The 243,793-nt window shown below is 41.7% G+C and overlaps 2 protein-coding genes across 7 annotated transcripts in view; both read right to left on the bottom strand.

The window, feature by feature from the left end:
* Positions 1-261: 261 nt before the first annotated feature.
* actn1 (actinin, alpha 1) lies at positions 262-210,176 on the bottom strand. 6 transcript variants are annotated; one of them, XM_072569172.1, is made up of 22 exons: positions 209,958-210,176; positions 121,254-121,368; positions 119,783-119,902; positions 89,367-89,453; positions 84,372-84,459; positions 80,374-80,452; positions 71,412-71,493; positions 65,714-65,799; positions 51,930-52,022; positions 46,580-46,810; positions 39,064-39,211; positions 34,720-34,870; positions 33,534-33,642; positions 29,129-29,269; positions 18,308-18,490; positions 15,319-15,453; positions 14,093-14,272; positions 12,496-12,642; positions 7,266-7,346; positions 6,836-6,901; positions 1,874-2,032; positions 262-794 (listed from the first exon to the last, which is right to left on the bottom strand). In XM_072569172.1, exons 1-22 carry the CDS (start codon positions 210,066-210,068, stop codon positions 636-638), a joined length of 2,751 nt encoding a protein of 916 aa, XP_072425273.1. In that variant the 5' UTR covers positions 210,069-210,176; the 3' UTR covers positions 262-635. The 6 variants fall into 6 exon arrangements, with proteins under 6 accessions (XP_072425273.1, XP_072425274.1, XP_072425275.1 ...); XM_072569173.1 differs by lacking the exon at positions 65,714-65,799 and adding an exon at positions 65,410-65,495; XM_072569174.1 differs by lacking the exon at positions 6,836-6,901.
* A 33,293-nt stretch (positions 210,177-243,469) lies between these two features.
* dcaf5 (ddb1 and cul4 associated factor 5) overlaps positions 243,470-243,793 on the bottom strand; it is a gene marked incomplete at its 5' end in the record, with an annotated part of 79,394 nt that continues 79,070 nt past the window's right edge. The window contains one exon of the mRNA XM_072567888.1: positions 243,470-243,793. This exon is cut by the window's right edge and continues 2,177 nt beyond it.

Here is a 243,793-nt window from a genome sequence, read left to right as displayed (position 1 = left end):
ACGGTTCTTTCACTTTTCATTAAAGAACAAGGGCAAGAAACTCCTCAAACCACAACTAAAGAAAGAATGAAAGTGGGCAATGTAGGTTTGTTGCTGCTTTCTCTTGTGCGAATGTTTGAACCGTTACAGTTGAAAGAGCACATTGGTTTCACTTAATGAGATTGTGATTGTCTTCTTTTCAAAAAGAAACTCATATCAGAACAAGGTCACCATCACACACAAAGAAATGTGATTTTTAAAAAAAGTCTGAAAATACTTAACTTATTTATAAAATAAATCCTTTATTATGCAGTGTAATGAGTGAACTTGCGTAATTTTGTGCAACAGTGAGTTACAATGTGGTCTTATTTCATATACATAAAATGTGTACATTAGTAGAAAATCATGGAATGCAACATTGTGCTTAACTACGGATATCACAACAAAAGTAAATGGTGCATTTCGATTCTTTCTTTTTGGAACATTTTGAGAAAAATACCTATTTCTATAATAAAATATGTTTTGAAGTTGCCCGAAGAAAAAAATATTTCTTCTGTAAACTGCAATTGCCAGCTCAAGCAGACATTCCGCAATTTCTTTAGTTTAAAGCCAAATAGAATTGAGCAGACACTGGTTTGCATACAAAAGATGCAGAGTTAGAGGTCACTTTCGCCATAGAGTGCTGTGGAGAAGGACATGTAGTCCAGGGAGCCTGGAACTGCATCCGGCCCAGTGTAGGGTGCCATTCTAGCAATGCAGTATTCCGCCTGGTCTGGAGGTAATTCACGACGCAGCTCCTCAGCTGTGATGTAGTTCTGCAAGGTGGAAGAATATAAGTGCCATTAAAGAATGCAGTTGCTTCCAATCAAAATGTAAGCTGGAGTTTCCACCTTCTCAGATGATACTGTTTCAACATTGTCGCACTTGGAAATTTAGTACGAATTCTCATTCACTTTGTAGTTCACAGCAGGATTCACTATTAATTACAGTTCTCAGCTTTTTTTAAAAACTGAAATCAAGAGTAAATATTTTAGGTTGGTGAAAATGATACAAACAGAACAGAAGGGCGAAAATATTCATCTGAACCAAAGTGAAACCTTTATTTTAAAGGAAGTATAAAATTAAAGAGCGTACAGACAGTTCTGCTATAATGTGTCTTTCATTAATGCAAATTGGCTGTTACATAAATGGGTGAATAGGGATCGCTTTTTCTAAAACGTGACTTTTTAAAGTGCGTGTTGGCTATAATGCGATTATATTGCCAACACTAAGTGTATTTGTATTATGCAGGGTTTCACTAGAATGCATCTACTGAGTAAATAGCAGAATACCGATATGGATGTTAAATTGCACATTATGGAAAACTATATTCAATGTTTGTACAAACTGACACATGTGCTGTTATATTCTATTTACTATACAGCTACATTGAGGTGAATGGAGCTGTATAGTAAATAGAATATAACAATCTTGATACAAAATTATTTGTTTTGTATTCCTGCCCTAAATATTTGTGTGTGTTGGAATGGTATAAACAGACAACAAGACCACAAGAACTACAAGTAAGGGAAGGCTATTCAGCTTCTCGAGATTTCTCTGACTTTCACGAAGAGTGTGGCTGATCTGCTTGTGGCTTCAACTCCAATCCAGTCTGTTCCCCCAGTGACCTTGATTCTGTTGATCAACAAAATCCAACTAGGTACAAAATTCTAACCTCAGTGCAAACCTTTGTAATTCCCTGCCCCCACACCGATAAAACTGATAAACTCCGTCTCAAACAGGTGACAAGCTAATGATGCAAAAATGTGTTGCAGCCCATGGTGAAAAGGTGAACTGTATCAAATGAAGTGAATAGAAGTCTAATTCTTTACCATGTTTGTATTCAAGAACTCACCTTGTCACCAGCTAGAACTTTAAATGAGGCCATGACTTGGTCAGCAGTGTCTGTGTCTGTGGTTTCTCGAGACATGAAGTCCAGGAAGGCCTGGAACGTTATGACACCCATGTTGTTGGGGTCAACGATGTTCATGATGCGTCCAAACTCTGTTTCACTCTGAAATCATCAACCACAGTAATTATACCAATGTCTCATCAGAGTCAAAAAGAGGACCATTATCTTTCCCACACTACTGTCCATTGTTTGGTCTAAATGAAGCTCACTTCCACATTTATCATTTTACAGCAACGAAACTTTGTCCTCAATCAGGAATTAATGACTTGACAGATTCATGACTGGGTACAGTCAAGGTTAAACAAACAAATCAGAATTCAAATGTACCAAATCTCCTGATGAAAGTGTTAACTCACCTCTCATTCAGAGGTGTGGTTCAAGTCTATTCAAGGACCTGAGTGGATCACATAGATTGACATTTTGGTATAGGAATGAGGGACTGCTATATTCTTGCAACCTTTAGCTATGGTAGGTGCAAAAACCAAGGACATGTCTGATGTGTAGATGGTCATAAAAAGACCCAATGCCATTTATTTCGCTCCCTCCTAAAATTAGTTGGGGAACTTTCCTGGTTTCTTCAGTCTCAAGTAAAAAAGCAGAATAGGTTAAAGTGGCCATTTAAACTTGGTACTGCTGTCTCCCAATTTCACCTACTTTTCACAAATAGGGAATTAATTGCCAGCAATTTTCTTTCTGGAATACATTGGGGATATAAAGCATACTAACAGGATTCAAGCTTAAATCTCTCTACCCAATCATGCCATGGTGCACAACACTTCCAAGGAGAATTAGATCCTCATTTGTACAAAAAACATTCCCTGTTTACTTCTCAAAGTTGGGACTTTTAAGGGAAACCTTACAGTGAGAGAAGCCAGGTGGAGATGATGAGAATCTTGGGAAAGCAATCCCGAGCACAGGGCTGAGAATACAACTGGCGTAGGTCTCTCAAAGGGAAGCACTTATAAGAGGCTGAAGGAAAGATTATAGAATAGAACCCCTACAGTGCTGAGGGGGGCGTTTGGCCCATCGAGTACACACTGGCCCTCTGAAGAGCATCCCAGCCAGACCCATCCCTTACCCAATCCCTGTAAACCTGCATATTCCATGGCTAATTCACCTTGCATCCCTGGACACTATGGGCAGTTTAGCATGGCCAATCAACCTAACCTGCACATCTTTGTACTATGGGATGAAACCCACACAGACATGGGGAGAATGTGCAAACTCCACACAGATAGTTGCCCGAGGGTGAAATCAAACCCAGGTCCCTGGCACTGGGAGGCAGCAGTGCTAACCACTGTGCTGTCCAATCTATAAGAGGCTGAAGGTCTGGGACAAAGTATTCAGTGAGGAGAGAGCAGTAGATGAGTGGAAGGTCATCAAATTTAAGTACAATGTCACCAATAGGCCACTTTCAGGAAGAGAACAGAGGAAATTCCAATAATTTCCTCTTTAATTTCACATTCCTGGCCCCCTCCGGTACACAGGCAATTACTCTGATATAGGCCGCAGCATCACATGTCAGCAGGGTATGCCACCTCAGGGGAGCGGTAACTATGGCCGTGTCAGACTGTATGCTGACCTGAACAGGGGTCTAAATGGATTCGCTTCCTGAATCCAGAGGATGGCATGTATAGCCCCAGTGGTCATTCGGCTGCAATCAGCAGAGGAAGGCGATCAAAGCACAATCTGCACTAGATTAACCCTGAGCAACCTCAATATTTATGCAAGTCCTGATCGGGGGGGCTCACGTAGAAACCAGGGCAGCTGTAGAAAGTTGGTTGTCTGCATTACTAGCATTATTAGTGGCTCAAAGGTACCCATTTGCTTAACTTTGGCTCGTTACATCTCAGCATGATATTGGAAGGAAGTAAGACATTTATATGGCAAAGCATTAACATTCCTTACCTGTTGGGTGAAAGCACAAGGTTATTAACTAAAAGGCCTTCTTCGGGTGGTTCTGTGAGATCTCCTGACATAATTTATTCATTATCATTGTGTGGGGACTGAAAATGTCATCTCCAAAACGTGTGAGAAATAAAATAAAAGGGAGGGGAAACTTTGGGCAGATCCTTTCAAAATAATTATATTTTTTTAAAAAAACAGCAAATCTGTGAGGTAAAGGCCAATTCGTCATTGAGCTACACCATATCCCTTTCTGTTAAAATAACATGGATGTAATCAACTTATTCAATAAGCCCATGTTATATACAGTCATGAATTGCACCCCCCCCCCCAATTAATCTATGTCCTACATCCCAAATTTTGGCAACCGATGTCCACTCCCATTTCCCCAAATTCTCTCTCCCAGCTTACAAGAAAAGTGTTGAGCTCCAGAGCGTTTGCTATCGGCCCAGGTATTGTCTACTGCTCACCATCAATAAGTTTCACCGTAACAGGATACTCTTTATTATCATTGGAATATTGTGAAAGCATTCCTGTCAGCACAAATATGGTGATGAGTAGTCTGGTTCCCTTATTCTGCTCTTCCCTACATCATCCACAAACATTGCCAGCTGCAATATTACAAGTATGTTGTTGGAGGATCATAAATGCTGAATGGGAATTCGGCTTCAATCATCAAATTTCCCTATTATTTAAAGAGCGTAGCATTCTGTTTGACAGCTCATCATAAGCATTATGAGAATTTGATGTGCAAGATTCTTGGGAATATCAAGAGTACAGCAAATCATGGGAACAGAACTTTACACCCATTCTGCGTGCCTATCGAACAAGGTATTGTGACAGGAGTCTCCATCGCAAAACTATCTGCAATTCACATAAAAATTGAATGATTTCAAAATGATTTAAGACAGAAATCCATTAGTGAGAATTCATGGCTGTCTGTTTACTAAAACCACTGCGAAAGAGAATCCCATCTGTGGGGCACTCAATTGATACATTGCTCTTTCATCTCTGGAGTCAAACTTTAAAATCCAATCCAGCCCCAAAAGTCAATAAAGCAGCAAATTTCTGATGTAAACTCTAGTTTTACATATGTTCCCAGTTCAACATACTTTATAGCATAATATAGCATAGTAAACAGTACCTCAGCCCTCTGTACCTGTACTGGTTATTTGACATACCAATCCATTTAGTCTCAACTCCCTTGGTCTGTCCTTAGTTTTTGTTATTTCTCACTTCCAAATGTTTATCTAATTCCCTATTGAAAGATACAATTAACTCTGCTCCCAGGACCCTTCAGGCAGTACAGATCACAAAAACTCCAATAATTTATTTAAATGCAAACTTCCTGCCAATCATCTTAAATTGTGGGACAATTAGGTCACCACCTCTTTAAAACTTAATAGGAATCATGTCAATATGTACTCATTATCCTCTATTTGAAATTCTGATGGTCTTTTTACCATTTATTCCACCTTATTTTTTCAAATCTCCAGTTAGTGAGGTGTTGAACATTTTTTTCCAAACTTAAAAACATACAAACTGTAGTGAACATTTAAACTTGACTGACTGTATAATCTTGTGCCCTTTGCTTCATCCAAAAACTGCAGTGCCCCCCCTCCCCAAGTTGCTCTATATTTACACAATGCAGAAGGAACACAATGGGTCATTCAACCTTACAGGCCCACTCCAACTTTCATTTAGGTAATGACTGGTCCTCCTGAATTCCACTTTTGTGCTTTTGGTCCATTTTCCTTAATAGTCTTACATGATTCTGTCATAATCTTGACAGTTCCCATTGTCTAAGAATCCACAATTCTTTGAGTGAAGAGAGTTCTAAATGTGCATTATTGGGGCTTGTGTCATGTTATGGAACAAAGAGACCGAGTGGGTCAGGTACATAATTTTTTGATGTTTGCATTACATATAGATAGAATGGTCAAGAAAGCATTTAGCATACTTGCCTTCATTGCTCAGACTCAATTATAGGAGTTGGGACATTTTCTTGAGGTTGTTCAGAAAGTTGGTGAAGCATTTTCTGAAGTACGTGGGCAACTCTGTTTTTCCTGTCATAAGAAGGATTCTAAGCTAGAGAAGGTTCGGAAGGGAGTTATCAGGATGTTGGCGGGAATGGAAGGTTTGAATTATAGGGAGAGGCTGGATAGGCTGGGACTTTTTCACTGGAGTGTAGGAGGTTGAGGGATGACCTTATAGGAGATTTATAAAATCATGAGGGGTATAGATAAGGTAAATGGCAGGTATCTTTTCCCTAGGGTGGGGGATTTCAACACTAGGGGGCATATTTTTAAAATGAGAGGAGAAAGACTAAATAAAGACATGAGAGGCAATTTATTTTGTTTAAAAACTGGGTGGCTCATGTGCAGAATGAACTTCCAGAGGAAGTGATAGATGTGGGTACGATTACAATGTTTCAAAGACATTTGAATAAGAACTGTTTGGAGAGATATGGGCCAAGCGCAGGGAGGTGGGACTAATTTAGATTGGGATTATAATTTAATGAGACAGAAAGATCTGTTTCCATGCTGTATGACTGTATTACTTTAACTTTATATTTTTGCAAATTACATGGAGCAAGCCAAAAGAAAATTGCCATCTTTCAGCTTGTATGTGTAATCTTTAATAATTTCAGAGTGGTGTATCCCATCATATCGTAGACTTCCATTCTGCTATGACTTTAACGATTGCAGAAATTCATAAGCAGTGGTTCCGAACTGGCAAGTCCAAAGACGGAGATGTTTGTCTACACAGTGGTTCAGCAAAACTTCTGAGGAGCACTGCAGCTTTAGTTCAACATGTCAATAGTCTTAAAGGTGACCGAAATAAAAGAACTCAGTATCTGGATGAAGCAAGTCACTAAACCGTACATGTGTTGTTCTGCAACAAAGACCACTTAACATGGATCTCTTACATTCATCGCCCTGCTTCAGAACCAGGCTTTAATACATTGAAAATAGTAGAAGGAATGGGAAGTCACCATACCAGATTGTAACCCATGGAGATAAGGCAAGCTTTGAAATCATCACTGTCCATCATTCCAGTCCTCTTCTACAGAGAGAGGAGGAAGGAGACACCAACAGGACAAAAATAAAAGCAGAGCGGAAGATAATCATGACAAAAAAAGGAGAATGAGACAGCAAAGTGCAAGACAAGCAAATGAAAGAAACGTTTCAACAATGTATCAAGGTGGAAGAATAAACACAGGAGAGATTAAAAACAGGTGAATAGCAGATAGTGCAGTTCAAACATCATAAGCAGGAAAACATTAGTTGAAGAGGAAGATGAATTACAAGAGAACCACCACAAACAGAGACATTAGGTCAAGACATAAAGACAAAGAGAAAAAAAAAACATTTAGTTAATTCAATGTACCAGTTTGGAGTACTTCACATTATACACTAGCAGTTAATACCTGTGCGTCATTTCCAATATCGTACCCCAAGCTGATGAGGCAGGCTTTGAACTCCTCTGCTCCAAGGGTGCCAGAATGGTCCTGGGTTAGGCAATGCCACGAGGTACGCCATGCATGGTGATGGAGACAGCAGTTGTCGGGTGAGGGAAAGGATGGAGGGAGAAAAAGTGAATAGGTGGAAGGCATACATGCAAAGGGAAAAATGGGGGTCAAGGAAGGAGATCATGCAAGTGGAAAGAGGAAAACAAAGTGCACAAAATTAGATATCACAACGGTTCAAACTTCACGGTCCCAAACGATCAGGCTTCTTTCCCAGATTACTAGAAAGCTCATCTCTGCTGTCTTGACAGGGATCAAAACTAACGATTCATCCCCGGCTACTCACAAGAGGTCAAATGGTGATGAACTCGCCAAGAGGTTAATGCTTTCCAGTTAACAGTTAGAAAGGAACCAACATATGCCAATAACTAACTGTTGATTTCCCGAGAAAATTCAAAGGCAAGATTTTCACTGTGTTTTCTCCAGAATTTGCCATTCTATGTCCTACATTGAATGAGCCAATGGCGAGGGAGCAGGTTTAAGAGTTACTCTGGTCATTGCGCTTGCTTCCTGCAGAGACCACAGAAGCTGCTGCTCGGGCTGAGGGGTGGTGCTGGTGAGGAAAGGGCAGAAGGCAGCAGTTGGGGGGGGGGGGGGGGGGGGGGGGGGGGGAGGTGGGGGCGGGATGGAGAAGGTGACACACTTAACCAACCAGGTCTATCCTTTCTTCCCTCCTGGCTCGTTAACTGCTGCTGAAGGTAAGGTCCATTATCCCATTTACTTATTGGTATTTGGGAAGATTAAGGCATTAATTTTCTTTTGAAAGAAAAGGCAGAGAAATAAAACTGAAAACCTCAAAGAGCTGTAAAGACATCTTGGATACCCCCACACTACACAACATCTTGTTTCTGCATGCCAGCAGCCTGATACAGAAAACTAGCATTCTCTGGACATTACATCAAAAACTGAACTCAAAGCTGTAATTTGATTGTTACCCCATTTCCCTCTTGGAAGTATTTGTTAAAATTTATCCCTGTCAAAATTTATCCTGCCAAATCCGTGACATGAGATAGAAAGTTTGCTCTAGTATTCATAGGTATCATAAAACAAACAAGGTATCAATACAATTTTACAACAGAATTTAACAAAGCTGCACATCAGAGAGTGGATGCATCCTTTAATGCAGTGACAGTGCTCAGGGGTAAGGATATGCAGTGACAGCAGTGCAGTGACAGAGAGGCAAGTGCAGTCAGAGTTACAAAGTATACCATAATTAACTTCTCAAAACCCAATGTACAATCAACATCAAAAATACATTATTATTTACTCTGTTGTCTAACAGCCATTCTACTTTCCCTCATAATTTGCAGTATTTAAACAGGCCTTACTGGCACTGTGACAATTGCACCACAATATTCAAGAAATCAAACATACCACATAGATACCAAATCATACTATTCCCAGTAATACATGAAGCAAATGCAAATATCTCTCACAGGTTAAGCAGTTGTTATGTAATATCAGAGTTAAGAGCACTCCTAAGAAACAACCGTGCAGTGTAAAATGTATTATCCAAGTTTGACAAGGAGAAGAATTACATAACTGTTGTGGAATTGATTTTTTTTTAGAAAATAATATACATTTCCTTATTTACGCTTCAGTCCATACCAGCACAGATTCTCCCCGATATCTGGTCAGGAGTTACATTAATCAATAATCCTAACCTGCAATTCCCCAGAGCACCAAATTAAGACGAGGGGACTCTGTGAATGCAGCGCACTGCCGAACTGTACAATGAGGGTTTTAGCTTATGATCCATGATGCAGCAAGTGTTCAGACACCATTGGGACACTGGACAAGTTGAAAATCAAATAGGAACTTAATACTGACTGTGCAAAGGGTCTGATGCTGAGGGATCAATGCAGCAAAGGTATAACCACAAAAAATAGTATTGAACTACATTCAACTTTTGTTCTTCATCTAACCAGAAGAGAAATTCAATTCTTTGAGGTTGAACTTTCCTGCCCACTTCTCCTATCTCTCCATTCCTTGAGACGTCAAAACTCTCTGCCTACCTCAGCCTTAGACGTGCTCATCATTGGGACAGAGGATTCCTAAATGCAGTACACTGTGATTGAAGTAATTTCTCCTCATTACAGTTCATAATGATCAGCCCCTTCTCCTGAGACTGCGCCTCCACGTTTTAAAGTCTCTGGGCAGTTGAAGACAGTTTTGCTTCTTCACAAAATGCATACGTTGGGACTTGCAAGCTTTGTTATCTTCACCCCAGACACTATCAGTTATTAATTCACACATTTCTAATGGACAAGACGGCACTCTGCAACAGTTCAGAATCTGATAAAGTCCAATCAATCAGCCCCTTCCAACTCCATTTTGAGTTAGCCCCTAGCTCTTTACCTACCTCCCCTAAACCTTTGGTTTCCTTCTTTGTTCATTAGTGGAGTCTGTCTCCAGCAAGGCCAGCATTTATTGCCAATCCCTAATTGCCCAGAGAGCAGTTAAGAGTCAACCACATTGCTGTGGATCTGGAGTCGCATGTAGGCCAGACCCAGGTAAGGATGGCAGTTTCCTTCCCTAAAGAGCATTAGTGAACCAGATGGGCTTTTCTCAATTGACAACAGATTCATGGTCACCATTAGAAATTTAACTCCAGATTGTTTTTAACTGAATTCAAATTTCACCATCTACCATGGTGGGATTCAAACCCGGCTCTTCAGAACATTATCTGGGTTCTGGGTTAACACTCTAGCGGTAATACCACTAGGACATCACCTCCCCCAAAAATACTGCATTGTCCTTAATAGGCTTTGTATGGAAAGTAATCAATTGGAAAATATGGATGATTTGTTGAGGTGGTTAATGGATGAAAAGATACCATGGGTGATGGGGGAAAAAATTACTTCAATTGTGTGTAAGAGCATTTTTGGACATTAAAAACAAGTCTAACCATCAGGGTTCAAGTCCCATTTGCCACAGACTCTGAGACGTTGGTTAAAAAGAATTTTCAAAATTGGAAGTATGAAAGTCAAATACTGAGCATGAGTCATAGATATTTGACTGATGTGTCTGCACAACAGGATGAAGCAGAGTTTGAAAAAGTAACTTATTACCAATCCACTCATATATACCCCCCTCCCCCACATTGTTTACTTTCTTTGTCCCATCTTCCTGATGCCATGGATGCCACCAATCTGCTTGTATCCCACTGGAATTGTCATTCTTCATTTATGTGCGAGCTTGAACAGTGTTGACAGGCCGTTCAATGGAGGAATATGAGGCAGGAGGTATGGGGGAGGAGAAGAAAACTGGGGTGGGGGGGGGGGGGAGAGAAGAGGGAAAGTAGGTAAGAGGAAGGAGTCTGGAGCGGTGCACGGTCCTGACTCCATGAAGAGTCAACGTGCAGTTTTCCACCAACTCAACAATAATTAGGGACCACGCTTTGGCCAATGCTTCTCTCTTCTTCAGCTGGCAACTGTTGAAAATTTCTCCGCTGTTGATGTCCTTTAATGCCATGACAACAAGGAGTCAAGTCACTGACCTGCCTGGTTCATGGGGCCTGTTATTTACTCACTGAGTCAACACGGAATAGCAAGTAATAGAAGCAAAATATTGCAGATGGCGGAATTCTGAAACAAAGACAAAGTGCTGGAGAAACTTGGCAGGTCTGTCAGCAGCCGTGGTGAGAGAAACAGAGTTAATGTTTCAAATCAAGTGAGACTTTTCTCCACAACTGAGAGAGATTGGAAAGTAGTGTTTTTCACACTTTTGACAGAGGTGGAGGGCAACAGATGGTGTGGAGGCCTAGTGTGAAAGACAAAGGGGTTAGTAGTTGAGGATAAAAAGAGAAATAAAAATGTGAAACAAGTATAAATTTAAAGTTGTGAAAGAAGCAAATGGGTTCTCTGAGAGCAAACTAAATGAGACACAAAGGACAAAAACAATACAAGGTCGTGCGGTGGAGTGGAGAATTTAAGAAAAATGGAGAACAGACATCATGAAGTCAGGTTCTGAAGTTGTAGAATACAATATTGAGTCCTAGAGGCTGTCAAATGTCTAAGCAGAAAATGAGGTGTTGCTCTTGGATCATGATTTAATGCCTCATTGAAAAATCTCAGCAGGCCCAGGTCAGAAATGTAGCATGAGAACAAGAGGGTGTGTTGAAATGGAAAATAACATTCTATTAAGATCGATGAGAAGGGACAAGCGAAGGAACGAACAAACAGTTGGACAGCTGACGATTATGGCATTCATCTGCGACTATTACCTTAGATTTCTGTATGAAAATAAGCAGAACAAGGTTGAAAACTGATGTTTGCAATACTTGTAGGCAAATGGTTACTTTTCTAGAATGGGAACCTGCAGGAATGGGGGAGTCCCTACTGAACATTCCTAGACATACTCCATCAGATGTCATAGTTTCTTATCTCACCATCTAAAATGTTGGGGAGGAATGGCTCAGCAGTCATGGCAGCCACATAGACAGTTCAACAGTTGGCCGTGCGTTATTTGGTTAGAAGTAGAGCATCCACAACAATGAGGGCAGGGAAAGCCTGGGGACTATGGGGGGGGGGGGGGGGGGGGGGGGGAAGAGAGGGGATTGAAGTCATGGTGATAAGATTGAGTGGCACAGGTCAGGGGCATACAGGGGAGCTACCTGGGTTACTTTACAGCTCTCTGCCTCCCCAGCTCAGGGAAAATTTGTTGGCGGCCATCTGTAAAATTATACATCACATTCATGGTAAGGGATGATCCACATTCCATTGTCAAATAATTTGCCAATACTGCTGTCCAGACTCTCACATGGAAAATGATCATTGGAGGTGCAACAATTGGTGCATACAGAAGTAGGCTAGAAGGGAGGATGGGAAAATACATCTCAGGCCTCAGCACACTAAAGAAGCGTGCTTTAGTTTTAAACTTTTACTAGTTACTTTATCTATTATTAAACTTGAGCACTGCACAGTTTCCTTTGTTTCGGAGTTTGACATCTTGAAGTTCAGGTGCAGTTGGTGGCTTCATTGTGGATATGGTTAACATTTTGTGGCAAACATTCTATTTTGAGTCGCATCCCCCATTTCCTGAAAGAAAATACTTCAACACAGCCAAGAAAACTGAATAAATCTCACTGCAAAACTCACATATCACCGGCAAGTCAAACCTGTCAGCTTACCCTGTCGAAGTGGTTAAAGGAGGCCCTGAACTCATTCATCTGCTCCTGACTGATGCCCTTTGCATCTCTGGTGAGGACTTGGTTCTCAATTTCATTGATTGTCCTGGCAATGGTGGTGAGCAGCTGTTCCCAGCCCACTCTGATATGCTGCAACAAAGGGAAGGAAGTCAATGAATTAAGCGCACTTGTCTAATGCATTCTCCTTGGCTTCACAGGCACTTCAATTTGTTCTTTCTAAAGGCTATTCTCATAGTGACCCTGAGCAGGTCTGTACCTGACAAGATTAAAAATAAGCTTGAGAAAGGAACAAGCTTGAGAAAGCAGTCTGGTTCAGGTGCCACTAATGCTCGATCATCAGCTTTCCCACATGCTAACACAGTGACAAAGAGAGCAAGGAAGTTCCTCACGCCTGGAGATGAACTGAAAGCTAAAAAAAAAAATGGATTTTTAACAGCTGCAAGACCAACTTTGCTTGTTTTGGAAATCAGATGACAAAATCTGTTAGAAAGTAAACAGTTCAATGATTATATTGACATGATTGCAAATTTCATTTCAAGAGTTAATAACACTTCAAAAGTTGGCACAGCTTCCCTTAACAGTGGAGCAAACAATATTGCAGTAATCAAAGCAGATGAAAGGAAATTTATTACTCCTAAACCTGCAAAAATGGTCATAATTAGACCGTCACTGTTGTACAAAACTTAGGTAGGGTGAGGAAGACTAGGATGAGAAAATGACCACAGTTCATTTTCCAAACTCACCACTGGTCATGCATTTAAAATACACTAGTGAAAATATTATAGTGATTTCTCAGGAAAATACCTATTAATATTCAAGCTTTGTTTAAAGAAAAACACAATTTACCCATGGTTTTCAAGACTGTGTGGGGTGCCCAAAATCAAAGTTATGCTGCTCATCTCAAAGAAATATTGGTGAATCATTTTAAAAATATGCCTGACAATTTTTACTGAAAAAAGGCTGTTTGAAGGAGAAAGGACAAAAAATTATTAAATAAAGACCCATTGAAAAAGACACAGGACACCAAAACAAATATGGTATCGTCAGATTAATCACAAGTCTCTGTGCTGTGAAGGTGCTGCATTATGAATGGTTACAGTTCCATAAATTCTACAGTTGTTAGGCACTTTACTTACACTAAAAATGCTGTAATTAAATGATTACTGGTCCTCATGTGTTGGCGTTTACAAAATGCTGTATTTTGAGAGTGAGGAATAGCTCACTGTATATAAGTTCCAGTCTGGAAGCCATCCTCATTTGGAGATTGACGGGTTTCAGGTTGTGATTCTAAGACACACAATTCATATCTATGAACTGAATCAAGGTAAAGGCATACAGGAATGAGAAAGAAAGGGCAAGAATGAAAACAAGATCACGGAGACAGCAGACCAGTTGAGACACAGTAATGTTAAACAGCTTTAAACAATGCCATCATCAAAGCAGCAGGAGCAGCTGCAGCAACACCGCAGGATGACTTCGGCAATTGACCTTTTAAGGGCAAACTACATGTGTCCGCATTAAACAGGATGTACAGACAAGTGCAAACCAGAAAAGCACTGGAAGGAGAAGAGCTGCTTACCTCCATTGTGTAGTTGGTGTGCTTGTTGTCAAAGATTAGTGCCTCTTGGATGAGCTGATGGTCTCCTTCAAGCTGATCGATCTTTGGTTTGTAGTTGACAATGCTTTTCTCATACTGTCGGAGGTGGTTCAGCTGATCCTCCAATGTGCCATGCATCTCAATGGAGATGCGACCAATCTCCTAGAAAAGTGAATGGACAGAGGCGATGGGGTGAATATCTCTGCTGCCTTTTGTGGATACCAGCTGTACAACAGGTAGAACCACACCAAACTTGAAAATGCTTGAATAGTAAGAATACTTTTCTCAATCATACAATGTCTTCAATCAATGTAGGTGCATTTGTTACATAACCTGATCAATTGAACAGCCAAGTTTTAGGAGAATGTAAAACTCCATGATAGAGAAAGCAACATTTAGCTCTGATCAAAACCACACCACGGACTTTTGAGTCTGCCAAATAATAAATAATCTAAACTGACACTTCACTGCAGTAATGAGGGATTCCTGCATTGTAGGAATGAGCATCTTTCATATGCGATGTCAAACCAAGAGCCAATCTCCCCCTGTTGGTGCATGTAAAACATTGAACTGCTCTATTGACTAAGAGCAGTGATGTTTTGTTCAGTATCCAGGTCAATGCTACTCTCTAAAACCCACACCACAAAAACAGACCATCTAGACATTAACTCATTACTTTTTCTGGAACCTCACAGTGTGGGTGCTTGCTGCTGCTTTCCCTACATTACACCAGTGGCTAGATTTCAAAGTGAGAAAATACAATACTGGCAGTCAAACACTTTGCCAAGTTCTGAAAGATTTCATATAAATTCAATTCCCTTGCTTTCTTTCAAATTGCTGTCACAGTGCCTAACGCTGTGTCTGTAACAGCACTATCACCGATAATACAGCTAAGTCAATGCCTGTAACAGCACAGTCACCAATAATATAGCTAACGCAGTGCCTGTAACAGCACCAACACCAAGAATACAGCTAACAGTGCCTGTAACAGCGCCCTCACCAAGAATACAGCTAACCGTGCTTGTAACAGCACCCTCACCAAGAATACAGCTAACAGTGCCTTTAACAGCACCATCACTGATAATATAGCTAACACAGAGCCTGTAACAGCACCACCACCGATAAAACAGCTAACTCAGTGCCTGTAACAGCACCCTCACCAATTATGCAGTCTTGCAACCAGCTTCGTAATGTCTTTGAGATATTACCTCCATCTTAGTCTGAATCCAAGGACCAATAACATTGGCTTGTGTTGCAAATTGTTTCCGCAGTCTCTCATTGGATTGCTGACGAGCATTTTCCTCCATCAGAGCATGGTCCCTCTGAGGCACCAAGTGTCGAACCTGAAAACAAGGTATTATCATATAAATCACTCAACACTGCATCTATTCCTTTAAAAGGGACAAAAGCCCAAACAGGAGTAACTTTCTCCCTTTATATCTACAGGTATTTTACACTGGCTGGGATACCTGGTGGTACAACACTATTCCTTCACCTTGAATCCAGCTCAGAATAATTTTTAAAAATTATTATTCATTGAGGGAGGTGGGTGTTACTGGCTTGGCGAACATTTTTATTGTCCTTCCCAAATTGCCCTGGAGAAGGGAGTTAGTGAGCTGCCTTCTTGAACCACTGATGGATTGGTAAACCCCACAGTGATATTCAGAAGAATTTGGCTCAGTGACTTGGAGGGGACCTTGAAGGTGCTGGTGTTTGCTTGCATCTGCTGTCCTTGTCCTTCTGGCAATAGAGGCTGCAAGTTTGAAAGGTGCCTTGAGGAGTTGTTACAGAGCACCTTGTAGATGGTGCACACTGCTACCACTATGTATGTGTGAAGAAGAGACTTGATGTTGAAAATAGTGCATATGCTGCTAATGAAGTGGGCTGCACTGTCCATGATGATATCAGGTGTTGTTGGGACTGCAGTGACTCAGGTAAGTGGGCCGTATTCAATCACACACCTGACTTGTAACTTGAAATTGGTGGACAGACACTGGGGAGACAGGAAGCAAGTTCCTTACCACAGAATTCCTAACTTCCCCCAAAGCTAGTATTTTCATGGCTAGCCCAGTTCATTTTTGGTCAACAGTAACTCTCAGGATGTTAATAATGGGGGGAATTTCAATGATGGGAAAGCCACTGAACATGTATCTGCTGTTCATCCCATCTAGAGGTTGTGGATTTGAAAAGTATTGTCGAAGAAGGAGCCTTGGTGAGTTCATAGAATCCATTTGGCCCAACATGCTCACACTGACCCTCTGAAGAGTATCTCACCCAGAACCATTCCCCTACTCTATTAGTCTAAATTTCCCCTGATTAATGCCTCTAGTCTGTACAACCCTGAACACATATGGGCAGCTTAGCATGGCCAATTCACCTAACCTGCACATCTTTGGACTGTGGGAGGAAACCAGAGCACCTGGAAGCTAGTCAGACACACAGTCAGTCCCCCAAGGCTGGAAAGGAACCCAGTTTCCCTGGCACTGTGAGGCAGCATTCTCGCAGTGTTTCCTGTGGATCATTTATGGAGGGAGCGGATGTTGAAGATATTGGACTGGGGTAGGTGGGGGACGGGTAAGATGATGGTGGTGGTGTGGGCGGCAATCAAGCGATCTGTTTTGTCCGAGATGATGTCCTTACCAGCAACTTAAATCCCATTCAAATAAATAGTGACAAGTTAATCGGAGGTGGAATACAGACTGGAAACTTTAGTACAGCGTGTTAGGGTCTTGGCTACTGGCTGTTTCATTTGGAGACATGCAATGCAGCAATCAGCTCCTTTTAGAAGATTACAAAAGAACAAAGGAATGCACACTCAGCTGGAAACAATCTCACCAACATTTTGTTTCCTCAGAGATTAAATTCCAAAAAGAAAAGTTTGACATAGAGCCAAAATTCAAATGAAAACCACACTGGGATACACACAGTGTCTTTTATTCCATATATGATGTATTATAGCCATTTTCTGTTAAGAATGATTTCACCCACAGGTAGGAGAGACGGAAAGCCAAGATGTCTTGAATGACGATTTTGGGTTTGTATCAAAGCATATTTTGGAAGAAAGCTGGACACACATGGCGACAAATCAAATTATGCAACAGGATCAACAGTTAAGGCCAACAAAAGCAGCTCCATTATGTGCTCAAATTATGATTGGGTGAGACATTGGATACTAACATACTCAAATGTGGCTGTGATAACTAGTCAGTTATTCAAGTACATGTTTGATTGTTCGAACTTGGTTATCGCTGAATGAAGAGAGATTGTTGAAGCTTTTCATCTTGCAATCTTCAGGGCAATTTACGGCATTCTCATTTTAAGGGGAAAAGATTGATGCTCTATGACAGAAGAATGCTCATTGTTCTTTGGCACATGGACTCTGAGTGGTAGAGGCTTTGCCATGGAGAATGCTCCAGTTAGTGATGATTAACAGTTAACTGCCAGGCTTTGTTTAAATTCTAAACCAGGCAGGTTGGCTGACAGGCAAAGGCACTGCCTTGAGAAATGAGCCAGTAAATGGCTGCCACTTATTTTGTTGAGTTAACGGGTGCAGGGTGTGTGCATGTTCTTGGTCTGCAAAGAACAGGGTCCAGTGTGTGTAAGCTTCCAGTACACACAAATGTGTCACACTGTAAGCCTGCATTGGTTGTCAGAGTAATTTTTTCGCACACTCAGTTTTATCTTTAAATATTGTACAGTTGCAGAATCTCAAATAATGTTTGACACTGTGTTGTGAGTTTACAAGTATAGTTGGGCCAGTACTTTGTCTGTTATTGACAGCCACAAAATATTGTCAACTCAACAATTTAAGTGACAGTCACTCACTGGCTCATTTTACAGGGCAATTTCTTAACCTATTAGGGCCAACATACTCGGTTTAAGTTTAAACAAAGCCTAGAACTTAACTGTTAATTCATAATCACTGGTGTATTTTCCATGGTTACAGCTAAACTAGAAACCACTTGGCAATTAATATGCATTCTCTTCTCAGTATCAATATTGATTTTCCCTTCAATTTGTATTCTTATGAACTGTCTTGATGAGTACAAGACAGCAACACTTAAGTCACGTATTGGTGCAAAATGAACTTAGATAGTGAGTGACATCTCACTGATGGTGTTTTAAAACAAAACGCAGCTGCCCTTTTTGTTCCCCCCCCCCCCAAGTACAACCAAAACATTTAGGAATTGTCCTCACCTTTTCCCATTTGTTGTTAATGTCTTGTGGGGCGATTGTTGTGTAAGGATTGGTACCGGCCATGTTGACGTGGTAGGTTTGGACTATCTTGGATACCTCATTGTGAATGCCCAGGATAGCCTGGCGCTCGCGGTCTGCCTCGGGCAGGGTGGCTTTAAATTGCTCGTGAGCAGTTATCAATCCCTATAGATCAGAGTACAGATGAGGAACAAAACATTAGTCACAGAGAGTCCGGAGTATCATGAAAATGCGCTATGTGGAATTCATTTGGATCTCAGTGTGACATACTAATCTTCTAAAAAGGACATTGCACTGAAACAAAGACACTGACTCAAAACAAGTACTCAAATGCATTTGTGTAACCACATTCCAGAGACCCCAAAGACAATGGCACACCTGGGGGTGAGAACAGCTCCTGACTGTCTCATCAGGGTAGAGGATGGATCATTTAGGGGTTAATTTGTTGAACATTAAATATTAACCACCTCAGCTTTCACGAGTGAGAGAACGTTGGGCCAGACATGAGCTTTTGGAGTACACAACCAACTCAGAGTTGTGATGTAATCTTTTGGTGGACGTTTTAATTTGGATTTTGACAGAAACTACAAAGTAATACCATTTATAATCTCTAAACCCGGTCTTCGAGACAGAAAAGCATATCTATCACTCTACAGCAGACAAAGCTCGGAGGGAAAGCCATTGGAGTTTGACAACAATAAGTGGGATAACCAGTACAGAACCAGTGGGTTTAACGTGAACTGGAGTTCTATTTTCAGATATGCGAGATCAATTTGGACCAGTTCTGACACTTCCAAGTTTTACTCTCAGGCACAACTTCAAACCAACTACTTCAGCTGGTGAAACAGTGACTGTGGATATAATCCATAAATTTTCCTTTCTCTTTGTAAGTGTGCATTCTTAACTTGCTGAGTTTAACCTTATATATTCTTAAGGTTATATGAATATTCTATAAGGCTGTACTTTTCCTCATGCATTAATATTTACTTATCCACGCTACTTAACTCTGTGATCTGCCTGTATTGCTCGCAAGACAGAGCTTTTCACTGTGCCTCAGTACATGAGACAATAAATTAAATTCAATTCAATTCAATTTGGGATTTGAGTATGTGCTTGCTAGTGAGAAGACAGACATACTTGTAAATCCTTAACTTTTTAAATGTTTTACTGTGGGGTTTGGCACAACTAACCGTCATGTTGCTCAAGTCAAAATTACCTATCTGGCTTAGTTCTTCACTGAAGACAGACAAAGTACAAACTGAATTGGCAATATCCCTGTTCATTTGGTCATAACAATAGATTAATTATCATAAAATGGCTTTAGGAAAGGAATCACCTGTTTTCCCAGGAACATTATCTGAACAGGAATCAATGGAAACTTATCACTTCGCCACCTCTGACATTATATTTGCTTACATATTTTGGACTCCATAGAGTCACGCAGCATGGAAACAAACCCTTTGGTTCAATTCGTCAATGCTGACCAAGTTTCCCAAACTAAAATAGTCCCATTTGCCTGCATTTGGCCCATTTCTATCTCAACCTTTCCTATTCATGTCCTTGTCTAAATGCCCTTTAAATGTTGTAACTGTACCAGCATCCACTACTTCCTCTGGCAGTTCATTCCACATAGGAACCACCCTGTGTGCAAAAAAACTTGCCCCTCAGGTCCCTTTTAAATCTTTTCCCTCTCGCTTTAAAATTACGTTCTCTAGTTTTGAACTCTCCAGCCCTAGTGAAAAGACCTTTGCTATTCACTTATCAATACTCTTTATGATTTTATAAACTTAGACATGGTCATCCGTCAACCTCCTATGCTGCAGTGAAAAGATCTTTTCCAGTCTCTCCTTAAAATTCAAATCCTCCAGCCCTTGCAACATCTTGGTAAATCTTTTCTGCACCCTCTTCAATTTAATAATATCCCTCCTTTAGCAGGGCAAGCAGAGCTGTACACAGTACTCCAAAAGTGGTCTCACCAATTGCAGCATGATGTCCCAATTCCTGAACACATTGGTCTGAGCAATGAAGGCAAACGTGCTAAACACCTTCTTTATTCCCCTGTCTATCTGTGATGCAACTTTCAGTGAACTACGTGCCTGAACCCCTAGGTCTCTCTTTTCTACAACACTCCCCAGGGCCCTACCAGAAACTGTGCAAGTCCTACTCTTGCTGTTCTTCCCAAGATGCAACACACCACATTTACTAAATTGAATTCCACCTGCCAATCCTTGGTCCAGTTGATCAAGAACCCTTTCTAATTTTTGGTAACCTTCATCACTGTCCATACAGATGTCAATATCAGACAGGAACCTCAAACCAAGCAGCACATTTGGTAGCCCTCAGTAAACCCACATTTATTTGGAGTATTCAGGGACCAGAACTTGGCAAATTCTTGCCTTCAGCTAGTAACAAAATTAAAACCTTCTACATCATCCATCAAATTTGAAACAATGTAAAATGTCATCTTACCCAGATTGGATACTTGAACTGACTATGCTACCTCGGCACCTCTCCAAGGCTAACTCAACACAGACATGAAAATATTAAAGAGTACAGTAAAGAGGGCAACTGAATAAACCAATGCAGTTATGATAAACTCATCACTGGCTCATTACAGTTGAATACCTAGCGACTCTAGTTATAAAAGTTTAAAAATAATAAATTATAATTAAAGAAGATGAGCCATGGTAACTACAAAAGCATCAATTTATATCTGTATCATGGGCCAGAATGCTGATGAATAAACTAGCAGGACTCCTACTCCTCATCACTATGAAGTGATGCTTGGTGAAACATGTCTATGTTAGATTGCCAGGTGAACACAATAGAATCTTACCTTCCTATACAGCCTAGCTCCATCATGTCTAATGAGCCTGTATGCTCTCATTACTTATGTGTAACCTAAGCAACAGTGTAGCAATGGTACCAGAGAACTACTGAAGACTGTGTAACAATACCCAGTAAGAATAGATTGTTGCAGCATGGGAGATAATAACAGATATTAGTCAATAAGACATTATTTGAAATCGGAATTCACCAGTAGGGTAGTTAATATTTTAAATAAAGGCACTAATTACAGATTTTATTCAATTTTAAATTGTCCATCTCAAACTGACATTAAATTCTGAATGGGGAATTAAAATCAATCCTGCCAATAAAGATAGAGAGAACACTAGAGCTTTAGCCAAAGCTTTTAAATAGAAATCAACAGGGCATCTTACTGACTGCATTCCAAATGGGTAAACAATAAGGGAGAGGGGGGAAAGAGAGAGAGCTCAGATCCAGGTATAGGAGATACTTCTGGCTTTCTACCAATGAAATTAGATCATATTATATAATGTCATTGAGGTCAGGGTGAATATCTGAAGTTTTAAAGATATACAGCCTGGAGATGTAAATGTTGGACAGCATGGTGATGCTATGGCTTAAGAAGTAATTTTGTTCTTTTCTAAAATAAATAGAGGTTTTAAGACAGATGTGCCAGTAAACAGCTTGAGAGGCCTTGGGCTTTTTTTTAATTTAAAAAAAAAACTTGGAACAATAGAAGCAGCCTGAATGAGTGTGGCCAGCTCTCTCAGACCAGGATTTCGAGGTTTTTTTTTAATTTTTAGATTCAGCGGAAGCTGGAGTTTTGAAGAAGTGGAAGCTATCTTTTCCCTCTATCAGTTACAACTAGAAGCTGAGACTTCTCTTCCTATTGTGGACCTTGCAGGTAAGAAAATCGGATTTCTGAATTTGTCTTCTTTCCCCAAGGGGTGTGTTTATGGGATGCTACTATATTAGGATGGTTATTTACCAATTGTTACTGCATCTATTATTCTGTTAAGCTTTCCAACAGAGTTGTTATTTTAAGTTCTTGTTTTGTTTTGTTGCATTTTAACTAGAGCGTTGAATAAATGGGGTTTTGCTTATGTCTGGTAGTTTGACCCGTCAAATTGCATCTCAAACACAGCATATTACATTTGCCTTTAAAAGAAGAAAATGTTAGGGTCATGACTACCTTCTTAAAACACATTGAGGGAGTCTGGTCTGGTCCATAACACAGAAAATCTAATGAAATTAGATAATTTCCTACATTCCCTGTAATTGTTTTCTGCTTCTGTGCAGATTACATGTGACATTGGCTCCCAGAACTGGAAGTGAACACACCAGCCAATCAGTGTCTGTGTGCGTGCATGTTGAGAGGCTGCGCAGCATAGAGGGAATGTTGATCACATCGGAGTTTATTTAAAATCAACAATGGAGAAATTAACTGATGAGTCAAGACGCAAAGGTCAGGTAACAACCCACAATGGAAGGGAAGGGAATGGGAGACAAATCAGGAGATGGTGATTGTTTTATACCCAACTTGAGTTATAAAAACATGGAGATTGGAAGCTAGAGACTGGAGAGAAATCAGGATTTCCTGATGTTGTGAGCTCCTGGCAATACAATGACAGCTCGAACAACGTTGGTAGTGAAAAAACAGAGAAGGGAAAGCAAAAAAGCAGGACTTTTGAGCACGCAGTTGGATGTATAGGAACAGTCGAAGAGGTGGGGGAAAGGGGTGTGGGGATGACAAAAGAGAGAGAGGGGGAGAGAAAACAAACAAATTGTTCTACCATGAGTTGACACTTAAAATTGCTACAATATAACTGCCAAAAAACACTCTCCAGTGCATCCACAGTGCTCACAGCACTTTCTCCAAACATTTACCCATTTGTTTATATTTCAACTGACTTGAGAAATTTTGGGGTAATAGATTAGATTAGATTAGATTAGATTAGATTACTTACAGTGTGGAAACAGGCCCTTCGGCCCAACAAGTCCACACTGACCCGCCGAAGCGCAACCCACCCATACCCCTTACCTAACACTACGGGCAATTTAGCATGGCCAATTCACCTGACCTGCACATCTTTGGACTGTGGGAGGAAACCGGAGCACCCGGAGGAAACCCACGCAGACACGGGGAGAACGTGCAAACTCCACACAGAGAGTCGCCTAAGGCGGGAATTGAACCCGGGTCTCTGGCGCTGTGAGGCAGCAGTGCTAACCACTGTGCCACCGTGCCGCCCCTGGGTGTGCTCACAGCAGAGTTAGTGTCAGCACATCAGACTGCTAATCCTTTTCAGGAATGCGAGAAAATACCTCAATGCTAAATGTGTGCACCCCTCTTCACACAAGAACATACAAACATATGACGCAACATGCTTTCATGAAAGAAATTACAACTACTTTTTGGAGCAAAAGCTGGCTTTGAAGTAATAGGGATAGAATGCAATTTAACACTTTGTTGAAACAGAGCAGAAAGACAAGGTCATGGTTAGTATGTCTTAACTGGAAGACTCTTTCTCTAGCAATGCAGCACCCCATTACCACTGCAGTTGAGAGTCAACCTAAAGTATATGCTCAAATTCTCAACTAATACTGAATCTCAGCCTTTACTTCAAAAGGGGATGCATTACCAACAGCCCAGCGGGATAATAAACACTCAAAAGTATTGAAATAAAATGCAAACTGTTTCCTTAACATGTATGAATTTGTGGGGATTGGAATGCAAATATGTGAAATGTTGTCAGACATTCAAGAGATATTCTGAACACTAGGTTGAAGAGCTAAAATTGGATATGCTGCTCTCAAAAATAAATGAATTGGGGACAGTAGGTTTATAAAATTCTTAAATATTAAAATAAAACATTTTCTGGACATTCAAAGAAAAGTCCACAGCTACTAATCTCTCCAAAAACTCCCATATCATTCAGGATACCATGGTGTAGTCACCAGACTCTGTCCTGGTGAGCAGATGGATAGTTTCCAGGCAAGCGCAATGGTTCACCAACACTTTGAGGATAGCCAACACTATGACTTCACAGAAACTGCAGAATTCCCTGAAAATACTCATTATCTGATTCTCTGTCTGGCTGCATTCCTTGTGAATGGTCTCTGCCAGTCCCACACATACCCTGATGATCCTTTCCTTCAGTGCAGAGTAATTGATTACGTATATAAAAAGGGTACCTGTTTTCTTAGACTAATCAAATGGCCATTCTTCAACTGACAGTCTGGGCAATGAGGTGACAGGGACTGGATGCAGTCCTCACTCAGTACCTATTCACTGGAATGTGGTTCAGATCAGAAACTCTCGCTAATTTTTCCATTCCCAGGCCCAGTTAGTCTGGCTGAGGTCTACTTGCTTAGGAATTGAACCTGGGACTTTGTGGATCTCAGTGGTCATGGTCCACGGTGAACAATACCATTCCTGGCTGAGAATTTGCGGGAGTCTGGCAATTACAAAATCTGTAACTAGACTAATTGAACTAAGCTGGTATTTTACTCGTAAAATAAGAAACTCATCCATCATAAGCTTTCGGTGTGACATAAATATGCAGTACAGTTCTCAGCAACATTTTTTCCCCAGACTTGGCAGGTTAAAAAGGTCGAAGCTTGCTAATTGGAGAGAACAATTCCACAGACGTGTCCAAATATAGTAACTTTTTTTTAAACCAACTGTTATCATTCATATTCTTTCCCTTGAGAAGTACTTAAGGTTATAACACCAACTGCGTTTTCATACAAATTTCATTCCTCCTCTTCAATAGGGAAAACCTATTGTTAGCTATGTTGCCACTGTACTTCATGTGGCAATGATGTTGGACTAATTATCCAGAGTCCTGGACAAACTATTGACAGGCTTTCAAATCCTGCCACTGCAGGTTGCAAATTTGAGATCAGTTAATAAATAAAAAAAAAAATCTGGAAATAAAAAGATGGCAACGGTAAAAGTGAACATGGTTGAAACCCAGTTGGTTTATCAATGCTCTTGAATGATTAGATTAGATTCCCTACAGTATGGAAACATGCCCTTCGGCCCAACAAGTCCACATTGACCCTCCAAAGAATAACCCATCCAGACTGATTCCCCTACATTTACCCTGACTAATGTATTTAAGACTATAGACAATTTAGCACAGCCAATTCACCTGACATGCACATTGTTGGATTGGGAGGAAACCAGAACACACACACACACACACACACACACGGAGAATGTGCAAACTCCATACAGACAGTTGACTGAGGCTGGAATCGAACTCAGGTCCCTGGCACTGTGAGGCAGCAGTGCTAGCCACTGAGCCACCGTACCGCCCCAAATAAAAGGCAGCAAGCCCTCACCCAGTTTGGCCTATATATGACTCCAGTCCCTCACCAACTCTGAACTGCCCTGCAAAGTGGTTTCAGACTTCCAACAATTGGATCAAACCGCTCTGGAAAATGAGGGATCTGCAACACCGATGTGGCACAAATGAATTACACATGCGTCTTTAAAAAAAGTTTAATCTTGAGGATGTGGGTGTCAGTGGAAAGGGCAGCATTTACTATCCACCCTTTGTTGTTCTCAAGTCAATGGTGGAGAGCTGTTGCATTCCATGAGGCAATTGTTCTCCCACTGCACAGAGAGGGAATTCCAGGATTCTGATCCAGTCAGGATGAACAAGCTGTGAAACATGTCCAAGTCAGCATGGTATGGACCTTGAAGGGGAACTTCAAGGTGATGGTGCTCCCTTGTGCATCTTGGTGGTAGAGGTCACAGGTTTGTAACATAGCCAAACAAACTCTACCCACATGCTTACTCTACAACAACAAAGACAGATGGTTTTTGGCTGAGACTTTCCAAATCATTTCACAAAATTATGGGCAATGAACATAAAGGTAAAAGGTAAAAACACACACTAGAACAGCTGTGTTAACTGTACACATCACTACTGTACAGACATTGTCATGCTCAACACAGCATTCAACAAAACGTTAGACACTCCAAAAGCCAAACTGATAAACTGGATTAATTCACATGAAATTCTATTTCAACAAAGGTATTAAATTATTTAACTAGATTAAAAAACACAGAATAAATAGTGTAATTTAGCTCAGTTGACAACATTCTTGTTCATTACCAGAGAGTCCTGTCCTGGAATATATAACCTTGATCGAAGGAATGCTATAAAGTGGAAGATTGCACCTTTCTGATTGGTGCTCTGTTTGGGTGCACAGAAGATTCAAGAACAGTCTCTAATGGGAAGTATTGGCCTAGTGTCCTGGACAATATTCCTCTCTCTGGCGACACCAGTGTAACAGATTAACTGGTTATTTATCTATGTTATCTCTTGTGGGATCATGCTTTGCATAGATCAGCTGCCTACGACATAATAGTGATGCCCTGGGAGATGCAAAATGTACTGTATAAACTCAAGGTGTGCCAGTCATTTCTTAAGAAGATAGTGGCTAGAGGGATTTCAGGCAAAAATGTGCATGTTCTACACATAACTTGTTGATATTTTAAAATCGAGCTATTGAGACACATTAGAGCATACCTCTGGCACAGAAAATTCTTCCTATTGAAGAGGAATATAGTTGCATTGAAGATAGTTCAGAAGAGGTTCATGAGATTGATAGATGAGGAGTTGTTTTATGCAGGAGAGATTGAACAGTTTAGGACTGTACTCTCCAGAGTTTACAAGAATGAGAGGCGATCTAATTGACAAAAGACGCCAAAGGGAACTGACAAAGTAGATGTCAAGTGGATGTTTCCTCCTGTGGGGCCATCTACAATGGCAGGCTAAGGGTGACAAATTTGATTTCAAGATTAGGAGGAATCACTTCTCTCAAAGGGTTGAGAATCTGTGGAACTCACTACCATGGTGTGCATGGATGTCAGGGTATTCAGTAAGTTTAAAGGAGGAAATATATCTTCAATTAGTAAGGGGAAGGAGGGTTATGGAACACAGGCAGGAAATTGGAGTTGAGGGGCTGAGATGAGGTCAACCATAATTACACTGAATGGAGGAGCAGGTTGGTGGGCCTTCTCTGCTCTTAGTTTTAATGTTCTATAGAATCTTCAAGGCTGAGATAGACAGATTTTTGATCAGTCAGAGATTCAAGGATTATTGGGAAAAGGCACGAAAAGTGGAGATGAGGTTTTTCAGATCAGCCATGATCTCACTCAACGTCTGAGCAGTTCAATGGTCTACTTCTGCTCCCATGTTTTATGATCCTCGTGACAATAAAACTGTCATTTTGCCAGCACGTGAATTACTCGGTCACTGGTCAGAGGGTCCTTTGTCAGTTCAATGTGGAATGCAGTGCCTTCCAGCACTGAAGTGATTTGACCGAATTGCATTTCAGTTCCGACAGAATTTGGTTTGTTGCCCTACTGTACCCATTACCTAAAGGAATACCTACTGTGTCAAAGCTCATCATGAAAATGTCAAGGCTGGACTGCATAGGACAGATAAATTTAACAAAATAAATCAGGTGGTGATGAAAGTGATTGACAGACTGATGGGAGAGTGAAAATTGTGACTTGTACTTTATAGCACTGCTTTTGATTGGTCAAATATAACAGTTAAAATCAGCACAGCCGAAGAGGAGATAGACATGGGGACAGTATGATGTATAATAATACAGATTCAGTTGAATAATATGAGAAAATGAGATGTCAGTCATAATGATATGCAGTGGATACAGGTCTCACCCAAGAGAACCGTCAAGCAGGCTTAATGTTTTAGTTTATAAAAATGTTAAGTTTAAATAAACTGAAGGGGGTGGTAGTAAACAAAGCTCTTCAATATTTAAGTGACGCAGATTCCCATTGTCCTGTGCATGTGGGAGTGCCACTTATCATGATTCTCCCTGACGCACAATGTCAGGATGACTCACAGATAGCAACTTGCAAGTCTGTTTTTATTAGTGTTGCATCTGTGCGGCCAAATACAAACTTAAATGTACCACAGTGGATAGTGTCCTGTGTCAGGTGACCTGACAAGCAATGGTTTGTTCCAAAGAGCGAGTCAGTGATATCTTTTGTTGCTTTTTCTGAAACGGAGTGTCTGAAATGGGCGACGATAGCACTGCAAATGGAATGTTGTCATATATTGCAAGAGCATGTAAAATTTGGGATGTTTTTCCATAGTTGTTCAAGACATTGGTGCGACCATATGTCAAGTACTGTTTATAGTTTGATTTCCTTATATAAGAAAAGGACATAATTGCATTAACAGCAAATCAGAGGAGATTCACTCGACTGATACGTGGAATGAAGTGGTTATCTTAGGAGATAAAACTACAAAAATGTTGGAGAACCCCAGCAGGTCTGGTAGCTTCTGTTGAAAGAGAAAAGCAAAGCTAACATTTCGCGGTCTGATGTGACTTCTTCAGCAGTCAGAATTGGGTTCTGAGGAACAGTCTTGTGGACTTAAAATGTCAACACTGTTTCTCTCTCCACAGTTGCTACCATGAGTTTCTCCAGCACTTTGTTTCATTTCAGACTTCCAGCAGCTGCAATATTTTGCTTTTATTTTATTGCTTGTGAGGACAGATTGAATCTGTACTCATTTGAACTTAGAAGAATGAGAGATGAGCTGATCATGCCACATAATATTGAGGGGACTGGACAGGATTGCTGATGAAAGAATGCTTCCCTTTGTAGAAGGGATTAGCAATGAAGGATACAGTTTAAACATGAGAATCTCCTGTGTCAGACTAGTGGAGGGTAGAAAGTTTTGCTTCCCACAGAAGATAGTGCCTCTGTGGAACTTTCTTTCCCAGAGAACAGTGGAAGTAGTCATTTAACTGAGAAGTAGATAGATTCTAGATTAGCAAGGGAGTCAACGGGGGAAATGGGTAACCAGGAAAATGGAGTTGGGGGCACAATCAAATTCAGTTATGATGTTGTTCAATGGCAGAGCCAGCTTGAGGGGCCAAATGGTCTATTCTTGCTCCGAATTTGCGTATTCACATATGTGTTCTTGAATGTTTCATACATACCTGGATTTCCTCAATAGTGTGAACAATAAACGTGTCCTGCAGGTCCTCCATGGCACCTTCCATCCAATTGTTAAAGGGAGCAGCCCTCTTTGCATATTCTAGATACAACTGGTCAATTGTCTCGAGGAGTTTCTCTGTCCTCTGAAAAGGAATGTAAATACATTCATTAAAGTCAAAGGAGGATATTGAGTCCCTTAAGGCAGCTCACTGATATTAAACGGAAGCTTGTTTGATCATTCACCCCTATGGCAATGCTAAATGAGGATTACATGCAGACGTTTTGGCTTTAATACTCAGTATTTGTTAATATTCAAATTATCCATCACCTACAGCTCTGGTCCAATACATCATCTTCTGTCTGGTTTTCAGCGCAGATTTACTGCCAACATTGCATTCTCTGGAACTCTGCACTTGAACACTCTGGTGATTAACTAATCTTGGACATGTTCAAAATCTTTGGCAGCATTTTATATTGTTCATTTCTGTGCAATTTTCAAACTCCCACTTAAATTCTGTTCATGAATACTGAATTCCTCAAAAATGTTGGAGTTAACATCCTCTGACTTACTTATCATTCAACCAATGTTCCCTAATATATTTTCTCTTTTCACCATTTACATCTTTTCAAGTCATAATCCAACTAATTCACTCCCTACAGTAATGTGAGATTATCCAAGGTCCTTCAGCTGACATCCAAATAGATACTCTCAAACACCTTTCCATTCTCAATACCGCTGCCTTGCAAAAGCACGAGCTCTAGATATAGAGCAAAGAAAATGAGGTGCTTCCCATTCTTTAGAAACACATCATCTTCTTATTTGTCTCTTTCTCCAACCTTCAGCAGTTCTGCATTTATTCCTTTTTCATCTATGGAAATTCTTGGTCTTAGTTACTCTTGAGTTCTGAAATGGAATGTTTGAATCCTTCTTGCAGCTGAAGTTGTTCCCCCAATAAGTTATCCAAACAACTGTTTTGCCGCCAATAGTTGTAACTGGAGACAAAGCTTAAGCCAATCCCAAGCTATGAATACTTCCAAATCTATGGACAGTGTCTTTTGATGCTGTTCTTGGATTGATTCAAGAAAAGGAAAGCTCTTTTGCGCAGTCCATTTCTTTGCAATCCTTAGAGTCATCCAGTCATCCAGAAGGAAACACACCCTTTGGTCCAACTTGCCTATGCTGACCAGGCAACTCAATCTAACAGAGTCCCATTTGCCAGCATTTGGCCATATCCCTCTCAACCCTTCCTAATCATACCTCCACCACTTCCTCTGGCAGCTCATTCCATACGCGCACCAACCTCTGTGTGAACAAATTGCCTCTTAGATCCCTTTAAATCTTTCCCCACTCACCTTAAACCTATGCCCTCTAGTTTTGGACTCCTCCCATCTCAGGGAAAAGACCTTGTCTCTTCACCCTATCCATGCCCCTCATGATTTTATAAACCTCTATAAGCTCATCCCTCAGCCTCCAATGTTCAAAGAAACAAAGCCCCAGCCAATTCAGCCTCTCCTTATAGCTCAAACCCTCCAGTCCCAGCAACATTCTTGTGAATGTTTTCTGAACTCACGCAAGTTTAACAAAATCTTTCCTATAGCAGGAGACCAGAGCTGAATGTAGTATTCCACAAGTGGCCTACCAACTTTTTTTTTTTTTTTACAGCCACAACATGGCACCCCAATTCCTGTAATCAATGCACTGACCAATAAAGGCAAGTGTATCAAACACTTTCTTCACTACCCTATTTGCAACTCCACTTTCAATGAACGAGGAACCTGTACCTCTTTGTTCAATAACACTCACCTGGACCTTACCATTAAGTATACAATTACTGCCCTGATTTGCCTTACTAAAGTGCAATACTTCACACTTAACTAAATTAAACTCCGTTTGCCACTCCTCAGCCCATTGATCAAGGTCCTGTTGTACTCAGAGTTAATCATCTTCACTGTCCAACTTTGGTGGCATTCCCTTTCTGAAAGCTTCTTTTTCTTAAGAAACAGTTTTTCTTGTTCTGATCTTGCTCTTTATATTCTCAAAATGCTACATCCCATGTATCGTTCATCCTTCAACAGTTTTATGGTTTCCACAAACAAAATTCCCTTGACAGCAAAAATATCCAGACACAGGCCAGAGCTACTAGGAGATGTCAGCTTGCATGATATGGATGGTTTAATCAACTTCCCTGCAGTTTTCCCAAGACAAAAATGACAAGTTAGAAATGGATGCAACAGGTTAGGAAAAGACAACAGTGCCTTCACCAAAGTCACCATGCAGAGGAACAGATGTGGAGTGTATAGTGATTGCCATGAGGTCAGCCAGGAGGACCTCATACAATAGGAGTTCCCTGATTGCTCCAGGTTAGCAGTCCCAATCAAGGAGCTCTGGCTGACAGATATAAACAGGAGTGTCAGAGATTCTGTTCGCTCAGAGCCAGCTCTGAGGGAGCTGGATCAGTGTCACATACTGTGCATGTGTAAATAAAGGGTGACTTGGTGACGGGATATTGGCCTCTGGGGAGTTATTTCAGAGAGGGCAACCCGCTACTCATACAGATTGGTCAACAGTTCAATCGACATCATTTGATAAAATATCTGAATACTGCATGAATATATAACCTAGCCAGCAATTTAAAATCAATTCTTCCTTCACCTTCACAATTAGGCTTCGTTTCACCACTGTTTGCTTTCATCATGCAGTCTTGCACATATTAACACTCTGTAGCTGAAAACAATCTTGATATCTACCCTAGGTGTCTAAATATAGAGGGCTGTTGTGGTAGTGCCCATATGTTTGGGCCAGGAGGCCCAAGTTCAAGTCCCACCTGCTCCAGAGATGTAATAACATCTTTGAATGTTGATTGAAATCTATCTAGATGTTGAAATAGCATTTAACTGATGTACATGAGCAAAAGTGAGTCTCAGTCACTAAATTTATGCTCCATCCATTTGAGAATTATAGACTAAACCATGAGACAAACACTCAACGTTTTAGTAACTGAGATGTATAAACATGACTAGGTTTACTGGAGCTCTCTAACATATGAGATAGGTAAGTTATGAAGACAAAGCAGATTTCTAAGGAATTTAATAAACACTGCAATTAGCTTTGGAGTCTGGCCAAGTGCAATCACAAGATCCACCACTAATGGGCCGGATTAGAGACTGTCAGCACTGGTCACTACTTAGGTTCCTCCCATGATTAACTCAGCTAAATCCCTCTCAGCTCCAGCATCTTCTGGTTTACTACCACCAGCGTCAACAATGTAAAGAACCCACAGAGCATAATACAAGTGAGCTCTTACCTCCAACCCCAACAATACAGGCTTAGCATTGAAAACATTAAATCATTCCTGTTATGCTAACTTTTGAAAAGTGACTGATTCTTTACAAGTATGGTATGCAGAATAACAGTCCAGGGATGGTTCTAACTGATCAGATTAATAAGCCTTTCCACCATTTCCAAAACCAAAATAGATTTAAGTGCTTGATCGCCGAGTGAATTGATTGTACTCATTTTCACCCTCTGGTGAAATGTTACAGGTGTCGATGGCCATGGTAGTCTGAAAATGCCTGCTCTCAGAAACTAAGGGCAGTGGTGGTATCCCTATCTCTGAGCCAGGAGGCTTGGATTCAAGTCTCATCTGCTCCAGAGGTGAGCCAGGAACAGGTCGATTAGAAAATATTGATAATGTTCCAGGTTACTGCAGGAAAAGCTGGCTGTTGAGCCAAACTTTCATGGTAAATTAATTTGACTCACTGAACTTGAAGCAGTGGTTCCAGACTATGAACAAGGCTTGACTAAAACCAATCACTCCCTTTTTCAGAACTGGAGTAGGCCCTTGAGCCTGTTCTGCCACTGCATCAGATCATGGCCGATTTGGCAACTTAACTCCATCAACCTGCCTCAATTCCTTAAGCCTCAATTACTGCACTAATCTCAGTTTGGAATTTATTTTTTCCAGTTGCTCCTCAACCTCAACAGGTTCTTCTTTTGAGGGGAGGGGTGGGGATTGGGCGCTGGTGGGGGACATGGATTCAGGTTTCCACCACACACTGCGTGGCGACTTCCTGGCACTAATATGAAACCCCCTAATGTGAAGACTTTCTGACAGGAAGACATTGTTTGTCTTTATTTACCCTAAGTTTCTAAAGATTTTTAACAAAATCCCCACCAAACCAGAACACCCTCAAACGCAGTGCCCGAAATGATAAGGAGCACTCCACTTGGATCTGACCGAAGTTTTGTAAGGTTGAATGTCGTCTCTATCGTTTTGTTCATCCATTTAAAAAATAAAATTTGGCCTGTGGGCTCTCTGCACAATCTGTGTTGCAGCTACCACACATACAAACATTGAAGTAAAATAGAAACTATGTTCACAAGACACTGGTTGAAGTCGAAAATACCTCCAAGGCATCTCTCCTCTTCTGGGTCAGGGCTCCTAGATTGTCCCATTGGTCACAGATCTTCTGGCATCTTTCATTCACACTTGGGGAATCCCAGTAGTCCAGCTCACTGTAAAAGTCAGAAATTACTCATCTTATCTCACGGCTACGTACCAACAACAAAGGTTCATCAGTACCCCATCCCCTACAAAATGTCACTTCATATTTGAGTGCTGAAAATGAACACGTTACTGTTTGTCTAGAAACGGCCCTGCGACTAACTTTTTGTATGGGGATTTTAGTGCAGAAACATCAAAGCAGAAAGAAGAACAAACTTGTGCTAATGTAGTGCCTTTCATATCCTGGAATCTCCTAAAGTACATCACAATACTTCTCAGTTATCATTGGTCAGATATAAAGCAAATAAAACAGCCAATTTCTTCACAGCAAGGTCCAACAAGATCATAAGATGAATGAGTGGATAATAATATTGGCCAAAGTATCAATGATGGCCAGTATGTTAGAAGAATTCTCCCACTCTTCCTCAAACAGTGGGACCTTTTACTTATACCCAAGGCAGAAGCAGCCTTGGTCTATAATCTCATTCAAAAGACAGCACCTCTCATTGCAGCACTCCCTCACTACCGCACTGATGTGGTAGCTAGATCATGGACTCAAGTCTCTGGAATGGGATTTGAAGTTATGACTCCATCATGAAGGGGATTGTGAAACTGCTGACCCAGGAGGTTACCGGGCATATATCTACAAAACAAACTATTTCTACAGTTTTACTTCTTCACAGGTAGACGCATAATCACATTTGACATAGTACAGCAAAATGCTGAGCTGGTTAAGTCAAAGGCCTGAGCTCTCGGGGGAGGAAGGGTCATCTGACACAGTGGCAGGATGGTTCTTCTGCCCAATGTTTCACTCCTACACAGGCAGAGGACTGGGCATGATGGGTAGCAGTGAAGTATCAATGGGCATTTGCCTTTCTAGGCTGTTGCCATCAATTAAGTGACAGGCAGTTTCTCGATGGGAGGAAACACAACCAGAGCTGGCAGGTACAGCACCCATACAACCCAACTTCAAACCAATTCATTTAGTTTTAAATGTCCCTGGAGGATATCTCTTCATGGAGCATTCACTCAGGGCAGTTTCCAATCTTTTGCCTTCTTTAAAAGCAAAGCTTCACTGAAAGACATACTTGAGCTCCTGGGCGATTGCAGCGATCTGTTCAACACGGTCCTGGTGAGCTGCCAGGTCACTCTCAAAGGCCTCGTGCTTTTTCAATATAGCCTTCACTTCAGACAGGGTCGCTGTCTCAAAATCCTTTGCCATCAGCATTTCCTCCTTACCTAAAATAGGAAGGTAAGTACAAATCACAGTTAAATGTACAGGTCCATTAACCAACTGTCTCATTAAGTTATTTTAATGAAACAGGCATTATATTTCAGGAAGTTAGGGGAAGGAATGGATGATAGCAACACCGACAACTCTGTTACAAAACAGCTATAAGCAACTCTCTCTCTTCATCTCCTCCACTAAACTTCACAGCATTCCCACTCGTTACAATCATCCCTCTGTTATCACAATTTGAATGAACCCAGCCATACTGATCCTTGGCCATACAGTTGAGGCTGCTGCTCCCTACAAACATTACCAGGGCCCTCTTTCTTCCAGCTCACAAATATCCCTTTTCCTCAGACGCTGAAGATCTAATGTATGCCTTGGGCACCTCAGAAGTCGATGAAGGGCGATTTTGCTGGGTCTGTCCAGATGCAGTGCGGAAAAGTCAGCTATGTGTCCTTACAGCACTGTGCACCAACCTTCACAATTTCCCATTATCCACTGTGTCCAAGCCATTGAGTGGTCTGCTGCAGACTCAGATAAAGCTACTACTTGCTCCCCAGCCTCTCTCGTCTACATCTCAACTTAAGAACTAGTAGCTCACATCCCTTATCTGTACCCTATCCTTGCCAAGATGCACTAACTCCGTGCTCCTGCCAATTCACTTTTAAAGATTATTCAAGATTTCAAATACTTCCATAATTTCTCTCAACCTATCCAAGCAGGGCCATGCTGTTCCTCAACCAGTGACTCTTCATTCTTGCAGTGTGGGTGACCAGTTCTTCAAATAATCAGCAGCTCATTCTCCACCATTTCTTTTTCTAACCTCTCAGTCTGATGTAAAAAGCCTCCTTCAAATTCTTCTCCTCTGTTGTGCTTTTAATACCTCCAAACCCTTCTTCAAAAATCAGGAGCGATTTTGATGATGCAAATAGGGCAAAACTATTCCCTTGGGGAAGTCACAGACTTAAAAGTAATTTTGCAAATGAACCAGAGGGGAAATACTTTTCAGACAGGAGACTATTATGACTCGCACACACTCATTCAAAACTAATGCCAAAGGAGCTTTCAAAAAGAAATTAATTGGATATGCATTTCAAATTTATAATCAAACTTTGATAGATATTTGAAGAGAAGCAAATTCAAGGCTACAGAAAAAGCTGGGGCACATGGGATTAAATGGGACAGCTCTCTCAAAGTGTCAACTCAGATCCGAAAGGCCAAATGGCTCAGTTGAAGATACAGGCCTTTCTCTTTCCCCCTTTCTCCTTATCTTCAACATCTACTTATTTTTTCTCCAACATTTATTAAAATGCATGGACATCCTTTTCTGTGTGGAGAGCATTATGGAAATCTAAGTTCTTGCTTTGGGTGGCAGATGTAGCTCAGTCGGTAGCACTCACACTTTGAATCACTAGCTTCCAGGTTCAAGTCCCATTCCAGCACTTTGGCACAAAAATCGCTCTAGTTACAATACTGAAGGGGCGTTGCACTGTCAGAGGTACTGACTTTGAGATGGTTCATTAAACTGATGGCCCCATCTACCTTCTCAGGTGTGCTATTTCAAAGAATTGGTTTCCTTGCTAACGTTTATTCCTCAACCCAACATCACAAAAATAAGTCAGAGTGCAAATTGTCTGCTGCACTTTCTACATTGCAAGGCTGACTACCTTTCCAAATGTTCATCACTGGTTGCAAAACACTTGGAGATGTGAAGTGATCATGAAAAGCTCGACATAGTTTTAAGCTCTTTTTACTGTCTGTTGAGTAAATCAGATAATTTATAGAGTCATACAGAACAGAAACAGACTGTTTGGCTCAACTCATCCATTCTGACCAAGTTTCCTAAACTGAACTACTCCCATTTGCCTACATTCAGCCCATATCCCTCTAAATCTGTCTAATCCATGTACCTGCCCCAATGTCTTCTAAGTGTTGTAACTGTAACCTGCATTCACTAATTCATCTGGCAGCTTGTTCCGTGTACACACAACCCTACGTAAACTAGAATAATAGAGTTGCCCTCTATAATTATCATAGTTTCTCATTGCTGGATCTTATTCCCCTTTCAAGTTATCAATAAGTTACTAAAGTAACAAGTGGATCATTAACCAAGTTTACTAATCCCAAACTGACAAGTAACTAGCTCTAAAATGATTGATAAAAAGACAAGGCAGGTTAATCTCTAAATTTAACTTCCTTTCTACACCCTTTTGGAAAATACCTTCACTGTTTGGTAAGACACACACACCCTTGCATCCTCCTTATAAATGGGTTAACCAAGTATGTACAAGCTGAAAAGTACTTCCTGCTCAACACTGGCTCTTAAAAAGGAAGAATGACAGTGTAGCATAATGGTGGACCAAAACATTATAAAGGAACAACAGGCTGCACAGTTGTGCCATAATTCCTCAAAGTAGTCAGGACATAGTCAGTGTCTCGGATCTAAATTTTAACCAGAAGCCAAGCACAACCTACTAACCAGGCAAACAGAACAATATACAGGTCACTTAAGGCAATCCTTGCAGATCTTTCAATGGACAAAACAACAGAGAGAGAGAGAGAGAGAGAGAGAGAGAGAGAGAGAGAGAGAGAGAGGGAGAGAGAGAGAGATAGATAGAGAGAGAAAGACAAACATGTGGGGAAGTCTGGGCCAACCCAACTGCCCAGAGTTAGCTAATTGAACACAAATGACTCCTGACGCATTACAAAGTGAATACAACTGTATCCATTAATGCGGCGGAGAATAGATGGGTGGATTGTAATCACCTTGGAATTTTTTCAAGTTGATTGATTCAATCTGTAAAAACCACAAGGCACCACTGCGTTGGGCTATAAAACTGCACCAAAATTGGCTGGGTTGGAGCCCTGTTTAACGCAGATCTGCAAATCAATATTGAAGTGATTTCTAAACAAGCACATTATGTAAGACTTCAGCAGCATAACAGGTTTATTTTTGCTATGAGCTTGATATGTTTGTAACTGTGCCGCAAACACGTCTGGTAGCACAGACTAAATGTGGGTGGGGGAGGGAAGTGATGCATTGCTCCAGAATAGCTTCATTTCCGAATACTTATTTCTGCAAGGCTTTAGGCTACGCAGTGTGGGAGTGAACTATCTTATTACTTCAGAGAGGTGTCAGCCTGAAATGTAGATTATGAGGGATGAGGACCTCTTTCTCCCTCTGTCAGATGAAAGGGCCCTAAATGAAATAAAGCTTGTGCTGCCTTCAAACGTCCAGAGCACACAATTTACACACAGGCTGAAGGGAAGTCATTCAATCCCTTTGCCTGTTCTTTCATTCAATTGGATCAAGGCTGACCCACCCCTGGTTTGATCTTTCTCTCCTTGAATTACCCAACACCCTCAGCCTCTCTCAGGGAGGGAAGTTAACTTTCCTACTATCCCTTGCGTGAAGGATTGCTTCTTGATTTCACCCATGAATAGTCAAGCTCTAAGCTAAAGATTGTACCCCTTTATTCTGATTTCCTCTAGAGAAAGTGAGTCCCTTGCTTTCAAATCCTTTCACACCTGATTTAGACCCTTGCAAACTTTCTAAACATAGCTTCTGTACAATGCCAATGCTGAAAGCATTAATTTACCTTCACAGATCAACACTGCAGTTCTTTCAAGGCCAGTTTATCCTTCAGGAGTTGCAGTGCCTAATATAGAATGTAGACTCGATGGACCAAAGGGCCATTTGTGCTGTAAACCCCTGTGACTCTATGACAATACTCAGGAGGGCACCACAAATAATTGCCAGGACAAACTGACAGCCTCCCACAGACCACAAGGAGAAGGAGATAGAATCACAGAATCTGTACGAATGCCTATGTGGGAAATTTCACAAACTCTTCCTAAGTAGGGACTCTGAGTTTACTGAAGCAGTTTATTGAAGAAACATTGACTGCTCCAATGGCATGTTATGACAAAGGATTAATGGGAGCCATTATTTAGCAAGATAACCATGAGCGGCCACTGCAAATCAAATGAAGCCAAACACCTTGTCATTTGTTGGATGGATGTTGGGCCAAGGGATGTGAAGAACAAAAATGACTAATATAAAACCACCTTCCACTCTGAGCTGCTATGGATTGAGAGAGTCCACCATTCAGCACCATGCAGACTAAGGGATGCAAAATGATCCAGACACTGTCTTGTCCTGTGAATCTCTTGTGCCTGCAGGCGGTAAAATATTTACCAGTGCTCCAAGCCTCATGGATTGCTGCTTTCTGTCTGAATTTTTCAGCCAGATGGTCCAGTCTCTCCAACCTCCTGATTTCATTGAGCAGCCATTCTTCATAACCCTTCTCGGCCTGCTCCAGCGAGCCCCAGGCGTTGTTTATATCCTGCAATCAGCATGAAGTACAGTTATAGATACAGAACAAGGTTAGTGCCTTGTTCATCAACCTAGCAGCGCTACCCTGCACCACCTCTTGTTTAATCCAATCAATTTCCAAACTGAATGGACCCCAACACCAGGAAATTGAATTCAGTGTCGATGTAAGACTAGTCAAGCAGATCTCCTGGACCTTCACTCTAAAATTTCTGAATTGAAAATATAACTGCTAAGTGGCAAGTTTCACAAGTACCCAGACCACCACCCCCACAAACAGCAACTTGAAACACCTTTTCTTGACATTCAACACCATTACCATTCTGAATTTCTCACCATCACCAATACCCTGGGGATTACCATTGGCCAGAAATTGAGCCAGATCAGCCATATATAATTTTGTACATGAAAGCAGGTCAGAATTGTTTTCTGCAATGAGTAACTCACCTCCTGACTCCCCACAGTTTGTCCAACATCTGCAAGTTGGAGTGTGATGGAATATTTCTCTCCCCCCCCCCCCCCCCCCTCCAACAACACTTGTGAAGCTTGATATCATCCAGGTCTAAGTAGCTTGCTTGGCTATCACACCAACTTAAGTGATCATTCCCTCCACCACTGACAGTGGCAGCAGTGTGTATCATCAAGAAGATGCACTGCAACAAAGGTTCCTTTGATGGCACCTTTCAAATCTACAACTTCTATCACTCAGCAGACAAAGGCAGCAGAGGCACCGCCGTCAGTAATTTCCTCTTCACATCACAGTGTTCTGACTTGGAACTAAATCCCCATTCTTTCATCATCACTAGGTTGGTTCAAGGCAGCAGCTCATTGCCACTACCTTTTGAAAGCCAGTTATGGCTAAGCAACAAATGATGGCCTTGCCAGAGACCTTAGCCTCTCACAAGTGAGTTGTTGAAAAAAAAACTGGTATTTGCATATTAAAAAAAAAACAAGTCATGGGTACATAGTTTCAGAATCTGGCACAGTCTGCACGACAGAGGCGATCTGAATAAGGTGCATCTCTCAGGATAATCCAGAATTGTCTCATCAGCAACTGCAAAGGTACCATTAAAGCCACACAGTCACAATGTGGGAATTTACATAACGGTAAGTGCATTGTTTGAACCATGTTTTTAGTGTTCTAAAGGCAAAAACAGATTGTCTTCCAACATCGATGTACTTAGTAAGGAGAGAACATTATGATTCAGCATTGAAGCAGTCCACACCTTCACTGTCCTGATTATGCACTACATTCATTAATTAGCTTGTTGCTTTAATGCTAAATTAAGACTTTGATAACATGTGACTACCACTTATAGGGAAAGCTGTGTAGAATAATTTCTGAATGCTTCTTTTTTCAAAGGGGAATCCTATAAAACGAAGGTTGCATTGTTCACTAATCCTGGAGGATTTTTAGATTAATTAATTTAAATTAATCCGCAGTAATAAACTCATCGAGTCTTGTGCATATACAGAGGTCTGAAGATAAAATATGGTCATCAATGGTCACTAAGGATTAGCTCTGACTGTTAAAAAAAATTGCAGCCTAAATACGTTAACTGCTATTCTACTTAAAATAAGCACCAAAACCAGACTTGTGGTTGTGCCTTCCTTTCAATAGATTTTATTTTCTAAACAATTCATGGGCTAATGTGTTTATTTTGTTCATTTTTTCCCTTTGTCCCAACACTCTTAGCCCTTCCTACAAGTTAATCTGTTTGGTGTTGGTGTCAGTATCTGGCTGAAACAGATCACAAGAGACCATGAGGAGAGCAAGGAGAAGGAAGACTGAGAAAGAGCACTGAGATTAAATGTCCCATGCCACTTTTTCCTTTCTCATGCATTTGGATTCTCCTTCCACATTCCGGTTTCTGTATGGAGTGAGGGATTGTGAGGAACTCCAGTAGGTTTTTCCTGTAGTCTTGCATTGGCAGCGGCTGGGCCAGCATTTATTGCCACTGAGAAAGTGATAGTGAACTGTCCTCGAACTGTCGCAGCCTGTGTCTTGTAGGTACTTTCATAATGCTATGACAAAGGGTGTTCTAGGATTTTGACCCAGTGACAGTGAAAAAGCTGTGATTTTGTTCCAAATCAGGATGGTATGTAGCTTGGAGAGGAACTTGGAGAGATGCTCCCATGCATCTGCTAGCCTTGTCCTTATAGTGGTAGAGGTTGTGGGGTTTGGAAGGTGCTGTCAACAGAGCTCTGGTGAGTTACTAAGTTTATCTTGTAGATGGTACAGAGTGCTACCATTGGGCACTAATCATGGAGGGAGTTAATGTTGAAGAGGTGCCAATCATACAGGCCATTTTGTCCTGAATGGAGTCAAGTTTCTTGAGTGTATAACTCATCCAGTGATTTATTTTCTTGTTGTGGGGATCGAAAATGCCATGTCCTGGGGACTGGGGGATAGGAGTATATATCCCATTTGAACATACTTCACATTTCACAGGGACGTGAGTCTAAGACAGTTAACAGTTTCTAAGCTTGGCGACCTTCCATGTTTGTTGCCCAAATGCCAGACATACTGAGAATAAGTCTTTAGTAAGGTTTAATGAGATGGGCATGATCAATCTGAAATATAACACTGCCAAATCAGTGTTGCTCAATGCTCTGTTCAGGGTCTAATATCTTTCTTATATCCACAGTTCGACATGTTCATGTTCCTCCTGAGATCCCGACCTCTTCCTGTAGTAAGCTTCCACCCCAGAAGAGTGACTAAGTGATGATTACTAACCTATGACCTATCACTCTGTCCTTGCCCAACATTTATACTGACTTGGATTTCAGTGGTTATTGTTTTTTAATTAATTCACAGGATATGGGTGTCACTGGCTAGGCCAGCATTTATTGCCCATCCCTAATTGCTAAGAAGGCAGTTAAACTGTGGGCCTGCAGTCACATTTGGACTATATCAGATAAGGACAGCAGTTTCTTTCCCTAAGGTTTTTCCAATAATCGATAATGGTCATCATTAGACTCTTCATTGAATTAAAGTTCCACTATCTGCCGTGGTGGGATTTGAGCTTGGGTATCCAGAATATTATCAGGGTGTCTGCATTAACAGAATAGCAATAATACCACTAGGCCATCGCCTCCCTGAGTAAGAGAGGTCAAGAGCAGGAACCCTGGCTCACTTGCCACTCCAAATCAAAACCATGGAACCAGAATGTAAATAAGCTGCTGCTTTCCATGGTGACATCCACTACGTTTGAATCTGGGTTTTCTCTGCCTGAAAAGCTCAGCTACTCACTGGGTGAGGTCTAGGTAAAAATAATCTTCACTCAATATTAAAATGGACTTGTTATTAATTACTGATCTGACACCTTTCAACATTATTGTACAAAAATCAGGTTTACCACAAGTTAAAAACTAATGATGATTTAACAATTCTCTTTTGCATTTAGGTTTGATAAACAGAAGCTTAGTCATGTTTCACATGTCTGTGAACAACTACCCTATTCTCCCCTAGTTTTCAATCTTAAAATTTGTGACTCGCTATGGTTGATTCCAACGAGGAAGTCAAAGAAATGACCTGCAAGGTTCACTGTTCCATCTCAAAAAAGTAGACAGAAGCCCCCTTTTTCCAAAAGGAATGAAACCCATAAATGGATCCAAGACCAACACCAAAGTGCAACATGGCCGACTTCAGGGACACTCGTACATGTCTAGGAGGGTCCTATCAATCCTGGCATGAACAGAAATGGTTGACGTTGGGGCTGCAATTCAACCTGCAAGCATTTACATTTTAACTCCAGAAATTTGCCATCTAATGAAAGTGTGAGGGCATCTTCACTACATGGACTGCTCATTTTCAAGAGGAGCAGCCAGCCCCTTTTTCTGAAGAGTAACTAGAACTCCAGATGAATCTGGGGAAGTGCCTGATGGAGGGAAAAAAAAAGGAGACTGAGGTGGAGAGGAAAGACAATTCATCTACAAAGGCTGGAAAGCCAGGAAGGCTGCAAGGTTTGCTGGGGGAGAAAGAGTACAGAAGAGGAGAGTTTCAAACTTGCCCAAAAAAGGGCATACACAGCCATTGCGAAGCTTGGAAGATTTTAAAGCACTAAGGTGACGAATTACTTGCAAATAAATGTGGAATCTCTAGGATAAGGCTACGCATGATCAGAAGCTTTAAACACAGAAAAAAAGATACAGTGGATGCTATTGTAAAGAACACTATCAACTATTAAATTTAAATGTGCGATCACAGACTGAAATCTAGTGAAAACGGTCATAACTGCCTATCTAAAATTAATTTAGAAGGCGTGTTGAGGGCAATGGCTTTGCGTGTGTAGAAGTAACGTGCATCAATTTTTCTGTGACAACCAGAATGCAGTGTTACTTTGTGGCTGCATCAGCTAATAATTGAGACAATGAAACTGATAAAGTTGCCCTGATAACCAAAAGACAACATCTAGAGGAGCCTTTGTGGGGGGAAAAAAAAAGAGCCTCACCCACCATTCATTGGGATAGTGGCTGGTCTGTGACCTAACTTCATCAAATTCCTCTTCCCAGCCTGATTTAAAATGAGCAATTTTACTTGAAATAGAGTTTCAAATGTAAGTTTGTTTACTGAGCTGGAAAGTTGGTTTTCAGATGTTTTGGCACCATACTAGGTAACATCAGTGAGTCTTCGATGAAGCGCTGGCATTATGTCCTGCTTTCTCTTTATGTGTTTAGGTTTCCTTGGGGTGGTGATGTCATTTCCTGTCCCCCCCACTCCAGAGTGTGGTAGATAGGTTCCAAGTCAATGGGTTTGTTGATAGAGTTCCAGTTGGAATGCTATACTTCTAGAAATCCTTGTGTGTTGCTGTTTGGCTTGTCAGAGGATGGAGGTGTTGTCCCAGTCAAAATGGTATCCTTCCTCATCCATATGCAAGGACACTAGTGAGAGTGGGTCAAATCTTTTTGTGGCTAGTTGATGTCATGTATCCTGGTGACTAGTTTTCTGCCTGTTTGTCCAATGTAGTGTTTGTTACAGTCCTTGCAATGTATTTTGTAAATGACATTAGTTTTGCTTGTTGTCTGTAAAGGGTCTTTTAAATTCATCCCAACATCCGTAAATGAAACTGCATTAGAACATTATTTCCATGAGCCACCACACACTGTAGCACACAGGAACTACGAAGAGCAGAGGAAAATCACCTATATAGCATATTCAAAAAGAATGGGTACCCAATGAACACAATCCACTGATTTCTCAGCAACAAACCCAAACAAGCAGACACAACATGTCTAGAAACCCTAGCCACTCACCTCTGAGGTGACACAGTGGCTCAGTGGTTAGCACTGCTGCCTCACAACACCAGGGTCCCAGGTTCAATTCCAGCCTCAGGCGACTGACTGTCTGTGTGAAGTTTGCACATTCTCCCAATGTCTGTGTGGGTTTCCTCCAGGTGCTCTGGTTTCCTCCCACAGTCCAAAGTTGTGAAATGGCTATACTAAATTGCCCATAGTGTTAGGTGCATTAGTCACAGGGGAAATAGGTCTGGGTGGGTTACTCTTCGGAGGGTTGGTGTGGACTGGTTGGGCCGAAGGGCCTGTTTCCACACTGTAGGGAATCTAATCTAATCTAAAATCAAGGACATCTCGGAAGTGATTGCCAGGCTACTCAGACAACTTGGCATCATGATAGCCCACAAACCCGCCAACATAGTAAAACAGCAGCTAATGAACTTAAAAGACCATATATAGACAACAAAAAGATATGATCCACTATCACTAGTATCCTCACATACAGATGAGGAAGGACACCACTTTGATTGTGACAACACATCCATCCTAGGACAAACCAAACAGACACACACGAGAATTCTTAAAAGCATGGCATTCCAACTGAAACTCTATCAACAAACAGATCGACTTGGATCCCATCTACCACCCTCTTTTAAAAAAATAAGGAAATGACATCACCAACACAAGGAAACCTAAAAAAACAAATAGAAAGCAGGACATAACACCAGCACTTCACCGGAGGCTCACTGATGTTATGAAAGAGGTTATGGTGGTGAAACGTCTGAAAATGAACCTTCCAGCTCAGTCAGCAAACTTACAAACAGAACCTCAACCTGAGCTACAAATCTTCTCAAAACTCCTTTTCAAATCTGTATCATTATTCGCTTGTAGATGTGTTTCTTAGCGAAACTCCTTGAAGGCTTTAGTGTGTGTCACCTAATCCTAGATTTTTTAATCAATGGAAATAGTTTCTGTCTAATGAACCAACTCAACCAGGGATGGGCAATATATCCCACCCTTGTTGGTGATGGTATGTCCCGGAGAGAGTGAAGAAAAATCTTAAATCAATTCCAAGCACTCCCAATGAGTGAATCTCATTTGGATGCAATTTGCTATGAGAAAGATCAGAATTCGATGAGTACCCATGATCCAAAATAGGAGGAGCATAAGGAACAGGGGGATCAAAATCATAAAATAATCTGGATATTGTGGTGTACAGCAAAATATAAACATTAATTTGGGCAGTGCAGTACTGCTGAAAAGCAAGCCATGCCATTGAAGCGGTTTGTCTCATACACATCAGGATAGATGCTAAATTTCCAAGGGAACACCAATTTTTACCGCATGTGAAAATGGTGGCAAGTCATACAGACAACAACTTGTCGATAAGTCCACATCCTTTTCACATGCCAATTCAGATTGGTCAAGGGATTGTAATGGAGAATGCACCAGGGAACCAGTCTCCCACTCTTGTTTCACTATAATCATACACAGGATCTGTCTTAGGTAGGGACAAAAAAAAACAAACATATTCAGGAATTGCACTTTTTAAAAAATTAAAAGAAGTGACATGACCTGGTGAGAAATGGGATTGGAAGTGAAGCTCTCTCACTGGGGTTATTTATCAACTCTTCTACACAAGATGATAGCCAGAGGTCAAGCTTTACACCCTGCAGTCTTAGAATTATTACAATAAAATTAACAAAAGGTATTTTATTCAAGAAATGTATTCATGGCCCAAAGACTGGATTGCATGTATGATCATCAAAACATTCATACATAGGCTAATCATTCAGGGTAAAAACCATGCAAATATTTAACAATCATGTACTATCAAAACAAGGCAAAAAATTAGCAGGTACCAGGGAAGTAGAAGGTGGGATATTAAAATGGATAAACTTGTATAAATACCCATTAAAATTACAATACTGCATTACAGGCTCCTCAGTGCATATCAATTCACCATGCAGTAACTGAGGACCTGAATCATCGAAATAATAGGGCAGCTTGATAAAATGGTTAACCACTGCACAACTGAATCACACACATAAACCAGGAGTCAACTGGCAACCTCATCCTTGAACATTTATAATAGAAATGCTTCTCCAGCCCAGATTCAGTAAGGAGATATTGTATTTATACATACCGACACCATCTTGCCTTCGGATGGCATGAAGGCTGGTCTGTTGCTGAGTCGCAGTTTGGTCTGCAGAGTGTTGAAGTTGATTTCCAGCTGGCACTTCTCCTGCACTTTGGGTGGTTTGTGGAGGCGGCGATAGTCTCGGAAATCCTCCAGTTTTTGCTGCATGGCCTGCATGGTGTTCTCCGGGGCACGGTTTTCCAACCAGGGAATGGTGCGTCGGATCCACTCCAGAAGCTAAACAGAACAAGAGCACTGAATGGCCCAGAAAGCTCACAAAACATTCTGAGCTAGGTAGCAGCTGTACCAACCCTCTTTGCTTATAAAGAATGAATTCCGATAAACACAAATGAAACAGTGTAGCGATGAGAGTGTATTTTATATAAACAATTTGCTATTTCATTAACTGAGGACGTTATAATAAGATTGGTGATGCTGAATACGCATAATGGCTCAAATTGGAAATGTTGAAAGTAATTGAGGTAAAGTAATTCTGGGCTCATTTTTTGAATGGAAGACTTTTAATGGTTGCCATTTCACCTTGTACCCAACTCTACTCATTTGGCTACCAGCCATCTACTAGATTTGGTTAGCCATGGATAGCCATCTGCATTTTTGCATATGACGTGTAATTACAGACTCGTTTCATTACCAATATCTTCCATTATAGGCTGAGGAAATCCCAGTGTTCAGTGAGCACCAAGTTTGGAAGGTGCAAGAACGAGGGGGACTGGTTGGCTGAAGATTGGGTATTACAATTTCTCCAAGCCTTGGGTTTACTTACGGGGATAAGAGAGGTATTTAATGGAGATTTGCTCGACTAATCCTAGGGAGTTGTCTGTTCCAGGACGTTGGATGCTAAAGATATAAATGGTGTATGTGGTGATGCTGTATTGATAATAAGCTGGTCTTTTCTTCAGTAGTATTGTAAATGATTCAAGAGACAGTTCTAACCAGAGTGTGGATGCTTCCTCACTGATGATGATTTAAGGCTAGTCAGTGCTATATGCAATACTTCTTGTTCTTTTGTGTAACATCACAGTAATACACTAGAGCTCAGCAATGCAGCATCAAAGCACAAAGACACACAGTCTATTTGCTCCTCTTAATGCCACCAGAGCTCAGTTATTCAGTCTCCTTTGGTAAGTGGAGCCCCACAGTGCACCAAGTGCTCCTGCAGTGTGACATGCTCCCTCTCGCTGCAAGGGCACAGATTGCTGAGGAGAGGGCATACAGCAAGTCATTGGCAACTGGACCTGCTCAGCATCCCAGCCAGCTATATGCAATGCTTGTCCTCATCTGAAGAAAACATGAAATGACTCCTAACAATAAGATATTTTATAGTAACTGGTGCAGAAGTTCACAAAAGCAGAAAGAGGAATTGGAAATTTTAAAAAAAGTCTGTTCAAATCTGTGGGCTGTTTAAAGGGTCCTCTGTTTGTAGATTTAACCTGTATGAAACATTTTCCCCATTGCCGGAAGCTGCACAAGACTGATAAAAGAATGCCAAATTAAAGAGGGAGAATTGATTTATTCTGTATAATATAAGGGTGTGATCGGTCAGCACTAGCAATCAGGTCTTAAAACACTTTAATTCAGAACATTGTAAAATGGGTGACCTGCAAATTAAGAATTATTTTATATACTGAAGTGATGAAATTAATTGCACAATTCTATATTTTAGTACTGTTAATGTACAGCTCGGTTACATTGCCTCTTTGGAGTTTTATGATTTGAATAAAGACCGATGTCAGGACAAAGCAGAGAGCTGATGGAGGCCCTTTGTCTCCACTTTTAAAGCTTTATTAAATAATGGTAAAAATCCTAACTTCTTTTTAGAAAAAAAACAAACCAAATTAATTTTCTACTTGTCTTAAACTTAGGCAAAGACTTTATAATTGGGAGATACAGCAGGGCAGCTCAGTCCCGTGTGTGTTGCAATGGCTTACAGCATGTGGAAAGTCTCAGGGACACTCCAGGCAGAATGGATGACCACATCTGCAGGAAGTGCCAATGGTTTAACCAGCTTGAGCAGGTTTGAGCAAGGCTGGAGGCACAGCAGTGTATCCATGTGTCTGACAGCCAAGTGGACAGCATGTTTTATTAGACGTGGTCACCCCATAGCGTAAGCAAGTGCAGTCAGAGAAGAAATAGGTAGCTATCATTCAGAAGAAGGGAGATCGACAGGTAGTCAGGAAAGGCCAGAGTGCACTTCACTCAAGATCGGTTTTGAAGTGTTGGAAAATGGCAACAGTTCCCCGGGGAGCAAGGAGGAGAGAGAAAGAGAGCAATAGCAATAGTGGTAAGAGACTCAATAGTGAACTGTACACACAGGCGTTTCTGCAGCCTCAGATATAACTCCAGGATGGTGTATTGCCTTCCTTGGAGCAAGGGTCAAGGAATTTTCCCAATGGATGCAGGGCTTTCTAAAGTGGGAGGGTAGGATAATCAAAAGTTCACATTGGTACTAACAACTGTGAGAAGGGGAGACATTGTGCAACCAGAATTTAAGGAGCTAGGTAGATCCAAAAAAAAAAACCTCAAACATCGTAATCTCTGGATTACTGCCAGTGTCATGTGTTAGTGAGTACAGGAATAGATGGATGGAGCAGTAGAATGTATGCCTGAAGAGTTAGTGCAAGAGGGAGGGCCTTAGACTCCTGGATCACTGGGTATGTTCCTGGGGAAGTGGGACCTGTACAAGTCTGCCAGGTTGGATCAGAACTGGAATGAGACCGTGTGCGTGTGTGTGTGTGTGTGTGTGTGTGTGTGTGGAGAGGGCCAGGGTTTGATAAAGCTTTATTACTAGATCGTTGCTATGATGGAGACATGACTGAGAGGGGGGGCAGGACTGACAGCTCAATATTCTAGTGTGTATAGTCTTCAGACAAGCCAAGGGTGCGACATTGTAAAAGGTGACAATCAGTTTGTGTGAAGCTAGAAAAAATAGGTGTGGTTCTAAATGTATTCAGTACAGAGAAGGACAATGTAGGTTTAGGAATCAGGGAGTTGCACTGTGATATACTTGAGCAAATTAGTATTGATTATCAACAGTTTTACGAGGCTTAACAGTGAATAAATGCTAAGATTTATTATAAATAAATCATCAGGCCTAGGTGAGATGCATTTCAAGTTACTGTGGGAGGCAAGGGGGAGATTGAGGGGCCCTAATGCATCAATGGCTGCAGGAGAGGTACCAAATGACTGAAGAACAACTAATTTGGTAGCACTTAAGAAGGCTGAAGGGATAAACCAGGAAAATACACATCAGTAAGTCTAATATCAGTGGTAGGGAATCGATTGTTAAAAAAAAATTCGGAGGGATAGAATTAATCGCCACTTGAGGAGGAAAGTCATAGCTTTGTCAAGGATGATCACGTTTAACAGATTTTACCGAATTTTTTTTTGAGGAGATGACTTGGTGTGTAGATAAGGTTCCTGTAGTTGATGTGGTCAACATGAACTTCAGCATAGCTTAGGACAGGGTCACACACAGGAGACTGGTCAAAAAAATAAAAGCTCAAAGCAATTTGGCAATCAGGATCCAAAACTGGCTTAGAGACAGGGGGTAGAGACAGGAAATCGGGGAGTGGAGAGACAGGAGGTCGGGGGGGGTGGGGAGTGGAGAGACAGGAAGTCGATGGGGGAAGTGGAGAGACAGGAGGTCGGGGGAGGGGGGGGGGGGGGGAGTGGAGAGACAGGAGGTCGGGGGGAGGTAAGCGTGGAGACAGGAGGTCGGGGGGAGGTAAGCGTGGAGACAGGAGGTCGGGGGGAGGTAAGCGTGGAGACAGGAGGTCGGGGGGAGGTAGGGACAGGAGGTCGGGGGGAGGTAGGGACAGGAGGTCGGGGGGTGAGGTGAACAGACAGGAGGTCGGGGGGTGAGGTGAACAGACAGGAGGTCGGGGGGTGAGGTGAACAGACAGGAGATCGGGGGGTGAGGTGAAGAGACAGGAGGTCAGAGGGGAGGTGAAGAGACAGGAGGTCAGAGGGGAGGTGAAGAGACAGGAGGTCAGAGGGGAGGTGAAGAGACAGGAGGTCAGAGGGGAGGTGAAGAGACAGGAGGTCAGAGGGGAGGTGAAGAGACAGGAGGTCGGGAGGGTGGCGGTGAAGAGACAGGAGGTCTGTGGTGGGGGTGTTGGGGGGTGGAGGGGTGAGGTGTAGAGACAGGATAATTGAAGGCTGTTTTTGTAACTGGAAGCCTGTATCCACTGGCATGCAATAGGGCTCAGTGTTGGGTCTGTTTGCTGTGTACATTAATTTTCTCAACATGACTGTAGGAGGTATAATCAGTAAGTTTGCGGATAACACAAAAATTGATTGTGTTGTAAAGAGGGAGGAGAAAATCTTAACCTACAGGGCGTTGAGATGGACTGGCTCAAAAGGGTAGAAAAGTTGCAAATGGAATTTATGTCTGACAAGTATGAAGTGATACATTTTGGGAGAACTAATGAGGTAGAAGCAATACATGTTGAATGGAGGGAACCAAGGAAGTACAGAAGATCAGAGGGACCTTGGCATACATGTCCATAAATCTTTGAAGGCACAGGACAGATAGATAAAGTAGTTAAGGCAGCAGATGGGATAATTTTATTTATTAGTTGAGGCAGGGAGGTTGTGATGGAGGTGTACATGATGTTAGTTTGGCCACAATAGGACTGCTGCATGCAGTCTGGTCACCCCACAACAAGTACAATTTGATGGTACTAGAGCAGGTGTGGAGGAGATTCACCAGGATGCTGCCTAGTCTGCTGTGATTCAACTAAGAGGAAAGACTAGTCAAGGTTGGGGTTGTTTTTCTCACAGCAGAGAAGGCAACTGAAGTGTACAACATTGACGGTCACAGATCGAGTAGATAGGGAGAAAACCTTTCCACCAAGTGGAGGGGTCAATAACCAGGGGGCACAGGTTGAAGATAAGGGATGGGTGGTTCAGAGGAGATTTGAGGAAAATGATTTTCATCCACAAGGTGAGGGAATTCACTTCACTGAAGTGTGCAGGAACCAACAGAGCTTTTCAGAAGTATTTAGATGCCATAGCATACAAGTCTACAGGTCAGTATTGCAAGATTGGTGCTTGATGGCTAGCATTGATTAAATGGGCCGAATGGCCTCCTTCTGTGCTGTAAAATCTAAATATTTACAAAGGATGATCCCTATGGGTGCACACTTATGTGAAAGGAATGGAAGGAGGAAATAGAGGGGGATTGCCGATAAGAAGCTGATGAAGCTTATTTGTGAAATCGTACTCCATTGCTTTTCATCTTGAAAGTGAAATGGGTTGTTCATTTTAAGGAGAGACACATCTCCATGATTCTCAAGTTCCGGTCATGTAACTGGAGAGAGATATTTGCACATACGTCAGTGGCCAGCTTCTCGTAATCCTCCATTAGCTGCTCATTCTCCTGGTTAACGGCGAGAACTTTACAGATTCGATTGGCTGCTGTTTCCGCCTGTGTAGAGAAGGTGACAAAAAAAAAGAGATTTTGGTTCATCGTGAATAGAGTCATAGAGATATACAGCATGGAAACAGACCATTCGGTCTAACCCGTCCATGCCGACCAGATATCCCAACCCAATCTAATCCCACCTGCCAACACCCGGCCCATATCCCTCCAAACCCTTCCTATTCCAATACCCATCCAAATGCCTCTTAAATGTTGCAATTGTACCAGCCTCCACCACATCCTCTGGCAGCTCATTCCCTACACGTACCATCCTCTGCGTGAAAACGTTGCCCCTTAGGTCTCATTTAAATCTTTCCCCTGTCACCCTAAACCTATGCCCTCTAGTTCTGGACTCCTCAACCCCAGGGAAAAGACTTTGTCTATTTATCCTATCCATGCCCCTCATAATTTTGTAAACCTCTATAAGGTCACCCTTCAGCCTCCGATGCTCCAGGGAAAGCAGCCCCAGCCTGTTCAGTCTTTTCCTGTAGCTCTTTCAAATTTCACAACATCTTTCCGATAGGGAGGAGACCAGAATTGCACGCAATATTCCAACAGTGGCCTAACCAATGTCCTGTACAGCCGCAACATGACCTCCCAACTCCTGTACTCAATACTCTGATCAATAAAGGAAAGCATACCAAACACCTATCTATCTGCGACTCCACTCTGAAGGAGCTATGAACTTGCACTCCAAGGTCTCTTTGTTCAGCAACACTCCCTAGGACCTTTCCATTAAGTGTATAAAGTCCTGCTAAGATTTGCTTTCCCAAAATGTAGCACCTCGCATTTATCTGAATTAAACTCCATCTGCCACTTCTCAGCCCATTGGCCTATCTGTTAAAACAATATGTTTCCCCCCCGTAAATGAACTTTCCAACACTGCTTGCTGAACACTCAGCGATAGAAAGGAAACTTAGAACTCACCTGGCTATTATGTATTATGACTATCACAAGAAAAGCATTTCCAGTTCAACTAATTGTGGCCTATATAACAACAGAACTCTATTGATCTATGCATGGGAAGAATGCTGAGTGAAGCTTGCTAATACCCTTCCTGATATCATCTGTAGTATTCCCAATTATACATTCTCCTTCAGTCACAGCACCAATTTAGACTTCAAATGTCTCCACTGCCATGCTTCTTATAAAAATATAAATATCCCATCAATGGTTAGTCAGTTTGCTGTTAACGTAACCATACAGATCCTGAGTATGTTTTCCATTCCATTCATTAAAAAGCCTGGTTGCAAACTAGCAAATAGAATGGTCAATTAAAGTAATGAATGAATGATTCAAAGTGAGGACCTAATGATCGTCTAGTTAATGGCGCTTGGCTTCACAACGTCAGATGTTCAGACTGTGCTGAACAAATGTGCTGAAAAGGGCAGAACAGGAGGTTTCCTGCTTCTTGCCTTGAACATTATCCAATCCTGTCAAAGCAGGCCAACTCTTTTTGTTGCCGTATTTGCACTTCATCAGGCGTAGCCCTGCAAAGGCCTATATGGTGGTAAATTCTGGTGCCCTTACTTAAGGAAGGAAGTATTGGCATTGGAAGTAGGCCAGAGAATGGTCACTCCATTGATTCCAGGTTTGGAGGGAATGTCTCACAAGGAGAGGTTGAGTAGGCTGGGCCTGTGCACATTACAGTTTAAAAGAATGAGAGGTGACCTTATAGAAACAGACAAGGAACTTTGGAGACGCAGAAAGGTTGGTTTCCCCTTGTGGGAGAATTGAGAGGGCATAATCCTTCTCAGATTATTAGGGATCACCTGTTTATGACAGAGATGAGGAGAAGTTTCTTCTGAGGGTAGTGAATCTGTGGAATTATTTACAGCAAATGGCTGCAGAGTTTGGGACACTAAGTATATTCAAAGCTACAATAAACAGATTTTTAATCAGTACGGCAATGAAGGATTATGGGAAGGATTATGGCAGGAAAGTGGAGTTGAGAACAATCTCATTGAACAGTAGAGCAGACATGATTGGCCGAATGGTCTTTTTCTGCTCCAAAGACTGTCGTCGTGAATTTAGTGTCAAATTAAAAGCAGAATTTTGCCATGAGTTTGTGACATTATCAATAATCAAGGGATCAGAAATGAGATAACAAGAATCCAGAGAAAGTATATTCCTGTTAGGGTGAAAGGGAAGGCTGGTAGGTATAGGGAATGCTGGATGACTAAAGAAATTGAGGGTTTGGTTAAGAAAAAGAAGGAAGCATATGTCAGGTACAGACAGGATAGATCGAGTGAATCCTAAGAAGAGTATAAAGAAAGTAGGAGTATACTTAAGAGGGAAATCAGGAGGGCAAAGCGGGGACATGAGATAGCTTTGGCAAATAGAATTAAGGAGAATCCAAAGGGGTTTTACAAATTTATTAAGGACAAAAGGGTAACTAAGGAGAGAATAGGGCCCCTCAAAGATCAGCAAGGTGGCCTTTGTGTGGAGCCACAGAAAATGGGGGAGATACTAAATGAATACTTTGCATCAGTATTTACTGTGGAAAAGGATATGGAAGATATAGACTGTAGGGAAATAGATGGTGACATCTTGCAAAATGTCCAGATTACAGAGGAGGAAGTGCTGGATGTCTTGAAACGATTAAAGGTGGATAAATCCCCAGGACCTGATCAGGTGTATCCTAGAACTATGTGGGAAGCTAGAGAAGTGATTGCTGGGCCTCTTGCTGGGCTCTGTATCATCGATAGTCACAGGTGAGGTGCCAGAAGACTGGAGGTTGGCAAACGTGGTGCCACTGTTTAAGAAGGGTGGTAAAGACAAGACAGGGAACTATAGACCAGTGAGCCTGACCTCAGTGGTGGGCAAGTTGTTGGAGGGAATCCTGAGGGACAGGATGTACATGTATTTGGAAAGGCAAGGACTGATTCGGGATAGTCAACATGGCTTTGTGCGTGGGAAATCATGTCTCACAAACTTGATGGAGTTTTTTGAAGAAGTAACAAAGAAGATTGATGAGGGCAGAACAGTAGATGGGATCTATATGGACTTCAGTAAGGTGTTCGATAAGGTTCCCCATGGGAGACTGATTAGCAAGGTTAGATCTCATGGAATACAGGGAGAACTAGCCATTTGGATACAGAACTGGCTCAAAGGTTGAAGACAGGGGGTGGTGGTGGAGGGTTGTTTTTCAGACTGGAGGCCTGTGACCAGTGGAGTGCCACAAGGATTGGTGCTGGGCCCTCTACTTTTTGTCATTTACATAAATGATTTGGATGTGAGCATAAGAGGTACAGTTAGTAAGTTTGCAGATGACACCAAAATTGGAGGTGCAGTGGACAGCGAAGAGGGTTACCTCATATTACAACAGGATCTTGACCAGATGGGCCACTGGGCTGAGAAGTGGCAGATGGAGTTTAATTCAGATAAATGCGAGGCGCTGCATTTTGGGAACGCAAATCTTAGCAGGACTTATACACTTAATGGTAAGGTCCTAGGGAGTGTTGCTGAACAAAGAGACCATGGAGTGCAGGTTCATAGCTCCTTGAAAGTGAAGTCACAGGTAGATAGAATAGTGAAGAAGGCGTTTGGTATGCTTTCCTTTAGTGGTCAGAGTATTGAGTACAGGAGTTGGGATGTCATGTTGTGGCTGTACAGGACATTGGTTAGGCCACTGTTGGAATATCGCGTGCAATTCTGGTCTCCTTCCTCTTGGAAAGATGTTGTGAAACTTGAAAGGGTCAGAAAAGATTTACAAGGATGTTGCCAGGATTGGAGGATCTGAGCTACAGGGAGAGACTGAACAGGCTGGGGCTGTTTGCCCTGGAGCATTGGAGGCTGAGGAGTGACCTTATAGAGGTTTACAAAATAGGTTTAGAGTGAGAGGGGAAAGATTTAAAAGAGACCTAAGGGGCAATGTTTTCACGCAGAGGGTGGTACGTGTGTGGAATGAGATGCCAGAGATTGTGGTGGAGGCTGGTACAATTGCAACATTTAAGAGGCATTTGGATGGGTATATGAATAGGAAGGGTTTGGAGGATATGGGCCAGGTGCTGGCAGGTGGGATTAGATTGGGTTGGGATATCTGGTCGGCATGGACGGGTTGGACCAAATAGTCTGTTTCCATGCTGTACATCTCTATGACTCTAACTCTGCTTCAAAATAGATCTCATTTCCACTTTCTGGTTTCCATTTAGAGCTCATTTGATTGAGACTCCTGTTGGCCACCATCAGCAACTTCCCAGAAATTTCATATTTATGATTCCATTAGAGACCTAATTTTGTGTTCAGCTGCAAGAGAATAGTGAACTCTAGTTGTGTTTTCGTTATGAGCCATGCATGAACTTGACTTGCAGCAACACATCTAGAGGGGGTTTACTGGTCTTCAGATCAGCTTTTTTTCTACCTGATAATAACTATTCCATTCACCATTTAAAAACAAACTCTGATAAAAATCAACTTTGCTTATCAACTATAAAACTCTCCACATGGTTAAACATTTTGAAAAAGGAGAATTTTGGCTAATGCAATAACATGGATAAATGAGGAGAGGTTAACGACAGTGAACCTGTGGAATTCTCTCCCACAGGAAGCTGTTGGAACCAGTTTGTTAGATATATTCAAGAGGGAGCTGGGCGTGATCCTTGCGGCTAAAGAGATCAAGGGCTATGGAGAGAAGTGGGAATGGGATACTGAGAACAGCTATGATCATATTGAATGGTGGGGCAGGCTCAAAGGATTGAATGACCTACTCCTGCACCTTTTTTCTCTCTTCTATAAGAAAACTAAGATAATATCAGTAAAAACAGAAGCAGGAGCAGGCCATTAGGCCCCTCAAGCTTGTTACATCATTCAATAAAATTCTGCCGTATCCAATTGTGACCTTACATTCACTTTGCTGCCTGTACCCCACAACTCTCAATCTCCTGGTCAATCAACATTCTGTTTAATTCAGCCAGAATATACACAGTGACTTTGTGCTCTTCAGAGTAGAGAATTCCAAAGATGTACAACACCCAGAAGAACTTGCTCCTCAATCCAGTCTCAAATGAGAGAACACATTTTTTTTTTAAAAAACTGTGCTGGCTCACTCAAGATTCCCTCACAAATGGAAATATCCTCTCAGCATTAGCCCATTGCTTCCCAAACCGTTTCCTACAGTGACCCCATTTCAAGGTTTATAAGATGTCGTGAGTCCTGGGAGAGTGGGAGTACAGCTGTTATATAACTTGATCAGTGTTCCACGGTCACTGTTGTCATGATGTACATCATGGAAACAGACAGTCCAACCCATCCATGTTGATCAGATATCCTAACCCAATCTAGTCCCACCTGCCAGCACCCAGCCCATATCCCTCTAAACCCTTCCTATTCATATACCCACCCAGATGCCTTTTAAATGTTGCAATTGTACCAACCTCCACCACTTCTGCTGGCAGCTCATTCATTCCACGCACCACCTTCTGCATGAAAACGTTGCCCCTTAGGTTTCCTTTACATTACCTCCCAATTTGGGAAGCCCTGATCTACACCGTCAAGTCCCCACTGAGTTTTGTGATGTTTGTTAAGATCCCCTCTCAAGCTTCTGAATTCCAGTGCAAGTCCAACATTCGAGATTTCCTTCTAAGGTAACCCCCGAATCCCAGGGAACAGCCTACTGAACCTTCCTAGAACTGCTTTCAATGCAAGAATGCCTCTGGTTCAGATAGGGTCTTGTGGTGCCTTGGTAGTTTCGCTCCGTAGTGACTGGATTTAAGACCTATCTACTCTGGAGAATACATCATAATATTTCTGAACAGGTTGATTAACATAACTTCCCCTCATTTATTAAGGCAACCAAACTGAACTTAAAATATTCGAGATATGGTCTTACTAATGTCCTGTACAATTGTCACAAAATCTATTTTTATAACCCATCCACTTTGCAATAATCAATTTGTCTCTCTAATTTCTTGCTGTACCTGCATGCTAACATTTTGAGATTCATGTACAAGGACCCCAGATCCCTCTGTATGCAGCATTGTGCAGTCTTTCTCCATTTGAATAATATTCTGCAAATGAAACTGTGAAGTCAGTTCTGATCATGGGGAGTAGAAGCCAGCAGGACTTGGAGATGGCCTTATGATGGACAACATACCTTTCTTCCCTTGTCATTCACCTTCCCTATACTCCTGATGATTTTATAAACCTCTACAAAGGTCACCCCATAACATCCTACTCTCTAGTGAAAATAGTCCCAGCCTACTTTTATATTTCAGACCCTTCATTCCCAACAACATCCTGGTAAATCTTTTATGAACCCTTTCCAATTTAATAATATCCTTCTTGCAGCATGACAACCAGAACGAGAAACAGTCCTCTAGAGAGGCCGAACCAACGTCCTGTACAATCTCAACATGATGACCCAACTCCTATATTCAAACAATGAAGGCAAGTATGCTAAAAACATTTTTTACCCTCCTGTCAACATGTGATGCAAATTTCAAAGAATTATAATACATGAACCCCTAGGTCTCTGTGTTCTATAACACTATCCAGGGCCCCTACATTTTGTATGAGTCCTGTCCTTGTTTGTTTTACCAAAATGTAATAGTTCACATTTATCGAAATTAAACTCCTTCTGCCACTCCTTACCCCTTTGACCCTATTGATCACAGTCTCTCTGTCATCTTAGATAACCTTCTCTACAATCCACTATACCACCAATTTTGGTGTCATCTGCAAACTTACTTACCACACCTCCTATGTTCTCATCCAAATCACTTCTATAAATGATAAACAAAGGAGGACCCAGTACTGATCCCTGTGGAATACCACTGGTCACAGGCCTCCAGTCTGTAAACACAACAGGCCAGGCAGCATCCAAGGAGCAGGAGAATCAACGTTTCGGGCATAAGCCCTTCTTCAGGAATTTCCTGAAGAAGGGCTTATGCCCGAAACATCGATTCTCCTGCTCCTCGGATGCGGCCTGGCCTGCTGTGTTTTTCCAGCACCACATTTTTCAACTCTGGTACTCCAACATCTGTAGTCTTCACTTTCTTCCACTCTGTAAACAACTGTCTCCCACCATAAAGCCAATTTTGCAACCAGGTGGCAAGCTCACCCTGAATCGCATGTGATCTAACTTTACTAATTCGTCTACCATGCGGAACTTTGTCAAAGACTTTAGTAAAGTCCAAATAAACAACAACTACCACTCTACCCACAATCTTTTTGGTTACTTCCTCAAAAAAAAACTCAATCAAGTTTGAGACATGATTTCCCTTACGTAAAACCATACTGGCTATCCCTAATCAGTTCTTGCCTCTCCAAATGCATGCAAATCCTGTCCCTCAGAATCACCTCTGACAACTTACCGACCACCAATGTCAGGCAAACAGGTCTATAGTTCCCAGGCTTCTCCATACAGCCTGTCTTAAATAAAGACAGAACATTTGCCTACAGTCCCTGGCACCTCACCCACAATGATAGATGATTAAAAGATTTCTGCTATGGGCCCTGCATGTCTTTCCTAACTTCACACAAAGTTGTCCATCTCTATGACCCTTCAGGTCCTAGATCAGGTCCTAGAGATTTATCCAGTTTTATGTTTTGTAAGACCTCCAGCATTTCCTCTTCTCTAATGTGAACGGTTTTCAAAATATCAATATTTATTTCCCAGAGTTCCCTAGCCTCCATTTCAATCTCAACAGGAAAAACTTATGCTAAATATTCATTTAGTATCTCTCCCATCCCCTGAGGTTCAACACACAAGTCGACCTCGTTGATCTTTAAGGGACCCTAACTTCTCTCTCGTTGCTCTTAATGTTCTTGTAGAATCTCCTTGGATTATCTGCCAACCTTCACTTTTGGTTTGGTTGCTCAGCAACCAAATAGCAATCTGCCACAGAGTCTGGGAAATGCTAATATTAGCTGCACAGTGTAATGAAGCAGCATTTCCAGCTGTATTAGCCCACTCGTGAGCTGATTGTTGTATGTAATCAATATTCTGCCCCTGTAGAGCACCACCTCCAAATATGAAAATGGGAATGAAGCAGCAATGGTTCTTTGCTCAGACTCTCCAGATAGCTCAGTACTTGAATTAACCCTGATCCAGATTTCTCCATTTCAGTCTCCAAGTGAGGCAACCACAAAGATCAAACTGGTGATCTTTCCATCTCCTTGCAGCCTTTTATAATGCATTAACCTAATGGTAATGGTGGCCATTCGTGGGCAGTGGGATTGTCTAAGTCAGCCGGGTTCGCAAAATAAATCTGGCTTCACTCTCCCCTAAAGTCTCAATAACCACTCCTCTAAACTCAGGAGATATTTTCTGTGAGATGTTTTGAACTCCTGAGCCAGTTATCTTGTGACTGTCAAGTGAGGTCAAGCCAGCTTTGGACTTTTTTGAACTATGCCCCCATCTGCAGTGAGAGGGCCTGAACTTCCATGCGCTCAAACCCATTCCATATCCTGCAAATTGGAAGCTGTCATCTCATTAGGGAGGACTCAAACTGAATCCCTCCTCCCAGGGTACTTGATCACAGTGTCAGAAACGTTCCCTGCAAAGTCACATTCTATTCCACCAGCTTGGAAAAGAGCAGCATTATCCAGTTTCTTCCCCTCACCAGTTCAACTCCCATTGGCTTTTTTGTAATTGAGATCATTGCCAGTAAATTGTGAAGCCAAGTTGACAACGTAAAATAAGTTATCTGAATTGTAGAGGGGTTGGGCAGGTACAGCTTTAACATCAAAACAAAAATGGCTGGAGAAACTCAGCAGGTCTGGCAGCATCTATGCGGGGAAGAGAAACAGGATCAGCGTTTCAAGTCCAGTGACCCTTCTTCAGAATGGAATCACAATGGACGCAAATTGTTAACCGCCTTTCTCTCTCCACAGCTGCTACCAGACCGGAGTACGTTCCGTTTTCATTTCAGACTTACAGCATCCGCAGTATAATGCTGTTAATTTCAGGTTCAGCTCTTGCTCTGCAGACAAACATAGAAGTTTGGATGATGAGGCCCAATGTGAAAGAGTAAAGCATTATGGCAGTGAGACTGGAACCTGAAACACAATGGGCTCAAACAGTTGCATGGGAATTTGCAACAGGAACTGGAACAGACATTCCAACAGACACAGCAGTTCAGAGTGCCATTGCAATCTCTACTGAGACAAAGAAATGTAGACAATGGAAACATGGGCATAGAAACAAACAGAAGCCAACAAAAGGCTCACTGAAGGGAACAAAGGGTTCTATATCTGGAGGTAGGCAAGTGGTGCCACGGTGCTTCAGAGGGTACTGCACACTTAAGCGGAGTTCTCAATCTCTACTGTTGCAGCTGTGCCCAGTGCAAACCAAGCACTTTCCTGCAGGAAGGAAAGACCTTCTTTTAGTGAGGCAATGATCCTTTCTCACATGTACGTGAACCTGCTGAGGCAAGTGTAGCAGAGTTGTGTGACACAAGAGACGCAAAGAAGGGAAATCCATTTCAATAAAAACACGAATGGGTTAAATGCAAGAAAATGAATAAGCGTTAAAAAGAAATTGAGAGAGATACACAGGAAATAAAAGTGAAGATTTACATAGTCTAATAAGAAACATTTATCTTAATTAACCACATCTATTCTGAACTGATCAGAAGGATACAAAAAAAAACTGAATGAAATTCCTGTACTTGTTTCAAAGTTCGACTAGATGGCACCAGCATATAATAGTGAACCTGGTATCATTAATTAAACCAGGCGCATAATCTGCTCCCAATCTTGAAAATGATGAGTCTACAGGCTTTTATTTGAAGGAAGCAAAAGCTTTTGGAAGCGGTGGTGCTAAATTATTTTATTCAAAGTGGAAGTGACATTAGATTTCCAGGTCCATCTATAGTTCGAGAGTAATAATTGTTATAATTAACATAAATGCCATTCTCTACAATATCTAACAAGTTTGGAAAAATAATTGAAATAGTAGGCTTTTGAATCTGGGGTTTTGAATTGAAACAAGTGTCCTAAACAGCCAAGGAATTGGGTCTTAATGACTCATTAATTTCTACATGGCCCCATATTCAGTTAACACTCAACTGCCAACACTGATGTTCCTGGTCTACGTACTTCAACAAAAATATTTGAAGGCCAGCTGCAAAGTTGTTGAACTCCCATAAACCAGTTCAACCCAGAGAAAAAAAAAAATAAAATGGGGAGATGCTGTGGATTGAGTGACTCATTGTGTATACTGAGCATGGGCTGTTCCTGCCACTGTGTTTACCAACTGAGTTTCAAACCAAATCAGAAAAGCTCAAAATGACAACACGTCAACAAAAATTACACATTGCATAGAAACATTTACGCAGAAAGTCACCCAGCAAACATTGCCAGTTTAGATGGCATTTATAGTAGGAGGGCAAATGAAAAGTAGTTTGCTGTTTGCTCAAGGCAATTTAAAACCAATATTTACTTCCCAAGTAATTTTTTCTCAAAAGGTGAACAAATAAACTTGATGGTTATCCTAGGCTACCGTGTCTGTCTGTGCATGGTGCAAAATCTAATTTGGATGAATCAACGTTCTCAGTTTTTGTTGGGAGGCAACATCCTCAAATTGTCTGCAGCATTTTCCTTTCATACTCTGTACTGCATCCTCAGCCACTTAGCTCAAGAATTGGGGGAATGGTTAAATGCATTTGGGAAATGCTGCAAATAGGACTGAGGTAGGCACTCACCTTCAGAAGACTGGAAACCTCTCAATGTACATCGTGGACAGAGAAATACTTGGCAGTACAAAAGATTTTGTATAACAATGAGGATGCACAAGCTGTTAGTCCAGTTTGGCTGAGGCAGGGTCTGTTTGAGAATCCATTTCCAATATTAAATAACATTATTTGGCATGCCTGTGGATCTGAAGAAAAACCATTGCCACTGTCTCACTTTGGACAAACTGCTGTATTAGTTAGCACACGGGGGCACTTTCAGACATGTACAAAACAGTGGTAGATTTGTAGGATACCAAAAGGAGAAAAGATGCAAGACCAGTAGAAAACTTCATGCAATATCTAAAAGGGTGAATTTCTATGAGCATACAGACACACACAGCAGAACCAATTCAGTATTAGAGGCAAGTGCAAAAGGAAAGCCTCTGGCCAAGACCAGGGCCTATACCTGCACGGTATTAAGGACAGGATGACAGAAGAAGGAAGCAGTTCATGAGACATTTTCCTCAGGCTCGTAACACTAATATCAAAATGGAAAATAAGCAATGAGAAGAGCATTCAGAGAGAGAAGTAGAACATCCATATTTACATTTTCACAAACTCAGCAAACTGCAGGAAATCCTTCACATACAGGCAGTGCTTAGTTTCTACAGTACAGACAGAGATGACATGGCATTTATGGACAAATATCTGATCAACTGACCTTGGGAACATCATGTTCAATAAGTAAACCACAGGAGAATAAAATTTCATAAATGACCTGGCACTTGGAACACACACACACACACACTCCCTCTCTCTCTAGACATATATTTATAAATTAGAATAAACCTTCCTCCATCAAAAGCCAACAGATGGGTCACATACTTACATTATTTCCTAAATGAATGAGCACCCAATCTCCGCTAAGCAATAATACACATTTAGGACTGTCCAATCCAACCAGGTGGGAGAAAAATATAAAAATAAAAGGCAGAATTGGCTTTGTTACAGCCTCCTGCTGGATTGATTATAAACTGGGTCAACTTTCCATGCTCCCGCGCTAGGGAAGCAATAAAAACATGGAACAGAATTAATTCCAAAGACTAGCAAAGAGCTAAATGATAACCTTTTTGTGGTATATTCATTAAACCAAAGTAGTCACATAAGGTTTTAATATGACTTTTCCATTGTATTCCCACTTTATAGCCGAAAGAATCCATAGTAAAAGCTTCATAAAAATGGTTCCATGCATCAGTTTTAATAAGTATACACAATGTCATGAATTGGGCACCACTTGCAGGAATTGTTTTCCATTCACAGTTCAAGTATCTGATGTTGAACCATAATTACAATGCTCTGCATGGCCTTGTGACCCAGACCCCCATATAGACTATTAAATTTAAAATCTGCTTCTGCCCTAGAAAACAAATAAATTACAAAAGCTACAATCATACAGGACATTTATCACAAATCAGCAGTACCAAAAAAAAATTGCATTAAGCATTAACATAATGGAGGAATTAATTATGCATTCAATGCATAACAATTAGCTGAACAAGAGATTGAGGACCAGCCAAGCCAAAGAGTGAAGCAAAAGATATAACAAAGGGAAGTGGATATAGTCTATGAAAGAGAAGGACACCAGTCTCAAGAGTGAAGCCAAGAAATTGGAAGTAGAAATTTCTAGTTTAACAAAGACATTATTGGGTTGGAAACTAATCTGTGGCTGGCTTACTGTGGACCCTCCAATATTAAGTTCTGGGTTGATGTACTGTATATAACTGGATCAAAGGAAATTGTTATGATTAGAACTATGAGAAATTAGGAGAAAAATAGTTTTGGGCCAGGAATGGACAATAGTCACTGATGAACATCAAACTTTGGAATTAGTTTTTCTCCCATTTGAAGCAGGAGCCTTAAACAAGCCAACTATGACAGTTTCGTGTCAGACAATCAAACTTTGATATGCGTTTGCTTGGCTTTAGATGGAGTCCTCCATGATGAACAATGCAAAAGAGCAGGAACTGGGAGAGAAACAGGGAGGAAAGAGGTTACCTCACAAAATGAAACCATTCATGTTGAGGTGGGGGTTAGGGGATGAGAATGCAGGTGGGAGGGAAGCCAGCAGCTAACTATAACCATTTAGACTGACAGTAGCCTGGACCAGAACAATGAAAGAGGGACTGAAAACTGAAAAGAATATGGGTGGTTAATGCAGATACGGTCTAAATTTGGGGTTGTGTTTTGAAAAATACTAGTTCAGTACCAATTTATTGCTCTCCAAAAAGTCACCATTCTGAAAATAAGATAAAGAATGCAGACTAGTGACAGCCCAGCACTCTACTTTGTTAGAAGAGGAACATAAATGATTGAGAAATTTAATAAACACCACGTCAATCACATGTACCAGAGTCCAATCTTAAAAGTAATCCTGAGCAAAGATCGAGGAAGTCATCACCAGACAAGGATGTAATCCCCCTTTCATTCTTCAATTTGTGGGAAAGCCACATGGAGAATTTAACTGGCTAACTGATGAGATTTACTTGTATTTCTGTGATGAGAACAAAGTTCCAGGGTGACTGTGGAAGAACTTTTGGAACGAATGAATGGGCATGCTCAAAACCTAATCTAGCTCTTCTTTAGATTAAAAAAAAAGTTTAGCTGGACCACTGTAAGCCAGACTGAAAACAAAAGGATGATGTTAAATCTATCAAAACCAGAGTTAGAAAATCTAAATCAAAGGGGAATTCTACAGAGGGGTGAGGTAGGTTTCTCACCTTCTGTGCACCTGAGAACGCATGGTAGTAACATGAAACATAGGTCATTACAGCCTTTTCATCCGGCCTAAGCGTGCTTATAAGATCTGTGCAAGGAAGACAAGAAAAGATTAGGAAAGAGAAAGGTGAGCCAAGGTACAAATCAGTGAAGAACCATACTGTTCCAATCATGCAACACAGGAGATCATATCAAGAGTGGAAAGTTCAGCACGGGGAAAAACACATACCAGCTGCAGAACAGAAAAAAAAATGTATAGTTAGCCAGAGAAGCAATTGTTGCTGGAAATATGGATTCCTGGGATACCTTTTGGGCTCCTGAAAAGGCATGGTAGAAGCTAGAGACATAAGTCATGATTGCCTTCTCGTCTGGACGTGCTGTACCAACAATGTCTGTCAGGAAACACAGGAAAGGATTTATTTTTGCAAAAGTAAATTAACACAACATATTCATCTACTGAGAATCTTGAGGGAAAACATTTAGAAACAGTTCTATTGCACAAGAGAGATGAGAATTAGTAGTACCCATGAGGACCTGGGGCAAGGGACTCGTAGTGACTTTTGCATCAAAAAGCTGGAGGCAATCCATGCAGAGTGGAATCCAGGTCTTATAATCCAGAGAATTTTAATTCATCCAATAATGATAAGGCAGATTCAACTAAGGCCTGTCACTGTTCTTAACAATTGGCTTTTATTTCAAACAGGTTAGCAATATAAAATAGTACTGTCAACGAATCCAGTGAATAGAAACAGAAGGCACATTAAAAACTGTTATCAAAAGACAGCAATATAACATGACCAATGAATGTCAATCATTTCAACAACTTGTGAATTAGCCAGGACAGTGACAGATTGAAGTGTCTTTTTTTTAAACAAATGCTCTCGTTTCATTTGCTGAACTACAGTTATTATGCATCACGATAATGAAGAAAAGAAAGCAGAAGGTAATACATTCACATTTAGCTGTAGGATGTGCAGTGTAACACAACAAAACACGAAAGATATATTCCCTCTGCGATTTGAGTTTTGCACATGAAGGATATGGCAGGATGCTGCTGGGTCCCACCCAAAGTAACATGATCAGGTTTCTCTGCACTAACAGTAAAGTTAGCATTCCTTTCTCTCAATGGTGCACCAGATCATTGTGGTCAAAAATTGGAAAGCTGTTTTCCCCCTTCCAATTACTGTACCAAGAATGCCTGCCAATGATTTGTGCTGAGAAAGAGGCACTGAACAATCCAAGGCATTAATCATATCAGTCAACAAAATAAACAGCTCCACAAATGCTGGAGGCATTTGAGGCCCTTATCAAAAGGAAGCTCTGCCCCAGGGGGAAAAAAATGCCTTTTCACTAATTAGTGTTAACAGCGAGAAAACACAATTTCACACACCAGGTAGGTTAACAGGCATCATCCATAACAAAACAAGTAAACTTTATAATAGTTTAGCTGTAAATTCAAGTACAAGTGAGTGTGGTGGATTTTTAAAAGTAATTGTGGTGCTATACAATTGCTTTCACAATGTAAGTGAAGACAGCTCTGACATGCATTCGGCAATGTCAGTAATACAATGAAGAATTTGTCCAATACGACATTGAAATTGAATGGCATGTAATTACTCCAGTAGGCAATTTACATGGCTTGGCCCATTGTATCGATGTACCTTCAATGTATAATTAAATTCCAAGATCACCCAAGCCATCCAACACAGACTCTGAATTAAACATTTTTTTAAACATTGGGAGAGACAGATACTCGTAATCAGATTTATCAGAGCTCAGCTTGGAAGAACTGCAGTCATCAGCATACTGTGGGTCTACTAAATGCAGATTGCTATCTGTGAATCCTGGTTAGACAGCTACCTCTCCTCCAGTCCCACAAACCTGCAAAGATAGCTGTGCTCCTTTCTTCTTAAATTTTCAGCATCACTGATTTTAATCATTTCTCGATTGATGGTCACACCTTCAGTTATCTAAATCCTAAATTCGCTTGAATACCCTGCCCTCTGTCTGATAACCTTACCTCCCCCCTACAAGTCACTCCATAAAACCTCTCTCTTTCACCAGACATTTGATCATCTGAACTGATGTGGCACACAGTTATGTTTTGTTTAGTAATGCTTCTGTGTAGCACCTTAGGAAGTTCCGCCGCATTAAAGGCACTAAATCAATGCACCAGTTGTGACTGGTGTACGAAAACAGTTTTATGAAAGAGGAGAGTTGACATGTGACCACAAGAGATAATGTTGAATTTCTTTTCCTCCCTACATTGTAGTAACGTGGGATTATTGAAGATTGAGCTCAGTAATGTGAAAACATAGGGAAGTTAACTGCAGAAAACACTCACAAGTGCCTGGGAAATGGTGCGATTCTCCCCACAATGTGGCATAAAAACGTTTACACTTATTAAAAGTGTATATACTAATGATCCAATTTAGTAACTATCACAACATTTAGGATTTGTGCAAGGTAAATCATACTAGCTATACCAAATAGTGGAATAATTTGAAATTTACAGGGAGTAACAACTCTCAGTTACCAAAGAACCGGTTACCTGATACAAAATCTACTCTTCTACCAGCACACACATCCTGATTCAATCAAGAAACCCTATCATCAGCTAATTTCAATTCTGCCTCACTCTCTTAACCCTTAAAGTACCCTTTCCAACTTGTAAAACCTTCTAGATTACTCCAACTTGGAGTTTAGATTAGATTAGATTACTTACAGTGTGGAAACAGGCCCTTCGGCCCAACAAGTCCACACCGCCCTGCCGAAGCGCAACCCACCCATACCCCTACATTTACCCCTTACCTACACTACGGGCAATTTAGCATGGCCAATTCACCTGGCCTGCACATCTTTGGACTGTGGGAGGAAACCGGAGCACCCGGAGGAAACCCACGCAGACACGGGAAGAACGTGCAAACTCCACACAGTCAGTCGCCTGAGGCGGGAATTGAACCCGGGTCTCTGGCGCTGTGAGGCAGCAGTGCTAACCACTGTGCCACCGTGCCGCCCAGCCACCGTGCCGCCCAGCCACCATGCCGCCCAGTTTCTTTTGGGATATACAGAAATTGGACATTAAGGATTTTAAGGTAAACTGAAACAGAAAATCCTCGATACAATCAGTCGGCCTGACCACATTAGCAAAGAGAGAAAGCGCAAAACAGAGTTAATGTTTCAGATCTGTGACCTTCCATCAGAAAGAGTTGCAATGAGAAGCCACAGTCTTGACTCGTTATCTCTGGGCTGGATTTCTGATGAAGGACACAGGCCTGAAACGATGACCCTCCTGCTCCTCGGATGCTGTTTGACCTGCTGTGCTTTTCCAGTGCCACACTTTTCGACTCGGACACTCCAACATCTGCATCCCTGACTGTCTCCTGGATTTGTTAGTCAAGGGAGGCATAAAGCAGTTGGGATGAGGGATGCAGAACGGGAAGTGAGTGATGCTTTTGCTCCTGCTGACGCAAATTAACAGTATAAAGGCGGGTTGCATTCATACCTAATCAGGTGTCATGGGACAGAGGGGCTACAGCGTTGACAGAGGCTGATCACAGTTACAAACTTAAAAGCCCCCACTTTCTGACTGTGGTCCTTATTTCTTATGGAAAGCTTTAAAAGTTAATGCATTATGTAAAAAAAAAGAGATACTGCCAAATATGCACCAACTCAAAAATAATCACTTTGCACAGGATGGGGGGGTAGGTGGAAGGTTGCTTAGAGAAGGCAAAGTGCAACCAACTAACTTGCAGACATGAAATAATCCAACCTTTGTTTCCAGGCAGTGAGTTAGGATGAATTGGGCACTTTCAGAATGGCAACCTGGAACTAATGGAGTACCTCAGGGATCAGCGCTGAGGTCACAATTATTTGCAATAGAAATTCAATGACTTAGCAGGAGAAAGTGAACGTATTAGAGCTCAAATGTAGGTGAGAAAGTAAGTGGTGAAGATGAAACCATGACTCTGTAGAGAGGATAGAGACAGGTTAACTTAGTGAGCAGAAACCTGGCATATGGAATACAGTGTGAGGGCATGCACTTTGGCAGGGAGAATGAAGGAGCTAAGTAGAGAAAGCTAAGGATCACAGGCCTCATCCATGAGTCACAGAATGCTAGCATCCAGGTTCAGTAGGTAATAGGGAAGGAAAATCATGGAATCCCCATAGGCCATTTAGCCCATTGATCGACAACGACCCTCCAAAGAGAATCCCACCCAGACCCACCCGTCTAAATTATGCCTGGAACCTTATGGCCAATTCACCTAATCTGCACATCTTTGGAATGTGGGACAAAACCCTGAGCACCCAGAAGAAACACACACAGACATGGGGAGAATGTGCAAATTCCAACACACAGTTGCCCGAGAATGGAATCGGACCCGGGTCCCTGATGCTGCCAGGCAGCAGTGCTAATCACTGAGCCACTGTGCCACTCTAATGTGGGGCCTTTGTTTCAAAGGTAATGGATTATAGAAGCAGGGAGGTTTTGCAAACCTACACAAGGTGCCAGTCAGACCACAGCTAGAATACAGTGAAGAGTGTTGGGCCCCTTATCTACGGAGGAGAAAGCATCACTGGAGGCAGTCCAGAGAAAATTCACGATGCTGCCAACTGCTTCAGAGAGACTGTCTTATGAGGAGGGGTTGAGTAGGCTGTGCATGTACTTGTTGGAATTAGGAAGAATGACAGGCAACCTAGTTAAAGCATACAACCCAAAGACTTGTCAGGGTACATGTGGAACAGTCATTTCCCATTGCTGGACTCGAGGATCAGACAGCATAATCTCAAAACAAGAGTTCACACATTAAGATAAAAATAAGGAGAAATTTCTCAGAGAGGAGTGAAGCTGTGGAATTCTTTACTGTTGAGGCTGGATTGTTGTGTGTTCAAGGCGGAGACAGACAGATGTTTAAATCAGCATGGGAATCAAGAGTTGTTGAGGAAAAGGCAGAAAGGTGGAGTTGAGGATTACCAGATCAGCCACTATCAGCTCTCTGCAGCCTGGGTGCCCCATCTGACTCCTAGCAATCTTTTGGCCTATGTCCATAGCACCACCAAAGACACATACCCCTTGGTGTCCATCTTCATTCTACAATGTCATCCTTCTAACTCCCTGCCTCAGTTCACCCATAACACTACTCCACGATTCGAATCGCTGGGATTGGCTATATCCATAATCTAGAAGAAAGTGAATACTGCAGATGCTGGAGATCAGAGTCGAAAAGCATGGTGCTGGAAAAGCACAGCAGGTCAGGCAGCATCCGAGCAGCAGGAGTGTCAATGTTTTGGGCATAAGCCAAAGGGAAACATTGACTCTCCGGGTTTTTGGATATTGCCTGGCCTGCTGTGCTTTTCCAACGCCACACTTTTTGACTCAGTACCCCATGATCTCATAATCACACTTCCATCTGTTATTCTCCAAAAGCTTGGGGGCCATCCAAAAACCATTTATTTGTCCTAATTTTCACTAAATCCTATTCATCCATTACCCCATGCACTCACTGATCGTCAAGAGACCATGGCCCAATAACACAGCAAGTTTAACTTTTTCAACCCCATGTTCAGTTTCCTCCATGGTGTCATGTCTCCCCCATCTCCAACCTCTTTCATCCTGATAACCCTCTACAATCACGTGGCTCCTCTGATTAAACTCACTTGTTCTTCAGTGATTTCAATTCAGCTCCACATGTCTCGGAATATGGTCTAAAGCACCACAGCACCACATGGCTGTCTTGGAGTTAATGCAGTATGAAGCTATTTATACATAAGAAACAGCATAATTTGTGAAAGAGTGTAAATAAAGCCAACTTGCAGCTTCGCCGAGCTTCACACCCTCCCTCAGTTAAGACTGCAATGCTTCATTACCCTTCTTAAGTAAGTAAAACAATTTTAATTCAAAGGCATAGGTTTATGTTGTGATTATAATTAGATCAGTGCAACAAAAATCTATTCAGGTTTGGTAAATCAATAACAGTAAAATGTTAACTGTAAAACCCCTCACCTTCAGCATCCAACATTTTGGGAATGTCCAGGTACTTTTCTGCGACATCAAAGGCTGTGTTCAAGTTGGTGTAAGGGTCATCCTACGACAATAAGAAAGGCTAACATTAACAGGAGATTTCAAGACTGACATGCTCCCCCGCCTTGTTTATAGTCTTCAAGTCTACTGCTGTCACTCTTTGGCCCACTGGCCCATCTGATCAAAGTCCCATTGCACTCGAAGATGATCTTCACTGTCAACTACAGACTCACTAACCATTCCTCCAACCTTCACATCCAAATCATTTATATAACTGATTAAAAATGGTGGACCTGGTGTTATTATTCAAGTTTACATCAAACTCAGTGAAGTGAAGCATGGTAAAGTGGGTACGAAGCAAGATTCTTCAACTTCCACCTGAAATTACCCAAAATAAGAGCCTTTTAAATGTTAAGCAAAATGACAGCAACTCCACTCAATCACTCTCTACAACAATGATGATCCTCAAACTGCAGAGCATCCTGTTAAAACATGGAAACATGTGAGAAATGCAACAGTCTTCCCAGATTTCCTGTTTTTTTTTAAACAGATTCCCTACAGTGTGGAAACAGGCCCTTCGGCCCAACTAGTCCAACACTGACCCTCCGAAGCGTAACCCACCCAGACCCATCTCCCTCCGACTAATGCACCTAACACTATGGGCAATTTAGCTTGGCCAATCCACCTGACCTGCACATCTTTGGATTGTGGGAGGAAACCGGAGCACCCGGAGGAAATCCACACAGACACGGGGAGAATGTGCAAACTCCACACAGACAGTCACCCGAGGCCGGATTCGAACCTGGGACTCTGGTGCTGTGAGGCTGCAGTGCTAACCACTGAGCCACCGTGCTGTCCACGGTTAACCAAATCTGAACTGAGATAGACACAGGAAAAGAAAAACAATTATAAGAAAATCAAATAAAATGAAAGACAAAGCAACAGGGAAAGACAAGGTGGCAGATATTTGGATAATTCCAACATGCTGGCACAGATGTGAGGGCTGAATGGCTTCCTTCTGTGCTACGTGATTCTACAATCAGAAACAAAGAAAACACTAGAAGCAATCAGAAGGTCAGGCAGCCTCTCAGAAAACACTACAGATCGTTACTTATCACTACTTCTGGATTGTTTTTTTTATCTCCAACATGTGCAGAATTCTGTGTTTTGTTTTCTTTTATAAATACTGTCAGTAGTCAGCTACATTGCAGTTCATGAAGCTTCTGCATAGGTTTTCCTTCAAAAAAAAAAGGAATTTAAAGTTTACCAGTACTGATGGAAGTTCAAAAGCATGCAACTACATGCTGAAAGGTCAGCCCTTTAGTCAGAGAGATGTACAGCACAGGAACATACCCTTCAAGCCAACTAGCCCATGCTGACCAAATATCCTAAATTAATCTAGTCCCATTTGCCAACATTTGGCCTGTAAACCCTTCCTTTTTCATAAACCGATCCAGATGCCTTTTAAATGTTATAATTGTACTAGCCTCCACCACGTCCTCTGGCAGCTCATTCCATGCACTCGTCACCCTCTGTGAAAACGTTGCCCCTTAGGTCCTTTTTAAATCTTTCCCCTCTCACCTCAAATCTATGTCCTCTAGCTTTGGACTCCCCTATCACAGGGAAAAACTTTGGCTATTCACCCGATCCATGCCCCTCATGATTTTATAAACCTTTATAAAGGTCACCCCCTCAGTCTCCAACACTCCAGGAAAAATAGTCCCAGCCTATTCAGCCTCGCCCTCTAGCTCAACCCTCCAAATCCTGGCAAGATCCTTGTAAATCTTTTCTGAAACCCTTTCAATTTTCACAACATCCCGAGCAGGGAGATCAGAATTGAACACAGTATTCCAAAAGTGGCCTAACCAACGTCCTGTACCAAATACCCTGTCCACCTGTGACTCGACTTTCAAGGAACTATGAACCTGCACTCCAAGGTCTCTTTGTTCAGCCACACTCCCCAGGACCTTACCATTAGGTGAATAAGTCCTGCTTCGATTTGCCTTTCCAAAATACAGCACCTCGCCTTCATCTAAATTAAATTCCACCTGCCACTCCTCAGCCCATAGACTCATCTGATTAAGGTCTTGTTGCACCCTGAGGTAACCTTTTTCACTATCCTCTACACCTCCAATTTTGTTGTCATCTGCAACTTACTATATACCTCCTATGTTCACAACCTAATCATTTATATGACATATTTATGCACATTACAACACTAGACTTTCCCTCTAATATCTCAAGTAACCTTAGTGTTAAAAACATGTGTTTATTTCAAATTTCAAGTTAAAGTTTCATACGCTGTGTCCATGCTTTGGATTGTTATGAGGACAGTTTATAAACTGAAAGAGAGACAGAACACTGGCTAAAATTCAAGATGAATCGAATATCATTCCTGAATAACATCTCTGTGGGATGGAGATCGTGACCCCGACAGAGTCAATCTGCCAAACATGACTCCTATTTATCTAGATGGAGGATTCAAGGAGTTAATGGTAAGAACATTAAAATTAACCACTTCAGCTATTGCAATGGATGATAGATACTGCTCACTACATTTTGGAACATATAACGAACATGGAGAGACATCATGCGACTGTGTGCATGTGAATGTCAGAATTTGGATTGAACAAGTCAGCACCTCACTCTCTTGCTAAAAATTCCCTCAAAAGCTTTGAGAACTACTTGTGGGTCGAGAAACCAGACAGAAAGCCTTGCTGCAGGTAAGAGGAAGATTTCAATTCAACAACATGGTCTCCAGGAGAAAACAGAATATACCAGACACTGTTGTGAAAAATTAGTCCTTTAGTGGAGGACCAAACAGCTGGCTGGCCAGTAAGCATAGCCCTGACCCTAACCCCTGAGTTTTCATTATTGACCTTCCTTCTTTCATCTGTGTTTCTCCTTATTCAAGTTTATCTCTGAGTGTTAACGCTCAATCTTAATACAGATACATTGCATACGTGGAGTTTGAACAGGTCAATGGTCACTGGATTATTTCAAAACATTTTTAGCTTTTTTAATTTGAGGAGCTTTTAGCAATAAAATAAACTTTTGTATTCAATTCAAAAATATCTGTCTGGCTTATCTCTGAAAAGAATGGACATGGTCAAGTACATAGTGAACCTGGCTATCCAGCATTCTATTAAAAATATCTTCTGCAATCAAACAATGAGCAGGAAAAGAGCAAAACCAGATATCCCTTCCTCTCCAGATCATATCATAGGGGAACATGCTCAAATTCAAACCTCTTGTCAATCTGAACTCCAGTTTCCCATCAGGATATAATCATTTATTTTTTTCAAATAGTACATGAAACAGAGATTTCACTCTTTAAAGAAAGGGAGATTCAATCAAAGAGTTCAAAATTATGAGGTATCCAGTGGATTTTCAATTGCATTAATAATTCTGGAATTGCAAACTAATCTCCATAATGGCAATAGTGAAACTATAGTCAATAGCTTCCCTCCTTTAGGGAATGAAATCTGCCATCCTTATCTGGTCTGGTCTGCTTACGACTTCAGATCCATAGCAACATAATGGACTTTGAACTGCTCCCTGAAATGGCCAGTCAGGTCAAGAGCAAATCAGGAACAGGCAGTGAATGCTGGCTAAACGGGCAATAGAAGAATAAAAAAAAAATCGCACGGGGAAGCAGATTTGAGACAACTGGAAAAAGAGAGAGAGGGGAGAAGATTTTTATTTAAACACCTTGATTAGTTATGATCGGGAATGCATCTCTGGGAAGTAGATCCAATAATAAATTTCAAAAAGAATTTGCATTGAAACTTGGAAAGGAAAATAAATGTGAGGAAACTGTCAAAACGGTTGGGGGACAGGGACTAATTTGACAGCATTTTCATAGAACTGGCAGGATGGGCCAAGTGCTTTGTTCTGTGTTGTTTATTTTCATGATTCTATAGATTAAGACTGCCTGAGCCCATTGCACCTTCTAACAAATGGAACGGGAAGTGATATGGATCTTGTGTTGAGCATTCTACCCAGGCCAGGAAAAAACAGGTTATGTGTTCCAAGTGGAGAGGAAATTGTTTAAGATGGTTTACAAAGTTAGTTAGTTTTCCTTTCACAAGTACTCCATCACACAGAAATATTCATTGGGAGAACTGCTAAAGAATTGAGCACTTATTCAGCTTTTGGAAGGTTTTTAGGTATTGGAAAGAAATCAATTGTATTATTAGCATCCTCAATACTTGATCTATCTTATAATCTCTTCCAACCTCTTCCATCAGGCAGAAGATACAAAAGCTTAAACATATGTAACCAACAGGTTCAAGAACAGTTTCTTCCCCACTGTTATTAGACTTCTAATTTGGAGCTCTCAAATTTCAAATCTAATGTCGATCTCACTATTTGTGTGCCTTCTTTGCGACCATAACTTCATATTCCTCACTCTGTTCTATCACCCGATCACACTTCACCTGAGGAAAGAGCAGTGCTTCGAAAGCTTGTGACATTAAATAAACCTATTGGACTATAACCTGGAGTCATGTGATTTCTGACTTTGTCTATCCCAGTCCAACACCGGCACCTCCACATCACAATCACTCTATGATCTTTAATAGTTTGATCTGCCAGTGCTGAATACAAAACAAACCTTTTCACTTTACTTAGATACATGTGACAATAATAAATCAAATCAAAATTTTGCTTCTGTGTATTTCTTGACTAGTGAATTTAAATTAATGACTGTCAACCCACAACACAGTAATCCAACAGCTTATTGTCTCCTCATTTCTAAGTAATTTGGAGTTGCAGGGACAGTGTATGACTCACTGATGTAATGGATAGTATGGGCAGTTGACAGGATGTTTCGTGCTGGCCTGTGGAAGTAGACAACTTCAGGAAGCATGAGAAAAGATTCCACATCATAAACATGCAATATCACACATTTCAACCAATCTTATTTTACCCCAATGGTCACCAGTTCAATTCTCTCTCTTTACATTTCCATGTGCAAGTTTCTCTCTGCAAATGTTTCATCATGACAACCGATGTTTCCAATAATAAATGGCAATAATGAGCATGGATGTACACAACAACTGAATTTGGTACAAATCCTATGTCTGATAGTTGCTTTTGGTATCTCTAACAATAGATGCACGATCTGGACAGGTTGGATGAGTAGGCAAATCAATGGCAGGTGCAGTATAACTTGAATAAAAATAAGCTTATTCACTTTGGAAGCAAAAACAAGGAGGCAGATCACTATGTAAATGGCTGTAATTGGGAGGGGGGAATGTGCAATGGGACCAGGGTGTCCTTGTGCATCAGTCACTGAAGGTAAGCATACAGGTGCAGCCTGTGGTAAAGACAACAAATGGTATGTTTGGCCTTCATTGTGTGAGGTTTCGAGTACAGGAGCAGCGATGTGCTGTTGGAGTTATACAGGGCCTTGGTGAGGCCACACCTAGAATATTGTGTGCAGTTTTGGTCTCCTTTTCCGAGGAAGGATGTTCTTGCTCTCGAGGGAATGCAGCTAAGATTTACCAGGCTGATTCCGGGGATGGCAGGACTGATGTAGGAGGGAAAATTGACTAGGTTAGGATTGTTTTCACTGGTGTTCAGACGAGTGAGGGGCGATCTCAGAGATTTATAAAATTCTCACAGGACTAGACAGGGCAGATGCAGGGAGGATGTTCCCGATAGTGGGTGTGTCCAGACCCAGGGGTCACAGTCTGAGGATTCAGGGTGGACCATTCAGGACAGAGATGAGGAGACATTTCTTCACCCAAAAAGGGGTGAGCCTGTGGAATTCATTACCACAGGAAGCAGTTGATGCCAAAACACTGAATGTATTCAAGAGGCGGCTAGATATAGCACTTGGAGTGAACGGGAACAAAATGTTATTGGGAGAAAGCAAGATTAGACCATTGAGTTGGAGATCAGCCATGATCGTGATGAATGGTGGAGCAGGCTCAAATGCCTAAATGGCCTCCTCCTGCTCCTATGTTTTAATCTATTTAGAAACAATCGTATGTAGGACATCCCTTCAGGATTTTTAAAACTAAAATTGGTGGGTAAAATAGGGATAGTTTATCATAGCTGATCCAATTCGCAAACTCTAATACTCTAACACAATCCTCACATCTCACCATACTTCCAATATAATTTGCTTGTTTCATATAAACCAATGATCAATGCTGTTAGATGTGGGGTGTAGGTAGGAGGATGGCTCACTCTCTTGGCATTCATAGTTATTGCTTAAATTTCTGTCATACTGGAGTTCACTACTTATATTTGTTTGATGCTTTCAATTACTTGTTGTTCAGTTTTTCTCACCAATACCTGTTGAGTTTTCAATCCTTGGCTGGGATTATGGAATTAGTCTTTGCCCTGACCCCCATCGATTTATGGCTCACTCTTGTGGGTTTGCTTGCTCAGTGCAGTATGGTTTCTTTGAGGGTTGGGGGTTGGTTTCAAAGTTTGGAGACCAAGTTGGCAAACATAATTAGGATTAGGGAAAGTGGAAAAAAGGGTAAGAGCTGAAAGCTATGGAGTGTCCAAGTCAACTTCTTATTTTTTTTGTTCTGGCTTGTACATTTTATCTACATTAATTTGCAACATCGTGACTTACTTACGGACCATATTACACAGATGAGTAGGTGGAAATGACCCTCCACAACTGGGAAATCCAATAAGATATTTCTAAGTATGGGACTAAAAAGGTGTTGCACACTTAAGGATATTACTCTGATTGCTTCACAAGGGTTATGATACAATTAAGAACCTAAAGAAGCCAGTAAATTCCCTTGTAAGACTGCACACAGGCACAAGCAAAAATGCAGATTCATTCAAAATCTGCTTCATTTGGTAAAAGTATTTGACCTTAAGCACACCTCCAGAACATAAGGATGATTCTGCTCCTACTGTGGGTTGTAGAGAGCAAGACAGCTTTATATAGTCTCTTTAACATATTAAAAGGATAGTGAAAATCAAGAAGATGTATACACAGGTAGTGCAGATTGATGCTTAATAATAGCATCAACATTATAGATTAATTTTAAGAGCAAATGAGACCCTTATTGGCTTTTTCTTCAAACTTCAATTTTGGGCTGCAATATCAGAATCACAAGATAAGCCTCTCTCTCATCATTGGTCTATATGTAGAAAAGCCTCATTATTCAGGACAGCCAGTCTCCCTGAAGCTGCATGTGAATTTACAGAGAGTGACCAGTGTAGTAACGTTGAATATCTGTATCAAAACAGCATTCCAACAAAACTCAGAGTCTGTTCTTGAAGACTTTGAGCATTTTATAATGTGGAAACTACATTTATCAAACGAATTGAATCAGAGAAAAATCATGTTATGCTTTGGGAACAAGTGGTTAAGAAAGTGCGGTGAAGGAGTCTTCCAATTACCCAAATAGGTCTTGGATGGTCAAGTGAGAGCTAATAAGAAGCCTCAGTTCCTCCTTATCTTTTTCTTCAGCTAAGAAAATAAACTTGCGTTTTGCAATTAAGATCAAAGCTCGCCCAGTGAAGCATAACTTTAATAGTAATAATGAAAACAATAAAATTAGCAGAACAGCAAGTGTATAGAGGCTAGTTACTAGGTTGATTTAATTTAGAGTCAACCATCCAGTATTGTTGACAAATGTCACCCTACATATCCCCACAATTTGACTGCTAAAGAAAGAAGAAAAAAATTAACTGGCCTAGTTGAAATGGGGTAGGGAAATTTCCAATGATAAAAGTTCTGCTTGAACATATAACAATCAAGAACACCTTCTTATTTAAGTTTGCAGTTTCATTCCAGTTGTTCCCTTCACCTGCCCTTTTCAACTGCACCAGTATTCCCACCTTCTGTCCCAAGCACATCTGCTTTAAGCTGCAAAGCATTGGAACATTGGACAGTAGAATCATAGAATCCCTACAGTGTGAAGGCATGCCATTTGGCCCATCGGATCCACATCATATGTTCAAACAGCATTGTCTCCCACCCCACTCCACCCTATCCCTGTAACCCTGCATTTTGATGAGGCTAAGCCACCTAGTCTGTATATCCCTGGATACTATGGGAAATTTAGCATGGCCAATCCATCTAACCTGCACATGTTTGGATTGTGAGGTGAAACCAGCGCACCTGCAGGCACAAGGAGAACTACAAATTCTGCACAGACATTCGCCAGAAGGTTGAATCGAACCTGGGTCCCTGGCTCTGAGAGCCACCATGACTCCCACACACAGGACACACCACAACTTAGACTTTCCATGCCCTCGCTGCTGCTGCTATTGATCGGAACCCCAACTCCCAGGATGAGGGGAGAAGGTTGTTCACACATGATGTAAATACGGCCTTCAACAAACAAGCCAGGAAAGGGCCGTGCAAGGCAGAAAGTCGTGATCCACACGTCTAGGACAGTTTCTGATCATCTTTACAAGCAAATTCTCAACTCTAGCCCAGGAGGAAAAGGATATTAAGCAGCAGGCATTGCCAATGTTACCAATCGTGGCTGAACAATACAGGCCCGGGAGAACAATTCGTCCCATTCAATTCAGAACAACCCCCTTGTCAGAAACATTTTTCAAAACTTAACATTTTACACAGAAATGGTAAGTTTTGCTGCCCTGGGATTTACAGATAATATGTCAATGGATATATACAGGAAAATAAAACAGAGCTGGTTCTGCTATAGCACGTGATTCTTCAACATGAATTGGCTTTGATGCGATTGAAGAATTTAGACAGTTATTTGTAGAACACAAACTTTCCTTACCTGTACTGGCTATAATGTAATTCTGATCCCATTAGTTTAAATAGCATGGCTATTGCACAATTTTCTTATAACACAGGATCGCGCGAGAACAGAACTAATCACACTATATCAGACCTGACTTGTAATTAGATCGAGTATCGAACTACACAAATTTATTCATTTGCACAACAAATTCATACAAGAATGGAGGAAAAAGGGTGCCAAACCTTTCGCAGCTTTGCATAGTCAATGAGCTCTGGTCGGTGTCTATGGATAAGAGCACAGAATCCAAGGCCATCCTTCCAACTAGAAACAGAGAATAAAAAAAAAGGAAAGAAAATTGTACTGCCATTAATTGGGTCACCTGTTGTGTGACATGAATCCAAGTCCCGGTTGAGGCCAACCTCATTGCACGTGACACACACACACACACACACACGCAGATTCTCTCTCATACACTCCCACACACCTTCTGACAGACTTGATTTGGAGATGCCGGTGTTGGGGTGTATAATGTTAAAACTCACACAACACCAGGTTATAGTCCAACAGGTTTAATTGGAAGCGCACTAGCTTTTGGAGCGACGCTCCTTCATCAGGTGATAGTCACTATCACCTGATGGAGTGTCGCTCCGAAAGCTAGGCGCTTCCAATTAAACCTGTTGAACTATAACCTGGTATTGTGTGATTTTTAACATCTGATAGACTGATACTCCTTTACACTCCATACATACACATACTCTCTGACAGACACTCACAACCACCACCTCCCACCCCAACACACACACCCACATAAGTTTGTGGGGTGAATTCGTACTTGCAGAATTACATTTTATTTTGCTCAAAAACTACATGAATCCATGCAAGATTCTGTAAATCAGTTTTTTTAGGTTAGAATCAGTCTGACCATTGTGGCACAGAGTCTCACACAGGGCACCTCTCACCTTCAATGCGTTATCTGGGCTGACATGACACTAATTGTTAAAGTTCACTTGCGAAAGTAACTTTTAAAAAAGTTTTGTGATTAACATGTGAAAGAACTGAAAAAGACATGGTCATTCTAAAAGATGAGACACTTAAACAATCCAGGTCTTTTTCAATATATAATTTCAGTTACATCACACTGTAAACTTATGCTTTTAAATTCTGTCCCTTACAATCTTATAATCCTCAACCACCTGATGAAGGAGCAGTGCTCCAAAAGCTAATGCTTCCAAATAAACCTGTAGGACTATAACCTGGTGTTGTGTGATTTTTAACTTTGTACTGCCATTAACATTTTCTCAAATTGCACATGTCAACTTCAGATTCCAACTCTGCTCTGAAATAGCATGGCACAATGAAGCCCCATAATCAGAAAACACTGCCACATTCCTCAGCCATATCCACCTTCCTCCAGTGTTGTGCTAAACTGCTCACTGCTCCTTAGCATCAATCTGACAGACCTGCATCTCTGTGGTACTAAGTTGAGTCCAAACAAGTACTTTAACAATTAAAATAGAAACTCTGATGTGGGACTCAAATTCAAAAGGGGCATAATTTTAAGAGTTAGGGCTCCAGCAAGTTCACTGGGAGGATTACTTCTAGATCCATTAGCAATATTTACATCAAAACAAAGAACACTTTGGACTGAAATCAGGGAGTATTTAACACAAAACACAACAAAAGTCTGGAATTCTCTCATCCAAAAAGGATGGTGAGAACATTTGTCCTTTCAAGACAGAACGACGTAAATTTGCTAAATAAGGTTTTCACAGGATATGGAACAAGTGAAGAGAGTTGGGGTACAGATTAACCATGATTTAAATGAAGGGAGAGGCGGGCATAAAGGACTGGGAGGCATGGTAGCTCAGTTGTTAGCACTGATGCTTCACAGCGCCAGGGACCCGGGTTCAGTTCCACCCTTGGGCAACTGTCTGCATGGTTTTCTACCAGATGCTCCAGTTTCTCCCCATAGTCCAAAGATGTGCAGGTTAGGTGGATTAGCTGTGCTAAATTGCCCGTAGTGTTCAGGGATGTGCAGGTTAGATGCATTAATCAGGGGTAAATATAGGGTGGCGTAATGGGTATGGGTGAGTCGCTCTTGGGAGGGTTGGTGTGGACTCGTTGGGCCGAAGAGCCTGTTTCCACACTGTAGGGATGCGATGATTTGTGCAAGGATGATGCATCAATGCTGCTGGTTCCCAACGCATTGGCCAGAAGATGCTGGCAATTCCTATTAACTCGGTGGATCCAATAAGCTGACTGCACAGAAAACTAGGATTAAAAATTAACAAGGTTTAAAGCTGCTGTCTTTTGGGAACATTGCAAATTTGCTGTGAGGGGTTCCTTTCACATCCATCAGCAACAGTGTGGCACTTACATCAAAACAAATCAAGAGGTGACTGGCAATAGTCTGGGAGTACAAAATTGTCAGTGATGCTCTTGAGCTACTTCCACGGCTAGACTTGGAGTCCCAGCCTTCAATGGTATTACTTTGGAATGCCACTGTCAAATCCTAAATATAACCTTTTCACTTCCTGGACCATTATCCCAAACCATCAGTGGTATTACACCCTTATCTAACTTGATTTCAAAGTTCCAGTTCTTTAAGGGGGGGGGGGGGGGTTCAGGCAATGTGCAAGGGGTTGCTATGCAGATCATGGCTTTCTAAAGAGGCTTTAGTACTAGCCTGTTATAACACTGGCTCAGCTTTAACTGCAGCAATACTTCCAATTCTGGGCAGCACATTTAGGAAGGGTATAAAGGGTTCGTAGATGGTGCAGTAAGGATTTAAAAAGAGTCGATAATATGAGGAAAGACTTTATTTAATGCAGTGAGTCGTTAGCATTTGGAAAATACTGCCTTAGGTTATGATGGAGATAGACTCAATTGTGGCTTTCAAAATGGAATTGAATGAGCACTTGAAGAGGTAAATACATTGCCAAGGATAGCAAAGCAGTACTAGCTAAGTTGCTCTTGTGGAGAGCAGGCAAGGACACAACAAAGCGAATGGTCTCTGTGAGCAATTACCACTTTAAGGCACAAGTCAGAGAAGAAGTGCAATACGTGACAAGCTGTGTTAGCATATACTCTATGACCCCACCAGTCATCTTATAACAACCTCACAGGCGATGAAGATCCATTTCATATTAAAATAACATTTAGTAGAGCAGCTAGTTAGCTTGTTTGGCCTATGTTTGGCTCAGAATGATGCCAACAGCATGAGGCTCGATTCTCGGTCTGCCTGAGATAAGCCCAAGACCTGCTTCCTGAGAGTGGAAGGCCAATCATCATGGCCAAATACTTACAATAAAAATACTCAGATTATAGCCTCAGCAGATAGGGGGCTAAGGGCCTGCCTTTATTCAGGGTGCACATGGAGCAAGGAGGAAGATGACCTAATACATAATATTGAAATAAAACTAATTAATAAATTTGAATCCCCAAATTCCTGATGGAATGGCACTGGCAGATCAGGAGGTGATCACCATCCAGGTGGCTGGATAGACACCAGAGGAAAAGCAAGTTCTTGGCAATAGGAATAAAAAAAAGAGACTCTTAATTCAACCTGATGGGTGTCAATTTGCTGATTGTGGCGGTATGCCATGTGCTTGACTTTCACCAGGTGATATTTTAGCTTACCTCAATAAAAAAGTTCACCATCTCTCTAAAAAGGCATTTTAAAAATTGCTTTGTTGCTGCAAAATGTTACTTTTTATGACGGGAAATGTTAACTTTACTCAGATCTTACAGCCAGGCACAGCAAGGCTCCTTGAAGGTGAATATGACATTGCTGCATTCCAGGGTCATAACACCAACAATGGGTTGAAAATACACAAGCAGACAGTGCTATATAGAGACATGACAGTTAGGGAACCATCACATTATTAACATGAAGGGCAAGAACTTAAAAACATTAACTTTTGCTATGGTTCCCAAAAATAAAAGTAACAAGCCCAGTGGCCAAGCAATTTTCAAAAGTAGGTTGCACAGCAACAATTGTCTCGTAATTCCTGGAAGACCAGGATCATCCTCTCAATGATCCTCAATCAATACTCATGGTGGAAACTGCAGCTGAGAGTGAGTGAGACTATGCAAGAGGATGAGAGCACCATTAATTTGCAATAAGCATTACGTTAACTCAGAGGGCTTGAACGTAACAAGAGTATTCCCATCTGAAATAGGCAGTCTTCAAATTCCAGCTGAAATCGTAACAAAGAGAGATCTTCTTAGATAGGGTTACCTGATGTGGAAGTTCTGAATGTTTACATTCTTGTAAGGAGCTGTCTTGCGTTGACACCATAGCAGGAGCCCTTCCTTTGCAGATGTCTCTGTGAAAACCAAAGGCAATCTTAAGAACAATGCATGACCGTGTAAGGTTAGAGGGCTAACATTCACCAGCTGGTTCTAAGCATAGACCTGCAGTTGGGGATACAAGTTCACAAGCATTGAAGACAGCACCTTACATTAATAAGCCTTTAAAAACTCATGGAATTAGAAGTTTTATTACGTGGAACAGTATACAAAACCCAAATGGTAACAGTGAGATACCATGAAATTTCTAAAACTGCATTACAGTACTTTGCATAGTAGTAGGCTATATACTTATGAAGGACATTTGAGGTTTCTAAAGTAGTTCAATAGAGATTTATTAGGATACCGTCTGGAACAAAGACGCATGCTCCATTTGAATACAGAGACCTTGGGGGTGCAGATTCATAGTTCCTTGAAGTTGGAGTTGCAAGTTGTCAGGGTAATGAAGAAAGCACTTGGTACATTTGCCTTTATTGGTCAGTGTGTTGAGTATAGGAGTTGGGAGGTCATGTTGTAGCTGTACAGGACATTGGTGAGAACTTTTGGAATATAGCGTACAATTCTGGTCTCCTTGTCTAAGGAAGGATGTTGTGAAATTTGAAAAGGCGCAAGTAAGATTTACAAGAATATTGCCAGGGTTGGAGGGTTGAGTTATGGGGACATGCTGAGGCTATTTTTCCTGGAGCAGAGACTGAGGAGTGATATTATAGAGGTTTATAAAAATCAGGAGGAGCATGGACAGGATGAATAGCCAAGTTCTTTTTACCAGGTATGGGGAATCCAAAACTAGACGGCATAGGCTTAGGTGAGAGGGGAAAGGTATAAAATGGGGCCTGAAAAGGGTGGTGTGTGTATGGAATGAGCTACCAGAGGAACTGATGGAGGCTGGTACAATTACAACATTTTAAAGGCATCTGGATGGGTATATGAACCTGAAGAGTTTAGAGGGATATAGGCCAAGTGCTGGCAAACAGCACCAGATTAGTTTAGGATATGTGGTCAGCATGGACGAGTTGGACCAAAGGATCTGTTTCCATTCTGTATAACTCTGACTCTAAAATTGTATGGAGGCGTGATTGAAAGTTTATAAATAACAGAATGGGACAGAAAGATAGAGGCAGAGTATTTCCAGTTGCTGAGGGAACCTGGAATAACACTGTTCAAACAAAGGCAGAGAAACCTTGAAACATAGGGAGTTGAGAGACGATGGAAGTCATTTCCAGGGTTAGTGGTTGAAGCAGATACAATGTCAATGATTAAAATTAGATTGGATAAAGGTGATGTGAGCTTCTTGTTTGTGGGGAGAGTAAACACTTACACAAGCTAGCTGGGACAAATAGACAAGATGAAAGTCACGTGATAATTCAGCAATACACCAGTTCTGTATTGGGTGACATGTTACCAAATGTGTACCCATCAGGACAAAAACACCAAATTGCAACAATTACAACAGTTTATACTACAGGAGAAAAATGTTGTGTTATAATTTTCATGTATTTCAACAAGCGTCTGTTAAAAATCACATTTCCATTGGCAATCACAGTTTCAAAATGCATCTGCCCTTCAACTCCTTCCTGGAGGTTCAAACTAATACCAGGTTTTGATGCCAAGATCAGCGGAGGATGGTGGTGGTGGTGGGGGGGGTGGTGGGGGGGGTGGTGGGGGGGGGGGGGGGGGGGGGGGGAAGGGAGGGGAGGGTGGGGAGAAGGGTTGTGGTGGTGGTTGAGCAGTCAATGCTTGGCATTGCTAGCAATCACAAATGAGTTCTACTAAAACAGATCAGTTTTTTTCTCCTGTTCAAGGAAGCAGCAAGGGAAGGAGGTTAAGTACAGCATTATGGACAGACCGATTTTAAATCCAACAGAAGCAAATTTCCAGGCATAACCTATCACTAAATGTGATGTCAGAGCCTTGGAAATACAAATCCATGTATAATTGGATACTGGTGTATGACCAAAAAGGGAGACATTTTGCTGAAGATTTTCATCATGCTGTCTTCAGGACACAAACACAAGAATGCCAAATTTCAAATGATCACAACAATTATTACCACAGGAGAAGACAATGTTGATTGATTGACATGTCTGCTCTGATTGGCTGAGGTGTTGTTAAGCAGAAAGCAATAAGGGTGCATGGTTCCAAATTCCTGAGCTTCTGTGTGCTAAACATTACACCAACAACCATTGTAACGTTCTAATTCAGCTTATAATGGGGCTTATTCACACTTGCTAGAAGTAATACCCATTCATACACAGGAACTCATTCCCTGCAAACAAAAGGAATGTGTTCCAGTCTTGTGGCATTTTTTGAATTACCTAGGAGCCTGGGGAAGCCACAGTTCCTGGATATTTTCTCCATGCCAACACTTAGGTGAGTCAAAGTAGACTTGCCAACCAATCCAAACATTTCTTTCCTGTGGTATAAACTGTTGAAACTGTTTGTGAAATTTGGCCTCTTGTATTAGGCCTGATGAATACATGATGAAATGCATTAACAATAGGTTTCTGCTCAGAAATACTCCTTTCTAGATACCCTCTGTTTGTGCTATGAATACTGTCAGTTGAGTACATATATGTCCTTGCTCTAATTGTGATTAAGAACAGCAGCAACTAATTGGTTACAGATTAGAGCACATATATTAGATCCAGTCTGGGACTCATGGCACAGCTATAGTGCCCCTAACCTCTGAGCCTGAAGTCCCAGGTTCAAGTCCCACCTGCTCTAGTGGCATGTCACAACAGATTCATTACCATATTTTATAAGAACCAGCTTCCACTCAAGTGAGGCTAATTTGTGGAATTGAAAAGCAGTCTGCTCATGTGGTGCACTGGATATTGCAAATAAGCCATGTCGAAGACAGAATGGATCTTGACCCACTTAACATTTTTATGGACGAGACCAGACACTCTTTCCCTCCTCTTCCCCCCCACCCCCCACCAAATATCTTAAGAAGGTAACCTACCCCTAACTTTTTCTTATTTTAAAGGCAAATGTAAAGTATGGTGTTACAGATGTAATTCCACAGGTCAAACTACTCAATGTTAAGCAAAACATAGCTTATTCAAATACTATAGCTAAATTACCACAAAATAAAGAAGAACATAGAATAACTTAACTCTATTGGAAAATGTAACAGAAAATAAAAGTGCAGTAATTACTAATTAACTGTTTCAAATCAGTAACATGCCATAAACACACCACTTAACAAAAAAGACAATGTCAGAAACCAATGGTCTCACATGCATCCCACCAGAAAAACAGAAAAAAATAATCAAGCAAAAATCAGAGGGGCAGCCAGGGGACATATACTGCAGCTTCCAAACCTGTTGAGACTCCAACTGTTTAAAGCTTGGAACAAAATCAGTAGAAACCCAGATAAGAGAGAGCTGGCTTCACCCAGCCAGGCTGCTCCTATTGTTCCAACTTAAATTTTAAAAAAACCTAAGGCCTCACCAGCTGTTTATGTTACCATCAACTGCTTGGTCCCTCTAATTCAATCTCGCTCCTAAAAGAAACCAGGACAAAGTACACCCCTTAAAGCCTAAGTGCTCTCACAACACGCTCCAGTTCAGATGGAAAACTATATTCCTGGTAGGGCAAGAAAATGTAGGGGCACTACAGGGTGTAGGGAATATTATGCCCTTTCTTCTTTATACTGCTAAAAGGACATTAAAACAGTCAAATCAAGACCTGTCCTTTCGGGACTCATAAATGGACAAGATTTGTTTAGATGGCATAACTATTCCACATTGAAGATAGAAAACTAGAGTGGCATTCAGTAGTAGGAAAGATGCCAATCACCACTCAGCAGAACAATCACCAGTTCTCGACTGGTCATCATTACTTATTTTAAAGGAGTAGCAACTGGTCCCAGTGTGAGGCCTACTTGAGAAAGAGATGACTTGCCAAGCTCCAACATGTAGCTATAATTGGATACAATAATTAGGAGAGACAGGTTCATTTTATTGGCATTAAAAAACATAATCTGCATGTTAAAGTAATTATGTGACAGGGCATGGTTCTTGGCATGGCAATTTTAATCTCAGAATATGAATATTCAAAGCAATCTTGCTAATCAGTACCTCATAATAATGATTACATTAGAGTTGATTTTCTGTGGCTGCTTTTAAAATGCACAAGAAAGTTGACTTCAAGGGTTAAGGTTAGGCTTAAAAGGAAATGATTTTAGCAATGGGCACCAATTGGTACTCAATTAGGAGCACTCCATCATTTACTTTAACTTTCCTCACCATCCATTTTATCCCAACGATTGTGGGGATAATAAGGGAAATATTTATTCTCCATATGGGGAGGGACAGGGGAAAGAGGAGAAATAATAATTTTATTCAGATAAAGCTCCTCTATTGAGTTGCGTGTATTTTCAGCTAAAATGACAGAAAACGATCGTAATTAGAACTTACTTAATTCATGACAGCAACATTGTACAAAAATAAGTCAACTGCAATTAACTGGTAACCATGAATAGAGCTGATTATGTTTCACATCTGTTAACTATATCAACAATGGGTTAGGAGTTTTCTAGCCAACAGCCTGTAAAAATATCTGCTTATCCCCAGTCTCCTGCCTTTAAAATAAAAGATGAACTGGCTTCAATGTTTAAGGTCCAACATTGCAACCATAGAAGAAAGCTAAGTTTTTATTTGCCATGGGATACTAAAGGGTTTCAAGATAATTCGATGAGTCATAGAGATGCATATTTGGAAACAGACCCTTTGGTCCAACTCGTCCATGCCGACCAGATACCCTAACCTAATCTAGTCCCATTTGCCAGCACTTGGCCCGTATCCCTCTAAACCCTTCCTATTCGTATACCCCTCCAGATGCCTTTTAAATGTTGTTATTGTACCAGCCTCAACCACTTCCTCTGGCAACTCATTCCATACATGCAGCAGAACCTGCTTACCTTCGACAGAGATATCCTGGATGGCAAATCGAAGGATGATTGTCCAGATCATGCCAAGTGTCATCTTCGCATTTCCATCCACAATTTCTGCAAAGAGAAAATTGTTTAACAAATAGTCTCAAACAGCTTTTTTATTCCCCTAAACATTTTTATCCAAACCCTTGTGTCAGGCATCGCGCCCATTTCCCAAAAGTAAACAAGTACGCAATTCTTCAACACAAGCAAAAAGCATCCCGATGTCAAAACTTGAAGTTCAATACTGGTGTGCATTCAAGCTAACCCCACATTTGAACATTTCCTCGCATTGAAAAACAGGGCTACAAATCAAAAGCTGTACTAGAAGTAATTCAAACAGTTAAAACATTGAAACAGAGAATCGGAGCGGGAGTAGGCCATTTGACTGTTCTGACATGCAACATGATCACGGGTGATCGTCCAACTCTGTAGGCAGTAACCAAATCAAATTGCTGGAAAAGCTCAGCAGGTCTGACAGCATCCATGGAAAGAAAGTGGAGTTAACGTTTCAGGTCCAGTCTACATTCAGAAATGTAGTATTAAGAGAGATTAGATCAATTCGGTCTATATTAATTGCAGATTAGAAAAATGAGGGGGAATCTCCTAGAAATCCAGGACTAGACGGGATAAATGCAGGATGTATGTTTGCAATGACTGACTGGGGAATCTCAAACCAGGGCCTCACAGCCCCAGTATAGAGGTTGACTATTGAGGACTGAACCATGGAGAAGTTTCTTCACTCAGCGAGCGCTGAGCCTGTGGAATTCACACAAAGCAGTTGAAGTCAAAATGTTGAATAGTTTAGAGAATAAGTTAGTTCTAGTTCTTGGGGCTAAAGGGTATGGGGATAAAGCAGGATGCAGAAGACCAAAGAACTGCAGATACTGGAACTCAGAAACAAATCAAAAGTTGCTGGAAAAGCTCAGCAGGTCTGACAGCATCCATGGAAGGAAAGTGGAGTTAATGTTTCAATCCATTCTCTACTGAATTAACTCCACTTTCTTTCCATGGATGCTGTCAGACATGCTGAGCTTTTCCAGCAATCTGAAGAAACTTCTCCATGGTTCAGTCCTCAATAGCCGACCCCTATGCTGAGGCGCCTTGGTTCGGGATCCCCCAGTCAGTCATTACCAACATACATCCTGCATTTATCCTGTCTAGTCTTGGATTGCTAGGAGATTCCCCCTCATTTCTCTAATCTGCAATTAATATAGTCTGAATTGATCCAATCTCAATACGACATGCCTGCAGTCCCATGAATCAATCAATCAGTCTGGTAAACCCGCATTGCACTTCCTTCATAGCCAGAAAATCCTTCCTTAAATAAGATGACCAAAAAGACACACAACACAAACAGAAAGCGGGACATAACACCAGCGCTTCACCGGAGGCTCACTGATGATGTTACCTAGCATGCTGATGAAACGACTGAAAATAAACCTCCCAGCTCAGCGGGCAAACTTACATCAAGAACCTCAACGAGCTATAAATCTTCTCCAAGTTTGTGACCTCAGCACTCTCCAAGTGTGGTCTCACCAAAGGTCCTGTACAATTGCAGTAAGACATCCCTACTCCTGTACTGGGATGCTCCCACTATTAAGGCCAACATATTTTCGTTCTGCACCAGCTGCTGCTATCAGAGCGGATAACCTCACATTATAAGTCACTTGCCATGCATTTGCCCACTCATTCAACTTGTATAAACCGCACTGAAAAGAATGATTTAACAGTGAGGGGATAAAAAGAGAGAGTTTTATTTTGTTGCACTTTACAATGTACACTGGAGAACAATGTTCCCTCTAATCCTCCCTGCTGCTGTGTGGACCTTGCCAGTAGCTGCAAGGCTGCATAGCTTAGAGGGAACGTTGGCTCACCTCTGAGTTAATAAAAGGTAAAGAAAGATATTAATCTATTACAGAAGTGAGTATATACTTGAAAAGGAGAAATCTTTAAAACTATGTGGAAGTATTGAGGGCAGGGGTTGGGTGACAGTCATTGGAGCAAATTATTTGAATAGACCTTTCAAGGAGCCAGGTATGATAGGTTAGATATTCTTTATTGAAAAGTTTTAATGATTGGCAGTTTGTTTTGGTGAAAAAAAAAGTGTCACTGTATCAAATGGCAGAGGGGAAAAAGTAGTTATAAAGCTCAACAACAGGTTTTTCCAATAAATCCAATGATTGAACTCCCAATAGGGCCAGTTAGCTCCGTTGGGTAGGTGGCTAGCATGTAGAATAACATCAACATTACAAATTTATTTCCTGCATCAATTGAGGTAGGTGCATGTCCTCACCCTCCCTCTCATTATAGCATCAGTCATGATGAACAAGCCTCAGTCAATGAAGACACTATATAAAGAGAGAGAGAGATTCAACTTTATAGTGACAAATCAGGATAAACAGAACGGCAACTTATGAGGTTTTTTTTTAAATGAGGAGAAGGCGGGAGAACGGGAATGAGAAACTTATCAGCCATGATTGAATTCGCCGGGCTGAATGGCCTAATATCTGCTTCTGTCTTGTCTTATGGTCTTATTATTTCCCAGGGGTCCCCACAGATCAAAGGCTGAAATAGGTTGGTCATTTAAGTGGGGTGTATGTAAGAGCAGGTTAGAGACTGGGAATTCTGTGGCATAAAATTACCTCGGGATTGCCCAAAACTGTTCACAATTCAAGTCAGGACCGTGATGGAATACTCTCTACTCGCCTGGGTGAGTAAAGCTTCAAAACCTAAGCTCAATATCATTCAGGACAAAGCAGCCTATTGGATTGGCATTTTATCCAGCGCTGTAAACATTCACTCATTCCACAAGTGGTGCACAGTGGCAGTGCTGTGTAACATCTACAAGATGCACTGTAGGAGTTTAAGGTCCCTTTAACTGTGCCTTCCAAACATGCAAACTCTACAACACAGAAGGACACTCGCAGCACTTACATTTGAACAGAACCACCTGCAAGTTCCCACCACCATCATGACTTGGAAATACATATTTTTCCTTTGCTTCATCAAAATGCTTAAACTTTCTAACAACACCACATAGACGGCAACAGTTCAAGTTTATGGATGGCACAGTGGTTAGCACTGCTGTCTCACAGCGCCAGAGACCCAGGTTCAATTCCCACCTCAGGCGACTCTGTGTGTAGTTTGCACATCCTCCCCGTGTCTGTGTGGGTTTCCTCCGGGTGCTCTGGTTTCCTCCCACAGTCCAAAAATGTGCAGGTTAGGTACGCTAAATTGCCCGTAGTATTAGGTGCAGGGGTAAATGTAGGGGAATGGGTCTGGGTGGGTTCCGCTTCAGCAGGTCTGTGTGGACGTGTTGGGCCGAAGGGCTGGCTTCCACACTGTAAGTAATCTAATCTTAAAAAAAAAGGCAGCTCATCAACACCTTCTCAAGGACAATTATGATGAGCAATAAATGCTGAATATGCTAGTGTTGTCCATATTCAATTAAAAGCAACTACATTCCGTGACAAGCTCTGATATCAAACTGGATTTTCACTCTCAATATTCCAATACTGCAGCCAGTATGCACATGTAAAAACTGTTCCTGATCTTACTTAAGCTTGCTGATTGCAGCAGGGTTGGAATAATTAGCCCCAATACCCCTATGTTACAGAGAAGGAAGTAGTCAAGATTCCTCATCTTGACTAGGCTCCATTGAGCCTCAGTGTCCTTGTGAAGAACAGGTAAAGGCTGGCCTGGGCTCAGTGCTCTGGCTATGCCCTCAAACAGCCTATTGACATTCACTGATTAAAACAAAAACTTGGATAAGAGGAGAAAGATTGTAGTGTGTTACTGGTCTCCATGGAACTAGCTTCCAACTTGAGCCAGCACCTTCAGGAAAGGGAAAGGGTGGGGATAGGAAGCACAAAGACATCTTACTCATCAAAAAACTACTGCAAATGCCCAGTTCTGACAGTCACAGGATTTCTTCAGCACGAAATGAATAGCAAACCGACTGATTGCTATCTAAATCCTGCAGATTGTAAATAAATGGGAATCATCCTGTTGGCATTTGGCTGCTTTTTGAGGCAAAGCTGTTAATGTAAACGGCTTACAACCGAATCGGTCTACTCTCACCCACGCCTGTCTGCAACCACAGACAACCATCTTGAACAAACAGACTCAAGATGGATGCACAGACTGAGGCCATCTGTTCATCTGTTCCAAACAAAAACACTGCAGTCCTTTGCCCCCAGCATCACAGCATCCAAGAGACCTTTAAATGTCAAAGTTTCTTCTCTTTCTTGGCTCCAATCCATGTATTTTGTGACATCATTCCCAAACATGTGTTTTTTTTAGAAAAGAAAGATCAGCTTGAACCTACAAAAACCAACCTATCTACAAGCATCATGTACCATTTCAATGCTGCAAGTTTCTTCAAGGCCAGAATGGACTCCTTTGAAGCAGCTTTGCTACTGAGAGGAAAATCTAGGCCAGGATGTGTTAGTGAAGAAAGCATAGTTTATGTTTTTTGAGTCAGATGACTCTTCATCAGAACAGTTCTGATGAAACTATTTCCCTTGAAATGTTACCTCTGCTTTCACCCCAAAGATGCTGCTAAACCTGCTGGAGTTTCTCCAGCCATTTCAGTTTTTGTACAATATTATGGCAAGTTTTGGTTAGTACTCAGTAAGTTGGTTTGCACAGCCAGTTTGCTGCGTGACACATCGGTTTGTTGAAGAAATTTTGGAGATTTTCAAAGTCTTTGCAAGCAGTTAGAAAGTCTACAAGAATTTTTGAACAATTAAAACTTTCAAGTACTTTAATAAGTTCAGAATGAGTAAAAGGTGATATAATGCACCAAGCTGAATGATGGCTGAATGCTTGACTTCAAGAGGTGTACATTTTGTTTGTGTTCAATGTTTGTCATGTAGCGGTGACCTGCAGCAAAGCTTCATTGGGAAACCATCTTCACCAGTTAGCATAATAGTATATCATACAAGTGACTCATTAACTGTCAGGTCATCGGATTTGACTCTGCTGCTATTGGAAGAGTCTGTTTTTCTGATTCCTGGTTTAATAAAGGATTTGTGTATCTAGTTGCCATCATTAGAGTAAACTGAACTGATTGTGGCTAGGATTGTATATTGATTACCAACAATGTCTTGACATAAATCCAAAGAACTGTGATTGCTGGAGATCTTAAATTGCTGGAGAAACTCAAGCAGGTCTAGCAGCATCTGTGTGAAGAAAGCATAGTTAACGGTTTTTAAGTCAGATGACTCTTCATCAGAACAGTTCTGATGAAACTATTTCCCTCGAAATGTTACCTCTGCTTTCACCCCACAGATGCTGCTAAACCTGCAATCTCCAGCAATCACAGTTCTTTGGTTTTATGTCAAGACAATCAGTTCAGTTTGTTCTAATGATGACAACTAGATACACAAATCCTTTATTAAACCAGGAAACAGAAAAACAGACTCTTCCAATAGCAGCAGAGTCAAATCCGATGACCTGACAGTTAATGAGTCATTTGTATGATATACTATTATGTTAACTGGTGAAGATGGTTTCCCAATGAAGCTTTGCTGCAGGTCACCGCTACATGACAAACATTGAACACAAACAAAATTGACTTCGCTGCCTTTTCCTTCATTCATCATGCTCAGTATAAAAGGCTCTGTATATTGACAAATCAAGTCCAGTCCTGTCTCCATCATCCACAGATGGTCTGTCAAATGCATCACTGTCTGTCAGTCCCAGTCAACCATATGCTATTATTCACTAAATGCTCTTAAATCCATGCAGCTATTTAAATATATTTTTATGATAGCACTATTCCAACACTGAATTATCACAAGAGCTTTGAATGATTTTCTTTTCAATTCGGACTTTTATACTTTTTCCACTTACAATGAATCACTCAACTCAAAGTAAACTTCATTTTAAATGCAGATCAGCAGATTTCCGTTGCAAAATATAAATGGTTCCTTTCCAAAGGTCCTAACAAAAATGCAAATATAATCCCCAAATTGCACACAAAATTAATTTTTAAAAAACACTGAGCAACTAACTAGTGGGCGGCACGGTGGCACAGTGGTTAGCACTGCTGCCTCACAGCACCAGAGACCCGGGTTCAATTCCCGCCTTAGGCGACTCTGTGTGGAGTTTGCACATTCTCCCAGTGTCTGCGTGGGTTTCCTCCGGGTGCTCCGGTTTCCTCCCACACTCCAAAGATGTGCAGGTCAGGTGAATTGGCCATGCTAAATTGCCCGTAGTGTTAGGTAAGGGGTAGATGTAGGGGTATGGGTGGGTTGCGCTTCAGCGGGGCGGTGTGGACTTGTTGGGCCGAAGGGCCTGTTTCCACACTGTAAGTAATCTAATCTAATCTAAAGGACATGCTTCAACTGCTTCCAAATCGGAAGATAATAGAATCAGGAATAAAATGCTTATTTGTAGTTAATTTTCTTGAAATACAGGGGGCTGAGGAATTGCAAGTGTATCACAACATCTGGATGTGAATACAAGTGTGCTGTTTGGACATTGAGGGACAAACTCAAGCACAATAACTTGAGTGCCAGTCGTGAGAGGGAATGTCAAATCTAAACCTTTCAGCCAATGTTGACATATTTCCATCTAGTAAGAGCACTATCAATACAATTTTGAGTATGTATTGCCATTGCTCACTGTATATTTGACCTTGCCATTGATGCCCTAGACTATTTTTCCTGACTGCTTCTCATATGCCCTCAGTGCACAGATACGCTCAGAAATCTCCTCTCTTACCTCACCTAAATTGGAAGGAAACAGGAAATCACTAGTTAAATATTACACAGTGCTACTGCATCTTACCTCCACAAATTTACATCTCTCCTGGACTGAAAGAGGGTACACTCCAGAAGCTAAATTCTCATTGTAAACAACAACTGTTCAGAACCCTATAGATTCTGAATTGCTACACAATTATTGACCTCTAATCATCTATATACAATCCATAAAAACAGAATTAGTTCCACTAAAAATATGTTTAAAATATATACTGAACATCCAAGTACCACAAATGGTGCATACTTAGAAAATTTCCCATTAACTTTGAAAGTTGTCGTAAAGTAAAATTGGAAGGAATGTGAGGAAAAGAATAATTAATGTCATAATACATCTGAGCAGTTGTTCTACTGAAGGTCAAAGAATGTAACCTATTGATTTGAAAGCAGGTTTTGGACCTTGAAATTCAAAAGCGTCTTCATTCCTTTCTGCAGATGTTTTCAAATGTTCTAAATGCCACACGCTATGGTTTGGCAATAGCAGGACATCAATAATTCTACTGAACCACAGAAAGTCTGCTCTGTACAATGGAGTGTAGGGAGTATGGGGCCAGGGAAAATATCTGTCAAGGATAGGAGGTTTGGGGAGATGGAAGGAATTTGAATCATCCACCTGCAACTGGTAGGCAGGAAGAAATAAATGTACAACAGCAGTGCACTAGTAATCTGACCTAACACAATCCAGATAATGCAACTTCAAAACACAGGAATATACAATTTACTATATAAATAAACCTCCTTAGCTATGCAAGAAGACAGAAGAAACCTCTCAAAAATAAATACTCAAAGGAATAATCCTAGCCAGCCACTTTCAAAACTACTTCTAATAATTCTCTGTAAGAGACATTTGCTTAAAGGAAAAAAATGGATTTGGAAAACGGCTAAACGTGGAAAGAATAAAGAGTAAATTCCATGCACTAAAAAGGCTGAAAGTAACATATTAGTGAGTAACCCTGGCTCAGACTATTAATCACTTCAGGTGACGAACATGGAGATTGATTCAAGAGTTTAAACAGCTTCCATTTTTGGGCTTACAGGGGGTGTCATTAATTTGGTAACTTGGCAGTGTTTCCATTTACGTTTTAAAAAGTACAAGCAGTGTTCCAAATGACAGCTGTGCAGATGCTATCAATTGGGACCTGTCAACTGTATGCCTAGGAAGCAGCCATGACAACGGTGTAATCAACTTTAACACTGAGTGATGTAAACAGGAAAGGACACACTCAACTATCCATTTTTCTTGAAGGTAGCATGTAGATGCATGCATGTGTTTGTGTGTCATTGGCAATGCTGACATTAACTTGTTCATGTGATCCATATCCTTTTGTGAATACCACTTAGAGGAATTCATGATTGTGACACAATAGTAATCAAAGAGAATTTTCCATTTCATTTTAAAAATGCATTCACTCTTCAATCACACTTGGAACAACAATTTCCATTCGTTTGTCTGATGGTGACAGATTAGTCACTTGACATCCTCATAAAAAATCATTAGCTTTCTTCTTTCTCGATATATGGTTATCAATTAAACATACATACACACGCTGATACACAATGAATTTTAATCAAGAATTGGGTTTGTTTCCTTTGTAAGTTGATAATAATAAACAAAGCACTTTGACTAGACGTGCAATCACAGATAATGGTCTACTCAATAAAAGCATCAATGGCTGTACACATTAGCAGGAACCAAACTTTGTTTCAGTGAAAACCTGAGTCAATTGATTTTATAAATCCCATTCATCAGACACCTCTAAGAAAACAAAAACACACACAGACACTGACCTATAACCACGTACACATGAGTATAAAAACTTACAAGAAAATTAGGATGACAACAACGAACAGCAACAGCCTAGATTTTGCAGTTCATGGCAAATAACCAATATTTTCCATTCTTTTTACAACCAAACACTGGGCTTTTGTATAGCATTTGTGATTGCCAAGAGCCAAAGATTAAAGTGCCCTCTGCTGGGGATAAGGAACTTATGTGAACAGAGCACGTCTTCAACTGGTATGTGGAATTTGATGAAGCACACGGGATTAATGATATGCAAAATCAGGTGCAAAAACACTGAACAGAGGAAAAGAAGAGTGAAACTGAAAGATAAAGAAAAAGAAAAGTGTTTAAATTTAAAGATTAAATTTTGAAAACTTTTTAAGAATAATTAAAATCTGAAGGAATGCTACATCACACTTGCGAAAATATATTTTTGATGTCAGAAGTTTATGTTTGGCAGTAACTTAGACTTATCTCAATTTAAAAAACCATTTGCACTTAGGTGGATACACCTTAATATTTTCTGACAATGTTTTTGTGTTTCCAGTGGGCAAATTCACCCTCTTCATGGACTTCAAGGCAGTGTTGCTGAGTGAAATGCTGTTGTCACAGAGCTCCTACACAAGCAAGGGGAAAACAAAAATAAGAAAACAAAAGTGGATCAGTGATTCCTACCTTGCGCTCAGCATATGCAGTTGCCACGAGATGCTCTTAAATGCTTGCGAGATCTGAAGGCCTCAATTATTTCCATCACAAAACCCAAACCGCTAATGTCTACTTGGCTATGGAGAATGCCATCAATCAGTAATTAGTAGAGACACTAGTCCAGTGCACAGTTACCTGTTCAGTCTCCTGTTGCTGGAGAAAGACCAGACTCAGATCATTAACCTCCTACTACAGAGCTGCCAGGAACAAAAGTAATTTTCCTTGTTAAAAACTGCAGTTTGTGCTCGCATCATCAATATTTGTACTCAGTGCGCTGCCTGTCAATTTTGTTCTTCATAGCAACATAAACATAGGAGCAGGAGTAGGCTATTTGTCCCTTTGAACCTGCTTTGCCATTCGGTATGATCATGGGTTACCCTATTCCTGCTTACTCCCCATACCCTTTGATCCTCCAGAACTATATCTAACTCCTTGAAAATGTTGAATATTTTGGCTTCGACGGTTTTCGATGGGAGAGAATTCACCACTCAGTTCTGCAGGGAGAGGTTGAATAGGCTAGGGCTGTTTCCCCTGGACCGGAGGCGGCTGAGGGTTGACCTTATAGAGGTTTATAATATTATGAGGGGCATGGATAAAGGTAAATAGACAAAGTCTTTTCCCTGGGATGGGGGAATCCAAAACTAGAGGGCATAGGTTTAGGGTGAGAGGGGAAAGATATAAAAAAGACCTAAGGGGCAACTTTTTCACGTGTATGGAATCAGCTGCCAGAGGAAGTGGTGGAGGCTAGTACAATTGCAACACTTAAAAGGCATTTGGGTGGGTTTATGAACAGGTAGGGTTTAAAGGGATATGGGCCAGGTGCTAGCAGGTGGGACAAGATTGGGTTGGGATATCTGGTTGGAATGGATGAGTTGGATCAAAGGGTCTGTTTCTGTGCTGTACATCTCGATGACTCTTTGGATGAATAAATTTCTTTCATCCCAGTCCCAGTTAGCCTCCCCATATCCTGAAACCCTGATTTTGGATTCCCCAGTCACCGGGAACATCCTTCCTGTGTTGACCCTGTCTGGTCCAGTTAGAATTTTCGATTTCTACCAGATTCCCCTCATTCTCCTAAACTCCAGTGAATACAGTTCTCGCCGATCCAATATCTCTTCATTTATTCCCGAACAACAGGACTGACATAAATCTGTTTAACCTTTGTTGCACTCACTACACAGCCAGAATATCCGTCCTCAGATATGGAGACCAAATCTGCTCCAGGCATTGTCTCACTGCTGCTCTGTATAACTGTAGCAAGACATCCCTGTTCCTGTACACGAATCCTCTCACTATGAAGGCCAACATATTATTTGCCTTCTTCACTGCCAGCTGTACCTGCACACTTACTCTCAGTGATTGGCGCACAAAGACACCCAGAATTCACCACACCTCCCTGTTCCCAATTTATCTCCATTCAGGTGACAATATGCCTTCCTGTTTTTGCTAACAAAGTGAATAACCTCCACATTATACTCCATCTGCCATGCACTGGCTCACTCACTCAGCTTGTCCAAATGACTCTGAAGCATCTCTGCATTCTCCTTCCAGCTCACCTCCCACTCAGCTGGACATCTGGTTTCATGTTTCTTTGTGCGTGTCCAGGATCAGTGCCAGCCCAAAGCAAGACTCAAGCAAAGGTAGTCCTATGGTGCACTTACCACTTCCCCGAAGGAACCTCGAACATTAAAACCAGGTGAACATCACGGAGGGAAAATCATTGAGGAAAGGTCAGAAATGGGATAGTTCACCAATAATCATATAGAGTTCAATATCTCTTACAACCTATTCGGGCTCCTTTGACAGCAGCTTCTGAAACTGCGGCCTCGACCATCTTGAAGACCATGAGCAACAGGTGTCCCTCCACATCACACAGTTATTGAGTCAAAAGAGAAAACCTAGCACTACCTCTCCAACAGCATTGTTGCTATCCCTACACCAGCAGTCTGACAAGTAAGCTCACTGCCAGAGCAATTAAGAATGGGCAAATAACCCCAGCCCTGTCAGAGACACCCACACCCTGTGAACAACTTAAAACAAAACTCAAACTTAATTGAGAAGGAACAGTTCTTAGCCATCAATATTAAAAGCTATATGTTCATTTTCAAATCTGAAATTGCCAGACAACAACCTGGTTGCCACCAACCGAATATTAGGAATTTCCTAAAATACCTGGAAGGATTCCAATCAACAATTACCAGGTATCATCCTCTTGGAATTTCACACCACTACATTTTGCAGATCTCAGTCCACAGCTACAAGATGATGAGCAGATGAACTGTCTCCCGAACTCGTGAGGACTATAAGGCGCTACTGAAACTCATTATGCCTAAAGAGACACTAATGGTCTAACGTTAATTTCACGCAAACAAAATAAACGGCCCTCGACAAAGAGGCTCAAATCAATCGTTATTTTGAAACTACTTCCTGAAACGGAAATAGATTCAGCCAGGAATCCGGTCACATGACCAAAGTTCCTGGTCTTTCACAAGGAATTCTCCAAATTCATCCTGCACCTTCTGAGAAAGTTTGCACAGAGGCTCTCAATCCTGTGCTTCTCCAAGATTCGCACAGGACTTGACAGAGTAGATGCTGAGAGGATGCTTCTCCTTGTAGGACAACTTGAAACTTGCAGCCAACAGTTTCAAAACAAAAGGTGTCTCCCATTTAAGACGAAGATGAGGAGAAGCTTCTTCCCACAAAGGGATGTTAGTTTTTGGAATTCTCTGCCAATGAGAGCAGCGGAGACTGGGTCATTGAACATACTCAAGGACAAGTTAGAATCTTCATCGAAACTGAGCTAAGGCGCAGGTAAGAAAATGGATTAGGGTCATAATCAGATTATCCATGATCTTATTGAATGGTGTATCCTGTTCCTACTCCCATTTTTCATCATTTTACAGGTCCTCTCACTGCTGTGGAAACTCCAGCATGAGGGCCCAGAGGCTCTAATAACAGTTCCACAGTTCAGCTACAAAGTACACAGCCATTAAAAAATTGGTGAACGAACATTGTAGACATTCAATGTTACAGTCAAGTTAGAGTGGCCATTCTGTGGGTGAAGTTAAAAATCACACAACACCAGGTTATAGTTCAACAGGTTTATTTGAAAGTACAAGCTTTCAGAGCACTGCTCCATGGACAGGTTAAAAATGGGAGGTTGTGATGATTGGGAAGTCCTGAAAATGCAGGAAGTCAGAAAGTAAGAATGTAAGCTAGGCCCACGGACACTGGATACCTGGAAGTGTGAACTTAGTGTCTCAAGAGATCATCTTGCCTGTGTAACGCCATTTCTTTCCCCAATTTTAAGTCAACTCGAGTGAAAAGGAATTGCAATAACCCATTGAAATGGACTTCCTCTCCTTTACAAAAACTTGACTCGGGCAGCGAGAGGGAAGAGCAGTTTGTTGGCAGCATCAGAACTGCTTCCTATCAAGATCATGGAGCATCAGCACTTAAATCAACAACAAGAGCAGACTGGGCTCAGGGCCTGGACTGTCAGACTTCTTCCCCATCATTTCTCGTGGCCTGCATTTGGAGATATCACCCCTAACACATGCCAAGTCATTTTGCACACTGAGCCATGACACTTATCAACATCCGCAGAACCCTGGGAGGACTTTCCAAGCTCACCAATGCCAATTAATAATTCTTTTGCACCTCCCTATCTAATACCGATTGATTGTCAGAAAGGAAACCCGTTGAAATTCAGTGTTATGTTTCCTTTTTTTTTTAAAAACGTTAGTTGGTGTAAAATGCTCTTCCCCAGTCATCCACACCCCCTCTCCGATAGAGGGGCAAACCAAGGCAATGCCCTCCGGTCTGAACCCATCCCTCCACCCCGGACAGATCCTGACTCACTCTCGTCCCACAGCTACCGACAATCCCAAGGCAAACCCGTCGCGTTTCCCCGCCTCTCAGCTTGGTGTCGTGATTTAATAAACCAGCCAGTTTGCTGACAAGTCCACAGCTTACATTCAGTATAATCTGGAACTTTAGATTGTGTACAAATAGCCAAAAACAATGGCACTTGGAAGAAATAAAGTAGGAGAGACAAAGAAAGTTCAGATTAGTGTGAACGGTGTCACTATGAAACCAGAGTTGACAGTGTGGCGCTGGAAAAGCATAGCAGGTTAGGCAGCAGCGGAGCCATCCTCCTCAGATGCTGCCCGACCTGCTGCGCTTTTCCAGCACCACTTTCTCAACTCTGATCTCCAGCATCTGCAGTCCTCACTTTCTCACGATGGAACCAGTTTAACCTTAATCAATTTTCTATTCTCTAACTGAGGACTGTACCTAGATATTCTGTACCTAAGATGGCACTGTGTGCTGGTGACATTGTTACACTGTAACTAATCTGTGAATAATGCTGTACCTAAGATAGCACTGTAAGTGGCAACTTGTAAACGTTTCACTGTCTTCATTTAAGTATGTGACAATAAAATTAATTCATTCATTCTTAAATGGTGTCAAAAGTTGGCAGACAAGATGCCAAAATCAGAACAAGGATAGAAGCAGCTAGAAATAAATTCTGTGAAGATTAAAACATGTCTTAACAACGGGTAAATTCACACTTGGACAAAAACAAGTAAAATTCTATATTCCATCCACTTGCCTCCATGCGTCAGCAACCTGGACAATACACAAGGAGCTGTGCAAGAAATTCAAAGGCCTATGGAATTGTGGATGCCGACGGACACCAGGGAGGTCAGAGGGTCATGATCTGTCTAATAACCTTACGGCTTGCCCCATGCGTCGGCAATAGGAAACCAAAGGAAAATAATGGATTATGACCTATCCCTGGGAAAAGAGATTTGGCCCCCATCCAATTTAAGACAGCAGACTGACAGCACAGTCAATACAATTCTAAGTGGAGGCTGTGATTCGACGGATGTCAACTGCAGCAGTTAAATAATGTACCTTTTCAGATCGGTAGCACTGTACTAGCCTGTTCATGGAAGTGCACGTCTATCATAATATTTAAAATATGACACTTGATAAAATTGTATTTGCAGGCATATGTATTTGATATGGGTTTCAGTAATCTTGCGAATAAACTGACTTGGGGCACTGTTACAGTCTGCGCGGTCATGACAATCTGAAGGATAAAGTACACAGTGTCATGAAGAGGCTGACCTACTTCTGTGAGTGCTGTTTATGAGCAATTACCTGTTCAGAGTCTCAGCACCCCCCCCCCCCCCCCCCCCCAAAAGGGGAAGCTGTAGCTATGAGAAGGAAAATCTCCCAAGGCTCCATTTTACATAATGCTGACACATGAATAAAAATGAGTTGCTGTGGTGGAATTAGACCATTTTGGAAAATTAGTGGTTGACAGAGCACACCAGACAGGAAAAAGACAATAGTGAAACATTCCAAAGATCTCTTTCATTTCCTTTTGGTGTATCCCCATGAGCCAAAGTGGATTTGAATTGGTGTCTGGTCTCTGTCCATCACTGCTCAATGTTCACTCCATCCCTGCAGTGTAAATCCCTGAGCACTGAAAGTCAGTGTAAATCTCTGTATGATCAGGAAAAATGTTTTAAAAGCAGTGTTGTTTGAATCTGAGACAGTGGTATAGGGAAATTCAGTTGTGGTTGTCAAAGGGAATTGGTCAACTACTTGAAATAGGAAACTTTTGCAGGACTACGGGGTAAAGGCAGAGTTGAGTTGTTCTCACCGAGACCTGACAAGAGACATGAAAAGCTTTCTTTGGTGCTAGAACCATTCTATGAATATACAGTAACATGAATCCTCCTCTCCCCCCCCCCCCCCACCTTGTTTCATTGGAGTGAAAGAGGAGTCGTCGTCTAATTAACCCCTTAAACTTGGTCCACCATTCAAACAGGTCACAATTGGTCATGGGCTCAATTCTAGCTTCCTGCCTTGGTTGTCGACATTTAATACCCTTGTCGAAAGAAATGTTATCAGCTCACTTTTGAATTTTCAACTTACATTGCAGCTTTTAAAAAAAAAGGGCCGGTTCCAGATTTTCACAACCTTTTCTGTCAAGAACTGCTTCCTGACAACACTGTTGAACAGTATCACTCCACATTTCAAGATTGCTCCCTCATTCTTACCACTCCCACCAGAGGAAACACATTCCCTCTGTCTGGCAAATGTTTGCTCAGACAGTTTCCCCATCTCAATCCCTATGAAAACTTTGCATCTTTCTCCAAACTGACTTCCTTGCCTTTCCCATTATTGCTGCCAAATATGGCTGCAATATGGTCAGTTCCTTCACCCAACTCATTAAAGCAGAATACAAGTACTCCGGTTAGGAACACCCATTCCCGTGGAACCCTATTAGTTACAATTTGCCAACCAGAGGGTGGCCCATTTATCCAGATTCTCTTAGTTCGCCGATAGTCTCACCACACTAACACATCGCCCTCAATAGACCAGCTTAGAGATTCTGAAGGACGGGAAGTAAGTTTGACGACACAGACTGGAGTCACTCATCAGGACCCTGCAGCTGATTCCCCTGGAATCATCGAGGCATTGAAATTTCATTGGGGCTTTTACTCAGCATCTGGAACCTTCTGGAAAACTTGCTGATTGAGAGTCAAGAGCCAGATTTTACAGGGTTTCAACTTGCTTCAGCTTCACAGTGAACCAGAAAACATTGGAGGACTAAAGACTTGGACAAATTTCTGGTATTCTATTAAACTGAACTCCTGACTCAATGACCCTGCACCTCACTCCACATCCCTATCCCTCAAGTAACAATCCTGCCAACATACACCCCTCAAAGATCTGAAACTAACCATGCTGACCTGACCCTGCCAGACCTATACTTCCCACCTCCTCAACCTGACAGTGTAACCTAGCCGCTCCCCAAACTCTGACCTGGCAACTCACCCGCACCTCCCTCCCCTTCAGTAGGGACATGCACGTCACCTTGTTGGGCCCAACCTCTCACCTATTTGTCACTTTAATCCCCTAAATAGCAGCCCCCTCCATACCCACTTCTGCCCAATCCTAATTCAACAATAACCTGACCTATTTCAACAGCCATCTATCTGATTGCAGGGCACTTACACAACAGCAAACAGCATCCTCACAATCGAAGTAGACGGCATCATTTCCAGACTAATCCATTCCATCACTGACTATGAGCTTTCCTGAATTTGTCTCTACTGGTTTTAATAGAAGGTTCCAGTCCAGGAAATTGAAGGGCAGAACTGATCAAAACATATTCTCTTTCCTGATCAGGGTTGGAAATGGGGTTTCCAAGCCTCCTCAGAAAATCTGGTCCAATGAGTAGCTATCTCCTGCTGTCACCTTTTATAGGGCATCTTGTTCAAATGTGTTCTGCAAATCTGAACACAACATCTACTGGCCCCCTTTTCTCTACCCTAGATACACCCTCCAAGGAACTCTAATAAATTTACAACAATTGGCTTCCCTTTCATAAAGCCAAGTTGATTCCACCTAATTATAATATTCTTATCTGAAGCTGCTGATACCCCTCTACCTAATAATGGATCACAAAATTTTCACAATGGTTAGATGTTTGTTTAACCAGTCTACAGTTTCCTGCTTTCTATCCCAGTATGGCTCCATTGAGTCCCACACTTATTTGCTTTTGATGGCATTGGGAGAGGAGAACATCAGAGTAACTCCCTATTCCTCTTCAGGCAATGGCATAGAATCATTGCACTGGCCTGCAGGAGGCAGTTCAGTATGAAGTTTCATCCAAAGACCTACTGAATCAAGACTCTATGACTCTATGGTGTGTATAACACAATATAAGTGAGCTCATCCATATACCACTCAATAGAGGAACTTATTAACTATCTATCTAGTCTGGGAAGCAATGCAAGCCGGGAGAAAGTGAGGACTGCAGATGCTGGAGATCAGAGATCAGAGATCAGAGTTGAGACTATGCTGCTAGAAAAACACAGCCGGTCAGGACGCATCAGAGGAGCAGGAGAATCGATGTTTCGAGCATAAGACCTTCATCAGCATGAAGCAATGCAAGCCCACAGTAAGAGTGTAGTGGAATGAAGCAATCTGTTTTTAAAGGAGATATTCAAGGGAAGCGTATCACATTTGGATTTCCAGGTTTGGCAAGTATTACTGTATCTGCGGATGTATGGCTCCTATACAGGATGTGACTTAATATGACCTAATGTCCCCAACAGAACCACGCTTTTATTGACAGCAGGGCTGATTCACATCAACTGCAATAAAGTATTCACTGCAATCAATTAAAATAGGAGGAGATCATAACCAAATATTACTGACTGATATTATCCCACTGCACAGGGGCATTAACCTGCAAACTAAGCCATTCTGAACAGAAAATGACTTGAGAAACTTGGTTAAAGGACAGAACACCTCCGAGATAAAAACAGCAGGTTCAAGAACGGTGATGTCCATCAGAAATAGGACATTGCTTGCCATAAAAGTTTGGTCTAAAATGCCGAAGGATCTTTGAAAAATAGGACATTACATCAAATCCTGCTATAACATTAATGTGAAAAGAATAGTTCAACTGATACACACTCATAAACTGTTGTTTATTAGCATTTTTCAAAAAAGAAATTCTCTCATGTGACGTTGCCCACCCCTAATTGTCCTTGATCGGAGTGGCTTGCTCAGCCATTTCAGAGGGCAGTTGAAAATCAACCATTGATATGGGTCTGGAGTCACAGCTATACCAGACTGAGGAAGGATACCAGATTTCCTTGTTGAAATGGGCCTGAGTGACCATTACCACTTTAGTGAATTAGTGGACAAAATCACGACAATTTCTTACCTACAAAACCCAAGGGTTGTCATAACTAAAAGCAAAAACAATCACACTTTCACATTCTCCCACTGGCACGTTATACCTACCAGATAGCACAGGCAGTTTAGAGAAACAGTGTCAATTCTTTTTTCACGGTTTTAACTGATCATTGGTCAGGTGAGTCAGCTTGTTATAACTGGTCAACGCATCACTGAGACAGTGAGGGGAATATGGAACTGAGCTCATGATTCACAAACCACGTTAGAAATTTCAAATCTTCCTCAGATCATACACTTTTGATAGGTAGTGACCCCAAAGGTACGAAGGGTAAGGTTTAGCATATGGATAAATTGGAGGTGCTATTTGTGTTGTACTTTGCCCAGCTCATGTAAAGGTAGAACTCCTTCACAGATAAACAGTAACACAGAGGAGTGCGGATGGAGAATGGTTTGTTTTTGCCTTCCCACACTGCTTTTGAGTTGCTTTCCTGGCGAGAGAGCTGGTGAATGTGGGAACCAATGTTAAGTCCGTAAGTTTAGTCTCTTGAAGGAAATAGCAACTAACATGCAGGAGATGGGATCCAGGTTACATCATCAATTATGGGCCCTAACAATTTCATACAGTTGACAGTGTTACAAATGTAGACTTAACCAGCTGGTGACTAGCTGGGAGGGTGAGATGTTGCAGGTAAATGGCAGTAGCTAATGGAGGCTTGAGAGCTGGTGGAAGTCCCATGTCGCCTCGTATATGGAAAGCCCCCCTGTACAAGTGGCTGGCATTTATTCTCTCTTGGGATTGAGGACTCTGGGGGCGGAAATTCAGCACAATAGGAGCTGCCAGCCAACGAGGTGTGGTAACGGCTGACAGTAGGACATCAGAAAGGTCCCACAGATCAGATCAGCACCTGAACCCCACGCTGACAGGTGAGAGAGATAGCAGGAAGGTGGTCACTGGCTGGTGGGAGGATACCAGAAAGACCAGGGAAATGGTGGTGAGAAGGACAGGCGTTGAACAGGGCAAGGAGGAACATCAAGTCAGGCTGCAATTCACCCCTCAGTCAAGCAGCCCTCCAACAGTCAAATTCTATACTCTCAGATGAAGGAAGGTCACTCGTGGGTGATATCGGAGCGACCCTGGTGAAACAAATAAACACGGGCAGGTGGCTCAGACATTGCTGTAAACGGACTTTGGCAGGATTCAAAGTCAGAAGTAAAAACATTCAAAAAATAATTCTTGCACAAACTGAGGGCAGACTTTCCATTTTGCAAAACTCTGAAGAGACAAGATTCACGTAGAATGTGTCAAGCATTCACGATGCACTGAACATCATACCTCAAATCTGCCTTCAGAACCATCTGCTCAACCCTATCTCCAAATGAGTGGATGATCCATCTAATATTGTTTTGGGCACAAGCTTAGGACTATTGAGTGACAACAATTACAGGGAGAGTTGACACCAGCTCATTTCCTGCTCTCCCTGTTAACCAGGATGAGAATATGCCCAAAACATTGCTGAATTACGAAATGCTCCCTAGGAGTGCTGCTGTTTCATTGCAGGAATATGCTATCTGTGTAAAGAAGTGTGTTGTACATTACAGCATCCCAGAGCTACAAGGAGGAAATGTCAGTATTGCGTGTATGCAGGCAGCACTGCAAGGAACTGCCATTAGTGAAGTGGCTAGAGTCAAAGAGCAGGCACATCCTTTGCAGTTAGCAGAACAGTAGCCAGCAATCATTTCAAATTGGTCTCCTCAGGTTTCTGTAATTTTCTACATTTTCAAAATAATGCCAGAATCTTAAAATGCTCATCTTTGCCTTCAGCTCTCTGGACTTATCCCTCCTTAACATCTATATCATACACTTGCCCAGTCAATGTAACTCCAATTGCATGGGCATTTTACAACTTTTTGTAGACACAGACACAGACACAGACACAGACACAGACACAGACACAGACACAGACACAGACACAGATACAGACACATCCTCCAATTCTGAAGCCTTGCATACCTGGACCTTTAGTCCTCTGCCATCGGCTGTAGTTGGACTAAGCCTCAAGGGCTGCAGTTTCCTCACTAAACTGTAACTCAATCTTTCACTCTTCCTCAAGGATGCTCCCGAAAAGCAACTACCTCAAGCATTTGACCAAATCCGTTCTGCTGCCTCCTCAGGGTGACTGTCTAATCATGCCCCTGTACGCTAAAGATACAACGTAAATGCAAGCATTCAAAGACCTAAGAGGAGTTTCATCTGAGCACGCAAATGTCCTCACTCAGATGATTACACACATTTTTGATATGCTAATTTGACTACTTACTTTGCAGGGCAGATTCAGGTAGACAATGTGCGACTAGGATTTTGGCCTTGACTCTTCTCTAAATGAGTTGGTGAGGAGTTAAACGTGTGAGGGTAGAGGGGAGGAAGGGTCATGGTGAATGAGAAACAAAATGGCCGTCAACATTTAAAAGATACTTATTTCCAGATACAGTTGTCCTAATTATGAAAGCTACTTCAAGGACAAGGTAATTGCTAGTATATGAGAAATGACAAGGCCTCTTCGTTGCCATTACGGTTATTCCTTTCTTTAGTGCTAAAAAAACTCTTATTCAAAACTCAAGTCACCAACAAAAAGCAGGAAGGATGGATCTCGTCATATCTCTGCATTCACCTTCAAACATTTTTTTTGCATTACCACGTGCCTAAAGCCATCACATGCTTTACCTCACTTTCTAGTACAGTTAAAAATCAGCAGGCTCCAACAGTATCTGCAAATTCATTGTTGGCCTGTCATTTGTTAATTAACAAACAAGCTACAAATAAATAACCAACATTGCTTTTTGAAAAAGGCATATTGTGTCAAAGTTTCTGGACTTGCATTCATCAGTTTAAGTCAAAGCCATCTTGCAGGAGACTGGTGGGTCTAAGGCCATCACATCTGGTCCTGAAAAGTGCCTAAGTCTACTGCAGATTACCATAGAAGGATAAAATATCTTTGAAGTTTGAAAAAAAAACAAGTGAAGCTAGCTGTTTTAGATATTGCTAAAAGGCAGTAGTGACATAAGCAGTGTTTGCCACTATCAGAATGTTGGCTGTATCCAGCCAAATGATGTTTGCAAAACTCAAAGCACAGTGTCCAAGACTAGACATGATTCTATGATTGGGCATTTGCTAAATAATCTTGAATGAGTTAAGGACTAACAACTAATTTAAGATTGTTAGTTGAGCTTGCAGTGTGACATAGTTGTGCCTACAGGAAGCTGCATGTCTTAATGTCCAAGGTACCGGATTTTAACAGAAAGAACATGTACCCATACTGGGCAACACAACAAAATAAGTGACACATCACACTCTGGCTCATTTCTCCAGGTAATGCCTTGATCAATCAGAATCAAACCACCTGTTAAAGTTATCCAAGGCTTGGCAGTTAATGGTCAGTCATCATCTAACTGATGCATTCACCATGGCACAGTGGTTAGCACTGCTGCCTCACTGTGCCAGAGACCCGGTTTCAATTCCCGCCTAAGGTGACTGACTGTGTGGAGTTTTGCACATTCTCCTAGTTTCTGCGTGGTTTTCCTCTGGGTGCTCCGGTTTCCTCCCACAGTCCAAAAACGTGCAGGTTAGGTGAATTGGCCATGCTAAATTGCCTGTAGTGTTAGGTGCGGAGGTAAATGTAGGGGAATGGGTCTGGGTGGGTTGCGCTTCGGCGGGTCGGTGTGGACTTGTTGGGCTGAAGGGCCTGTTTCCACACTGTAATCTAATCTAATCTAATCTAATCAATCACCATTCTCTATCAGACAGTCAATAAAAAAGGTTGAAAGCTCTTGTGGTGGAGGTGCATTGTCCCTGCCTCTGAGCCAGGAGATCCAGTGCCTTACCCATTGCAGAGCTGCATAATAACATCTCTGAAAAGGTTAATTAGAAAATATCTACAAAAGGTTGTTTTCCCTTGATCTTTCTACAAATTATTCTGAGGGTGCAAGATAATATAGTTGAATACTCTGCAATACTCAAGTCCTGGACAACCAAATGACTATTTGTGTAATTAACAATGCAAGAGAAAAATGACCTTCACAAAAATCTGACTGATTAAGCATTAAATAAAAACTATGTTAGTGGATTTAAAACAATGAAATCATAAAAACCACACAAGTCAAACTAATGTCCTTTAAAATTTCCAAAGATGGATGCAACTGAAGTGCCCTTTCCATCGATCATAACATTGTCTGTCCCAGAATTCATCAGAGATCTCTCTGCCCAGAAAAATGATGAGCATCTTCAGTGAAAGCTCACCTTTGTTTGGGCGGTTATTATGTACCTATAATTCATAAAACGTTTTTGTCGCACGTCTTATTTACTGCTTCACAATTTGAGAAAAAGTTAGAGACCAAACCCAGGGGAAAGGAGTTTGAGGGGTTCAGTCTGGGGTGCGGTTCGGAAACAGACACTGAATGTGTCCATTTTCGGTACTCTCTGATACCAGCACTGTCAGGCCTATTGCTGTATGTGATTAAACAGATTTTTAAATGCAGAAGGTTACAGCTGATACTTCACATCGAGGAGTGGTCAATCTTTTCAGGGAATTCCCCTGCTTTAAAAAGGTTGCAAAAAACCACTGAGCCATTTGACTCTGCAGCAGAGCAGCGTGACTTAAGACAAGATGAGACGGAGACAAGATCAATGCAAAATCTGGTTGTTCGCAGCTGTAGCTGGCAGCACCTTTTAGAAAAGACTCAGATGTTCACCTGCGCCCCCCCCCCCCCGTGTAATGACATTTAGACAGGTACATGCTTAGGCAAGGTTTCGAGGGATATGGGCCAGATTCAGAAGGAAACCTGGTCAGCATGGATGAGGCAGACCAAAGGGTCTGTTTCTGTGCTGCATGACTGTATAACAGGATGGAGATTGGCTACCCTCTTAACATAGGTGGAAATTGGTCAAGCGCAGAATAGCCAATTGAGTGAAGTATGTGGAGGTGACTCACTTTAGATTCTCCTGGAGACAGGTCATGTACACATTCCATGTACAATCAATCACTCAGTGCACAGACCCTGCTAACATCACAGTACAAACTGCTTTTAAATTATCTCATTGCTTTGTTGAGACCGTGTGATGGTCAGGGTGATACGCGCATGCTCTAAAACATGAACAGTCCTCTTCCATGCTTCCAAATGAAGTCATGACTCACCAAATGAGGAATGACTCATCGGGGCCTTGTAGAGGAACATTACCATTGCAGGTTGGGAGCTCGGGCATGGATGCCCCCACTATAAGTGAGCCACCATGCGTTGGAGGAAACCAACTGATAGGACAGGGTGGCAGGAAAGACTCATTCATGATGATCCCGTGCACATTGACAGACTTCATCGGAAACAAGAAGAGGGGAAGTCAAGGCATCGGAGTGGAGTACATGAACAGCCAACCAGCCATCGATATCCAAACCATCTGTCCCACACAAGGCAGGATCTCTCCATCGTGCTTGGAAGTTACCAGCCACTTCAGAACCAATCAAATCACAGTGGAAAGAATTCATCCTCATCCCGAGAGACTGCCTCTGGGAAGATGACCACGCAGTACCTTTAGAAAAGGGGTCGAAGTACGATGCAGGGTGTTCATTAAAATCAGCTCACTGCTAGCCCCATCTCAGTACAAACAACTAACCACATTACAAGAACAGATTCTAGGAAATCACAGCATTAAAAGATTAACATTTTGCTTAAGGGTCAGTAAAGTTTCCCGTTTGCATATGAAGAAAATGTACATTTATTTTGTTCCACCCGAACTGCTAAAACACAGTGAAAAGAAGTGAGGAGGGTCCGGACAGTAGGATTAAATAGGAGACATCTGGAGAGGACCAGACAAGTGGCTGCAAAGACACTACCTGGCTGAATGCATTTCCAACAAATCCAGTTAATAACTGCTCGTGGAACAGGAGGTCAGCAGCTACTGCAACATATGACAAACTACAACTGCTCCAAGAATGTGCAGTGTACCAGGTTGGAAACAAGTCAGATCCACATGGTCCTGTATTTCCCTCATTTCTGAAAGAGCTGCTCCAAGCAACAATGATGCTGAATGAACTCACATCTCATCGCTTATTGATGCGAAGGTGATCATGGCAGGATGTATTCATCTGAAAACTAGAGAAGGAAGAATCATTTCATCCCAAGCACCCCAGTGACAGAGAAGGAAAGTGAATGAACCAAATGAAATATTTACAATCACCTTCTCATGCCAAAGTAGTCCCACAAAAGAAACCTTCACACAATACAAATGGAGGGCCGGGAGATCTGTCTCCATGGCTTTCTGCTGGAACACATTCATTTGAGGGAATTAAAACAGAAACTGAAAGACACTACTACAAGAACACTTCAAACGCACGGCTCACCAACACTGGTGACAAGGCAGCATGGTGGCTCAGTGGTTAGCACTGCTGCCTCACAGCACCAGGGACCCTGTTCAATTCCACCTTCAGGCGATTGTCTGCATGGAGGTTACAGATGCTCCCAGTGTCTGCGCTGGTTTCCTATGGGCGTTCCAGTTTCCTCTCACACTCTGAAAATGTGCAGGTTAGGTGGATTGGCCATGGGAAATTCAGAGTTATAGGGATGGGATTGGGGGGGGGGGATGCTCTTCAGTGAGTTGGTGTAGACTTGATGGGCTGAATAGCCTGCTCCCACACCAGGCATTCTACGATTCTCAGTGCTGGTTCCGTATGCGCAGGATGATGTATCTGTGAGCCCCATGTATCCAAATATTAAGGAGCTGAGGATAAAGCCATTATGGGGGCTGCAGGAGATAATGAAGGGCAGCATGGAGAGCAATACAGAAAAATTCAAGGCTACAGAGATCTTGAACATGGCATGGATCATGGAGAAGACCCCCAGCACATCAAAAAGGGCTGGAGAGCAGGATTTCAGATGAACAGTCAAATAAAGATCCGAAAGGTTAGATTGACCATGTCAAGATCTCGTAATGAAAAACAATCTTCTCATCCCTGATATTTCTTCTTAGGTCATTACTTCCTTGCCAGATGTTGGGCCAATCTAAGACATCCATTGTACTAGCATTGCCGAGGTTAAGATTGAATTTGGGCCCTGTGTATGGGGAAAATGATGTGGCAGGTACCTCCTGAGGTAACAATCCCTGGTGTAGTTCACATGTAGTTGTTCCTCTGCCCTATCAGTATGCAGTAACAGCACCCTCAGTCTTGGACAGGAGAGGCATCTGGAGGGAGGTCAAGGTCCCTTGGCATCAGCCCCACCCCTCACTAGCCTGTAAATGCATGTATCTAAAGCTTGAGCAAGGGAATGAAGGTCCCATGCATACCTGGCAGGCACAGACAGTTTTGCTCTTCACAATTGTCACCATCGTACATTCACTTCAGAAAGAACTCAGACAGACTCCTTCACTGCAGTCTATACATGACCACTTGGGATGTCTCTACACATCGCTGTCAGCGTTATTCTAGAGGTTCATTATCTGCACAGAGTGACGGGGAATGAGAGGGGGAGAGACAGAGAGAGAGAAAGAAACAGAGCAGGCAGAAAAGTTTAAAGAATTGAAAATAAAAGTAAGATACAAGTTAAGGAGGGAAAGGCAAGGAGCAAAGGAATGCCTTTTTCACATAGTTCTCACTTGTTATCATCCTTGTGTTTTAAATTTGATAAGGACAGCATTAAACTTAAGGAAAAAACATTATTTCTTTTTAAACACCATTGAGATTGAGAGATGAGAGGCTGAATAGGCTGGGGCTGTTATTCCCTGGAGTGCCAGAGGCTGAGGGGTGACCTTCTAGAGGTTTATAAAATCAAGAGGGGCATGGATAGGATGGGTGGACGGGGTCTTTTCCCTGAGGTAGGGAATCCAAAACTACAGGGCATGGGTTTGGGGCGAGAGGGGAAAGACATGAAGGGACCTAAGGGGAAACGTTTTCAAGCTAAGGGTGATCAGTGTATAGAATGAGCTGCCAGAGGAAGTGATGGAGGCTGGTACAACATTTAAAAGGCATCTGGATGGGTATATTAATAGAAAGGGTTTAGAGAGACATGGGCCAAGTGCTGGCAACTGGGACTAGATTAGATCAGAATATCTGGGCAGCATGGATTGATTGCACTGAAGGGTCTGTTTCCATGTTGTATATCTGTATGACTCTATTTGGGGGGGAGGGGGTGGGGGGAATAGAGATTGCAAAATGGAGGAAAGCAAGTGATATACAACAAAATACCCTTTATAAAGGGACATTAAAAACAGAACATAACATCGCCCTAAATATATTCAGTTTGGCTGCTGGCACGCTGTGGCTCTCAAGTGATGAGCTCAAATGGTGAGAGGTGGAGGCACGATGAGAAAAATGTGTTAACGTATGGGAGAGAACTTTGATCACGGCCTGTACAAACAGAAATCAGGACAAACCAACCTGCACTGGGAGGAGACTAAAATGAACTGTATTGAGGATTATAATCTCAGAAAGATCCTATCAATAATGCTGTTTTCAACATGGATAGCTTTCCAGATAATTCTCACCACACAGAGAAAATATTTGTATTCACAACTCACAGAGGACTAATTCAAGCAAAGCAGGAATGCCTAAACGCCAAATATTGTTGACACACACACACGAACTGCTGCATATCTGATGACGAAATGCACAGAGAGAAATGACTGCTCTATTTCGCCTGCTCTCACGGCTCTGGTGTGCCCCCTCGGTGTCAAAGGTCAGTTGACAAAGCTCCTGTGTAATCCCTCGAGGTGTTTTAATACGTTAAAAGCTGGAGAAGTCCAGGCACTGAACTTTTGACAGGCAGGAATCATCAGCTGGGTCGGTTTGTAGCAGAAACCAGACTTTGGTGGAATTGAGGGAATTGAGGGGGAGGGAGGGTGTGGGAGGGGGACAAGGACGAGGAGAAAAGACTTGCATTGAAATAGAGATGGATTTCCTGTCCAATTAAAGCTGGTAGGGCAGGAACGGGGTGGCTCAGATACAGCTGGAGACTCGTGCAGATGCACACAGCAGTCAGAGGCATGTGTCTTTGAGAAAGCCTGTCCCAATGTGGGACAACTGAGGAACATATCCTCCCACCCTCACAACGGGAGGCAGGTTCTCTTTTGAAGAACAGCGAGAGGCCATTCAACATGCAGCACTCAGTGCCATCTTTCTCTCCTTCCCAGTTCCTTCCTGTTCTTTTACCTCCTGCTTCTCCCCCCAGCCAGCTGGTCACTCAAAAGTTCATGAGGGCAGTGTCTCTGACAGCAGGGCAGGCTACCACAGTGACTGACACCTAGCACAGTCCAAGCACTGGACCCTGTCCACTCTGAGCCCATGGAGGCCCATCAGTTGTGAAGCTGATGTTCGGCCACCCTTAAAAGAGGCTACCCCCCACCCCCCCATCTGAATGTCCTCCCACTGTACAAACCTCCTTGAGGTGCCACAGAGCTGTGCCCTAATGAGGGTACTGATTACTGGGACATCCTACCCAAAGAGAGCAAGTCTTAGCGCCCTTGGTTACTGGCTGTCGATCAATACACGGAATAACGTCTCTTCCTCCTTTGGGCTCCTCTCCGATGGCCTCTTGGTTTTTTGCCCTCCCCTCGGAGGTCAGCGCTCCTCATCTCCAACAGCCTCACTTCCAGAGGAGTAGTCGATGCAGCTTTGCCCACAGGTCAGGCTGCCCCACGATGCCAGGGGAAGGGGAAAACACTCCCTGAACTAGCAAAGTTATTAGTTCTATTCTGCGCTCCCTGGCTGCTGCCACATGAACTTCAGGAAGGGGCAGGCCTTTTAAAGCTCTGATAGCCACACCACTCACCCTGTAGGGATTTTCTGGCCTCCGAAGACCTGGTACTTGCCTGCCTCTGGTAGAAGGCTGCTCATAGCTGGATGCTTCCAGGAGGAGGTGAGCTCCTAACAAGCCTTCAATGATATTAATCGGCTTGTTTAGAAGCACAGGGGCAAGTTCATAGATGCACAGCATAGAAACAGACCCTTTGGTCCAACTCATCCATGCCAACCAGATATCCTAACCCAATCAAGTCCCATTTTCCAGCACTTAGCCCATACCCCTCTAAACCCTTCCTATACATATACCCACCCAGATGAGTTTTAAACGTTGCAACTATACCAGCCTCCACCACTTCCTCTGGCAGCTCATTTCAGAGTTCTGAGGCCATCACAAAGATCACGGGACATGGAAGTGGGGTGTCAGAGGTGTCCACTTCCACTCTGAGCAGATCTGGGTCTCAATATGTCCAGTTGGCCTCTTTCAATAAAAGGTCTCAGGAGTTGGAAGGTTTCTCCTCTTACACCTCACTGACAGCAGATCATGAGGTTAAACCTCACTACACCTCTTGAGGGAGTTTGTCTGAGCTGACACCTGAAGGAACATTGCACGATCAGCGTGTCGTCATATTTTGTCCAAGACACAATGTGCCTTTGGAGGAGTATAACATATTTTCAGAAAGAGGCGTTGGGTTCCGGTTGAGGTTGAAGGTTTCCTCAGTGTTCCTCATTTTTCCCATTCCTCACTCATGCTACAAAAAAAAATCATTTATATCATTACTGTTCATTGTATCGCACTGTCACAAACCGATTGCCGTGTATATCTTATAGCAAAGGCATCATTTTCTCAGCAGTAAAGCACATTGGAATATCCAGTGTATTACCAAAATGGTGTTATATAAGTGAAACTTAATTCTTCCTTCATCAAAAGACTACAGACACTGAAGGAAATCATTGAGGCCAAGCCATGGGAGTTTGTGGTCTGTTGTTAGTCAGCAAGGGAATGAGCAGTTCCAAAATGAGGGCAGGTATATGCAGTTCAGGTACAGACCAGCTGCACACTCTCGATGACTGAACGGCCTTGCCTTACTCACACAACTCACTCCACGCACTGGAGTCCGTCATCAATGTTAGCACATCAAGTGCAATTCCGAGGGAATGCCATTCCGTCAAATGAAACATTAAACCATGATGCAGTTAGCCTCTGCAGATGGATGTAAAAATTCCCTTAGTCATACTTAGAGAACAGCTGGGGAATTACGCTCAGGGTCCTGGACAATATTTAACTTGGATCTTACACGAGCAAAAATACAGAGATGAGCTGGTTACTGTCTCAGTGTCAGCTTGCTGCAGCATACTGACTGCTGCATTTCCTCATCTTCCTACTCAGACTACTGTGAAGCATTTTGCCCTGAGGTCATGACAGAGACATTACAAATGCATGGGTTGTGACAGGAATAAGGACTTAGCATACCCAGTGCAACATCCATTTAAATGTCTGTGCACTGTTTAGCTCCATACCTCAAGATGACTCCTATTCTGAAGTAACTCAGTGTGTGTTATAAAAACAATCCTTGGCACTTGTTTATACCTATGACAGATTGGGAGACAAAATCAAAACAGGATTCCCCCAAAGTTGAAGGAAATGGATCAGTAGGTCCATACATAATTAGACCACAGACTGAGAGGGACCCCACATGTTGGGAGTTTACAACACTCCCGTCACTTGAACAGTTAGTTACTTACTCAAGGATTTCTATCAGGCAGTAACTGAGGTACCGGCAATCCCCATCAAATCACTGTCAGTGGATTGTGATCATCACAGTTCCACAGCCTCAGCAGTCAGCAATATTACAAGGCGCAACAGAAGTGTAGACTCTAATGAATCAATTCTCACTGTTTCTTCGTATGCTGTTAAGATGTGATGAATGATGCAAACAGCGAAAGGTACGCCAGTCATCCAAGTAAAAGGGCCCATGTGTCTGCGTTTTTCAAGAGCTGAGAAAATATCTGAACACTTCTTATCCCAGACAACGAGGAAAACCAACAAAATCCCAACAGCGTGTACAAGAGCCCAGATAGCACTAATGCCTGGGTCAACACCCCAGTCTACTTCGTCGACTAAGTATGATAACAATACTGAGAAACAAACAGGTTGGCATGCTAACATTTAGGCAGAATTCTCTCTTCACGGCGCAAACGTTACATGGACAAAATGGTCACAAAATCAGAAATTGCTGGGAAAACTCGGCAGATCTGGCAGCACCTGCGGAGAGAAAGCACAGTTAACCTTTCGGGTCCCTCCCCACTACAAAACAGTTCTGAAGAAGGGTAACTCTCCATGGATGCTGCACAAGTTTCAGAGACAAGTTCCAGCCTAAAACCTTCTTCACTCTTCCTTCCCAACCTAATATTAGCTAAACTGAAGTATGACAGTAGTGGTGCTAAAGGAAAATATTTTCTCTTCAGAGCCAGTGATCAACTTATGACAAACATTTGACTGGCTGGGACAACAGGAGTTTGATTCAGAGTAGTAGTCACTTTTAGCAAGGCTCCTCTCTACTTTGACAAATCAATACAAAGCTTTGACTGGACTATAGATCAGGATCCACTGTCCTACTCTTTATGCCTTACCTTCAGCTCCAATGGAAACAAGTTTGACCCCCTTGCTGGCGATAAAATCCAGGGCTTTGTTGACATTCGATATTTTATGTACACGCATCTTCCCTCTTTCTGGTTTGGGCAAGCGTTCACCTAATCATGGAAAATAAAAATAATATTATAGTGATGAAATAATACTCTGCCAAGTAAACACGATCCTTCCACCTTACTCTTCCCAATCCTGTGCATCGGGCAGCATGATTCAAATCTCAAACACCTCGGCAATACAAACGTTGAGTTGTAGATTTCATTTGTCAGCATGAAGCCAGCTTGTATGGGTCTCGGACGCATATTCTTTCTTGTCTCATCCTGCCTCTCTGTTTCACCCATCTCCACTTTCAAATCCATCCCTGGCCTCATTCCTTCATGTCTTTGCAATTACCTTCAATTTTACACCCTCGGAGATCTGTGCAGTTCTCAGATTTTGGCCACTGGACAGTCAGCAAGTTTTATAAATGAACCTCATTGGCACCTGAGTTCTGGAATTCTCTTGATGACTCTCTCTGTCCTTCTAGCCTGCTCTCCTCTTTCAGGAGGATGGAGTGGATAGGTGGGAAGGAAGATGGACAGATAGGATAGGTCAGGAGGGCGGTGTTGAGTTCAAAGGTTGGATGTGAGACAAGGTTGGGGAGGGGGGTGGTGGGGGGGTGGAAGCAAGGGGGAAATTGATGAAATCCACATTGACCCCGTGTGGTTAGAGGGTCCCAAAGCGGAAGATGCTCTTTAAACTTCTCCCTTTGGCTGAGCTTATAGTCATCTTTCCTGACTTGTCCCATTGCCCTATTTTCTTTAACAATTCTTTTACAATGTTGAAAGGCACTGTTGCTCTTGTAAAAGTAAGTAACCTTAAATATTAAATAGAACAGTAGGCTTTACCACAGCTACCCCTCACCGCCCACCATGGTTATATGATCACTCATAATACATTAAACTCCACTCAGATTTCAAAGTGACTTTCCCCTCAAAGGAAGTTCAGCACACTTGCAGCAACACAAGTGAAAAACATTGCAACTCCCCAAAGCCCACAAGCAGCTGCTCCCACTTTAAACAACATCTCATCAGAATACTGTGAAACAACAGCTTGAAAGGAAGTCTACCTGCAACAGAACTGCAGCAAGGATAGCTATAAACTTTCATGAATTCAGAATGCCAATACAATGCTGACAGTACAGGGTACTCAGGTAAAATCCAAGAACAGATATTGAATTTGTTAAGTTATCATAGAGACACATCCTTTTGATCAGTCGGCACCAACATAGGTCCTTTGATCGAATGCCTTAATAAACACCAACAGTAAACTTTTAGAAGTTCCAAAAGACTGAAAGACACGATAAATATGACGTCAGTATCTGGAATAGCTTGGTACGTCCAGCTTTACTGATCTTTATGTAGATGACATGAGTGTGTACACTGACACTAAACTATAAACAAAGTACAAACCTACCAGAAATAACCTCAAGGAGAAGCATGAGTTTGAGTCCATCTCTAAAATCCTCTTCAATATTCTCAATCTGTGTTCCTGCCTTGCGGAGATGAGAGTTACACCAGGCTGTGAAAGTCTGTAAATACAATTGCAATCTTAGAGTTAAAGAAATATTATATTCAGAGAGAAAGAGCTTTGCATTTAAGTGGCTTCCACACTGAAGAATCACAGGTGAGAATTACACATATTATTGAACTGCACCTTTTTGAAAAACAGCCACTTCTGCGAATTTTTCGAAAAATAGGCTTTAATTGATCATTTGGGGATTCGTGACATTTCTTTAAATTCTAAACTTACTTTTCTCAGTAGATTATCTAAAATAGACAAACCTATATCAGAGTCAAAAAGTGTGGTGCTGGAAAAGCACAGCAGGTCAGGCAGCATCCGAGGAGCAGGAGAATCGATATTTCGAGCATAAACTCTTCATCAGGAATGAGGCTTGTGAGCCAAGAGAGGTGTGAGTGTGTGAGTGTGTGAGTGTGTGAGAGAAGATAGCTGGGAATGTGATTGGCAGGTGAAACTGGGAGGTGATGTTGATAGGTCGGAGTGGAGGGTGGAGCAGATAGGTGGGAAGGAAGACAGACAGGTGGGACAGTTCAAGAGTGTGGTTGGATCCGGTTTGGTGGGGGGTGTGAAATGAGGAAACTGGTGAAAATCAACATTGATCCCATGTGGTTGGAGGGTCCCAAGGTGGAAGGTGAAGCATTCTTCTTACAGATGTTGGGTGATTGGAGTTTGGTGGAGGCCCAGGACATGCATGTCCTAGGCAGAGTGGGAGAGGGAGTTAAAGTGTTCGGCCACAGAAGAAAAGCTCGCTTTTACAGATACTCTTAGTTCAATGTCAAATAACTGATATTGCCCATTATTTGTATTCTTCGAGTCAAGTTTCCACATTATTATTATTTATATTGCTCTTATAAAATTATTGGAAATTCAGAGTTTTATATGCACAAGGTATGACCAAATTATCAGGAGTAAAATTCCTCAGCTGCCTCAATTTTTGGCCACCGTTACTTTGGTGAAGAAACTTGGAATGTTTTCCTATGTTGTAGCATCTCATTGCATGATTTTGTTTTGTGTAGAAGCCCCATTAATATAATGTATGGCAAAGGCATTTTGGAGGAGTTGCAAACAGTCATGGGTAGAACCAAAGTTCACCAGCATACAGGAATATAGAACACAGGGAGACAGTTTTAAAAGAATTGGGGGTTTTCGCATTTGAGAGGAGCTGAAAAGAGATTTCTTCTCTCTGGAGCTAGTTAGTTAGTTAGTCTTCCTTCATTCTTTCTTTGCAGTTGGAAGCTGAAATCAGCTTCATATAAAAACCCAATTTCCACGATTTAAAGAAATATAACAATTTATTTTTATGCATGATCTGTACCCACGCTGGTGAGACAGCGAAAGAGTTTGGACAGACTGGAGCTGTTTCCCTTGGAATAGAAGAGATTGAGGGGGCACATGATTGAGATGCATAAAATTAGGAGGGGCACAGATAGGGTGGACAGGAAAGAATTCTTTCCCTTGACAAAGGGATCAATGACTTGGGGAGTGGATTTAGGGAAAAGGGGCACAAGATTTAGAAGGGATGCGAGGAAAGTCTTTGCCACCCAGACAATGGTGGGAATCTGCAACTCACTGCCTGTAAGGGTGGTGAAGGCAGAAAACCTTATAACATTGAACTAAACAGTTAGATGTGCACGTGCAATGCTAAGGCACAGAAGGCCATGGTCTAAGTGCTGGACCATCGGATTTGAATAGACAGGTGGTTTGATTTGACTGGCACAGACACCATGGCCCAAAGAGCTGTTTTCCTATGCTGTAAATCTCGATTACACCGAGTGATGTTATAAAGGAAAGACTTAGGTTCTCTGGCAGCTTTGGGTCTACTGGCTCCAAACTGACGGAAGCTCTTCCTACCCCAGGAAGCTGGCATGGCTCAGCCAGTGGGACAGCACTATTTGATAGTGACAAAGAAAATTAAGAGTTGAATGCTGTCAGCCTGTACATAAATACAGTGCACACAAGAACTCAGGGAGGGGGAGGGGGGTTTGAGGGATGGGGAAGAGAGGTGAGCACTCAATAACTACATTTCGATTTTACATAGATGACTCATCAACACCCCAACAATCAGAAGGGTCATGGCCAACACATCAACTTCAAGACCAATGTGATAGTGTTCTGTAGACTGAGCAAGTTGTTACAATGTGGAGGTTGAACCCATGTGTTAATTAAAACCAAAAACCTCACCCTGTAATCTGTTAAAGTGTGTGAGCCAAAGAGAATTCCTAATTTCCACTATTTAAAAGAAAAATAATAATTTATTTTCTTAACTCTCATAGTGAACACAAAATTAACAAACTGAACACTCCCCTAACTAACCACTATCCCTTTTACTGAACACAATTCAATCAATATGCTGTTCCAATAGCACAATGATTGACTTAATCTCAAGTCCACACACAGTCTCGTTTGCAGTCTTCCTTCTGGTCTTCTGATTCACTGTTTTCTCCCTAGATCGTCTTTTGTTTTTACTGGAAAAGACACCTATTGATAGATAGTCATGATTTGGAGATGCCGGCATTGGACTGGAGTGTACAAAGTTAAAAATCACACAACACCAGGTTATATTGGGAGCACCCTAGCTTTCGGAGCAATGCTCCTTCATCAGGTGATAGGTGATAGATTTTTAAAGTTGATAGATGGTGTCTTCTGAAATTTCTTTGAGGGAAAGATGTTAATTTTTTCGGGAGGCCTTTGCTCTCTGGCAGTTGCGCTGACTGATTTTCAAAATGCCCTGGTTTTATGTCCCCCAACATGGTTCCCTCTCACTGGTCTGATGCTGTCAATGAAATTAATTCAAACTCAATTGGGTTTTAGTATCCTGGGCACAATTTAAATTAATTGGTTAAATTTAAGTTATTGTCAAAACAGCAACCAAAACTCAGGTATCCATTTAACAGCCATTGCTACATGTATCTATTTTGGAACAGCCTGTCTCTCAGCTGTTCTGTGTACTGGCAGCTGAGGCTGTACTTTAAATTACCTTTAAGATGGAAAATGTTTTCTGAATTTTAAAGTGAACATACAGTCTTTTGACTGCATAACAAAGTGACATTGCATTTTTATTACATGGGATTTGGAAATTTCGAACCAACTTGTCCATTTTCACTTGAATATGGCAAAACAATTCAAGTTGTCTACAATATACAAGGAGCACTGCTAACCTCCAAAATCAGGATTGATATTAACTGGATAAATGAACTGCAGTTTTTTTTATCCACATGGGATTGCAAGTCTGTCTTTTTAAAGACAACACTTCTGGCTCTACTCCAGGATTCTTATGTAGAAACAAATGCCCTTCGGCCTTGGTCATATTTCAAAACAGGAACCATTTCAGCTTAACTTCATAAGTGGCTGCCGTGCTTGACTTGCTAATGAACAGTCTGCCTTCCCCTGGGGGTAAGTTTCTTTCTTGTTCATGTAGATACACTCTATTTCAATGCTTCTCAATATAGCACTCTTCTTCCATTTCTCTATATTCAGGCTCACAATATAGAAGAAATGTAGTCATGAGCAGAGCACAACAGCCAATGTTTAACCATATATAGAGAAGGAGTCTCCTTCATATCAAAATATTGTGCTTTGTAATTTCCTTGTCATGACTCCATTTCTTTGTAATCTAAAAAGGAGTATCCATCCGGTAATGCAAACCAGGCTTGATAATAAAACAGCATCATCCTTACAAAATAGTTTTCTAGAAAGTGAACCAATTTGTTTGTATCTTTCTAAACAAAGCGGCTGCATTATCAGAGTCGCTCAGCCCTTGAAATCCTTTGCACACACCACTTTCTGTAATCTGTTTAAAACGTTACTGGTCACCGACTTCCTTTTCACATTTCTAAGGCAAGAAAAGGCGCAAGAACCAATTAACTACACTCAATGATAGGCTCGCTATCTTTAACTCTTTAGTAACTCAATTGTCCACTGGCATCAAAATCTGCTTTACAAATGTTTCTTAGAAACTTCCATAAAATAAATGCTAATGTGAAACAAATTTTCTTCTTTTTGTATGATTTTATTTTCACTTGTCAGTTTCTCCTCCAAGTCATGACTGAATTGTAGCTCCGTACATGCCTTGTGGCCCTTTGGTACCTGTTCAAAGGCTATAGAGCCATCACAGCTGACCTTGATATCCACAAATGTGCAAGTTTTCCGCAAAATGGACTGGATTTGAGAGATTCCCAGTCTATTTTCCCCTCCAAATCTGGGAGCACTGAATCCAATTGATTGGACAAATAAACTTATTTACAATTGTTCAGTCAGTTTTAAGTTCAGTGATGTACTTTTTCACATATATAGGTCATTTATCATAACCCACTGTTAACTGGAAGTTTGGTTAGATTGCAGATGTGAAATACCTCATGATTTCCAACCTCAAGGATATGAAAATTAAAATATTTTAAAACACCAAACTGCAACATAACTACAGTGTGACAAAGGAACTATAGAAAGGTCAGGTTTCAGAACCGAAACACCTCCTACTAAAAATGTAACTGGTATGCACTTAGGAATGAATAACATTAAAACCCAAATCACATTTTGTTTAAAAATACACACACAAAACACTAGAATTTCAGAACCAGAGTGAACTTCTGAAACTCTGAAAATTATAACACTGAGTGCTACTGAACTGGAGAGTGAAAAGTGGACAAGCCCATACCAGCTGAAAAGTTATTAATGCGAGAGGTAGTGGAAGGGTGGCATAATGGCACAGTGGTTAGCACTGCTGCCTCACAGCACCAGGGACCCGGGTTCAATTCCAGCCTTGGACGATTGTCTGTGTGGAGTTTGCACATTCTCCCTGCATCTGCATGGGTTTCCTTCGGGTACTCCGGTTTCCTATCACAATCCAAAGATGTGCAGTTTACAGGTACTGGCTGTGCTATCCATAGTGTTAGGTGCATTAGTCAGAGGGAGATGGGTCTGGGTGAGCTGTTCTTCAGAGAGCTGGTGTGCACTTGTTAGGCCAAAGGGCCTGTTTCCACACAATAGAGAATCTAGTCTAATCTAGAGTCTAGTCTAAAAATGTTGAGAGTATGGCACTGAAATAATGGGAACATCCAGATCCAAATACTCAGATAATAATAGACTTTTTGCAAAATTCCAGCACAGAACAATGACAGAGAACCGAAAGTAAACCTGGATAAGACAACTTGGAAAGGGCATGAGGTAACAATGTAGATTTGAAGTGTAGCAAAAGGTAATACAGCATTCAATAAATATTTTATTGACAAGGCTGCTATTACGCTCAATGTGTAGAAGTAGGAGGGTTATAGAGATGGTGGCTATCACAGATGGTGAGGGAAATGAAATTTACAGAACTGGCTTTGTATCTAATTGAGATTGTCCAAGTAAGGAAGTCATAGGAAATGGCAGAGATGGGTGGCCATAGATATGGACAGCAGAGGTCTATAGAGGGAGACAGTTTACAATCGTAGTTGGCAGTGAGGGAGCAGGTGGGAAACTAGAGTCTAACATCAGTCATGTTTGTATTGGATGGCACAGCAAGCCCACTAGGCTGAATGGCCTACTCCTGTTCCAAATTCTTAATCAGATGAAGACTAAAATTACCCATTGTGGGAAGTTGTCCAGTACATTGTCTGAAGATGGGAAAAGAAGGAGGAAATTGGAGAGAAGAACCTAGAGGGCAAGAGTGAATGAGGGAAATTAGAGGGCAAGACTGAATGATGCATTTTATTGAGGCAGTACATTGAAGGTTCCTAGGGAGTCTTCATTGCTGGTGGAACATGATAGTTGAGAAGTCAGGCCTATTTACTGATGTTCAATGGCACCGGTACAAATCTATACCAAACTTGTATGGCTCATCAGATTTTGATAAATTAAGTCAGATTTGCAGTTGAAATGGAAATTTGGACTCGGACAAACATTTCCATTAGCACTACAGCACAAAGTAATTCCAGCAGCTGAACTTTGGCTCAAGCTCAAGTCGGAAACCTCTTGCATTGGCCTGCTCAGAGCACAACTGGGCCACTCCAGGAAAGACATCACAAACACAATCCTATGACTAACATTAAAATGAGCCTAAGTGTGTCAATGCAGTAAAACGTTAATGCACATTCCATTATTTGAAGTCGGCCTCACTGGTAAGGCCAGCAGTCACGATGTCCTGCAGAGGGCTCCAGTATCAGCCTTGGCAACATGCAAGTTACAAGGCTGTGGTTTTAAGCTCCACTCCAAGATTTGAGAAAAGAGATCAAGGCCAACACTGCAATGCTGCATAGAGAACAATGCACTGCAGGAATACTGTCTTTCCAATGCGACATTGTGATGGAGGCTGGTACAATTGTAACATTTAAGAGGCATTGGATGGCTATATGAATAGGAAGGGTTTGGAGGGATATGGGCCGGGTGCTGGCAGGTGGGGCTAGATTGGGTTGGGATATCTGGTCGGCATGGACGGGTTGGACCGAAGGGTCTGTTTCCATGCTGTACATCTCTATGACTCTATGCTCAGTTGCCCTCAGATGAAGACAGAAAGTCCCATTGCGCTCTGAAGAAAAGCAACTTGGGGCTTATTCCCGGTGTCCTGGTCAATATTCATCCTTCGATCCAACATCACAAACAAGTCATCTGCTCATTATGACACTGATGCTTGTGGAAGCTTGCTGCACACCAATTGGCTGCCATATTTTTTGTACCATAGAATCACAGAATCTCTACAGTGTGGAAGCAGGCCATTGAGCCCATCGAGTTCCACACTGACCCTCAAAGAGCATCCCAGCCAGACCCATACACTCACCTACCCTATCCCTGTGACCCTTTATTTCCTAGCCTACACATGCCTCAACACTATGTGCAACTTAGCACGCCAGTCCACCTCACCTGTACATCTTTGGATTGTGGGAGGAAACTGGAGCACCCAGAGGAAACTCACTCAGACACAGGGAGGATGTGCAAACTCCACACAGACAGTCACCCAGGGGTGGAATTGAACCTGTGTCCCTGGCATTGTGAGGCAGCAGTGCTAACCACCCTATCAGAGACTAAACTTCAAAACACTCCATTGGTGGTAAAGCACTTTAGGAGATTTGATGGATGAAAAGACATGCAAATCGCTCTTTTCTGCAAAGCTGTTGATATTGCTATGGACACACACAATACCGAGACAGCCTCCTCGAGGTCCACTTTGTTCTGCCAATAGCTGAGATGTCCTGTGCCTTGAGAAACATGGCTACATATGAGACGTATGCAGCCATATCACCAAAGAAATTTGTCTTCAGTGACAAAATTAATATCTCTTGTAATGGTTACATTTATAACCAAATCATGGCTCCTGAATTTGATCTGGGCGAGCAAGCCTTGGGTTGAACTCACAGAATTCTGGAAGAAATTTTAATAAATGTCATATTTGAAGACCATGCAGTTTTCTCCTTCAGGTGACACTGAATTATTCAATTATTTTGTCTTTGAAAAAAATTGTGCCCTGAAAAAATCTCTGCAAACCTCAAATGTCAGAGAGCAAGCAATTGTCTACTTTTTCTGGAAAAAAAAATCAACAATAGGAAGCAAAGAGTTGAAATGGAAGGAGACAGAGCAATTAGGTTCTGATGACTGCAATCACAAGTAATAAAAAAAATCAGTTTCCTGACAGCTCTGCAATAGTGTCCAGATAGTCAAGACAATATATAATCTTATGCTTTTACCTTTCAGATTCTTGGATTCTGAATATGCACAAAGAGGTGAAATTATCAGATTGTTGAGGAGCTGAAGAAGATAGGAGATAACAAGGAAACTAAAATCTTTGCCACCTTGTGTAATTCTGAACAATGTTTCTGAGTTATCTCCAAGTGCTTCACACAAATTGAGTTCCTAATTGCTGTTCAGTCAGTTACAACATGGGGCAGCACGGTGGCTCAGTGGTTAGCACTACTGCCTCACAGCGCCACAGACCCAGGTTTGATTCCTGCCTCGCACAACTGTCTGTGTTCTCCTAGTGTCTGCATGGTTTTCCTCCAGGTGCTCCGGGTTTCTCCCACAGTCCAAAGATGTTCAGGTCAGGTGAATTGGCCATGCTAAATTGCCCATAATGTTAGGTCCATTAGTCAGAGATAAATATAGGATAGGGGAATGGGTCTGGGTGCATTACCTTTTGGAGGGCCAGAGTGGACTTGTTGGGCCAAAGAGCCTGTTTCCATACTGTAGGCAATCTGATCTAATCTACTCACTTGGTGTTATTGACAGAACTGCATTTGTTCACATGTTGATTGAAGGAGATTATTCTCAGGTAAAGGCACATTTGGGAAGTGGGAGGCATTTAAATATTAAATAATGCAGGAAAAATCAGGATGGCAAAAAAAAAGGGCAGTAGAAAGCTTTGGCAAATAGAGTGAAGGAGAATCTAAAGACATCCTGTAATACATTCTGGGCAAAAGAGCAACTAGGGAGAGTATAGGGCCCCTTAAAGATCAACAAGGCCGTCTATATGTGGAATCACAGGAGATGGGTGAGGTACTAAATGAATATTTTCCTGTGGAGAAGGAAACGTAAGCGAGGAAACTTGGGGAAATAAATAGTGATGTCTTGAAGAGAGTTCATAATACAGACAAGGAGCTGCTGAACAGCTTAAAATGCACGAAGATAGATAAATCCCCAAGTGCAAATCAGGTGTACCTCAAAACTTTGTGGGAAGCTTGGGAAGAGATTGCTGGCCCCCTGACTGAGATATTTGTAACCTGGGTGAGATGCCAGGAGACAGGAGGTTGGCAAATGTGGTGCCAATATTTAAGAAAGGAGGTAAGAAGAAGCCAGGGAACTATAGACCAATGAGGCTGACATCAGTGGTGGGCAAGTTGTTGGAGGGAGTCCTAAGGGACTGGATTTTCATACATTTGGAAAGGCAAGGACTGATTGGGGATAGTCAACATAGCTTTGTGTGTGGGAAGTAGTGTCTCACTAACTTGATTGAGTTTTTTGAAGAGGTGACAAAGATGATTGATGAAGGCATAGTATTAGCTTTGGCTTCACCACCAACACTGCAGTTAGCAAGTCCTTCCTCAAATGTGGACATTGCTCACAGTCAAAGCCACAGTCTAACACGAATAGGCAAGCAGTGAGAAACACTACCCTCCAATGTAACTGCAGTGTGAAACCAGCCTACCTTTGTCATCGACTGAAACTCAGAGTGCGGGGGAACAAGTTTTACTTCACTTTGTATCAGAGTCTGCTCTAGCTGAACAACTAATGTTCACAACAGAATGCCGGCCGTTCAAACCTCAGAACCCCAAAGATAAAGAATCCTCAAATACATCTTGCTTTTTGTTTTAACACTTTGTCAAGGGTTAGGAGATAAGTTAGACTACAAAGACTACAAAAAAGACATACCTCTTTTATAGACAGTCTGGAAAAGTTTGGAAGAGAGATAATTAGGAGGTAAACCAATGGAGGCTTTCAACAAAAGATGCTGGCATCATCGCTTGACTGCTAATCCAGAGGGTCAGGAAAATGCCCTGGGTTCAAATCCCACAATGGCAAAATGAACACAATTTATAAAACCTGAAATTGAAAGCGAGTCAGTCAATGTGACTGCGAGACTATCGATTGTTTAAAACCCAATTCGTTTACTCTTGTTCCTCTTGGAAAGAGGATCCAACATCCTTACCCATCCGCGTCTACATGTGACCCCAGCTAGAACGAGGCCATTTAGCCCATCGTGCCCATGCTTGTCAACAAAGATTTTATTTCACTGGCCCTAATTTCCAGATTTTGCTCTATAGCTTTGGAAGCTGTAGCAACACCAGTGGATATCTAAATACTCTTCAAGGCTTCCGATTTAGTCAAAAGTTATCATGCTATCATGAATGATTTCCAGACTTCCACCACCATGAGTGAAAAAAAAAATCTTTCAATGCTCCTCCTAACCTTCTACTTCTTACCTTAGCTCTATTCCCATCATTATTCATGGAGAAAGTGCCTTCCTACACACCCTATCCCTGTCCCTTGTAACCTACACACCTTTGGCAAGTCTTTGCTATTGAAGAAAATAGACCCAGTTTTGCAAGTCTTTCCATATAGCTCTGACCCTCCAACCTCCCTGGCAGCATCCTGCTAAGTCACCTCCCCACATTCTCTACTGTAGCCACATCAGAGTCACAGTAATAGGGTTAATGTCTAACTGGTCCAACATGTCACAGAGCTCAATAAACAACAACTGGAGATGTGCAATAAATTCTGGCCTTGCCAGCAATGCCCATATTCCACAAATGAATTATGAAACTATTGAGAATTTTGATTTGAGCAGATCAGAAAAAGAAATTGTTCCCTTCGGTGAGTGTGTCAATAACCCTGGGTCACTGATTAAAATCATTGGCATATGATCTAGGAGATGGTTGAGGTGAGTTTTTTCCCTGCACGCAAGAGTTCTCCAGTATCTGGAACTGGAAAAGGTAACAGAAGCTGATTGCATGAATAATTTTCAAAGATGTTGAGGCAGGCAATCTCAAGGATAATGAGCTTTTTTATTCCTAGCCTTAAAAGCTAAGGCATAACTACTCTATCAAACAGCCAGCATAGGTGTTATAGGTTAAAAACCGGCCTCTATGATGTCAGGTTCAACAATTCTGCAAGTATCAGCAACATATCAGGCTGAAGAATTTGGTGAGACTTGCACGTTAGCTCTACTCTAGAGCTATTTGTACCAAATATATAATGAGGAGTTAGAGGGATGGTCAGCATGGCTTTGTTCATGGGAAATCATGTCTCACGAGCTTGATTGAGTTTTTTGAAGAAGTAACAAAGAGGATTGATGAGGAAAGAGTAGTAGATGTGATCTATGTGGACTTCAGTAAGGCATTCGACAAGGTTCCATTTTGATACAGAACTGGCTCAAAGGTAGAAAACAGAGGGTGTGGTGGAGGCTTGTTTTTCAGACTGGAGGCCTGTGACTAGTGGTGTACCACAAGGATCAGTGCTAGGTCCACTGCTTTTCATAACTCATAAATGACTTGGATGTGAACATAGGAGGTATAGTTAGTAAGTTTGCAGATGACACCAAAATTGGAGATGAAGCAGACAGCGAAGAAAGTTACCTTGGAGTACAAATGTAGCCTGATTCAGATGGGCGAATGGGCTGAAGAGCTTAATTTAGATAAATGAGGTGCTGCATTTTGGAAAAGCAAATCAGAGCAGGACTTATACATTTCACGGTACAGTCCTAGGGAGGCTTGCTGAACAAAGAGACCTTGGCATCCAGGTTAATAGTTCCTTCAAAGTAGAGTTGCAGGTAGATAGGATAGTGAAGACGATGTTTGGTCTGCTTTGCTTTATTGGTCAGAGCATGGAGTATAGGAGTTGGGGGGTCATGTTGTGGCTGTAGAAGACATTGATTAGGCCACTTTTCAAATATTGTGTGCAATTCTGGTCTCCTTCCTATCAGGAGGATGTTGTGAAAGTTGAAAGGGTTCCGAAAAGATTTACAAGGATGTTGCCAGGGTTGGAGGATTTGAGCTATCGAGAGAGGTTGCATAGGCTGGGGCAGTTTTCCCTGGAGCGTCAGAAGCTGAGAGGTGATCTTAGGAGGTTTATAAAATCATGAGGGGCATGGATAGGATAAATAGACAAGGTCTTTTCCCTGGGGTGGGGGAGTCCAGAACTAGACAGCATTGTTTCAGGGTGAGAGGGGAAAGATATAAAAGGGACCAGAATGGGCAGAGTGAAGAAAATGAGAGAGAAATGCAGGTGCAGACCTAGGTGGGAGCCTGATGTCTAGCCATGTGTATAATTAAAACATGCACAGAAGTGTGTGGAGTAGACTGACTAGCATTGGATGGTAGTGTTTATGGAATAGTCTTTCAATAATCTAACAGTAAGATTAGAAGTTGGAAGACCAAAATGTTGCAATATTTAGTTAACATACAGTAAAAACAATGGTATAAAGAAACCCAGACCTGAAGACAATTCTTGACATTGCCTTCTCATCACTAAGTCTGTCTTAAATCAAAACTCATGGGTGACAGCATAAAACCATGCCATAAAAGATGGTGGCAACATTGGGAGGCACTGCCTAGAATATTGTGAAAGCAATGAAGATCAAGAAAGAGGCCTGATGTCACTGGAAGAAGAGAAGAACTGAAAAAAAAAGATTTTGACAAAAAAAGTTGGCTTTGGACAACCGGCAACCAGAGAAGCTGAAGGGAAAGGTTTTGAAAGTACAAAAAAACTCTGACCAGAAAATTCCTGTTGAAAAGCCATTAAAAAAATTCTAAGTCCAAATAAAAATTTTCTACAATATTAGTAGAGGATAAAAAGCTTTTCTACATTTAAAAGTAGGCGGGAGAGCAGTAAAAGCTCACTTGCAGCCAAGCAGATAATTCCAGATGGCCGTCTATGCACGGGTGCTCAATTACCAGAACACAAAGCATATTCTATCCTTAAGAAGAGAAAATAAAACAACCAATTTGACATTAGACTAGGAAATGGAATTGGGAGATCTCTAATTCCAAACAATGTACAAAGTTAACTCCAAACAAGTTAAGGAAAACCCTCAAAAACGGATTTCAAGTAAATTGATTTTTAAAAAATAAATATAATGGAATTCAAAGCTTCAGAACTCTAACAATAAAACTAATTAAATCTTTATTACTATAATGGGTCCAGCACAAAATACAATTTCACTCAACAACTAAGTTTTAAATAAAAAGAAATTGGAGATGAAGTGGGGTAAATCTGACCATGGTGATGAATTCAATGCAATAACATATCAAACTAAAAAACAAACTGGCCTGACAGTCAAAAAAAATTGAATCATCTTGATTAACACTATTTTGAGAAAGTTTCTATCAACAGGTATTTTCTAAATCCTTCAGACATCTTAGGAAAGGAATACTATTGCTCATCTCTATAAAGATGCCATATTGGTAAAGGAAAGCTGAACGTTACATTGAAAGCTGCATGCCGAATAGCAGAAAAAGAAAATCAATAGTTTTCAGTTTTAACTGCAACAAACAAACATGTAAAAGCAATTTTAATCAACGAGGAATACAAGGCAATAAATATGTATAGTACAAAGAGATTAAAATCCTAACAAAGATAATCTAGGTCCAGAAAATAATCATCTGCTTTAACTACCTACTAACAATCAGCCAATGCTACAAAGCTTATCTGTACCAATCTATTGTGTTCAAACAGCTTCATGAGTTTCTCTCTTTTTAATACACACCTTCGAATCAAACATATAACAGGTTAGCACACTTCTCTATGAAATGGAATGAAAATCAGATTGTAGTTTTTGTCAATATCTCATTAAAGGTACAGGCCAGTGGACCATAGCGCTGCTCTCTCATTAGAGAGACAGGACTGGTGGTGGTTTAACCTGAAGGTCATCACAACTCAGGCCGAGAAGGACAGTCCTTTATAGTAACATTAGCCAGTGAGGGAATTAAACCCATGCTGTTGATGTCACTCTGCATCACAAACCAGCCATTCAGCCAACTGAGCTAACTGACAAGAACATATTTCAATAGTAGATACCAACTCCCAGAAGATTCTCTTCATGAATCTATCTAAACCATATAACTATGGAAACCTACAAGAGCATCAGTGAATACTGGAATGGTTCAAATTTATTTATCTCGGGAATAACTGACTCTGGATGAACTACACCACTCTTTTCATGGCGAAAAAGACAACAACATCACCCAATCCTGAAGCTAGTAATGGAGAAAACAAAGAAACCCTCTTCTCCATACATTCTTGCAGTTACAAGACCCTTCAGAAGTCTGTTGGCCGAGCAGAGGAAAAGACAGCTCATCAACTATACCTTGCCATTGACCTTCTTGACCCACCTATTGAAACAAATGAATCAATTCAAAGACTTGAAGGCGTGGAAGTTTTTGGAAAAATCATAGAGTAAAAGTCAAAATAAGTAATCTGGGCAACTCATTTGGGAATGTAGATAAATGTTAAATTAAATGTTTATGACTGGGGGAAAAAGACAAATAGAAAGTAAATTACACCAGAGGCTGTGGCTGCATGACTCTGGCAAGCTAACTAGCATACTATGTACGCACAAATTATATTTTCCCCAAACACTAGGTCAGACACGATTCCGTTCAATGATCTAGCTTCCATTGCTGTCCGGGTAGAGAATTCCAAAGAAGAATGATTTTCTGAGAGAAGTAATTCCACCTTCTCTCCATCACAATGGGACAGCCCTTATTTTTAAACAATATCCTCAGTTCCGGGTTTCCCTACAAAGGGGAACCTCGCCTCAGCATCTACCCTTTCAAGCGCCCTTCAGAATCTTCCATGTTTCAATGAGATTACCTCTCATTCTTTGAAATTTCAATGCATAGAGGATCAACCTGTTCAACCCCTCATGATGACAAAAGCTACTCAATCCCGGAATCAACCTAATGGTGACGTTTCTCTGGACTGAGTCCAATGCATATATTTCACTCCAGATGAAATGGATTGAGAATCCATCTTGGTGTGATCTCACTAACGCTCTATACAGCAGTAACAAGACTTCCCCATTTTTGGGCTCCATTCCCTATGCAGCAACATCTAATATTCCATTTCATCCCTAATTCATTAGTGTACCCTCATACCAACAGGCAGCATGGTGGCACAGTGGGTGGGCAGCACGAAGGCACAATGGTTAGCACTGCTGCCTCACAGCACCAGAGACCCAAGTTCAATTCCCGCCTCAGGCGACTGACTGTGTGGAGTTTGCACATTCTCCCCGTGTCTGTGTGGGTTTCCTCCGGGTGCTCCGGTTTCCTCCCACAGTCCAAAAATGTGCAAGTTAGGTGAATTGGCCATGCTAAATTGCCCGTAGTGTTAGGTGCAGTGATAAATGTAGGGGAATGAGTCTGGGTGGCTGCGCTTCAGCGGGTTGGTGTGGATTTGTTGGGCCGAAGGGCCTGTTTCCACACTGTAAGTAATCTAATCGAATGGTTGGTGATTCATTTCCAGTTTGTTAATGACACAATCAACATGACTGCTGCACAAGTGCAAGAAACCCAGGCTTATATGCCCAATTCTCAAGCTATTGTTGAGGAAAGTCAATGAAGAAATCAAAATCAGCTATAATGGAGCACCAATTTCTTCAACCACATGAATTATCTGCCATTTCATGCAGCAAGCCTCACAAATTCATCAAAGCAGTTTATTGACAACTTAGCAACATGTCGGCAAAAGTGTCAAACCCATGCACTCCTCAAATAAATCACTGGCTTCAGCTATTCTCATATCTTCAACATGTGTTTTCACAATTACTTTCACACCTTTTAAATTTTAAATCAGTTGTGTTGCATTACATTACCGCTTTTGGGAAAAAAAAATTACTTATGATGCACAGCATCTTTTGACGTTAAATTTCTACTACACGGCAATTCAAAATGGCTGAATGCTTCACATCCTTATATACACGAGAAACAAGTAGATGGTCATCCTATTAAAAATCGAAATTGTGCGCTTTCAGTTGCCTTCGTTTGCAATACAAATCTGGTTGGAATAAAGAGCAGATTTAGAGATAAACAAAAACTCTCAATGTTTTTTTCCCACTGTTAACTGCAAAAAAAGTAGACGTGTGCACTAAAATAACTGTGATTCTGTAAATTCAGTCAGCATTAAGCAGTGAAGAGAAGCTTTGGGCCTAATTTACTGTGAAATTAACATCATGGTCCTTCTCATCATTTGTACACAAATTGGATATCAACTTCAAATAAGTACAGAATCACAATTAAATACAAACGGTGTACACTTAGTGCATGAGGTGTGCCATTCTATTGCAGGGTGTATGAATATGGCATCTCACCATGTGGATTGAACAGAATGAAGCTCTTTCACTGACATAGTCAAAAGAAACTAAATGCCCACAAAAAAATTAGGATTTTCTACTTTAACATCTTCAGCACCCTTTAACACCATGAAATATCTTCGTTATCTTCTCTTGTTCATTTAGCTTTCAATTAAAATGATTCTTTTGTTTTCCACTTCCTTTGCCACTTAATTTTCTCTCTTTTGTCATCTAGATCCTCATTCTATTCTGCTTTTTGTAAATGATTTGATACTGAATACAACATTCTAACTTATACTGCCTGGGTTTAATTGGTGGAATAACTACAAGATTTTCCCAATCTGCTTGAAGTGACAACAATCTTTGGACTACCATAAACGTGTTACTTTTTTTTTTGAATGAGACCATAGTCACCCTACACCTCAAAAACAGCTTAGCCAGCCAAAAGAGTCAAAGATTTTATTCCTACTTTCCACCCCTTATCCCACCCGAACACAGGAGGTCAACAATAAAGTATTACTCCATAAAGGAAACCCCCATTTAGCAGCGAGTTTTGAGAAGATTTGTAGCTCAGGTTGAGGTTTTGGATGTAGGTTTGCTCGCTGAGCTGGAAGGTTCATTTCCAAGTCATTCGTGCAGGAAGTACAGCTGTTTGCAGCTGGCACACTGTCGTATGGCATTCACTTCCCATTTTCGGGCCAGTTTTAGCATATTTCGCCCATAGGTCTTAGCAAGCTTGGCGACAGAGTGCCACCCGCGAACAGCTGTACTTCCTGCACGTAAGCCTTGAAAATGAACCTTCCAGCTCAGTGAGCAAACCTACATCCAAAACCCATTTAGCAGCCTAGCCAAGCCACCACACCTCCTCCACGAGCCTGCACATCATCATGCTGTGAGAGATATAAGAACCAATTCTAAACTTACATACATTTGCATTCACACACAGCCAAGAACACAGCAGCCAACTGCAGCACCATAAAAATAAGAGATCTGAACTGCTTGCTGCCATAACTTGCTGACAAAACAGGCTGAAATTCTCCAAGTCAGTCAGAAGCCCGATAATAAAACTGATGTTGCCACATCATTGCACTCTTGCCTCCTTTTGACCTCACTAATACTGCTGATTTACTCTGGTACAATGTCACTTACACTGGCGTACAATAATTTTAAAATACAAAGAAGGAACAGGATAGGCCACTATTCAATATGATCATGACTAACCTGATCTTAATATGAACTCTACATTCTGTCTATCCCTGATCATCTTATATCCTCTTGGTAATCAAAAATCCACCTCTGCCATAAACATATTAAAAGATTCTCCTGCCTTTTGAGAAAGGAACTCCAAGGATTCACAACTCTTTCGAGAAAAATGCTTTCCATATTGGTTTTAAACGGGTGACCTCTTGATTTCAAACAATGACCCCTTGTTCCAGATTCTCCGACAAGGGGAATCATCCTGTCCACATCCACCTGGTTAAGTCCCCTCAGGATCTCGGTCTGGCAGTATCCACAGAGAGAGAAAAAGAGAGTTAACCTTTTGAGTGCAGTATGATTCTCCTTTAGGACCTGTGATGGTCTGAAAAATTACCACACGCTTAAAATGTTAACAGATTCTCTCCCTGCAGATGCTGCAAGACCTGCCGGGTTTTTCCAGCATTCTCTGCATTTGTTTCAAATTTCCAGTATCCATAGTAGTTTGCTTTTCCCTTTCGGGATCTTCAATGAAGACTGAAGTCACATCAGGCTGTTCTAAACTCCAGAGGATACAGGCCTGGTCTGTCTAGCCTTTCCACATAAGGTAATCCACTCAATGCAAGTATTATTCTAGCAAACCTTCTCTGAACTGCTACCAATGCACAAACATCACTCAGTAAGTATGCTAACCAGTTCTGTACACAATGCTCCATAAGCGGTCTCACCAAAGCCCTACATAACTGAAGCAAAACCTTCCTACGCTTGATTCAATAACCCTTTGCAATAATACACTATATCAGCTTCCCTGATTTATTCACGAAAACATGCACAGAATGCAGAAGAGCCCAGCAACTTGTTCCCTGTGCTCCTGGTACATCATCATTCTCTCAGGATTGCCTTTGGTCAATGGCGTCCAGTTTGCCCACTATCAAAGGGCACATTCTGTAAACTGGACCAAGCTGCATTGGAAAAATCACATGATTAAAATCCGTTCACTGGCCTCCACTAAAAACGGAATTTCCAGTTTATCTGGGAATCTGGTGAGGCCTCTAGCTCCTGCTGCTGATCCTCAGACAAACAAAACAGAAGAGAGAAGAACATGAGGGAGAGAAGGACTGGTTTATCCTCCGCTCCCCCCAACCCCGTGTCATTCTCTAGCTCTCGCCGTTTTAAAGGGAAAAGGCATAATCTTGCTTCGGAGCTTAGTCACTGGGATATGCAATATGACTCATCCTCTCATCACCCCATCCTCCACTCCGCAGCTTCTCAGTGTGATCATGCCTTGATCAGGAATATTCAGAAGGAAATACTGTAAAGTATTTGACTGCACATCCCGCCTGATAGTACACATATATTACATTCAGGGTCAGATTCCCTGCCTCTCTCCCTGTCGAGGGAAGGAAAATCTCGATTTGCGTAATACTTCTTGCTCAGTTTTCATTTGAACAAAATCTTTTGGCTGTTTCTTTTTGCTGCATTCATTCTGGCGGACTAGGCTGATTTCAGCAGCTTGCATATTAAACGCCACACAACATGCAGGAGAACCATTGCAAATTTTGTAAGAGGACAAAACCAAAAGCTTTTTCCACAAAAGGAAGACTACATATACTAAAAATCAATCAATATGGACTTTTAAAAAGGTACATTTCCAACTCCTGCACTTACTGTGCATGTGTGAGATATTCAAATAAGCCCAAAAAAATGCAACCTATGCAAATAGCATCACCAGCCTACGAGTAAAATTAACATAAGAGCGCATACACGTGTAATGAAGCTCACTTCAATGCAGCACTGCTATTTCTGAAACAAGTACCGGCCTCTGACGATCATTAGAACGTCAACCAGAATGCCCAAATAATCAAAAATTAATCTTTTTTAAAAGTTTTTACTTTCAGAGGCTATTTTAACAGATCCACATTCAAATGCTTTAAACTGAATAGTTTCCCTCAGCAGTTCATATTATAAAGGTAAAAACAATGACTGCAGATGCTGAAAACCAAATACTGGATTAGTGGTGCTGGAAGAGCACAGCAGTTCAGGCAGCATCCAGATTTCGCTGCTCGTTGGATGCTGCCTGAACTGCTGTGCTCTTCCAGCACCACTAATCCAGTAGTTCATATTATAACCCCAGCACATGACCAGAACCAGTAGAAACTCATCTCAAAAAGTTAAAAATCACAACACCGGGTAATAGCCTAACAGCTTTAATTGGAAGCACTAGCTTTCGGAGCGCTGCTCCTTCATCAGGTGGACAACCCCACTACCACACCGGCATCTTCAAATCATGACCTCAAAAAAAAGAGCAGCAAAACGTATGCTATAACATCAACATTTGAGAGTTAAAATGTTCCAGTAGCAAGACACTGAGGTTTGGACTCTGATCCTATTCTCATTCTCACTCCTTTCAAGCACAACCGAAATCGAGAATAAGTTTAGTTCAGAAAAGAACCTCCTACAGACTTAAAAAGCTTTGCAGAAGTCCTTGTTAAGACAGCAGAAAAGGAACTTTTATCAGATTGGGATTTGGAGTTCAGACTGAAACATACCCCATTTCTTAACAATAAAGATTGTACAAGTTTATTGAGCATGAGTGTTCAAAACGCCCACTAGCTACCAGCTGATGTTGAACTGCCACGTCAAATTCATTGAAAGGAAGGAATTTTCCACTCCACCTGGAGACTAGAAAATGAACGTTTCACCTGTATGTTGTGGGTTCCAATTTAAATGGAGGTTTGGTGATTGAGGATATTAATAAATTCCTCTAACTCTGCTTCCCAGATCCATAATAACATTACTTTCTGAATGCGCTTTAGTGTACATGCCACACCTAATTAAACAGTAACCAGAAAGAAAAGAAGCCCCTGAAAGACAAAACAGGTCGCTCTTGTAAAATCAGATAATTGCTTGAGAAATTCAAGAGAAGCCTTTGTCAACCCTAGTCCGACACCGGCATCTCCACATTCTCTGGCAGAACACAAAGTTAAAAATCACACAACACCAGGTTATAGTTCAACAGGTTTCAGTTGCATGACACTGTGATCTTTCGTTATCAATTCTGTGCCTTACGATCCTGCTCCACAGCTACCTGAAGAAGGGGCAGAGCTCCAAACGCTAGTGCTTCCAAATAAAGCTGGTGGACTATAACCTGGCGTTGTGTGATTTTTAGCAATGTCAGATTTTTAGCAATTTATACCATCCAGACGGCAAACTTGGGATTAATAACTGGCCTGAAAAAGTTTGGTGCAAGGGAGGAAGGTTCAGATAAGGCTGCTATTAAGAATCTTTCTTTCATTCCCTGCGATTTCATCAGTTGAAGATAATACCAGTCTCAACCAAAACAACATTCTCAGTTAAACTATCATAGTTCACACAAGCAGAACAGCCATTTTTGTCAAGATTGCTGGAAGACAGACAGTGCCAATAGTAAAGTATGCTTTTGCACTAAATGAAGAGGACAATGGGCTGTTTCAGCAAATACAGGTAATTGTGAAAAATCTGATCCACTTCTCTGCTGAGCTATTTTTTAAATTGGGGTCTAACAGAAGACACTGGGGGCATTGAACCTTCCCTTAAATGAAGTCTTGCCACCTGGTTAGAACTTCCTGTCCTTGCCCCTTCAAGACGGTCACTGTGATGGTGCAGTTCTTCTTAGCAAGTGACTCTTTGATTGGATTTCCTATCCCTCTGACACTTTGAGCATCTCACCTTGTTCCAACTCTCTCCGCTCTCATTGAAAACTCTCACCGACTGTCACTCTCTAAAGTACAAAATGTTCCATATGGTGTTATCTTCCCAATTTTTCCTCCCTCAGTTTCTGCCAGGACAGACTCTCTCTTCGTCCAAACCCTCAACAATAAATGAGAGCACCTCACGGACCTCTTTGTCCACTTCGTCAACACCAACCAATCAGCGGTCTTGGCCACATCCACCTCCTTCCGTTAGCTGCTGGACTCATCCTGAACTCAATCCCTCTCTAGTTTCTCCCCTATACTCCCCTCATACCGTCTCTCAACTTACCAAATTGCTGGCCAAAATGCTCTCCAACGTCCCTCTGTTAGTTTTTGTTAATATTCTCTCTCCACAGATGTTGTTCATCTTTCCTTTAAATGTGCTATCAGATTTCTCTCCTATCCAATGGCAATGCTTGGTCCCTCCATTCTTGCAAACTACTGCCCCATCTCTCATACCCTTTCCTCTCCAAAGTCCTTCAATATATCATTGCCAAATATATGTTCGCCCTCCACTGAACACCATGTCTGAATGCCTCTAGTCAGGCTTCTGCTCTTGACATAGTACTGGAAGAAGTTGTAAATGAGTTAATGTTTTCCCAAACCTTTTTCTCACCTTAATGCATGAAAATTGGCGTAACCCCAGAGTGAGTGTTTGTGGGCAGGGATCACGCAAAGTAGAGTTGGTCTGAGGGGGAAGGGTGGCAGAGTTACTGAGTGGGAGAGGTCACTGTTGAAGGTGGTGGGGAGGGTTGTTTTTTTTCTCTAGAACTTGCTGACTCTACCGACACTCTCTTGGCTGGTCATTAACTTTGTATGTTCCATAACTTTGACCTCACATCGAAAATTCTGCCACCTGCATCTCTGTTCACAAGAAGCCCATTCACGTACCAGCCCTGTGCGCTCTGCTTAAGACTCTCAGGAAAAGAAACTTCTGCTTTTAGGATTCTCTGCCTAATTTACATTCCTTCCCTTGCTTCCCCTCTCAAACTCCATGTAATTTCCAATTGCACCATCCAAAACTCAGAACTTGTCTTCTGCTAACCCTTGCCTTTTGACCATCCTAATTTCTATTACCTCATCAGTGTCATCCAGACCTTCACGTTTGAGGCTCAAATGCTCCAAAATTCCTTCCCTAAATCTCTCCAATTCACTTCATCCCTTTTTCTTTCCTATGAGACGCTTATTGAAACATTTGTCTTTGACCAAGCTTTTGGGTCATCTGCCCTAAGGCGTCTTATGTGGCTTGCTGTGTAATTTTGCTTTGTAACTCCTCTGCAAAATGCTTGGGACACTTGACCTCACAATATTTATTATAAATATAAATTTTTAAATATAAGCTGCTTTTGCTGTAAAAGCATGCATCACTCCATTGGACAAAATAATCCAATAAGAAATTTGCATTCATCATTCCTGCATGACACCAAGAGAACATCTAATCCATTTGGTAGTTTCTGTGCTGCTCTTTTACAGTTGATCAACGGGATAGGAATCATGGGCTGTATTACATTATCTATTGTAGTCAGGAAAGCAAAGAAAAACAGTCAAAGATTAAGAGTCTGAGAGCATGAGCTAGCACCTGGTGAAAGCTCTCATCTTGGTCCTTAGCTCAGGACACATTTTAGTCAGACATACCACTCACATATAACTTGAGAGTCAGCCAGGTTCTGATTTTAAAATCTGCTAACCGAGTCTCAGCATGTACTGAATGGATCGATGTTGTGCGTTTTATCAGGAGTCTGAAACCAATCTTGATCTGGATTAATTTCATTTCTCCATTTCTTCGGGACATCAGATTGTGATGCCTTTCATCTTGGATTGAAAATTAGATCTCTCTATTGCCTGCAACCAGCCAATTATTCTAGCACTTACCTTTCCACTATAGACCTGGAAGTCCATCCGATACATTGATCATGTACAAAGCATTTCTTCCAGCCATCTGTCCTAAATTCACCCTTTACCAATTGTTACATGCATGATCTTGGCCCACCCACATTAAATTGAAAAGGTCATAAGTTATTCCCTCAATTATATTGTACATCTAATTACTTCCGCACACATACCCTTTGAAGACTTTTGGGTTTCTCCAGTTTTCTCTTAAGAACAGCAAAGGTCTGTTTTGTAGTGCTCTGTTTTTCTGATGTTAATCCTTGAACATTTCCCTGGTTTCATAGCAATCAGGTCTGCACTGCATTCAAAGTGGAATGCACCACCTGAGCTATTGGCAGATTGTCAACAACCATGCCAAAATTCATTAGGAGAGAGAAGGTTAGAGGAAACAACTTGAGCTGTGAAAGCAAAAGGACCAAGTCGACACACCACCTAGTTAAGATGCGAACAGGGTGACTACTGTAGATATAGAGACATATAAATGGCCCGACGGATCTGGTCTGAAATCAAGCATCACTGTACCAGACTACATCAAAATTGGAGTCTCAACTGAAACAACATGAATTTAATATCTTGATCAGGTCGAACATTTCGCAGTGAGCTACATTTGGCACTTCCCAACTAGGAAATGGAGCTCAATTAGTTTAGGATATCTGGTTGGCATGGACAAGTTGGACTAAAGGGTCTCTTTTCATGCTGTATATCTCTATGACTCTATGGAACAAAACAATTCTTTCAAATTCAAAGTTTGGGAGAAGATTTGTAGCTCGGGTGCTCGTTGTTGTGGTTCTGTTCGCTGAGCTGGGAATTTGTCTTGCAAACGTTTCGTCCCCTGTCCAGGTGACATCCTCAGTGCTTGGGAGCCTCCTGTGAAGCGCTTCTGTGCTGTTTCCTCCGGCATTTAGCAAAACTAATGTAGTGTACAAAATCCCATGCAAGGACTGCAGAAAACACTACATCGGACAAACAGGAAGACAGTTAACGATCCGTATACACGAACACCAACTAGCCACGAAACGACACGACCAGCTATCCTTAGTAGCCACACACACAGATGACAAGCAACATGAATTCGACTGGGACAACACTGCCATTATAGGGCAAGCCAAACAGAGAACAGCCAGGGAATTCCTAGAGGCATGGCACTCATCCACAGACTCTATCAACAAACACATCGACCTGGACCCAATATACCGGCCACTACAGCGGACAGCTCGAACTGACAACCGGAAGCGGCAGAGACAGGCCACTATAAATGCCGGAGGAAACAGCACAGAAGCGCTTCACAGGAGGCTCCCAAGCACTGAGGATGTCACCTAGACAGGGGACTAAACGTTTGCAAGACAAATTCCCAGCTCGGCCAACAGAAGCACAACAATTCTTTCAAATAGCATGAAGACCCAGTGAAAGATAACAGACATGCATCAGAAATAATGCACTTCTGCTTCTATACTTCTCTGACTACGTGGCGTAACATTGGCTGTTGAAGACCATCCACTGCTGCTGCAGCAGGACACATTTCCCACATTCCCTTGTTAAGCCAAGTCCAACTGTAGATTTTCCACAATGGACTTGTGCCCATTTATGATGCGGAGTTGTAGAGAAGCCTGATCAAAATAAATTCTGATGGGTGCTAAGAATTCAGTTGCATCCTCAGATTATGATCTCAACTATGTTTAAATTGAACGCCAATGCATGTTCAAGGAGGAGAGGACGATGCTTTTGACAAAAATACAACTGCCCTGTCATAGATGCAGGCTCGAACACTCCATTGCCACAAATCTAATGCAGAGCACTTTATCTAAACTGAGTCATACAGAATGGAAATAGACCATTCGGTACATCTAGCCCCTGCTGACCATGTTCCCAACTAAACTAGTCTCACTTGGCTGTGTTTGGCTCATAGCCCTGACTGTTAAGTGATCAGCAGTAAGGCCTAAGTCCACACATTATACAATCAGTGTAAATTACTACACGAATGGAAGACTCAAATATTCACAAGACAGTCCTAGTAATAGTTATGCACTTTCTAAAAATAAACATATAATTTGTGTCACTCAACATACTTTCAATGCCTCCAACAAGACAGACAGCATGTAAATGGAATGAAAGCAGAAAATACTGGAAAGGCTCAGGAGATCAAAACATCTCCTGTGGAGGGAGAGCACAGTTAATGTTTCATGACCTATTGGTACTGCCTCCAAATTCTATTAACCTGAAGTGCATCAGCACAGCAATCCTTAAACCAATCCCATGCAGTGTTCGTACTGAAAATAGGAAACACAATTACGAGATAAAACACATCAGAAGCTCTCATTTGAGAATTCTAAACATACTTTTTGAAACTCCATGAGCCTTTAGTGATGGAGATAGGAGGTGGGTAAGTACAGACAGACTATGAACATTATAGTCAACAATAAACTCAATCAAGCAAGACACCTTGACACAGAAGGTGGTTACAATGGTAAACTTGTCACCACTAGGACAGCTTTGGGAAATTAGAACATTGAACGGGAATCTAGATAGGATCCTGAGGAAGAAAGATATTAGGTAATATGCTGATAGGGTTAAAAAGAGAGGTGGAAGAAATATGGTTTTTATGAAGAATAAAGCCCGATACAGACAAGGTAGGCTTACAAATGTTCTGCAACACTATCCTGTTTTCTGAAGTCCAAATTGTGTGTTGACTCTGTTCCACTGATTAATGATTAATTGGCCACAACCAGGACCCAAATTTTCTTCTCGTGAAGCACTGATATTCAGATTACAAGAGCATACACCAACTCCCAAAGCTTTCCAGTGGCTATTACAACGCCAAAGATAAAGTATGTGACCTTTAGCCCAAGGATAATCTTTCACCATTATAGCCTTCAAAAGCAGTCAGTAGTAGTTAACACTGGGAGCAATGATAGTGTACACAGCAAGTACAAATAATTTATAGGCTAGCCGTATGAGTTAGTGAAACCCAACTTAAAATGCAGTCGAGGAAGCAGAGCTACTGTGCAACAAAACGCAGTAACATCCTCCAAGGGACTTGTAGATGGCCTTGCTGATATATCTGTCAGCTCCCTATGTTATGTAATAAGTTGATGGAGAAGTGATAAGGCACCAACTTGTCAGCAAAATTCTACAGGTTCTGTCAGGCCTGGTACCTAACTGTAGATTAGATTGGTTCTGTGTGAACATTCCTCTTTGTAGCAGAGGCACCATCTGTTGGCACATCCCAACTATGAGGAGAAGGCTCAGTGTGTAAAAAGATGCACGGATAGATTTGTAACTGCTTATCTAGTGAACCACAAGAGTGAAGTCATTTAAAGAAATGCAATGATTGAAGGGTTCCATAACAGGATGGGGTTCAGCAATCAACAATTCCTCCTGTACTGGCAGGTAGTCATTTAAAGTGGAGTTTAAAAGAAATTTTCACTCTTGCTTGGGGAGGCAGTGGAGGGGAGTCAGGACATGATTTGCTCGAACCAAGCCAGGGCGGGGGAACTGTAGCATTCCTTCACGAACCCCTTTGCTGTGACCAGATGATGGACGGCTGGAAAGGCCGGGACTTTTTTCATTCGAGTGTAGGAAGTTCACAGGTGACCGTATAGCAGTTTATAAAATAATGAGGGATACAGATAGAGGTGGTGGTAGTTGCCTTTTCCCCGAAGGTGGGGAATTGCAAGACTAGGGGGCACATTTTTCTTTTTAAGGTGAGAGGAGAGAGTTTTAAAAAACAAGACATAAGAGGCAAACGTTTTACACGGTTAGTGTGTGCAATGAACCTCCTGATGGAGGTGGTAGATGCGGGTACAATTATAACGCTTAAAAGGATTTTGGATGGATATGGTTTGGAGGGATATGGGCCAGGAGCAGGCAGGTGGGACTAGTTTAGTTTGGGATTATGTTCAGCATGTTTACCAAAGGGTCTGTTTCTACGTATGACGATGACTGCAAATCTATGCTCACTGAATACTTATTAAAAGTTCAATTGTAACAATCTAAATGAAAAACAGAAGGACAACCATAACAAAGACATTATTGTTCGTCAGTAGCAGCAGTGATTCAGATGCCAATTATGAGCTTTACTGACACATTTGCCAACCCACACTCTGGATCACACTCCCTCCTCATAAGGGTGCCACTCACACAAGACACACTATAATGCTGCCAGGTTTCACTGGTTCAGACCACAAGCTACAGCCAGAGTCCACTACAATCAGCTGCTGAGAGGACCTACTCCCAGCAGGTCCTTTGGGCAGGACTACTCATGACTTTCAACAGCTTATAGTGGGCTGTATAGTATGCCCCAGCTGACTAATCCATGCACCATGGAAATACTCACAGTGGAGTGTCGAATAAGAGGGAGGCAGTTCTTATTCTGGATGGGTTCCATAAACAAACAATATTCCAATAACTGTTAAGTACTATTGAGGTAAGAAATTGTTGCAGAAGCTTTTCATCCTGCACTCATCAGGTCAATTTGAAAATACCAAGGCAAAGGGAAAATAGACCTTTTACACTGTCTATAGCATTTTCATTACTGATGTACTGATTAAGTGCTAAACGATGGTTAACTAGCAAGCTTTAGAGTCATATAGCGCAGAATTACAGACTATTCAATCCAACTGGACAGCCCGTTGTTAAAATTTAAACTAGGCTGATGGCCTTGACTAATCAAAGTCATTGTGCTAAGAATGAACATCACTTATTCTGTTGAGTTGAAATACATGCAAGGACTAAGTGTTTTTGCAGTTTCCAATATGCACAAATGTAACGCATTGTGGCCCTAAATAAGCAGCTGTAAGAAAGAAGGTGAAGTTCACTTTGTTATTGAGATTTATTGATGTCTTAAAATTTGTTTCTCCCCTCAAAAGGTGACATCGAAGTGCAATGAAAGACGCTAAGAATTACTGTATATTTAAAGAGTTGCCCAAGTAACCCCACTGTATAAACAGTAGACCTGAGCTCTAGATCTGGGATGCAGTGTAGGGTCCACAAGTAACAGTGCACCGCTGAGGGGCTGCAAAGTGAATGAAAAGGTAAAAGAAAAGCTTATGCTTAGTAATCATTACTTAACAATCCCTGTGCAAAACCCACATGCAAGGTAAAAGTGAAGGCAAGAATGGGGAGAGCTGCAATATCCTGACCTACACTCACCAACATAGCTAACACATGACTACTCATCACTCGGGCGTGATGATGGGGAGCAAACAGTGCTCATGGAGCAAACTGGCTAAGTGTTGTCTGCACCTACCATCTCGGTCAAATTGTCGAATTCTTTTATCCTATAGATCTCGGGGGTGGGGGCAAAGAAACGTTCACAGTCATTGTTATATGGGTAATATTAGCCTCTTTGCAATCTCGGAAAAGCATTGCTACTGAAACCCGATCACATTTTAAAATTCTCTTTAATAAATGCAATGCAATGAAATACAGCCAAGAATTTAAAATGCTGTGATGCTATAAAAGTTCAAAGTGCTGACTTGGAGAGAAAGAATATCTTTGGACAACTGCAGTAAAAGACGGGCACAAAGGAATTCCTGGATGTTATGATTTAAACAGCCATAAATATACAGTATTAACTGTCGCACTAAAAATTGGAATGGCCAGGCTTTTGGAAACTGAATTTTTCCAACTAAAACTGGTGCCCTTTCCACAACTGCGCCCCACAGCTGAAAACAGTGGCCAGCACGAAAAGACTCCATCCAGGTCCCTTCTTCCCTTTTCTCTGCAGGATGAGAGCAGTTTGCAAATGCATCAAGAAAAGAAAACAAAACAATGGAAGGAATTGAAATACACCGACTAACTTAATTTCATTGGGGAAAATCTCATTTAACTCCACGTCACAATAGATGCCAACAATCTCTAGAACTCACAATGGTGGACAAATATTTGCTGTAGTGTAGAATTAGAAACACTTATTTCTTCAGCGTTGTACCTGTCAGGAACCACTGTGTCACTTTTGATTTTCTGAGAGGAGACAAAAATAGTTCCTCAACAGCAAGGTGGTAGAATGAGCTGGTTTTAATTTGCTTGCTGGAATCAACAAATCCTTGCAACTGCCAATCATTGACAATCTAATCCTAAACAGCCTACATTATACTGCTGGTACCACGCAGTAACAACTGAACTAAGTACCTGGGGTAACGTTTCTCTTTACTGGAGAGAACTGCAAGAAACAAGAGAGTCACAGAGGACTTGAAATGAAGCAAGTTTAGAAACGTTCAATCTGAAATGCATACACCACATGGGATACTGCCAGAAACTATTAAAAGAATGAAATCACTGAACAGAACATTTCAGTGATTCATAATTAAGAAACCAGTCTAGACTGGGTGGGCAACCAACGGAGAGGACAGAAATTCTTTTGGATTCTGTCTCCCAGCTTTTTAAGCGAAGGTTTGCAGAATAAAGCGGACATGAGGCTGCAGAATGACACTGGGTCATTCCTGAGAGTCACTACATCACTGAAGAGAGAGAACAATACTGTCAAGAGATGAATTTGAATTCTTCGACGTGTCTGCTAGACGAAGAGAAAAATCAGTAAATAATTTGCAAAAGGTGAAGGTTTAAATCGGCTATGAAATTGCAGCAGCTGATAAAGCTGGAACGGCAAGATCCGAACAGCTCTTTTCCGCCATCCTGATCATGACTAGAGCAATAAATCCTGACTACGCTGAAAGTCTGCCAAGAATCTCCACAGCCCATCTTGTGGTCTGCAGTTATTCAAAATTATGAGCAGGATGAAAGGGGGGGTAGTGGTGACAGGAAATGATACAAGTTGCCACCTCTCTCTCCACCACCACCACCACCTTCCCCCCCACCCCGCCTCCTCTAGAATTTGGATCTCTCCCAGCTTAGGCAATACACTTCAGTTCATTGTGCATCTTTACCTTTGGGTCCCATTTACTCACACGGGACATGGCAATTCAGTAATACACTGGGTCCCATTGTTAGCACTGCTTCAGCAGCCTGCCTCAGCTGTATCACATCAGAAACTCAGCTGTCTGAAAGGCAGCAGTGCATTCACTTAAACCAGACATACTCTGCGAGCTGGACTGGAGCCAGCGTTGACATATTTTGATGCATTAACTTCTTTTCAGCCACTCATGGCTTTAGAGGCCAGTCCATTAAGACAAAAAAAATCCAGTTATTAATGTTTATATTTTGATAGGTAACAGATCTGCGAAATTTCAGTCTTAACTAAGGTATTCGTGTTGTTTTAAGTTTTACACCCTTCTTCAGGAGGATCTAAACTATTAAGGTGGGGTGGGATCCAAGGAGATAGTGAGGAAGGAAATCAATCTGAAACTGTTACAGTTGATAAAAGAAGCGAGTCAGCCAGCCAGCCAGGCAGGCAAGCAGCCAGACAGGGGCAAAGCAGAGAACAAGGTAGGATTGATATATTAAACTGCAATTATTTCAATGCAAGAGGCCAAACAGGGAAGGCAGATGAACTCAGGGCATCGTTAGGAACACAGGATACCATAGCAATTACAGAAATGTGGCTCAGGGATGGACAGGACTGGCAGCTTAATGTTCCAGGATACAAATGCTACAGGAAGGACAGAGGTGGGGGAAAGAGAAGAGAGAAAGAGTAGCATTTTTGATAAGAGATAGCATTATAGCTATACTGAGGGAGGATATTCTCGGAAGTACATCCAAGGAAGTTATTTGGGTTGAACTGAGAAATAAGAAAGGGATGATCACCTTATTGGGATTGTATTATAGACCCCTAATAGTCAGAGGGAAATTGAGAAACAAATTTATAAGGAGAGCTCAGTTATCTGCAAGAATAATAGGTAGGGGATTTTAACTTTCCAAACATAGACTGGGACTGCCATAGTGTTAAGGGTTTAGATGGAGAGGAATTTCTTAAGTGTGTACAAGACAATTTTCTGATTCAATGTGTGATGGACAGACTGGAAAAGGTGCAAAACTTGACCTACTCTTGGGAAATAAGGCAGGGCAGGCGTCAGTGGGGGAGCACGTTAGGGCCAGCGACCATAATTCTATTAGATTTAAAATAGTGATTGAAAAGGGTAGACCAGATCTAAAACTTGAAATTCTAAATTGGAGGAAGGCTAACTTTGATAGTATTAGGCAAGAACTTTCAAAAGCTGACTGGGGGCAGATGTTCGCAGGTAAAGAGTCGGCTGGAAAATGGGACGCCTTCAGAAATGAGATATCAGGAGTGCAGGGTGAAAGGAAAGGCTGGTAGGTACAGGGAATGCTGGATGACTAGAGAAATTGAAGGTTTAGTTAAGAAAAGGAAAGAAGCATATGTCAGGTACAGACAGGATAGATTGAGTGAATCCTTAGAAGAGTATAAAGAAAGTAGGAGTATACTTAAGAGGGAAATCAGGAGGGCAAAACGGGGACATGAGATAGCTTTGGCAAACAGAATTAAGGAGAATCCAAAAGGGTTTTTACAAATACATTAAGGACAAAAGGATAACTAGGGAGAGTATAGGGCCCCTCAAAGATCAGCAAGGCCACAGGAATTGGGGGAGATACTAAACAAGTACTTTGCATTAGTGTTCACTGTGGAGAAGGACATAGAAGATATAGATTGTCGGGAAATAGATGGTGACATCTTGAAAATGTCCACATTACAGAGGAGGAAGTGCTGGATGTCTTGAAACACAAAAAAGTGGATAAATCCTCAGGACCTTGTAAAGTGTACCTCAGTAATCAATGGGAAGCTAGAGAAGTGATTGCTGGGCCTCTTGCTGAGATATCTGTATCATTGATAGTCACAGGTGAGGTGCTGGAAGACTGGAGATTGGCTAACGTGGTGCCACTGTTTAAGAAGGGTGGTAAGGACAAGCCAGGGAACTATAGACCAGTGAGCCTGATGTCAGTGGTGGACAAATTGTTGAAGGGAAACCTGAGGGACAGGATGTAGATGTATTTGGAAAGGCAAAGACTGATTAGTGATAATCAACGGGGCTTTGTGCGTGGGAAATCGTGTCTCACAAACTAGATTCAGTTTTTTGAAGAAGGAACAAAGAGGATTGATGAGGGCAGAGTGGTGGAGATGATCAACGTGGACTTCAGTAAGGCTTTCGACAAGGTTCCCGATGGGAGACTGATTAGCAAGGTTAGATCTCATGGAACACAGGGAGAACTAGCCATTTGGATACAGAACTAGCTCAAAGGTAGAAGACAGAGGGTGGTGGTGGAGGGTTGTTTTTCAGACTGGAGGCCTGTGACCAGTAGAGTGCCACAAGGATCAGTGCTGGGTCCATTACTTTTTGTCATTTATATAAATGATTTGGAAGTGAGTATAAGAGGCATAGTTAGTAAGCTTGCAGATGATCCCAAAATTGGAGGTGTAGTGGACAGCGAAGGAGGTTACCTGAGAGTACAACGGGATTTTGATCAGATGGGCCAATGGGCTGAGAAATGGCAGATGAAGATTAATTTAGATACATGTGAGGTGCTGCATTTTGGGAAAGCAAATCTTAGCAGGACTTATACACTTAATGGTAAGGTCCTAGGGAGTGTTGCTGAACAAAGAGACCTTGGAGTGCAGGTTCATAGCTCCTTGAAAGTGGAGTCACAGGTAGATAGGATAGTGAAGATGGCATTTGATATGCTTTCCTTTATTGGTCAAAGTATTAAGTGCAGGAGTTGGGAGGTCATGTTGCAGCTGTGCAGGACATTGGTTAGGCCACTGTTGGAATATTGCGTGCAATTCGGGTTTCTATCCTATCAAAATAAATGTTGTGAAACATGAAAGGGTTCAGAAAAGATTTCCAAGGATGTTGCCAGGGCTGGAGGATTTGAGCTACAGGGAGAGGCTGAACAGGCTGGGGCTGATTTCCCTGGAGCATTGGAGGCTAAAGGGTGACCTTATAGAGGTTTATAAAATCATGAGGGGCATGGATAGGGTAAATAGATAAAATCTCTTCCCTGGGGTGGGGTAGTCCAGAACTAGAGGGCATAGGTTTAGGGTGAGAGGGGAAAGATATAAAAGAGACCTTAGGGGCAACTTTTTTCACACAGAAGGTGGTGCGCGTATGGAATGAGCTGCCAGAGGAAGTGGTGGAGGATAGTTAAAAGGCATCTGGATGGGTAAATGAATAGGAAGGGTTTGGAGGGATTATGGGCCAGGTGCTGGCAGGTGGGCCTAGATTGGGTTGGGATATCTGGTCGGCATGGACAAGTTGGATTGAAAATGTTACATTTACTTTGAGAGTGCTCAATCAACTTCAATGCAAAGAAATCTTGAACATTTTTCACGGTAGAACTCACAGGCATTTGAAAGGATTTTGGTGCAAAACATTCTTGCTCTCTCTCACAATGTGATTTTTTACAGATCTCAACGAACGAACGAACTGCGGATGTTGGAAATCCGAAACAAAAATTGAAGGAGAAACTCTGGCAGCGTCTGTGGGGAGAAAATAGAGTTAACGTATCAAGTCTGGTGACTCTTCATCAGAACTGATAGCAGCCAGAAAAAAAGTTGTATTATGGAAATGGGGTTGGAGAGAGAGGTTGATTGGATAGATGTAGACAGAGACAGGAAGACGGACAGATTTGAATTGTGCGTGCGATTCTGGTCTCCCTCCCATAGGAAGGATGATGCGAAACTTAAAAGGGTTTAGAAAAGATTTACAAGGGTGTTGCCAGGGTTGGAGGGTTTAAGCTATGAGGAGATGCTGAATAGGCTGGGGCTGTTTTCCCTTGAATATTAGAGGCGGAGGGGTGACCCTTTAGAAGACCTTATGACTCTATATACAGGAATCTCATCCATCACCCCAAACATTTAAAACCTTCACTACTGAAGCACAGAGGCAGCAGTGTAGGCAGGAAGTGATGTGAACTAAGAACAGGAAAGAATGTGTAGGCTGTGCTTTTATAATCATTGTTTGCATCACAGCATCTAATAACAGTAACATTTGGTAAGCCACGCTCTAAATGCAAGGTTACTTTCAGCAAATGTTATCAAATCCAAATCTATGCCAATCAGAGTCTGACAATCACATCAAATCAGGTGTAGGCCATTCAAACGAGTTGGACCGGAGGGTCTGTTTCGTGCTGTATTTGTCTTGCGAATTCGACATTCCAATCTAGCCTTGATAGCCTTAGATTCCTTTACTTAACAAAGCTACCGAGCTAACTAATGTCCTTTAGGAAAGGATACTGCCATCCTTACCTGGTCTGGTCAACATGTGAGTCCAGACCCACAACAACGTAGTTGACTCTTAAGTGCCCTCGGGGCAATTAGGGCAATAAATGCTGACCTAGCTGGTGACGCCCTCATCCCATGAATGAATAAAAAGAGGTCCTCCTTAAAAAATAGTCAATACCCTAACTCTACCACCTTCTTGAGGTGGCAAGAGTGTTCCAAAGCCACACAATCCTCAGAACATTCCCATAATACTGCCTTTCCAGGGCAGACAGCCTTTTTTTAAAAATACCGTCCCGTGGCTCTGGACTGACCTACATCAGGAAATAGCCCTTCCACACCCACCTTGTCAAGGCCATTCAGGATTTTAATGCAAACTTGACACGACTCAAGAAAGGTCCTAATCTCCCTATCTGAAACGTTCAGCTAATAGTTCCCTATTATTGGCCAGTGTAGTACGGAAACAAGATTCAAACAAAAAACTGGTTCGGACCCCTAATCTTGATGGTTACCTAATTACCCCTGTTGCCACAGCGACACGGTTAGAATCAATAGCAAGAGCTTGATTGCCACATGCCAACTGAACTAACAGCTATCTCAAGTGAAAAACAACCATTTGGACAACAGAATACAAATCTGTTGCTACCAGCAAAACTATACACTAGAGTTAATTTGTTTTTATAGAATTGTTTATGACAAGAAATATAGGTATTCGATGGGTGGGATCTATCCAAAAGGCAAGATATCCCAGCTTTTTGCCATCCATCTAGCATTTTGTTATTCAGTCAAGGGATGGCATTGCTAGCTTGGCCAACATTTATTGCCCATCTTTAACTGCCCTTGAGAAGGTGACAGTAAGTGGCCTTTGTGAACCATGTTGTGCAGATCAACTCAGAATGTTGTTAGAAAATAGAGTTCCAGGGCTTTGACCCAGCGACAGTGAAGATAATGTGACAGATTTCCAAATCAACTTCAAGGGTAACTTGTTGGTGGGTCGCGTTCCCATAAATCTTGTCCCTCTCGATGGTGGAATTACACGTTTGGAAACCATTTGACAAAGAAGACTTGGTGAGATTCTGTAGACAATACACACTGTTGCCTTCGTGCTTCAGTAGTGGAGGTTTTAAATGTTTATGGTGATCAAATGAGGTGCTGATCAATAGGTTCTTATGTCCTGGGTGGTTTTGAGCTCAAGTATTCTGGAGCTACACTCATCCAGACAAGTGGAAAATATTCCATTACATTCCTGACCTGTGCCTCGCCAATAGTGAACAGGCTTTGTGGAGTCAGGAGGGGAGTTACTTGTCATACTCTTGCATCGACAGTAATATTACGGTTGTTCAAAGCAAAATCATAGAATCCCTATACAGTGTGGAACAGACCATTTGGCCCATCGAGACCACAACAATTCCCCTCCACAGAGTATCCCACTAAGACCCACCTGATCCCTGTAACCCTACATTTCCCATGGCTAGCCCACCTATCCTGCACATCCCTGGACTCTATGGGCAATTTAGCACAGCCAATCCACCTAACTGCACATCTTTGGACTGTGGGAGGAAACCGGATCTGGTTAGTGATGCCATCAGGATGTTGATGGAGGAGAATTCAACAATGGTAATACCATCGAATGTCAGTAGGGAGGCGTTTTGATTCCCTTTTCTCGAACTTTTTTTTAAAAACTGGTGTCACACAAGTGGCAGGCAACATTATTTGCTACTGATAAGCCCTTGCCTCACGTGTGCACAGACTGTTTGAATAGCTGAGGAGCCAGCACTGTAGTGAGCACCACCCCCCCCCCCCCCCACCGGTCATGACCTTACTGATGGAAGGAGGGTCCTTGCTAATGCAACTAAGATAGAAGCTACTCCGAGGAACCTCTACCCTGATGTCCTTCAGGCAGAATGATTCCCATCTAACTGCCAAAATTATCCTCTTCATGTTAGAAATGGCTCTAATCAATGGAAAGTTTTCATTTTGAATCCCACTGACTTCAATTTTGCTCGAGCTCCCTGCTGCTGCACCATGTCAACAGCTGTCTTATGTAATTTTCTTCTCATTTCTAAAATTCAGTTCTTTTGTCCAAGTTTGGACCACAAATCTTAAGTCAAGTTCCTGAATTACTGATTTAGGTCAGTTTGATTTCCATTTTTGCTTTCTATTTACTAACATAACACATTTCTTCCATACTAAGAAATCAAACTAACATGAACAGACCCAAAAGATATATATGCTGAAATACACATCAGCAAATTTGATCAGTGATGACTGACCCAATTTAAAACTGCAACAAGCGAGGTCAAGGTGGCAGAGGTTAGGAGACTGCTCTTTTTAAATGCACAGAGTTGTTGGTGTGTGGTGCATATTGGCAGTGAGTAGCTGATGCAGGAACCATTGCACCTTCTGATGGGAAAATTGGATAAATACATGAGAACTAATCTCGTAGGATTAGTTATAAGTCACTGTTATGAAAGAATTGGCAGAGTGCCCCTTCTGTGTTGAAAATGTACTTGCTTCGCTGGTACGTATCAGGCGCCCTAACTCATAATTAAGCTCTTGTAAGCTTTTCGCCTGTGAACTGAATATCGAGCCTTTCACAAGTGAACACTCCTTGAGAGTCTTCTGAAGTGGGTACAAAAACCACTTGGCAAAAGAGGCCAGATACAAACTGGTAAAATTACATGATATCTCAGTAAGGGTTCATAGGAACAACAGAGTAGTAATAAAATTAACTGCATTCAAAATCAATACAACTTCATACCTTCGCATAACGGCAACTTTGACAAACCGGTAAAGGAGAATCCAAAGGGATTCTACAAAGACATTAAAGGACAAAGGGCAACTACGGAGAGAATTGGGCCCCTTAAAGATCAGCAAGGTCACCTACTTGTGGAACTGCTGGAGATCGGGGAGATACTAAACAAGTATTTTGTATCAGTATTTACTGTGGAGAAGGATATGGAAGATAGAGAATGTGGGGACATAGATAATGACGTCTTGAAAAATGTCTGTAATAACGAGGTGGTGGTGCTGGATGGCTTAAAATGCATAAAAGGTGGAAAAAATCCCCAAGGCCTGATCAGGTGTACCCTAGAGCTCTGTGGGAAGCTAGGGAAGCGATTATCGGACCCCTTGCTGAGATATTTGTCAACATGGGTTAGTGCATGGGAAATCATGTGTCTCTAACTTGTTTGAGATTGTTGAAGAAGCAGCAAAAATAATTCATAGTGGCAGGGCAATGGGTGTGATCTATATGGATTTCAGTAAGGCGTTCAACAAGGTTCCTCATGGTAGACTGGTGAGCAAGGTTAGGTCTCATGGAATACGGGGAGAACTAACCATTTGGATACAGAACTGACTTGAAGGTAGAAGATGGAGGCTTGCTTTTCGGATTGGAGGCCTGTAATCAGTGACGTGTCACAAGGATCAGTACTTGGTCCATTGTTTTTCCTCATATATATTACTATGTTCACATCCAAATCATTTATATGTTTGTAGATAACTCCAAAATTGAAGGTATAGTGGATAACTTGCCCACTACAAATTTATGCTGTCCACATTACTATTCTAAATCCTCATTAAGTCAATCTGAAACTATTATTCTGAAAGTTTCCTTCCAATCGCTTGCATTTATCCAGTTACCTGCCTCATCAATCAGAACCATTCATTTACATATCCTCCAGGAATCATCACTTGAACTTTCCTTTGCTGGACACCATTGGCTTTGAGCATTTAAGGTTGCTGTGAAATCCATCCTAAAGGGAACATTCACCTGTACACAGCTTGTTTGTTCCCAGGTGTAACACATTGCAGGTTGCTGCACGGTCAGACATCCTCTCAGTTTCGGAAGCATGCTGGCAGTCCAGTGCCTTACCTCCAGTATTGCCGATTTTATCTGAACCAACTCCTTCTCCAAAGTTACCTACAACAATTTAACATCCTCCTCTAGTACAACTACATTCTTAGTTTATGCTTTATGAATTTTGGCATTTTACCATAGTTTTCCCCTCTACAATTAGATTCCCTTAAGTCATATACTAATGACCCTTTTATTTCTAATATATCTACCTTTCTTAAAAAAAACTTTTGCATATGTTTCTCTTTTTCAATATTTTGATTTCATCCTTTAATACCCCTTTTTATTTCCACACTACACTTTAATGTCACATGCTTTTGTTTAATATTTTCAGCCCTAGTATTAGTAATAATACTTTTATTTTACAATCCCATTTAAACCAACATCAGTTTATTGCTGGATCTTTATTCTTTGATCTACTGTTGACTTAAGGCAAAGTATACATTTATAAAGTCTCAACCTAACCTGTATTTGAGGATAATTGAAATGGTGACTCTGCATTCTCTCTACAGAAGTTGCCAGACCTGCTGAGTTTCTCCAGCAATTTCTGTATTTTGTTTCTATGTTTGAGGATTCCTCACAGTTGACCTGCCACTTTGTTTTCTACCTTCTCTGTCACATTGCTCATTGTCTGAAAAAAGTTGGCAACTTCCAATAGAGCCCTGCATTTTTGACAGCCATGATAGAAAACAAAATGCAGTGCTATTTCCAAATTGTTATACTCGCTTGGTAACTGGTTCTATTTCAAATCCCAGATTTTAAGCAAAATTTGTCTTATCAATGAGAGTTAGGAAGTAGTATCAGATAGAGGGATTGAAAATATGTGTGAGTACAAAATGCATTCAAAACAAGCCATTTGAAAGCTTTCCTTGTAGCAAAATTGGTGGAGCACCTTTGATCAGACATTTCTTTTGTCTGTTGTGGACTAGTTACAAATAATTTTATTGTTCAGCTGTCTTGTATTTCTCTCTAAACGGCCCACATTTTTTTTCCTCTGACTGGTGGCCTGTTATATATTGAGAAAATTGCACCATTTCCCCTGTTACTCCTCCACCCTCTCCACATACTGAATCTCTTACTAAACCTGTAAATACTGTCTGTTCCAATGTTGTAATATACTCTGTTACCAATACTGCTACTCTCCGAACCACTTTCTCTCCATCATTCTTGAGTAACTTGTGATGTTAGACATGAGAATTCTAAGCTAACCTGAACCACCCCACCATGCTACAACTATGTGCTCCTGAATTGGTAAAGCCTCCAAATCTATTTTGTTTTAGTGCTTTCTGTAATCCATTTTATTTTGTTCAACATTCATTTCTCAAGCAAACCCACTCAGTGAATTCCTGCACTGATCTGTCACTTTTTCCGTTCTGTCTGTGGGATGCCCATCTCGCGTTTGCATTCCTGGAAGATTTCAGCTTCCTTTGTAAGAGAGCAATCATCTGTCCCATGGCCCTTGTTGAACACAGAGGCATTGAGCCAGAGACACAATTCTCTTGTGCACTAAATTAAACTGACTGAAGGGAGTGGGGGCACATACGCATGAGGTGGAGTGTTAGCACTAAGTTTGGGGTGGATTAGGCCTCAGACAGAAAAAAAAAGAAATGGGGGGGGGAAAAACAGTACACCATTTATCAAACCTGCCTTTGTCATTCAATATGGTTATGGCTGATCCTGGGCTTTAACTCCATTTTTCACCCATTCCCTCTATGCGCTCAAAGACCAAAAAATCTGTCTACCTCAAAAACGAACATAAATGATGGCAAAAGCATCCACAACTTCCTGCAGTAGAGAATTCCATTGCATGAGGAAATGTGTCCTCATCTCAGTCATAAATGAGCACCTCTTATCCTGAAATGTTAGCCCTTAGTCCTAAACTTCTCAGCAAGGGGAAATAATTTGCTGCAGCTGTATGCTATCTTTGTGTGCAAGTGCCACCAGTCCCGAAATGTCGACATTTGTAGCATTTAAAAAAGTTTATTTTAAAACATATTCCCCTTTTCTGCACTTAGGATCGAAGTAAACTTCCCTTGTTATGCACCATTGGCCATTTTGCTGCAACATAACCCATTTATACCTCTTTGTTGGATTCTTATAGATTATAACCTGGTGTTGAATACGAACAGGTTTATTTGGAATCACTGGCTTTCTGAGTGCTGCTCCTTCATCAGGTGATTGATAACCGCCTGATGAAGGAGCTGCACTCCGAAAGCTAGAACTTCCAAATAAATCTGTCAGAGTATAACATGGTATTGTGATTTTCAACTTTGTACACCCCCGTCCAACACCTGCACCTCCAAATCATTCTTATAGCATGCTTTCCAACCTGGCTTTGTATCACCAAACTTGAGATATTATGCTTCACCCTACTCATTAATATAAAGTGTAATCCACAGACTCCAGCACTGATCCACATGATGCTGACTGCCAATTTGAAAATCCCCCATTTGACTCAACTCTCCACAATGCTCTATCCAGGTTAATATCATTCTCAACTTAACAAACCCTTATCTTGTGTATTAAATATTTGTGGCGCATTGCATCAAATGTGAAATAGCTGCAAAGAGGTCAGTATCCCATCACCAAGTCCCTTTTATTTACATGCACATAGAACTTGACACTGATCCAGCTCTCTGTGAACAGAGCCTCTGACATTCCTGTTTATCTGTCAGCCAGGGCTCCCTGACTGGACCAGGTTAACAGCCCAAATGAAGGAACTCATTCTATTGGAGGGCTACCTGGTTGACCTCGTCATAATCACTACAAAATGTTTTTTTGGATATCTAACCAGACTATATCTGGCTGAAAAGGACATTTTTGTCAAAGCCTCTAATGTGACATTCAGGTTAATTTGTAACAACTGCCAAAATGAACAGAAAGCAAGATGGATTCAGTTTGAGAGAAGCGTGCTGATGGAAGTGGTCTCTAATTGTTAAATAATGACCTAGTTAACGCCGACTGATAGTTAACTATCATGTGCTGTTAAATTTTAAACCAGGCAGGTCGACTCCAATAGTTAAGGCCTCTAAGAAAGGAGTGAGAAAGAATGATTGTCACCTATTCTGTTCTGGCATGGTGTCTGTTTTGTCTGTCTGTCTGTCTGTAAAGGACAGGGTCCTGTGTAGTAACATACGTAACTTCCAGTATACACAAATGCAACACTTTGCAAGCCCAACTCAAAGCCACAAATTGGCTTTTAGCAGAATTCATCATAGATTCAGAATTATTTAGCAAATATTGTCAAGTCACAGAATCACATCTAATATTGGACATTGTGCTATGAGATTTGCAAATGTGGACTGGTTGAGTATGAGAAGTCCCTTGTTTGTTATAAACAGTCAAAGGGATGAAACTGCTTGGTATGATCTGCCTGCCTTCATGACTTGTGGCCCACATCCCTGGCATCACACCAGCACTGAAATTCATATACCACAGTACTCATTTGAGAGAGATAGGCAGAATGTCCAAAAGGATAAGCGGTCAGTTTTCAGAATCAAAAGATTGGCCTTAGGCCCATAAGTTTGTACACAACATGGAGACAAATGATCTGATGAGATGAACCTTAATCCCACAGGATGGCTTTAATATGCCTTGTTTCAGTTTGCACAGTGAACAAATGGCTTGTGATCAATTTATGAGTTTATCAATAAAGGTCAGTTGTTAAAAATAGCCTCAGTTTTATTGCCATAGTCACTAATTGTAAAGGATGAATATTCCAGTCCCTTCGTTGGGTTTACTGACTTGTCTATCCAGGTTGGCCTTGACCCCTTGTAACACTGCCAGATTTTCACATTAAAAAGGTGAAAAATCAGACAGATTATTCCAGAATCCCGCGATATGCATGTGTTAGATCAGCCAGCATATTATCAATGAATCACCACCTTCAGTGGATGTTAGTTACTGGTGGGTTAACTAGGAAGAGAGAAGTTTAAACTCATCAAATGCCTGTTCCCATTTTGGTCCTGAAAACTGATCAGTCGACCTCGGATTATCATGGAAGGATACTATATCTTTAAGGTTTGAGCAATAGGTAAAGCGAGCTATTTTACCTTGCTGCTATGCAGTAACAACAGAAAGGCGACTGCCATCAAGCCAAAAGACATTTTGTTTGTCTATCACACGAACGAGTAACATGCAGTATGAATTTAATCAGTTCCTTTAGGGATGGATACTGCCATCCTTACCTGGTCTAGCCGACATGTGACTCCAGACCCATAACAATGTGGTTGCCCCTTAACTGTCCTACGTGCAATTAATGCTGGCCTAGCTAATGATTTCCTCACCGTTTTAATGAATTTTTAAAAATTTCCCTCGTCTCTTCTTCTACGTTTCCTTTACCTGGTCTCTTCCTTTTCGAATATTTGCAAAAGCTCTTAATCGTACAGTACAGTCCTCGGCCCAAACATCTCTAGCTGCTCAAATGATTTCCCTTCCATCTTAAAAAGGTCAGAAGTGGAATATTCACAGATGATTCACAATGTTCAGCACCATTCGTGACTCCTCAGATACTGAAACAGGCCAAGTTTGCATGTAGCAAGACACAGACAATATCCAGGCTTGGTCAAGTTCTACTCATGCTGTGCAAATGCCAGGTAGTGACCACAAATTTTCCCAAAAATGAGAATTTAACCATCATCCTTGATGTTCAAAGGCATTCCCATTGCTGAAATCAACCTTATATCCTTCTTCCCTCACAATCACCAGCATCACTCCAGCAGCAATTAGTTCACCTCCTGTCTCCCCAGTCCCTGACCACCATCTACAAGCCACAAGTTGGGGGTGTGACTGGATACTTTCCATTTCCCTGGATGAGCTCCAGGCCCAAACAAAGCTTGACCTGATCCCAGACAAAGCACTCCATCCAGCATCTTCAACATTCACTCCCTTTGCCAATGATGTACACAGAAGTTTAGAGTCCCACCTGCAAGACTGCAGTATTTCACCAACGCTCCTCTGATCAGAACCTTACAAACTCACAACATCTACCATGTGGAAGACAAGGGCAGCAGATACCTGACCCAGGCAAAGACCACACAGCATATATGAATTTTAAAAAATCACAATATATTCCGAGGCACTAACTTGCTATTTTGTTTCTCTATCCTCAAATTTTTTGGCAACACTTTTCTAGTCTATTAAAAAGGAAAACACTCTCAATCATCAGATTTACTATTATGCCAACATCAGAAGCCTCTTCTTTTTATCTAATACTATCCTTAACCATCTGAGCCAACCACAAATGGGTCTTTCTTGCTGCGTCTCTTTCCCAGTGGGATGGAAACATTTTACTCTATTTACCCGGTCCACTTCAGCCAACTCTCCCCTTCTACCTCAAAATTAAAATCCAAGAACAGTGGATGCTAGAAATCAGAAACAAAATGGAGAAACTGCTGGGGAAACTCAGCAGATCTGGCAGTATCTGTGGAGAGAAAGCACAGTCAAATGTTTCGGGTCCAGTGACTCTTCTTCAGAACACTTCTGTTGAAGTATTGATTCTGCGTTCTCTCCACAGATGCTGCCAGGCCTGTGTTTCTCCAGCAATTTCTGCCTTTGTCACCCCTTCTACCTCTGTAACTGGCTTGTGCAAGATTGAGATAGAGATCTCAATCGGACTGTAGGTCAGGCATAGAAAATAATGAAGTTCACATCTGGGTTGGACAGACCCAGCTCTGATGCTTCATCTGGCTAAATAGGTTGAAGACTCTTTTCAGAAAAAAGGCTTGTACTTAAACAACAAACACTAAAGAGAAAGATAACTAACTCTGCTGAGATTGACACCAAGAATAAGTTAGAAATCTTAGGAAAGTTGGGAATAACTGAAGATATGATGATCAATGCAATGCAATACAGTGCGGCGAATGCAATCTTCCTAAAAGGAAATTTAAAACAAACACAGTTGCAACTCAAATATATTGTCTTTATTAAAAGCTCAGCATGCCCTTAAAAAAAAGAGGTTTTCTAGTGACTGATAACTGTGAAGCGAGAACTCTGAAATGAGACACATTTCTCCATATGTTGCCACTGCTAATTCCCAAGAACAAAAATGTTCTTTAATTTACATCCGGGATGAATCACAACAAATTGTTTACAGCAGTTCTGAAATGGAACACTGGATCCTGACTTGCTGCGTTCGTTTTATGGAGTTAATTCAAAGGCTCAAAGGCATCAATAAAAATAATTGCAACAAACTCACAGGAGAAGCTACAAGCTTGCATTAGCACTTTATGAACCCAGCCATCATGCAAACAGCCCCCGAGAAGCCTTATGAATTAGACACTCTGCCAATCTTATATTAACATATGGAGCTGGAGATATTTCAGCTGCAATGCATTAGCACATCATCCAAGGCATTTGGACTGCCAGTCAAAACAAATCCTCTCAAACATTCAAATTCTTGCCATAGCATGTACCTATATGCAGGTCGTTCTTCTTTAAACATAAAAGAATTTATGCTGAGATCCAAACCCTACATTTTGTTGAACTCCTTGTGTTTTCAATTGAATAAGTACTTTTTTTGTTGGCAGGTACTCATCTAAGAGACAGTGAACCTCGACAGAGTGTTGCCAATAATTCATACTTTTCAAGGTAACTTGACCCACCAACGCAAGTGTTTCATTGGTCATCGAACAAAACGTCTACTTACAATGATCAAATTTGTACCATTAATGTTTTAATTTTCTTCTCTCTGTGTGCATGTGGTTACTTCCCTGCTGAGGTAGCAAGAAACAGTGTTCAACAAGTAAAGCCTCAGTAATGAAGGCGAGCGCAGTACTCCCATCTCGGGTAAGAGTCTTTTGCCCTTCAACATCACAGTCATTAACTCTTTGATACCTTGGTCCTTGCAAATTATCACCTCATCAAAACTCTTACAACGTTGTATCAGCTCCTAAATCAGTGTTCAGTTTTCCAACATCTCATGTTTTGATCCTTCCAATTAGGACTCTATAATTGCCATAACAATCACAAATGACATTCCATAGTTTAGTTGTACAAAAGTTGAATATTGCTGAAAAGTCAGACTTTTTACAAAGCTTTCCATTTTGCACACATCAGGACAAATGCAAGAATGCCAAATTTCAAACAAACCCCAACAGCATAATGGGCCCTGATTGGTTGACTTTGATTGGCAAAATTGTTGCCATGATGAAAATTAACCGGAAACTATAGGCTCCCAAAGCTCCCAGGGGATTTAAAACAAAAAGACATAGCTTTCATTTGTAGAGGATGAATACCTGCATATGTGTACATGTCACCTCTAGCAAATAGAAAGGATCTACAATATAACTTCAATTGATAGAATAGTTTGTTAGTAATGGCTATTAGCACATGCAGGATTGTTCACCAAGTGCTGTTCAATTACAAAACCTCATCTCACAGGAGATGTTTTGAGTTTTGCATGTGCCGACTGGTTGAGCTGGTCTGTACTCCACATATTCGAAACAACTGAATCAAACAGAATGTTCCTTTGATCGGCCAACAACACAATTCTCTGTAAAAGAAAGAAACATGGGCCCTTTGGAGTTACCTGGGATCTTAAGGAACCTATATTTCTTGTTACTTTACTCACTGGAACACCAATCACAGTTGATGTGCACTTTTATTCTGTATATAAAATTGTTTGATGCCTTGCTATTCTCCCATTTGTTCTGATGAGTGCAAGGTGCCGCTGTTTTCAGCAATATTCAAATGAGTTGGAGGCATTGCCCCACTTTTCTCTCCATGACCAATTTTGACACAATTGACTATACCATCCTTCTCTAAAACCTCAACCTCAGTGCTCAGTTTAGGGAGACTGCCCTCAGTTTGACTATCAAATTGAAATCAAAGTATCCTCAGTGGAGTTCGCTCTCCATTCCCCCTGTTCTGCACCTGGAGTCTTTCAAAGATCTGTCAGTGATCCCTTGCTCTTTCTTATACCCACCACTTTGTAACATCAGCTCCTGCTGGAGTTCTGTGTCTATGAACAAACTCTAATTCTCCCAATTGCACATCACCTACATCCAATATTGCACCATTGTTTCATCTGAGCAGGAATAGTGCTGAGCAAAGAACTGTGGATACTGGAGGTCTGAAACGAACAAAACCAGAAATTGCTGGAGAGACTCAGCAGTTCTGGTGCCATCTGCATACAAAAAAACAGGGTTAACATTTTGATGAGCAATCTTTCATCATAAATTGAAAATGACCATGTCCTCAGACACTCAGAGCCCATGCTTTGAATTCTTCGAGAAACCCCCATCTATCAATCTTCTTCACTTCCTTAAACCTACCTTTTTAACCAAGCCTGTGGTCACGCCCCTGAGCATTTCCTACTTCGAACCCAAGTTTCCTTATGTTTGTGAACTGCCCTCAGTGATTTGCTATCCTGTTTTTTTAACAATGATGTGAGTGCGTGAGAGAGAGATTAAGATGGAAAGCAAGAATGAGAGGGAGGAAAAGAAAGACAGAGAGAAGGACAGGAATACACACAGCGACAGGGGGGAGCGGTGGAAGAGGGGGAGGGATGGACAGAGAGCAAGAGCAAGAGACAGAGACACATTGACACAAAGTGAAGTAACACTCAGCTGTTTACTTGCACTAATTTATACATTGATATGCAGTAATTGATATTAAGAATACTGCAAGTATCTCCCTCCTCTCCAGATGTACAACATTCACAGAAAGATTACTGCAGGATTATTGAGAACCAATTAGCAGTTAAAGCAGCAGAAAACTGTATACCACAGTTTCAGACAATGGTTCAGAAGGCTATAGAGAGTTTCAAAGATGCGTCTGGCCTACCTTCGGCACTTGAAGTTCAACCATACACACAGACACACACAAGATTCCAGTATTGGACAGCAAACTGAGCAGCAGTCTGCAAGAGCAACATAAAGCCCTGGTTGAGAGCTGCTAACACTAATCTCTCAAGGAAAGCGAGAGTGTGAAGCACTGCAAACACACATTTCTGAATGAAGCCACCCCAACATTAAATTGTGTTTACCCTGTATTCTCCTTTTAGCTGTCGATCAATTTGCTGGATGACTTTTCATAATTTCTCATGGTAAATCTAGGATGAATGATCTAATCTTCTTGCTATCCCAAAGAAATGGAAATTTAATGGAGCTATCATCTGTATGTCATGTGTGACGATGCTGCTCCTTTAAGGAGGTTATGCTCTCCTTGTTTTTTTTTCCCCCAGTGAGGTCATAAAAGACACAGGCTCCAAAAAGTCTAAGTTGAAGAATTTTAGAGCCTCAGGCAGAAGACTTTTAAATTAAAAAAAACAAACATTTGTACAATGAAAGGAGAGTGGCCTGTTCTCCCAGCTCAGCTTTTCTCTGGTTTTGGGTTGGTTTTAGCACAGCAGAGTTGAAGAAAGGCTGCTGGACCCAAAGAAGCAGGTCCATGCTGATCTCACTGATTTCTCTCCTGTATCAGCCTGTGTTTGATTTTACCTTACATGCCAAGGGATGTTTGTGGGGATTGTTACACGTATTTGGAACAGCGTCATTAAGCTGGGACAATCTGTTGGGTTTTCGGATAGGTTAACTTATTCAGTATTCTGTTCGCTTTTGATTGTGTTTATTTGGTAATCTTGTAAATAAATTATTTTGTTTAAAAACTATGTGGTTTGACCAACAGCAACCCCCCTAGACTATCCATGTTACAGCTGCTTAAAAAAGCTAGCAAAGTTAGGGTCTGGGCTACTTTCTTGAAATGTTTTGATGGTGTCTGTCCTGGCTCATAACACATGGATTGAAAGTCCCACTACAAGACTGGAAACCTTGATTTTGTATGAGCTGCTTGATGTTTCAGGGCCACCAAGTGAGACCTCAAATGAGACCAGATCTGTCTGGTGTAGTCAGTCATGTGGGGAACTTACATCCTCCCACTCGAATGAGGGAGGAGTTGTCAAAGTCTCCCTTTAACCATCCCCAACTTTCTTTCTCAGAAAACAGAGCACAAAACTTGTCTCACTGTAGTTTCAAAGATCAGAATTCTACATTTCCAGAGACAACTGAAGAAAAACACACTGACATATACAAACTCAGAAGGCTGCACCTTGAATTCCCAAAAAGAAGAGTTTGGGATTTAGAGAAGCAGTGCTTAAACAGAGATCTGTGATTATTATGCTGTGCTCTCTTCATTATGTCTTTCTAAACACAATCATAATTTATTTGTAAAACTCAGAATACAAGACATAATACTAAGATCTGATCATGTTTGCCAAGCAATTCCAAATGTGACAAGAATTACCAATAGCCAATTTCTGATCATCAGTAAGACATGCAGCATGGTTCACTGATGGCTATTTGAACAGTGACAATGCTGTGGCTTCAAGAGGTTATTTTGTCCTTTTTTTTAAATAAAGAGAGATAAAAATGAGAGGTGTGGAGCAGTCTGTAAGAAAACAGCTTGTGGAGGCTTTGGTTATTTAAAAAACAAGTTGGAACAATAGAAGCAACCTGAATGGGTGTGGCTAAACTCCCACAGAACCAGGATCTTTAGTTTAGCTTTCAGCTGTTGGGATCTTGAAGAAATGGAAGCTATTTTTATCCCTTTCTAGATTATAGTCACAAGTTGGAAGGTTTGCTTCCTGGGCTATTGGATTGCATGTGAGACCAATCTGTTTTTTGATTTTGCATTTTTCCAACGATGTGCTTATGGGATACTTCTGTATATATTATTCTGATAAGTTCTCCATTCAAGTTAGTCCAATTCCTTCTTTCTTATGTTATATTTTAAATATAGAGTCAATGACTAAAGCATGTTTTGCTTTAAATCCGGTAGTTTGACCAATCGAATTGCATCTGGAATGTAACATCTTACATTTGTCTTTGCAATAAGAAAACGTTAGCACCTAGACTATCTTCTGAACATTTTGAGGAGGTTTGGTATGGTCCATAACATAAGCTAAGTACATTCATGCACAGGGACTTGTTCTTGGAGGTGAAAAAAGAAACATCAACACTTAGTGTCACACTTCAGTGAAACAAATGCCGAGGGATCAATAGTCCTCTGGCACAGTCCCATAACAAAACCTAAACCAATTGGATCCTACCTGCCAACCAATGTGCACTCATTGCCACTCCCTTTGAAGTTTGACATTATTGCATCTGTCCTGATACAGACAAAATGTTTTAAAGGAACATCTTTCTTTAAAAAAGTGTCATGGAAAATGGGTTTATAATAAGTGGCTGCTTTTGATTGGTGTGGACGCGGTGTACTGAAGGACCTTTTTCCTATGCTGTAAGCTTCTATGAATCGAGCATTTGACCCATTGCTTTGTATGCCTTGGCATCCTAAGTTAATATCTAAATGCTACTCAAATGTTGAGGGTTTCTGCCTCTACCACGAGTTCCAGATTTTCATCACCCTCATAGTTTTTCCTCACATCCTCTCTAAACCCCTTGCTTCTTGCCTTAATCCCACACGCTCTGGTCATCAATATCTCCATCAAGGGGCTAACCCTCCTTCTGGTCTACCCTGTGTATGTCCCTCAAATTTCATACGTCTAAATTACATCCCCTCTCGGTCTCCGCTGCCCCGAGGAAAACAATCCCAGTCCGTCCAATCACTCTTCCAGACCGAAACTCTCCAGCCCGGGGCAATATCCTCTCCAGCACCACCAAAGAAGTGCAATTTCAGGCAATACTCAATTCATTTGCAAACTGTAGGAAATTCAGCTCTGTACATATAAAATGAAGCTGACAAGGTCTCTGAATGCAAGAGTGTAGATGCCCATGTCATAATAGAACATCATTGAAATTGTTAAACTTGGAACACTGCGCTATCCATCCAGAAGATTCGTCCCCATCAGTAGTGAGCACGTTTCTGATATTATGGAATCTTTGCAATTGTGCTTGTCACCACATGAAGCTGTGCCCCTCCGCCCCCAATAACGCTCCTCCAAAAAGATGAAGTGAAAACTCCATTTGACTCCCTGCAGCAATAAGCAGGGAAAACCCAACTGCTTTATGGATGATTCCATTTTAATGTTTCCTCTATTGATACCGTGCTCCTGTGATCCAGATATCCAAACTGCTGAGGCTGTAGAAACATGCTTCTGTAGGTCCGTGGCATATTTAGATCTCCTTAACATGCTCGCAAATGGAGAAAGAGGGAAAAAAAAAGGGATTAAACAAGAAGATTCATAAGTGTGCTGCACAGTAGGACTTAAAAAAAAAATCAGCCCCGAGAGAATTGTTCTTCATTGCTAGAGGGATAGAGTTTAAAATTAGGGGGGTTATGTTGCAGCTGTGTAAGGCACTGGGGAGGCCACACCTGGAGTACTGTGCGCAGTTTTGGTCTCCTTACTTGAGAAAGGCTGTATTGGCACTGGAGGGAGTGCAGAGGAGGTTCACCAGGTTGATTCCAGAGTTGAGAGGATTGGCTTAGGAGGAGAGATTGAGCAGACTGGGACTATAGACATTGGAATTTAGAAAATTGGTGGTGGACAGTATTGGGGGAGGGGGGAGTCTTTCAAAAACATACAAAATTATTAAAGGGAATAGTTAAGATTGAAGTAGGGAGGTTTTTTTTCTACTGGTGGGTCAAACTAGAACTAGAGGGAATAGCCTCAAAGTAGAAGGGGAACAGATTTAGGATTGAGGCGAGGACGAACTTTTGAATCTGTGGACTTCCTAGCCCAGTGAGGCAGTTGAGGCTACCTTGTTAAAATGTTGTTCAGGCAAAGATAGATAGATTTTCGAACAGTAGAGGAATTAAGGGTTATACTGAGTGGGCAGGTAAGTGGAGCTGAGGCCACAAAAAGATCAGCCATGATCTTATTGAATGGCGGAGCAGGCTCGAAGGGCCAGTTGGCCTACTCCTGCTCCTATATCTTATGTTTTTATGAATTAAGTGGAGAAGGAATAATGGGACAGGGAGTGGTATCCATAATATATTACACTAGCTGTCTCGATGCATTTTATCAAAATCCAACAGTGTCTGAGATACACATACCCCTCTGGGCTTCTAAGGATAGCTCATTTTGGACAGTCATGGGATCGAAGGGCAAAAAAACTTCGCTACTCAATGTACCCACATGCTGAACAGAAGCAAAACACTGTGGATGTTGGAAATCTGAAACAAACATGGAGGAGGCTGAAGGAATGTCGCAGGTCTGGCAGCATCTGTGCAGAGAGAAACAGATGTTTCCGGTCTGGTGGGAATTGTCTTCATGTTCTGAAGAAGTTACACCACACTCAAAACGCAAACTCTATTTCTCTCTACAGATGCTGTCAGAACTGCTGAGTTTCTCCAGCCTTGTGTTTGGCACAAGTCCTCAGCTCGGTTTGGGCACACCTTTGAAAACAGAGATTAGAAGGCAGGTGCTTGCAAATGAAGTTTTTATTTAGAATTATTACTTGGCAGTGATGTGACTCATGCCTCTGGTTTAAGAACAGCACAATTCTCTCATCACACAGAATCTGGACACAACTCCAACAAATCAAAAAGTTACGTTTGCAAGGGAGGGAAGGATGAATGAATGGAAACAAATGCATTTCAATGACAAACTGCATCCAATAAGAACTAACTAAATCAACAAGATGTTGGGAAGGCAATGGCTTAGTGATATTATCGCTAGACTGTTAATCCAGAGATCCAGCTAATCTGATGGGGACCTAGATTCAAATCCTGCCACAGCAGATGGTGGCATTTGAATTCAATAAAAATCTGGAATTAAGAGAATAAATGACAACCTTGAACCCATCGCCAATTGTCATGAAAAACCCATCTGTATCATTAATGCCCTTTTGGTCTGACCTACATGTGACTCCAGACCCCAGAGCCATGTGGTTGATTTTCACCTGCCCTCTGGGCAATAAATGCTGGCCCAGCCAGCAACACAGTCACCCTCGCGAATGTGTTTTTAAAAAAAGAAATGCTTACACTGCCTTGTCCTCTCTAATGTATCTAGACACACACTGATGGTCACCATATCAAACATTCAGCTGGTGTAGCAACCTTACAAGCTGGCTGTATTAGTCATGCTCACAATGCAGGCCCTGCTTGCACTGTGGCAGAAGTGGTGCAATTAAACAAACACAAAGCGTTTATTTTGTCGAATATTCGAGACTTCCAGTCTTCGTGGCTGAACTTTACTCGAGGGATTCTTTTGTGACTGAAGGTTTAGTCAGATTTGACAGTTCTGCTTACACTGCCCACCAAAGGTGCTGTTTCAGCAAGTTGCTGCACACTAATGGAAAGAAAACACCACGAGCCCTCAAAAGAGTAGGTCAGCAGTGTTTAAAACGGTGCTCAGTCCTCAACTGGAAACGAGATTTATACTAATGCATAGGCTAAGCCAGGCTGTAATGTGTACACTCGCACACCAATGCAATTAAAAGACCATTCATACAGCCTGGACTTTCAACAAGTGCACGTGAAGAGCAACAGCAGGGAACTCAAATTACTGTACTCGGCACTTATTTTTAAAATAAATGAACTCATGTTCTGAATGCTGCTCTTAGGACAAGTACCCCTTTGTACAAAAGGCGCAGGTCTGGAAGAGGTAATAGTGTATTGAGCGCAAACAATACAGTAGCGTGAATAGTTTCATTCTGCAAGGGAAGGATCAGGGTCAGGGTGGGGGTGGGAAGGGAAATAAAAAGACTGAGCTTTTTTGCCTGTCCAGTTAAGTGATTGATGAATTAATGTAAGCACATGTCATTTTGCTGATAACATTCATTCACTGATGTCAAGGATCAGTGGAAGGTCACTCTCATTAAGAAAGCTAGCTTGCTTTTTTTTAAAAAAACATACATCTCTGGATATTTATGACAAGCTAAATGATAACTTGCATAACTGAACCAGTCTGGATTGCATGCTATATACACTTCGCTGGGCACGGCAGTTGTTCAAAAGTCACTCACAGCTGACTGTTTGCTGGTATAGAAGGCAGTTTTCTGCAGTGTGCAATTTTATAATAAATTCATTAGAAGTAATAGCATCATGAGCTGAAAGAACAATTTGCAAGTGACAGGGGAAGCAAGATGATCAGTTAATCAGTCCACACATTCTGATCTCAATGGAATATAGTACAGTAATCACCCAGGTTTGCTCTCCCTCTCTTGTCACACCATATCCAAGTGCTGGCCCACACCACACCAGCAGCCATTTTGTTTTTATGTCATTCAGAGGATGAGAGTGTTGCTGTGATAATCAGCATGTATTACCCACCCTAACTGCCCGCAGGAAGGTAGTGCTGCACCACTTGAATACAGCTGATGGTTTGCTTGGCTATTTCGAAGGGCAATCAAAGGGGCACTCACATAGTCATGGCTGTAATTTGTAGGCCTGCCCTGGTAAGAATAGTACATTTCCTACTTTGAAGGACATTATAGAACTAGATGGTCTTTTCTCACAACACAGTGGTTTCTCAGTTTCAACATTACTATTACTCACTGTTTGCCCCAGAACTACATAATTAAATTTAAAATTCCTCAGCTACAATAATAGAATTGAAGTGCCTAAATTGCCAGAATTTTAGGCCACGACTCTAGATTATTGGTCTAGAAACTTTACTACTATGCTATAATAACCCTGACGGAAATATTAAATCTGTATGAAAAGTGGACATGATACATCCCAAAATCACAACTTGAAGTCTTCATTTGACATTAGGGGGAAGACTACATGTAATGTCCATTAATATTTATTTATTTCTGTGAGATAAAGTCACCATGGTTTTGTTATCAGACCATAGGTCTGCTCTCTCATCAGAGAGAGAGATGACTGATGATGTTTTAACTTGGGGGCTCGCCAAATCTCAAGCAGGGGGAGAGGTGGAGAAGGAGAGTTCTTCGTGCTAACAGTGTGGGAATTGAATCCATGCAGTTGGCATTACTCTGCATCGCAAACCAGTATGTATTTCTGTATAACTGAAGCTGCAGAGGAGACCACAACTTGCTTTTCAAATCTGATGCTCATTTGACTGAGCGTGTCTCATTTTCTCACGCCACAAATCAAAGGCTCCAGTAACCTGGGGACTTTCCTACATCAACCTTCACACGAAAAAGCCTTTGAACGTTTACGATGGAACCAGTCACCTTCTGCTATTCAAATACTACATTGGACGACAGAAAGTTTAGCCTTTAGATAGTATTCTAGCCAGGAGCTGAACAGAAACCACATTACAAAAAAAAGGGACTCTGAATGGTTTGTGGGAATCAGGGAAAAAAACAGAAGAGCCAGGTCAGTCACTCTGCCACATAGACCTTCACCCCAACCTCTCAAACCACTTCATTTTTTTGGGTATTAAATTGGCTCTTGCTGTAGTTCTGCAGCTCTGAGCAGTTAACGTCAGCATGGGGTTAGGACAGTCTCCCTCCCATTTGAAGGTGCATCAAGAGTCACAAGAGGCTTCTCTCTATTTCAATTCATCGGTTAAATTTCCTTCCTTAAAAAAAAAAGCTTTTTCCACAAGTTACTTGGGTACCTAGAAAATTACATATGGATTACATTTCCCCTCCTATTTACATCAAGTCTCTTCCTCTGTCACACCCAAAAAAGTTAATATGGTTTGATCCTGCCAATGCCCATTTCTGGCTGGTTGCTACAAGGTGAGCAACAGTGATTCCTCAAAATTGGCATCCAGTTGCAAGAGTTTTCCTCTATATAGTGTAGCTGACAGGAACGTGTGGAGAGTATGAAAAGGAGTAGACTGTCCTGCCGAACACGCTCCAACATGCAATATGATCATGTCTGATCAAATACTTCAAGAACTTTTATCCACACTATCCCCATAGCCGCCCCCACCCCACCCCCCACCACACAACTCCATTTCTTCAGAGGAGGGCATCATTGCAATGGAGACCAGCTTTGGTAGCCCATCCCTAATTGCCCACAAATGGGGTTATGAGGCAACCACATTGGTGTTGGAGTCAGACCAGGCAAGGGTGACAGATGTCCTTCCCTACAGAACATTAGTGAACCAGATTTTTTTTTTCCCCTGATAGTGGTTTCATGGTCATCATTAAACTTATAATTCCAGATTCTGTTATCAAATTCAAATTCCACCATCAGCCTTAACAGGATTTGAACCCTGGCTCGCAGATCATTACCTGGCTCTCTGGATTAAAAGTCCTGCAATAATAACACTTGGTCATAGTCTCCATGGCTTAGGAGTAGGCAAACTCCAAAACTGTGCTTCCACAGCCCTGTTTAGGTTGGGGGGGGGGGGGGGGGCGGCGGTTGTCAGGTGGGAGATCTTTTAATGTCTGAAGAAACAAAGTGGTTTGAAAGGTTGGGGTGAAGGTCTATGTAGCAGAGTGACTGACCTGGCTTATCTGTCATTCCCTGCTTCCGACAAACCCATTCAGAGTCCCTTTTTGTAATGTGGTTTCTGTCCAGCTCCTGCAATCAACGGACTGCAGAAGCTATGAGAAATAAAGGGAAAAATTCAACCTGCATATTGTACATTGCTCATCCTCCTAAAAAAATCTCAATATGCCTTTAAAACTCAGTGAGGCATGTGTTCATCAGAATTCTTAGGATTTCATTATTGTACAGAGTGCCCAAGATCAATGTTAACCTCACATTCTCCAAACATAAGCAGATGGCTGGACCATAACAGTGACTTTAATAAAGACGGTCAAGGCTGAACCAGCACAAAGGAAACATTTCCATGCTTTTACAAAGAAAGGGGAAATATCACATGAAAGAACATTTACACGGTGGCAGATTAAATCTTAAATCAACAACGTCCTATTATATACTACAAGAGTACCTATAAATTAAAGAATCACAATCACATATTTGACCTTCACCTCGGTTAATATCAACCTGGTCAGACCAATAATGTAGAAGCAAGATTAAACTGCAATTCTCTTCAACATCATCAGCATTCTCCAGTAAAATGCAGCTTTGCAGTAAGGGCAAAAAAATTTTTTTTCATTGTAACATGCACACTTATTTATGAAATGCTTTCAGTAGTGTAGGAAAGACTTCACTGAAACTCATGTCCAGTTGTTTAGTGTAGTAATTTTAATTGGTAATGGCTGCTTTCATCCTGCTAGTGACCCAAGTCGACAGTTCTCCTGCCGTATCCATGTAGTAATAGTGGAGATCACACTAGCAAATTGCTTTGCAAAAAAATCCTTTCAACAGACAATAGGATTCACCAGCACATTTACAAATGCTGTGCCCTCTTCTGCTTTCCCCTGCTCAGTTCTCAAGTTACTGAAATTTGCTGGAAACGTTTTTTTTTTAACAAAACTGATTCCCATTCTAACATACATTGCGAATTGCTAAAAATTACAATAGCATTTGAATAGACTGTCTCTGTATTTGTGAATCAAGTATTTCATAAACAATGTGCGTGTGTGGGGAGGAAGAATATAAAATGTGGAAATGGCGGGGGTGGGGGGTGGGGAGAGGGCATCTTTGAGATCTAGAAAACCATTTTGTGTTTAAATCTTCCTATGTCAAATTTTATTCACCACCCATTTTTGTCTTCCAATGCAATGCCCACTCACTCTGCGTAAAATCAGCCAAGGGGGGGGGGGGGGGGTGATTCAACCCAGACTCAGTGAGTCTCAAAATAATGTTAACAGTTTAAGTTCTATCCACATACAGGCTGTGGTGCTACAGTGAGATCAGACTCCTTGCTGTATCATACAAATGATTCAGAGGGGTGCCATTCAAAATTTTATAAACAAATCTCTCTAGTAGACAAACAAAGATGCCTTGGGTCCATTGTGAACGATGGCCAATTAACAATCTAACTACCCAAGCTTGGTCCAAAAGTATCACACCAAATATTTCACCTCATGAAAGACCACGACTAAACCAATGTAATTTTCCCTTCCTCTGGATGTTGGATTAGCAGTGCTGCATGAGCAGGAGTTCCTCCTGATTAAATATTGGAAAGACTGAAGCCATTGTTTCAGCTCCCTGCTCCAAACTCTCTTCCTTACCCAGAGGGAGAAACCAGTGGAAATAAACATGCTAGTCATAGTGAAGTATTATCAGACAGACCCATAGGTCACATTTGCCAGTAGTACTGGGATTTTCCTTCTAAATCGTTTCTGCCTCTATCTCTCTCTTGCCCCCCCCCCCCCCCCAAAGCATATGGATAGCATTTTTCCATATATAAAGCAGGTTTCCATTTACTCACTGGGTAGCTCCTGTTGTTCACCAGTGTGATTTCCCAAAAGCCTCACAAGGTCAGAATGCAACGGAACTATTCATGGAACAAACTTGAAAACTGTGCAGAATGCTTGTATTTGGGAGTAAAGCAATTCCCTGACATAGGGAAAGCTATAGAGGGAAACCTTCAACCTTCTAAAAGGAAACAAAAGGGGTCTTTCATTTAAGAAAGAGAGACAAGGAGAAGTTTTCTCTCTCAAAAGGTTGGGATTCTTTCAAACTCTCTTCCCCAAAGCACCGTGGTGGTAAAGGCATGGAATATTTTTAAAGGCGGAAATAGTTTCTTCACTAACAAGGGAATGAATCTAAGATGGGGAGGGAGGAGAAAGATAGTCAACAGGAATATGGATTGGAAGTCACAATCAGATGAGCTACAATCTTATCAAATGGAGGATCACATTTCAGGAACCAAACAGCCTACTCCTGCTCCTTATTTGTATATTCATATATATGTTACCTCAGTTATCTCTTAATATACAGACTTAACTATTTGTGCAATTTGTATGCAGCAATGGAAACAAAAGGACCTGACATTTTATAAATATTACTTCACAACATCAGTAGGCCCTTCCACATACGACTAATAACATCCAAGACCAGCAATATGTAATTGATAAGCCCCAGTACAGTTTAAGAAAAGAAAATGCTGAATTCGCCTCTAAACAAGCAGCTTAAACACTTGGCTGCCTGAATTCCAAAGAACATACACCAGAGAATTAGAGGCTGTAAAAATCCTTTATAAGCTCTTTAAAACAGAGAAAAAAAAACTTAGTAGCTTTTTTGCAATATACTGTTTGTCAGATCTTTCCCCTTAACACAAACTCTTCCACAGCAAGGTAGACAACTGAATGATTAATAAAACAGATAAAATAAAACTGTTAACTACATCTTATCAGTATCTCAAGCAATTCTTATAAATAATTAGCTTTGGAGTGTTGAAACAGTTCAGGACAGGCAATGCTCCACAGCCAATAGCCACATGGTCCGATAATCTGCTTTTTGTTTTTGGGTGTGTCTGGTTGACAGTTACATTGTCCATGCCAATGGGCAATTCTTAAGTGCCTTGGGATCTTCAACAGCTGCTGGAATGGGCAAAACAGACTGACCAAAAATTTCTATATATGCTCAGGTTTGTTCACTGATGGGAAGTGGGGAAAAAGTGAAGGAAAACTAAGCGAGCGTTTTCTCCAAGAAACTGCTTTTGCCTCCCAATGGAATTTTTTCTCCCCTGAAACTTAGCCCACAAAGAGTTTGCAGTCTATCCATCATTAACAGTAATGCATGCACAGCTCACAGCATCATACAACTTTACCAGAACTGACAATCTTATGCGATAGAAGAATCACCTCCTTCCCACAGCTGTAGAGTGGGACAGAACAGGCTGACCACATTTGTATTTAGAGTGCTGGAAACCTGCCTGCAAATCGTACAAATAATTTCTTGTTTGGCTACTGTCTAATCACTGCATTCATCACAAATTGTTGCTCTTGTGTTTTGATTCCATCCAAGCAGCTAATACAAAGCAATCATAGATGTTTTCTAACTCTGCCTTCAGAGGCAATTGGACATTCTTTCTATTTAACACTGGGCATTAGCAAATGCTTCCTTTTCCAAACATTCTGTACTCATGTCTCACGTTTCAGAGTTTTTAAAAACATTTCCAAATGATACAAAATAGGGTTGAATATATTAATATAATTCAACTGACCAAAGATGTAATGGTGGTCACAACACTTTATGAGCTCATTTGTTGTCAACTTCATTATATACTGAAAATCCAAGAAGACTAAGTTCAGGCGAGTACCAAATAAAGCAAAACTGCAGTTTTGAAAGATACAAATTGATATTGCTTGTCAATTTATCATAGTGCTGCACAGAGGAAGTCAATAACAAATATAGCCTTTAAGTGAGGAGGGATTGGAGACAAGGAGATAATTATAGCAAGGTGCACCCTTCGAATTCACAGATTCTAATCTTATTTTCATACAACTTTATCAGACTTGGCTCAGTTGGTAGCACATCCGCCTCCTAACGAGAAGATGAGACTAAACTCGAGAGACCTGAGCATGGACAATATAGATCGACATTCCATGCAGTAAAGAGGAGTGCTGCACTGTCAGAGGTGCCATCTTTCAGGTGAAACTAATGCTTGCCTGGCATGGAAAGTGGACATAAAAGATTCGATGGCAATATCTTGAAGTAGAGTAAGGGAGTTACCCATGGCATACTGGCTAGGTTTATTATTCAATCAATTTCGCAAAAAGATCATCCGGTCATTTCAAGATTGTTTGTGGGAACTTGTTGTGCACAAAACTACCAGGAATCTCATCTGTAATATCAAGCTCATAGGCCAAGCTAAAAATGTTTCCGGAGAGCTGAAGACTAGAAAAACTTTCTAACAAAAATTTATGTTGGCAAGTTAACGGATGCTTTACTATAGATAAAAACTGGCAAATACCAAACACCAAGAGAATTTGACAAAAGATCACAAGGCAGCATAACTCATGAGCAATTAACAGTTCGCCCACATAAGACGAGACTATTTCCAGCATACAGCTTGCCAGTTGCTTCATTTGCTGTTTATGCTCAGAAACTACCAGCATGCAACTCAACTTCTTAATGTCAACTTTGTGTGGGTACTCATTGAACAAGTTACAGCAAGTCAGTCGTCAGTCAGGTAATGCATCACTCACAGCCTGTTTTAAAATTATAACCTCAACCAATGTGCTTCAGTCAAAAAGTTACACACTGCTGGTGCTGGAAATCTGTAGCAAACTCACATCTGTTCCTTCCTCTCTGCAGCAGCTAAGTCCATGTTTGAAGTTGATGACCACTCAGCAAAACTGGGAATAGTAGTTTTGAAATGAAACAGATTTTACTCAGAGGATGAAAGGCATCAGGACAAAAGGAAGCTGTGAGCCAGAGTAAGACAGGAGAGAGACTGAATGACCGAAATGTATTCTGAGCTAAATGAAATAAAGATGGGATAACAGAAGAAACAAAAGATAATGTCTTGAGGCACCCTTCATCCTCTGCTTTTTCAGAGAAGGACTATGCTCTCCATGATACCCTAGACCACTCTTCAGTCACCAACTCCCATAACACTTCATCCTCCACCCACATTAGTTTTCCATTCAAATGCAATAGATGTAACACCCTTTACTTTCTCATTGCTTCAGGTCCCCTTCCAAGTGAAGCAGTGATTTCTTTGTATTTGCATCAAAATTACCTACTTTGCTGCTCTCAATGTGCTCTTCTCTACACGGGGGTTTGGGGGGGGGGGGGGGGGACCTAACACATTGTGGGTGACCATATTGTAAAGGAATTCAGTCCACAGACATGCCTGTGAACTTGAAACATCCACCTTGCTCTCACTGACAGCTCTGCTGCTGGCTGCTAGCACTGTTCCATCGAGACTGATCATAAACTGGAGGAACAGCACCTTGTCTTTCGATTAGGTAGGTTACAACCTTCTGGATTCAACATAGAGTTCTGGAATTTCAAACTGAAATCGCAGTGCTCCATTTGTTTCCTTTTCTTTGCAAGTTTAGCTTTTCTTTTGCTTTTTGAGAACAGTGCATTTTGTTTCTTTTCTTGCCTCAGAATTTCTTTTTATTCCTTTCTGTCCTGTTAGTTCAGCTCCACTGTCATCCAATCTTTTCTGTCTTCCCTCCTCAAACTTTTCTTTCTCCTTGTCCCACCCAGTTCTTCCTCAACATCCATCACCAATTCACAGGTCATCACAATGTCATGTGACTCTGTTCCTCTTTCCACCAAGGTTTAGTTTCCTTCATGAAATTCCCTTGAAGGTTTCTTGAGGCTGCTTTTAATCTTTGGAGCTGCTTTTTGCTATTAATATTGCTATATTTTCCATTCTTACTAGCCCCTTTATGCAGGTGTTGCAGTAACATCAGAACAATACCTTCTGTACTTGTGATGAAGGGAGGTATTTGAATGTACACAAGATGAAAATTAGAAGAATTCATCAATATCCTCAATAATTATCAGCCATTCACTAATCTTAAGTCCGCAACATTCAAAGGAAGTTCATTGTCAAGAAACTATAGTATTTATACTGGCAAAGACAACAGCTGTAAGTTAGCACCAAAGGCTTTCCACCCACCCCACCCCACCCAAATCCACACTTCTACATACATAAAACCATCCATCTAAACACAGACTGACTAGATCATAGATAATGCATTTGCATCATACATGCATAAAGCTGGATCATTCGAACCAGGCAGTTACTGTTCTTCTTAGTGTAACTCAACTCTCCATCTCAGACTTACACTTAAGAATACTGTTGTTCAACACAATGGCATTAAATTCTCTCACATCACGCAGCCTTAAATTAGAGATTCTATATTCACTTGCAATAAGTAACTGACTTCAAATTTTCCTGGCTCCCAGTTAGCTGGATATTCCTGTTTTGCCACGCGTCAAATCAGGTTTTCAACAACTTGCAGACACACTCTCTAGAAACACCCTTTGCTACCTCTTTCTCCTCACTGTCCAGGTTTTGGCAACTTCCAGTTCTCCAGCTACGACAGCTATGGCCTGCCTCCCCTGCTGGCAACAGCCCAGACCTGACATCTTCCCAATGGTTATAGAGTTCCCAAACGGAAAATGAAGTGCTGAAACTGGACTCAAACGCAGGTTGTGGTGTCAATATCGAGTCGAACAATTTTAGGTCTTGAGGCACCTTCTCCTATGACCAGACCTGCTGACCTTTTCTAGCTACTCCCAGTGGTATTGCAACAATATTTTTTGAGATTTGTTGAAAATGAAGCCAAAGCTACATACAACGTAAGCTTTGTGACCAAGTATTAAAATACCATAGGGTTTTGCTGGCAGGAAACAGGTCTTTAATTTCCGGGGTTTGGGGCTGTCACAGTTGCTTCAGCCTTTTCATTCACTGCACACCTTGAAGAGGCAATGCAACTTTTATTTTCAAAATAACTAACATTACAATGTATCTAAACAAAACATTCCAGGTTTTAAAACCAGGCAACCATTTTAAACTCATCGTTTTCAGCTTTCTGACCTTACAATTACGACAACTGGCTGTTTGCAAGTTTATCAGCTCAGCAGTACCAGGCCTGCAAAGGAATAAAATGAACCAAGCTACAGGAAAATAGCTATAAATTTATTCTAGGAAATAGATAAAATAAGGAATAAATAAAAAATGGTAATATTGCCATCATCTTACCATACCACATGGCTGCTCTCTAATGAGAGAAGAGAGATGACTGGTGCTGATTTAACCAGAGGGTCACCATGCCGGAGGCGAAGGGAGCGTTGAGAAGGAGATGCTTTCGTGGTAACGTCAGCTGGTGTGGTAATCAAACCCATGCTGTTGGCATCACCCCACATCGCAAACCAGCCATCTAGCCAACTGAGCTAACCGACTCCCATAATTATTAAAGTGACTGAACCCAGGTATTTGTAAGCTACCGGTGGAATAAGCACTTTCAACAGACTCAAACAGGCTGTGACAACGTCTTGCTTTTGACTTCTAATACGTGCTATCAAAAAAATCAAGTAACTTAGCTCCCTCTCTCATCCACTATTTGTATGGTACCAAGCATAAAACCAAGCTAGGTTTATCAACAGTCATTAAAATGGCAAAAGCCTCCACCCTCTGTTTCAGGAACTCTGATGGCTTCAAACTGAATTAAACTCCTCTAATCTTTCACATTTTTAAATTATAAATCTTTAACATATATATCACCACCTTTAAACTCAGCTTGGTTTTCCTTCAGTCAGACAATATCCCTTGATCCAAACTGGTGTGCAGTCATGAAACCCAGGTTGACACATGATGCAACATCTATTGTTGAGGTTTGCGGATTTCATTTCCCTTCATTCTTCAAAGTTAAAATTAGTCTGGCCACATGCAAATCACTTTATCTTAACCCAGGCGGATGATGATCCTATACAGTAGTATCCAATCCATTTGCAGTACAATTTTGCAAGCTCTTTCTTCACTCCCCTCCTCCTGTCACCATATTGACTGTTCAACATAAGCAGGAGAAATACAAAAAGGTATAACTATCTTTCAGGACAACAATGAACGACAGAAAACGGAAAGCATCTTCTCCATTTCAAAAATGAGAATGGACGGCATGTTTCGCTTATGATCATATTAAGGTGTCTTTTTACACACTTTCTATTGAGGAGCACTCAACTGTCAAGCTTCACTCAGTCACTGAATGCTAAAGTCTTCAATGCATAGGTTGTCTCAACAAGCGCAATACAAAAAAAAAATTCATTTAAAACTGTTTTTACTGGTTGGCAATACAAACAAACTTCATCCTGGCCTGAACCCATCTGGAAATACTTTGCTGTTACAGTGCAGTCTACGGGAACAAAATATCGCCAGAGGACCGGCATAAAATGGGTATTTTACTTGGTATTTCTAATAACAAAAGCAGTTATTAAGCAGTTTACCCTATCCGAAATGATTATACTCTATTTACAAAGGAAAAAAGTCTACAAATACTAGGCATCTGAAAATAATTACATGGGAACTTGGTTAATGTACAACAGATCCATCAGCATTTGTAGCGAAAAACAGTCACTATTTTAGAGTTAAACTGGCTCGAATGGAGAACAGAGAGTCATAGAGATGTACAGCATGGAAACAGACCGTTTGGTCCAACCTGTCCATGCCAACCAGATATCCCAACCCAATCTAGTCCCACCTGCCAGTACCCGGCCCATATCCCTCCAAACCCTTCCTATTCATATACGCATCCAGATACCTTTTAAATGTTGCAATTGTACAAGCCTCCACCACTTCCTCTGGCAGCTCATTCCATACACTCACCACCCTCTGCGTGAAAAAGTTGCCCCTTAGGTCTCTCTTATATCTTTCCCCTCTCGTCAGAAACATGAGTGAGTGTGTCGTTTCGCCTTCGATTCTCCTCTCACAGCCACAATCAAGGCTTCAGCCAAGAGGCTGATTCCTCATCATCCAAGTTGAGAGTCATCTCATGCGACATGAAGCAACGTCTTGATATGCAGATCCAATTACAAACATTGCATGCAAAGTCAGTGTGCTCACTTGTCCAGTAAGGACTGGACTCCTCGCCTCAAAACATTCAGCCTTCTTGTTAGAGTCAGAGATGAACAGCACTGAAACAGACCCTTGTGCCCAACTCGCCCATGCTGACAAGATATCCTAGATTAATCTAGTGCCATTTACTAGCACTTGGCCAAAATTCCTCTAAACCCCTTCCTATTCACATAGCCATCCAGATGCCTTTTAAACGTTGTGGAGGAGCCAGTGTTGAACTGGGGTGGACAAAGTCAAAAGTCAAACGACACCAGATTTTATCCATTGGATTTATTTGAAACTATATTTTACCTGCCTCCACCACTTCTTCTGGGCAGCTCGTTCTGTACATGCACCACCCTCTGCATGAAAAAGTTGCCCCTAGGTCCCTTTTATATCTTTCCCCTCTCACCCTAAACCTATGCCCTCTAATTCAGGACTCCCCCCACCGCAGGGAAAAGACCTTGTCTATTCACCCTATCCATGGCCCTCAGAGGTTTATAAAACTATGAAGGTCACCCCTCAGCCACTGACGCTTTAGGGAAAACAGCCCCAGCCCATTCAGCCTCTCCCCATGGCTCAAATCCTCCAACCCTAGCAACATCCTTGTAAATCTTTTCTAAACCTTTGCAAGTTTCAGAGACTTCTACCTTTGGAATGGGCTGCTACATCATTGAAAGCTGCTCATTCTTCCCAGGCTTGCCCAGGAACACAAGTATTACCCCTGGGTGCTTTGCTGTAACCCCTCTTCTTAAAAGGTGTCCCCTCCAATTAAAATGTGAGAGGAGATCGCAATCTGCTTTCTAAGTAAGAGGGAGATAAAATCGATCAGCAGTCCCAGTCACATCCTTCTTTCATGAATCTGTCTGGCCAAGCTGCCTTCTTGACCTGCTACAGTCCTTGAGGGTGTGGGTGTAGACTCAAAGCTGTTCAGAAGGAAGTTCCAGATTTTGACCCAATCACAGTGAAGGAGTGTTAATGTGGTTCCAAGTCAAGATGGCGCGTGGCTTGAAAGGGAACTTGTAGACAGAGGCAATGCCGTGCACCTTTTAAGTGGTAGAGGTCACAAGGCCATCCAAACCCTGCTGCACAGGTCTTACCTCACAGCAAATCATATTCCTCAATCGCCCCTTGCTCCTCCCTTCTGTATTCTCCTTCCACCAATTCTCCCGAGGTTCCTATACTCCTTCAATTCTTGCCCTTATGTGCCCCCAGATTGAAGTGTCCTCACATTAGTGACCATATCTTCAGTTGCCTAGGCCCTGACCTCTGGAATTTCCTCCCTACACCTCATTGCCTCACCCTTCTCCCTTAAAGAAATGCTTTAACTTGCCTGACTGAGCTTTTGGTCAGTTGACCCACTATCTCCTTACATGCAATGTTTTAGCTTATAATGTTCCCATGAACTGCCTTAGGATATTTTGTTGCACTGAAGATACCATATAAATGCCAGTTGTTGTTGTTGCAGCAAATAAAAAGGCGTTTTGATTTTGATTGGGACGGAAATAATAAAACTAACATAAAAGGACTTTACAGAGTCAGAATTAGTGACTTGGTGAGAATACCAGTAGGAAACGTCAAAGCTCAGTACTGCATAAAGATACTGTTCTGGTGGAAGAAGCAGGGCCGTTTAAACCACAGCATGTGTGGTTCTCCTGACAACAGCTTATTTCCCATTAGATAACTCGTACCTGCATCGCTGACAATCACAAGTCACAAGTTCAAACTCTACATGCTCTCCCCCTGTGGTTTTGTTTCCTGACTGTTGAAGCGATGACATGTGGTTAGGAGCACAAGGTGCAAGAGTCAAAAGTCTACTGTTGAAAGGAAACAGCCAACATGAATGTACACTGAACTCAAAACAAACCTTTCAAAATGCGACTAGGTTTCTATCAACTCCAACATCCAAACCTCTGCGGTTGACATTTTGCATTTGAACAACAAGCTTTCTCCTTCATTCCTCCCAGTTGTACCAATCCTACTGATGGGGTGACATTGGTGGCTCAGTGGTTAGCTCTGCTGCCTTTCAGAGTCAGGGACCCAGGCTCGATTCCATCCTCGGGGGACTGTCTGTGGGGAGTTTGCACGTTCGCCCCGGGTCTGCGTGGGTTTCCTCCAGGTGGTCCGGTTTCCTCCCACAGTCCAAAAGGTTAGGTGGATTGTCCATGTTAAATTGCCCATAATGTGCACGTTAGGTGGATTAGCCATGGGAAATGCAGGGTTACAGGGATAGGGTAGGGGGGTGGGTCTGGGTGGGATGCTCTTCAGAAGGTTGATGAAGATTTGATAGGCTGAATGGCCTCTTTCCACACTATAGGTATTCCATGATCTGGAAAAATCGGTATTCCTCTCAGTTTCAAAGCCATTTCTTACCCCGTCCTTTCCCTTATTTCACTATACTTGACTTGTCATTCCAATTGCCCCAATTACAGTCCAATGGTCATTCAGGCCTCGCGTGCACAGATGCAGCACCTAGTAGACTGTAACATTAAACTCGACACTTGACCAGAGTGAGACACAGGGTCTCTGCTCACTCTTCAGCAGAGTGAGGCAGGCAGGCAGGCAGGACTGGAAGTGCATGCCGTCTGCTCAGAATCCCTCCATCCCCCAATTTTAGCAAGGCGAATCCAGCATTGGCCAGCTGATTAATAACTGACTGGCTGCAAGACTGGGGAAGGGGAGGCTGAGCACCACAGAGCAAACGCCGGACATCCAGCAGACTAGGGATTAGACCGTGAACTAGTAACTGGTCATGGGCAGTCCACTTAAAAACTGCCTTCTCTCTCCTTATGTGCAAGGCCAGCCTAAAAACTGTGAAGCTATATGGCAGCACGGTGGCTCAGTGGTTAGCACTGCTGCCCCACAGCACCAGAGACCTGGGTTCAATTCCAACCTCGGGCCTCTGTCTGTGTGGAGTTTGCACATTCTCCCAGTGTCTGCGTGGGTTTCCTCCCACAGTCCAAAGATGTGCAGGTTAGGTGGATTGGTCACGCCAAATTACTCAGTGTTCAGGGATGTAGGTTAGGTGCGTTAGCCATGGGAAATGCAGGGTTACAGGGATAGGGTAGGGTGGGATGCTCTGGAGTTTTGGTGTGGACTTGCTGGGCCAAATGGCCTGTTTCCACTCGAGCAATTCTATATAAAGACCTAGGAAAAATCAGAGGCTGCCACCTTTGTCCACAATGCAGACAGTCCCATATGAGGGTCTGTAATCCAACCTGACCTCCTCAGCCTTGGCAGAACCCACTCTCTTCTAGTTTATCCTTCCAAGGTGCAGAGTAAAGGAACGGGGTGGGCAGTGTACCATTTTAGTCCATGGCCTCTACTAGATGGCTGATTAAAGTGCTCATTGTCAACGTTCAAAATGGCAGGTGGGTTTCTGGCCTTCATGCACTTTCCACATGAGGGAGAGAATCACTGTGTATGTGTGGTTTGAGGTGGATTCCACCCAGTCTGTGACTGCAATATCCAACCCCAAGCCTCAGCTGGTTATTCTGCAGAGTCTTGGGAGATCTATCTGCTTCACAAGGGAGACAGGTTTCTTGAACCTGAACAGTCGAAATAATGAGGCCCCACAAACCAACAACTTGCTGCAAACACCACTTAGCACTTGTCCTCTTAAAAAAAAACTTAAAATTACCGAGCTTCACTACATTACTCAGGGTAAGCCAATTAGAGCTTGCGTGTTTTCTACTAGATGCCATGGTTGTAGATGTGCCCCATTACACTATCAAGCAAGTGTTCATGAGTAAATTCTCTAAGCTCTGCTCAATAACATCGCACTGGCATTTAGCATAGTAATGTGCACAAACAGAGGTGCCAATAAACCACCTCCTCTCCTCCTGCACCCCCTCTCCTCCCAACTGTAATTTAAACTTTTCCCCCAAGGAACTTGCCTCATATCCTGAAAGACCAGCATCCCCCACCCAACAGCACTACAAACAGATATACAGGTCATTCACCTCACTGCTGTTGGCTTTGCTTGACTCACCTGCTTTACTGGTATACAGATGAAAAGTTATTGGGTTTTGAAACATTCAGAACCATCACAAATTATTAGACATAAAATTCACGTCTTGTTCGAACACAAAGTTCAAAACACTTTTCAAACAAAAACTGCAACATTTTCACGCAAGAGAACATCTATACAGTTGAACAAAAACTAAATGCTGCCCGTGAAGTAGGTGGGAGAGAGGTGATATTGCTGGGTCAAGCAGCTTTTGGCTCACCTTTGATTTTTCACTCCGGGCTTACATCTAATGGGATTGGATGCAAACATGCAAGGTGCATGTGAAGGCTAGAAATGCAGCAGCTCACTAAGTGCACAAGCCTCATCATATGAGCACACTGAACATTCAAGTAGATATGGGAGTTGCAGAGCTCCTTTTCAGCAATCAACTCTTCAGAACTCTGCTGTTTTTCTTTCAAGTGGGAAAAAAACCAAACTTGCAAAGCTGCTCCAAGTCCCAAAGCAATCTGGCCTGAAGCGAGAGAGGTGGCCACTCAACCTTTAACTCATTGCCCAGGTGGGAAAGTAAACGTACACAATTTCGGGCCACTTCAAAGGACAATGTTACAAATCAACATTTGTTCAGGTGGTTAGGACCGTGATTGCAAAGCTGCATCCCGCCCCCACTAACTGGCATCAAGTCACTGTCAATTTGAATTTAAATATATCCACAATGTTCTCCCAGCCAAACTGCTTATTCTGTGGTGCTGTGGAGTCCATGGATTATGTATATATGGGGTGTGGGCGTTTGCACTCCCTTTTTAGTTTTCTAGAGAACCTTCTCCTCTGCTTTTGGCTGCACTTCAGTCCCACGCTCCTGATCTTTGGGCAGAGGTGTGGAGAGTGGGGAGGGTAGGTCAGAGGACCTCCTCGTGCATCTGCTCCTGGGCCTGGCCAAGCTGGCCATTAACAGGTCCAGGCAGTGGGCCATGGAGGGGGTCGTTATGGCCGATTACCTGCCCCTCTTCCGTGGCTATGTCTGAGCCTGGATGTCTTTGGAGAAGGAGTACACTGTGTCTACCAACACCTCAAACTGTTCAGGGAGAGGTGGGCACCAACCAGCAAACACATCAACCTGGACCCAATATACCGGCCACTACAGCGGACAGCTGGAACTGACAACCGGAAGCGGCAGAGACAGGCCACAATAAATGCCGGAAGAAACAGCAAAGAAGCGCTTCACAGGAGGCTCCCAAGCACTGAGGATGTCACCTAGACAGGGGACGAAACGTTTGCAAGACAAATTCCCAGCTCGGCGAACAGAACCACAACAGTGGAGTGTATTATTCCCCATCCAACTCTATTTTGATTTAATCCCCGCCCTCCACTTCACTGTTTAATCACACAGCATTGTCCTTTGATGTGAAGGTAGATTAGATTAGATTACATTACAGTGTGGAAACAGGCCCTTCGGCCCAACAAGTCCACACCGACCCGCCAAAGCGCAACCCACCCATGCCCCTACATTTACCCCTTACCTAACACTACGGGAAATTTAGCATGGCCAATTCACCTGACCTGCACATCTATGGACTGTGGGAGGAAACCGGAGCACCCGGAGGAAACCCACGCAGACATGGGGAGAACGTGCAAACTCCACACAATCAGTCAGTCGCCTGAGGCGGGAATTGAACTCTGGTCTCAGGCGCTGCGAGGCAGCAGTGCTAATCACTGTGCCACCGTGCCGCCTGTCACTGGCCACTTTGGTGTTTCCTTTCTTCCTGGTGGTGGAAAGTGAATAAAGATTTGTACATCTGTTGCCTTTCACTGTGTCCTACACCTTCGCGCACACAACATGGGTGCTGGGGAAAATACAAGCACTACCGTATATACATAGGAGCTCCTTAAGACAGCTGGGAGACAGTGCACCAGTTGGAGGACACTCAGGAAAAGAAAAAGAAAAAAAAAACACAACACTGGGATTTTGTTTTTCAAAAAATGGGAGTGCTACTTATTGTAAGCTGATCATTAAGGCACCAAATAAAATAACATACAGCGCATATTATTACATGACCATTATGTTTTGTTAACTGTGTACTAAAAAGAGTGAAAGGACAACATTGTGGAAAGCCTTTGGCTGCTGCTGGGGAGCTCTGCTGTATCTAGTATGTCTCTTTAAGGCTGATTTAAGTGAAATGGTCAAACAACAAGAAGTGCTTATGCTTCACTCAAGCAATCAACGTTTGGAAAGATTTGAAATCAGAGCAGAGTAGTCAGATTCCAAAGGCTGTTGCTGAGATGAGGGTTGCTTCTGGTCAGAGACCATGTCTGTAAGATCTGCGCCTCATTACAGCAGGGACACAGAAGATGTCAACATCTGAAACCTTTGACTTGCAACACTGCATTTGAAGATTTAACTTTGTGCAAAGCTCCTGCCCATTGCAATCGCGGTGTTGTGAGGATCAAAACAACTTTTGAGTTTTAAAATAGTTCGCTTGCTGCAGAGGAACTGTATTTAAGTCACAACCAAGCTATTTAAAACACCAAACTGAATAGGGTTATTTGCAACCAGGAGTAATGTCTGTACTGTTACCAAATGATTCTTGTAGTTTTAGGCTGCGTTTAATTCTCAATACCTGCTCCAGCCACTAAATTGCAAGAGAGTCGAGGTGATCACTGTGGTGCTCAGCTGTGAAATCAACCTGATTACTTAAAAAAAATGAGCGCCCAATGGATTATACTGGAGACAGAAATCATTGTTTACTCCCCTCCATAGCTAAAACATGCTAGTGCCCCATTACTGCCATTCACTCTCTCTGTCATCGCAATGAACTTAGACTAGGTTTGCCTTCTCAATGTGTATTATGAAGTAGCGCTGCATGAATTTTCAAAATGATAAAAATGAGCTGAACCTTCACTTTGAAAATCAACAAATCACTAACAATAAAGACATGCACCTCACTGAACCAAAAATATTGCATCCAGGCATTCAGACAACTCCTAAACATGAACCATACACGTGCTTCCAATACAAGTAAATATTACTGTTCAAAGCACGAAGATGAATGGGTTAAAGAAAGAAATGAAAGCCAAGCGTTTGTACAATGGTTAATAAAAGCCTTCTGTTAGTAAAGTTGCTTTCATAAATACACATATGGCTTTCATCTGGTATCCATTCAAAGAGATGGGCCACATCCTAAGACGATCTGTACATTCTCAGTCAAGGTAACTTCTGAAAAAAGAAATCGCCAACTCAAGGCATTCCTTCATTCACAAGGAAAGAATATTACAGCTCATTTCAAACTGCAGCAAGTCAGCTTTGGGACTCAAGAATCATTGAAGAGCTATAATAATTGCCCTGAATTTGTTAGATTCCCTGTGTGATTAGTAGGCAGAATGCCTCATGTTAAATGTGTGAAGACCATCATATTAGTGCAATGAAGTTTACCAATGGCTCAAGAGACCCTCATAGCACCTCGAGAACAGGCTCTAAGGTAAGAGCCATCCCGACCCTTCATTAGTTTCACGACAACATATGCAGTGCAACATTCCATTACCTTTTATGCACCGAAATCACTGAAGTTTTAAGAGTGAAATGCTGGTGAGAAACAGAGAAAGCAACAGACTAAGGGAAACAAGGGTTAAGCACAAAAAGGTAAGCATCCTTCTGTACTTCATGAACAGGTCAAATGACTCTTGTGTAAAACAAAAACAAGCGATACTAAAATTACATAACCGGTCACACCGCTCTGTTTAGCTTTCCTCAGGTGCCAAGGCTTTAGGCAGTAACTCTGCTCCTCTCCACAGATGCTGCCTGACCTACCAAGTATTTCCAGTATTTCTCTTTCTATTGTGGATTACCTGCACCCTGCATTTCTTTTAAATCCCAAAGCCATTGAGGGGTTGTTCAGCCAAGGTCATGATAAATAATCCCTGTATTCCTGCAGGTTTTAAAAAAAAAATTGGCTAACCATTTTTCCCGAAATACTGGTGATGCAAAAGGTTTTCAATGTCACTAGTCAATGGCAGCTGACCCTCGATTCAAGGATGATGCCCACACAGAGTTGTGTCTTTGTGTGACTAAACAGGCTGACAGATGACCCCATGGATCACTGAATACATGGAGCAAGTCACCCCATGAATTAGGGAGACCCAGATCAGCTTCCTCTTCCTGTTTCATCGCCACGAGGTGTCTCAGCCTGGTGTGGCAGTCACTTGGCCCAATATGGTCCCAACTTCCGGCCACGAGATACTTCCAGAGTAGTCTCCTGGCCTCGAAGTGAAGCCAGAGAGAGTCTCGATTCAAGGCCCAGTGCAGACTGGATGCTAGGTGCTGGTATATTCTAGGCTAGAACCACTGTTATTCTGGACTTTTTATTTCCTTTACTTCCCTCATGTATTCTCACAATCTATGATGCTGCACTTGTTATTTCTTTATTTTTCTGATTCCTACCCCTACCTCCCCCACTCACCCCCACACAAGTTTGTAAAGAATCTGTACCTGGGTACTTTTGTACCTAAGAGGGTGCCGTAAGTAGTGACTTGTAAACCTTTCACTGTACACATTTGAGTACATGACAATAAAGCTAATTCTATTTTACTCTATTGATAAGGCATGGGGTGGGGGGAGGAATCTCATAGCATGATGCAGCTTGATGAGTGAGTATCTGACAAAAACGTGTCAGTGTGCATTGGAAACACAGAGACCGTCCTTTGATCCATCACCTTTTTGAGATAACCAAGACAATTCTGCAATGGTTAGTTTGTTATTACCCATGTGCGTCAAATATTTTGTTCCGATGCCTTTTTTGTGGGCATTGCACGGTGTCAAATACCAACGGACATAGACTTATACGGAGAGGGGGAAAGTTTAAACGAGATGTGGGGGGGCAAGTTATTTTTGAAAATATAAACAGTGTGACAGGTTGTAGAGGAGGTGGCAGAAGCAGATACAACAGCAATATTTAAGAGGCATTTAGGCAGGCATGAACAGGAAGGGGATACAGGGGTACAGGCTATGAAGAGGCAGATGGGGATTCTTTTAGAATGGCATCATAGTCAGCATAGACATAGTGAGCCGAAGGGCCTGTCCTGGGCTTGTACTGATCAATGTTCAACGTTCAACATTTATAAGTGGCTCATGTCTTTGGAAAGGGTGGTTAAAACGTAAAATTCTCTGCCACAAACTGATAAAGGAGAAAAAGTCAAGTTATTTTGTAAAACCATTGGCTGACTGAATTCGAGAAATACTTTTTAAACAAAACAAAAGTGTGATAGGCAAGGAAGCAGGACAATAGGTTAGATGAGGGGGTTCATGTGGAGAGAAAAAAAAATCAAAGACAGACTGCCAACCCCAATATGTGAAGGAGAAGGTGGAAAGGGGGAGCAGAAATGTGAGCAGAACCTCGCGGGTTGGATGGCAGGGAGACCCTGTCAATCAGAACAGTCAGGCCTCAGGTAAAAATAGCTCTTCTATGTTTACTGTGGTCTCTTGATATTTCCGAAGGTCTTTAAGATAGAGGTAAATAAGCTTTGATTAATATGGAGACAAAGGATTACAAGGAGAAGACAGGAGAATGGGATTGAGAAACATATCAATCATATCAAACAGCAGAGCAGACCCGATGGATCGAATGGCCGAATTCTGCTCCTCCAACGACCAGGGATTGGAATGCTCTCCGACAGGTGCACAATGACTTAAAAATTCACAAAAAGTTATCAACCAAATCACCACACGGAAGGTTTTGAAAGTTAATGAGGACCTTGCCAGTACTTTCTGTGGGAGTCTCAACTCATTTTTAAAACAGGTGGGCATGGGATTGGGTAGCTGTGTCTTGATATTTTATTCCCCAACCTTCTGCTGACCAACTAGGGTTAAAGTTATGGACAATGTATCTAACACTGGAATAGATAATTCAACCCAGGAATCAAACAGCTCTGCAATGTTCAGATCTAGCTTTCGCATGCCCTGCAAACAGTATATTTGTCTCCCACCAAGTACATGACAGCAATTACACATGTCGAGGAGTGTGTTATGTTGTGCAGAAAGACTGGCATCCCCGTAAATACATAGGCTGCAACCATCTACAAAGTTGACACAAATTTGAAAAATGAAGTGGCAGATTGAGACGGACAGGAAATGGAATGTCTTCCTTCACCACAGTCAAGTTTAATTTAAGTTGCCATTTTGTTTTCACCCAACGAACTGCAGATAACCTAGAATGCACTGCCTGGCAGGTTAGCGGAAGCAGATTCAGACACAACTTTCAAAAGGGAACTAGATCTTGAAAAAAAAATGTTTGCATTGCTGTATGCCAAAAGGGTACAATTGGCTAACTCCTACAAACAGCCAGAACAGGTATGAAGAACAGAATGGCTGTTAGAAAACTCAATATTGTAATACAGTTGAAAACTCTGATAGCCAACAAAATAATATGTACTGAGCCACAAATGCAAAGAGGGGTCAGAAGGTGACCAGCACATGATCCACACTGCACTTTGAGAACCAAAAGATATAACTCAAAGTTCAACATTGATCGGGCTTTATTGCTGTCACAAGCAGAAACGGAGCCCTGGCATTATCTGTATTGAGAAAACATGCCATTATGAAGACTTAAAGCTTTCATAACATGCACATGGGGAATTTAAAAACCTTGTGCAGCATTTCCCACACACCCAGAACTTAAAATATGTTCGCTTCTAAATCATACGAGAAATCATATGGTACTTCTTTCAAGGCCTCCTGGGGTCAGCTGACCCTTGGCACACACAATAAATAACTGGCACCCACCTCAGCTATACCCATTACTTCGCTGTTCAGTTAAACTGTGTACAGCAACTGCTGCCTCTGACAACATGAAAATAACTTGTTATCTTACTTTGTGCCCTGTCCGTGCTTCCAACATTTGCTTTTTTGGTTCGATCCAGATGAAACGGGACGGGTTTTATTTTGTTCAGGATTCAGAAGCGTCAAACTGACTGCCGTTCCGCTCCCAGAATGGCGGTTGGAAGCCTTGCAAATTAAGTCAAAATGGTACCAAGCTCTTATCTTGCCTTAGGATTATAGGGCGGGCACCCATACATTGAGCTATGGTTGAACAGGCAGTGTTGATAGTGGGAAGCTACTTGTCCCATCTTTTGTTACAGATTACCCGGTACGACTGTGCTAGAATCCTGATAATTATTGGCTTCAAACTCCACAGCCTGTACATGGACAATTTATAATTCTACAACTGACAAGCCACTTGCCACATAAGTGATATCCATTTACCACCCTGCACCCCACCAGTGACAGTCATCACGTGGGCAGGTGAGATCTGTAACAAAGTTTTAGATTTTTCCAAAAATTAACAATATTCTCTCACTGGACAAAGGAGTGGCTAACCAGATCATGCCTATTTTCCAAGTGTAGGTGGTGAGCTGTTTTCTTGGACCACTTGCGTGTAAGGGGGCCCCCCCCACACAATGCCACCCAGGTGTAAGGGACACCCACACAGTACCACCCAGGTGTAAGGGACACCCACACAGTACCACCCAGGTGTAAGGGACACCCACACAGTACCACACGGAAGGCAGTTCCTGCATTTGATGTGGCTCAAGGGAAGGAACAGTAACATATTTCCAAGTTAGAATGGTGAGTGGCTTGGAGGGGAACTTGCAGGTCATGGCATCCCCATGCATCTACAGTCCTTGTCCTTTGAGGTGTTAAGAGATTCCAGGGTTGGAGGGTGCTTTAGCAGAAGCATTGGTGAGTTATTGCAGTTTACTCAGGACACACTGCTCCCACTGGTAGAGGGAATGGACATTGCAGGACACCACCTAAACAAGCTGCTTAGTGCAGGATGATGGGGAGCTTCTCAAAAATGTTGTTGCAGCCAGTCATCCAGGCAAGTGGAACATATTCTACCACACTCCTGACCTGTGCCTTGCAGATGAGGAATTTCTCACCCTATACCTCCTAGCCTGCTCACGTAGCCCAAGTATTTGTGTGACGGTTCCAGTTTGATTTCTAGTCAACAGTAACGCCAGAATGTTGATTGTTCAACTGAAGAATATAAGACTGTAAACTGAAGAAATGAGATCAATTGAAGAAATGCTGGCAATTCAGAGTAAATTTAGACACAATGAAGGTTTCCTGTTGGAGGCCATAACAATGGAACCAGCCAAACAACAGCTAGATAATGAGGGGAACATTAACTTACACTCCATTCAAGCCTCTCCATGCTTCAAACATGGCCTTCAGGGAAGATACGTTGCCCTGATAGTTCTGTGGGTATATGGACAGTGAACAGCACACGTGGCAGAGCTCAGGAATGGCCTGGGTGGGAAAAGACAGCACATTGCAACTACTTGTAATCAAGGGCTTCATAAAGGTAAGGTTTGAATGGGGAGGGTTGAGGGGGAGATAGTTGCGTGCAGTTGATTAAAACAGGAAGTACTGGCCAGACAGAATCAGCAGAGAGAGAGAGAAAAACCAAGTTAACATTTCAGGTGGATCCACACTTGAACTGAAGCAGTTGGACCTTCAGTGAGCCTGCCAGAAAGCTGGGAGGCTCACCATCTTTCCTGAGCAAGGGAGAGATTAAAAATGCCAACCTCAGTCATCGATCCGCTGTAATAAATTAAGAAATACAGTTTCTAACATGTTAAATTAAATATTGTTCCTTCTACTTTCTGACCAATTACTTTACTCTCTTATTCTTGTTGAGAGAGACTCTAGTACAGAATTATAATTTGGACTCAATCTGGTCAACATACCTTACTGGTGTCTGCATTCTGGGAGTTAGACAAACACGTGCAGGATAAACAAGCAAAAACAGTACAATAGTTCAATCATTCAAGGTCAACATTTATATAGCAGCTTTGTCATCAAAGTGCCGTTATACTTCACAAGGGTAATTGCTAAGCCACAGAGAGAAGAGGTAAGGAAAGGTGATCAAAACCTTGAAATAAAAATTTGTTTTTTTTAAATTGAGAGACTGAAAGGAAGAGCAGGAGTTAGAGAGAGGTTTACTGAGGGAATTCTAGAGCAATGACTTTAGGATAGGGCCAGTAAAGGAAAGGGGGTGGACGTGCTATTGTCACAGTCTGGGAGGCAATGGAGGATGGGAAATCGTGACAACTGTACAAACGGAGATTTTACAGCAGCGCAGTACACGAGCTGAAGTTTAAATAATAAGTGCATTGGAGACACATAAGATGGAGTTTGTAGATGATTGAAGCAAACAAGGGTTTCAAAACAAACAGACAGAAGGTGGAGGAGGATGTCGACACTCTGCTCAAAGAGGAGAATAAAAGGATTTGCAAACTCAGCTCAATTGTGCAAGATGTGAAGGTGATGAACAATTTTGGTCAGTCCAAGACGGTGACTGAGAAAGAGGATGGAATGAGTGATGAGGGCAAAGGCAAAAACGATACTTTCCTCAAATGAGGAGGACAACGTAGGAGACGCAAATTATATTAAACCAGATGCATTCTCCCAGCCACTTAAACCTCGGAGGCCAGAAAGAACAGAGAAATTGCCCACTTTCTACTTTCAATATCAAAACAGAAGGGACATTCAGTGTCACAAAATAATTATTCATCCTTTACAAGTCATTCGTCATCATCAATTCCATATTCCAAGGAAATGATAGAGCATTTTGTACCACTCAGCTGAAGATTAAAGCAGTTACTAATTTTCCAATCACTTTTTCCAAGTCCACAGATATTTCCTCAGGAAATGCCTCCCACAAAAGTGAGCCGAAGGCAGAGGTTATATCGCGAGGGGAGGAATGAATTGCCTATTCAACTCTTCAAAAAGACTTCCGTGTATCTCCAAGCTCAGGAGTTCCAGTTAAACCTACCCTTTCATCCTGATGATCCTGCATGATTTTTTTTGAAGATTCAGCTTTGGCACATGAGGACAACAGGCAGGGTTATCTGAATGCAAACACCTAGCTATGCCAAGATAGAGAGAGGGTGCCTGTGCGTGTATAGCCTGCCTCCCATGCAGCCTTTTCACCATAGTTTAGTTTCTTGCAAGGCCATTTCAGAGGGTGGTTAGGAATCAGCCACATAAAGAGAAGACTGCAGACACATATAGGACAGACCAGATTGGGATCACGAGTTTGTTTCCTGAGGAAACATCCCCACCCTTTTCAAGTCAAGGCACTGGTGACCCAGAACCCTAGATTAAATTGTGTGGGGCAACTAGTTCAAAATGTACCATGACTGACGGTGAAATTGAAATATTAATTCTTTTTTAAATCTTGGAATAAAAGATGGCGACCATTGTTAATTGTTGTAAAACCCATTTGGTCATTAATGTCCTTTAGGGAAGGAAATAAGAACATAAGAGCCAGGAGTAGGCTGTCTGGCCCTTCGAGAAAGCACCATCATTCAGTAAGATCACTGCTGATCCTTTTGTGGCTTCAGTTCCACTTGCCCACCCTCTCATCATAACTCTTAATTCCTTTACTGTTCAAAAAAATCTTAGCTTTAAAAACATTCAATGAGGAAGCCTCAACTACTTCACTGCACAGAGAATTCCACAGATCTGGATTAAGAAGTTCCTCCTCAATTTAGTCCTAAATCTGTTCCCCCCTAATTTTGAGGCTGCACCCTCTTGTTCTAGTTTCATCGGCCAGTGGAAACAACCTCCCTGCTTCAATCTTATCATATTCCTTCATACTTTTATATGTCGCTATAAGATGGCCCCTCATTCTAAATTCAAATTACTATTGTCCCAGTCTGCTCAATCACTTCTCATAAGCCAATCCTCAACTCTGGAATCCACGTGGTGAACATCCTCTGTACCCCCTCCAGTGCCAATACAGCCTTTCTCAAGTAAGGAGACACAAGCTGCACACAATACTCCAGGTGTGGCCTTCCCAGCATCCTGTACAGCTGTAATATAACCTCCCTGCTTTTAAACTGAAACCATTTAGCAAATAAAGGACAAAATTCCATTTGCCTTCCTAATTACCTGTTGCACTTGCAGACCAACCTTCTGTAATTCATGCACAAGGACACCCAGGTCCCTCTGCAATCAGCATGCTGCAATTTTATACCATTCAAGTAATAGCCCTTTTTACTGCTATTCCTACTAAAATGGATGACTTCACATTTATCAATCTGTCATCCTTATCTAGTCTGGCCTCCATGTGATTCCAAACACACAGCAAAGTGGTTGACCTTTAAATGCCCCTTCAAATGGCCTGAGCAAGCTACTTAAATCAAGGGACAATTAATGATGGCCGAGCCGTCAATACCCATACCCCATGAAAGAACAATGAAAAGACCCCTCTCCCTCAACTGGTACTTCAAGTAGAAAGTTTCCACATTAAAAAGGGTGGGGTATTCAGGTAGATATTCAGTGTATTTTTATTCCACATTGTTTCTGTCTCCGGTCTGGTGCCTAGAATCAAGAGGGTGTTGAGTGAAGTGGCAGTTCTCCCACACCACCACCAGTAACTTTCAGAGCAATTTGGCAGGAGGCTGCTTAAACAAGTCACCCTTTTCATTTCCCTTCCAAACCCTTGGCTCAATCCATCTCTATTCCCATAACATAATACCAGATGTTGTTAACAAGCTGTCGTTCAGTGTCACTGCACTGCCCCAGCACCAGTTTAAATAGGTAAGCTGTTAACAGCAAAGGGTTGATGTGTTTTTTTTAAAAAGAGGAACTGCCGCAATTTTCCACCACTTCAGGTAATGAAGAAGCAGACAGAAAATTCCTCTATATTCTTGGCAACAGCACAAAAGGAACTTTGACAGGAAAATTGTGCAAGATTTTTGCTTGCTGAGCAAAGATCCAAGACAAACTATCTTGTGTGAACACTTTCGAACTTTATCCAATTAAATTATGTTACAGTGCACAGAGTGATTAAATGAGAGATCCAAGGAATCATCTGCGCCAGTATGATGTAGCAGAACAAAAGGGAAAAAAAAAAATCACATTTATGGTACACTTTTAATGCCCAGCGACATTCCAAAGTGCTTCACAATCAATTGGTTATTTATAGAGTGGAGGCTGCAATAGAGAGACAAACTGCAGGAACTAATACCTCCACAAAGCCCCCAAAACAGCTTAACAATTAAACAACTAGTTTGTTTGCTTTTTGCTGTTGGTCGAGCGGTAAATATTGGGATATTGGTAAATACTGCTCTTTCTTTTCACAACATAACAGATTCATTCTGTCAAAGAAACAGATGGGTGGGATGTTTCTCATCTCATTCTAAAGGTGCACCACTGATCATGCATGGAGCACTCCAATAGTACTGTACTCAGATGGAATGACAGCCATGCACCTGTAGGGTGCACCGCCAGGGATCGGGTCATGATTTCCAACAGGAAAGACTAAGACTCCACCAAACAGTGACGCAGACTAGTTTAATCCCATCCTAGACTCGTTTAATCTCAGCCATAGCCACTGCAATTAGTCCACTGTGCCCCTGGTTTAAAGGCACAACCCACCCTTACTGTTGCACATCAGATGTGATGGTTTCTATTAGGAGCTAACTATTGTAGATGTCAAATCTGAACTGAAAATAAAGATGCTGGTGATCACAGCAGGTCAGGCCGCATCCATGAGAGAAAGTGAGTTAACATTTCGAATCTTCATCACGCTTTCTTAGATTGCTCTCTCTTCATGGATGCTGCCTGACCTGCTGTGATCTCCGGCATTATTTTCAGTGATGCTTTCCACTGTCTGGTTGACTGACAATTGTCACAACACCTTGCGTGCAGGTAGCTGTTTAGGAAAACTATTGCAAGTTAGCCAACATTTCAGGGGTGATACCATGTCATTGAATCATAGAATCCCTACAGTGTGGAAGTAGGCCATTCAGCCCACACTAACCCTTTAAAGAACAGACTGCCCAGACCCAACCCCCATCACCCTGTCCCTGTCACACCGCATTTCCCGTGGCTAATCTACCTAACCTACACAGCATTGGACTATGGGAGGAAACCAGAGTACCCTGAGGAAACTCATGCAAATATGAGGAGAATATGCAAATTCCACACAGGCAGTTAACCCAGGATGGAATCAAACCGAGGCCCCTGGTGTTGTGAGGCAGTAGTGCTAACAATGAATCACCATAAGAGTGTCTAACACCTTTGGGAAAGACTGTGAAAACTGAAGTGGAAACAGCATATTGTCAATATCTGTGTGCATCAAAATAAAAATTAAATGTGAGCGACTACATAGTACTCCCACACAGACAGTTTTGTCCTTCATAACCATTGCTTATTTCTTCAGTGCTTTGAAAAGCTTCTTCACCAAATCAGTTGAAGTATTTACTTAATAGGAAATCTTTTATCTTAAATGTTAATGTTTTATTTTAAAAGCAGTTAAATATTTTGCCTATGGTTGATAAATGCTCACTTCCAACAATGTACAGATTCCAAGTTACCTGAATCTATCCAATTAGCTGCTCCACCCTAAAGTCTGCATGTAGCCTGGAGCCATTGATGGAAGCATGTTTTTGAGGTAAAAAAAATGTGGAGAATTAATTTTTTTTTAAAAAAATCACAAAAGCAAAAAGACAGCAATACCTCAACAACATTGTTCCACAGATACATGCAGCACTCTAAACCGCAGCCCATAAAGGCTCCAAGATCCATTGTGGGTTGAACATCCATGGGCTGATGGATGGTAGGGGAAGGAAAGGAAATTAGCTGGTGTATCCATTGCTAATCAGAAAGTGCTGACTAGCTGTCAGATGAAGACAGCACTGCATGACAAATAGCCAATTTGGTGAAATGTAGAAGGCGATTGGCATTGGCAAATCTGCCTGGAGCCATAACCCTCTGGTAAAGGAGGGAAAAGGTGTAGAAAAGACTTACCAGGATTGGAGGGTTTGAGTTATAAGAAGAGGCCGAATAAGCTGGGCCTTTTTTTTTAAAAAACAGGAGCGTCAGAGGCTGAGGGGTGACATTATAGAGGTTTATAAAATCATGAGAAACATGGATAGGGTAAATACATATGGTCTTTTCCCCAGGATCTGGGAGTCCAAAACCAGAGGGCATAGGTTCTAGGTGAGGGGGAAAAGGTTTAAAAACAGACCAGAGGGGCAACATTTTCCAAACAGAGGATAGTATCTGTACAGAATGACCTGCCAGAGCAAATGGTAGAAGTGGGCTCAATTATAACATTTAAAAGACACTTGAACAGGAAGTGATTAGGAAATGTTGAGAGGGATATGGACCAAACGCAGGCAAATAGGACTAGTTCAGTTTAGGAAACCTGGTCAGCATGGACGAGTTGGACTGTTTCCGTGGCATATGATTCGGACTCTAAAACTGGGAAAGTCTGATGGCACATCGGCCAGAGAGGAACTGGTGCAACATTAACCCGTTTCCACTTTCCACAACAGAAGTCCCAACATTTTACTCCTTCATTTTGCAAAGTAGATAGTGCAGGCTTCACACAACATGGAGCACGCATGAAGTGATCTAAAACATTGAACTGAAATGTCACTGATGACCTGAACGTGGATGCTAGACAAAGCGATTGCAGCACAGAGCCATGATTGGCACACCAACAATCCTGTAAACATTGCTGTGACCTTCTCCTGACTAAAGACATCAAAACCAGAAGCTGCATAGCAACACTGTTGCTAGCACACAGTGTTTCCAGGCACAGATTTACAACGTACGTTTATAATCAACAAATTATACATTCAACTAGATGATGCTTTCAGGGCCTCTGGGATAATGCTGTTTTTTTTTCACCTTTGGAGGATTATTAGTAGTATTGAGCCAACAATTAAAAAAATATGAAAAAAGTGTTCCAGTTTAACGTGTTATGGTCATAGAGTTCACTCAAATAAAGCCACACAGTTGGACATTGTAAACAGCATTATTGAAAGCCTTACATAAACAGCATGACGACAAGTCTGAATGCACATACCTTGAATGGAGAGGGAGAAAAACATCAATGTATAGGTATCACTCAATTGAATGGACTTATATTTTCACCAAAATAAAGTAGAAATCTCAATCCAAGATTAATCTTTTGAATGAATGGATGAGTTTCCTTTACACACAAAAATTTTTAGAAAACAAACAGAATCCCGTAGCATATTTAGTAGAACACCAAGGCCTGGCTTCAAAGATCCAGGTGGGAGTGGCAGGAAGATAAAGAAAGGGGTGGGGGGGGAAGAGAAAGAGAGAGAGAGAGGGAGAGAGATGGGGGGGAAAAGAGAGAACGAGAGGGAGAGGGGGAACAGAGAGAGATGGGGTGGAGAGAAAGAGAAGAGAGAGAAAAAGAGAGAGAGAGAGAGAGAGAGAGAGCGAGAGCAGACTTAGTAGCTGCAACCTGTGACTCTTGAATATCTTGTTTGCTGCTCACAAAATTATCCAATTGAAAACAGCCTCAAACACATTAAGTCAAGAAAGCGAAGAGCCAGTCTTTATTGTGGGGATAAAAAGCTAACATTAAAATAATCATTTGAACCTACAAAGTTCAAACGAAAAACTCCATTTTGCTCTAATTGAAACCCATTGAGTGCAAAAATCAGGCCATGGTCATAGAACGTAATACCTTTAGTTCAAGGAACTGGTTTTATAAATACAACCAATATTGTGTCTAAGATAGATGAAACAGTAAATTATTCTGAATGTGCTAGCTGAAGCTTTTAATCAAAAGAATCAACCTGTAAAAAAAACTTTTCATTACACCAATTTGATTTGTTTAAAAGATTACTAGCAAAATAAAGGATTAGTTAGTTCAGTTGCAATGCAGAGCGATGCCAAAAGCATGGGTTCAGTTCTTGCACCTGCTGAAGTTACCACAAAGGACTCTCCTTCTCAACCTCTCCCCTCACCCAAAGTGTGGTGACACCCAGGTTAAACCACCATCAGTCATCGCCCTCAGAGAGCAGCCTAATGATCCAGTAAGACTATGGTGAGTTTACCTTTACCTCTTACTGGGAAAAATAACAAAAGTAAAAAACATGATTGTCCTGAGTAAGATCTATTGTAATCTTAATGTATCAATTGATAAATAAATAAATTCAACGCATGTGTTCGAATTAAATATGCCTTCTACTAGTGTGTCATGGCAAGTTCACAAGTATCTAAATTGAGAAATCTCATTTTTATCTTGGAACCCTCAATAACTTTTAACTTAGACATTTTTTTCACGATGGTTTTTCAGCTGACAAAATTGTCATCAACTCCAATCTTTGGCGATGGTGCGTATCTTTTATCTAAGTCTCTGTTATCTAAACACGATCAAATAAACATCCCACAATTCACTGCAAAACAATTTACAAAGTAGTGAGGGCCTCAAACATGCACAGCAGCAGAAACGCTTTTAAAAATCAAAACATTTTCAAATTAAAGCTTTTCATTTCGAAGATGATAAATTCTCATCAGTACTGGGAAAAGTTATTGACCTGAAGTATAGACTTTGCTTGTCAGATTCCTGAGAGACCTGCTGAGTATTTCCATGATATTTTTTGTTTTTGATTTCAGATTTCCATTGCCCACAGTTATTCACTCTACATGCGAGCGTTAAACTTCCTTTCAATACTGACAAAAACTGAATGAACAAAAATGGTACGCAATGTTTGTCCGATATGGGCCAGAGAATATAAAAGCAAAATGCTGCAGATGCTGGGGATCTGAAAGGAAAACACAAAAGGCTGGAAATATTAAAATAAAGGGAAACTACAGTGGACGCTGGAAATCTGAATCAAACACAGAATGCTGGAGAAACTCAGCAGGTCTGGCAGCATCTTGGAAAAGAGAACGAACTAACAGCAAGTCCAGGATGACACTTTTTCAGTATTGAGGCAACTTGTTCAGTTCTGAAGTCCTCCCAGATTCAAAGTATTAACACTGTCTCTCTCTCTCCGCAGATGCTGCAAGACTTGTCGAGTTTCTCAATTTCTCTGCCTTCATTTTGTTTGCTGAAAATACTAAGCTGGTCAGATGGCATGCAGGAGGAAGAAAAACAGCATTTTCATTTCAGGTGGGTGATATTTCAGCAGAATTGAGAAACAGCTTTACTAGTTTAACCAGTGTGGCACAGTGGTTTGGTAGATAGCACCACTGCCTCCCAGCACAAGGACCTGGGTTCAATTCCAGCCTTGGTCGCCTGTCATTGTGGGGCTTGCACATTCTCCCCACGTCTGTGTGGGTTCCCTCCAGGTGCTCCGGTTTCCTCCCACAGTCCAAAGATGTGCAGGCTAGGTGGGTTGGCCATAGGAAATGCGGAGATAGGGTAGGGGAGTGCATCTGGGTGGAATGCTCTTCAGAGGTTCGGTGTAGACTTGATGGGCCGAACAGCCTGCTTCCACAATGAAGGGATTCTATGATTCTAGTTCTAAGCAAGTACAAAGACAGGGAACAGGGAGAGAACTGATGGGAAATGTACATATAGGTGGCAAGGCGAGAGACACTAAGTGACAAAATAGATGATAGTACAAGTAGAAAGAACTTTCCCCATCAGCACCTCCTACTGCCTTTCATCCCTTTTGTTATTAATCTTCCTGCCTTTCACTTTAACATGGACTTTCCATAATGTTCACCCTCAATCTGCATCCGTACCTGGTTCCATTCGAATTTGCTTTAAAAACCTGTTACATCTGTGTTTTCACAAATGACAAAAAGTCAACCATTTTGGCAATTTCTGTTTTACTTACTGAACAGAGAAACTTTACATCAGCTGTATGATGTGTTCAGCCTTGTAATGTAAACTCAAATCTTCAAAAACCAGCTTTCTCCCACTCAGTATAAACACAGGTCAACATGTACAATCTCTCAAGAGAAAGTTGTTATTGTGACATTTTGGTTTGGAGGATTTGAGCTATAAGGAGACGCTGAATAGGTTGGGACTGTTTTCTCTGCAGTGTCAGAGGCTGAGGGATGACCCTGTAGAGGTTTATAAAATCATGAGGGGACATGGATAGGGTGAATAGCCAAGGTCTTTTCCAGGGAAGGTGGGGGTCTAGAATTTGAGGGCACAGGTTTAAGGAGAGAGGGGAAAGATTTTTAAAAAGGTACCAGAGGGGCATTTTTTTCACGCCGAGAGTGGTGTGTGTATGGAATGAGCTGCCAGAGGAGTTGGTGGAGACTGTTACAATTACAGCATTTAAAAAGCATGAGGATGGGTACATGAATAGGAAGGGTTTAGAGGGATATGGGCCAAATGCTGGTAAATGGGACTAGATTTAGTTAGAATATATGGTCAGCATGGATAAGTTGGACTGAAAGGTCTGTTTCCATGCTGTGCATCTCCATTACATTCCGGGTTGGTTTATTTTGTGGTCATATAGTTTTGTAGAACAACAATAGGAGTATTAACATTCGACAGGTATTGTCATTGTCGTCTATCAAAACATAGAAGGCAAATTAACAGAAGACTCAAAAGCTACATAACTGTAATTTATATTTGTGCATTGGAGAATATATTTACATACTTTGTCAGAAAGATAAACCACCCAGTCTTTTCAGTTTGCAAAGAACAGCTTTCAATTTTTACACACAAAAGATAATCCTGCCCTGTCCTGTCCTTGAAGTTGGCTTTTCAGAATTCCATAAAAGAACCTGATTTCCCTACAAAGATCAGGGATCAATGTTTGTGTTGGGTAGGTGGCAGATCAAAATGCTACATGACTAAGCCATGAAGACTCAAAAAAAGGTATCAGCTTGTAACCACCAAAAATCACAATACATGAAATGCTGTAATAAGTGGGAGATAACCTTTGATCAGACAAGTGGGAACACCCGCATCAAAAGCCAATGGTTTCATTTCAAATGAAACAACACACCACTCAGTTTCAGAACAATGTAATAAAGCTGCACCCTTAAAAGCAGCACAAACTGTGCTTGATAAGAGCAAGGAATGTCACTAAAATGGCAAAAATACACCAAGACAGGAATCAGACCTGGATCCTTTAATAAAATAGCTAGATCTGGTATTCAGAATTACAGGACATACATGTCCTTCACATGTCTGTCCCTTCTTTGGAAATAAGGAAGTCTCTGTCTAACATTTCCCTAATGAAGGGGGAACAGAAAGGAGTAAAACTTTTCCTACAAGGCCTCTGACAGTGTGCTAGGTACAGTCTCTCTGACAATAATTATTAGTCTGATTCCTACTGCACTCTATAGTTGTGTGTTCTGGTCTCCCAACATTTCAAATAGGAGCATTTACAAACATTTTCTTAAAAAGCTGAACTTCTTATTCATTCCTTTGAACTGATAAACAAGAGGTGAGCAGATTAAGTGAAAAGCCACAGTCACCTTCACTCTAACAATGACAAGAGGATTCACAACAGTCACATGCTAATCTGAAGGAAAACTAAAGTACAACAATGTCACTTGTTTGGTATGCAAAACGAAATGCAGACATTTAAAATGATATACACCTAACGCAGAAAAATGACCTCATGCATGAAACCTCTGGCCAAGACAAGTCAAACATTGCAGAGAAAGCATGTTACCATTTTTGGACATGACTCCACAGTATAAACCCAACCCTTATCCTTCCCAAACTCTTATCAACTCGAAAATTCTTTCCAGCGTGGTTTGTTGAAAACTCATCAAAAATGGTTGGGAGCACCTAAATTTCCCTATTTACACCAGTATGACCGGAGAAGCCAACAACTGACCTAGATCAAACAGTGGTCTGCAATTGAGAAAGTGTTGCGAGAACCGTATGTTTCAGTTCAAATCAACAGAATCCAAGCAATAAATTCAAGGATTAACCAGTCTCCAGTTCCAAAACTTTCCCACTGACAAGAGATTGGTCATTCTTTTTCAGTTTTAAGTACCTTTCACAGAGAAGGTGTGGCAATGGGGGAAATGAATTACCTTCACTTCAAACAAACAACAAATGGTTCCAAAAACTAGAACTCACAAGAACCCCCCCCCACCACCCAGCATGATTTGAAGATTGACCTCATGTTGGCTTGTGGCTGGCACAAACAGGCTAGGCTGCTGGGGGTTGATTCTCCCAGGTCCAGGAATACCAGGTGGAGAGAAAGAGAGAGAGACAGAGACAGATCCGGCAAGACTGCCCAGTAGAGTGCCCTGTCACCGTGCAATCTCACCAAACCTCAGAAACACCCAGTCGCTCGTGCCGAAACCAGATCGCTGGAAAATTCTCCTTCAAATACCCAACAAAAAAAAAGTGTTTACCCTGAAGGAGAAACGGAAACCGAAAAATCAACTCATGGAGCTCACTTCAGACTATCTGATCGCCATTCGCTTTGAAGTACCAGCCTCAGTACCTGGGAGGTCTGAAAGGTGTGCCACAATACTCCGAAAGCTGATAAACTCACCAGAGGATGAATCTAACTGTGTGTTAAACATGGAGGCTACCTGTTGTAAAGCACCAGGACTACACCCAGGTCAAGGCACCTATCATCCCTCTGTGTGCTAGGGAAGGGTGCAGTAAAAAGCTGGACTGTTTATCACTTATTTTTCCTCCCCCCTCTTTGGGATTAAAAGGGAAAAATCTCTCGGTTTGACACTTTTACAAAGCCGGAAAGATACTGGCCGCTACGTCGTGGAATGGACACGGAGTCAGTCACCCAGTAAAAACCATCTGTTGCACTCAGAACTTCAACACTGCAGCTCATTGAAGCCAAGCCCAGCTTCAAGAAAGGATTCCTCTCTCATCTCCACACTGACAAACACACCCACACTAAATCTGAATCAGATTTTCAACAACGAAGGATTTTTTTAAAATAAAAGAGACAGCACCGACCACTGATTACACTCTCACCTCACTTACAAAAAACACTAAGGTGGGGTGTGTGTGTGTGAGACTGTGCCTATAATCCCTCGGATATAGTGGATCACTTGTATGATCTCCGGAACTGGAAAGCCAGCGAGGGAGATAATGCTTTGATCCTCTGAGTGGTTCGAGCCGGCTGCTCAGCAATACAACAGCACTTGCCTTTCTCTGCTGTTTCTCCCAGGCTGGGTCTAACAAGAGGTCTCGGTCCCAGTCATCCTCCGGCTGCATGTAGTCATCGCTCTGCGAGTGGTTCGCATCGTAATGATCCATGGTGTGTGTGTGTGCGTCTGTGTGTACTCTCCCTGTGAGGTGTCGCTAGCACAGCTCAGGGTTACAATGTAACACAGACAGGCTGAACCCAGCAGCGCTCTCTCTCTCTCTCTCTCTCTCAGTGCCTGTGGTGTGTGGGGGGGGGGGGGACGGGGACGGAAATCCCACCTCCCTCCTGCCGCTCCCATTCGCTGTCAACCCGCACTCGGATTGATGAAAGGAGCTGCCCGTCAAAGACCCGGCCCCGCCCACCTTCCCTCCGAGGGCTTTTGGGGCCGTTCTGCTGCTTTTGGGGGGGGGGGGGGGGGTCGGTCTGGACATGTCACTTGTGCCGTGAGAGCCAAGCGAGAGACGCTTGTCGCGCTTAGCAATGCAGTGAATTAGGCGCTCGCTAATTTCCGAGCTTTCCTGTCCTTTTGTGTTGTTGTTGGAAACCCGCTTCAGGCGGCGATAGCCTGCAAAGGCGTTAACCAGTGAGACTCCCCTCCAGTGTGAATGCAACATTTCACTCAGGGCAATAAATTGTATCGTTATGGTCAGAATCAGGGTGGAAGGATATACTGTAGCAATACTACAAACCAATCAGATATACAGTGCATCCGGACAAGATATATCCCCCGTCGCCTTAATTCAGATTTATTCGCGGATCAGAATTCTTTGGCGAGCTGATGATTTTTAACGATGATCCCAACGCCCTCCAATCCCAGTAACATCAGCATCACCTTCTAAGGTCATGCCACACTGACACAGGGCCAGCGGAAGAGGGAGCGTGTTGCAGAGGAGTCGCCAGCTAGCGACGGCTTCAAGTGGATGCTGCCTGAACTGCTGTGCTCTTCCAGCACCACTCATCCAGTATTTGGTCTCCAGCATCTGCAGTCACTGTTTTTTAACCTTGCAAATCCGATAGCCCAGCAGAAAGTGCTGGAGAAACTCGGCAGGTCTGGCAGCATCTGTACAAGGGAGTGACAGAGCCAACGGGACGAGTCTACCCCCTGGAGCAGGGAGTTGTGAAGAGTGGGAACGTTAATTCCGATTTCTCTCTCTCTCTCCCCACAGTGGCAACCAGACCTGCTGAGTTTCTCCAGCGTTCTCTGAGCTTTGCCCCAAGTATAATTCTGAGGCTTCACATTGCACTGAAGTCGAGGCTGGAATGGGTTCTGACGGGCGATAATTGACCTCAACTGTACCTGTCTTGACAGCTGCTGCCGGGGGAGTCTAGTGCAGTCATGATCATTGTTTGTAAATTTCACCCAGAAAGCGCCTCTAGTGGACTGTCGCACTCCTGCAGCGCAGTAGCCCAGCTATAACAGTTCTTAATCTCACTTTCTCTCTCTTTCTAGCCTCGCCACGTCCCTCTTACTGTGCATAAAACAGGGCTGGCGTATTTCTTTATTTTTTTAAAAGAAAGTTGATTTCAGTGGGTGAAATAATCCTGTCGTGTTTCCCAGAATCAGGGATTCTTTGCTCATGGAGTAAACATCCCGAATTAGATCCAACATTGTGTGTCTTTTATTTTACCTCTTCCTCGCCGCGATTACTCTGACATTGAGCGCTTTGCATTCCACAGATTGCTGGCAAGCGTCTCCCTTTTTCGATGGCATCTAAAGTTGCCTGAAAATATGCAGGGGCAGGACGGAGGAACAGCATCCGACATACCCTCAGGCAGGACTTTGTTTGCCATCTAAGGTAATCTCTTCTCACACACACACACACACACACACACAATCCCGCCTCCTCCACTGTATCAGGGTAGCAGGCTCAGAAATCTCGCTAACCATATAAGGGAAAAGTTGTTTTAAAAGGGGCTGGAGGTAAACTTTGAGCAAACCCATTGACTGAGACAGGACCCAGAGGCAGAAGCTGCTGTGCAATTTATGACTTCACTTCTGATGCTGTCGAGATGTCGTGTCGGGGCAGGGACTCCGGCAGTCTGCATCATTTATAACCGAGCACATCTAGATTTATATAACGCTCGTTAAAAAATAAATCCAGTACAGGTTACAGACTGTAAAGTTTAAAAGGACTCAACATGCTATTTCATCCTTACAGTAAATTCCGTGTTTCTCTCCTCCCCACTTGACTGGGACTGCGTGTCTGGGCAGAGTGAGTAACATATACCCGGTCCTCGTGGTACAGGACTCAATGTGAACGGGGCTGAACTGCCAGTTCTGTCGAAAAACACTATTGAAACGCTGGTGTGTTTTTTCCCCCAACTTTTGAATCAGTCAGCATTGGCAGAGAAAGAAGAGTTTGTGGCCTTTTTAATTTTTTTTTTGGTTCAGTAATGCTCGAAGGAAGCTGAGTCTGCAGAGATACCTGACCCAAACTTCCTGCCAAAGGGCATTTTTAAAGGTGGCACATGTCCAATAGCAATGAACGCAACCAGCAGGGGAGATGGCCAATCACATAGCAGCATGCTTATAGACAGCACAGTTTAAATTTTTTTCAGACAGGCGATCACAATAGATAAATTCCAATATTTTTAAACAAACAGTTTATTATAACGGAGTCATTTGAAATTCCATTAATATGAAACGTCTTTCTGGCTTGTGAGACAGTTTGGTAGTAATCATGAAATCCCTGATAGACCTCATCAACCTGTTGTAACTTTTTTTCAAGCGTTTTACAGTGAGATTAATACTTTAAGAATAAGAGATTTTCATTGATACAATTTAGACAGTAGCTGAGCAGCGCACCCTGTGGAGAAGCATAGAATCACAGACAAAAACATGATTACCACGTGATTCAGCACACTGGTGGACTGTACAAGTTCGTGGATTAACATTTTCCTTTTAACAAAATGTGAAGGACATTTAAATGCAGTGCTCAGCCATTTAGCTGACTATCTGATAAATGTTTTTCAAATTTGTCATATCCAGAGCCATTGTTATGTGCCTACATCCACTCATTGGCCTGGAGTGTGTGCCTTTCCCTTAAGGTTAACCACTTTTCGAATGGAGACAAGAGGCTGGTAGGTTAGAGATCACCCGCTGCTGTAGCAATATGCACTTTTACACACATGGAGCAATGATTAGTGATCTCTCCCATTCCCACAGCCTGCCATTGTGTTGGAAAAGTTTTCAAGTTGACTCCTTGGATTTGGCCGTGCTATGACTCACCAGCTTTGCCATCAAGTCCCAAGGTTGGGTTGAGATAATGCACACAGTGTACCACAAGACCTCTACCTGTGGAAATGACCATGGGCAAAAGAAAAAAACACCGGTGCCATCACAGCTCATATTACAGAAGTGCACAACTCATCAGTTCCCAGGTGCACATGACCCTGGAGTTTTTGACAGATGGCCACACATTTTCTCCACAAATACTCCAGGTTTATTGCCCTGCACTTGCATTATCATGTCTCCAGTGCTATCTGTGCCTTCATGTCCTCCTCACAATGTCCTGCTCTCTATTTATCTGTGGCGGGGCACCTATCGAAGTGAATGCATCTACAATGGCGAAGGGTATGCATGATTCATACTTCCTCAGACTGATGCTCCATCTCTGAGCACTGCACTGTCTTCTCTCTCCACTCTTAGTGTACCTCTTGACAAGATGAAGGACATATGTCATGTAGGTGACAGTAGGATCAGTTTAATATTTAATGCTGGTGATAATGGTTCTCCAATAGCCAGGAGTCAGTCAGCTCAATTGGCTAGTTTGCGATATAGTATGACACCAACGGAGCAAGTTTAATTTCTGCCCCAGCTGAGGACAGCATAAAGGCCCTACTCTCTCAATCTTGCTGGAGGTGTGGTGACCCTCAGATTAAATGAGAGAGCAGCCTATGGAACTACGGCAGCTTACAGTTTTCCTCATTGACAATTAGTGCTCAATGGAAAATACTTTTGCCCAGTCTCAATGCCAGCCCATCTCACCATCAGTGACAGCCTGGCATCATCACTACACTGCCAATTTTCAATGCAACTCCATTCCAATTTCTCCCAGAAGATGTAACACCAGAAGATGCAGTCAAAAAAAAAGGCAGAGAGTTAGGACTTATAAGAGTATAGCCTTTGACCAAGACATGGGCATGAAATTTGGTGGATGAAGGCTGGTATTACTGCGAGTTGGGGAGCACTGGGTCAGTGATGTCTGTCAACATAAAGTTGAGGAGGAGCTTTGGAAGACTTGTTTCTTCAAAGCTCCACATTGCATTCTTCAAAGGATATCTTTTCTGGAGTCTAAGGAGCTAAGAGTTATACAGTGCCTGCCTTCCAGGAATTCAAGTATGCATGTCCTAAATGTGATCCACAACCTTTGACCCTAGTAGAATTGCTCATCTCCTCTGCAACTAATGATAAATTCATATATAATTAAGAACATATGAACCACAATAGGCCATTCAGCCCCTCAAACCTGTTTCACCATTCAATTACATCATGGATAATCTATGGCCCAACTCCATGGGCTCTTGGCCCATATTTGTTCATTTGTGATAAACAAAAATTTATCCATCTCATGTTTAAAATTAACAACTGAATGTTCATCCACTGCCATTTGTTCAAAATCTCTATTACATTTTATGTACTTCCTAACATCTCTCCTAAACCATCATTCTCAGATAATGATTGTTAAGCCTTAATCCTCAGACTATAACAAGGTTTAAATTTTCTAAGTGTGTTAAAGTGACATTAAAAATGTAAAAGCAATAAATTTTCTGGAGAAGTATAGAATCACAGACAAGAAGCTCCAATTTCCACATGATTCTGCATATGTGCGAACTCCACAAGTTGCTGAATTTGTACTTTCGTTTTAACCAAACGTGACGGACATTTAACTGACCACCTCCAAACTAATCACCTTCTGAAATAACCCCACAAAGGCCAGTATCCCATCACCAAGTCACCTTTTATTCATACGTGGAGAATCCATGACACTAACCCAGTTCCCTCAGAGCCAGCACTCAGAGTGAACAGAACCTCTGACTCTCCTGTTTTTTTTTTCTTTTTTCTCCTTCCTCTTCCTCCTTCTTCTTCCTCCTTCCAATACACTGGCTGTGGGCCAGCAAGCTCAGAGTTAGTCCCCTCCTCTGATACAAAAAAGAAGAGTCCTTGACACTGGTCCAGCTCCCTCAAGAGACAGCTCTCAGAGTGAACAGAACAATCATCTGTTTATCTTTTTTTTACATTACCCCTAACTGCGGTAGTGCTTATTTCCCCCCACCCATGCTCCTGTTTATATCTATCAGCCAGGGCTTCCTTATTGGAGCAGGTTAACAGCCCAGTCAGGGAACTCCTTTTCTATGAGGTCCATCTAGCTGACCTCGTTACAATCACTACACCATCAATTTCCAACCTTTCACTGACCAAGCCATCCCACACAATGCTGTCAGTGAGAGTGCTGCCAGTGTTCCAAGAAGTACAAGTTCTTTTCAATGCTGCATTCTTTGGGTGGCAATTCTGCAAGGGATGCTTAATTGTTTAGTCTCCATAAAGAACCTCCACAAAGCTTACTGCTCTGGGGGAGTATTCTCTATAGTCTTACTCTTGCATTAGGGATAGCACCTCTAAGTTTCTGTGATTTCCTCCCCATTCGAGTCCCAAGTAATGCCAGGCACAAAACGCCACCCTCAATTGTGAATCTAAATATTTTTTAAAAAGCTGCTCTCAGTTAATCAGAGCATTTACATCATTATGGCCGGTTTGAATCTGACTCTAGCTACGAAATAGTGCAATGAATTCTCCCATCCCCCAGATATATTCAATGCCATGTATAGAACAAGGCAGCTTCAGATTATCTTAATTTCTGAATTAATTCAGTTCCTGTATTGCCTTATTGGGAAGAAAACTAAAATGCATTGTGTGAGGCCAGTTTTAAGTGGAGTTTCACCACCAGAGCTACCTTAACAAATATAATCAGTCAAGAAGAATTTTACACATTTTTGATTCTGAGCTCTGTTTAACAACTGACAAAATGATCCAGTCTTAGTTAAATTCTATTTTTCCTTCATACTATTAAAGCATTTAAGTTTTTAAAAACCAACATATTCCTCTCCCAAGCATATCTTGTTGCATTTTATTGCAAGTTGCAGGCTGATGAGATTCCCTTTTTTTTAAAAAGAGGGGGAATATTTAAAATCCCTAAAGTCCCAATAAGTCTTCTGAAGGATATAAAAGACTAATTCAGTCTGAGGCTGGAAGGACTGGGGGAGGGGAAAGGTTTGGAAATCTCAGACAAATAAAATTTCTGGAGGAAGGGAAAAAAAAGTTGAATTTTGAAGAAACTATTCAGATTAACACAGACTCCCACAACGCTAACAAGTTAATATGGAGACTTTGAAAAAATCCAGTCACCTTAGGCTTTTTTTTGTGGGCCCTGAAGAAAAGGAAAAGTAATCTTGCATATATTTTGCACATTTCATGATGTTAGGAAATCCCAAGGTACTTTCTAGACATTTAAATATTTCTAAAGAATCCACACAATGCAAAAGCAGGTCACTTGACACATTGAGGCTACACTAACACTCTGAAGAACATACCACCTAGACCCACACCATCCCTGTAACTCTGCATTGGTCAATCCACCCATCCTCCAGCAATTTAGTATGGCCAACCCAACTTGCTTTGGATTGTGGGAGGAAACCAGAGCACCCAGAGGAAACCCTCACAGACATTGGGTGAATGTGCAAACTCCACACAGCCACACAAGGGTGGAATCAAACCAGGTCCCTGGCACTGTGAGGCAGCAGTGCTAACCACTGAGCCACTGAGCCACCAAGCGTTGTGATTAGTGTCATTGGAGGAAATGCAGCAAGCAGCCATTTTGTCCATGGCAAACTCCCACAAATAGAAATGTTGACCATGACCAGTTTTATCAATGTTCATTCAGGATAAATATTTAACTTCCCTGAGCTCGTCTGAAATAATGCAGAGATATCGTGTCTCTGTTTCCATGCCGTATGACTTGATTATGCTTTGTCCACTGAGAGGATATGTTGGTTGACCCAACTTATGGATTTCCATGTAATTCTGCACATGTGCAAACTCCCAAGATTGTTATCAGTTTCAGGAGAAATATGACAGCAATCAATCACTGACTAGTATCTCAGGTTTGATGATCTATCCTCAGATCTTGACCCTGATCTGTTCTCATTGGTCTAATCTTTAACACGTTTGACACTGGATTGAGTGAACCCTCAGCTGGTCACCAGACCTGGAGAGAGTGTCTGTGGAAGGAGAAGAATGTGCTCTGCATTTACACGCAAAAGACAGCACCTCTGAGAGTACTGTGCTCTCTCAGTGTTAAAAGTATCAGCCTAGGCCCTATATTCTTTTTCCATGAATAATACTAAAAGCATCTTCAACCTCAAGGTTAGGATCTAGAAAGTATGAGAAGTGATGAGACTATTGCAAAAAGCTAAAATGATGAAGAGGAAGAGGGTTAAAAAGAAAATAGAGAAGCATGATGCTGCTATAAGGAAGAGTGAAGAGGAGAGAGATGGTTGAAAATTAAATATCTCTCCTCTGGCCTATGCAAAGGGAACTGATTTGCAACTTGCCACCCACCAGCAGTATAGATCAGTCACCAATATGGAAACTGAACATTCTCGTTTCTATTAGAATTACATAACATTTAGACAAAATGGGCAAATGGAAAAGCAAGTACATAGTACTTCAAGAAGATGCAACATGTAAAGTTGTTAAACAAGGTTAGGGTTCATATGACTGAAGGCAACAGTGTAATCAATTGCGTATCAGTTGACAGACAGAAAACAATAAATAGGAATAAATAGGTAATTTTTGGGTCAGTAAGCTGCATCCAAAGGGATTAATGCTTGGGCGTCACTTGTTTATAACTAACACATATATTGACTTATATATAAATTATTTATAATCAATAATCAGTATCAATTATTTAGATGAGGGGGCTGAGAATAATGTACCCAGGCTTGCTAAAGATACAAATCTAAGTGAGAATGACAACTGTGAGATGTACACAAAGGGATATAGGCTAGTTAAATGGTTAGACAAAAAAAGTTGTAGTGAGGGGAAACGCGAAACTATCCACTTTGTGAAGAATGGAAAAGTAAAATATTTTTTGCAAGGTTGAAAATTAAGTTAATCTCAAAGAGTTTGGGTGTCCTTGTCTGTGAATCACAGGAAGTTAACATGCAGGTACAGTAAGTAATTAATAAAGTAAATGGTTCAAAGAGTTGGAATATAACAGTGAGATTTATTGCAATTAAAGAGGCATTTCATGAGATCACTGCAGTTTTGATCTACTGACTTCAGGAAGGATGTACTAGCCTTGAAGAGGTTACAATGAAGGGTTTGTTAAATTGATTCCAGAGATGAGACGATTTACGAGGAGAGAATAAGTAGAACAGGTTTATATTCTCTGGAGTTTAGAAGGATGAAAGGTTGAACTTGTAAATGAATGAGGTGGCCTGACCAGATAGATGCTGAGCAATTGTTTTCCCTCAACTCTAGAGTCTAGAACACTGGGGCATAATCTCAGCATAATGGGTTGGCCATTTAAGACTGAAATAGTCATAGCATACAGCATGGAAACAGACCCTTCAGTCCAAGACAATCATGTTCCCACACCAAACTGGCCCCACCCGTCTGCGCTTGGCCCATATCCCTCCAAACCTTTCCTATTCATCTACTTAGCCAAATATTTTTAAATGCTGTAACTGCACCTGCATCCACCACTTCCTCTGCCAGTTCATTCCACATAAGAACCATTCTCTTTCTGTAAAAAAATTCCCCTTATATCCTTTTAAAATATTTTTCCTCTCATCATAAAATATGCCCCATTGTTTTGAAGTCTCCCACGCTAGGGAAAAGACCTTTGTTATTCACGTTATCTATGTCCTTCATGATTTTATAAACCTCAACCTCTTATGCTCTTACTATAAAATGGTTTTGTGTAAGATGAGGAGAAATGTTTTCCCAAATCTATTGTGAATCTTTGGAGTTCTCTACTTAAAATGTATAGGTCCTCAGTCAAAAATGCATCCAAGATTTACATTGATAGATGTTTGAGAATTAAGGAAAGCTAGTGATGTGGGAATGAGGTGGGAAATGAAGTGAAAGTTGCAGCTCAGATACGGTTGAGTGGCTCAGTAGGCCTGAAGGTCTGGATGTTTTATTCCTGGCATTATTTTTTAAGTTCTCTTGTAGATTTCTAATATGTTATTAAACAAAACCCAGTATTGTTTTGTGTAAAATAAATCTGCAACGTATTCCCATAAGTCTCTTTTCTAACTCATTGCAGATGGAAAACCGAAGAGTCACAAATAGGATGGAAATAGTCTTCCCCATGGCAAGTAATACTGTCTACACAGAAAGTCTGATATTTCAAATAGATTTCATGTAGTTAAGATTCCTTTTCAACTTATGTATGAAATTGTACTACACTGGTGCTTTGGAGAAAAGGAAGAATGCAAAAAGAGAACAATAAGGTTAGCAGTCAGCTCTGTATAACAGCCGTTCCCTTAGGCACTAAAGTTCATTAGAGTTAAAGAGACACTTTACACTAAAACTGGATGTGATTTCACTGTAAAATCATCTAAAATACTGCTCATGTAATTATGTAAAGACTGGCATAAACCTGGGCAATGTTAAAACTCTGGAGTTGCAAAGGAGAATCATATTTTGATGAAGAAGCGTGGACTTGAAACATTGACTCCATTTCACTCTCCTCAGTTGCAAGACCTGCTGAGTATTTTCTGCATTTTGTTTTATATTGAGTGAAAAGGCATCGGCACAGTGATAATATCCAATCACTGGTCACTTTACTAACTATGACCAAATGCAAACTTGCCTATTCTCAATCTTATACATGTCAATTTGACACCAGATTAATAAATATCACTTAGTGATATCATTGTGAAAGAGTTAGCACTATCAGGGGAGGGGAGAAAAGGTCAACCCTTAAAATGGGAGAGAAGGAAGAGAATTCATGCAGCAATCGTTGCAACTTCCTTTTAGTCAACATTATTGCAGAAGGTTGACCCAATTCAGGGGGATTGGTGATCAGAAGGGTAATTTGTTAGAGTTCCCACTTTTTTTGACAGTGCAACAATGTACACACCACGATGGGTTAACTTTGTGGTACCACTGATGGAGATGACTATAAAGGATGGGGAAGTGGTGAAATTAATGAGATATGAAAGCAGTGCAAATAAATTCAATTAACTTTTGAAGAAAATTTAGTTTCAGTTAAACAACACAGTTACGAAGAACCTTATTTTATTCTTGAATGGAACGTGGGCACCGCCATTTGTTGTCCATCTCGAAGTGCTCCTGAATTGAGTGGCATACTAAGTCATTCCAGAAGGCAAGGGCAGTGGATTCCCTTCCTTCCAAGATATTAGTGAACTGAATGGGTTTTTACAACAATTGATGATCATTATCATGATCAATATCATTGACATATTCCTGATTTGTTAACTCAATTTAAACTCCACCAGCGTTTGAACCCATGTCCCAAAAACATGAGCCTGGACCACTAGATTATTAGTCCAGTGCATTACCATTATTGCCTCCAGAATGAAAAAACAACCGATCCAGAATGTGCTGGAGCTAATTTGTAGGAGGAGGTGAGGACTGCAGATCAGAGTCGAGAGTGTGTTGCTGGAAAAGCACAGCAGGTCAGGAAGGAGCCGAGGAGCAGAAGAATTGACTTTTCGGGCCAGAGCCCTTCATCAGAAATTCCTGATGAAGGACTCTGGCCCAAAACATCGATTTTCCTGCTCCTTGGATGCTGCCTGACCTGCTGTGCTTTTCCAGCAACACACTCTGGAGCTAATTTGTACCCAGAGTTGCTTTTTCCAGCTCTCTTTTTTTTCCCCATAAGTGTAGTTCAGAGTGAGGTACACCATTCTTTAAATCATCAGCAGGAAAGTATCTAGTCATACAATAATGGGATAGCACAATATCATGCTTGATCATGTTCATGAAAATAGGATACTGTACAAAAATACATTGAATATTTGTTTTGTCTTTGAAGGTTTTAAAGTAAAGCTTGAATTACATGTACAGGACATAATGGATTTTGAAGCTTAAAATGATCTTAGAGATGCTTACCTTGGAACAGCTTAAGCAATTACTGTACATCCGTTACATCTCAAAATGAAATGATTTTATTAAATTAATGAACTGATCAGGTACGGCTCTCTAATGCAGTTATGCTTCAAAATCTCAGTCTAATTTCTAAGATCCCCGTCCTGTCCCTCTTGCATCCCTGTCACTGTGATAGCAATGACAACATATCCCCCATGTTTTAAGCAAGACCCTCAATGTGACTCCTTGCATTAAAATGAATGCCATCCAACATTGCATGCTCCCCCTTGTGCTTAACCTGACTATAGACACTGTGCCTTCCAGACCGAGTTTATTTTTCTTCTATACTCGTCTGTTCATCAGTGTCTCCCCTACAGTGTCTCCACCTCTATGTCCCACTCCCCTGTCCACAGGCAAGCAGCTCATACATTTACTATGAAGCCACTCACGCACGTGCTTTCCAAACAAAGCCAAGCAGCTCAGGACAGTGAACCCTCTCCTCCCAGAAAGCTAAGCTATCCCATAATTGTATGACTAGATACTTTCCTGCTGATTATTTAAACAATGGTGTACCTCACTCTGAACTACATTCATAGGGGAAAAAAGAGAGAGCTGGAAAAAACAACTCTGGGTCCAAATTAGCTCCAGAGTGTATTGCTGGAAAAGCCATTGACTGAAAAATGGCCGAACACACCATTTTCACCACCTACAGTCAGACTTCACCAAAGATATATTTCCTTTCCCACCCGTATCTGCATTGCGCAGAGACCATTCCCTCCACAACTCCCTTCTTGGTCCACGTCCCCCACCAACCCACCCTCCACACCTTGTACCTTCCCTTGCCACTGCAAGATGTGTAAAACCTGCACCCACACCTCCCCCTTAACCTCTGTCCAAGGCCTCAAAGGATAATTTCAAATCTGGCAGAGATTCTCCTGCACATGCTCCCATCTCATCTGCTGTGTCCGTTGCTCTCGATGTGATCTCCTCTACATCGGGGAGACCGAGAGCCAACCAAGGGAGCATCTCTGGGACACACGCAGCAAACCACCCTGTGGCCAACCACCTCAACTCTCCCTCCCACTCCCCCAAGGACATGCAAGTCCTGGGCCTCCTCCGCCGCCAAATCCAATCCACCCACCTCGGGACCCTACAACCACATGGCATCTACATTCACTTCACTGGTTTCCAAATCTCCCCTCCCCCCACCTCATCCCAGAGCTAACCCTCCACCTTGGCACCGTCCTCTTGACCTGTCCCACCTGTCCATCTTCCTTCCCACCCTAGTCACTCCACTGACCTTCACAATCATCTGCCTGCATCCACCTTTCGCCTTCCCATCTATGTTTCCCCCAGCCCCAGCCCACCCCACACCCCTCTATTTATCTCACATTCCCCTTCCCCCTCCACATTCCTATTGAAGGGCTTATGCCCAAAACGTCGACTCTCCTCTTCCTAGGATGCTGCCTGACCTGCTGTGCTTTTCCAGCACTACCCTTTTTGGCTCTGACTCTCCAGCATCCTCAGTTCTCACTTTCTCCTCTATGACTCTATGTTACACTGTAGGGATTCTATGATTCTATTAGTCAGTAGATGGCTTTCTCACTGTTTAAACCACATTAGTCAGAAGATTTGATGTCCAATTTATATTGTGTGATCATCTCAAACTAGGGCATTCACATACATTCCAAAACTGCAGCAATAAAAAATATTCAGGTACTCACTCCAGAACATGATCCAAAAGATATGCTAAATATGTACCATTCTGGGTAAAGTCCAAATTGAGATTGGCCCTAATGTCCATCCCTCATGGACGAACTTCCTGTTGTCACACATGCTACAGAGAGAATCACGTTGGGAGCATTATTGACAGCTAACATTCAGCCTTCGGGAAAGCAGTTTTGTCAAATGAAGAAACTAACAAGCTTGGAGTCAAGGCAAGGCAAGGAGCTGAGGAGGAGATCAGCCATGATCTCAAAAAGAAGCAAAATACCATAGATGCTGGAAATCTGAGACATAAACAGAATTTGCTGGAGAAAGTCAGCAGGTCTGGCAGTATCTGTGATGAGAGAATCAGAGAGAATGTTTCGAGGCTGGTATGGTTCTTCTTCAGAACTCATGCATACCCTTGAGCTTTTGGAGTTTGCGTTCCTGAACTCATGAAAAGTAGAGAAAAAGTTTTTTGTTAAAGTGTTGAATGAGACAAAGAATGAAATGGAACTGGGGATGATGATAGTTTAGAGATAGTTTGAGATAGTGCAGATGGGGAGAGAGGTCTAGAGTGTCCATGTGGCGGTGTGTGTGGGTCTCTGGATTCGGGGGGATTAGCTGGCTGAGGAGCTGTACAAATCTTGGAGATACCTCTGATTCTGGCTGTGTTTGAAACATGAAGGATGGAGCTTGAGTTGGAATCTGTTCAGGGTAAGGCAGATCTGAAGACAGTCACTGCTGAAGGAGTTATGGCTGTGAAAACTAGCTGTGTACCATTCTGGGGCATGCTGTTGGGAAAAATCCAAACTGAGATTGGCTCTGATGTCCATCCCTCATCGTAAACACTTTATGAAACACTCAAAGGGAGATAGAAAACAATGAAAGTGAACAAATCAAAACATTGAATCGGAAATCCCATCAGAGAGAACGTCTTCAAGGTGAGTATGCTTGAAAGAGAAATGGCAGTGAATTAAATGCCCAAACACTGTGGATGCTGGAAATCTGAAACAGAAAGTGCTGGAGAAATTCAACAGCTCTGGTGGGATCAATGGAAGAGAAAAACAGAGTTAACATTTCAACTCCAACATGACTCTTCTTGGCTCCCTCTGACACAGAGACAGGAGAAATTGTGATGGGCAAGGAGGAAATGACAGAAACATTCAACAAATCTTTTTGTATGTCTTCACATTAAACAACACAAACCATATGGCAGCATGGTGGCTCAGTGGTTAAAACTAGTTCGATTCAACCCTCGGGCCACTATCTGTGTGGAGTTTGCACATTCTCCCCGTGTCTGCATTGGTTTCCTCTGGGTGCTCCGGTTTCCTTCCACAGTCCAAAGATGTGCAGGTTAGGTGGATTGGCCATGCTATATTGCCCACAGTGTCCTGGGATGTATAGGTTAGGTGAGTTAGCCATGGGAAACATAGGGTTACAGGGATAGGGGTGGGTCTGGGTGGGATGCTCTTTGGAGGTCAGTGTGGATTCAATAGGCTGAGTGGTCTGCTTCCACACTGATTCTATGAAATGGAGGTTAGGCAAGAAACTAATAAGAACTTAAGATAATTAATATTAATCATGAAACAGTATTAATCAGAGTCTATTATTGTTATTTCACATAATGGAAATTGAGTTTAACAAATTTATTCAAATTTTTGAGAATATAACTAGTGGTGATATAAAGGGAGCAGGCGGCCTTGCAAAATGCACTCAATGATAAGGTACCATATAGAAAATTTGCATGGAGTTTGCTTGGGTGAGGGTCAAGGATTATTCGACAGGGAGCAGAATGTTGGAATCTTCAAGTTGTCAGGTTGTAATTAGTGGAGTGCTGCTAGGAGTTAACACTGTCAGGGTCTTAGCTATTTATAATTTCCATTAATGAACTAGACAAAGTTACTGAGAGTATCGTCTTGGCCTTTGGGCTAAGATCAACTCAAGAGTGTGTCGTATCCAAGCTTGCTGATATTATAAAGTTGGTGAGAATACAAGCTGAAAGAAAATTTGCAAGACGGTGCAAAGTAAATGGAGTACAAGAAGATGATCTCTGAGGATATTCACACTGGAATAAAGAATAGAAAAACAATTTTAAATGGTGGGAAGCTTCTAATTGTTGGCATTGATAAGTTTGGATGTACTTGCACAAGAGACACAGGAGATTAGTTTACAGGAACAGCAAGAAATTAGAAGGACAAATGGTATACTGGTCTTTATTGGCAGTGAATTGGAGTACAGTGAAGAAGTCTAGTTATGGTTGTATAAAGCTACGGTGAGATCACATCTGGAGTATGGCATGCAGATTTGGTCTCCATCCTTAAGGAAGGATATGTATTGTGTATGGATATGGTACTCAATTAGTTTCTGACATGGCAGGATTCTGTGATGACAGGATGAGTCAAATGTGTCTACAGCGACCGAAGATTAGAAAAATGAATGATTATCTAATTGAAACATGAAAGATTCTGACGGTCCTTGAGATAATGTTTCCACCTGTGTGTTAGATCTAGGACATGGGGGTCACAGGCTCAGGTTAATGGTTAAAATCATTTGAGTCAGAGATGGACAGCACAGAAACAGACTCTTCAGTCCAACATGTCCACGCTGACCAGATATCCTAAACTAATCTAGTTCCATTTGTCAGCACCTGGCTCATATCCCTCTAATCCCTTCATATTCATATACCCCAACCAATGCCTTTTAAATGCTGATATTGTACCAGCCTCCACCACTTCCTCTGGCAACTCATTCCATACGTGCACCACCCTCTGCGTGAAAAAGTTGCCTCTCAGGTCTCTTTTATATCTTTCCCCTCTCACCATAAACCTATGCCCTCTAGTTCCGGACTCCCCCATCCCAGGGAAAAGACTTTGTCTACTTATCCTATCCATGCCCATCATGATCTTATAAACCTCTATACTGTCACCCCTCAGCCTTTGATGCTGCAGGGAAAACAGCCCCAGCCTATTCAGCCAATCTCTGTAGCTCAACCCCTCCAACCCTGGCAACATCCTTGTAAATCTTTTCTGAACCCTTCAAGTTTCACAACATCCTTCCGATAGGAGGCAGACCAGAATTGCATGCAATATTCCAAAAGTGACCCAACTAATGTCCTGTACATGACCTCCCAATTCCTGTAGTTGAAAAATGTGCTGCTGGAAAAACATAGCAGGCCAGGCAGCATCCGAGGAGCAGGAGAATCGATGTTTCAGGCATAAGCCCTTCTTCGGTGGCAGATGGAGTTTAATTCAGATAAATGCGAGGTGCTGCATTTTGGGAAAGCAAATCATAGCAGGACTTACACATGTAGACACGGAGAGAATGTGCAAACTCCACACAGACAGTCACCCAAGGCTGGAATTGAACATGGACCCTTGGTGCTGTGAGGCAGCAGTACTGACCACTGAGCCACCGTGCTGCCCCTTTTTCAAGAAACAAAAGGATGTTGTGAAACTTGAAAGGGTTCAGAAAAGATTTACAAGGATATTGCCAGAGTTGTAGGATTTGAGCTGTCAGGAGAGGTTGAACAGGCTGGGGCTGTTTTCCTTGAGCATCAGAGGCTGAGGGTGATCTTATAGAGGTTAATAAAATCATGAGGGGCATAGGTAGAGTAAATAGACAAGGTCTTTTCCCTGGGGTGGGTGAGTCCAGAACTAGAGGGCATAGGTTTAGGGTGAGAGGGGAAAGATATAAAAGAGACCTAAGGGACGTTTTCACGCAGAGGGTGGTGCGTGTATGGAATGGGCTGCCAGAGGAAGTGGTGGAGGCTGGTACAATTACAACATTTAAAAGGCATCTGGATGGATATATGAATAGGAAAGGTTTGGAAGGATATGGGCCAGGTACTGGCAGGTGGGCCTAGATTGGGCTGGGATATCTGGTCAGCATGGATGAGTCGGACTGAAAGGTCTGTCTTCATGCTGTACATTTCTATGTCTCTATGACTCTATGCCTTACTCTATTTCCTCACAATCCTATCTTCCTGCTACTCTTCTTTCAAGGAACTATGAACCTGCACTCCAAGGTCTCTTTGTTCAGCAACACTTCCTAGGACCTTACAATTAAGTGTGTAAACCTTGCCCTGATTTGCTTTCCCAAAATGCAGCTCATCACACTTATCTAAATTAAACTCCATCTGCCATTCCTCAACCCATTGGCCCTTCTGATCAAGATCCTGTTGGACTCTTTGCTGTCCACTACACCTCCAATTTTGGTGGCATCTGCAAATTTACTAACTATATCTCCTATGTCCACATCCAAATCATTTATATAAATTACAAAAAGCAGCAGACCAGGCACTGATCTTTGTGGCACACGACTGGTAACAGGTCTCCAGTCTGAAAAGCAACCCTTCACCACCACACTCATCTTCTACCTTCAAGCCAGTTCTGTATCCAAATTGCTAGATCTCCCTGTATTCCATGAGATCTAACTTTTCTAACCAGTCTCCCATGGGGAACCTTATCGAATGCCTTACTCAAGTCCATATAGATCACATCTACTGCTCTGCCCTCATCAATCCTCATTGAGTTTTTTGAAGGAGTAACAATCAAGTTCATAAGACATGACTTCTCATGTACAAAGTTATGTTGACTATCCCTAATCAGTCCTTGCCTTTCCAAATGCATGTAAATCCTGGCCCTCAGGATTCTCTCCAACAACTTGCCCACCACCGAGGTCAGGCTCACTGGTCTATAGTTCCCTGGCTTTTCCTTACCACCTTTCTTAAATACTGGCACCACATTAGCCAACCTCCAGTCTTCCAGCATCTCACCTGTGAGTATCAAGGATACAAATATCTCAGCGAGGGGCCCAGCAATCACTGCCCTAGCTTCCCACAGGGTACACCTGATCAGGTCCTGGGGATTTATCCACTTTTATGCCTTTTAAGACATCCAGCATTTCCTCTTCTGTAATATGGACATTTTTCAAGATGTCACCATCTGTTTCCCCACATTCTGTATCTTTCATGTCCTCTCCACAGTAAACACTGATGCAAAATACTCATTTAGTATCTCCTTCATCTCCTATCATTCCACACAGAGCTGGCCCTGCTGATCTTTCTCTCCCTAGTTACCCTTTTGTCCTTAATGTATTCATAAAATCCCTTTGGATTTTCCTTAATCCTATTACCAAAACTATCTCATGTCCCCTTTTTGCCCTCCTGATTTCCCTCTTAAGTATACTCCTACTGCCTTTATATTCTAAGGATTCAAACTCTGCTGTATATACCTGACATAGATGTTCTTCTTTTTCTTAAGCCAAACCTCAATTTCTCTCGCCATCCAGCATTCCCTATACCTACCAGCCTCATTCTTTTATTTCTGTTCCATTCCTGTCATTGTGACTCAAGCTAAGTGTGCTTTTGTTTTAGACAGTAATGTAATTGATGTTAAAAGCCCAGGAGAGCTGAGAAAAAGGAAACAAGGGGGTAGAGTAAATTCAAAACTTCAACCGCTGCCTTGAGCACATTTGAACATGAAAATCCAGTTGAACGAGCAAAAGCAAGTACATTTGAATATCATGCTGCATTAATGCCTTTCAACATACAACAGTTCCCACAGCTAACCTACTGTTGCAAGAAAATGTTAGTACATTTCAGTGAATTTTTCCTTTTCCCCTCCTCTCCACATCTCAGTGAGATTTATACACCTCCTTCTACCTGGAGAGAGCTCCTTAGGTAATGAGAATGATGAAAATGTTCCTTGCTGCAGGATATAAAGGGTAATAACCACTTGAAATTTAATACAAGGTACTCTATCAGTTCATATTGCCGAGACTAATGATATGAAGTTACTGGCTGCGTTTGCCATGCAAGTACTCTCTTGAGACAACGTCCCAAATTGAGATAGAGCATCTCGGAGCTGAAAATAAAACTGATGTGTACGAAGTCAGCATTTAACAATGACATATTTCTGACTGTCACCACTTAGGAATTACATGACCCAAACATGGAAGACTGAACTGAACAGTGGGACTGAGCAATAGACTCAAACATGTTTTTAAAAATTCTGCTACTAGGTTATGTTTCTAACTCAGGAGCAGCAATGAGAGGGGCTGGGGAGATATTTATCAGCTCCATTAAATACGGAAGAGTAAACAAGGATCACAGAGAAATATAAGTTCAATAAAATTTTATTCTGATACTTAAATTGATTAAGAATGTAAGAAAATGGAGGAGGAACAGTTTGTTCAGTCCCTCAGGCTTGCTCTGTCATTCACAACATCCATGGTTGATCCAATCATAGCTTCAACTCCTCTTTCCTTTTTGTCACCCATGATCCTCAGTTCCCTTAGAGACAGACTCTCTTATAGCTTGGCCTGGATAACAAACAAACAAGCACAAGCCTCCTTCTTCAAGAGAACTCAGGCAAAAACCATCTTCGATGGACTGGACACTATGGCCAGGCAGTTGAGAAGCATCTCTCCTGCCAAATACAACTGTCGAATGGCCACTGTTGAGGGCAGGACAAAGAAAGTGCTTTGAAGATGCTCTGAAGTCATCCTTGAAACGTGATGCCATTAATATTAATGACTGAGAGGGGCTTGCTATCAATCATTCAAAATGGCGACAACCTGTCCATCAAGCTGCACCCCACTTGGAATCAGTGTCGAAATGCTGAAGCAGGACAGTGACGGGGGAGGTTCTGGATCCCTTTATTCCTCAGGGCATACATGGTGTTCATGCAGGGAATGGGTGCAGATTGCAAGGGCTTGAGGAGGATGGGTGAAGGTCAAGGATTGCCACTGTGGTGCGGAGGATCCTGGTGGGTGGGGCAGGGTGAGGAGTGTGAAGGTCTGGGGGTTGGACTGGGGGGCAGTGGCAATGTGGATGCTCTGTAGTGGATCAGGGGTATATTTGCATTGTGGTATTTATGTATCTGTAAATGAACACTGGCTATATCCCACAAATGTCTGTGATACAAACGATGGTTATAATCAGTACTGTATATCTATAAGCCACGCATGTGTAATGTTTATGGTGATATAATCAGCTCTATAATCCACACACACACACAGTGTTTAAGGTCTACACAGTTATTATATGTCACTAATACATGATGTTGATTATTGACATATAAAGACTCTGTACATTTTAAAGTGTTTCTTGTCTTAAATGAGAGGTCCTTTATTCTGAAACCGTGTCCCTAGTTTGAGATTTCCTGAGGAGGAGAAACATCCTCTCAGCATCTCCCTGACAAGAATATTACATATTGCAATAAGATCACTTCTCATACTTCCAAACACCAAAGAGTAAAGGGCCAACCTAGCGTCAGACATTGCACAAGAAGCAACCTTTTCAGTCTACCCAGTCTGAGCTGGCTGCTCATGGGACAATCCAGCCAGTTTCATCCCTCGCTCTACCCCAGTAGCCCTTGACTTTATTTAATTCAAGAGCCCACCCTCTTCCTCTGAACTGATTAACTGTGCTTCAACATACCATGAGTTCCAAATCACAGAATTATTACTGCACAGGAGGAGGCCGTTGACCTAGCTCGCCTGCACTGACTCTCTGAATGAATAACTCATCTCACACTGTTCCCCAGCTATCTCCCCGTAAGCGGGCACATTCTTCCTTTTAGATTGCTTCAATTGAAGCTGCCTCACTCTCCAGACTTTAATCACTTGCTATGTGAAGGAGTTTATCCTCCTGTCCTTTTTGTTTCTTTTACCAATTACTTTAAACCTGTGCTCTCATTCATGACCTTTTCACGCGGTCGAGCAGTTTGTCCTTATCGACTCAGTCCAAACCCCTCATGAATTTGAATTCATCAAATCAAATCTCCTCTCAGCCTTCTTTTCACTGAGGAAAACAGCCCTGACATCGCCAATATATCTTCATAACAGAACTTCCTCATCCCTGAAACCACACACATAAATCATTTCTGCACTCTTCTCCCAGTGCCTCCACTTGCTTCCTAATTGTGGCAGCCAAATATCAGACACAATACAACAGCATTTTTTGCAACATAACCTCCTTGCTTTTGTACTCTATGCCCCTGTGAATAAAGCCCAAGATACTGCATGTATCCAGTGCTCTCAACCTGTCCTGTCACTTTCAATGCATAATGCACATATATATACTCAGATTCCTCTGCTCCTGCATCACCTTTGGTAATTGTGTCCTCTATTTTATATTGTTTCTCCATATTCTTGCTGTCACAATTAATCTTTTCACATTACTTGGAATTGGACATAATTTGTTACCCCTCTGCCCATTCCACTGACTTGCCTATGTTATTTTGAAGATCGACACCACTCCCCTGACAGTTCACAATGCTCGTAACGTTCATACCATCGGAAGTCTTTGAAATTATGTCCTGTATGCCAAAGATCTACATCATTAATATATATCAGGAAAAGTAAGACTCCCATCACTATTCCTGAGGAAGTTCATTACAGACCATTCTCGAGCCTGGGAAACATCCTCATTCTTTGATGCCTGTTACAAACAATTGTGCACTCATGTTGCTACTCTCCTTTTAGTCTATAAGGTATAAATTTGGCGGCTTGACCTTTTGGAAGTTTGAGAACGCCACATCAGCAACATCAATCTTGTCTGCTACCTCTTCAAAAATATCCTATAAGTTAGTTAAACATCATCTTCCTTTATATCCATATTGGCTTCACTCAATTAATTTATATTTGTCTATGTGACTACTAATGTTATCTTGACTCATTGTTTCTAAAAGTTTTTTCCAATACTGAAATTGAACTGTAATTTCCAGGCCTACTTTTGCATTTTCTTGAACATGGGTATGAAGTTAACAATTCTCCAGCCCCCTTGCCATCATCCTGAGGCTAGGCAGGAATGAAAAGTGACGGTCGGTACCTCTGCAAGATCTACTCCTAATCCCGCAGTATCTTTAGATACATCTCATCCTGTACTGGTGCTGAAGCAATTTTTAAGTACAGACACTTATCTAAATACCTCTTCTCCATCAATTTTAAACCTGGTAGTCTCTGGAATTACTTCTTCTTTCATGATTTGGGCAGCATTTTTATCCTCAATCAAAACAGCTGCAAAATATTTGTTTAATTCTTCAGCCATGCCCTTGTTGCCACGTGTAAATTTGTTTGGTCCTCCAACTGCTCTTATTATTCTTTCAAGGGATTTCGGTGTCGCTGGCTGGGCTAACATTATTGTCCAACCCTTGCTGCCTTTGAGGAGGTGGTAGGGAGCTGTCTACTTGAACCACTGAAGACCATTTGGTGTATATTTGTCCACAATGTTGTGAGGGAAGGAGTTTCAGGATTTTGATCCAATGACACTCAAAAATATATTTCCTGAACAACACACTTAGTGGCTTGGAGGGGAACTTACAGGTGGTGGTATTTCCATATATTTGCCACTCCTACTCTTCTAAACAGCATCTGGAAGATGCTATCCAAAGAGCCTGAGCAAATTTCTGCAGCACATCTTGCAAATGCTGCTCCTGAGGCTCAGTGATGGCAAAAGCGGATGTTGGTAGATGTGGTGCCAATCAAGCAGGCTGCTTTGTCTTGAGTGGTGTCAAGCTTCTTCAGTATTGGAGCTGTACTCATCCAAAAAAGTGAATAATATTCCATCGCATTCTTGACTGTAGATGGTAGACAGGTTTTGGGATTTACAGGATTTCCAGCCTCTGATCTGCTCTTGTAACCACAATATTTATATGGCCAGTCTACATCAGTTTCTGGTCAATGGTAACCCCCAGCCCCAGGAAATTTGTAGTGAGGAATTCAGTGATAGTGATGCCATTCAATGTCAGGACATAATGCATAGATCGTGTTTTGTTCTTGGTGGTCACTGCCTGTCACATGTGTAGTGCACCTGTTACTTGCCTCTTGTCAACCCAAGCTACATCTGGACTCCTTCACTATCTGAGGAGTTGTGGATGGTGCTGGACATTATGCAATGCTCAGTGGACATCCCCACTTCTGAACTTATATGGAGGCAAGGCCAATGATGAAGCAGCTGAAGATGGCTAGACAAAGAACAATACCTTGTGGAATTCCTGCAGAGATGCCCTGGAGCTGAGATGACTGACCTCCCAACAATTGTCTTCCTTTGTGCTAACTATTACTCTAATCAATGGAAGGTTTTCACCCCAATACCCATTGCCTCGAGTTTTGCTCCTGTTCCTTAATGCCACACTTGGTCAAATGTGGTTTTGAGGTCGGGTTGGTCACTCTCACCTTACCTGTGGAATTCAGCGGTTTTTTCTGTGTTTGAACCAAGACTGTAATGATGTCAGGGAGCTGAGTGGCACTAGCATAACCCAAATGGATCATTACTGAGAAGTTATTTCTAAGTGCTGCTGATAACTTGATAATGTCTTCCAACACTTCACTGGTCAGGAGTAGACTGATGGGCCAGTAATTGGCTGGGTTAGCTTTGGCCTGCTTTGTGTATACATGAAATATCTGGACAATTTCTCACATTGTTGGGAGGATGCCGGTGTTGCAACTGCACTGGAACAACTAGACTAGGGTCATGGTGAGCTCTAGGCCCAAGTTTTCAGTACCATTGCCAGGCCTGTTATTAATGACAAGGCCTTCCTATCTACAGATATGTGATTCATTCACAGGTAGCTGAACAGTTTGGGGCTGTGAACAAGATAGAAAGAAGCCATAGGATCTCCAGCAGCTCCAGTGGGGGTTTGGACTCCCCCACCCCAGGGAAGAGATTTTGTCTATTTATCTTATCCATGCCCCTCATGATTTTATAAACCTCTATAAGGTCACCCCTCAGTCTCCAACAGTCCAGGGAAAACAGCCCCAGCCTATTCAACCACTCCCTTTAGCTCAAATCCTCCAGCCCTGGCAATATCCTTGTAAATCTTTTCTGAACCCTTTCAGGTTTCACAACATACTTCCCATTGCAGGGAGACCAGAATTGCACACAGTATTCCAATAGTGGTCCTAACCAATGTCCTCTACAGCTGGAACATGACCTCCCAACTCTTAAACTCAATGAACTGACCAATAAACGCAAGTGTACCAAACACCTTCCTCACTATCCTATCTATCTGTGACTCCATTTCAAGGAATGATGAACGTGGATTCCATGGTCTCTTTGTTCAGAAACATTTCCCAGGACCTTTACCATTAAATGTATAACTCCTGCCCTGGTTTGCGTCCCCAAAATGCAGCACCTCAAATTTATCTAAATTAAATTCCATCTACCATTCTTTGGCCATTGGCCCATCTGATCAAGATCCCGTTGTACTCTGAGGTGACCTTCTTCACTGTCCACTACACCTTTCAATTTTGGTGTTATCTACAAACTTCCTAACCATACCTCCTATGTTCACATCCAAATCATTTATGTAAATTATGAAAAGCACAGTAGCAGATAGCACATCATCAGAATATTTCCATTTTGATACAATATTTCATATTAAGATTTGGAATATCTTAAACCTCTGTCACTGCTGTTCTACCATCTCCCCTTTTGCAGTTCTACTTTAGCTAATGCACTCTTCACACCTTTGCAGTTACCTATGTTACCAATCTCTTTTCAGACTCAAGTTTCCCACACTTAATGAGAAGATCAAACATGTTACACTCATTCTTACCTAGAGGCTTCTTTACTATGTAACCATTAATTCATTCTGAGTCATTACACATCATCAGTTATGGAATAGATTGTTCACAATTCTAAGAAACAGGTCAAATACATTCTGTGAACCAATCTTCAGTTACCTTTCCCTATCTTAGTTGATTAATTTTTATGAAGAATAAAATTGCCCACATTTATTCTTGCATCTTTCTTACAAGTCCCAAACATTTCTAAACTTATACTTTTACAACCTAACACAGTTAATGGGCTTATAGAGTACTCCCACCAGTGATTTATTTCTCTGGCTTTTAAAAAGTTTCCATCCAAACTTATTCCAAATCTTGACCTTCTGAACCAGATAATTTCTCATTACAATTGTCTGGTCATCTTTTATTAACAGAACTACCTCACCTCCTTTTCATTACTTCCTGTTCTTCTGAATCGTGAAATACCCTTGAATGTGTAGGTCCCAGCATGGATTACTTGACAACCATGTTTCTAAATAATTATGATATCATACCAATTTATTTCTATTGGCACTGTTAATTCCATCACCTTGTTATGAATTCTGTGTTTTCAGATTTTAAAAAAATCTTTGAATTGTCTTTTTAGTCTTTTCTCTACTCTAATCTTATGTGCTTGTGCACTCTTTGGAATGGACATTTTCCCTGTCACACTCAGGTTACCATTACCCATATCACTACCTTGCCTTATCCTTTCTTACTAACTTTGTAAATCTTCCCTCACACAAAATCTGCCCCTTACCGTGTAGGTTAAAGTTGTCTCTACAGTCCTAGTTATGTGTTTTGCCAGGACCTGTTGAATTCAAGTGAAGCCCCTCCCTCTCCAGTACTGGCACCAGTCCTTAGTTGAAATCCACATCTGCCATAACAATCTTTAAACATGCATCAATTTATCTTGTATAAATTTGCTTAAGGCTCAAGTAAAAATTTGCAGACAATTAACAGTTTTTTAAAAAACATTTTGCCGCTTGCAGTTTATAATCTTTCAGAACGTCTTTCTTAGGCCTTTCTGTGTCTTTGGCTCACATGTGGAATCATTGGACTTTTAGCCTCCAAGTTACTTTTGCAGCTTCAAGCAAGCAACACAGCTTTTGGGGCTTATGCCCTTGCCTACTGAGGTCAGTATCTATACTTCTAAAAATACTTTCCCTGACTAGTACTATGTTTCTTTTAACTCCTCCAATTTGAATAGTCCCCATTGTATGATTTTATGTTTGATTTGCTTATCCGCTATTCAAGCCCCTTCTGGTGCATGCAGGCCCACACAGACTGCAAGAACCTTGACCTTTGAGTCCATAACTTGGACACCAGTTTGTCAACTCTTGATCCAAAGTTTCTTGAGCTGCAGATATGGTTTCTGTGTATCACAGTAATGTCCAGTATTTCCCACATTCTACAGCTGCAACACATCACCTCCTCTGCCATTTCAGTTGTATTTTATTTAATCAATTAAGGTTTCAAGTTTAGAAACTGTTACTTCTAGTTATATTAAGTCAGATAACCTCTTCTTCAAAAATGAGTGGAAGCAGAATGTTTGAATATTTTTAAGGGAAAGATAGTTGAATAAGCAGGGGGTGAAACATTGTTATGGGTAGTCAGGAGAGTGGAATATTCACATCAGCCAGGATCAAATTGAATAGAGGAGCAGGTTTGAACAACCAAGTCATCTATCCTTGCTGCATGTTCCTTACTTAGTTAAGTGATAAATTTATAGTAATTATATCTCCAACGTGAGTTCATATTACTGTTCCAGTTTAAAGAAAAATAGTCAAAAGTAATTCACATACTCACTCAATCAGTAAACGCTTCAAGGCCTTCACTCTTAGATCATGCTGCTTTTTATTCCTTCTCTCAGAATACTTGTTGCATTATAAAGGGCCAGTGTATATATAAATGGAAATTTCTATGTAACTGATTAATTTTCAATTGCACACCATTTAAGTTATGCTTATTGCGATATCAAAGTGTATGAGGCATGAAAAACAGAGTCAAATTCAACACAGTTAAATTTGCTAGCTTGGTCTTTATGGGAATACAAGGGTTAAGTGAATGGAAAATGATAATGGTTATTTCAACCAAACAAACATTTAAGAATGCAGAAGACAGGACATTCCTGTTAATAGGATAAAAGCAGTAAAATGCCCAAAAGCGTAAAATTATGAGAAATCAGGTATGAGGGTCTGTTCTTATTGTAAACATTGCAATGGTACACATACCTATTAAGGGCATCGTATAACTTTCTTTTGGTTCAAGGGTCATCATGAGGAATGTTGAAACAATATGAAAGAAGACATCTGGTTGATGTTTAGTAAGGATGGAATTCTCAGCCTCCTTGGGAGCTTTGTTCCAGTCAAGAAAGGTATTTTGAGGCAGTTCATAAGGACTCTGTCTATAAGGGATGATAACCACTCATAGATCTGATCATGTGGGCAGCAACTAATCCAATTTCTGCAGATTTTGAAAACAGGTACAGAGAAGTTTAAGAAAGGCATGCCTTCCCTTGTTCCTTGCCAAACAGCCAGATGTTGGCCAGCACGTTAAAAGTATATCTTTCTCCATGCGGTTCTGACCAGGTGTGACAGAGATTAGGGGGAACCATCTCAGAGAGGTGAGAGAAAAGCTCTTGTGTATGTTGTGGGAATATGTAACCCTTTAGTCACTTGGTTGAATTATAGCGGACAATTAGAAGCAAAGTTTCAGTTTTCTGTGGCCTGAGTTAAAGACAAAGTGCCTGGGTGAAAACAGACGAGTTTTTCTGTGAGTTAAAGAGTTTGAAGGACAAGACTGGGACAGCTGGAAGATTTCACTGTTCACCACACTACTGGAAGGATGTGCTTGCAGTGAAAGGGGTGCAGAGGAGATTCACCAGGATGTTGTCTGGAATGGAGCAGTTTATGAAGCGATGTTGTATAAGTTCAGGTCGTAATCTTTGGAGCCAGGAAGGCTGGGTGGAGACCTGATTGAAGTATATAAGATTACAAGGGACATTTGCAGGATGGATAGAAAGCAGCTGTTCCTCTTTGTTAAAGAAAATTTGAAGTGTCGTGGACAGCAAAGAGGGTTACCTCAGATTACAACAGGATCTGGACCAGATGGGCCAATGGGCTGAGAAGTGGCAGATGGAGTTTAATTCAGATAAATGCAAGGTGCTGCATTTTGGGAAAGCAAATTTTAGCAGGACTTATACGCTTAATGGTAAGGCCCTAGGGAGTGTTGCTAAACAAAGACACCTTGGAGTGCAGGTTCATAGCTCCTTGAAAGTGGAATCGCAGGTAGATAGGATAGTGAAGAAGCCGTTAGGTATGCTTTCCTTTATTGGTCAGAGTATTGCGTACAGGAGTTGGGAGGTCATGTTGCGGCTATACAGGACATTGGTTAGCCCACTGTTGGAATATTGCGTGCAATTCTGGTCTCCTTCCTATCGGAAAGATGCTGCGAAACTTGAAAGGGTTCAGAAAAGATTTACAAGGATGTTGCCAGGGTTGGAGGATCTGAGCTACAGGGAGAGGCTGAACAGGCTGGGGCTGTTTTCCCTGGAGCGTCGGTGGCTGAGGGGTGACCTTGTAGAGGTTTACAAAATTATGAGGGGCATGGATAGGATAAATAGACAAAGTCTTTTCCCTAGGGTCGGGGAGTCCAGAACTAGAGGGCATAGGTTTCGCGTGAGTGGGGAAAGATATAAAAGAGACCCAAGGGGCAACTTTTTCACACAGAGGGTGGTACGTGTGTGGAATGAGCTGCCAGAGGATGTGGTGGAGGCTGGTACAATTGCAACATTTAAGAGGCATTTAGATGAGTATATGAATAGGAAGGGTTTGGAGGGATATGGGCCGGGTGCTGGCAAGTGGGACAAGATTGGGCTGCGATGTCTGGTCGGTGTGGACGGGTTGGACCGAAGGGTCTGTTTCCATGCTGTACATCTCGATGACTCTAAGTGGGTATAATTTTATGGTGAAAAGTAGGAGCTTGAGAGATTTGGGGAAAATCTTATTCAGCCAGAGGGTGGCAGGAATCTGAAATGCACTGCTTGGGAGCATAGTTGAAATGGGAAACCCTACAAACTTTAAAAAGTACTCGCATGAGCACTTGAAATGTCATAATATTCGAGGCAGTGCACCATGTGCTGGAAAGTGGGACCAACTAAGTTTACAATAGCTTTTTGGCCCGTGCAAACTCAACAGACCTCTTTGATACTGCATGATCCAGCTTTGCAGCATGTGTAAACCTCTCACTTCATAGTTTAAATCAAGCCATACAAATCATTCTATGTTTTGGAAGGTTTCAACCTCTGTGGAGTATTTATAAAATGAGGACAAAACAGAATTGAGAGACTTCTGCTTGTTTGCTTTCTCACTGATGGGTTACATGATATTATTTGCTTATCCTATTCATCAGTGTAATGTTGATGCATACTTCAATAAAGTTAATCATTTTGTAATCTTGTATCTTTGCCTGTGTCATATAGTTCAGATTCTCACAGCAGTTCATGCATTACTCCAGAATAGCAACTCCACCCTCAGTGCATTCAATTCCCTCCTACAATGTTCAGCAAATCTACGAGTGTTGAATTTGTAATCTTTTGAATTAATTGTCAAGCAACTTATTCCATGTTAGCAAAAACATATTTTATTAATACAGTAGTAGAAGATCAGCCCAAGATGACCAGGATATCAGTCCCAACTAGTCACCCAACTAACCACAGCTTTCATTAGTCAGCAGTTTGGTTATGACTGATTAACACTGTAAAAAAAAACAAGGTCTGGTAGAACTTGAATGGTAAACACAATATTTCACTAAACTTCAGGAAGAGGTCACCCTTTAGTACATTTAGAATTCCCTCACCACCAAATTCCTGAAGCAGGTCCTCTGTTGAGCTGGTCTTTGTGCTACTTGACTGCACCAGAGAGACTACATGATTCAGTACATTCAGCCTGCTTTTCACACGTCTCCATTCCTTCTCAACGTTTCCTCACTTATGAAAGATTTGATAATGCTTTACAGAAATAAGCAGCATTAGGATTATTTGTAATAACAACGTACACATATATGCTTAAGTGTAAGAATAGTTCCTGCTTACCCTACAATTAATAATATGCTATATTCCTTACTATGTGTCATCTTTGCGTTTGTGAAATATCATATCAAATTGCATTGAAGTGTTGCAAAGTGTGTTCCAAAATGTGTTCCTTTTGAATTTCAATTGTTTAAATAGGCAAATGTAGCAGCGAAGTCTCAAATAATGAGATATGAAACCAAGTAATTGATTTTATTTTGCTGGTGGTGGTTGAGAGAAAAAAAGTGTTGAGAAATGGGGAAATTCTTAAAATTTTTGTATCTGTGTAATATATTTTTAACATCAAGACCATCTTAATGCACATTCCAGACAATTATGAACTTCTGAAGCATAATCACTGTCACAATGTAGGAAACTTGTCAGGTAATTTGTACACAGCAAGTTCCCACAAGCAACATGATAACGACCATATAACCTATTTTTAACCACATTTCTGATGTTGATCAAGAAATATTCTGTTAAAGATCTCATTAATGTCCACTGAGAAGGCATGATATCTTGCTTAAAAATCTAATACAGAAGATTGCATCTGACATGGTAGCACTCCATCACCTTGCACTAAAGTGTCAATCTATATTTCACTGAATAGGGCAAAAACCCAATAACTTGAAGTGCAGTATTGCCAATTGAGCCATTATGACTTTAACGAAACAGCACTTCCTCGGTGCAGCAGTAGAGTATGAAGATTACATTATGAGCAAAAAGCCTTATCCACAGCTCTTCGATCTACTGGAGGAAATTGATGGAGGCCAACTCTGTACTCAATCTAATGTTAAGTTCGATAGTACTTCGGTTTATGTGAAATAGTTACTTTTGCCTCGACTTGTCAAGGAATGCAGAGACCAACTTTCATACCAGATAAAACCAGCTTACTCGACAAAGGTTGAGCCAGTGGTACTATATCACCTCTAAGGAACTGACTTTACCAAATGGCTCATTGCTAAAATACTTTTTGCATCAGATCTTCCAATGTTAAATAAAAACTGAGACAAAGATGGAACTGAAGTAACTGGATCAAATTGCCAAGGAAAAAGTCTCCATGGATCCACTGGCAGTTGAATGAAAGCTCAAACTTTTTTTTAAAAGAAATAGAAAGCCAACATAACTTGGTGTTTTGAGATGAAGCATAATTAATTAAGTTTTGCTCAGTGTTGAATAGCACTTATGGAAGAATGACACTGTTATTACCAAAAAAAACCCACTTGTTTCAGTGCCAAGGTGACAGCAAAGAAATGAGAACCACTAAAATTTGTTTCAAATCTGTAAGCATGATTTCATATATATTTAAATCAAACAGGCACTAAATGATGCAAGAACATTAGAATGTCCATAAAATACCAAATTTCATTACAGAAACAGTTCCGTTTTGCAAGTGCTGTAAATAAGTATTTATGCACACACCTCAAACATATTGCAGTGTACAGTAGCATTTTGTATTCTTTCTGTTGAGTTTCTCACTATTACTGGATCACCTTGGATTAATCTCAGCTTCTTTTCTCTACAGCAAACTATATATTTAAACACCTCTTTTACAATCAGGGACCCTGGTTCAATTCCAGCCTTGGGCAGCTATCTGCATTGAGTTTGCACATTCTCCCAGTGTCTGTGTGGGTTTCCTCTGGGTGCTCCAGTTTCCTACCGCAGTACAAAGACGTGCAGGCTAGGTGCATTAATTAGGGGAAACGTAGAGTAATGGGGTAAGGGAATGGGTCTGAGTGGGTTACTCTTCAGAGGGTGATTGGGCCAAATGGTCTGTTTCCATACTGTGGGGATTCTATGATGATCTCCAACAGCCTCACCTCTACCAATAGGAGCTCCACTAATCTCTAAAATCCCTTGAACTTGTAGATGTTAACCAAAACTATTTTTCATCTTTCCTGGAACTCCATTTTTGAATCTCTCCAATCAGGTTTCCACCCTGTTGTAGTACTAAAGTAGCTCTTATCAAAGTCTAAAGATGATATCTGATATGGCTGCAGCTAAGGTATCCTTTATCTTTCTCAACCTATCTGCAATTTTTGACACAGTTCATACACTGTCCCCCTCCAATGCCTTTTCATTGTCATCCAGATCAGTGGAGCAACAGTCAGCTGGTACCATTCTTATCTAAGCACAACCAGAAAATCTCAGCCCATTGTATATTATTACCTTTGTTGCCCCTAGGCCTTGGCCCCGTTTCCCATTACTCATCTACATACCACCCTTTGGCAACATCAAAAAGTAGTTTTCCCTGCATTCTGACAAAACCCAGCTCTACCTCATGATTGGCTTTCTCAACTGTTCCATGGTTGCATAAATAATCAGATTGCTTACCTAACTGCTAGTACTGGATGAGCAGAAATTTCCTCCAACAATGCAAAAAATGAAGCCATTGTTTTCAAGTTCTGTTGCAGGCGGTGTTCCCCATTTCCAACTGCTTCTCTCTCCCCAAAAACAGCTCGAGATGAAGCCCGGCTCTTTGCAGCCTTGGCATCATATTTGAATCTCAGATGAGCTTCTCACCACACAACAGTTCCATCACTAAGAATGTCTACTTCCATCTGTAACATAAAACAACCCTGCTCCTACCTCAACTCATCAGCTGCTGAAACCCTCATGTTAAACATGATTTTCTAATGCATAACCGGCTGGTTTCCCGTATTTTAACATATACTTGATCTCATCCACAACTCTGCTGTGTGCCCTGACTCACATCATATCCTGTGTTCTATTACCTGTGTGCTTGACCTATATTAGCTCCCAGTTAAGCAACACCTTGATTTTAAAGTTGTGTATCTTGTTTTAAAATCTTTGTTACCTCATCCCTCCCAATCTTGATTATCCCATCCAAGACATCATCAATCCTGATCCCTTGAGCGTCTTGGTTTTAATTATCCATCATTAGTGGTGAAGCCTTGAGCAGGCTAGGCCCCACAGATTCCTTTCTAAACCCACTCACTTCTCTTGATTCCTTTTAAGATGTTCCTTAAAACATAAAGCTTTGATCAAGCTTTTGGTCATCTGCCCATCTGTGTGTCTTGGTGTTGAATTTTGCTTCATAATGCTTCTGTGAAGTGCTTTTGGATGTCAATACAGGAAAGACTGCATAGAAGCTGGTACTGTCAGAGTTGATTACAATATTGACATTTCTTCCTCCTTTTATATTAAGTGAGGAATATTAATGTTCAGGCAAATAAGCACTAAGCAAGTATTGCATATACTGAACAATGGATACTTTCCAAAAGGTGCATCTTAATCCTAAACTCAGACAAGAATCTTGTACCACACCACTACAAATTTTTCCATTACTCACACCAACTGTCCTAATATTGCTCTGAAGAAATTGCTAATTTAACATCACTTTCTATTGAATAAAGAACTATTCAGAACCAAGTTAGCTGCCCAGGCTAACTTCCCATTTGAGGCTTTCACCACATTTGGGCTAGATTGTAACTCAAGCTCCAGTACTGAAAGTGCACAGAAACAACGCACTGCTATTCATTCATGAAGGACTTTTGCGACATTGGTGTCATCTTGTTTGCATTTGTTAGCTTTGTCCTGGAGCTCAAAATTGAAAATATCCTCAGCTAACTTCAGTAATGCAGTCCGTGACAAATTAGTTATTTCAATTTCACTTTTAGTAATCACAGGCTAATGGATGTTCAATTGTATGTCGAAGCAGGCAAACCTTTGCAACTGAACATTTTGCCAACTTGGAGGGGGGTGTTTTGGAAGGTTCATTGCTCAACCTATATTGACTCTTGCCTCAAAGACAATACAATGAAACTAGAGCAAGGGGGTAACCATCTTTCTTCTTTCCTCTTAACAAATTAAAAACCCCAGTAAAATAAAACTCTGAGGTTCCTGAATCAAATTAATACTCAAGGAGCTTTCTGTGGCTTCTCAGCTGATTGATTATACAGGGTTGATGCAGAAAGGCCACAAGACACAAAAGGAATTGTTCATGTCCATGCTTATCTCTTGTCTGTTAAGGAAAGGGACAGTTGCCAAGGTGCCAACTGTGTAGAAATGTTGTGCTTCAAATAATTCTCATTAAGAAATTAAACGCAAAACACAAAAATTTTATTCCTGACCGCTGCTAAAGTCGAACTCTCTTCGCCAACAGATCACTGCGTTCCACGTACATAACCAACATGTTGAACATTTTCCTTAAGAATCAAACTGTCGACCCCTCGCATGAATAAAAGGCTACCATTCAAAGGTGGCAATTTAAAATTAGACCAAAGAAAAACCTCAAGAACTATAAAGTGTTAGATTTCAAAAAGTCTTCATCTGTTTAATATTATTGCATGGGCTTGAATACTTGGAACATATATAAATTTGCTCATCTTTACCAAGTTAATAGGAAGGGAAGCTTTGTAACT

The sequence above is a fragment of the Chiloscyllium punctatum genome, chromosome 4, assembly GCF_047496795.1.
Source record: "Chiloscyllium punctatum isolate Juve2018m chromosome 4, sChiPun1.3, whole genome shotgun sequence".
NCBI classification, from domain to species: Eukaryota; Metazoa; Chordata; class Chondrichthyes; order Orectolobiformes; family Hemiscylliidae; genus Chiloscyllium; species Chiloscyllium punctatum.
Note: the sequence above shows the minus strand (reverse complement) of the source record. Positions and strands in the feature narration are given on the sequence as shown.

Excerpts from the sequence above, each read along its gene's own strand:
- actn1 (XM_072569172.1), bottom strand. The coding sequence starts at position 210,068 with ATGGATCATTACGATGCGAACCACTCGCAGAGCGATGACTACATGCAG. Across the intron at positions 121,369-209,957 it reads GGGAGAAACAGCAGAGAAAG|ACTTTCACAGCCTGGTGTAA; the intron begins GCAAGTGCTGTT and ends TTGTATTTACAG. Across the intron at positions 80,453-84,371 it reads ATTCAGAACTTCCACATCAG|TTGGAAGGATGGCCTTGGAT; the intron begins GTAACCCTATCT and ends CTCTGTTTCTAG.